The sequence below is a fragment of the Callithrix jacchus genome, chromosome 3, assembly GCF_049354715.1.
Source record: "Callithrix jacchus isolate 240 chromosome 3, calJac240_pri, whole genome shotgun sequence".
In the NCBI taxonomy this organism is placed as follows: Eukaryota; Metazoa; Chordata; class Mammalia; order Primates; family Cebidae; genus Callithrix; species Callithrix jacchus.
The window spans coordinates 7361775-7650132 of NC_133504.1; the positions used below are offsets into that span (position 1 = coordinate 7361775).

Below are 288358 nucleotides of genomic sequence, written 5' to 3' on the forward strand. Positions count from 1 at the left end.
CAAGACACGTAATTCTCAAAACGGTCAAGGGCATCAAAAACAGAGTGTAAGAAATCGTCACAGACCAAGAAGACTGAGGAGGCATGACAGCTGACTGTAACACGGCATCCTGCTCGGCTCCGGGACAACCACCACAGAAAGTGACGGTAGAGACGAACGGAAACTTTGAATACAAGGCGAACTTGACAACAATAATGGAACAACACTGGTTCATTAATTGTGACTAAGGAACTGTATTAACGCGAAGAGTTAATTACAAGGGAAGTTGGATATAGGGCATATGAGAACTCTCTGTACCTTGATAATAATTCTGGAAATCCAAAAATAAAAGATTTATTTTTAAAATGCAATGGAAATGCTTTCCTCTCAAAACCTGCAAAATATGCCAACTGCTGAAGTCTCAAAGCAAGTCTTCCTAACGCACTCGTCCTTCCACCAGCTGGCTAGGGCGAGAGTCAACTGTAAAAGATACATTCTAGTATGCTCACTTGTCTGACTTCTTAGGGGCCATGTGGAGCCCCCAATCCACCTAATGAAGTTCGCTTCAAATCAAGAGACAAGACATGGAAGGGAAAGAAATGTAGAAATGACAATTTCTGTTTCCAAGCTCACTGCTCTATTCCAGAGAATCTTAACACTTTCCTGCACTGAATACTGATCCTTTGACATTCAGCACAGATGTCCTCTCATGAAAAGAGGGGCAAAAGCTGTCTTCTCCAACCCACTTCAGCTTTGTTAGTTACCTGTCTCACTTGTTTTATCAACAGTGACATACAATGTGAAGCTGCACTGTGTCGAATGGACCTTCTGATCACTGAATCACTGAGCTTTTACTAACTTTAAAGGAGGGGTTTGGCCAGGCGCAGTGGCTCACGCCTGTAATCCCAGAACTTTGGTAGGCCAAGGTGGGTGGATCACCTGAGGTCAGGAGTTCGAGAACAGCCTGGCCAACATGGTAAAACTCTGTCTCTACTAAAAATAATTAGCCGGGCGTGGTGGCAGGTGCCTGTAATCCCAGCTACTCCAGGGGCTGAGCCATAAGAAGTGTTGGAACCTGGGAGGCAGAGGTTGCAGTGAGCCAAGATCATGCCACTATACTCTAGCCTGGGTGACAGAGCAAGATCTGTCTCAAAAAAAAAAAAAAAATCAGTGCAATAATCATGTATACCTCATAGTGTGTGGCACAGAAAAAAAAAATGCTCAAGCAAGTTAACTGTTAAAAAAAGGTGTCTTTCAGGGGGAAAAAGCTTTTCCCACTATATGGTATATTGCATAGTAAAGAATGGCAGGCACTGGCTTGAAGCATAGATATAAGAAGGTTACAAAATAATTTCCCAAGGTAAGTTCTTAAAAGGGAGTTACATGGACATAAAAAAATATCCTTTTGCATGATATCTCCTTTTGTTTCATTGCCATTTTTGGACTATAAGAATACAGGCACCTTTGGTCTAATGCAATATGTATCCATCCATCCATCCATCCATCCATCCATCCACCCATCCATTCATAAATCCATCCATCCATCCATTCATAAATCCATCCATTCATCCATCCATTCACAAATCCATCCATCTGTCCATCCATCCATCCATTCATAAATCCATCCATCTGTCCATCCATCCATCCATCCATCCGCCCATCCACACATGCATATCTGCAAGTCACCATTTATTTATCAGGCCTCTGATGACTTAGCTGGTGGCAGATATCTACACAAGTGGTGGAGAACCAAAAGCTCTTAGAGCAAAGGTGAGACTGGAAATGAGATTGAGGGATGACAGTGGTCTGTGGACACAAGGAGGGTAAGACAATATAAATGCGAACTTGAAAATACTAGTAATCAATTGTGGTTGTCAATAACGGAGAGCAAGAGTGAGTTCAAATATTATAGCATAACAACAAACAAACAAAAATCACTGCTATCATGCAAAGTGAGCAGGATTGAAGTAAAATAAACTCAAGGTGATAGAAAATAAAATAATGCATGGAATTTTACAACAAAGGAAGAGAAACAAGGGAAACATGAAGGAAAGTGGCCTGGGAGGAATTTATCTGATGGAATTTGGGGGCTGAAGTCCAGCAGCCTCTTCAGCCTCTCTTGAGCACAGGTGCCTTGGTTTTTCCTGAAATTCCTGTATGGAGCAATGTGCTGTGCATTTACATTAATCACACCTATGATTAGCCATTTGCTTGACAGGAAAGGTCTGGAGCCACCGAGCCTGAAGAACTCCCACAGTAGGGATAATATCTTACAGTTAAATGAATTGTTAAGGTCAGTTGAATAACTTCTTTTCATTACTCAGTGGTTCTCGATTTCATAGCCACTACCAGGGAAGGAGGCAAGTATGGAGTACTCTGCTTGAGTTTTCTCTAAGGAGGGGGAGAAAACCCACCACTCTAAATACTAAAAATAACCTAAACCACACCATTTCCTTTGGAAGGACAACATGTTTATGAACTGTGACCATTCTCTCCAAGGAATCAGAATCCTGCCTTCCCCCTTCTTCCTAAGTCCCCATGTTTCCTCTGTTCACTAGATCATTCTGAAAAGAACACACAATTGCCTTTCCTCGGCCACAGCTGCTTTTGGTCCTAAAGTAAGACTCACAATATACTCCCAGTATTTTTGTTCTCCCTGACTTCACGCCTGAAGAAGGAAATGTCTGTGCGCAGGCAGTTGAGAACACGGAGGAACTTCCAACATGACTTGTTCTTCAAAGTGGTCACCTTAGGGTCTCCAGACACGTATCCAGACACACAGTCACGATTCGCAACAGTCTTTGGAAGTCTGCTTTGGATATTGCTTTTATGAGAAAATCAGGCTCAACGTTACGGCTAAAAATACTATTTCCTAGCTTCATCATGAGTGGGACAGCAAATCCCTTAGGTTTGAAAAGTCCATTCTCTACGGGCAAAGATTTCCCACAGTGAAGAGAATATATGACAGCTCAAGACAAACATGGAGAATTCCGAACTTGTGCAGGTGACTCACTGGAATGTGCGAGCACCCTCCTGGTGTTTCCTGGGGAGAGAATCCCAGCCACCTGGGAACAAAGCTGAGATATGAGTGCTTGTGAAAAGGAAACCCCAGACCTGATCACATCACTTTTTAATTTCATATGGAAAATGTAGCTCTATGCATCTCTAACTCTCACTCTGTTTTAAATTCAGTCACCTAAAAATGTGATTTCCCCCCCCCCAACATTCATGGAAAAAGAATTTTCATCAGAAATTTTCATTTTGTTATTTTAACTTGAAAGCTCTAATAATATTATGTAATAATGATGTTATAAAATTCTATTAATTGAAGAGAGAAATAAATTGACCTCACATAAAACATTTTCTCTCAAGTACCAAAAAAATCCACTTACGACATATAACCAAATGTTATTTAATATCTTAAAAAGTAACACAATCCAAAATGGATATTTCACACAACACTACATAAACAACATGAACACAATATCACCATATGGAGGGACTTTCAAATATAGACTTACAAAAATCCCTGTCCTTTTTTTCTTTTAAGTTATTATACTAAGCATGACAAGTCATCATCATTTACAGTATGGTACACTGACACGATAGAAACCATGTTACAAATGTGCTGTTATAAATCAGTAACATTAGGGAAGACATTTCATGAACTGTAATTATTTCATATGAAATACTATACAATATAAACAGAACATCCATCTTGGATGACCTTTACAGCAACCAGAGACCAAGTAATTTAAAGTTTTTTTTCAGTGCAAACACATTTTATTCAAGGCAGTCTTGGCTGCAAAACTCCTTTCTAACATACAGTAAATCCCACTTGCACTTTCTGAATTCATTTACCCTAATGCAATAGTCACATTCAGCCACTCAGAGAAAGATACCTGCAGAATTATGATTCCTTTAAACGTGACGTTTAAATTTAATTCTCTTCTAGAACATAGTATCTGTGTCAACTGCTCTAAGGACTTTAATTTCTAGCTGTTGATACTTCCATGAAGGTGACCCTAGGGCAGCTCTATTCCTAACCCAGCAAGTGTGCACGATACTGCACAGTGTTCTGCCCTTCCAATGTGGAAACCGTGGCGGTATGTCAGTATCTAGGTGGGAGAATGGAAAGGAGTACGTTGGCAGAAAGGAAGCGGAGGAGCTGCTGCGTGTGTACTGCATGATTAATTCCCCCGAACTGCAGAGGACAGATACTGGAGATCTCAGGTCTCACATTTGGTACCTCTTCTTGGTGGGAGCAAGGGAACCGTTTTACTAAAGTCAGCCTTAGAACAAGGAGGCAGGCAACTGTACATGGACCAACCAAGCTTCTAACCTTACATTTCCAACCTTCCAGAATCATTGCTGCCTGACTTGAAACACCCCATTCCCTCCTTGGCATGGTGTGTGTGTGTGTGTGTGTGTGTGTGCGCGTGAGTGTCTGTTCACATTTGAAGCCAACAATTAACAATTAAAGCCCTATAACTGATCATGTACAATCATAAGAAGCAAGTTTAGTTCCCCCTTGGGTCTGGTAGAATTCTGAATCTTGTGAATCATCAACTGTAAGTCATAGAACAACTGTAAAAACACAGGATTGTGTGTTAGGGGAGCCATCACTGGGGCTACTGCAGCAAAAGATGCAGAGTATTAACTCAACAGGAAGGTGCCAATGTCTGTCTGAAACACACAAGGAAATTTAGTAATGACTGTTTTCATGTACGTAATTTACAAAACGGCTCCTGAATAAAAATCTGTGGGAAACTACTGGATGTATCCTTAATACCGTAAGACCTTCTGGGAGAGGAATGGGGTGATGGCTGATGCTTTTATCTTACTTGGCAAAGCTCAGACGGACAGTAATCTCTTTCCTGCCCACATTTTACTAACCCAAAGGAAAACAACGTTTTCCATGGCTTTTGCATTCGTGTTGCCTGTGTTCTAGCTCCCCCAAGCCCTAAACATGTGCAGAAAAGTCACTCACTACCAGAGGAGCCCTGGATGACATTGACAGTGGGCAGGATGGTCCTGGAGGCGGGGGGGAAAGGAGAGGTCGCTCCTGCTTGGGCCCACCAAGGTTGATAGCACATGGCTAGTTGGTTCTGTGACTGGCCTGTGGTGATGGAGTAGATCCCCGTCAAATATCATCTACCTCCTAATTCAAGAAAATACTTAGAACTGGATCAGCTCCCTCAGAAATCCAGCTCCTCCAAAGTAGGACTCGATATATTGTACTGAATTTCTAGGGTGCTAAGGAGCACTGTGATGAGTACTTGATAACGTTTTTAATTAAAATTTCCGTGTCAGCACCTTCCACTTCCAGGAGCAGTCATGTTCCTGAAAGATGGTGCTTTAGCACGGGAACTATAGAAACCCAATATGAAACTGTAAACAAGCCTGTACGTCCAGATCTGCTCTGACCGCAATGGCATTGGGTGGATCTGTCAATCTCCCGCTTCATCCATCAGTACCAGTAAGGTGTGCTGAGGTGTCAAATTCCAAACACCCCGAATTTTTTTTTTTAATGAAAATGGACAAAAGTGTCAAGTTGTATTTGTTTTCTTTGAGTTTATTAGCACACATCAGAAAAATAGCATTGTATTTAGTGAGTTCTCATGATGGTCTATCAAACAGATAGAAAATAGATCGTCAGTAGCTGCCACTGTGCTTCTGGGTAGTCTTAAGTCACTCCTTTTGTTTGTTCAAGTATGGGTATTACAAAGATGACCTGTCTTGTCAATTGTTTGCAAATCTGAATGCTTTGGAAGCATCTTGAGATCCCAAAGTGAGTCGTGCAAAGTTACTATCGGTTGTCGTTGGTTTTTAAATCAAGCTCCAAATACTGCCCATGGTATAAATGGTGAGACTTTCAAAACACGACCACTATCGTATTGTGAGCAATATGTTTGCAATTTAAGTTAAAAACTTTATTTTCAAGTACACTTGGTGGTGATAAGTGGCTTGTCCTGGGTAGAATTTTGCAAGGCTGCCAACCTAAAAAAGGAACAATGCTTCTGCTTCCACTGAACGGGTTTCTTCTCCCCATGGTGACTGCAATATAATTTAAATTTACATTTTAGAAATGCTGGTTGGGTTATGAAAAAGAGGGACCTGGGAACAGCTGCTGTTCAGATCACTGTTACTCTAGATTAACTCTGAATTGACGCTTTCTGAACTTGACCTCCACAACATCAGAGAAGCAGTACCTTGTTATTTTTATGCAGCTAGTCTCCATTCACCTCTTCTATTTCTCTATTTGATGGCATCCCCACTTTCATATGCTCATTATGGCCCCCTGAGATGTGCAAAATATATATAATGGAATACAAATCATTTAACAGAAGTTGTGGAATTCACAGCACAGCTCTTTTAATTACAGTGGAGTTTGGGCTCCACATGGTAGCATGCGGGTGAAGGCAGAGCCCACAGTGCTTCGAGGTTGGCAGTCCACATTGCTTGTGTGTCTTCTGTTACTGAAAACTGAGACTTCAAACCAGATTTCCAAAGAAGTAAATAGCTCGCTCAATTACGTTCACCCATTGGCTCTTCGCCAGAGAACTTTTAACAGGAATGGGTGGGGGGTGGGGGTGGGCACAAGAATTTTTAAACTTCGGTTCCTTCCTAACAAAATCGAGTGCGCTTTCGTGGGGAAGAGAGGAGAAGACAGGATTACATCTGAAAGCCAAACGATGGCGTAAGAGAAAGCGATGGCGCTGGAGAAGTCACGAGTCCACAGAGGCAGTCACCGACACACACAGAACGCCATGGCCTAATGCTGAAGAGAGTGTTCAACTTTGCTCTTCGGAATGATACACTTTAACACACGGCTGCCATTTCATCAAATTTATGGAGGTAGTTATATGTAAAAATAAAAATTACCATAAAATAATATGTCGTATCATAATAATACATAAGTGTGCAAAATGCCGACAGATGTGTTGACCCTTTCACAGAGTTTCAACCAGATTCAGTTTTGTAAACCTTTCAGTTGCTAAACCCTAAGACGGGACAAGCAGTCGTGTAACACAAAGCTATGATTTCACTGGAGGAAAAGCGTACTGGCAACGCCGGGCGAGGACCCCACCGTCCGGACTGAGAGCCTCACTGGGACCTTGGATGACATGTGTACTGTGACGCCGGCTGCCACTCCTCCCCCATTCAAGAGTCTTGATCAGATTCAGACAAGAATATTTTTATATGCAACGTCTGCTTACATGGTGTCATCTTTAAAGTCCATCATTTCTACACAAATGGCTGCTGGTCTAAGGGAATTTTTAAAAAGTCATGTACCCCATAGCATCAGGCAAACAGTGTACATTTTTATTTGAATGTCTTCTGTAAACCTATATCTTGTGAAATATCAATAAATTCCTATTTTAAAGCTTCTCTTAAAGGTAATGCTTTCCTTTCCTGTTCACACAGCATTCGATTATTTCAATGGCTACTTTCAGAGGATCAACTAGAGGCTGATGGATTGTTTCAATGGTTCTATTACTTATGAACTAAGTAGAAGAAAAATTTGAGAGCGGGGTTTTGGAAAAAATGAATTTAGACAAAAATTGAGTAACCGTATGATATATAACTCTCCAAGGGAACAGACTATGTCGTCTATTAGATACAGATCATTCCTTCTGGACGTAGTTAAGCCGTGAGACAAACAATGGTCAAGGCATGTCTTGGAGGAAATACGGCATGAGACTGAAAGCCAAGAGGCGTAAGCATGTCAACGGTACGGGAGTTTACTACGAAACGTGCTGAAGTTTCACTACGATAAGCACAAGACGGGAATTTATACCAAACTCAGGGAGTCCAGTTTGACCCAATGCAACTTCCAAATAACTGAAAAACTATGAGGGAGTATTTAGAGGTTTCAAGAATGAGTCCAACTGTGTACAGGACTGGATTCTTTAAACAGACTGCTAGTGATTAAACCTAATACAAAAATGATGTGTCTCACAAATCATATGCCAATTACTGAAATTGGAGGTGGAAATATTCTGGATTTGGGGATATATATATATATGTGTGTGTGTGTATGTATTTTATGGTGTACAGCTCCCAACAGCACATGCCACTAAACAAAACAAAACTTTATGTCAGACATTTTCTTGTGTCATATGCAACCTTTTGCAAATAATATTCCATTACTACAGATCTGTCCCGCTGTTCTCAGAAAATAAAACATGGGAACGTTGGAATGTCTCTTTGCTATAAGATCGAATTATTGGCAATCCTTTTGCTGCTGGGTCTTCTTTGTGTGCAACGTGACATCATAAACCAAAGCAAAATGTTAGTGAATCATTTTGAAATAAGTTGGGCTAATTAACTACACATCCACCTAAAATCGCCTCCTGAAATTGGTTACAAAGTATCTGTAAACATTACTCTGGCATAGTTCACGTATGCATAATTGTTTTTCTGATAAATTTTAGGGGAGTACAAATTAGGATTATACCACACTAGCAGAATGAGCACATTCTGTTGTTCATTACATGGGCACATGTAGATTTCTAATCAAAAATTATTTTAAAAGTTTTCTTTATAGATATCTTCCCAGGAATAAAAGGCCTGAAGTTCAACTCTCCCTAAATTTGCTCTTTCCTATAACCACTAAAAATGATCTCCCACAGCCTAATTTAGGCATTCTATTTAAAACTACATAAAATAGATTTCTGTCCTTCCATTAGAAAGAATAACATCCTCAGGCCATACTCTTCATTTGTATCACAAAGAACATTTTCCTTTTAAACAAACTAATTATTGTATCTATTAGAGTAAGATAGGGTCATCCTACGTATCACAAGGAGGAAATTCTCTTCCTTCACTATTTGAGTAATACCTTTTACAAGTCCACACCACCTCTCCCAACACCTAGTGCTGTGCCCCGGCCAGACTGGAAATTCCTTTCCTTTGTCCACTTCAGATTCAAAGGCCTATATTCCTGTTTGTGATCATGGAAGGTTAAAAATCAGACAAGCAACTGTTATACTTGAAAACAAAATCCTGAAAAGAGAGACTCCCAGCGATTTCCATTGCGACCCCTTCTTACACACTTCCATGGGTTCCTGCAAAATAGTGTCACGAAAACTCACAGTGAAAAATGACTGGTGCATAAACAATTCACACACAAAGGGCTGGGGTCCCTTCTAGTCAGTTTGGCATCTATTTCCTCAAGGTGGACCCTTGCATTTGACATTTCACGGTGGCTTAGTTTTTTTTTTTTTTTGGAAGTGTCAAGGATCAGTTCTGCGGCACCATTTAACCACAGACTGGGAGCAACACGCATCTGTGGCATTTTTAAAAATGGAATTGGCAACTGCTTGACATCGAAAATGCATATTACACTTACAGTGTCTAAACTTTCCTATGTGTGCTCAGATACAATTAGTGAAGCAAAAGTATACATATCACCCCTACTGTTATTCAGTTGCTACAGAGCCATACATGTGAAAAGCAATACTCCGAAATAAAGATTTTCTGTTGTTTTTTTCTTTGCCCTAGCCCTACTTAGCAGCACAGTTTAAGTAAACACAAAAACTGTGTGGTTGAGATGCTTGTCTTTCCAAAGATGTAAACATCAGTCCCAGTGTCGTAAACGTTGCTGTATCGAATGAGACAGAAGATCTGAGGCAGAAGGACTATCACACACTAGTAACAGAAGCTTGCAAGCAGTTGGAAGGTTTCTGTAGTTTCTCAGCTTCATTTGTCGGGGGGTCCGTGCTTGCTGGGAAGTTGAAGGCTGGACCAACTCCACCGTGGGCCGGGCTCAAGGCGGGGTTCTGACGACGGTTACTTTCAACAATGCTTGACGTGTTGGAAGCCAGGCTCTCCCGGGTACTAAAAGAGTAAAAAGGGTTTGTTTTGTTTTGTTTGGAACATAAATAATTATAAGTTGAGCCCCAGAGGAAGAGCAAATGATGTCGTTAATGGATTTCCTCTGTCGGTTCATAATGTCATATCAATATACATCTCCACTGATTATTCACATCTGCCTCTCCACCATGGGCTCCAGAAGCTTCCACAGACACGTAATAATCAGCAGCACATTCAGGGAATAAAGGGTTTTTAAACAGCTAAATGCACTTTGAAATGTCTTCTTCTTTTCACACTCAAGGAACAACTTCAAAATTGGAGGTGATAGCTAACTATCACAGTAGTTTTTTAAATGGACACTCAGAATACACCTAAGTCATTATTTCATTTCAGCCTGGAAACTCATTGTCATAACCACTCCAGAATACACTCGGTAATTCTACTCCAATGACTCCTTTTCATTATGGATTAGCAGATTTCAGCTTTGGGGGACTCTGGGCATGCCCCTTTTGGGAGACCCTGAGCATTTGCCGCACAGATAGGAAGAAAATTCATTTTAAATGTTTTATTCCAATGTTTCCAATTTTAACGCCTTAGTTAAAATACATTATATTTTCGATAAAGGACCATAGATTTTCTTCCCCATTCATCTTTTAAGTTTACATTCATTTCTACCCCACTTTGGCAGGACTGTTTTTGTTTCAGGGTTTTTTTTTTGGAGACAAGTTCTTGCTCTGTCCCCCAGGCTGGAGTGCAGTGGTGCAACCTCAGCTCACTGCATCCTCTGCCTCCCGGGCTCAAGCGGTCCTCCTACTCCAGTCTCCCGAGTAGCTGGGATCACAGATGTGTGCCACCACACCCGGCTAATTTTCATGTTTTTAGTAGGGAACGGGTTTTGCCATGTTGCCCAGGCTGGTCTTGAACTCCTGAGTGTAAGCAATCTGCCTGCCATGGTCTCCCAAAATGTTGGGATTATAGGTGAAATATTTTCTTTTTAAAATAATTCTTGTAGGACAGAGGTGATTTAAAAGCTTTATTATTTTGCTTTCTCTTTTCCTTTTTCTAAGTTAGAAACATTTGAATCTATTTCATTGCTTTAAGAGATTTAGACTATGTAAGGTTTCAAATGCATAGAGCAATGGCAGAAATAAGATGACTGGGCCAGACTGAGAAGAACCAAGTAGGTTTCCTGTTGCAGGGCCTACAACATTTCCTGTTGTAGCTGAAATGTATCAGCTACAGAGACTGAGCAAGCCAGAAGCATTCTCAAAACGTCCACTCCATGAGGCAGAGTCAACACTTAGGGAATATTCTCTGAGAGTTGGTCCCCACACCTGACTTAAGCCTGTTTAAAGCCAGTTAACAGGTCAAACTTCTACAGTGGAGATGTCCTCTCCTCTCCTGCATTCCCATCCCAAGCTGATAGCAACTCTGTCTGAATCCTATACTCAGATGGCCCTTTCCATCAGGTTATTTAAGCCTAACTCCTTGTGGCTTTGAGTTCGCTTCTCACCAAGAAGCCAAGGCAGTCTGTCCACTGACAACCAGATAAAAAACCCTGGGACTTTCCTGAATGCAGAGGGTACCTCCAGAAAGGTCACTCATTTACAGAGAGAAGTCAAGTTTTTCATTATGCTTATGGTAAATCTGGGCATTCCCAAAGGACACTCCAAAATGTCATCACTGAAAGGGAAAGTGCTAGACTTACCTACATGACATCTCTCCCAGGAAGATTCACAAGTGGTTTGCCAGAGCTACCACTGAGGCATGGGGCAGGCGGAGGAGGGAGGAGGGGCAGGAACAGTGCAAAAGCCTGAAGATTTCAAGACACATTCCTTCGGTGTCTTTCTTAATCACTCGAGTAACTTTTTAGGTATCTGACTTCCTCAACTCTAAAATACGGAGAGTTATGATGGGATTTACCTACTCATAGGGTGACTGTGAAGAAGAAATAACCATCAAGGAAGAATCTGTTCACTAATAAGGTAGAAACGTGAATTATTTATGTTATACACCTAGCATATAGTGAAATAAACAGTGACTATGGGTTGGCCTCAGAATCCATGTATTACAAATGACATATTTTCTAGGGGAAAATACATTTAAAGTCCAAAGGATTCACTCTTAAACCAGCTTTCAAGGAGGGGACTCAATATCTGTTGAGTGCCTGCTGTATGCCAGGCACTGTAAACACATATGCAACAGATCATCGGGCTGGGGTCTGTCTCTACTGTAAGATGTCTTCACCCACCTCCAGTCACAGCCACCTTCAATCACAGTATTAATCGTGGCAAATATGTACCGTACTCCATCTTCTCCAAAGAGTGTGTTTCATTATTGTTGTGATAATGATTAGTCTGTGACATTCATACTGAGGGCTCCGGATGTGCTGATGAACAAGTTGAAGCAGATGGAATGTTAGCAGTAAAAATAGTCCTCAAATTTAAAAGTTTGTTTTTTGAGACGGAGTTTGCTCTTGTTACCCAGGCTGGAGTGCAATGGCACGATCTCGGCTCACCGCAACGTCCGCCCCCTGGGTTCAGGCAATTCTCCTGCCTCAGCCTCCCGAGTAGCTGGGATTACAGGCGCGTGCCACCATGCCCAGCTAATTTTTTGTATCTTTAGTAGAGACGGGGTTTCACCATGTTGACCAGGATGGTCTCGATCTCTTGACCTCATGATCCATCCGCCTCGGCCTCCCAAAGTGCTGGGATTATAGGCTTAAGCCACCACGCCCGGCCAAAGTTTTTTTTAAAGGGAGCTAATGGAGTGCAACCTTAAAAACAGGATTTCAGGATTTCACAGGCAGGAGATATGAACCAAGGCCCTCTGCTGTTCAACCTTCCGTGCGCAGGTGCTCCCCTGGCCCAGGCGGCTCCGGCACACGTTCACACAATACATTCAACAGACACAGCCCGGCAGCCTTTGGCCTCTGATTTTAATACTGTGTTTATCAACCAGCTTTAGGCCTCACATTTGGAATGGCAGGCTTTTCATGTCAAGACTTCCCATTTCCAGTATTAGATCTCATAGCATAGCTCAAGTTTCTACCCTCTTTCCTTCGAAATACCTTTTTATTCCCAACAAAAGAGACTAAAGAATTTTGGAAACGCGGCTGAACATGACTTCTGAGCCAGCACTGAAACTCTGGAGTGTGGAGAAAATCACCGTTTGGGGTCTTTTTTTTCTTTTTGGTTGGGGCTTAGTGCTCGGTGAATTATTTACTGAAAGATTCTAATAAACGGCTTGCTTAAGATTTTCATGTCAGGGCTCGGCATGGTGGCTCATGCCTATAATCCTAGCACTTTAGGAGGCCGAGGCAGAAAGAGCTACAAGAAACTTTATTTTAATTACCAGGCGTGGCGTCACATGCCTGCAGTCCCAGCTACTCAGAAGGCTGAAGTGGGAACCTGCTTGAGCCCAGGAGTTTCAGGCTACAGTGAGCTACAACCACCACTGCACCCCAGCCTGGGCGACAGAGTAAGACCCTGTCTCTAAAAAAAAAAAAACTAAAGATTTCCACGTCTCACAGCAATGGGTATGAGCACGATAATGCTATTTGGCCAAAATAGTTCTCAGGCTGGAGAGTAAAGTCTCTAGAAGTCAAATACTTACCTCTGCAGAACAGACTCCTGGATCAGCAAGATAACTCAGTGACTTTATTAAGGTGTGTAGAAAATAGTTTGTCACCTCACTTCTAATCGAAGGACGGTAAATACAAAAGGGGTAAAATTAGCAATTGTTCTGTAGATTCTCTAACTGCGTAAAATGTACGGGCAATACATGTTTTCACGTAGAGAAAATGTTACTTGCTATTAGTGGGCAGATGTGTGGCTACTGCGTGAAGCTGTCTCTTTAGAACAACCTTTATCTTCGGACATGACAAAGCAAAGTACACGATGAAACAACTGAAAACCAACTTACTTCGAGAAACAAGCCCAGTCATAAAGTCTATATTCTGCACCCTAATTTCGAGATAGTAAAACATATTCTGTAGAGATACTGGTTCAACCATTTCCTGAATATTTCCGTTTACCTTCAAACAAACAAAAAGCTTTCAATGTTACGTAGTTGAAGGTTTCCCAGTTAGAACCCACTGACCTACTCCCAGTGTCTCCTTAGCAAGTCTCTTTAGTAAGGCAGTTTCCTGTCTGTGGAAGCCCAGGGGCCCAGAGGGAAAGGAGAAAGGTTTAAAACGAGCATGTGAAAGGCAGGTAGGAGGCAGAGGCTACATAATGCGAAACAGCAGGACAGAAAGACACAGCCAAATACCCCACACCTTCCACCAGCGATGGTTCTGAATTTCCACCGCAGATTACAGACCTTCTGTTTTGCTAATCTGGTAACCACTACTAAAAACTCAAGAGGAAAAAAAGAGTAGAATAGGAAAATGAAGAATAAAAGGATAATTAGAATAAATTGGAAAATAAATTAATATCTGATTTGGGATTTAAAAAATTTTTAAGCAAAAATGATTTCTTAGAAAAGCCACTCAGAACACTAGCGGTTTTCAGGCGGAGGCCCAGGGCTCCCTGAGGTCTCATGGGCTCCTCGAGGGATGGGGAGAGGGACTGGGACCCATGGTCTCCACTGTCACCACGACCACCTCTCAGCTCTGGGCAAACATTAGACTTCCACACAGGTGTTAACTTGGAAGAAAGGCTCCATGATCAAAATAATAATATAGCGATAATAATGAACCAGCCCTTTAATAAATCACAAAGGCCTAATATGGGACAGACCAATTAAGGATTCCCAGTTCCAGCTGTGTGATGCTCACTTCCAAAATGATCCAGATATAGTGACATGATCACAACAGAATTATTTTAATTCCTAATAATGAAAATTAATATATGAAATGCATAATCCTATCTGAATATGTGTTAAAATTATAAGTATTGTAAAATCTTGGGAATCAAAGCTGATGAGAAATGTCAATCTCTCAGTAGTATTTCTGCATCTCAGAGTCACCAATCTGGAGTAGAATGTAGAAGGAGAATTAGGCCCCATGTTGCTCTCTGAGGAGAAGAAAGAGTTAAGGAGAAGAGAGGAAGTTGCAGACTCTCCTTTGCCTTCTGAATCCCTGAGCAGCTCCAGAGCTTTGGCCGTGACCTCTGGGCACCACTGACTCTCAACTGTCAACCCTTTGCTGAACTACGAACACCTACTAACAAGAAGGAACTCCAGTTAGACTGCCCAGATGAGTTCCATCGATTCTGCAGGAGGAGAAATCAAAGTCCTGGCACATGCTTTCATCTAACAGAGCGCAGGCTCCTGCCCGGGCTGTGAGGGAAGAAAGATTCCATCTCTCTGCAGTGAAAGGGAGGTGTGTGAGCCAGGGGAGCAGGCTGCACAGAACACTGGGATCCAAATACCAGCTTCTAGATCCACTGGAGAGGTTTTGAGATCTGTTCTTATATTTTCACTAGAGGGACTCCCATCCTAGCAACAATCAATTTCCTTCCAACCCCTGTCTTCCTCCCCACCCCTAGACTATTCTTCCTACTCAAGAAGTTACTACTTTTGAAGGACTTAAAAAACACCCTTCCCTTAGCGTGGTGGCAATACGAACATAGCAGAAAAAATACTGGAAATGTTGGTTTTAGTTAGACCGAACTGATGCAAGTTTGAGGGTAGGAGCCAACCCACCAGTCCAGATTGGTGATCTCTACAGGTGCAGAAACATTTTTTTCAATTCCTGAAAAAGAAGTCAGAGACAGATTGTTAACAATACAACTCATACAACTCTTAATCCTCATCCACAGAACTGAGACTATGAAATCAGAAGCCTGTCAAGTTATGTGCATAAAGCCCCAGGCCCCGATAGGCATATGCGTGTGCCAAGAGACACGTGTCCCTACCGTGGGGAGTTGAATCCGCTGTCCACTGTGATACTGCTGCTGTCCATGCTGTCAAGCCGGGCTGAATGGGTGGCTCTCTGCTTGCTGCTGCTGTCGGTCTCTTTTGGGGCAAGAAGGGTGAGGTTCTTTTCAAATTTCCTCTGCAAATCTCTTTCCTTCTCCCTCTCGAGGAGCCACTGCATGGTGCCCACGTCCTCTCTGTTTTTCTCCTCCTCAGTGTTCTTGTTCGCCCCTTCCTCAGAGTCATCATCATCAGAGACGTTGTAATAGTCAAAAGAGGCTTCCTGGTTCCCTCCTGACTCCTGCTGGCGCTGGGAAGCTGGCATGGCTTGTGCCACCGAGGTCCCCAGGGACGGTTCCAGTTTCTCGCATCGGCCTGGCAGTGTGTCAGCAGGTGTCTTCGGGTGAGATTTGAGGAGGGACAGGCTTGATTTGTGATAGCTGTTTACAGACAAGGTGCTGTGAAGAGGTTTGAACAGTGTGTCTTTGCTAAATATCTCTTTCCTTTTGTCCAAGCTGCTGGGCTCAGCACCATGGTGCTGGACAAGGCGTCCATTGGCGATCCCCTCAGCCGCTCCTCCTGAGGCAGCTGGGCCACCACCCGGCCCTTTGGGTGACTCCTCCTTGTGCCCTACAGGCTCCCTGGAGGAGTGGGGGACCTGCCTATCAGATGGGGAGAGCTTTTTCACCCCTTCTGCCAAAGTCAGAGTGTCATGGTCCTCCTTATTCTTTCCCAGAGGTGATGGTGCCGTGAGCACCGTCTCACTAGAGGTGTTGCACTGGAAATAGTCATCTGTGGAGGTTTTCGTTGGACAAGAGTTGAGTTCGCCATAGGATGGCAAACTCTCGGGTGCTTTGCCTGGCTCCAAAAGGCTACAAGCACTGGATGGTTCCTTGCTGCCACTGACTATTTCTGGAATACACACCTCTTTATAGCTTGTGGATGAAATGTGAGCCCTTTGGTGACCAACAGTCTGTGCAGGCCTTAAAGTACTGTCATCAATGTAGGACTGGCTGGGGGTCTGGTCATCTTGGCTACAGCCTTCAGCAAGGTCTTCAGGCGTCCCTAGAGAAGAAGCACCCAGAGGGCCTTTGGAGTTGTCCATCGATCTGGATCTCTCCTTGGCTTTGTTGGATCTCTCATTCCTGGACCTCCGGTCCTGGGTATGGCTGTGGCTTCGGTGCACTTTTGAGTGGGAGCTTCCCCTAGAAGGTTCAGGAAAAGGCATCTCAGTTCTCCTTTTGGCCAATTCACCAGACACATCCCATTCTGGTGTCATGGGGAAGTGGGACTCGATCACGTTTGTGTTGCTATGCATGATGAAGTTATCTCCTGCTTGCTCCATGATGAAACAGCCCTCCCTGGGCACCCTGGTCAGAGGGTCGCAAAAGTCATACTCTCTTTCACCTGGGATATCCAGATGGGAGCCGTCGGAGGGGTCTCCTTTAGACACTCGCGTCTTGCTGTGAGACCGAGACTTTCCATGGGACTTTCGATGAGTCCTACTCTTTTTACTCCTTCCGCTGTGATGGGCAGAAGACCCGGCTTTACTCCTCTGGGCCTTTTCTTCTTCAAGTTTCTTCATGAGTGCGGTGTGCCGCATGACGTTTTCCACGGTCAGGTCTGGGTTGATGCGCCGAATGATCTCCATTTCTACCTCCCGAGGGATCGTGGCTGGCGTGTCCTCGTCTCGCAGAGGCCACTCTTCAGGAGGAAACTGGGCAGAAAAATTGGCCAGCTGTTTGGTCTTGTCTTTTTTAAAACTTAGCCGGAATAACTTCAGCCCGAATTTTTTTGACTGCTTTTCACTATCTTTAGGTTTTGAGAGAGTTTCTGTCTTGTAGGAAAAATTTACAGTACTTTTGCTCTTTTCAGTGGGTGGCACCTGGCACAGAGAAGGGGGGCAGTAAGGGTCTTTGCAGTCCTTGGCAGGCTTCCTCTGCAGGGTGGACGCATGCATGCTGTGCATGTCTTCTCTGCAGCAGTGGCAAGAGTCGCAGTGGTTTCGGGGCAATGTTCTTTCCCTGACGCAGCCTGAGGCAGAGGGCGTGACGGTTCCAGGCTGCGGAGAGGTGCACTGAGACCGGTCAGGTATCCTCTCGTCCAGATGGTACCATTTACTGTTAGTTCTTATGAGGGACGGAGTTATGAAGTAAGTCTGTGGGGTCACGATAAAGTAGCCGTCCGGAGTTGGGTAGATTTTCCTCTCCCGTACCAGGGTGTTCAGTGTGTGCCGCAGAATTTCTTGGCTTGGGGTGGGAACACCTGAAAAAAGAAATCCACTTGTGAGAATGAAGAGAGAATATGTCAATTCCTGACCTCCAGAAGCCCGTTCATTCTGCCAAGATGCGAAGTCACGTCGCATGGCTAGGAGCACAATTCAGACAAAGGCGTTCATTAAGTTGGGTGCAAATCCTAGTTTGCTTGGTTAAGTCCTAAATTACGACCCACGGAATGAGCAGATATAGAAGCTGGGAAGACAGAGGTGGAAGTAGGTGAAGTCAGATTACTACCGTTGTCATAAAGCCTTTCCCGAGCTAAACAGGAAAGACAGAACATTTTCAAATGAGAGAAAAATGAAAAATGTTTTCCATCATATGATACAAATGTATAGAAAAGGCTTTTTCAATAAAAGCAACTAGGGAAACAGAGTGAAAATATCCGCCTCGATGTTCAAAACCACATCCAAAATATACAGAGGCCACCACAGAAGGGTTACTGTATGTGCTCATTATTACAGATTTTACTTAATAAACTTAATTTTGTAAATTACACAAAAGGACTACGAGACTTGACTACTGTGTAGGATGAACCCTCTAATTCTGGAGGCGCTGCCTTCCATTTTGAAACCAACTAGAGCGTGGGTAACATCCAAGTGACAATGTCCTTTTTGGTGTCAGTCAGCAAGGTGAAGGTGGTTTTTCTAATTTCTGACCAAAGAGCCCTAATAAATGCACAAGTGAAGGCTCTGACTCTATCTCTGTTTGTCAAAAACTCCCATCTTGGCTAGAATAGAAACACCAGATAAAAATGATGAAAGCTTCCTTGTATGAATGATCCTTGTTTTCAAAGGGTTTTTGTGCATGTTTATGCAGAATTAAGAGTACAAATTCTTTTTCTTTTTTCTTTTTGAGACGGAGTTTCGCTCTTGTTACCCAGGCTGGAGTGCAATGGCCTGATCTCGGCTCACCGCAACCTCCGCCTCCTGGGTTCAGGCAATTCTCCTGCCTCAGCCTCCCGAGTAGCTGGGATTACAGGCACACGCAACCATGCCCAGCTAATTTTTTGTATTTTTAGCAGAGACGGTGTTTCACCATGTTGACCAGGAGGGTCTCGATCTGTTGACCTCGTGATCCACCCGCCTTGGCCTCCCAAAGTGCTGGGATTACAGGCGTGAGCCACCACGCCCGGCCAAGAGTACAAATTCTTAAGAGAGTTTGACTTCTCCAGGCTCCAGCCCATTTACTTTATTTCTTGAGTATTCTCCATTTCTCAGTGCCAGGCACATAAAAGATGATCCTATTTATAAGATTGATCTGAATGATACCATTTGGAATTCGCTCAGGGTGAATGATACGAAACTGCTAATATTTAACCATCTGACTCACAGACATGGCAGTTCCGTGCAGTTCAACCTAACACGAATAAGGCAGTGTGGTGTGGAGACTGAAAGGCTGGGGCCAGGCTGCTGGGTTGAAACCCTGCCCTATCACGGTGAGCTGGTGTCACTGGTTGAATCACACACTCCCCACCCCAATTTGCATGTGAAATCCTAACCCCCAGTACCCCTCGTAAATATGACCTTATGTGGAGAAGGGGTCTTTGGAGTGAAATGAGGTCTTGAGGGCGGTCTCTAATCTAATATGACTGACGTCCTTCTAAAACGGGAAATGATGGAGACAGAAAGGCACAGAGGGAAGACAGTGTGAGGAGACACAGAGAAGGCGCCATCGCAAGCCGGGGACAGGGGCCTCACAGCTCTCAGAAGGACAACCAATCCTGCCGACACCTTGATTCTGGACTGCTGGCCTCCAGAACTGCAGGATGCATGTCGGTTGAGCCACCTGCACTTTGTTACAGCCGCCCCCAGCAAACGAAGATAGCTGGCACCACCTGAGGCCGCTGAGCCTCTCTGAGTCTCTGTTTACCATCATCAGAAGGTAGGTAACAACAGTACCTGCAGCCGCAGGGCTGAGGTGAAAGAAGTTTGGTGTGTGGGGAGCAGTGCCTGGCACACAGAAAGTGCTCAATAAATAGTAGCTGGGAGTTAGCCTCCACTTTGGGAAGGGACCCAGAAAACCAGATTGCCTTCAAAGAACAATGTGCCACAACCCAGAACACCTGGTGAGCTGAGATGTTTCAACTGCCCAAGTCCTTCCAAAGTAGGAAATGTATTAGAAATGGCCTACGGCACTTTGGGAGGCCTGAGGAAGGCTGATCTCAATGTCAGGAGTTTGAGACCAGCCTGACCAGCCTGGCCAGCATGGTGAAACCCATCTCTTCTAAAAATACAAAAAATTAGCTGGGCATGGTGGCACGTGACTATAGTTCCAGCTACTCGGGAGGCTGAGGCAGGAGAATCACTTGAACCAGTGAGGTGGAGGTTGCAGTAGTCAAGATCATGCCACAGCACTCCAGCCTGGTGACAGAGTGAGACTCCATGAAAGAAGGAAAGAAAGAAAGAGAGAGAGAGAGAGAAAAAGAAAGGAAGGAAGGGAGGGAGGGCAGGAGGGAAGAAGGAAGAAGGAGCCTGGAATTCTCAAGGGGGAAAAATCCATGAATGTAAGGTAACATACACACTCATCTGCATTACCATTTGCAGAAGGCATCCTTAGTGCTCAAATCAGAAAAGGCAGCATAGTTCATAATGTATTGTTTAATATAATTATTTAATTTTTGAGTCTCATGGTTTCTTTTTAGTCTAATGTTTTACTTCTGGTAAGAGAACATTAGTTTTTATACAAATGATTTTAAGACCAATAATAACAAAATTTCTTTTTGAATTTTATAATACTTTCTGTACAAAATAGAAATGAATTTTTTTTTTTTTTTTTTTTTTTTTGAGACAGGGTCTCACCCTTGCACAGTCTGGCATGCAGTGGCAAGATCTCAGCTCACTGCAGCCTTGACTTCCCCAGGCTCAGGTGATCCTCCCACCTCAGCCTCTCAGGTAGCTGGGACTACAGGCATGCACCACCACGCCTGGATAATTTTTAGATTTTTTTTATAGAGACAGGATTTCTCCATGTTGCCCAGGCTGGTCTCAAACTCTTGGGCTCAAGTGATCTTCCTGTTTCTCCCGACCAAAGTGCCTTCCGTGAATAATTTCAGGGGACACCATTCACATGGAACCCACCTTCTGAAATGAGGACACACCTCTGCACTGCAGTCTCATGAATGATGCCTGCTGTCGTGTGGCACAGCCACCAAGATAGCAAGCCTGTGTTTAAAACCAACCACATCTTAAATGGTAGCATACTTTTAGGCAACAATGTGACAAACCTTTTCAAAGACTCGTAAGGTTCATTTATAAATATTTATGACCAGTTTATCATGGCTCCTGATAAGGGGAAGCCAAAGAATACTTCATGGAAATAGCTATTACTATAAAGCAAAAATTTAATTTTAGTGTAGAATTTGCTAAGTGTAGGCCCTCCAAATGGTGATCTTAGGAAACTCAGAAAGCTATTGACATATAAAATCATGACTACAATGCAATCACCTTTACTTACTTAAAAACAAGTTCTCCAGTGGTTCTCAGATGAAGAATAAAAAGGAAAAAATAGAGAAAAAGTTCTCTATTTCCACAGAGAATTTGTACTTAAATTTTCTTATGTCTTGGGTTTCCAGGTATATCAATCAGATAACGTTTAATTTGATATTGCAAACTAGAAACATTCTTTGCCCCGTCCAATCCATTTTCGATGCTATCTGAGAGTTTTCAGACTTAAGTGAACGTTGCTTATGTTTATGATTATCATTTTATTATTAAGCCCTAGTATATTGACTGATTGATGTCTATGAAATTCAGGGTTCTACCAGAAACCTGCAGGGTTGACCTGAGACAGCGATGGTTGTGAGGGATGTTTAATGTCTGTAAATTCCACTGCTCCCAAATTCAACTCTTGAGGTTCATCATGAATTCAGATTCTGAGGCTTAAGGAACAGAAATAAACTTGACATCCTAACAGGGCTGAACCTGACCTCTTCCACACCTTTACGGTTTTCAAAGCAAAAATAACTATCTAAAAATACTGCATGACAATGTGACCTACGTAGACCAATGTGTTGCCTTTTTTTTTTTTTTTTTTTTTTTCTGACACAACATCTCACTCTGTCATCCAGGCTGGAGTGCAGTGGCACGATCTCAACTCACTGCAACCTCTGCCTCCCAAGTTCAAGCAATTATATCTCAGTCACCCGAGTAGCTGGGATTTCAGGTGCATGCCACCACACCCAGCTAATTTTTGTACTTTTTAGTAGAGATGGGGTTTTGCCATGTAGGCCATGCTGGTCTTGAACTCCTGGCATCAAGTGATCTGCCCACCTCAGTCTCCCAAAGTGCTGAGAATACAGGCGTGAGCCATGGCAATCAGCCCCAACGTATTGCTTTAGTCCTGTAAATATGACAAACTGTCAGAAAAGAGAGCATGTGGACCTGTTCAAAGCACTTTAGGCGGAAACCTTTTATTTATTTATTTATTTTGGGGGGGACAGAGTTTCGCTTGTTACCCAGGCTGGAGTGCAATGGCGTGATCTCGGCTCACCGCAACCTCCGCCTCCTGGGTTCAGGCAATTCTCCTGCCTCAGCCTCCTGGGTAGCTGGGATTACAGGCACGCTCCACCGTGCCCTGCTAATTTTTTGTATTTTTAGTAGAGAAGGGGTTTCACCTTGTTGACCAGGGTGGTGACCATCTTTAGATTATGCTTGTTTGTGAAGAACACTGGCTGAAGAAGAATTCAGTAAGAGCCGACATAAGGAGTGAACGGGAGACATAATACGGTGTGTGGAATATTAACCTTCTCCAGCCATCTCTAAAGTCAAGTTCAACTACACACGTAGCCTAATGGGTCTAGCTCTATGTCCCTGAAGGTCAGCCTTCCTCCCAGAAAGATTCAGTTGCACTAGCTTAACAGGTACCAGACCAATTTAAATCATTATTCAGTCTGGATGGATGGATGTGTAGTTATTTAGAAATATGAGAAGCAAGTATTATTCTTTATAAACCTTTAAAAAATATTCTTGATTGTGTAATGGAAACTGACAGATAAAAGCTGTTGAGTTGGTTTTCAAAAATTCAGCCAACTTTTGAGGTATCAGAAATTTTTATTAGAAGATTTTTCACTAAAAACCTTCTTTAGAATATGGATGCCCAAAACAAGAAAAGCCAAATTCTAGATTATATTGATCTACAAATTAAATAAGAACTCAAATATTTTAATAATAAATAGGCTCAAAAACTTGATTTCTGAATGGTAAGATATAAAATAACTAGCTAGGTGCAGTGGCTCATGCCTGTAATCCCAGCACTTTGGGAGACGGAGGCGGGCAAATCACCTGAGGTCAGGAGTTGGAGACCAGCCTGGCCAACATGGTAAAACCCCGCCTCTACTAAAAATACAAAAATTAGTCAGGCATGGTAGTATGCGCCTGTAATTCCAGCTGCTCAGGAGGCTGAGGCAGGCGAATGATTTGGACCCGGGAGGCAGAGTTTGTAGTGAGTTGAGATTGTGCCACTGTACTCCAGCCTGGGCAACAGAGCAAAAAAAAACCAAAAAAAACAAAAAACAAAACAAAAAAATAACCAAATACTTTTTTCTTACCTTAAATATATATATATAAGATCTTTAAATCCCTTCAGAGTCTTAGAATTGTCATTAAAAATATGATTTAAAGGGTTAGGTTTTCCAAAATATTTTCTTCTGCTGTAGCTTACATGATAGCAAAAGACAGACAGAAACCAAAGGAAGGAAGGAAAGGGAAAGAGAGAGGGAGCTAAGAAGAAAGAAAAGACAGCAGGCAGGAAGGAAACAAACTCATTTTTAATAAAATACCTGTTTAAAATCTGGAGCTATTGCTGATCAGAACTTTAAATAGTTGCCCCCATGCCCTAGCCCAGGGGTCAGCAGACTTTTTCTGCAAAGAACCAGACAGTAACTATTTTAGGCTTTTAGCCATACAATCTCCATCGAGACGACTCAACTCTGCCACTAACACACAAGGAGCCAAAGATCATCCATGAGCAAATGGGCACGGCTGTGTTCCAATAAAACTTTATTTAACAAAAACAGGTGGTGGCCCACACTGGGCCTGCAGGTTAGCAAACTCCTGCGCTAGACTAGGGTTTGTATGGTGTCCTTGCAAACGTCTGAGGCTGACCAACGAGTCATTAGAGTCACACAGAAGAAAAAGCTCCTCAGTCTGTCTGAAAACCAGGGCCTTGGGATTTAACTTTCCTTCCCATAAAAGCTAGCAAAACAGTTATTCTTTTAAGGACAAATGACCTATGGATTACTCCACAAAGTATTCCAACTTAGTGATATTGTTATCAGCTGCTTGGCAGTGAGGCGCATTTTACTATTTTTTTTTTGAGACGGAGTTTCGCTCTTGTTACCCAGGCTGGAGTGCAATGGCGCGATCTCGGCTCACCGCAACCTCCGCCTCCTGGGTTCAGGCAATTCTCCCGCCTCAGCCTCCTGAGTAGCTGGGATTACAGGCACGCGCCACCATGCCCTGCTAATTTTTTGTATTTTTAGTAGAGATGGGGTTTCACCATGTTGACCAGGAGGTTCTCGATCTCTTGACCTCGTGATCCACCCGCCTCGGCCTCCCAAAGTGCTGGGATTACAGGCTTGAGCCACCGTGCCCGGCCCATTTTACTATTATACATTGGCTCTATGTTCTTTCCATTCTTTATTTTATAGCCCCGTAATGGGAGGTATGTAACCAATTTCGGAAAAGCCATGTGATTTCTCATGAAGCTATATAAAAATATAAGAATTTAAAAAGCTCCCCCCAAAAAAACCTCCCTTTAAAAAGCTCATCAAAGGTTGTTTGATGTCAGAAGCGGCTATGCACTCATAGGGCAGAAAGCAGGGCCTTCCTTAAAGACCATCGTGTTTGCCAGCACCATCTGTCCCCCCCCACCCCACTTAGGTGGCTCTCACCTGGGGTTCTGCTTCTCTCACTACTGAAAGAAAAGGGGATTGCCTGGCTCTTAACAAAAAGAGACAGGCAGTCAGATAGTAAAAATAGTCAGAGACAATACAATGCTAGAAAACATAAAATAATTTGTATGTTGCAAAGGCGAGTTCATGTTAGAGATTTTTGAACCATATACATAACACCAAAATATATTAATTAGAATCTTGAAAGAGGAGGAATTATCGCAAGAAGAGGGAGAAAACATTTCTTTGGGGCAAAAGGCAAAGCAGGGAGACCGATATGGTAGACTAGATCTCTACTTAGCTTAATTAGTCCTCTCGATCTCTTCCCATGCGTGGGGTGCACTTCCCCACACCTGATTTTGAGTTTAGCAGGTTTGCTTTGGGCAATGCAATGTTAGTGGCGTGGGCACGACCATAGCTTGAAGAGCCTTTTACGCAGTGGGCTTGTGCTCTGGCGCCTCTGCCATCATGAGCGGAAGCGATCTCCATTCGCCCCCTTTTCTAAATAGTATGGGTTCAGATGGAGCAGAACCACCCTGCTGGGCCCTGCCTGGATCAGCTGACTCCTGGGGAACCCACAGAAGCATGAGTGAAATCAATGTGAAATCAACGTTGGTTGCTGTAGGCCTCTGATGTTCTGTAGTTGTTTGTTACCCGGCATTTTTGTAGCAAAAGCTAACTGATACAATTAACGGCTTCTATTTACTAAAATATCTGGCAAGTTGGATGAAAAAGATATCAAACGTTCCCTTTTAATATAATCTAGGAGCAGGCTGAGTCCACACCAAGCTGGCAAACTGGTAGCCTGATAATGTATTTCACTTGACTTGCATGTTGCTGGCACACACACACACACACACACACACACACACACAATTGCCAATATTTAAGGAAATGTAGCCTGATAATGTATTTCACTTGACTTGCATGTTGCTGACACACACACACACACACACACACACACAATTGCCAATATTTAAGGAAATGTAGCCTGATAATGTATTTCACTTGACTTGCATGTTGCTGACACACACACACACACACACACACACAATTGCCAATATTTAAGGAAATGTAGCCTGATAATGTATTTCACTTGACTTGCATGTTGCTGACACACACACACACACACACACACACACAATTGCCAATATTTAAGGAAATGTAGCCTGATAATGTATTTCACTTGACTTGCATGTTCACACACACACACACACACACACACACACACACAATTGCCAATATTTAAGGAAATGTAGCCTGATAATGTATTTCATTTGACTTGCATGTTGCTGGCACACAAATGTTATAATGTACACACATACACACACACACAAATTGTCAATATTTAAGGAAATGTAGAGATTTCCCATAAAACCAAATTTCCAGATTCTCTTGAAACATGAGATTGACAACTCTGGCAGGACCTCCATTTGGGGGCGGGGCGATAATGACACTGGCTCTCTTGAGAGAGGGTCCTGCCTTCTGCAGCTTGTCACCCTTCCTAACACCTTCCAGCACTGAAAGCGTCAAATGCCACTCACACAACAGCTGGGCTGTTGCCTCCTTTTTATAATATTTAAGAGAAAAGTAAATATTTTATTTTTTAAAATAAAATCTTAACTAATTTTTCAAATACGATTTTCTTGAAACTTGTCCAGCCATGACACACATTGTTTGACACGACCCTTTAAATTGTGCTGTTGAACCCTCACGTTCATGTATTTAAAGATTAGATTGCAAAGACTGATGGGAGTCTTGACCGTTTTTGCCAGATTCTTCATGGATTCTAAATTAATTTCTCCCTCTCAGTGCCAATTTAAAAAGTATGACAGCGGAAGCAGTTATTTTTGATGTCATACAGGAGCCTGAATTTTTAATTACAGAGGTAAGGAAAGTTTCTGGTCAGTTTTGGGGAATAATTTTTTCCTATTATCTTTAAACATGGGAAGAACAGTCCATGCGAGGCCCTAGGGCGACCAGAGCACACTGCCACCTGGAAAGTGCCACGTTCCCGCCTCGTTACCTGGGAAACACGTGGTCAGGTGCTCCATCAGTGCTTCTTGGGTGACAGGTTTCCTTGCCGAGTTCATTGCTGAGATGGCCAAGCAGAGGATTTCCCCGAGTGGAATAAACTGAGACTGACTGATGGGAGACATACTGATTGGTGATACATCACCTGCAGAGAGACAATTTTCAAGTGAGTGGTTATTTATTTAAAAGACCCGGTCATCTGTCAGACACACACCTTCACGTGTCCACACCCCTCCCACCTTCACGCGTCCACCCAGCCCTGCTCTGATGAACACAGTTAGCTCTGAACACAGAAGCTGCTTACCATTTCCACTCAGGTGGAAAGACTTCCATATGCAGTGGAAGCTCCTACTGCCTCAACAAATAAAACTAACATCTGAGATCTCATTGAAACAGTCCTAGAACGGAAAGTCTTGCAACAGGCTTTTATTTGTGATTTGATTAACTTGGAGCTGATTTATTTAATAACCGCCATTCACATCTCGACAAATTGCATTTGTGTAACTTGATTCATTCATTCAAACATGGAACGCCTTTATGCACCTGCTGGGGGGATGGGAGCTGCAGGCAGAGTGAGTGCGCGCCCCTCCCCAGATATCTCTGCCCTCAGTTTCTATTTAAGTGGAGGAGACAGAAAAGTAGATCAAAGTCCCAGTGTTGTGTGGCAGGCACACAAGAGAACAGAACAACACCTGGGAGCTGAGAGAAGAGGAAGGATAACATCACCTGGAGGTGAGGGTGGGACCCGGAAGCAGGAAGTTCCAAGGTTTCACCAAGGAGGTGTAATCTGAACACAGTGCTCAAGAGCAGGTGTGTCCCTGAGGGGCTGAGCCCTATAAACAGACGTTTTCTGGGGAGATAGGTAGGTAGGGACGACCACGAACAGAGTTGGGTGTGCAAGCTCTGCGTTCTACTAGGGATGGTGAGCCATGGAAGGTCAAAGACAGGTGTGAATTTCAGAAAGATGACTGTGGTGGCCATGGGGATGACGGCCTGGGAGGAGCGGGAGAAGGGAGATTACAATTCTCTCCGAGACTGTGGCCTCCTGCATACTAAAAGGGCCAACGGAGGCAGGAGAGGCTGAAGACCCAGCATCACATGGAGACAGACGGTGACTACAAGATGTCGGCCTACAATGCAAATATCCGTCTTCATTTCTCGTCTTGACGCCGCAGTGCAGTGATTCTCAAGTTATGGCGCCAGGATCCCTGGAATATTTCTGGGACGGAGGTGCCCCAGCAGAAGCAGAGGCTGGGAGAGTAGGAAAGTCAGCTCCTGACACCTGAGTGCCACCTGTTTCATACTTGGGGTCCTCCAAGATTTCGCTTGAAAAGATGTCCTACAGAAAGAGGCGGCAAACTGTCACCACAGTAGAACACAGAAGGGCTCACAGAAAGGTCTGTTAGGTTTCGAATCTGATTTCCCAAATGTATTACATAATCTCTCCTTTTTCTGTTTCCGAAGCCTGCTAGCAATAAGCTCCCATGGCTGATGGAAACCGAGACTCTGGCATTAAGCAACATCTCCCCAAGAAGGTGTCGGCTGCTCTGGGGTGGACCAGCCTCCTCACAGCCAGGCACCTAAAGCCGTGCCAGCCACAGTTCCTAGTTTGCAGAGGAGGGCAGAGTCCCTAAGGGAAAAACCTGCTGCTTTGATGGACTAGATGGGAAATGGTTTGGCAGCTGAAATCAGGCAGTGGGGCCTGGGAAGAAGGTCAGCATATGTGGGGATTGTCCAGCAGGTGCCTCCGACAAAGTGGCAGGACTCCAGCACCCAAGGCCCAGGCCTCACCCTGCTTCCCACACCCAGCTCAGTTCAATGCCCCCCTTTCCCTGGACCACATGGCGCTCCACTCAGCACTACTGTGGCTCACTCTCTGCAAGGTGGATATGAGAAGGGTAAGACATTATCCCAGTGGCCAGAGGGAGACAGCAGTACCTACATCCAGAAAAGAAAGAAGAGAAAACTCAGCAGAAGCCAGGAACTGATCTAACTTAGAACACAAATTTCCGGGGCCTGTGGGTCATAGGCATCATAAAGAGATGCCCTTGGAAAAATTCTCATAAAAGCTGTTTGTTTGAGACAGGGTCTGGCTCTATGGCTCAGGCTGGAGGGAAGTGGCACAATCATAGCTCACTGCAACCTTAATTAAACTCAAGAGATCCTCCTGCCTCAGCCTTCCAAGTAGCTAGGACCACAGTCTGGCCACCTCCTAAAGCATTTGGATGACAGGGCACCATGCCCAGCCCAAACCAAGTCTTATTCTAAAACCTAATGTGGGTCGGGCCAGGTGGCTCACATCTGTAATCCCAACACTTCTGGAGGCCAAGGAGGGCAGATTGTTTGAGCCCAGGAGTTTGAGACTAGCCTGGGCAACATGACAAGACACCGTCTCTACAAAAAATACAAAGCTTAGCCGGGCATGGTGGCATGCGCCTGTGGTCCCACATACTTGGGACGCTGATGTGGGAAGATCCCCTGAGCCCGGAAGGTTGAGGCTATAGTGAGCTGAGATTGTGCCACTGCACTTCAGCCTGGGGCAGGAGCCACAGAGCGAGACCCTGACTGTCAATCAGTAAATACATAAGAAACATGTAAATATTGGCTGAGTGCTGGCAGCAGAGGCGAGAGTTGGGAACTCCACCTGCCCGACTCTGCCCTCCTCACAGCAGGCCCTACAGCTCGGCCGTAGATAGTCTGAGACACTGTCCTGTGATTCCTTCTCTCACTCCACCACTGTATAGGACAGGGCCACTGAAGCCAGCTTTCTTACAGAGTTGTAAGGTCAACCATGTGGACCTGAAAGTCACCTGGGATGATTTTAAAAGTCGGATGAAAAGGAAGATGAAATCAGCTGGGAAAGAGGGAGAGGGTCAATGCAGATTCCAGCACCTCTGGGCCTGGATATCACTCGGGAGGTTAATGCAGTCAAACATGTTCCTATTATAACTAAGAGCATCTCCGAAGATGAAAGATACAAATATACTAAATATGATCCCCAAAATGCAGGCCACACTGTTTCTGGGTTTTGTAGAGGTGATAAGAGGAAACTCGATCACCGCTTCGGTTTAGGTCATGCTTGTCCTTGTGGATTGAGGTGAAACCATTTGTTTAGTTTCACTGCCATGTTCTCAGTTAATTTCTTTTCATTCATTGTGGCCGAATCCAAGAGGCAGCATGCTTTAAGTGCCTGAATGGCATTTGCTTTGGAAAAGCTCAGTTTCACCATAATAATGAATATGGGCAATAAGTTTTAACTCACAATGTAGAACAAAATGGAATTTGGATGTTCTAAATATCTCCACCTCTTCTCATTTTTGTATTACACTAAGATAAATGACTTTAAACTCCTTTCCCACCCCCAAGCCCATCAGCAAGCCTGTCTACACCCAAATGCTTCCTGGTTTGTTCCCTCAATTCCACCCCTAGAGCTCTCCTAAACTGCCATCATCTCTCACCTGGTCCATCATAATACCCTGATAATGCTCAGCCTTCCCTCCTGTCTCCGCCACTCCCCTCTCCACAGAGCAGCCAAGGTGCTCTTAGGAAAACAGAAAACACACCACTTCACTGCATAAAATCCTCCAGGGACTGCCTGCTGACCCTGGAAGAAAACCTGAGCTCCGCGGTAGGCCTACAGGAGCCCACGTGGTCTGAGCCTGCCCCCCAACGCTAGGACCAGTCCCTACCTCCATCCTTACTTTCCACTCACAACCTCCTCTGCTCTCTGAGCATGCCAGGCATTTCCTCCACTCAGGGTCTTTGTATGTTTTGTTCCCTTGGCCTGGGATGTTCCTTGGGTCGACCTCATCAGAGAGCCCTCACCTGCCATTCCAACATAGCCAAGTTTACTGTCTTCTCTCCCTGCACTGGCTTTGGTTCGCTGGTTTACTGTCTGTCTCACCCACTCGAAGGTAAGCTCCATGACAGAAGGCAATGTGAAGGCCACATTCCCAGCACCTAGAATGACGCGGTGCTTACCCAACAAATATTTGTAGAATGAATAAATACCGATTTTTAACATCATAATCCAAGGAATTTCTTAATAATCTTAAAGGACTGTAATTTTATTACTATTTTTGCTAAATAATTGCAAACAAACAAAAAGAGACCAAATAAGTTTAGCCATGCAATTTCTAAGACTCCCCCAATCAGCTGCATGAGGTACAGTCCTCCAAACACAGCAGTTACTATTGAAAAATAACTTTATAATACAAATATTATATAGCAATAAAAAATTAATACAAATGAGTACATTTTGTGAAAGAATAATTATATATTAAGTGAAGTTTAGAACATGCATTTAAGATCTGTATTAAAGGAATCACAGGTATCTCTCAACACAACATAAACATTATTCAGGTTTACCATAATCTTCTGTGGACCCTATACAAACCTGCGTAATAAGCCAACTACTCATCGTTAACATATGGTACTAGAAAATTCTTCCGGCTGGGCATGGTGGCTCATGCCTGTAATCCCAGCACTTTGGGAGGCTGAGGCAGGCGGATCACCTGAGGTCGGGAGTTCAAGAGCAGCCTGACCAACATGGAGAAATCCCATCTCTACTAAAAAATGCAAAATTAGCCAGGCGTGGTGGCGCATGCCTGCAATCCCAGCTACTCGAGAGGCTGAGGCAGGCGAATCATTTGAACCTGGGAAGCGGAGGTTGCAGTGAGCCGAGATCATGCCATTGCACTCCAGCCTGGCAACAAGAGTGAAACTTTGTCTCAAAAAAAAAAAAAAGAAAAGAAAATTCTTAGGCCGGGCGCGGTGGCTCAAGCCTGTAATCCCAGCACTTTGGGAGGCCGAGGTGGGTGGATCACGGGGTCAAGAGATCGAGACCATCCTGGTCAAAATGGTGAAACCCCATCACTACTAAAAATACAAAAAATTAGCTGGGCATGGTGGCGTGTGCCTGTAATCCCAGCTACTCAGGAGGCTGAGGCAGGAGAATTGCCTGAACCCAGGAAGCAGAGGTTGCGGTGAGCCGAGATCGCGCCATTGCACTCCAGCCTGGGTAACAAGAGCGAAACTCCATCTCAAAAAAAAAAAAAAAAAAAAGAAAGAAAGATAATTCTTCCAACTACTGGACCACATTTATTTCTTCAAAGAAGAAAAAAGAGAATGTAAGTACTGCTAAAATATTATTGGTCACAATAATCTACATAATCTACAGAGACTACCATATTTTGCATGAAGTATAAATTATAACTTACTTGTCTATAATTTATAGGACGGATGTTTCTATCATCAGAATTAGTTCAGAACACATTCATAACAACAAGTCATCTTTTTTTTTTTTTTTTTTGAGACGGAGTTTCGCTCTTGTTACCCAGGCTGGAGTGCAATGGCGCAATCTCGGCTCACCGCAACCTCCGCCTCCTGGATTCAGGCAATTCTCCTGCCTCAGCTTCCCGAGTAGCTGGGATTACAGGCACGCACCACTGTGCCCAGCTAATTTTTTGTATTTTTAGTAGAGACGGGGTTTCACCATGTTGACCAGGATGGTCCCGATCTGCTGACCTCGTGATCCACCCGCCTCGGCCTCCCAAAGTGCTGGGATTACAGGCTTGAGCCACCGCGCCCGGCCCAACAACAAGTCATCTTAAAGCTCATTGGTACTTTGTCAGCTAACAAATTCTTTCTAAACTGCTATAATTCTACCCTATTGTCCTGAACAAGAGGGAGTAGAGAGGTTTTAGTGGAGCTTTATTTTCTTACAAACATCCGTTTAGGTACAGTCCCCAGAGGACTGTTGTCGGCTAATTCAGATAAAACCAAACTCAGTGCTTGGGACAGAGGAAGCATTCCATAGATTTTTAAGTGAACTTAAAATGTGAAAAGACATGAAAATATTACAACTGTAAGTAAACTTCTGCTTTCAGAGCATTTAACATTTAAAATGCATGAGTGAAAATGTGAACACTGCTTTCCTGTGAGGTCACTGTCAGCTAATTGGCATGAAGAGAGGAGCCAGGTAGATGATGAGGGTGTGGAAGATGGGCCCCTCCAAGAGGGGCAGAACAGCCCAGGCAGCGTCGGGGGCAGCCGGAGCCCAGGGAGCCCCGGGAGCTGAGCCTGGAGAGCTGAGCAGGTCCAGTCTCTCCTGGGGCAGGCTGGTGGTGAGATGCAGAGAACAGAAGGGGCCAGATCCTGGTTGACAAGATTATTCTTGATGCTGATGGGGCACTGCCCATGTTTTCATACAGACAAATCACACGATATGCTTGTGTGAGAAAATCACTCTTGTGCAACTTTGGAGAAAGAACTGGTGACTACTAAAATTGCCCGCACAGCAGACAGCAGGCAGAGGTGGTGCAGACGCCAACCTGCTCTCCTATTGCCTACAGCTAGTCACTCCTACCTTAGGAAATGGCTTTATCAACTGCATCCATTTTCACTATTTAAATCTGTCCATCTATGTTTCCCTTTCACTTCTTGGTCAGTTACTTTAGTTGGCGTTATTTCAAAAAAAAAAAAGCTCTTTTTCACAGAATTCATCCTTTCAAGAAATATCTGACTGCCTATTATATGTCAAATACCTTTAAGCACTCAAGTTCCAAAACTGTTCTTATCTCGGTTCTATTTGTGCAGGAAAAAACAAAACATGACTATAATAAAGCCCTGTCCTTTGTAAATGCCATTTTCACTTTTGCAGTCATTAATTCAGGTTCTCGGAACTCCTCAGCCTGTCCACATGCAGGAGGACAGCACAACTCCAGGGATGTGACTTTCACGACAGCGTACACTCGCTCCTTCCTGGATGATATCCGTAGCTTTCCAAAAGATTCCTACTACAGAAGCCAACAGAAAACGATTTCATTTCATCTTATAGCACCCAACCTCGTACACCTGTGTAAGAAAAGGAAAGCCAGAATTTTCCCAGGCGCACTTCATCACAACACACAGCCTTGAAAGTGCCAGCCTCCATTCTCTATTTTAGCTTTCTTTAAATCATGTTTTTCAACACCAGCATTCCATGTGAATGATGCTGTTTTCCTTTTAAGATACAATGTTTCATTGCAAATGTTAATGTACTCTATTCTCTGGGTTGAACGGTTATCTTTGACATTAATGAAGTTCTTGTACCAAAACAACCCACTCACAAACGCGGTTCTGAAACTGTACTAGTTTATAATTGGGAAATTCCCAATATAAAAAAGCATTCAAGAGATATTTTCATAAGTACCCAGTCTCTTAAAACAAGATACAATTATCCGCTCTGCGCCTGTTTCCTCATCTGTAAAATGAGAGTTTGGATGAAATGATTTCAAAGATTCCTTCAGGCTCCTAAATCCTATGATCCTATATCAATGCAGCAGAATTTTGGCATAAAAGTATCATATAGTATGGGTGTCTAGCTGTATTTCCATCATGCTGAGGAAACTATTTTAACGCTCATCTGATCTGAAAAAGATAGGCTTTAATTTTCAAAGAAATGGCTCCAAATACTGGCTACTAATATTTTTTTCCTTACGACAAAGGCTTCATCATTTTCTCTTTCTAAATTCAAAGTCTTGCTCAGCTTCGTTCCTAGGGACGAATGTGTGCCCCTTTTGCTCTCTGCACTGCCGAAATTAACACTCAAGTTAAAATAAGGGATGCCAATAAAATTACCACAAGGAGTAGATACCGCCACAACTCTATTGCTCTCAACAAACTCTTCAGAGAACAAAAATTACAACAAAATTCCGCTGATTGATTTGCCAAGTTGAGCTTAGGAAAATCACCCACTTTCTGAGGTTACAGTTAAGCGAACAGCTTCTCAGATGCAGAGCCTCAGACAAATCTTGTGTTTTACAATTTAATTCAGTTTATTAACCCCAATTTTATGTATTAATGCTGTTTGGTTCTCTTTTTTTTTGAGACGGAGTCTCGCTCTGTCACCCAGGCTGGAGTGCAATGGCGGATCTTGGCTCACTACAACCTTTGCTTCCTGGGTTCAGCAATTCCCTGCCTCAGCCTGCCGAGTAGGTGGGATACAGGTGACTGCCACCACGCCAGGCTAATTTTTGTATTTTTAGTAGAGATGGGGTTTCAGCATCTTGGCCAGGCTGGTCTTGAACTCCTGACCTCGTGATCTACCCACTTCGGCCTCCCAAAGTCCTGGGGTTACAAGCGTGTGCCACTGCACCTGGCCTGTTTGGTTCTTTTGACAGAAGGTCTACTAAGGTATTTTTTTAAAAACTGCTCTAAAAAAAACCCACATACTTCTTTCCCGTGCACTCTCTTGAAGACCACAACACCCGGACAGCGGGGGGCCAGAGTACACGGCTCCTGTTACCTCACATGCTCCTGCATTTTAAGCAGCTTTCCTTTGAAACCAGACGACTATTCTTGACTTTCAAATGTTTGTATTTGAAATTCAGAAGAAAACTGGCATTGAAAAGTCACTTGTACTAGTTTACTGTAGGTTTGTTTGAAATGCCACTGATTTCAGAAGTTGAAGGCTGAGCCGGATTGCCATAATCAACTGAAGGAAACAGCATAAAAAAGGAATTGTAGCCTATTTAGAGATTTATAACAACTTTTCTAATGCTTTACCCTCAATACCTAATGGGTCCCTTAGGTAAAGCATTAGAAAAGCAGGTCCAATTCCTAACCTATTACTTGAGTAGATTGTTTTAATCAAAAGATAACATAAACAGAAGACACCGGCGAATCATACTGAAATACTGGTGTCCGTTAGCTATCACTTACTAAGAAACTTCTTAGGAGAGTAAACAAGAGTAGCCATGGTGGCTAAGGGCACCAAAAAAAAAAAAAAAAAAAAAAGAAAAGAAAATGCGTTAACATCCCCCACATCACCTGAGCTTTTGTGCCGATCAGTCTGTCTAATGCCACTAGGTGAAGTGACAGATTACTTGGCTCATTGGTCTACAGAAGAAACTCACGATCTTCCCACTCCGCAACCTTTCATTAGTCATATTAGCTATTGCTCTTGCTACTGAGATTTGACTGCAGGTAAAAGGCTGTCACAGAATAGGCAGAGACAGGCAAGGCAGAAAGAGTAGGGCACGAGTTGAGGGGGGCCATCCATGGGCAGGGGTGGGCAAGAGCACCCTGGCCAAGAGCCACCTTCTGTATGGCCACAGGTGATCCCTGACATCTCTGATAGGAGCATCTAACACTTTTGTTGGACCGTTTAGCTATTTGCAATAGATGCGTAGAAGAAAAGGGAGGATGAAAATATGAGCCATGGGACCAATCGGAGGCTTCCGTAATTAAGGCCTTTGCTAAAACTCCCCACTATAAATCATCAACTACTTCCAGGGTGGTATGTGATAGGCATGTAGGATAAAACCTAGCTGGATGCTGTTTACATGGCAGATCCTCAAAGGCCTGTGGAATACAAAGGTCCTACATACACAGACAGGAGGAGGCAAGGCCCTGCTACCTTGTAAGACTTCCAACACCACTTGTTCTCCAGTCCCTCAACCAGAATGAAGTTAAAGCCATTTACCAACAAGGATAAAATCACGGTGAAATTCCAGTCCTAGATGGCAATTAATAGGACCTCCCAGATGTCCGGCAATTCCGTGAACCCGAGCACCTAAGTAAATGGCGTCACCTAGGACAGAATGTAAATTCTCATTTTAAGCCACCCTGTTCTTCTCTTCCGTGTTCATTCTGCAGCAGAACCTGGCCTCACACCAGACACATTAGATGCTCCAATTTCCACCCATGATATTCCCCAACCACAGTTGAATACATCCGTCTAACAACTCCAGGGTCACACACTCGCTTTCCCTCTTTCTACGTTAGAATCAGCAGAGCTTTTTTTCAGCGTCTGTATTCTCTGCTTCATCAGTTTAGGGATTACAACTATAGTGGGGATGATTTCTGTAAAATCCAATTGTAATAGGACAAGAAGGCCTAATTAAATAAACTACAAATATGGACAGGTTGGCAGCTCGCAAATTACAACAAAATTCTACTGATTGACGGCTAGCGGCTCCCCCAAAACCAAACGCCCTCCCACCCCTTCCAACTGCCATAGACCATAGAGGTCATTATGAAAGCACGATGTAAGAATTCAGAGGCAGGAAAGACAGGATGGAGGATCAGACCAGATACGCAGAGAAAAATTCCAACCTGCTGTACAGTTAAGTCATTTCTGCTCTTCAGTTCAGCCCGACAAGGCGATGGTAAAGCCCCGGGCTTTGCAGTGAAAACCTTTCGGTTCACCACCTAGTTCTGCTCCTCATCGGTTGTGTGATTTGGGGCAAATTATTTGATTTTTTGAGTTTCAATTTCTTCTTTTGTAAAGTATGCATAATGACGTTTACCTCATAGACTCACTGAGGGGATTAAATCAGATAATGGATGTTGAGTGCTTACCGTGACCCTGAGACCTAATTCATCTTTAATAAACAGTACTTAGTACTAAAAATATCTTCCCCAAGCCCATCTAGATTTATCTAATTTACCTGTTGACAGTGTTTGAATTTCTACCAATAGAAAATGTGTTTGGTCCTAAAAATAAACCTTTCTAAAAAACTAAAATATCCTTAGGAAGGCTAAGAGTGCTGAGGTCTTTCTTACGCTAGTATAAATTAGTTTAATCGGATTGCTTTAATCAGAGATACAGAATATACAGCATTAGGGACACATCAGCAGGCTGGGAGAGCAAACACGCATTACACTAGGGACTTTGGGGATAGAAAGGCACCAGGAGATGAGAAACAGCATGGACAGAGAACTGCAAAGACATCAAGGGACTTTGACCTACTTCAGAATTCAGGTTGGGCCAATGCTTTACCTAAGGAAGGGAAAGGAAACTTAGCACTTAAATAAGTACTCTTAGTGCTAAAAATCAGTAACACTAGGAGTTAAATAATTTCTGATATGACCTGAATTATTAGTAGCCATTCTGGCTCTCTCTTCTAAGGAAAATGTCCTGCAGGAGTAAAAAAAAGTGACTTTCACATAAACTTCCCGAATTCAGCCTACTCCTTATAACTTAAGGATGGCTTGTCCAGTAAACTCAAGTAAACCATAACCAGTGTCCACATTGAAGGGTCTCATGTGCTCATTTGGCCGAACGGTAACAGTCCTTTACAAGCAGGGTAAGGCAGCTTTCCTGGCTGTGACACTGTCTCAAGGTAAGAACCATCGCAACTTCTAGAGTGGCGAGCATGGCTCCTGAGGTCCATCTTAACCTAAATCTACCCTGTGAAGATTCTTTTTTTTTTTTTTTCAATTTTGAGACAGAGTCTCACTCTGTTGTCTAGGCTGGAGTGCAATGTGAAGATCTCAGCCCACTGCAACCTCCGCCTCCCAGGTTCAAGCAATCCTCCTCTCTCAGCCTCCCGAGTAGCTGTGACTACAGGCACGTGCCACCACACCCAGCTAATTTTTTGTATTTTTAGCAGAGATTGAGTTTCATTGTGTTAGACAAGGTGGTCTCGATCTCCTGACCTTGTGTTCTGTCTGCCTCGGCCTCCCAAAGTGCTGAGATTACAGGTGTGAGCCAACGCGCCTGGCTGAAGATTCTTAAAGCTAATTTTAAGATCATTCTAACTCTCTATGCCAAAAAAAAAAAAATCCTGCTTTTTAAACTACCCCTGTTCCTATTCAACTATTTATCAAAAGGTTTCCATGTTAGGGAACTGCTAGGAGATGTAGATAGCAGAAAAAAGCATTAATCTTGATCCCTGCCTTCAATGAGCTTACAATTTAGGTGGGAATACAAAATATACGTGTGTGAAAATATAAACCATTATGAAATATACACATTGCTGTTCAAAACACCCTTAGAAGAGCTATAGCAGGAAAACACATGAATGACTAGAAAAGGAATTCAATAATGGGAGCTTCAAGGATTTCAAAGTGACCTTCTGTTGGGGTGATAAGGGAGAACTTTCCAGGTGAGAGAGATTTTGAATAGGTCTTTAAGGATGGGTAGAATTGATGGGTGTGAGGACCTATAGAACTGAATTTGCAACATACTATGCTGTGTTTTCTCTGACCAAACATCCTTTAAACCTGACTCAACATCCTCAACTTTGTAAACTGCTATGCAGAAGGAAGAGACGTCTGCCAATGAAGAAAGGAACCATGTTTTCTTTTCTTCCGTGAAAGGGGGAGCTATGGGACGGATGTGACCGCGAAGAGAAAGAAGATGTGCAAGGCGCCTTTAAAAATGTTCTAATGATTCTTACCAGTTACATATGGGATTTCACCTCGGAAATACCTTTAACAGTACTGAACCCATCCATGAGATGAGGCGGTAAAACCACGCTTTCAGATGTGCCAAGCTCCACTTTGGAAATGAAGCATGTAATGTACTTTAGAGGACCAAAATTTACCATTTTGCTGTCATGTTTTGTAAAAAGCTTTTGTGTAAGAAGCCCATGGATGTTGTAAGAAAACAGCTCTGTCATCATCTGAATCCTAACGCAGACTATGATGAAATATGCTTACTTCCTTAGTGGTTCATAACGATCTCAATATGATGTTAGTCTTGGAAACAGTCCCTGGGCACATAAATCAGCCTGTCTTGGATTTTAGTGCATTGCATGTAGGTTAACAGGCCAAACAGTACACAAAATTTCAGGCACTGTGTATTAATTGGTAAGAAAAAAATTCCTCCCTCGGAGTAGCAAGAGAGACAGATAAACAGCTGAAGGAAATCTGGGGTGGTCTAATTATTTCCTACTGGCAAATCCTCCTGCTGTGGACTTCTCAGTCCCCTGAGAGCTCTAGGCTGTCCCGTGCTGGTGAGGTCATGTGTGGTGGGCAGTCCCCAGTGGGAAGACCTGGACTGCCTAAGATTGGGGCCACTGGAGGAGCCCGACGACAAGATCACTCTTCAGAGGACAGTGCACCCTATTCAGAGGTGGTGCTGGCATTTCACCATATTCCTTTGCACACAACAACTCTTGAAATAAAAGCAGGGGAAACCTACCTGACCCTTTCTGGACTGGCTCCATCCCCCAGGTAGCTTTGACGCTAAAGCATGGTGCATGCTAGGGGGTTGCATCCAAGCACAAGAAGGAGCCAGTAACAGAAACGGACGTCCTAGAATCTGGAATAAGAAGAAAGAGTAAACTTTCAAGCCATAGTATCCTCAATGAGCATTTCAGATTGGCTACCGAGGGCCGGTGGAGCACAACAAGAATCTGGTACTTTACCTTTGTAGACCTACTTTTTAAAAATGAGTCTCAGAACTCTCAGCTCTTCTTACAATTCAGGGCTTGAGATACTGGCACAAGTTCAGTTCAAAAGCTGGCAAAAGGCACCTTAAAAAGGCTTTGTGAATGTACTTGGCTGGTAACGTTTTGAGAAGGAAAAGAAAAAAGGAATCCTTTTTACCATTCTTTTATCCTATTTGCATGGAACAGCTGGAATCCTGTTCCTGCCTGTCCCATACATCACAGCCACTTGCTGAGCCAACATCCCACTGCAGTGCCTCGGATTCTGCAGTATCACTCTTCTGCTTGTTCTCTGCAAAGTGAAGTCATAGGGACGGATCAGCCAACCTGACTTCTCACTACCCTGCCCAGAATCCTTTGTGAACTGAAATGAGTCATCGCTCCAAGAAAAGCTACAGCCTCTGTTTGTCTGTGCAGGCTCCTTTGTCTGTGCAGTGCGGAGACGCGAGGTCGGAATGTACCCCAGGCGCGGGGTGGCGAGGGGCACGTTCTCCTCTCCGAGGGCCCCAGGCCCCCTCCCATGCACTAGCACCAACTCATATTTTTAAATCATGAAAACAGTAAAAAGGGCACATACCTCCAGATGCTTGAAGAGAGAACACACACATTGAAATTGATCTGGCGTCACATACTCACCAGTCCGTACTGAGAGACCTGACACATGCTCCTATTTTTTTAAGGCTGGCTTTGCATGGTGACGAAGGACGCATCTCCCCCCTGTGTGTAACAGGCGGTTCCACTGCACGCCGTAGCAAAGTTTAGCTGCAGTGAGCTATTTGTCATAAATTCCAGTTGCCGTGCAAGTCTCTGCAAGCCTGGGGCTCGTCATTCCCGACACGCAGCCGTCAGGCTCGCGGCCCGGGCCGCGGCGGAGCTCGCCCAGCGCCAGCCAGTGCGGCTTCTGCGCCGCGGGGAGGGCGGCGTTGGGAATGAGGTCACTATGTCAGGAACTCGCTCTCGGCGGGAGCCTCTCCTGCGCTTAAGGCGCAACTCCAATCGCACCGAGAAGTAGGATTCACGGGATTTTTTAGCTGGCTGTTTTCTCTGCTTTTCCTTAAAAATGTCTACGGCTAAGATCAGCGAGGTGAACATGAATCACGTATCTGCGTAAAAATGCCCTTTTCATTGCACTGTGGGTGCCACGCTCATTGTAAACCCCAGGCTGAAGCACTCATGCGTACACCTGTGGACATGCATTTACACACACACACACACACCACACACACACACAGGAATTATGCCAGCAGAGAAAACATTTAGTCTTTATTCAAAGTGCAAGAAACAACACGTAAACATCTCAGGAGGAAAACGGGGGCGGGAGTTAAGAGGACAGAATGGAAGGAGTAGCAGCAGCCACATAAAAAACAGAGTAAAATGGAGTCAGAGAGGAAAAGAAAACGAATCCCAGGGCAGTGGCACTAACACTGCCGAACTCTCCCAAACGGAGTAACACCAAAGCAGGCACCCCTCACTGCCTCCACTCAGGATCCAGATTACCGAAAAATCACCCCATTCTCAGAAACTCACAGGGTGGCAGATGGCTGTGCAGCCATTTCTCCCACAGCCTCATGAATCCAGCAGCTCAGCTCCGAGGGGCACAAAATGTGGGGTGCCACCAAAGATGAGAAATGCACTGAAGCTCTTTGTAAGGGCCCCCAAAACTCAGATTTACACGTGGGTCTCCAGGCTAAAATCCTGGAGGCTTCTTATCCTCTCCTGACTACCGGGATCCTTGTCCACCAAAACCTCCTCTCAAGGAGCTCAGGCCCTCTGGCAAAGGCCCCCCCTTCGAGTTGAGTCCAAATTGGCGTCTCTTGTCACCCCTGCACAGTGACACCCACTCTGTCCTCAGGAGACTACAAAATGTATAACCCTTTTCTGCCCCATCACCCATCCAATAGCCGCAAACGCTAACCAGGTCCCCATGTCCCAGATCAGCTCTTCTCTTGTTGCCTAGAGTCTGGGACACAGCAGGTATGCAGACTATATATTCATCTACTGATCCATTGAGATGCTTGCTTTGAATGTTATTAAATAAAACCTCTTCCATGACCTCAACCACCTGATGCTCTGCCCTCCTGGGGTCCCCACTTTGCTCTGGTGTGGTGTATCCATTTCCCTCTGAGGATGTGACATCCTCCCGCTGAGTCCTCCCCATGCCACTAGCTCCTCCCTGTCCTGGACTATTTGTCACCCTGTGACCCCCTTGAGAACGTGTTCCACACCAACTGCTACTGGCGCACTATTCAACAGTCTCATCAATTTCACCTCGTAGGCTCGATCAGAAGCATCCAAGGACCAAACAGGCCCATATATAGATGAAAACATACATGTTTGTATATTAGAAATTATGACTACATTTTTATTTATACATTCTCCTCCCTTTTCTTCAAGTATTTGGGATTTTTTTCTTCCTCCAAATATTTAACCATTCTTTAACCAAATATGGTCTTGATTTTCCCCTCTAGTGCATGAGTTTCTCTCCTCTTTGGTAAGACTTTCACTTCTCATCTATGCCAGAGACTGGGCCTAGGGCCCAGCACCAGGCCTCCAGCCAAAGCCACTCACCCATTCATCAGCACTTTTTTTTTTTTTTTTTGAGACGGAGTTTCGCTCTTGTTACCCAGGCTGGAGTGCAATGGCACGATCTGGGCTCACCGCAACCTCCGCCTCCTGGGTTCAAGCAAGTCTCCTGCCTCAGCCTCCTGAGTAGCTGGGATTACAGGCACGCGCCACCATGCCCAGCTAATTTTTTGTATTTTTATTAGAGATGGGGTTTCACCATGTTGACCAGGATGGTCTCGATCTCTCGACCTCATGATCCCACCCGCCTTGGCCTCCCAAAGTGCTGGGATTATAGGTGTGAGCCACCGCGCCCCGGCCCATTAGCCCTCTTTAAGTGTAGCGTGTTGTCAGTTATAAATCCACCTGAAACTGTGTAACCCAGCCCATTCCTGTCAGGCACGGTCTGATCACTGTCAGGTCAGACCTCAGAAGCATCTGCAGCTTAAGAATGCAAGCATATAACCATATCACAAATGTATTACAAATTAACATCTAAATAGAGCTATCTGTAGCCCCGGCAATGTAAGAGCCTCTGGGAAGCCCTAGGTCATTGCACCACCTCCTGACAGTTAAAGACAAATTTCTTCTGTGTTCTATGAAAGGTTAAATGTGTGGAGAAAGAAAAAAAAAACCCAAATACTTGAAGAAAAGGGATGATAATGTACAAATAAAAATGTAGTCATAATTTTTAATGTCCAAGAATGTATGTTTTCATCTATCTATGGGCCTATGATGTCCGCATTTAGAAACTAATGTAATCCTCGCAAGGACTGTGTAAGTTAAGTACTGGTATGATCCCCACTTAAAGAGGGGAACTGTCTTCCTGAAGCTCATAGCGCTGGTAAACAGCAGAGGCAGGATTTGAACCCAAGGCAGCTGGCTCTCGAATCTGTTCTTTTGGCCACTGAAAGTCAATTTTACCTTTTACACTATTTTTTGTTTGTTTTGAGATGAAGTCTCGCTCTGTCACCCAGGCTGGAGTGCAGTGGCAGGATCTCAGCTCACTGCAACCTCCACCTCCCAGGTTCAAGCAATTCTCCTGCCTCAGCCTCCTGAGTAGCTGGGGAGTACAGGTGCATGCCACCATGCCCAGCTAATTTTTGTGTATTTTTAGTAGAGGCGGGGTTTCACCATGTTGGCCAGGCTGGTCTCAAACTCCTGACCTTGTGATCCCACCGCCTTGATTTTCCAAAGTGTTGGAATTACAGGCGTGAGCCACTGCACCTGGCCACCTTTTACACTTTTACGTATGCTGTTCTAGACTTTCTATATCATCCGAAAAAACCATTGTTGTTGAAAGTCTGTTGCTTCAACAACACATGCTACCTCTTGACTATTAGAATAAAAAAGCCTCTCTAAACAAAAAAAGAGTTTACATTTACCTATATCTCAATTTTTAAATTTAAATTGAAGCAGTCTCCTTACTTAGCACATGGACCAATGAGGTCAAGTTCACAGGTGGGGTCTCTGGGAGAAGTTGCCTCTGCTGGAGGCTGACGACTGCCCGCAGCAGACTTTTATTGAAAATCATGGATTAGAGTATACATGGTCAGGCAAAACCCCTACAAGCTCATGTTGCTGCCCTACTGAGAGCACTATGGGTTTCATGATGGACACCACTGGCCTCCACTGAGAAAGACAAGAAAGGACGCTGATGCTTTAGGTCCTGGTGTCTGATGGTGAGATGAGCTCGGGAATCACACGCAGCTGTCATTAGGAGTCCTCCTCCTTTCCCTGTGCCTCTTTCTCCTTGGAATAACAGCTTCGGTGTTACAGTAAAGATTTCCAAACATCACACAGAGGACTGCAGAGGTGATTTGCTCAGTTGATGAGGTGTGGGCAGAGGCTGTGCTTGGCACTTGCCCGCGTCCTTGGCAGCAGATTAAATAGTAGCGCCACATAGTGACACAGGCAGGATCTTAAGAAACGCTTGATGACTAATGGTCTCGCATCCTCTTAGAGATGCTCCATTTGAAAGAGCAGAGAGCAATAAACACCCTTAAATCAATTAAAAATATGGACCGGGTACCTAACCGCAAAGTCCTGAGGTCAGTTTGGGAATTTAAACATCTTTAAGGTCATGTGCATATGGAGGACATGAACCTCGGTGCACACTCTCACGGACAAATGACATGGTGTCTGCCCTCAAGAAGCGTAAATTGTAATTGATGAGATAAGACACCCACATATAAAAGTGCAAAAATACAAGGCAGTATATTTCAAAGGAGAGGAGCAGGTAACCAGTGTCCAAAAGAATTGGTAGAAAAGAACCAACCAGGGTCGAAACAGTCAGCAATGGCTTCCAGGGAAAGGCAAACTTGTTCTAGAATCTGGAGAGGTGAAAGAAAAGAGAAAGCACAACCTGTTTGTCATAACGTAAGCTCCACAACCAGGGCTGTTTTTTGCATGTTTTATATTTACAGATATATTCCTGAAAGTGCCTAGCCCACGAAAGACCCTAAATACATGCTGAAGGAAGGAGAGGACTGACCTGCAGAGAGGAAGCATGGACCAGCGTGTGGGGGCGTTGATGGGAGGGAGGTGGGGATCATAAGCCAGGCCTGCCTGGGGCTGAGGGTTCATTACTGCAAAGTAGAGGAAGAGGAGGCAAGAAGGGCAGCCCAAGTTCAGATTCAGAACATGGTGTATGGTGGCTTGTGCCTTTAATCCCAGCACTTTGGGAGGCAAGAAGACCACTTGAGGTCAGGAGTTCAAGGCTGCGGTGAGCTCTGATTGCACCACAGCACTTTAGCCTGAAAAAGTAAGCAAGATCCTGTTTCTAAAAATTAATTAATTAAAATAAAAATTAAAGAACAGTCTTTAATGGATAGAAAAATGGCCCATTTTACATTTGTAATGAATTTCACTTGGCATTTGCTATACAGCCCTTAGTAAGTCTCCTCCCAAAGAAGCATGACACTTCTGGTCTCCAAAAACATTTGTAAGTTCATGGCAGCTCCCAGGAGGGAAGGAATGCTGACAATATGGTCAGACGTGGCTTCCCTCAGGGACTCCTTGGCCTCCTATCACAACTCAGAAGTCTGCAGTGTCAAGATTCTCTCCCTTTTCAAGACTGTCCGAACCGGGGAGAAAACAATCCTGGTCTGTGACAAAATACCACTAAACCTACTTTTGAGTCTAAAAACACTGATAAAATATAGCATGTGAGATCCTACCTTGTGGCTGAGGTCAGAGTACCAATGAATGAGTAAGGCTCCTAAACGCATTGTTCAACATGAGCACCTGTGTCATTCAAGGCAAAGAGGGAAAGAAGACCAGGAAACAGTGAAAGATGGTTACTTCTGATATGGGAAAAACGCCATCAAAGAAGCATGGCAGGAACTGAGAAGTGCTTCAGGAAGGAGGAGGCACCGAGGCGGCCCTGCGGGATGGGCACGTAAAGGGGTGGGAAGAGGGAAGGTGAGCGTGGCTTTCCAGGTGGCAAGGCAGTACGAACAGACACGATGTGGTCAGTCTAAGATGTTTTGGAAAATGGCCGTGGGAGATTCAGCACGGCTGGGTTGGAGGGATCCATGAAGGAGATTGGTAGCAATAAGGCCAAAGAGTCAGTCAGGCTGGGGTACGATTTTGAAGAACATGAAATACACAGAGAAGGGCATTAAAGGTTTCTACAGGGGAGCTGTTCCCCATGCTGGGTGTTTCGGTTGTGAGGCAACAGGGTATAGGATGCATCCAGAGAGGAAGAGAATTACTGAGGCAAGGGAAAAAGCCTCGTGTGAAAGAGTGAACGAGACGTAGAGAGTGCTTAGCCAGGAACAGAGAGAAGCAAAGGGCGGTGAGATACCTTTCCTGTTTCACAAAAGTATGATCTGACATTTCCACATGAAATACTGGAATGCTACCAGAAATGCGTTTCTAGGAGCTTCACAATGCACCTAGCACCACCGCTCTGGAATCCGTGCTGCGGCGGTAGCCTGACATTTGGAGGAGTGCCCAGGGTAGAATATTAGCTCAAACTGAGATATAAAGCGGAGAGGAGAAATTCTCTCAACAAAATCCCCCACTCACCAGTAACAGATCAGACTTTCTTAGTTGCATAAAACCAGTAAAAAAGACAAATTAAAAATTACGAAAATATACAATGTTGCCCTTCTCCATTACAATTTTATTATATAGCATTTGGATTTACGAACTATTTATTTCCAACCTACTGGGTTAAAACACACCTGAGTATGCCTCAAACGTTTCTATCTAGCATCTAGGATTTAAACCACAGAGGATAATGATGGAAGCCCACAGAAGCCCACAGTATGCAGAGGAAAAACAATTAGATTCTACTGCGAGGACGCCCTGAAATTCACACACTCTATGCATTCTACTCTGTAATAGAATCCCGATGGTCCTAATAACAAAAGCTCAAAACTTTGTTTACCATGAACAACATTCAATATTCCTTTCCAAAATTTACAAGTAAACTGACCTGTTAGGGAGACCATTCACATTTATCTTGAGGTTGTATAAACCCGCCAGCGTACGGCCCCAATCCCTTGGGATGCACATGCCCCCAATTTGAGAAACAACAACTACATCTAAAAATACACCCTAAATATGGTATTTCCCAATTAGCTTTCAAAACTCTCATCGGTATTTCTGTTGCTTTAGACATACACCGCTATTGAGTCCCAGGGCTCTTTCAGCTGGAATTAGTTATAAGGTCAAAGAGCTGAGAAACTGAGTTACTCTGTCACTGGCTTATTTAATTATAACCAAGTTATCCTCTCTGTAGGTTGCATTCCTTCTCTGCAAGATGGAATCGGGGGGAAAAATATGAAGGTTGCAAAGGCTGCCATATTTTTACAAAGAAGACATAGCAATAGAATCAACCTCTGATCTCAAGGTGCTTCCAATTAACTGAGGAATGAAAAGTAAACACAGATGAAAAGAAGGCATCACAATACTTCTAAAAACAACCATGAATAAGAGGGAAAAAAGTACTCCAAACTAAGTCCAGACGGGGTGTAAAGTAAAGAAATACTGGCCAAGCATTCTCATCACAAAGCTGAACTCGGCATGACCAGGCTGAATTTGTACTTCTCACAGTCCCCATTTGAACCGGCTGGAAGGGGCGAGCCACTCCGGAACACCCAGTCCAGGGAGATCTGCAGGGACCTTCCAAGTGCTGCTTTCCTGACATTCCGCATCCTTGTCTTCTTAGCACATGGATTAGACGAACTCAGGGCAGAAAAAGTTTATACCACAGTGTGGCAGGAAACTTCCTGAGGAACTAATATTTAATTTCATTTACTTTAAATCAACTAAAAATTAGGAACTAACAGTTAGTAATTCCTAATAAAATTTAAAATAATAGTAAAATATTACTTCAAGTGCTCAATACATGTAGCTAGTATTTACGATACTGGACAGCGCAGATACAGAGTATTTTCATCATCTCAGAAACTTATACTGAACAGTACTGATCTGGTTCATCAATAAGCAATCACAAGAACATCACTGATATGGTCGGGATCTGTGTCCCTGCACAAATCTCATGTCAAATTGTAATTACTTCCCAGTGTTGGAGGTGGGGCCTGGTGGGGGTGACTGGATCACAGGGGCAGAGTTCTCATGAATGAGTTAGCACCACCCCCTTGGTGCTGTCCTCATGACAGTGTGTGAGTGAGTTAGCACCACCCCCTTGGTGCTGTCCTCCTAACAGTGTGTGAGTGAGTTAGCACCACCCCCTTGGTGCTGTCCTCATGACTGTGTGAATGAGTTATGATGGGATCCACCTGTTTAACAGTGTGTAGCACCTACTCCACCCAACCTTTTTCTTTCTCCTTCTCTGGACATGCGACATGCTGGCTCCCCATTTACCTTCTGCCATGACTGTAAGTTGTCTGAGGCCTTACCAGAAACAGAGCCTGCCAAGCTTCCTCTACAACATGCAGAGTCATGAGCCAATTAAAACTCTTTCCTTTATAAATTACCCAGTCTCAGGTATTTCTTTATAGCAAAGAGAGAATAGAATAATAAAATCGGGTACCATTCACTTTTGCCAAGAAAACTCATGTTCTTAATTTTTAAAATTAGCATATATAAAATTGAGGCCTCTTTTGATGTACAAATTCTGTCAAATTTTAACACATACGTAGATTTGCCTCCTTGCCATCACTCAGGATAGAATCGGATATAGAATTGCTCCACCATCCCAAAGAACTCCTTCATGTTGTGCCTTACACACTTCTAATCCCTGGAAACCAATTTTTCCTTATCATTTCCTTACCATTTCTAGAATGTCATATAAATGGAATCATATAGCATGTAACCTTTGAGACTGGCTTCTTTCACTAGGTGCAATGTTAAAATTTATCCACGCTGTCGCATGTACTAGGAATGGCATTGCTAGGTCATATGTTAAGGATGTATTTAACTTCATCAGAAACTACTGAAGTAGGATTGCTTTGGCGATCCAGGCTCTTGTTTAGTTCCTGGAGGAATCACATTACATGCCTTCAAATTATACTACAAGGCTATGGTAACCAAAATAGCATGGCACTAGTACGAAAATAGACACATAAATCAATGAAACAGAATGGAGAACCCAGAAATAAAGCCACATACCTACAACTAACTAATTATGGACAAATTAGACAAAAATACACAGTGGGGAAAGGATACCCTATTCAATCAACGGTGCTAAAAAATATTGGAGAGCCATATGTAGAAAAATGGAACTGGACCCCTATCTCTCTCCATATACAAAAATCAAATCAAGATAGATTAAAGATTTAAATATAAGACCTGAAACTATTAAAATTCTAGAAGAAACTCCTGGAAAACCCTCCGGACATTGGTCAAAGCAAAGAATTTATGACTAAGTCCTCAAAAGGAAATGCAACAAAAACAAAAACAGACAAATGGGACTAAACTAAAAAGCGCAGCAAAAGGAATCATCAACAGGGTAGACAGACACCCTACACAATGGGAGAAGATATCTGCAAACTATGCATACAACAGGGCTAACAGCCAGAGTCTACAACAAGAAAGAAACAAGTAACCCCACTAAAAAGTGGACAAAAGACATGAACAGACATTTTTCAAAAAAAAAAAAAAAAAACAGGCAGGAGGCCAACAAACATGAAAAAAACCACTGATCACCAGATGTAAGGATGTGGAGAAAAGGAAACACTTATACACTGTTAGTGGAATGTACATTAGTACAACTTCTATGGAAAACGGTACGGAGATTTCTCGAAGAATTAAACATAGAACCACCTTTGATCCAGCAACCCCACTACTGGGTGTCTGCTAAAAGGAAAAGAAATCATGTTACCAAAGAGACACCTGCACTTCTATGTTTACTGCAGCACTACTCACAAGAGCAAAGATGTGGAATCAACCTAAGTGTTCATTAACAGATAAGTGGACTAAAAATGTGATAGACACACACACACACAGGCGCACACACACAAAATGGAATACTACTCAGCCATAGAAAAGAATTAAATCTTTTGAGCAACATGGATGAAAATGGAGGCCATTATCGTAAGTGAAATTACTTGGAAAGTCAAAAACTGTACAGTTATAAGTGGGAGCTAAACAACAGGTGCTTACGAACATGCAGAGTGGAATAACAGACATGAAAGACTCCGAAAGGTTGCGGGGAGGGGAGTGAGGGCTGAAATACTACCTATTTCTCTGCCTATTGGGTACAGTGTACAGTTTGGGTGATGGTTACACGGAAGGCCCAGACTTCACCATTACATAATATATCCATTTAATACGACTGCGCTTATGTTCCCTAAACCTATAAAAATTAAAATAAATTTTAATAAACTACTGAACTATTTTCCAGGCTGGCTATACAACCTTACATCTAACCCACAATGCCATTCTAAGAGCTTTTTCTGTAAATTTCTTGGGATTTTCTATATGGCTAATCAAGTTGTTTGCAAATAGGCAGTTTTCTTACAACTTGTAAGCCTTTTATTTCTTCTCCTTGCCTTATTCTGATGGACAGAAATTCCAGTATCATGTTAAAAGTGAACATACTTGCCCTGTTTCCAGTCTTGAAGGGTGTTAGGGTTTTCACCATCAAGTATGATGTTTGCTACAGGTTTCTTTTTCTTCAACTTTTATTTTAGATACGGGGGTATGTGTGCAAGTTTGTTACAGGGGTGTATTGCGTGACCCTGTCATCCAGGTAGTGAGTACAGTACCCCATAGATAGTTTTCAATCCATGGCCTCCTCCTTCCCTCCCCGTCCTGTAGTCTGCCGTGTCTATCGTTATCATACCTGTAGATTTTTGTAGATGTTCTTGATCAGGTCAAGGAAGTTGCCTTTTAGTCCTATTTCGATTGTTCAGAGCTTTTATCACGAATGTATGCTGAATTTTGTCAACCGCTTTTTCTGAATCGTTTAATATTATCATGTGACGTTTTCTTCTTTGGTACGTTAATATGGTAGATTACACTGACTGATTTTCTTTTCTTTCTGAGAGAGAGTCTTACTTTGTCACCAGGCTGGAGTACAGTGGCATGATCTTGACTCACTGCAACCTCCACCTCCCCGGTTCATGTGAGTCTCCTGCCTCAGCCTCTTGAGTAGCTGGGATTTCGGGTGCACGCCACCATGCCCAGCTAATTTTTGTATTTTTAGTAGAGACAGTTTCACCATGTTGGCCAGAATGGTCCCAATCTCTTGACCTCATGGTCTGCCATCCTCAGCCTCCCAAAGTGCTGGGATTACAAGGGTGAGCCACTGCACCCAGCCCTACACTGACTGATTCTCAAACGCTGAATCAGCCTAACCTTCCAACACTAACTTCACCGGGTCAGCACTTGTTACTCTTGCTGTATACTGCCTAATCCAATTTACTAATATTTCGTGAAGGATTTTTACGTCTAGGTTCCTAAGAGACACTGGTCTGTAGTTTTCTTTTACTGCACTCTCTTTGTCTGGTTTGGTAATCAGAATAATGCTGGCTTTACAACATGAGTTGGGAAGTGTTGCCTCCTCTTTTATTTTTTGAAAGAGATCTTATAGAATTGGTGTCATTTTTCCATAAATGTTTGGTAGAGAATTCTACCAGTAAAACTATCCAGACATGAAGTTTTTCAGGTTTTGTTTTTTGAGTTTTTGGTAAAGTTTTAATTATAAATTGAATTTATTGAGATACAAAGGGATATTCAAGAAATCTATTTCTTTTGGGGTGAGTTTTGGTAGCTTGTTTCTAGGATTTGGTCTATTTCATCCATATTGTTGAACTTACGTGCACAGAGCTGTTGGTGGTATTTGCTTATTATACGGTTGTGGGGACTATAGTGACATGCACTCTTTTGTGCCTTACTTTGGTAATTTATGTCTTATTTCCTTGTCAGTCTGGCTAGAGGTTTATCAGCTCTTGATATACTTAAAGAACCAGATTTTAATTTCATTGGTTTTTCTCCACTATTGTTGTTTTCAAATTAATTGATATCTACTCTTATCTATATAAAATTTCTTTCTGCTTGCTTTAGACTTGTTTTGCTCTTCTTTTCCTAGTTTATGTGGAAGCCTAGATTGGTCATTGCAGTTCTTTTTTCTTTTCTAATGTGAAGATTTAATCCTCCATATTTCCCTCTAGGCCCTGCTTTAGCCACTTCATATAAATTATGATATATTACATTCTCAATTTTGTTCACTTCAAAATATTTTCTGCTTTCTCTGAGACTTGCCTTTGAGTCACAGATTATTTGGAAGTATGTTGTTTAATTTCCTAGTATTTACAGATTTATCAGTCATCTTTGTTTTGCTGATTTCTAGTTAAATCTCATTATAGTTAGAAAACTAATTTTGATGACTTCAATTATTTGAATAATTTTTAGGTTTGTTTTATGTCTCTGGCTATCACCTATGTTTGTGAATGCTCCCTGAAGATTTTAAAGGAATATATATTCTGCTGTTTGAGGGAAGAACATTTTATAAATGTCAATTAGCAAGTCTGATGGTATTGGTCAATTTTTCCATATCCTTACTGATATGCTGTCTACTTATTCTTGAAATTATTGGGGGAGCTGCACTGAAGCCCCTAACTATAATTGCCCATTTTTTCTTTCCGTTCTATTCTGTTTCATGTACTTTGAAACTTTGTTGTTAAGTACATACACCTTTTTATGCTTGTTATGTCTTCTTGGTGAACTTACCCATTTTTCTTTATACAATGTTCCTCTTTATCCCTGATAATTTTTGTTGCTCTACAGTCTACTATTTCTGACATTAATATGGCCCCTCCAGCTTTCTTATGATTAGTATATCTCTCTTTATTTTTTAATTTTAACACACTAATTTCATTATATTTAAAATGTATTACCTATAGATAGCATAGCCTTTGGTCATTAAAAAAAAATCCATTCTGACAATCTCTGTCATTTAATTTGTATGTTTAGACCATTTACATTTAATGTAATTATCTGTTGGAATTTAAATCTACTCTTTATCATTTATTTTAGGTTTCTTCCCCCATTTTGTTCCTGTTTTTCCTTTCCTACTTTTATTTGAACTATTTGAATATTTTCAGTGCTCTATTTTTATTTGTCTACTGAATTTTTACTATATTCCTTTGTATGGTGTTTTAAGCTGTTGCTCTACACATTTATATATATGTGTGTAAATATATATATACACACATATATATAAATAACTTTTCACAGTCTTCTTAGAATTAATATTTTACTACTTCAAGTAGCAAATTTTACCATCATTTTGGTCCCTTTAACCTCTTCTCTTTATGTTACAATTGTCATATGTGTTACATCTATATACAATGAAACTCTACTAATGCTATAACATTTGCTTTCCATTATTATACATATTTTAAAGAACTTAAGAGAATAATTATATTTACTCAGATATTTACTCCTGTTGCTTTTCTTTTTCTCTTGATGTTTCAAGTTTTCCTCTGGTATGATTTTCTGTCTATCAGCATTTCTTTTAGAGCAAGTCTTCCGGCAGTGAATTATTGCTTTCTTTATTTGAGAATATCATTATTTTACCTTTGTATATAAAGAATGTGTTCCCTGGATATTTTAAAAATAGTATTCCACTTTAGTTTGGCCTTTGTGGTTTCTAACAGAAACTCTCCAGTCATTCTACCTGTTCTATTACGTGTTATGTATCGTTGCTATGTCTAAACATACCAGTTAAATCTGCAGTCATTCTACCTGTTCTATTACGTGTTATGTATCGTTGCTATGTCTAAACATACCAGTTAAATCTGCAGTCATTCAAACTGTTCTATTACGTGTTATGTATCGTTGCTATGTCTAAACATACCAGTTAAATCTGCAGTCATTCTACCTGTTCTATTACGTGTTATGTATCGTTGCTATGTCTAAACATACCAGTTAAATCTTCAGTCATTCTACTTGTTCTATTACGTGTTATGTATCGTTGCTATGTCTAAACATACCAGTTAAATCTGCAGTCATTCTACCTGTTCTATTACGTGTTATGTATCGTTGCTATGTCTAAACATACCAGTTAAATCTTCAGTCATTCTACTTGTTCTATTACGTGTTATGTATCGTTGCTATGTCTAAACATACCAGTTAAATCTGCAGTCATTCTACCTGTTCTATTACGTGTTACGTATCGTTGCTATGTCTAAACATACCAGTTAAATCTGCAGTCATTCTACCTGTTCTATTACGTGTTATGTATTGTTGCTATGTCTAAACATACCAGTTAAATCTGCAGTCATTCAAACTGTTCTATTACGTGTTATGTATCGTTGCTATGTCTAAACATACCAGTTAAATCTGCAGTCATTCTACTTGTTCTATCATATGTTATGCAGCATTTTTCACTATTTCCTTCCATTTTTTTCTCTCTTTAGTTTTTGATAGTTTATGATGTGTCAGGGTATGTATTTCTTTCATTTTAGCCTGTTTCATTTTGTTCAGCTTCTTAAATTCAAAAGCTCATGTCTTTGACCAAATTTAGTTGCCAACTATTATTTCTTCCAATCACACTCTTTTAGGAACTCCGATGACTCCAATGTTGGACCGTTTTGGTATGGCCTCACACATCCCTGAAGCTCTGTTTACTTATTTTTTTTTCAATCTTTTTTTCTCTGTTGTTGAGATTGAATCATTTCTATGGATCTATCTTCAAGTCTACTGTCCTCTCTTTCTATTCACTCTGTTGTTGAACCTACCCATGAATTTTTAATTTTTATTATTATATATTTCAGTTCTAAAATTACCACTTGGTTCTGCATTATATCATCTATTCCCATACTTCTGGGGCCACGATTAGAATAACTGATTTAAATCTTTGATAATTCCAACATCTGTGACACTTCGGTATTTGCAACTGTTAAGTGCTCTTTCACATACAAATGGAGATTATCCTGGTTCTTCATATGCTGGCTAATTTTTAGTAATGTTGATTATTACATTATGAGAATCCAAGACTTTAAATCATATGGACACTGTTGAATTTTTTTTTAAGCACATGATAACATTGGTAAGTTCAGGCTGCAATTCCCAAACCACCCCCTGTCAGCTGAATGTCAGCTCAGTGCAGAAAGCCTCTGCAATGCTATTTGGATCTGTCCTACAAGTGTACCATGCAGCCTGGGACCTGTGTGATCTAGTTCATATATCATCTCTCAAAGCATTTTTGCAATGCTGCTTATAGTCAGATTGAAACATGCACAGTGCCGCAGCAAGTCCAGGAGTTCATACGATATTTTAGGCAACAGCTTTCTTGATCCGCTCTGTGATCTCCCCAGTACCTTCCAGCTCCCTAGGGCCCCTTTGCATGGTCCTTCTGCTGGAACGCTGGGGTTTGGTCGCCTTGCTTAGCCACATACTTCCAGTACAACTGCATTTCAGTGTGGTGTCAAGTGGCAGAAGGACAGAGAGACAAGAAAAGCAATGAGAATTCACCCCATGCTCTTAGGACCACGGTTCCGTTCATCAGCAAGAAGGATATTTCCTTCCCCCACCACACACAGTTCTGGATGTCTGTGCGGTCCTACAGCTACCGTGCAGGACTCACTGTGGGTTGGGAAGGGAGAGAATGAAAACGGTGACTTCTTTCACTTACTCGCAAGTTAGGACTCCCCATTCCTGCTCCTCAGGAAGCAAGCGCTTCCCTTGAAGATCTGACTGTCCACACCCGTGTGGCCTACTGGAGTTTGGGCTACCTCAGAGTCTATGTCCGGTGATACAGTTGGATGGAACTTCAAATTCTGATCTCCTTCCCCTCTGCGCCTGGTGTGCCATGAATTCTCTCCACGGTCTCAGCTACACTTGGTGGGAGAGACAGGGCGGCGTGTGCTTGCTCCCTCTTGCCTGGAAGCAGAATCCACAACTACTTTCTTTTGCTGGAAATAGCACAGTTAATAGGAGAAGCAAACAGGTTTGCTTCGGACTTGGTTTCCTCCTATAAAGACTTACTTTTCTTTTAGGACTGTTGCAGCTGGATTTTTTTTTTTAAGTTTTATTTTCACCTCAAAAAGATACCATTTCCCTTCATCCACTTCCCACATTCCAAACAGCCTTTTCCCATCTCTGTGATACAGTGGATAGATGCGGGTAACTCAAAGTTAGCTTCCTTTTTGTGGTTCTGGCCTCTTTGGCCAACTATTTTCTTTGGAGTTCCTAATGAGAAGCCAGACTGATTGACATGAGTGCCGCTCTCTCTCCCCAAGTCCGCCCTCTGGCCAGAAGTACTAATGAGCTTTGTCATCAGTGTTAGGTGGACCAGGAGACAGGAGGCACCCACAGGACCCACAGACCAGATCATTAGCATCCAATATAATTACTGAGTCCACTGTTTCCCTTTTTGGACCTGTCCTATCCACGTCGCGCACACAATAGTAATGGGAGCTTTCAAAAACCCACCTTAACCATAGCTGAGGACATTACAACAGAGAATATATACAGGAATGGCCTGAGACTTTTCCTGAGTAATGTTCAGTCCTCCTACTTCTCCTTCAAACTGTTGGCATTTGTGGTCCTTAGGGAGTATCCTCAAGTTTGCATACTATATGAACATGACTGGCTTTTATACACAAAAAGTTCCACCCAAAAAACCCTCAAATATTACATCTTGACAGTTACACTCCCACCCATGCATAAATAGCCTGACCCCAAAATGCTGATGGCCTTCCCACTGGGAGATATGACCCAACGGTACTAAAAAGATTCCAGGAAGGCCATGTTCATATCATACATGTGAGCAGGTCTTAGGGCAGTTTACTGATAACAGGACAGCCTGGTGAACAGAAATCTTGAGTATCTGGCATGCTGAATGGGCAAGGTATATTTATAATTCTACTCAATTTAGAGAGTGAAATCTGAAAGTCATATGCAGTACGAGCAGATTTGCTAGACAAGGTTCATGGGTAATGGATAAAATTTCTTACTCAACCCAAATGAGGATTTTAATTCCTGGCTACAGGCAGCGGCACCATGGTGGGGGGCGGGGCAGGCAGGGAGGGTAGAGAAGAAGGTGGCTCAGCCCAAAGTGCGCCAGGGAGATGTCCTCCTGCTGAGAGCGGGAGCCACCCTGACATTTTCCTCCTGTATATGTGGTCGCTGCCCTTCCTCCTGTGTGATTTTCCCGTGACACTTAACAGCACATCTGGGCAAGGGACCAGCTGGGGCCAAGGAATGGGACCCCAGGGGTTCCTCCTCAGTGAGGGACAAACCATGCTTCATCTGCTTGGCACACTGAGACTCCCTGAGGAGCACCCAACCCAACTGAGCAAAGTGTTCACCATGCAGCTTGTGGCTGGGCAATCATTTAGTCTCAACTGTCAGCATGGACACTGTTGATTAAGTTCAGAGAACAAAGGCTACCAGAGATGTCAACGATACCACTTTTGACACCACTGTCTGATTGAAGCCACGACAAATTGTGAAGCGAACAAAAGCTGATTTCTAACTTAACCTTGGGACAGAAAATTCAGCTGAAACTACACACACACACACACACACACACACACACACACACATGCACACACACATACGTACACACACATGCATGCACGCACATGTAGATATAGACTGAGATAGAGAAGCCTAGCAAGACAGTATAAAGTGTTTCCTTGTGCCTGGGCCAAGAGCAATGTGGCACAGTCTCTACTGAGAGGGAAAGTTCACATCTGTGGTCCTAATTCAATAGTTTCCCCAACACAAGATCTGTAAATTTAACATCTAATACCTGCAACCATGGCCGGGTGTGGTGGCTCATGCCTGGAATATCGGCACTTTGGGAGATCAAGGTGGGAAGATCTCGAGTCTAGGAATTCAAGACCAGCCTGGGCAACATAGTGAGATCCCATCTCTACAGAAAACTTCTAAACACTATACAGGTGTGGTGGTGTGTGCATGGAGTCCCAGCTACTCAGGAGGCTGAAGTGGGAGAATGACTTAAGCCCAGGAACTGGAGGTTGCAGTGAGCTGTGACTGCGCCGCTGCACTCCAGCTTGGGTGACATAGTGAGATCCAGTCTCAAAAAATTCCCTGCAACCCCGAAAATGGTAAGTTCAAAGTTAATACATGACGAATAACCATAAATCTAGCGGGATATGGTAGCTCACATCTATAATCTCAGGGCTTTGGGAAGCCGAGGCGGGGGGTGGCTTGAGCCTGGGAGTTTAAGACCAGCTTGGGCAGCAAAGCTGTTGCTGTATTGTTAAAAATAATTTTAAATACAAATCAGGCTAATTTTTAAAAGTAAGTGTTCCAAATATGAAGCTGATAATATAAATTAATTCTACATTTACAAAAGCTATCAATAAAAGTTGTCTAATTATAATGAACTATCAATAAAAGTTGTCTGCTATGATAAGCTTTTTTGTAATAAAAAACCATGGTACATTTCCTTCCTTTTTTTACTTTTATCGCATTTTTGCTGATAAGTCACCACCAGAACAAGTTCTTAATGTCTGCTCATGTAACACATACACTGACGAAGCAGACTACATTCTTAGTGATCTATCCAGATTAGTAGATTTCCTGTTAACTTTCAAAAATCAACATGTCTACCTCATTCATATTTTGTAATAATAAGTCAATTCTCATAGGAACAGCAAAACTGGCCTCTTTAAATTTTCACACCTCATAAAAGCCTTGTTTTAAGGAGAAACAACTGATACAGAAAGACATCGTTCCCAATGTGATACCATATCCTATTACTTTACACTAGAATCGAAAATATTCTTGCCTATACAGTTTAAAGTCATATATACTTTTCAGGCAGTGCCAGGGCAAAAAAGAAAAAGGGAGTCCTATGTACTTAATCATTGTAAGTCTTTAAAATTCCCTTCTGGTGTTATACTATTTACCTTCCATCCTTTCTATCTCTGCTCCCTAACCCCTAACCCCACCCCCACCCCACCCCAACCCACTCTCAGAAAAGAAAAAGCATCCCCTGGCAACAAAGATCCTTTTGATAACTTGGTTTGGTCACAAAGTGGTCCGGAAAAAGGGTTGGTCCTTTCAGCCCTGCGTTTGTAGCAGCGAAAGTGGCAGGATTTCTGTCTCCCAAGCTGTCCTGGGCTGGTCACCTGGGAGCAGGTAGACAACAGCTGGACCAGTACTTTGTAAATTCGGGCAGATTCTGTAGATCTGTGCTTGTGTGGACAATTATTTTACCAGTCCACAATGAAAAGAAGCAAAAATAAGACACCACAGAAAATTTCTCATAAAGATAAATTTACTTGATCAAAAAATTGTCTTTAGTTATGCTCTTCCTCCCGTGTGTGTGTGTGTGTGTGTGTGTGTGTGTGTGTGTAGGTATATGCATATGTGCATGTTAAATGTCTTCTTTTTCACTGAAGTAATGGTGATAAGAGATGACAGATTTTTTTTTAAGTACTTGCTTGCCAGAACTAAAAGCTGGCAACCTTTGGTGATCCACACAAATTTTATTGAAGTGTTCTTTGAATATGAAGTCCAAAAGTGTGAGAACCCTGGGATTAGGTTTTGGACAGGTGGGAGGGGAAAGGGCACAGGTGTTTAGAATCCTAACACACATCCTGGAGCCATCCCCCAACTCCATTTATGATATTCAGAGTTTGGGAAGCAAAGTGTTAGCCACCCTGATATCTTTTTGCTTAATAAAAAGCGTTAACACTTGCGTTTGAAGGCAACTGTTATTTTCTTAGTGTGCACCAATCCCGTGTTCAGCTGGATCCCCTCACTGCTTTTCCTTCAGTTTTGTCTTCCTCATTCTGTCTTGTGCTCTTAAAAAACGGCAGACTTTCATCATTCATTTCCCAAGCTTTGCATTCATAAGCTGTTGTTTGATGTTTCTAAGTTTTAACATTTCATACTTTCGTGGCACTGCATTTTTCATAACCCAAAGCTGATGATCTTTTTAATCCAATACAGGACTAAATCCAATACTTTCCTTCCTACGATCTCCATTTTCATGACATCCTACAATCCAACTATGTCTGATTTCAGGAAACTCAGACGAAACAACTAGAGCAGAGAGCCCTCAACAAGTTTCCTAAGGTAGGTTCATCTCAGGTCGCAAACCTCCGACTGTCACTGTGAGCACTGCCCTTGGGCGGGCACTGCATGCTCCCGCGTCTTCTTACCCTTCCTTAAGACACCAAACACCTTCCCGTTCCTCTTCCTTCCTCGTGCACCGCTCACGTTCTCGATAAGAAACATTGTCACTTTTGTGCACACCTCATCTTCAGCTGCCTTCCTCTCACTTCTAATGTCTCCCCTCCCACCTCCTACTAATAACAACTATACCTCACGGCCGATATGTATGAAGGGCCTTTCTACGTGTCACGTCACTGTGTTCCCCCACAGATACTGTTAGCTCTATTTTATGAACGAAATCCAGGAGAGTTGGGTAACTTGCCCAAGGTCAGAGTTTTAATGACAGATTATATAATAGCTAAGACTTGATCGAGTTCTATCAAGAGAAAGAAAAAACGTTCTATCAAGGAAAAGAAAAAACAAAATTTGACAAAGTAAAGAACATTTTTCTCATTTCTTGTTTCTGTTGCTGTTGTCTTGGTTTTTTTCTGAGATGAAGTCTCTCTCTGTCGCCCAGGCTGGAGTGCAATGGTGCGATCTCGGCTCACAGCAACCTCCACCTCCCAGGTTCAGGCAATTCTCCTGCTTCAGCCTCCCAAGTGGCTGGGATTACAGATTCTTGCCACTATGCCCAGCTAATTTTTGTATTTTCAATAGAGACCAGGTTTCACCATATTGGCCAAGATGGTCTCAATCTCTTGACCTCATGATCTGCCTGCCTTGGCCTCCCAAAGTGCTGGGATTACAGGCATGAAACGCTGCACTCGGCCTCTTCTTTTGAGAGCTCCCCAAAATACTTAAATCACACTTTCCACACACGTCCTAGGTCATCCCTTCTAATTACACCTAATTAAAGAGCTCGTGGGAAAGATGGGTGAAAACTACTTGAAACTGCACGCCTCCAGGGAGACTGTTCAGTGCTTTCTATTTCCCACAGCCATCTGTAGCACCTTGGTCTCAGGAAGGTTACAGTCAATGTGTGACATGGCCCGAGTCACCACCACTGGGAACGGCTCCTGGAGAGGCGCTGCCAGGAGGATGACCGTGATGAGATGGAAATTCCTTCGACTCAAAAGACCTATCCACATGTCCATCAAATGCAGGACTGACTTAGGGCACTGTCGTTCTTTCCAGCTTTGGCTTTGTGGTTCCAAACAGTTGACTTACACATTTCTTTGGGAAACTCACTGTGTGTAAATTATTAAAACCAAATCCAGATTCTAAATTCACATTTAGGGTCTGAGTTTCCTCTTCCTATAACTGTTTCCTCTGCTGGCCTCTAAAAGAGAGCTCTTGAAGGCTCCATCCTCACCCACCTCCTCTCTTCTCCACCTACGTGCCCCACGGGGGCAGGCCACCCACTGCCTCAGGTGTAACCACTCTCAGCCATACAAAGCTGAGGGGGTCAAAACTCCCTCTCTGGTCCCAAAAGCCTCCCTGACTGCCAGAACTACCTCTCTCTCTCTCTCTCTCTCTCTCTCTCTCTCTCTCTCTCTCTCTCTCTCTCTCTCGATATATATCTCCCCCTCCCTCCCCCCTCTCCCCCTTCCCTCTTTCTCTTTCTCCCTCTCTCTCCCCCTCTTTCTCTCTCTCCCTCTCTCTCCCCCCTCTCTCCCTCTCCCACTCTCTCCCTCTCCCGCTCTCTCCCTCTCCCTCCCTCTCTCTCCCTCTCTCTCCTTCGCCTTCTCCCTCTCTCTCCCTCTCCCCCCTCCCTCCCTGCCCCCTTCTCTCTTTACCCATCAGATGATTTCACCTAGATACCCCCGGTGCCTCCAACTCCATGTCCAAAACAGAATGTGTACTCTATCCCATAAATCCTGCCCCCTCCTGCATCTCCTGGTTTGGACTGTGGAACCACCCCTAGGGCAGCCACGTGCATGACACATGCATGTGAGATACCTGTCTTTTCTTCCCTAACCACCCCCTTCCCTTCTAATGGAAACAGTCGACAGAGCCAGTCTCCTCGCCCTCTGGATGTCTCTAAATCCACTCCTTTCCTTCCACTTTGGGTTTTCATCTGCACTCCTGGAAACCCCTCCCCTGGTTCCCTCCATCACCCTAAGTATAACTGCCAGAATGAGCTTCCCCTCTGATGCTCCCCTTGCCCTTCCGGGCTTTTCCAGTGATAAACCCCTAATGATCTCAATATGTCGACATCAAGTGCATCCCTATGATAAAACTAAGGACATTACCTAAATACAGACGGTAAAACTGTCTTGTTGTACCAGAAAGATATTCCTCTAGAATGACTCATCAGAGTTGCAGAACTAATAATTCTCTTATCCCATCAGGAAAGATACCCCATTAAAGTGAACGAAATTTGGTCATTTTAGCAATTAAATGCAAGCAGGAGATAAAGAATACGAACATTTAGTGGGTATCTACTGCATAGCCAGTACCCTGCGTCAGACCCTTCAGACAGGTTCACAACTAATATGACCTGTGATGTGGGTGGAATCCTCATTTAAACAGTTACAACTAATCTGTTCTATGTCTTCCGGCAAGTAAATGGTACCTCTGGGATTCAAATGTGGTTCTGTCTAATGTCCCAAACCTATGCACTTGTCACCATTCCACATGCCCTGTCACCAAGAAAATGCTGGCGCCATGAGTGGCTAAAAGATTCATAAACACGGCATAATTGCTTTGATTTAATTTCAACCACAATATTTCCTTTTTATTCAAGTTTTGGATTTCAAGCCTATAAGATTTTTATGCTGATTGAAAGAGGAAATGGGTAAATATGAGAAGCACTATTCGGTGATAAGAAAATTCAACAGATAACACGTCTAAGATTTCATAAAACCCTTCCATTTCCTGTTTCTGAGGTCAAGGGTAACTATTCATAATGTTTCAACATAAAAACTCACCAATTTGCCAGGCACAGTGGCTTACGTCTGTAATTCCAGCACTCTCAGAGGCCGAGGCGGGCAGATCACCTGAGGTCAGGAGTTCAAGACCAGCCTGGCCAAAATAGTGAAACCCTATCTCTACAAAAATACAAAAAATTAGCTGGGTGTGGTGGCGGGTGCCTGTAATCCCAGCTACTTGGAAGACTTAGGTGGGAGAATCGCTTGAACCTGGGAGGCAGGGGTTTCAGTGAGCCGAGATTGTGCCACTGGACTCCAGCCTGGGCACGACGGAGCAAGATTCTGTCTCAAAAAACAAAACAAAACAAAACAACTCACCAGTCTTTTACAACTAACTGAGATCTATATCAGTACCTACTTTATACTTAGCACTGGTCTGGGTACTATGAGGACAAGACACAGTACAATCTACCTACAAGTAACAAGCTTTCAACTCAAGATAAACAGGTATAGGGAACATCTGCCCTTCCAGCACCGCTGGCATCAGGCACTGAGTACAACCTCCCCATAGACGCAAGTTAAATGACACTAGCTCCGAATAAAAAAGGATTTGACATATCACAACCACACAATGTGTAAAATGCGTCATAGGAGAAGTGATTCTAGGTCACGAAGGTCTGAACATCAGTCTTTCCTCAACATAGCATTTGAATATTAATTAGCACCCCATCGGAAGAACTGTGAAGCAGATAATCTCTCCCGTGTACTTTCCAGTGTCATTAATTCATTTAGGAAACCCTTTCTTCATAAATGAAGCAGATGTACATTTCAGGCTAGTGTCTATTTCGGTCATCAATATTCAGCATTGTAAAGAAAGCTGCTAATGTTTCATCTTTGTCATATTAGAAAAATGGCCGGACGCGGTGGCTCACACCTGTAATCCCAGCACTTTGGGAGGCCAAGGCAGGCAGATCTTTTGAGGTCAGTAGTTTGAAACCAGCCTGACCAACATGGTGAAACCCCGTTTCTACTAAAAATACAAAAATTAGCTGGGTGCGGTGGTGGGCACCAATTATTCCAGCTACTCAGGAGGCTAAGGCGTGAGAATTGCTTGAATCCAGGAGGTGGAGGTTGTAGTGAGCAGAGATCACACCATTGCCCTCCAGCCTGTGTGACTGCGTGAGACTCTATCTCAGAAAAAAACAAAAAAAGAAATAATAAAACATTTTTAAATAGATGAAATCAACATTCAACATGGAGTTTCCTATTGTAATTTGTGTCATTTAGAAGTTATTTTAATGGCACTTTCTTAATGAGTTAAGCACTTTACAAATAAAACTTTTTGATGTCACGATAAAATTTTTAAGAATAGAGACTACATGTTTCTTAGTTGGGAGTAACAAATTCCATCCTCCTCATGTTTCTATGTGACAAAACGACCTGATCGGTAAAGAGCCAGGTCCATCCACTCATCTCCACCTGGGGGACACTGACTTTTGTGACTGGTGAGTGTGGGAGAGGATCAGTGTTAAGAGAGCCAGTCACCAAAAGTAACCCAATGAGAAGATTTTGTCTGATTTTGAAAGCTTAATACTGTTGCCATTTGACCTTCCAGAGACCCTGATCTTATTCTTCTTCTACAGTTTGCCTATCTTCAAAAGAACGTTTGCTTCTGCTACTTAATAACCCCGTTGTAAACATATCGAGCTTGACATTTGTTTGTAAAGAGTGAATTTGTAAAGAAAAGTATTTTTAAATTTCTTGAACCCACCAAATTATCTAAAAGCACATTGCTTTTCTCTAGACTTCCCTAAAGGGTCATATCTTTCCAAACTTACCAATCCCAATTATTTCTAAGCCAAGCCTTTTGCTGAGCTCTAGCTTCACCGGATAATGTTAGTGGTAAAAGAGAAACGCTTCAGTAGTGCATCTGCCATTAATCTCTAAGCATCAGGCTTCACATCTATCACAAGTCATTTATTGTGGAACCTGTCACAGGATATAATGATTCACGCTAGTTTGAACTTGCCATTGCTCCTCTTCAAGGGGGCTTTCAAAATCGTAAAAAGCTCATGAAACAGTAAATTAAACAGGACATCTCTTTACCTTTCAATTCTACTTAATCTTTAACATATTAATTTTGTGTTTGTTAGATGCTGTAAAATGACTTAATAATGAAGATTTTTTTCATATCATAATCTGACCACAGAGACATACTGAATCAGCTAAATACAAAAGATTCGAATTCTGCCACTTAAGAAAAACAATTACTATATAGTTATACAAAATAAAGATGTTTTCCTATGATGATTAATAAATATGATTTCTACATTTTAAAGTAAAGGAATCTAATTCATAGCCTGTAACTCAATGAAGGTAACACATCCTGCTTATAACAACGGAACTGCATTACAGAGGATCCAGTCTTACGCAAACTGAGTCATTAATGAACCTCAAAATTGTTTGAATTAGCAAAGCATGCTTGAGATTTGAAACTACACAATTAATCCATCCCCCAGAGAAAGGAAGGTAGCAGAACAATCAAATGCTTATAGAGAAACAGTGCCGGTCTTATCAACAGGTGGATTTCTCTTCACGGGGTCACTGCACCCTGCTTCGTTTTAGACAAAGGACTCCAGCCCACTTCAAGGGCCTTTCCAACTGTAGTCTCAGCACAAGCTGTCTGGCTTTGGCATTTGTGCCATGAGGTAGAATCAACATCTTGGTAAAAGTCACAACCCAAGATCCTTTTTGTGCTCCAAGTATTTTGAATCAATTATTTAAAAACCTAGATATACTATCACATTTATTTCTCTTTGGTAAAGTCTTTCTCTACAAAGCCGTATAAACAGAAACCATATAGATGAATAAAAATCAGCCAAGAACACTGCCTACGGGGTGCAATGTACACTGTCAGGATGATGGGCACCCCAAAAGCCCGGACGTCACCACTGTGCAGTATAGGCATATAACACAATATGGATTTGGGGTACTGCACTTGAACCTTGAAATCTAAAAAATTAAAAAATGAATATATAAAAGAATAAAGCAAGTGTGATGTGCTGCAAAGCTGGCTACGGACTCTTGTTAGCTGGCCTTGTACTTGGTGAGTGGAGGTAGCTGGGCTGACGATCATCCAGTCTCCCCACATGCCAGTGGCCTGACCTCAAATAAAGCAAGGTGGCTGGCAGAGTCCACCGTTCTATGCAGCAGCAGCAGCAGCGACCACGACTTGTCATTCGAGGTGTTTTTACTCTTCGCTTATACATTTAAAGGCTTATAAATTTTTATGAACTGTTTGCGAGGTAAATACAACGGGGTGGCAGTACGACAGCTCCCCGAGCTCTGTCCAAAAGCTCACTCACATGCTTCCCTTTGGTGACACGATGAACCCGGAGAGCCCAACTCAACTATGGTATGTGTCCCCACTAGCGACACATACTGTGGTTGGAGACACTGCCCTAACCTTTCCAGGGCATTAGGTTACTATTTATGAATGTGATAAAACATTCTCTAACCAACCGACAAAACCCTGGAGAGCATCCAAGGCGCTGTGACACAGAGAACCAGGGGTAGGGCTGGGGAGTGCGGCTCATGTGTCTCTGTCACATCAGCACCTTGATGTATTTGTTTCACAAACCACCATAAGCATTTCCAGATCTTTGCATCTGTAAACACAGCTTCCCTTTACAGCTAAGTTGAAACTGTCAGAGCATTATTCAGCAGATAATTTTGGAGCAGTCCGATATTATGTTCAATTAATGAAAGACTATAATATCAATATTAGGATATAAACTGGCCAATTTCGAGGAATCTAAAAATGAACTAAACCTCCTGACCAAGCAAATCCGACACTCTTCACAACCCCCTCTATGCCCCTTACGACTCATCATAGATAAAAGACTTTAAAAAGTAATCGACGCCAAAATATTCTCTAGAAATGAACAAGTTTGCTTACCCAATGTAAATGCACTTTAATATATCATTTATCCACCAATAGATACTGTCAGTGATGCCAGCAATCAAATGAAATGTTGACTCTGAGCAGAATGACTAATATGGAGGGTTATCTCTTTTTTTAGAATACGCTTGAGATTCTATATGCAGCATACACACGTGTTAAGTTATCTATAACATACACATGCACACATAAAAGACTGAATAAAGGCAGCTGTAAAACTTCCTAACAGGTTACAGTCAGTAATTAACGCAAATCGGAATGAAAACACTCTAGACTGCAGTCTTTTGGAGGAAGGAGCTCATAATCCCCAAAGATTCAGAAGCATTACCTCATTGCAGCCTTGAGACAAGCTGAGCATTCACTCTAGGTCTTACCCAGCATGCACCGGCTCACACAAAGACAACAGAGGCGTGACCAATCACATTGTGGCTAGCAGGCACTGTTTCAAAGCCCTCTCCCCATATTACCCATTGACATGCTTGCTGGCAGCCTGCTGAACTGGTCGTCATGACAACACATCCCAGCAGCTCACCGAGGCTTGTTATATTACTTTTCCTTTTCACCACTCACTTAGCTAATTAAAAATTTAGAACTATGTTTTGCATGTTGGATGCAAACTGAAACAATGCAGGTTCCTTTTTTTCTTTTCTAGCCTCTATTTTTTTTTTCAATGGAGCTTTTAAAAATGCTGGGAAAAGCAAATTGAAGGACACTCCCATGAAGTCCCAATATAACCAATCAACAGAGAGACTGCATGTAGCTCCAGCCAGATGGAATTTGTCGCTGAACCTAATCTGCAGCAAAGCAAAACCAAATCATGAACATCGCTAAAGATGTTCTTCCTGTCCTGAAATCTAGAAGCCAATTCAGCATAGATATTTATGTTGAAATATTCACATTATTCTTGGTCAAAATGTTCTTTCAATATTTTTATTTAAAATGATTCTGATGTAAAGCAGCTCTACCCATAATTCCACAATGCAAGCAGAGTAAATAAATAAAAAAAGCACAGAGAGAAGATCCTGTAAAAAAAAAATGCCAATATAGCAAGTGTTAAGGGAGGTTCCTGGTAAAAAGCATGCCTATGAACCTGACACATGTTTTAGATTTGACCACCGAAATGCACTGCTGCGGGGGAAGGGTAGGAATGGCAGCCTTGCAGTTTAAATGGAAGGAAAATGCCAGCTTTTGTTTACCAAAGCATGAGAAATAAATTAAACCTCTCGAACTGTTTCAAAGTGATGGCTGCCTCATGTATACCACCTTTTGCAAAACCCCTTTCCCCCCTGTTAGACCTTCATATCTCGAGTTGATGCCAAAGGCATTCTTCTAATTCTAAGGTAAAATTCTATCTTCAGATTTCCACGTAACACATTTAACAGAGTAGAAAGAAAATGAAAATTTGAAGCTAAGTTCATTGTAAATAAGCAGAGATAAGAGACATCAAAGTGGCTTAGAAAATCCAAGTGTTACAGCTGAGGCGAGAGGTCCGCACTAATTTCAATGAAATGAGAACACTGAGACATCGAAAACATGCTGAGAGAGGTGGCATGTCTTCTGCCTCCTCCCAGGTTGGTCTCCTAATTTTTTTCAGTCTGAAATAATCCAGGACTGTCTGATTTGTAGCATTTAGTCCTCAAGCACAGTATAAGTGCATCAACAGACAGGCTGGCCTATTCTCTCCAGAACTGCCCACATCCCTGAATTTCCAGGTCTACCATCAATACCACTGAAAAGAAGTCCCACCTACTAAGACAGGAAGAGAAAGTTGAAGGAAATTGCCAGTGAGGGACATGGGAGGAATGCAGGCCTGGGACACTGAGGCAGACACGATGAGCAGAGCTGCTGGGGGTACTAAAGGTAAATACTGTTTACTTCCTCCCTATGTTCTTACCTCAAGTAGCCAACAGAGGGAAGAGCTAGGATGGTGCTGTCAGTTAAACGTGGTAGACTACAAACAGTGCCTCCCAATCCCACCAGAATGACAGTAGGCGGAATAAAGGAGAAGAGAATGAGAGGGAAGATGAAAGCAGATGAAGTCATCAAATAATTTTGGAAGCTGGAAAAGCAGACGGATAAGAGGTAGCTGAATTATGAGAGTGAAGAAAGTATAAATATATATACAAGAGGAAAAGCTAACCACAGATGGGGCTATGGGTACAGTCATTCTAGAACGATTATGTATATATGGTGTGACTGAGAAAATTAATCATGGGGGAAGGAGAGGAAGAGACCAGTGATATCCTTATGAACTCCTGATTTTATATGTGTATTTCTCCCAGCTTTGACCACTGAAAGCTCTGGAAGGAACACACCCCAGAGGTCCCATGGCATTTGCCGTCTTGGGTTCTAAATACCATTCCAGGGTGCCTTAGAGAAATAACTGATCATCACATATAGGTCCGAGGCAGGAAAAACAGGTGAACATGGAACATCATTCAGTGCCAGAAAAGGCTCAAAAGCGGATGAGGACACTGATGAGTCAAAAGACATGGGGACAAGACTGAAAGGATTTCTGTAGGCAAATCAGTAACCAGTCCAGCATAAGACAGCATGCCTGCAAAAGACTATAACCCACTGAATAAAAAGGAATCCATCAGTCCACTAGGACACAAAAACAAACAAAAAATGGTAGAGTGCTCAGAAAAGGACAGTGCTTATTTTCTTTCAACAAATGAACATCAATTCGTAACTTTAGAAGAAACTATCACATTCGAATATCACATTTGTAACCACCATTGCAACAAGTGAGTAAAGCAAGAATCAGCGATGCACGATAGAACCGCAGGCAGAAGGCTGTCGGCAAACAAGCTATTCACGCAGTCTCAAAATATCACCAGATTATCTTTAAATACGAAAAGAAAAAGACAATGGAGAAATCAGGCTGCCCCACCGTAACCAAATGATCAAACTTAGTATCATCAATGACACAAAAAGCCACCATGTGCCTCCCAATGTTATGTACTAAAAAGAATACCACGTAACTTACATATTATTCTTGCCAAAAAAAAAAAAATGCTTAATCTAAATCTAACCATGGAGAAATAATTGGACTTCAAACTGAGAAATATTCTGGAAAACAATCGTCGGCCTGTAATGCTGGAAAAAGTCAGTTTCATAAAATGCAAAAGGAGGCTGGAAAACTGACATTAAAAGAAACTGAAGAAATGCAACTAAATATAACATGTGATCCTTAGAGCTTGTGATCCTTAGAGTTTGGAATTTAAATGTAAGAATTAAAAAAAAAAAACAGTTACAGAGGGCATTATTGGGCCAACAGAAAAAAATCTGAATGTAAACTGTATACTAGAAATAGGATTTATATCAATGATAACTTTCTGACTCCGGTAATTCTAGTGTCATTATGCAAGAGTACATCCTTGCTCTTGAGAAATGTACTTCTGAAACATTTAGAAAATTCAACTCCAAAACATCAGTGCCATGATGCTTGCAATACTCTCAAATGGTACAGAAAATAGATATTAGATAGTTGATAGATAGATAGATAGACAGACAGACAGGAACAGATGACAGATAGATCAATCGATCCAATAAATGTGGCAAAATGTTAACAGTGAGTAAATCCAGGTGAAAAGTAGACTAAGTTACCTTCATGTTCTCTGTAACTTTTGTGTTGCAAGAAATAAATTAAAACCCCATGGGAGAAAAGAAGGCTGCAAAGTATCTAAAATTCAGGTATTGTTAGAGGCAACCTGTAAAACAGGACTGAAAGGAGAACTACTGTTTGCAAAACTCTACAAGGAGCATTTAGACACTCAGCCCTATTCCTTTATCTCATATAGTTACCTCTCATCCTAGGCAGATGACAGTGATTGATTTTATATACTGGAGAGGTTCAACCACAGGTTGTTAACATAGGGACACCAAGCATAGCTGACAGGGGGAAGCAGATACTGAATGAAATGGGGTCATGTGAAAAATCACATAACTTACTCTGCCTCTAGAATGCTGGCACAGTCTGGAGACTAGTAGATTCTTTTAGGGAAACTGGTGCAAGAGAAAAGCCCAATCATTATGCTCTAGAGACCACTCTGCAGGTAGATCCACGGGGGATAAGCCCTTACTCCCAACAGAACTTCCAAACACTTAGTGTCTCTAGAGGTCGAAACAAAGCAAAAACTAGAAAAGAAACTTTAAAGAAGTGGACACATCCCAGTACTTTGGGAGGCCGAGGAGGGTAGATCATGAGGTCAGAAGATTGAGACCATCCTGGCCAACATGGTGAAACCCCCCCATCTCTACTAAAAATACAAAAATTAGCTGGTTGTGGTGGTGGGTGCCTATAGTCCCAGCTACTTGGGAGGCTGAGGCAGGAGAATCACTTGAACCAGGGAGTCGGAGGTTGCAGTGAGCAGAGATTGTGCCACTGCACTCCAGTCTGGCGACAGAGAAAGACTGTCTCAAAAAAAAAAAAAAAAAAAAAAAACAAGTGGACACAGGGCACAGAACAGAACAATCCTCTCCTAAACTGCTAAAATTAATATTCCCAGGAAGCTACTAGAGATGTGGCCCAGGAAATAAGGAAGTAAACCAAGGAACAGGAAGACGTGGACCCCAGAAGGCAGAGGGTCCAGCACAGGAGTGAGGAAAAGGAAACTCCCAGGTAACAGCTGGTACCCAGCCTTCAAAGCTGTCAGTGCAGATCAGAAGAGGGCAGAGTGATCGCAAAGGTAAGTCTCCAGGAACGCAGAGGAATGGGTAGAGTGCCTGAGATACTAAAGTAATTGAAAAAGAAAATGCTGGTGGGAATCTGGCACATCTGATGGAGCACCGGGGGGAAAGTTAAATCCTGTCTTTTAAAATCTATGCAGTTTTTTTTAAAGGCAATCATTAATTGCAGACACAACGAATGGTTGTATAAGGAAAGTAAGTGTATTCAGAGCATAGTACTTGGCCCTTCAAAGGGTAAAAGTTACATAGTCGGCCGGGCGCGGTGGCTCAAGCCTGTAATCCCAGCACTTTGGGAGGCCGAGGCGGGTGGATCACGAGGTCGAGAGATCGAGACCAACCTGGTCAACATGGTGAAACCCCGTCTCTACTAAAATACAAAAAATTAGCTGGGCATGGTGGCGTGTGCCTGTAATCCCAGCTACTCGGGAGGCTGAGGCAGGAGAATTGCCTGAACCCGGGAGGCGGAGGTTGCGGTGAGCCGAGATCGCGCCATTGCACTCCAGCCTGGGTAACAAAAGCGAAACTCCGTCTCAAAAAAAAAAAAAAAAAAAAAAAAAAAAAAAAAAAGTTACATAGTCATCATGATATGAACACTGAGTACTGATTTATCTCTAAGTTCTTGTATAAATTGGGAAAATAAAGGCAGGCGAGGTGAGCACATAAGGAAGCTATATTTCACTGAGCCTACCAGGAAGATGGAAGAAAAAATCAGAGTAATAACCAAGACAAAGCATCACAAGCATATTTAGAAATTCAACACGTGCCAAGGAAACTACTAGAAGAGTCTGAAGAGATTACCTCTGGAAATGAGAATCAAGCATTGGTGGGAGGCCAGGCATGATAGCGCACACCCATAATTCCAGCACTTTGGGAGGCCGAGGCAGGCAGATCACGAGGTCAAGAGATCGAGACCAGCCTGGCCAACATGGTGAAACCCCGCCTCTACTAAAAATACAAAAATTAGCCAGGCACAGTGGCGTGCGCCTGCAATCCCAGCTACTCGGGAGGCTGAGGCAGGAGAATTGCTGGAACCCAGGAGGCGGAGGCTGCAGTGAGCCGAGATCGCCCCACTGCACTCCAGCCTGGCGACAGAGCAAAACTCAATCTCAAAATAAAAATAAAAATAAAACGATTGGTGGGGAAGGGATCAGGCGATTGTTATTTTTCATTACACTAGACAGTAGGGTGTGTGTGTGTTGTGTGTATACATTATTTAACTTCTTAAATTATGTACATAATTGCCTTTGTAAAAGTAAAAATTAATTATAAAAGCAAAACTGATGACTAGCACAGACTTGGGTACGGCAGAAATCGATCGACCCACCAGCGAGACCTTTTGGAGCGCTGCCCACCGTCCCGCACCTGACAAGAAGCGCTCCAAGATGCTGTGGATGTTCTTTTAGCTTCTTTTTCATGTTTTTTTAAAAGAAGCATTAATTATGAAAAATTAGTTTATATCAAGAACTAATAAGAAATTTACCCGAATGACTACGGAAGGGGTGTTGTCAACAGGAAACCACCTTCAGTGGGAATGAGAGGGCGACAATCTTAGCTCTGCAAGAGTCAAGTGAAGTTCACTCACTCACTTAGCAAACATCTATTAAGAACCACTTTCTGACTCCCTCACACACCAGCTATGGGACACTGGGCAAGTTCTGACGCTCTTAGTGTCTATAAAATGGGTGTAAGACTGGGTGTAGTGGCTCACATCTGTAATCCCAGCACTTTGGGAGGCTGAGGCAGCTGGATCACTTGAGGTCAGGAGTTCAAGACCAGCCTGGGCAACATGGTGAAGTCCTGTCTCTACTAAAAACACAAAAAATTAGCTGGGCATGGTGGTGCATGTCTGTAATCCCAGCTTCTCAGGAGGCTGAGGCAGGAGAATCACTTGAACTTGGGAGGCAGAGGTTGCAGTGAGCTGAAATCATGCCCCTGTATTCCATGCTGGATAATGCAGTCAGACTTCGTCTCAAAAATAATAATAATAATCATGTATACCTCATAAACAGTGTGTGACACAGAAAAAATGCTCAAGCAAGTTAACCATTACCCACCTACTGCGAATGGGCCCTGGTCTTGCCACTGGGTACGACAGGAACAAGGGGCGCCCCTGCCTCCAGGACCTCTAGTGGGAGGGGAAAGCGGTGATAGGCAATAACAATGCAAAAACGTAGAGGGGCAACAGGAGGCTGGGCATGGTGGCTCATGCCTGTAATCCCAGTACTTTGGGAGGCCAAGGCGGGTGGATTACAAGGCCAGGAGTTCAAGACCAGCCTGACCAATATGGTGAAACCCCTTGCCTACTAAAAATGCAAAAATAAGCCAGGCATGGTGGCGGACACCTGTAATCCCAGCTCCTCAGCAGGCTGAGGCAGGAGAATCACTTCAACCTGGGAGGCGGAGGTTGCAGTGAGCCGAGATCGTGCCACTGCATTCTAACCTGGTGACAGAGCCAGTCTCCATCTCAAAAAAAAAAAGGGAGGGGGCAACAGGGTGTGGGGCTAGGAGGCATGCTCCCAATACCACCCATACCTCCCCTGTGTGAAAGATATGCATTTCACAAGGCAATTCCATAAAACACTAGTCCCAGAATACATTTCTTTAAAAAAAAAATAAGTTTTGTGGTAAAACCCATCTGGGAAACACCACACTGTATACCTGTGTTAAGGACAGTCCCACTTATGTGAGCATATGGAGGACTCTAAGCAGTCCTACAGTAAAGAAAACGGTGCAACTTTGTTTAATCCAGCATTTCCCAAACTAATGTGACATGCGCCTCTTTTTTTACTCAAGAGGCCAAAGTGTAAGCCGGGCATGGTGGCTCACACCTGTTATCCCAGCACTTTGGGAAGCCGAGGCGGGCAAATCATGAGGTCAAGAGATTGAGACCATCCTGGCCAAAATGGTGAAACCTCGTCTCTACTAAAAATACAAAAATTAGCTGGGTGTTGTAGTGCCCACCTGTAGTCCAAGCTACTTGGAAGGCTGAGGCAGAAGAATGGCTTGAGCCCGGGAGGTGGAGGTTGCAGTGAGCTGAGATCGTGCCACTGCACTCCAGCCTGGGCAACAGAGCAAGGCTCCATCCAAAAAAAAAAGAGGAGGCTCAAGTGTCACAAAATTGGTGCTCCACAATGACATTCTAGGAGCCACTGCCATTGATTTTAAGGCCGTCGAGATGAAGACACTTTTATTCTGTTCTTCCTATTTCATAGCTTTTCAAATTCCTTTTTGATTTACCCCCAATTATTTGGACAGTTTTTAAAGCCTCAAATGTTTACAATGAAAATATTATTTAAAGGGAAACTCCCCTAACTAAACTACTCTTGTGAAAAGGAATCTAATCTATATTGGTAAGATCTGTATATACTTTTGACAATAACCACACAGTTGAGTTCAAATAATTCAGAATGAAGAAAAGGCTTCAGTCATATTTTTAGAACAAAAGCAAAATCAGTGACAGATTCTTTTCTCTTTTTCTTTGGAAGAATACTATATGAATCCTGGATAATTTGTGAAATGAGATGTGCTATGGTTTTGAAAGTACACAGAACAAACCTACCCCATCAAAAAGTAGCATGTGCGTTCTACAGCAGTTTCCGTTTTGAAAGATGCATGAGTGGGATTATTTTACATTCACTTGCTTCTCTTGCCTTTTGAGAAAACTCACAAGTACATTCTTTCCGTGCCAAAGATTTCCGAGAAAGAGAGTCTGGAAGTCCAGTGTTGTTTATCTCACTGCAAAGAAAAATGTGGGAACCTACAAAGGGCTACAGGGAGAGCATCGGAGGGTGAAGAGAGCCGCTCACCCACTTCTGTTTATTTTTATTATTTTTATTTTGTTTGAAACAGAGTCTCACTCTATTGTCCAGGCTGGAGTGCAACCTTCTGCTGCCTGGGTTCAAGCAATTATTCTGCCTCAGCCTCCTGAGTAGCTAGGACTACAGCCGGGCCACTACACCTGGCTAATTTTTTTTTTTTTTTTTAGTAGAGACGGTTTCACCATGTTGCCCAGGCTGGTCTCCAACTCCTGACCTTGTGATCCACCGGCCTCGGCCTCTCAAAGTGCCAAGACTATAGGTGTAAGCCACTGTACCTGGCCACTCACCTACTTTTAGAAAACTAGGTAAGAGACTGTCTTCCCTTTCATTCCAGCACTTTGGGAGGCCGAGGCATGTGGATTACTTGAGGTCAGGAGTTCGAGACCAGCCTGACCAACATGGTGAAACCCCTTCTCTACTAAAAAATATAAAAATAGCTGGGCATGATGACACATGCCTGTAATCACAGCTGCTTGAGAGGCTGAAGCAGGAGAATCACTTGAATCCAGGAGGCAGAGGTTGCAGTGAGCCAAGATTGTGCTACTGCATTCCAGCCTGGGCAACAAGAGTAAAACTCCATCTCAGAGAGAGAAAGAGAGAGAGAGAGAGAGAGAGCGCTGCTGAAGTGCCTCCAGGTGATCATGTCGCTCCTGAGCAAAGCCTCTGCACTACTCTCCTTCTCACAAACTAGGGACTTGGAGACCTGGGTTGTGGGTGCTTTCTGCTCCGACCCCAGTCAACATCCGTAACTGCATCTCTCGGCACTGCTCCCTCCTACCAGTCTACGCTCCCCCAGAACTGTGAGGTCCCGAAATCAGGCTCTCTGCAAGCTGTTCTCTGGCTGCAGCGAGGCTGCTCCTTTCCTTGTCTGGAGTCCCCAGCACACTGTGAGTTCCAAGGGGTCCCCGGCCTCATGCAGTATTCCATGACCAGCCGTCCTGCTCCATGTCCTTCTAGGTCCCTGGTACAGCGGTCTTTGACAAACTCGGCCTGCTCATGCCACTTCCCCCAGGAAGGTCTTCCAGTGGCTTCCTAGAGTACCATCTCTTCTTTCCATCCTGCCTCCTCCAGTCTCCCCAGGAGCTGCAGCCACACGGGCTCCCCACTGCTTTCTGCTGCCCTTGGCCTTCACACTCCCTGCCCAGGAGCATCCTGACCAGGCCGGTGCCCTTTTTCTCAACTCCGAACAGGCTGTTTCATTTCCTTCATGTCTAAGTCTCAGTCTGTCTCTCTTTCTCCCACTAAAAGTAGGTCCATGAAGCCAGAGACCAATTCAACTCAGCTCACTAGCCGATATCCTTGAATAATCCCTCACACCTAGACCACAGCCAGGCACACAATAAGCCTCTGGGAACATGTGCTGGATATATGACTGAAGGAGTGAATGGCCGAAGTGTCTCAATCTACCCAGAGAATTAAAAACTACAGGAGTTTCAGCTTTAGCTGTCCCTTCTCTGAAACAGCAATGTAATTTAATAAGAGTGTAATGTAGTGAGCACATTAATCAAATGCAGTTAGCAAATTAATAAAAATGCTGTACAACGGCGAGAAGAACATGCCTAAAATGAAAACTTTATGACTTTTAATTCACGGTATTAACTGTCAGTAGGAGCCCTCAAACCTCAGGGGGACACTGTGGGAAAAGTGGGGAGAGGCGACATTGAAGAGGAGGGACATAAATGCTGACTGAATGAAGCACCCGCAAGGAAGACACTAAACGGAAAGCATGACTGGGCTGAATGTCTAAATGGGTAACCCCACCAGCCTGAAACAGCCAGCACTCAATAAAAACATGATATGAAGATAGGAAAATGTCTTGCAAGAATCTAATGAGGATTGATATTTAAATGAAGGAAGTACAGCAAATTACAAATCCAAACTGATTTTAAGGGCAGTTTCTTGAAATTAAAGACAAAGAAAAAGAGAACTACCTTTGAGTTTCCGGGTTGAAAGAATTAACACCGGGGTTAATATAAAACGAGCCTGCGTGAGCGTTGAGTTTGTTATTTGGCCCCCGAGTGTTTACGGTTTGGGACCCTTCTGAGGTCTTCGCTCCTACTGGTTTCTTCCTCTTCCCTTAGAGCGTAATCTTGGTCTGACTGGCGGCTGTGAACGCTGCTTTCCCCACGTTATACCAAGAGCTTCGGTTTCTCCAAGAGAAGACTCAAAAACATGATCAAAACTATTCATGCCACTACTGTGTGGACTTCTGCTTAGTGTATATCACTTACTATTTTTCTTCTGATCTATAGGAATTAGAATTCTTGTTTCAGCAATGGACAGATTCGACTCATGAGAAGAAAAGATCTAAGATTTGCTGAGCATCCTCTAAGGACCAGTGACAGTTCTTTACTTGTCCTCTCATTTAATCATAATAGCAAACTGGTAAATCAGGTCTCATTTTTGTGATTTTGCAAATAAGGTGGCTAGGCACGGTGGCTCACACCTGTAACCACGGCACTTTGGGATGCTGAGACGGGTGAATCACCTGAGGTCAGGAGTTTGAGACCAGCCTGACCAACATGCTGAAACCCTGTCTCTGCTAAAAGTACAAAAAGTAGTCGGGTGTGGTGGTGGGTGCCTGTAATCCCCGCTACTCGGGAGGCTGAAGCAGGAGAATCGCTTGAACCCGGGAGGTGGAGGTAGCAGTGAGCCGAGATCATACCACTGCACTCCAGTCTAAACTCCATCTCAAAAAAAAGAAGGCATTAACAAGTTAACAGCTTGTCCAGAGGCTGCATAGTCATTAGAGAAACACCCGCGAGGGCACCTGGATCCCTGCCTGGTGATGATTCCCTAAACGAGGTGTTGGATTGACTAATAGAAATATGGAGCTACACTGAAAAACACTCCACCTGCCAATTTTAAGATGCTATGGATCAGTTTAAGGAAAAATAATAAATAAATGTGCAACCTAAAAACTCTTTCTCTATTGGCTTCTCCTTTTTGAAAGGAAATAAGCCTCCACATACTTGTCAAATATCTCTACTCACTCTTTTTTTCTTTAAGATGGACTTTTGCTCGTCACCAGGCTGGAATGCAATGGCATGATCTCGGCTCACTGAAGCCTCTAAATCCCAGTTTCCAACGATTCTTCTGCCTCAGCCTCCCGAGTAGCTGGGATTACAGACACCCGCCACCGCACCCAGCTAATTTTTTGTATTTTTAGCAGAGACGGGGTTTCGCCATGTTGATCAGGCTGGTCTTGAACTCCTGACCTCAGGTGATCCTCCAACGTCAGCCTCCCAAAGTGCTGTGATTACAGGTGCGAGCCAGCTCGCCCGGCCTCTACCTACTCTTACATGTAAGTGTGCTACCATGGAGCCTTGTCGTAACAATTTAGATAGCACAGAATCATGCAAAACGCCAACTAGTTGTAATAACACACACTAACTGCAGTAATAGGAGTATGTACAAAACTGTCTTGAGACACAGAGGAGGCACCATTCCACTCCGCTTGGGAGAACCTGACAAACACAACAGAGAAGATGACAAGCAAGGAGTGCTCAGGAAGGAGGAAGGAGGGACGTGTTCCAAGCAGAGAAAACAGCCTGTGGAACACGAAACACAGAGCCAGCGTTTACTGAGGACTGAGCGGTAAGGCAACCATTCGTGTATTTCATTCTCCCAATACGCCAATGATGTAGTGCTACCGTTATTTGCTTTTTACAGATAGGGAAACAGAAGCACAAAGAAATTAAATAATATATATGGCCAGCAGAAAAGTGGAGCTCTGTGTAGAACCAAAGAGCCAACACAATAGGGCATATTTCCAGGTGTGTATTGCATGAGAAGCAAAAGACAGCCCCAGCCTACAAACTGGACGGCGAATAAAGCCGAGAATGCCAAGGCCAGGAATTAAGGATTACAGTCAGCCCTCTGCGAGCACGCGACCAACCAACCAGCGATCAAAAATATCCAGAAAAAAACAATCAAAACTAACAATAAAAAAAATGCAAATGTTAAAGACACAATATAACGACTGCTTACGGAGCATTTACACGGATTAGCTATTATAAGCACAGGGAGAGATCATTTAAGGCGCACAGGAGGATGTGCATACGTGGACTGCAAACACAGTCGTCTCTTGCTGTCCCAGGGAGCTGGTTCCAGAACAGCCCCAGGATACCAACATCCACGGATGGTCAGTTCTCTGGTATAAAATGGTGTGTGGTATTTGCAAAGAACTTCCTCGCATCCTGTATATATTTAAATCTCCTTTAGATTACTTACAACACATAATACAATGTAAATACTATGTAAATAGTTGTTACATTATTTAGGGAATAGAGACAAGAAAAAAAGTCTGTGCATGTTCAGCACAAACGCCTTTTTTTCAAACATTTTTGATCCACAGCGGGTTGAGTCCAAGGATGCAGAACCCACAGATATGGAGGACATTTTATTCTGGGGACTTAAGCATCCTTAGATTTTGGTACATGTGGGGTCACAGACCCAACTCCTTCACAGACACAGAGGGATGACTGTATTTATTATTATGTTTTTGTCATATGCTTGGCTCTTGTCACAGACACAACCTCATGTAATCCCCCTGACAACAGACACTATGCAAATGAGGAAACTGAGACTAAGAAAAGGCATATAATTTGCCTGGAATCACACAGCAAATAAATGCTTGAAATCAGGTCAGTCTACCTACAAAGGTCATTATTTTAACCATTATGCTACCGTGCCATTTTATTAAACACTGAGAGGTCATCTGAATTAAAAAGTGTTACCTTGAATTCAGCCAACGTCTTGTATTTATTTGTTTTAGAAGCAGATCTGTTAGACGTAGGAAGCATTACTTCTTTCTTCCCAAAATCATTACCCTGAGTGCCCGCTGACATAGAAAATATTTTAAATTGTTCCATTTTAAAAACCGTAGTCCTACGGGAGCTATGCACTACATTCAAAATGGTTTTATTCAGATTTAGAACATTAAGCATTTCATGACTGAAGTCTTCTAAAGAGCTTAAGAAATACACTTTAGAGGAGGATAAGATGGCTACAGCTCTTCGCAAGGAGCGAGGAAGTGATGTGTCTTAGCAGAACACACTGGAGATGAAAGGACACAGCGACTGAGGGCAAGACAGCATTTCCCAGAGTCTCAGTCAGCCCCTGAATCACGGGGGGCCTTCAGGCTTCTTTAACGGTGTACTCAAGGCTGTGAAACAACTTTGCTGTTCTCATGGCAAATGGATTTCCTCAACCCTTTGCAACAGTCATAATCCCCCAAGAAATGGAACCGGCTTTGTTTTCACAAAACTTTTTCTTTGTCTCTGTAGAACTGCTACGGGTTCCATTTTTCAATGCAGGCCTACAGGCATTCATAGTAACCTGTACCCAGCAAAGCTGTCTTGAGCACAACTAACTTGTGCTTAAAATACAGATGCTACCTAGAAATGATCTATAAAATTGAAAGACAAAATTACTTACTGTTATAAAGCTCACTGAATCATTCTAATCAATAAATAATCACTTTGCTATTGCTCTCTCGAAGAAACAGGTATACTGTCACGACTCTCTCTCTTCCCTGTGATGTTAAAATGAGATTTTTCTTCTGCCTCCTCTGCTTCCTTCTCCCAAATTCTGCAACTGAAATGACCCTATGTTTCCTTTTTGGAGAAATGTTGAAAATACAAAAGAGCTCAGAGATGTGTATAACACACACTTGCCTTGCCACCACATAAAACTGGCAATCGATGACATTTTGTCATAATCTTTTCTACAGAAAAGAATGAAACCTTGAAGGTATGGCGATACCCTCACAGACTCCAGACCCAGAGGCACTCTTCTGAACTGACCATCAATTCTCCCAGTACATTGAAAACACATTTACATATGTAAATAAAATGCACAACGAATATTTGGTATTTTTAGATGCATAAGAAGATATTTAAATAAATGGTATTATATTGTGTATCATTCTGTAAGCTGCGTCTTTTTTGCTGATGTGCCCTATACGTGGTAGACATTGGATACAGTTTGTTGAATGAATAAAAGATAGGCTGATAACCAGGAAGACCCATATTTGCCAAATAAGTACATTCTCCAAACATTCTCTGCTGGTTGTGATATTGAGGTGCTTAAATGCAAATAGAGAATTTATACTTACATGACTTTTTCACCCTTTTATTTTATTTATTTATTTATTTTTGAGATGGAATCTCTGTCACCCAGGCTGGAGTGCAGTGGCACAATCAAAGCTCACTGTAAACTCCACCTTCCGGGTGTAAGCAATTCTCCTGCCTCAGCCTCCCGAGTAGCTGGGATTACAGGCATGTTCCACCATGCTGGGCTAATTTTTGTATTTTTAGTAGAGATGGGGTTTCACCATGTTGGCCAGCTGGTCTCAAACTCCTGATCTCATGATCCACCCACCTTGGCCTCCCAAAATGCTGGGATTACAGGTGTGAACCACCGCACCTGGCTCTCACCCATACATTTTAAATGCATGCTCAGTAAATATCTGATGAGTAATGACAGTGTTTTAATGTAGTATTTGAGTGTATCATGCACTTCAGTTTGGAAGACTCACATATCAGCACCACGCGAACTATTCCAGTTAAGCAGTGGTGCTCAAAAAAGACACATTTCCCAGGACATGGAGGAATAGGGCAGTCCTGGCCTTAATTAAAGCCCAGCATGGCCAAGACACTCGCTTAGCAAAAGGGATGGACGAATAACTAGTATTTTACCCTGATTTATACTGTCAGCTACTCTATGAAGTGTCCCCAACTTCCTAGGAAGCATTAGTTCTCTTCTATCTATATTCTCTCACATTTGTATGTCCGTCTCCTCTACCGAGCCACGGGCTTCTCCAGGGCAGGACTGATGTTGCGACATCTTTGAATCCACAGCACCTGCCACAGTCCTCAGCGGTTGCTACAGCAGAGACTGGTGTCCCCTGGGGAGATTTTTTTTTTTAAATCGTAAAACTCAAGAATGATTCTGGACTTCTATTTCTCCTCGTACGTTTGAAATTCTTGATCACTTTCTCTATATTTTTATTTTTAAAACCGTTTAAAAAGGAAAGTTCCAAATACATTCAAAAGTTAGCAGAACAGTATCCTAAATCCTCCATGTATCTATCACTCAGCTTCAAGAATTAACTCATGTTTGTCTCTCTTTGTGGAAAATGAAACTAGAAATCACAGATGATACATAATAGGTATAATTTATTCTAGAAAAACTATGCAAACTCATAGTCCTTGCCGCTACGTGAAAAAGGTGTTTTCAGTTAAAATAAAATATTTTAGATTTTTAACCAATGATTCCCTGCTTTAGTTAAGTTTATTCATTGGGCAACTAGCTACCAGAAGAGAGTGTTCCTGGATTAGGGTCACTGTCCCATAATATCCTATAGCAAAAATTAATGAGAGTTCAATGACTAAACATATTCAATTATTAAAGATCAGTGTTCTCTTTCAGCCTCAAGTTTCATCTGAATTAATACATCTTTTTACATTTAGAATCTCAAGATTTCTTTTCTATCGCCGTTCTGAAAGCCGACTGCATCGCAGATTCACAGTCTTCTAGAAAGGGTGACACTCACTACTGCCAGAGTTGCTTTCACCCAGCAATTAGATGAACTGATAAGAAACGAATATGTAGCCACGCAAAAACAAAGGCCATTTACTCTGCAAAACAAAAACACATGGCAAGGTAAGACTTCTTATTTTAGGCCCGTAAGAACTGGTTTCAAACCTTCAAAAAACATTATTTTTTAAAACATATGATACAGAAAGTCTTGATAAATATGGCCCATCTCCATTCTCCTGGGAACCTACACTGGCTTTGCAGTTCCTGTCTGCCATTTGTTTTCTCAAATGGAAACAGAACTTCGCCCATATTTTACAAAACAGAGCTCCTCTATCTCTTTCTGGAGTACCTAAAAGGTAGGTTTGCAAATGTAAATTATGCAATATGGAATTACTTTTTTTTTTTTTTAGGAAAAGGAAGAATATAATTAAAGAAGAGCTGGAGGACTAGAGGTTTTTGTATACAGATCATAAAAACGAAGTGGGGATGAACTCCAGAGAATCAGAAGCCTCTTAGCAATCCCTCAGCACCAGACGACACCCAGATCCAGCCACCAGAAGGCTAAATGTTCATCCCAGTTTTTTGCTTTTGTTTTTTACCCTCGGTTTTGTCTTCAAAAACAACACCTAGAAGCATATATATATATGACATATATAATTATATATAACACATATATATGTCATATATATGATATATAATATATAATTATATATAACATATATATGTCATACTATATATATATTATATATAAAACATGTCATATATATCTATGATATATATAAAACATATGTCATCTATGATATATATAAAACATATATGTCATCTATGATATATATAACATATATATCATATAAAATATAACATAGATGACATATATATGTGTTATATCTATTATATATATTATAATTATATATGCTTCTAGGTGTTATTTATATATTATAATAGATATATATGTGTTATATATATTATAATAGATATAACACATAATATATATATGTCATCTATATGACATCTATATGATATATATAATATATATAACACATGTGTTAGATAACTTACAAATATCTGAACTCAAAGGAAATAAGCTGGTTGATCAATCAACAGTAAATTGGATTATACCTTTGTTGAAATGTCTGCTCAGTATCAAAGTTTATTTAACTGTTGGCTGCTGATCTCAGAGCTGTTAACATTAAAATTACATTGATTGAGCCAAAATCAAAGACGACTTTGCTGTTTACACATCAGGCATGAAGGCTAATTACTTACTAATCCTTGAGAGTTTTAAACGTTTCTGAGGTACTAAATATCCCTGAGGACCATCCAGATTTCTTAATGGGTTGAGGACAGACCCCTCAACACATGTGCACTCTAATAGCTGAAGAGGAGTGGTAGCTGGCCAGGCATGATGATATGGTAAATGTCAACAAGAGAATCATTATTATCTGTCGTCCTAGAGAATCTTAGATTCTCTCTAACCATAGTGAACAGTAAAAAATTCACAACCTATTGATTTGTATTTCATCTCTGTGTTTCTTCCAGTGGAGTTTTTTTTTTCTTTTTTTGAGATGGAATTTTGCTCTGTTGCCCGGGCTGGAGTGCAGGGGCTCAATCTCAGCTCCCAGGTTCAAGCCATTCTCCTGCCTCAGCTTCCTGAGGAGCTGGGATTACAGGCACACACCACCATGACTGGCTAATGTTTGTATTTTTAGTAGAGACAGCGTTTCACCAGGTTGGTCAGACTGGTCTCGAACCTCTGACCTCATGATCTGCCCGCTTCAGCTCCGAGAGTGCTGAGATCACAGGTGTGAGCCACAGTGCCCAGTTCAGTGGAGCTTGTTAATGCACAACACATAAATTAATAATATGAACATTAGCTCCATCTACCATTTGCTAATGACCCACTATGTCCCAGACACTGTGTGCTAAGTACTTTAAGCACAGAATGTGGTATCCATGTGGTTTATCACTATACTCCCAGTATACTTATTAGGTATACACCCTTACCCCATGCATGAATATTGGGGTGCCCAGGAAACTTTTTTTTTTTTTGAGACAGAGTCTTGCTCTGTTGCCCAGGTTGGAATTCAGTGGCGCGATCTTGGCTCACTGCAACCTCTGCCTCACGAGTTCAAGTGATTCTCCTGCCTCACTCTCTCAAGCAGCTGAGATTACAGGCACCCATCACTGTGCCCAGCTAATTTTTGTATTTTTCGTGAAGACAGAGTTTCACCATGTTGGCCAGGCTGGTCTCAAACTCCTGACCTCAGGTGATCCGCCCGCCTCGGCCTCCCAAAGTGCTGGGATTATAGGCATGAGCCACCATGCCTGGCCATGAAATATTTTTTTTGAATGAATGAAAGAACGAAGAGTAGGAGAACCAAAAGGATGAGTAAGAATGAATTATTATGAGCAAATACGTATGACTCACAGACTCCGTCAGCACATGGGATCCATAATTCAGTCTATTCACCTTATCACTAACTTATTTGGTTCTTGAAAAGCTTAAGAAGACCTAATGTGTTTTTCCTAACTCATCATCCTTATCTCTGCCCCATGTAAAAGAAGCTAGATCTCAGCTTATTTCATAAAGAGTGGCTGGTTGGCCACACCACAGATCTAAAGTATCATTACAGCAAGCTTTGCCTCTCCGGAATGTTTCATCTTTGTGTCAGCCTGAATGAAAAGTCATTTCTTTGACATGGTATCCATCCACAACTATTTATCAGACAATTACTTTATGCAGAAATTGTAAAATAAAACTTTAAAATAGCAGAATAAAGAGATTGGAAATTCAGAAGAAACAGTAGGTTTAGAAAAAAACTATCATACATAAAATATTTAGTAGGATTAGGACCAGGACGTTTTTAAAGAAAAGGGAAGTCAGGCTTTCAAGTGTTGCTGATTAGGGGTACATTTTGTACAACCAAATTAGAAAATAATACTTGACCTCTCTCACACACCACGTGATCCATCAACTTGGGTTATCTTAGAGTTTTAAATTAGATCGTGCTGTGTTCCCTTGATGACATCTTTGTGAAGTTGGTTTTTTCGTGGTTGCCAAGATAAACAGCAATATTGTGCAAAAATCAGTGCGGAGCAGGCAGAGGGGTGGCTGTGCTCCAGGTAACTCCCAGGCTTGAGACGTTCTGCAGTTTTCAGCATGTACACATACCCCCTGAGTAACCGGACTTATTTAAGAACAAAATAACACATTTTTCATATTGCTACGAAGTTGCTAGGACATAAATAAGTGCTGAGTCGTTTGGGTCTCACTAATAAGTAACCAGAACAAATAGGTGTTTCTTTTGCCCTGGAAGTTCTGTGGAAAAAATTCATGAGGCACGAAAGATACCACAAACCAATGTCAGGGAACCCGGGTGTCTTGATTTCAGAAATGATAAAAATGCTGGCCAGGCGAGGTGGCTCACACCTGTAATCCCAGCACTTTGGGGAGCCAAGGCGGGCGGATCACCTGAGGTGTCAGGAGTTCAAGACCAGCCTGGCTAACATGGCAAAGCCCCATCTCTGCTAAAAATGCAAAACTTAGCGGGGCATCGTGGTGCATGCCTATAATCCCAGCTACTCGGGAGGCAGAGGCAGGAGAATCTCTTGAACCCAGGAGCTGGAGGCTGCAGGAAGCCAAGATTGCGGCATTGCTCTCCAGCCTGGGCAACAGAGCGTGACTCTGTCTCAAAACAAAAATGCTATCTTAAATAAGAAAATACCAAAATTACAATCACTCCTGATGTATCTATTGCACTGGTCAGAATTTTTATTTATTCATTTATTATTTTTTTGAGAGGAGTCTCACTCTGTCGCTAGGTTGGAGTGCAGTGGCACAGTCTCGGCTCGCTGCAACCTCCGCCTCCCAGGTGCAAGCAATTCTCCTGCCTCAGCCTCCTGAGTGGCTGGGATTACAGGCGTGCGCCACCACGCTCAGCTAATTTTTGTATTCTTAGTAGAGACGGAGCTTCACCATGTTGTCCAGGATGGTCTCCATCTCCTGGTCAGTTTTTAGGAACTTGACATCACTTCGCCATTATGTCGTTTTGTAGATGAGGAAACTGAGACGTGTAGAAGCAGCACATCCCAGCTCACAGCCCTGGAAGAACACTAGAGCCTGAAATCAGGCCTGGGACTGTCCAGCCCAAAGGTGTCACTCTTCATTTCACTACAGTCTCTCTCCCTCCAGCCGCCACTACAGCACATTATAAACAACACTCAATACATAGTGATTCTGGAAAAACGAATCGGTTACGACCTGTCGCAGGTGAGTGGCGGCCCCTAAGAGGGAACACGTAAGTCCTAACCCCCAGAAACTGTGACTGTGGCCTTCCTTACGAAAGGGTCTTTGCAGAGGTGATTAAGCTGAGGAGCTCGAGATGAGAAGATCATCCCGGATTACTGGGTGGACCTTAAATCCAATAACAGGTGTTTTCATAGAGACAGAAGAGGGGAGGACGCGCCGAGAAGACCAAAAAGCTTTGTGAAGACACAGGCAGACACTGGAGTGACCCGGCCACAGGCCAAGGAGCATGTGGAGTCACCAGAAGCTGGAAGGGACAGGGAAGGAATCTTTACCTTCATTTCAGCCTTCGAGCTCCAGAACGGTGAGAGAACACACTTCTGTGGCTGCCAGCCGTCCGGCGTGTGCGACTTTGCTATGGCAGCCCTAGGAAATAATACGCCTTCCTTGGTTCCAAGTCACCAGATGATTAAGAGTGTTATAAATCACTTAAACGTCGAAATTGCCTGGTTAGCTACCAATAGCTTTTACAAGTCCAAAATCTGAAAACAGTCTTCAGCTCCGAACGTACCAAGGAGCTGACTCTTCCGATAGATTTTATTACATGGCCTGCATTTTTAAAATCATTCATTTAATAAAATCTTTTTTATTTTACTTTATAAAATTTTTATTTTCATTAGCAGGCCATTAAAAGATGAGCATTCTTAATCTGAGCTGACGAAATGTAGCAACTGATGCTACAAGGGCAAGGCTGGGATAAATTCGAAAATGCGTCTCAAAACAGTCATCCTCGAATTAGGCAGAACGTTGTCTAAGGGGGAGCTTTGAAAATCAAAGTCACACAGAAGCAATGGCACTGAAAGAGTAGACTTTGGGAATAAAAAATATATATAATATACAAATATATAATATATAAAACAATATATATATAATTATATACACATATATTTTGGAGATGGAGTCTCACTCTTGTTGCCCAGGCTGGAGTGCAATGGTACAATACTGGCTCACTGCAACCTCCACTTCCTGGGTTTGAGCGATTCTCCTGGCTCAGCCTCCTGAGTAGCTGGGATTACAGGCGCCTGCCACCACACCCAGCTAATTTTTGTATTTTTAGTAGAGATGGGGTTTCATCACATTGGCCAGACTTGTCTCGAATTCCTAACCACCTTGGCCTCCCAAAGTGCTGGGATTACAGGCATGAACCATCATGCCCGGCCTAAAATAGACGCTTATTATTTAAAAAACTGATGGGAAAAGAAGTTGGAAGAAAAAAAAATCTACTTTTCTTTAAAAAGAACAGAAGAAAAAACAGTGGAGACCCTACCTGTTTCACAGAAACATCTAGAAGGTACCTGCATCTACCAAAAGCTCCTAGATAAAGAAATGTTTCTGAAATATGCTTATAAACCCAGCGGTTTCTTGTTTTAGCAACTTGAGAGGGAGCCATTCTACCAGTGCTTCTCAAACTATCTGTGGCAAAGGATACAGTTGTGAAATGTAACAAAAGTGCATTAGAGAAAAATGAAAAACAGAAAAGCAGCCCAAATTTTTATTACATGCAGATAAAAAACTTCATTTCAATAAACATAATCAGAGCAAATAAAACACAGGAAAACATAAAGACTTGCAAATACTGCACGTTGTTCGCTGAAAGTGTGTTCATAGGTGACTGTTTAGGGAAATACTATTATACTGGTAATTCTTTGTCTTTTTGTAATTGAAACAAAACTTAGGAGAGAAATCGTATTCGTCTTATTAAATGAACAAACTAAGCATATCAATAAATTTGTTTGCGTTTCCGAGAAGGAGTCTTGCTCTGTCACCCAGGCTGGAGTGCAATGATGTGATCTCGGCTCACTGCAACCTCTGCCTCCCAGGTTCAAGAAATTCTCCTGACTCAGCCTCCCGAGTAGCTGGTATTACAGGCGCCTGCCACTACACTCAGCTAAGTTTTGTATTTTTAGTAGAGACGGTGTTTCACCATGTTGGGCAGCCAAGCTGGTCTCGAACTCCTGACCTCGTGATCCGCCTGCTTCGGCTTCCCAAAGTGCCAAGTTGCTGGGATTACAGGCGTGAACCACCACGCCTGACCATCAGTAAAGTTTTTTAATGTGACAAATGAGCTTGCTTCTTGCTTGTTAATTTTCTAACACAAACTCGATGATGGCAACGCCACTCACAGGGAATAATGTGTACCTAAAATGCTTTTACGTTTTGCTTTAGGTATAGTAGAGGAACCCTCTCTCAAAAAGGCATGTTAATAAGAATGGAAGATTTTTAAATAATTTCAGCAAGTTCAGAACTTTTGTTTTGTTTCTTGAGACAGGGTCTCATTCTGTCACCCAGGATGGAGTGCAGTGGCACAATCATATCTCACTGCAGCCTCGACCTTCCAGGCACAAGTGATCCTCTACCTCAGCCTCCCAAGTAGCTGGGACCACATGTACACACCACCACATACGGCTAATTTTCCAAATTTTGTAGAGAAGGGGTTTTGCCATGTTGCCCAGGCTGGTCTTAAACTCCTGGGCTCAAGCCAACCTCCTACCTTGGCCTCCAAAAGTACTGAGATTTACAAGCATGAGCCATGGCTTATAAATAAACCAGCTAGCTCAGGATTTTTTAACTTTTACTAAAAATAAATCCAGAGATACTATATTTTCAAAATTCATCTTTAATCAATTCCAAAACTCTTTTCAGTCAAGTCAGTTAATTGTACATCATCTACTGATGAAATCAATGGTTTCCAAACTTCTGGACCATAGAAGCTAAACTTAAAATGCCACACATTGTGAACAAGGTCCTGAGCGTGACTCTTCTGTAGCTCACACCACACCCCATCTCAATGAGACGAGTCCACCGATCGTGAGCTTAAATAGTGGTGAAGTATCAAACAGCTCTTAGCATTTGGATGCCTACTCTCAATGTTTAAATATATGTTCTTGTGGACTCGTCTGCCGACCCCGCTCTGAGTAGCTCTAAAAAAACGCTGATCTCCCTAAGCAAGTGCCAAGGCCTCATCCAATAAAGAGAGGGTCATACTGCCTCCTGGGCGTCGGAAATTAGGGAAAAAGACACGTCTTCTCTCCATTGGAAATTCTCTCCTTCAGGGTGGATGAAGAATTGTCTACAGTCTTTCAGGAAAGCTGTGTCTAAACAGAAAATTGACGTTAACTAGGAGAATTCTGGATAATAATTTTTTAAACGACAGGTTATCTCAGCTGAAGTATCACGTACATTAAAGAGCCTCAAAGTGTTTTGAATTTTCCTTGCATGTTACCAAGCTCTCTCTTAGGCAGGACGTGACTTACAGGAAAGGAAAGTTACAATAAATGTACCTCACCAAAGGGCGCTGTAACTGTACATCTGAGACATGCACACACTGCCCTGAGTGCATAAAAATATATGCATGTGTGAATTCAAGATCCTGTCATAATTATTTCCCTCCTGACATAGGACACCCATTTCAAAGTTTATCAAAATGAGTAAGATGTTTTTATAATGGAAACTCATAATGTGCAAAAGTATCCACGCCCTGGCCACAAAATTCTATCTCCAAATATTTTAAGAGGTGTTCATTCCTACAAATCCCTTGTTTCGTTAATCGGAATAAAAATAAGGTGACATAGCATTTGCAAGACATAGAACCGGTTACAACAGACAATGCTGCATGAAGTTTTGAAATAAGCCAAACTGTCACTCGTGGTGTACCTCTAAGAATACAGGCAGGCTGGCAATTCTGACTAGTAAACAATTCCACACACTTACACCTCTCCTTGAAATAACCTTCTTTGTGATTAAGTGGATACAAAGAAGTTCTTAGTTCCTTAAAATCTAGGTCTTTCATTTATTCTCTTCAAACAAAGTTCTGCCTACAGAATACTCATGTATAATCACAATTCTGTGCTTTGATCAATTTTCCCTTTTTTTTTTGAGACAGAGTCTCGCTCTGTCGCCAGGTGCCAGGCTGGAGTGTGGTGGCGCGATCTCAGCTCACTGCAACCTCCGCCTCCAAGGTTCAAGCAATTCTCCTGCCTCAGCCTCCCGAGTAGCTGGGACTGCAGGTACGCACCACCATGCCCAGCTAATTTTTGTATTTTTAGTTGAGACGGGGTTTCACCATGTTGTCCAGGATGGTCTCGATCTTTCGGCCACCCAAAGTGCTGGGATTACAGGCGTGAGCCACCGCTCCCGGCCTATTTTCCATTTTCGAGCAACTTTGGTACACAGAAAAAACAGACACTATCAGGCCTTAAAGTAAAAGATACTGTAGTCAATAAACTCATGATCCACTGTGAAAGAAAAGAAAAAGAGAAAATATGTGAAAACCTTGCAGGAGAAATAAAAATTGATATTGATCAATTACAGCCCTACAAACAAAGGAAAACCTGCTGGCCAGTCTCAGTGGCTCCCACCTGTAATCCCAGCATTTTGGGAGGCCGAGGCAGGTGGATCACTTGAGGTTGGGAGTTTGAGACCAGCCTGACCAACCTGGAGAAACCCTGTCTCTACTGAAAATACAAGATTAGCTGGGCAGGCGTAGTGGCACATGCCTGTAATCCCAGTTACTCGGGAGGCACGAAAATGGCTTGAACCCAGGAGGGGGAGGTTGCGGTGAGCTGAGAGCACGCCATTGCACTCCAGCCTGGGCAACAAGAGTGAAACTCCGTCTCAGAAGGGAGGGAGGGCAGGCAGGCCGGCCATGCTGAAGCAATTAGACTGAGGAGAGTCAGGTGGGCTATGCTAGGCTGGCTTCCTCAGCAGAGATGAGAGGGAAGGGTTCACACAGACTGCAGAGAAACTCCAGATGGAAGGAACAGCGTTTGCCAAGGCTTGAAGGAGACTGCAGAAGTACTTACATTTAAATTCTATTAGTAGCTAGTTACACTCAGGAAGTTGGATTAGGGGTGGTGAAGATTTCACATTTAAATTTATTTATATGTGCCTTGTTTGAAGTTCCTACAGGAAAGTATTATTATTTATTTTTTTTTTTTGTAATTTAAAAAAGTAACTCTTTTTCTCCAAGGAATGCTGCAAAGTACAGAATCTAAATCTGAAATGCATAGGGTTCATTCCAACAAAAAAACTCAGGATGCTTCAGGGTATATAACGTACTGTGTGTCGGGTTTTCCACCTTAAAAATTAAGAACAAAACATTTCACTCTGTTATCACTCTTACATCCCCCTCTTGAAGTGCAAATGCCATCACCAGAAATCTCTGTAGAAGAGGGGAGCAGAAGAAACTACTCCTTAGTCCCAGGCACGATGTCAGTTACTTAATGCACAGCCATCCCATTAATTCTCATAGCAACCCTATAAATTAGGAGTAAGTACTTGTTTCTACAGGTGAAGAAAGACTCAGAGTTTAAAGGGATTTTTCCAAGCTCATACGGATATGTGAGGGCTACATTTCACACAGGGCTGGATTCCAAAGTTCAGTTCAGTTTCCCCAAACTACCAAACTACTGGGTCCCTGGCCCTCTGTCCCTTTCACTTCAGTGTCCCTTCAACCCTCTCTGGAATAGGCAGGCAGACTTACTCACCCTTATCATTCTCTAGGGCGTTAGCCCCAAAATGCTGTGTCCCACAATGCTGCGTTCCAGGCCTAAGAGAAAGATAAACCTGAATATGAACTTCCAATCGTGTGGTTTTTTTTTTTTTTCCACCTTCTCCTTTTTCTGGTCAACAGGGTGATACCCACTGGGGAGGTTTTAGGTATGTGTGAGGCAGTTTTGCTTGAGAGGGTGCCTCTGGTATTCAGCAGATGAGGATCCAGGGCTCGCAACGGGGAGCCGCAGGACGTGTGCTCCTGAGCGGGCGTCCCACTGTCCTGCGGGGCTCCATACGGCGGAATATCTGTGTGTCATTATCTGCACTTAGAACTCCATTTTACATAAAAACACCAAACTGTTTCCCCGGCTTTAATAAAAGCTGAGTTTTCCAGGATTACAGCTGGACATGGAACAAACTCAACTTTTTTTTTTTTTGAAATATTGCTGAGTTGATTCTTATTTCAGAAAATTGTGTCGCCAGTGGCAATGGTGAGGACTGTGTCTGAGGCACCCATGCAATCCTGAGGGGTCAGCCTGCTGGTGCAGTCACAGCGATTCCCCTAAGAGCCGAAGCATCTGACAGCTTACTACATTTTCCGGTGAAGACCTATCCAAGCATGTGCGTACAAAAATACACCTCATTTTACTAGAAGTTACATTCTTCTTGTCATTTATTTCACAACTAAGAAGCATATTGATCCTTTGACATTATGTATGTAGATAAATTATATTTCAGGATAAGAAAAGAAGCATTACCGAACTATTTGTTGTTTAAAAAAGAAAAAAAGGAGGCTTGTTGAGACTAACAAGACCAAGAACTGCTACTCTAAATCCAGGAATTGTTGAGTAAAAGACTTTGGATATTTGTTTTCATTAACTGTCACTAATTTCTGTACAACTAGGTAAGTCAGTAAGGGAGACAAGAATAAAAGATAGGCTACACAGAAATTTTAAATAGGCTGGGTGCAGTGGCTCACACCTGTAATCCCAGCACTTTGGGAGGCCGAGGCAGGCGGATCACCTGAGGTTGGGAGTTTGAGACCAGCCTGACCAACATGGAGAAACCCCGTCTCTACTAAAAATACAAAATTAGCCAGGCATGGTGATGCATGTCTGTAATCCCAGTTACTCAGGAGGCTGAGGCAGGAGAATCGCTTGAAGCAGGGAGGTGGAGGTTTCAGTGAGCTGAGATCATACCATTGCATTCCAGCTTGGGCAACAAGAGCAAAACTCCATCTCAAGAAAAAAAAGAAAGAAAAGGAAATAACAATAAAATAAAATTAGGCTATCTAAAATTTCTAAAGGCCTATATATACTTAGATCAAAGTGTTTGAATAATTCTCCATTTCCTGATTTAAGAGAAAGGGGGTGGGCCAGGGCATTCAGGAGATTTTTCAATGAAATATAATATTTGCTTATTTTATTTTACTTTGAGACAGTCTCCCTCTGTTGCCCAGGCAGGAGTGCAGTGGCACAATCTCCACTCACTGCAGCCTCCACCTCCTGGGTTCAGGCAATTCACCTGCCTCAGCCTCCTGAGTAGCTGAGATTACAGGCACCCGCCACCACGCCCAGCTAGTTTTTATATTTTTAGTAGAGATGGTGTTTCATCATGTTGGCCAGGCTGGTCTCAAACTCCTGATCTCAGGTGATCCACCCACCTCAGCCTCCCAAAGTGCTGGGATTACAGGCGTGAGCCACTGCGCCCGGCCAATATTTACATCTTTAAATAGATCAGAATCAGATTTGGATTCTTAATCCTTCCAGCACATCTGAATTCTTAAACACCCCATCTTCTGCTTACTTTCCTATTTTCTTCTCTTTGTCCGTTTTTCCATTATTTATTTTTAATCACGTGGTAGCTATGTCATCTCCCTAACGCATCTTAACTACTTTTGCAGGGAGGCAGGATGAAGCTGGGTATAAATAAATAATAAACAGCAGATACTACAATTCTAACTACCACATCACTGAAGTTGTTAGCGACCCAAGAGGGGCACGATGTACAATGTCTTAATACTTCCAGGTTTTGACTGGGCATGGTGTCTACTAAAAATACAAAAATCAGCCAGGCGTGGTGGCAGGTGTCTACAGTCCCAGCTACTTGGGAGGCTGAGGCTGGAGAAGTCCTTGAACCCAGGAGGAGGAGGCTGCAGTGAGCTGAGATCATGCCATTGCACTCCTGCCTGGGCAACATGAATGAAACTCTGTCTAAAAACAACAACAACAACAACAAGAAACTTCTGGGGTTTTTTTGTCTAGTTTTTTATGCAAATGCTTTAACTTCAGTAAGAATTAGACAGGCTTAAGAAAAGCTATTCCCCATGACGTCTTTGGCTAAATTTGCAGTATTAAGGTAAATCGGGTATACTTAAAATACACTGGGGAAAGGCATGGTATTTGTATCTGTCCGCAAACTCCAATAAATGTTGCACGTGAGCCAGATAATCTGCTTCAGAAATTATCCAGGAGCTTAAGGAGAAATTTTTCTATTGACACACATTAAAAACGTAAACATTGCCTAACACAAACATTAACCAATAAACCATTCAGAAAGCAATGTCATATTTATATATTTTTCATTGCCATTTAGCATATGAATCTGCCTTTCGACAACTCCATATGTATTCTAAGGAAAATGCAAAAAATAGAGGCAAGCTCTGAGGAGTGCGTGCCTTATAAACCCTAGGTATTTTTGAAGTAGTATTCTGCAAGAGGCTATAAATATTGTTCAAATGAGGAACTGTCACATGGGACATTTCTTTCGTTCTAAAGCTGCAGAAACACCCACATCTTCCACAGTTCTGACAGGGAGTTGGGAAACAATGTGGTAGGAAGCCGGGTTCCCCATTTCCTAGCCAAATTTAAGCTGCTTCGACAAGAGCAGCCATGCTACTTTGCACAAGGCTCAAAACAGTAACTAATTATTCAAGACTGACATGAGCCCTTAACTGAATCACAGCAAATCTAGGCGCTCAAGATCTTTACAGGGATTAAAAGCGCTAAGTAACAACACTGGTATGTGCAGGCTGATGTTGAGGTGAACACAGAAGAGCAGAAACACCCAGCAAACATTTCGGCTGTATACTTGCACCAAGACCCCAAACTCAACATACCTACACTGGAACTCACCCAAGTCCCCAGCCCCATACCTGCTCTTCCTCATGCATTTCCATGCAAGCAAATGGCACGTCTCCTTTACTCAGAAACTGGGCATTACCTTGACTCCTCCTCCTTCCTGCTCACTGGCTACACCCTCACAGTCACCGACACCTGTCAGTCAGCCGAGTCTGCAAAGCTCTTCTCGGCTCTGCCCATCGCTCAGCCTCTCCACCATCATCACCGGCTCCAGGTTGGCCCTTCCCAGGCCCGGATCCCTGGAACAGCCCTTCCCTATCTCCACGGCTCCCTTGTTGCCCGCTGCAATCCTTTTCTGCCTTCCACAATGCAAGTGTTTATTATACCGCTCTCTAGATTGAACACTCTCCACAGTTTCTTGCTTATTGCCTCTGAAGAGCGTGCAAATTCCTTACTTCCACGAGTAGGGTAACCATGCGTGCCCATTTGCCTGGGATGCTTGCAGCTTATGCCTGCTCTTCCTGTGCTATCATTAATAGTGCCCTTTTCGCTGGCCCAAGCATTCCAGTTTATAAGGTCACCCAACCTACACGGCACCTCCTGACTCGCCTTACCCTACAGACTCACATCCAGCTTGCACAATACTACCGTGACGGCACAGGGATCTCCTTTCAGTCCCTTTCTTTCACAGTAGCCTGTATCATCTATGCAAACAGGAGACTTGTGTCTTCCACTGTTCCTAGACACCTGGCAAGTAATACATTGCTTGCATATAGACACTAGATATCTCTGAATAAATCAACAGAAGAGAGTACCAGAAATATGGCAGCTCCATCTTTTTTTTTTTTGGCAGGGGAAGGTGGGAGGAAAGAGTCTAGCTCTGTCACCAGGCTGGAGTGCAATGGTTCGATCTCAGCTCACTGCAACCTCCAACCCCAGGTTCAAGCGAATCTCCTGCCTCAGCCACCCAAGTAGCTGGGACTACAGGCGCACGCCAGCAGGCCCAGCTAATTTTTGTATTTTTAGTAGAGACGTGGTTTTGCCATGTTGGCCATGCTGATCTCACACTCCTGACCTCAGGTGAACTGCCTGCCTCGGCCTCCCAAAATGCTGGGATTACAGGCGTGAGCCACCATGCCCAGCCGGCTCCATAATTAATATCTTGCAGTAGATGATCAATGGAGATCTTTTGAGAAATTAAAAAGAAAAATTACTCAACAAGCTAGGATTTGACTTTAATACAATCATCTTATCAAGAACAAACTCTACAGTTTCTAGATGAATATTTTTTAGAATTATTTTGATACTAACAAAGACACTTTCATCGTCCCACAACAGAAATTTCTATTTTAACCAATATGGCTGATGCTCAGCCTCTTTGATTTGAGGGCACCTCTAGAAGCCACATATGACTCTGTGGATATCACGCTAGAAAAAAAGAAAACGTGCAAATGTGCAGATCTAGATCTTTGAACTGATACTGAAGTTATTCAGAAATACTGCCTTACGGCATCCAAAAATCATGACGCCGTCCTCCAAATCAGAGGGAAAGAAATACAGCTTCCTATTATTCTATTCAGCTTTAGAACCAAGTACTGAAGCTTAACAGAATAACTTCTTCTTGAAAACAAAAGCTATGGCCGGAACAGTGGCTCACGCCCGAAATCTCAACACTTTGGGAAGCTGAGGCGGAAGGATGGCTCGAATGTAAGAGCTGGAGGCTAGCCCGGGCAACATAATGAGACTCCGCTTCTAGGAAAAACACAAAAACAGAACAACAACAACAGCAACAAAAAGGCACGATGGCACGCACCTGTAGTCCCAGCTACTTGGGAGGCTGAGGCAGGAGGATCACTTGAGCCCGAGTTTGAGGCTGCGGTGAGTAAAGACTGTGCCACTGCACTCCAGCCTGGGTGACAGAGTAAGACCCCGTCTTTAAAAAAAAAAAAAAGTGATATAGCCAGGATAATTGGTTGTAATATTTTCTAGTTGTACGAAATTATTCACAGAGCCGTGAAAAGAACACCAACCAAATAGGTATTGTACCTCAGAAATACACTGACCTGGGAGTGTGTCAGCGCTGTGGCCCTTCAACACACCATGCTGCTAAACGGTGGGGTTTTTTTTTTTTTGGTTTTACGTGGGAGCGGCAGTGAGGGGTGAGGCTTACGAATCCTCTACAAAAGCTTCCTTGTTCACTTGGTTTTAATGTTTACAAAAGGCTCAGAAGAACCTGGTGTCATCTGTGGGAAGTGACTCAATCACTTTCTCAGTCTCACTTAAGGTACCTGAAATATGCCCAACAGTTGATTGGTTATCGTTATAAATTATGTCTCCGAGCTACACTCAGGTATGGCAAGGACCCAACGTACCACGCTTCACGCCACGTAAACACAAAATGTGTGCTGCTTCTAAACCACCAGACCCAGACCGGTCTTTTCCTTGAATTCCTAACGCATTTATCTAAATCTTTGCAGGTTTATCCAACGGAGGGTAAATATCACCACAAAATCAAAGATGGCATAAAAGATCTGATTTGATGCTAGGTCTGGACTTGCTATTTGGGGTACCGAACTCTCGGTCACATCCTGCACGCTGCAGAAAAGACACCAGTGCTGGGTAACGCAGGGGTCTCAAGACTAAAGCAAATCCCCACGTTCTGATCATGACCGTATCCCATGGAATTTTCACAGTAACTAAAAACTTTAAGTCACTGCCTGATAACCTGTAAAGACTGCGTGCGTAAAGATTAAGACGGCAAGTGAAATATATTCACGTGCGGAATTCTCAGGATGCTTGCGGAAGTTCCTTCTTTGGGGCTTGGGTTACGTCACAGATCTGAACCATCACCAAATTCTGTATTTCCCACTTTATCCAAAGCTTCTTTTCCTTTGAGGAAGAGCCATGACTTTCTGAGACGTCGTCATGTTCTCTGACACCCACCGTCAGCAGTTGCGGTTGGTGGGTGTTCTTTTCAGGACTATTTCCAAAAATAATCCCCTCCTGTCTCAGAACTTTGAGAGCAGGCCCACAGAGCTACACTGGGTTGGCACGAGCGCCAGGCTCGGCTGGCTCCCTGGGTTACTGATTCACATCCAGGTTCACAGGACACGGGATTAAAATTTGTGCCTCAGCAAAATTACCAGTTTGTCCTAGACCTCCATCCTGATCATGTATTAATAACTGAAATCTCTAATAAATCCTTGAACACCAAGGCTCTCCTCTGTTATTCCCTTCACAGAATTCTCCAACTGAAAAGGAAAGTTCTCAAGAATCTTAAAGGGGGCAAGATCCAAGCTTCTGAAGACCCCGAAGTAGCCTTTTGTGTTTGTGTGTTCTTTTGATGTTTCATTTTGTTTTAAACCTGACAGTCAGGCCGGGCGTGGTGGCTCAAGCCTGTAATCCCAGCACTTTGGGAGGCCGAGGCAGGTGGATCACGAGGTCAACAGATCGAGACCATCCTGGTCAACATGGTGACACCCCGTCTCTACTAAAAATACAAAAAAATTAGCTGGGCATGGTGGCGTGTGCCTATAATCCCAGCTACTCAGGAGGCTGAGGCAGGAGAATTGCCTGAACCCAGGAGGCAGAGGTTGCGGTGAGCCAAGATTGTGCCATTGCACTCCAGCCTGGGTAACAAGAGCGAAACTCCATCTCAAAAAAAAACCAAAAATCAAAAAACAAAAACCTAATAGTCTATTATCTTCTGCACAGAAAGGAGCTCACTGGGGCTATAAGCATCTCGTGGACAGCTCTGGGAAGCTACAGAGATGAACAGGAGGGTACCCCAGATACAAAATGCCCCCCATGAGGGCTCCCCATCCCCACCCATGTTTAAGACACAAATGTACTTAAAACAGATGACCAGGGAGGGCGCCGTGGCTCACGCCTGTAATCCCAGCACTTTGGGAGGCCTAGGCGTTCAATGATGTCAAGAGTTTGACACTCGTCTGACCAACATGGTGAAACTCCATCTCTACTAAAGTTACAAAAAAATTAGCCAGGCTTGGTGGCACACGCCTGTAATCCCAGCCACACGGGAGGCTGAGGCAGGAAAATCACTTGAATCCAGGAGGTGGAGGTTGCAGTGAGCCAAGATTGCACCACGGCACTTCAGCTTGGTGACAGAGCAAGACTCCATCTCAAACAAACAAACCAAAAAAAAAAAAAAGAACCAAAAAACAGAAGACCTGAGTTGGGGGTTTAAAAAAAAAAAAAAGCTTCCACAAAGCCAATGAGCAAACAATGCGAAATGGAACCACTGAGGTAATACACCAGGGGTCCTCAGGACCTCTGTCCACCTGGGAAGGATTCTGCAATTGTATCCTCTCTGTTGAGTAGCCTGACCATCATGCTGGTCCTGTCACAGCCTCTTCACGACCATCTGGCCACAGCAAGGAGAGGCGCAGAGGCGGTTTGTTTCCCAACGACTTGGTGGGATGCCTGTGAGCCCTGCCGAAAGGTATGCTCACTTACCTGCAAGTGGAAAAGTGGGTAAGTCTGTTCTCATAGGCAAGTCGAGAGAACAGACTGATAGTGGCTCCTCCCAGATGGACAGCCTTGCGTAAGTCCCAGACAGGGCAAAACAAGGCAATTACCGGAATGTCACACCAGCACTCACACACCCTCCCACCTCCCATCAATAACATCAGTTGACAACCTCCTGACTATTAAGTACTAATTGGTACTTCCAGCTCAGTAACACGTGCACTGAAAAAGTACCACGTCTATCCTGCAAAGCCAATCTATTTTAAACACACTATTTAAAACAGCTCCTATAGGTCAGGGGAGGTTGTAATTACCAGCAGTTAAGTCTTTCCCACCTCAAAAAAAAAAAAGTTCTCAGAAATAAATGACCCCTTTTTAGAGACCCAAAGCTGCTTATTGCTAAACTGACATTATAAGCTTATTAATAACTGTTAACTGTTACTAAGCACAGTGACGTTCAGCTAAAGGTTGCTATCCTCAAGGTTTCACATGTATGAAGGCATTTGATCCTCAAACAATCCCATGAAGCAGGTGCTGCTATTGGCCCATTTGACACATGAGACACAGACACCAGGCATGGGGGCCAGGCTACACAGCTGGTTCTATGCAGAGCCTGTGCCCAAACTCAGCCAGCCTTCTCCCACATCCAGGCCTCCAGCCACTATTTGGCATTGGCTCTGCTTTCAGAAAACCAACTGAAAAGTCCACATGTGTGTAAAGAATCAGGTACCGGCTAGAAAAGCAATCAGAGTCAATGAGGAAAGAATACTCATCACGACGTGTCGTTTTGATCCTCCCGAACGCTGCCATGTTTGCACCGATAGCACTTTTTCCTTTCTGTTAAGAGTAGGTTGATACTTTATGCCCAGTTTCCATCTCCTAACTTTTTACAGCTCTAGTTAAAAACACTATTTGTGGCCGGGTGTGGTGGCTCACACCTGTAATCCCAGCACTTTGGGAGGCCGAGACGGGCAGATCACCTTACGTCAGGAGTTTGAGACCATCCTGGGCAACGTGGCAAAACTCCGTCTCTACTGAAAATATGAAAGTTAGCCAGGCATGGTGGTGCGCGCCTGTGGTCCCAGCAACTTGGGAAGCTGAGTCAGGAGACTCTCTTGAACCTGGGAGGCAGAGGTTTCAGTGATCTGAGATCGCACCACGGCACTCCAGCCTGGGTGACAGAGCAAGATTCTGTCTCAAAAACAAACAAACGACAAAAAACCCCACATTTGCCTTACTGTAATTATACATCGGAGGGTGAAGTACTAAAGGTTCAGCCTAGAAAAGTTACCAGATCCAGATCTGAATCCTCGCTCTGCCGTTAATCAGTAATGTTCAACCACAAATTCCTGATCGGTAAACTGATATAACCACCACCACCTCACAGGATTGGTTGTTGTATTAAATGAAAGAATGTCACTGGCTCCTATTAGGGCCTCAATATGTGGAAAACATTATTATCAGGAATTCTAAAATATTCTTTGGGGAAAACAACATGTTTCTTATTTATTACTTCTTGGATATTTACTTATTTATCATTTTATGTGTTTATCCTGAATGTTTTATATTTTTATTATTTATCTTATTTTCTTAATTTTTAAAATCTGTACTTTCAATTTATCTTGAATATTTTATTTCTTTATCTTGAATATTTAGTTGTGTATTTTTCCTCTTGAATTTTAAAAACACACCTGTTCTCATATAGGTGGTGGAAATACAGATTTCTTTTTTAAAAAGAAAAAGACTCACATGTCATCAAGGGTGCAGAATTACTTGGTTCTCCCATGTAATAAAATTTCTTTTTAATTTGAAATCTACTAGTTTGGAGTTTGGAGATGACGGGATGGGGCCAGGTTGAAGGTTACCTTTCCTTTAGCCAAGAGAAATACTGGCATACATACAATTTCAGGGCACCATATCAATGATTCAAGAAGAAAAAAAAACCTGTTTTCAAATACTAAAAGGGGCAATCTCTTAGTAAAACCATCGATATGCTAATTATAAATAATGTATCCATTCATTAGATAGTAAGACTGAATTCCATTAAACATTTTATAAAATTTAAATCTTTCACTTATTTAGACAGGTCTTCCTCCCAATTATCCCAAATTAGTGCAATTCTAGTCCTAGTTATATGTATTACATTGTCTAGTGGAACATTATATACATAGCAAGTCACATCTGACAAAAGCTTAATTAGGTGATCAATTTTTCTCGACTGGAGCTTAAGAAGAGCACAAGTGTCCTTCAGAAATAATTCCTCATGATAATAGACTCCAGTTGGAATTATTCTTCAGGCAACTTTGAAAGTGAGTTTGGGGCCAGGGAAGGTGGCTTGTACCTGTAATCCCACGGCTTTGGGAGGCCATGGTGGGAGGACTGCTTGAACCCAGGAGTTCAAGACCAGCCTGGGCAACATAATAACTCTATCAAAAAACAAGCGAGTTTGAAATGACAGTTTGTGATCAAGATTCAAATTCTCACCCACTGTACTTCTTTTAATTTGGATTCCCTTTTTGAGTGTTCAGACTACCATTATTAGAGAACTGTTCAGAAGATTAAGGAATATCGTATATCAAACCTTGCTTCCACTAGGAACAAATCCCCAAAGGAGACATCCCATCAGCCCTGCTTCATTCGAAGGTTACAACATAAGGAGAAAAAGAAACTTCAGCTTCCTCATTATTCTAGATCCTTCTACTTGGCACCGTGGTAAACCTAGAAAAATCCACGTCTGGTATTCCCACTTTGGCACTCAGATTATAGAGAACTATGTATAAAAATCACTCCATCACACAAATTAGGACCTCCACAGTCGGCCGAGTGCAGGCTCACGCCTGTAATCCCAGCACTTTGGGAGGCCAAGGTGGGCGGATCACCTGAGGTCAGGAGTTTGAGACCAGTCTGACCAACGTGGAGAAACCCTGTCTCTACTAAAAATACAAAAAATTAGCCAAGGGTGGTGGCGCATGTCTGTAATCCCAGCTATGCAGGAGGCTGAGACAGGAGAATTGCTTGAACCGGGAGGTGGAGGTTGCAGTGAACTAAGATCACACCATTGCACTCCAGCCTGGGCGACAAGAGCAAAACCTCGTCTTAAAACAAAAAGCCAGCACAAATTCACAGTATCCGGCCTCAACAGGCCTCCCTAAGACTCTCTAAGGGAGGTCTACGTGTCTCCCTTCCGATACCAGCACATCTGTCTGGACTGGTATCTTGCCCACGGCCTCCTCCAACTCTTCCATCCAACTTCCTGCTCCAAGGTGGAGCCAGGTACTGCCAGGCACGGAATTCCTCAACATTCTGCCCTGTCACCCTTGCAAGCCTCTCTCTAGCCACTGCCTGCCTATCGGTTTCTTGCTCTAGGCCCTACAATCCATTTTCCACCCTGAGCCAGGGTGATCTCTCTCTCATGCAAATCCCAACATGTCACTCCCCTACTTCAAGTCTGTCTGGGACTCATTAAGCTCAGAATAAAGTGACAGCTCCTCAGCTTGAAACACAAAGTCCTCCCGGGTCCCGGCCTCGCCTCTCTCTTGCCTTGTCTCTCTCATCTGCCGGCCTCTAGAAGGAGGGCGCTGCCTGGGAGACTCCTCCTGTCTCCAGCCTCTCTTGTCGTTCCCTGAGGGGATGCCCGCCTCTCCAAGGGCAGAGATGGGGCTTCTGTGCCCCCTCAGAAGTCCTTTCCCATGTCCTAGTCTCTGTGAGGTCCAGGCCCCCTACTCAGCACCCCCCATGACCCACATCCCACTGTCCCACAGTGGTCTCCTGTATGTCTCCAGCCAACTGTGGGGGGCTTCAAGGCAAGAATGGATCATGACTCTCTAATAAAACAAGCACATGTTTCCAGGCCCTGACACAAACAGGCAATGCTGGTTTGCTGAATGTGTAAGGGAGCAGTGAGGATCTGAAAGAAGGAGCTGAGAGGCTCCCTGTCCTCGACAGGCAATTCCACATCAGGGGCTACCAAACCTAAGTGTACATCAGAATCAACTCAAGAGCTTTTAAGACATAAAGTTCTGGGCCCCATCCCAAGATACAAATACTTGGAGAATGAGGCCAAGATGTGTATCTGCTTAACAAGCTCCCCAGATGATTCTGCAGAAGGAACTGACTCAATGCTGGTCCACAGATGGTTCTAGAAACACAGTCTGCAGAGCGTCCCTACCTCCTGGAGGTACATCTAGAATATGAGCACAGAATCAACTCAATGCTGACCCTGCCGAATGTGGCATGACAACTCCATGTCACACCCCTCAGAGCCCCGGGGTAAGGACTCATCTGACACCTCACTTTCTGCAGCTCACCCCCAGGGATATTCTATGCTCTTCACCACCTTTTAAGCAACTTGGGAAGGACCCACATGGTTATATCCCGCAGCACTACCTCACAGCACACATTGCAAACAAGGACGAAATTTGAAGTATTACAAGTTGACTTTGCCCATATTTAAATATTTCTCTCATTAGGAAAAAAATAAGAAAACAGTATTCAAATAAAAGCACAAGAAACTAGGAGCCCTTTCATCGATCAGCTCTGCCTTTGTCTTCCATGCTGGTTATTAATCAGCTGACAGTGGCCTCCTAAGAAAGACTCCAACTGATCACGTTTCTCTCTGCAGCAGAGAGTACAGAGATCACTCTAGTTCTCTTCTAACTTCTCAGAGAAGACAGATCATCCACGGCATGGAGCTATGAGCACCTATACTTCATAACATACATGACTAAGAACACACGTCCATTAGGATGGCTACTGCCAAAGAAAACACCGGGAAATAACAAGTGTGGGCAGGGAGGTGGAGAAGTTAGAACGCTTGTACATTGTTGGCGGGTATGTAAAATGGTGCAACCACTGTGAAAAATGGTCTGTCGGTTCCTCAAAATAAGTTAAACAGAATTGCCACGTGAGCCAGCAGTGCTACTTCTGGGTATGTACATAGAGGAACTGAAGGCAGGGACTTGCCAGCTGTTTGTACAGCTGTGTGCACAGCAGAATTCTTCACAAGAGCAAACCACTGGGAACTCAAACTTCCGTCAACAGATGAATGAACAAAGGGCACACAGTACACAAGTATAGTGGATACGATTCTGCCTGAACACGGAAGAAGATTCGAACACACTACAACACGGATGAAACTCGATGATATGCTAAGTGAAGTAAACCAATCACAAAAGGCCAGCTGTTGTATGGTTCTACTTATATGAGTAATCAATTTCATAAAATCAATAGAGTCATCCATTTCACAGAGACAAACAGTAGAACGGTGGTTGCATGGGACGGGCGTAGGGAGGACAAGGAGTTAGTATGTCGTAGGTACAGAGTTTCAGTTTTGCAAGATAAAAAGAGTCCCCAGGATGTGCCCTGGTGCTGGCTGCAACACACTGTGAACGTACTGAACACCACTGAACTGTACCCTTAAAAAGTTAAGATGCTCACTTCCGTGTTATGTGCCTTTTTTTACCACAATTTGAAAAAGTAAGTTTTTAAAAATGAATAAGAATGAATGACTAAGAATGACTAAGCATGACTAAGAATGAATCTAAACAGTTAAAATAATATCTGCCCCTGAGGAACAATCTATTCATCTTCTCAAAGCACCAGGGCATAGAAATGTGTGGAAAGTCATCTTGCTCAGAGGAATGCAATTTCCATTCATTTAATGTGCTGTGTGTCGTCAACCCTTTGCTTTGAGGAGGTAGTTCACTAGTCACATCTCTCCCAGAAGATCATCAGAAAGAGGAAGACGATAAGAAGTAGACGTGCAAATAATTAACAAATTCTCATCTTAGGAAACGGAATACAAGAGAATTTGACCTTTTTCATTTTATGAGTTTATCTTTTGGTGTCTTGATTCTAAAGGTAAAAATACTGAGAAACTATAAATCACATCTTTAGTTAAAAGCTGACAACTTGGTGTTATATTTCTGTAGTATAGTATACAGAGAATTTGTCAGCTAGTTAGCTAGCCATGAAACAGGGGAAGTGTTCATAAAAGATATCATTTTTAACTATTATATATTGCTAAAAACAATTTTGTGTTTTTAAAAATACGTACCACATATCATGAAGCTTTGTGACTGCTCTTAAATGCTCTAAAGAGCTGTGGTTTCGTTTGTTTGTATTACTTTAAATCTTATACATTCCAGGGATTATGTAGGTACTAGATTTTGCAAGCCCTCCTACTAGCAGAATTGAATGAAGCTTATGTTTTCATATTACCCACATTGACTGTGTTGCCATGGGTCACTGAACCCATCCTCCTGGACCACCGAAATGCTGGAAGAAACTGTAACAGATGTTCTCAGAGTGATCCTGCAAGGACTCATAAGGACCCTTTTTTCTGTTTTCCTCCAAATTGAAGCTTTTGTAATACACATCTAAGGTACTCTAAACCAGTTCACTGATTCTTATCAAAGATACAGTTGGTTTACCCAATTTTTAACCAACTAAACTTCTTAATCATATTTAACAAAAGTCCTACTTTATTAATTTCTTGATTACCTTGAACTTAATCTTATCTCACACCAAGCCAAGCCACAGAACTTCTTCTTTGCCCCTGTCACTTTAAATTATTGTGCCAGGTACTGTCGAATTGTTCAATCATTTGGATCTTAGCCTACTGCTGTCCTCAGAAGAACGTTCAGTCTAACCACAGATGGAAGAAATTAGACTGTGCTAAACTGAACGCTGCTTCAGCAATTTTTCATAACTAAAAAAGTCAAGAAAAATACAAGAGGAAATGAGCGACCAGAAGAAAATGACTCGCAAATGAATGAAATTGTGTTTATGTTTGAGACTTCTTTTTATTTGAAGTTTCAAATTGTGTCATCAGGTACCTTTGCACTAAATGAGTTAAGACCCAGGAGTTTTTCCATCCCAACTATCTCATCGCCTCCAAGAATCAGGGATGTTCACTGCATGATTGACAGCTCATGATAACACTAGGCCAATGAAGACAACCGAGGAGCTCCCAGCATTACAATGGCATTTGAAACCCGCTGCAAGGTGCTTAAAAGAGGAAGAGGAAGGGCAGCAGGGAAACACTCAGCAAACCCCCCAGCCCACCCCTTGCCAGATTTTAGGAGGCTTTATTGTTCTTTGGGTTAGGAAAGATAATTCTCAGAAGAACCTCCACAGGCTGAGAAGAGATTTTTTTTTTTTTTTTTTTGAGACGGAGTTTCGCTCTTGTTACCCAGGCTGGAGTGCAATGACGCGATCTCGGCTCACCGCAACCTCCGCCTCCTGGGTTCAGGCAATTCTCCTGCCTCAGCCTCCCGAGTAGCTGGGATTACAGGCACGCGCCACCATGCCCAGCTAATTTTTTTGTATTTTTAGTAGAGACGGGGTTTCACCATGTTGACCAGGATGGTCTCGATCTCTTGACCTTGTGATCCACCTGCCTCGGCCTCCCAAAGTGCTGGGATTACAGGCTTGAGCCACCGCGCCCGGCCCGACATTATTTTTAAATAATATACACAAATATTTAGGGTTAGACTTGTTAGAATATGCAAAGAGCCCTAAAAATCTGCCCTCTCTCTCTCAGTACAGCACTGGCTTCTACAGTGGGGTCCACTCGAACCACTGGGGGAATGAAACAATATTGAATACCTTATTTAAAAATAAGAAGGCCAGGCATGGTGGCTCACGCCTGTAATCCCAGCACTTTGGAGGCCAAGGCAGGTAGATCACTTGAGGTCAGGAGTTGAAGACCAGCCTGGCCAACATGGTCAAACCTCATTTGTACTGAAAATACAAAAATTAACCGGGCATGGTGGTGGCAGGCACCTATAAGCCCAGCTACTACTCCGGAGGCTGAGGCAGGAGAATCGCTTCTGCACTCCAGCCTGGGTGACAGAGTGAGACCCTGTCTCAAAATAAAAATAAAAATAAATAAAAATAAGTTACTGTACTAACATTTAACATGATTAAAAGAATACATATAAGTGTGCGTGTGTGTGTGTGTGATCTCAGTTTTCTGATTTTTTTTTCATGTGTGTTGCTAAAATATTAATTGGTGGTACCCTTGCAGGCAGGGTTACTCTGAGGACAAAACAAGGCCACACCGACACAGGCACCAACGTACCGAGCACGTGCTCAGTGAACACTGGTTTCCGCCCGGATGCAGTGGCTCATGTCTGTAATCCCAGCACCCTGGGAGGCCAAGGCAGGAGGACTCCTTGACCCCAGGAGTTTGAAACCAGCCTGGATAACATGGCAAGACCCACTGCCTGGGAGCTTAACAGACACTTCCCAGGACGGCCTGACTCCAGGACTGTGAAGCCATAAACCCCACCTCTGAAAACGGGCCCACACAGCAGTCCCAGCGCAAGCACACTCCACCAAGCTGCCCTAGAGACGAAGCTGAGCACGCGCATGGCTGCACCTCACAATGGAAACCTCCATTTCTGGCCCTTAGGCCAGGATGGTGCACTACTATTTATTATGCCTCTGGCATCCCAAGCAAACATTCTGTGTAACTCTCCATGTGTTTAAATCACCCACATCAAGCAGGGTGTACCATATGGAAAAACAAGCTCTGTATGCTCCAGAAGCTATGCTTTGACTAAAGAAAGCCAAGGCTTGTGGAATCCTAAGTAGAAGAGGCTTTCGAAGTTCAATTAGTTGGGCATACCATAGAGAGCAAGGCACTTAGTACCGTTTCGGTTTTTCTTCAGTTATTTTTCCCTGGATTTGAAGGAAGGGAAAGGATGTGTTGCAAATGAATAAGGAAAATGGAAACTCAGGGGTAGGTGACGCAAAGGTGGACAGCTTTGAGCTCCCAGATCCCGGCTGCTGCAGGTTCACAGGAGGTGCGTGCCGGAGGGAAAACCCGTTCTGCTCCTCCACTCGGGCTGCCGTCTCGGAGCCCCAGGCCTGGCTGCCAAACCCTCTGCTCGTAGCAGCTGAGATATTAACACATGTGCAAAGTGGACCTCCAATTCCAGCACCAACCCCCTTTATTTCCTACGCAACCTGGGTGGCCATGCTGACCTGAGATTCCACTGGGCCCATCGCTACTTTTATAAACTCCCCAAAGGAAGACCATGCACTTGGTTGGCAGGAGAGAGCCTACTTGGCTTTACTTTCAAAATTGGCCTTGAAAGATGGACCCTCCTGTCACAGCGTTCCTCTCTTACGTCGTGTTTCTGCGAGACTCGTTTTGACGGCATACACAAACACATAAACACACAGCTGAACTTGCAGCTCGGAGGAGTTTTCTCTTTTACCTTCACCTGAGAAGTCAACGTAAGTACCTGAGAGTAAGCTGTGTCTGATTACACAGGGCACATTTCCCTGATTTTGAGTAGAGCCAAGTTTTCTCAGAGTTATATTCCCCAGGAACGCTGTCTATACTGACTGCATAGTGATTCTCCACCCTTTTTCCTAAGTTGGAAGTTCAAGGACAAATGAGCCCACTTAGATGAATGAATAATTCCGTGGATTTCCTTAGCAGAGCACATACCAAAGTCAGTAAGAAGTGGAATATTTGATTTCTGATAAATGAGTACCAAATATTAGGCTAAAAATCCCATTTAAAGCTGCTTTTAACGTGATGCGGCACTAGACGAGTTGCCTGCTGGCTCTGTCTGCATCCTCAAGTGAAAAACGCTTGGAAACCAGTCAGTCCTGCAGTTATGTTCCAAAACAAATAATCATATAGTAGCAAAGATGGATTCGGTTTTGACTGGGTGTCAGGCACTGTGCTGATTATTTTGTATGCGTTTGCTCATTTAATCCACGTAACTGTAAATTAGATATTATTTTATGCTCACCTTAAAGATGAGAAAACAGAGGATAGACTGGTAACATCGATTGTGAGAATTTCACAGCCAGCAAGTGGGTGTCAGCAGCTACGTATGAACGTCTGATTTCAAAGCCCTAAGTCACTGCGCTGCCTTACTGCATAAAGGCATTTGATGAATATAAGACAGAGGTTACTATCACAAATAAGGGAAAATCCACTTGACATTAAGGCCACCTTCACTGTTCTGCCCTTTGGGGCTTGTTCACTCTCTGGCTGAAAGGTCTGTTTTTGTTTTTGTTTTTTGAGACGGAGTCTCACTCTGTCACCCAGGCTGGAGTGCAGTGGCACAATCTCGGCTCACTGCAACCTCTGCCACCTGGGTTCAAGCGATTATCCTGCCTCAGCCTCCCGAGTAGCTGGGATTACTGGTGTCTGCCACTGCACCTGGCTAATTTTTGTGGTTTTTAGTAGAGACAGGGTTTGACCATGTTGGGCAGGCTGGTCTTGAACCCCTGACCTCATGACCACCCGCCTCTGCCTCCCAAAGTGCTGGGATTACAGGCGTGAGCCACCAAGCTCAGCCTGAACAGTCTTTTTAAAAGCATGGTTCCAAAGTTATCCACATCTGCCCATTGTCTACATTATAAATAGCCAGTTTGCAAGTGTGGGGAAAATATGTCCAAATAATTCTTTCAGTTATTTGAAAACCAGTGGAAATAAAAACGCAAATGAGTTCACTAGGTTAACAGAATGCCCCATTCTAATCACAAGCTCTAGCATCTACTCTAAATGGAAGTTTTATCTGAGACGTTTGGTGAATTCGGAAGACGAATTGTTTTATAATTGTTTTATAATTTTACCAAAGATCCATGCCGGAATTTTTAAAAATCCTAAGTCTGAAGATCACCAATCTACAACCTGGCGGTTAGCTAAGCTACCCCGGTTTCCTTCAGTTCATCCTCTTGGGCCAGTGTGCGTGTGTCAAGGTGACTGATCCACCACCATGACCCTGGTGGCATCTTCTCATCAACCCCGGGCACTAACCACGCATCCGGTTAGAGAAGAGGCGAAATACAGAGTCCACGGGAGCCACTGGGAATGCCAGCAAGACCATGTGTCCCCGTATCTATGCATTTAAACTGCTGTGTTCCTGCTACACATCTGGCACTCGCTAGACACTGGGGTACAAAGCCAAGTCAGATCCCACCCGTGGCCTGAAAGAGCTTCTAGTCTAGATGGAGGGTCAGACAAGAAAATGACAGATTCGCTGATTATTTCAGAGGCGTGCAAGTGCTGGAGGGCAGAGAAGGAGCAGCTCAGCCGCACTCCGTCAGGTTTCCTTAAGGAACTAAGTTCTAAACACTAGGAGGAAGTAGATAGGAAGTAGAGGAGAAGAGAGCGTTACTGGAAAGGGGAAAACAGAAGGGCTCTGCGAAGGTCCCGAAGGAAGGCCACACGGTTGCAAAGTAAAACTCAACTGTAGCTTATGTGCAAGTCACTCTTTATATCAATACCTTGAAGTGACAACGACTGAGATCCTGTTGTGGTTGTATACATGTGTCTGATGGGAATCTCAGTTTTACACGACAGAAACATGTTGGGTTGGTGCGAGTGTCATTGCCGTTTTGGCAATTATCAGTCACAGGGCAAAAATCAGTCATAGGGATTTCATGCTTCCGTTGCACCAAGCTTGGGTCTACGTGCTTTATGCATACGAATTCACCCAGAGCCCAAGGGTACCATTATTATTCTCATGTTGCAGGTAAGGAAGCCAAGATCCTGAGAAAATGGGGAATATTTCCAAGCTTACCCAGGTAGCGATGGTAACACTGAACTATGAAGCCAAGCCATGAAGTCCGCATCTCTGCTCTAAATCACTATGCTACACAGCCTCTCAGGACAAAGAATAGAGTAGAATACACTGGGTAACTCAAGGATTCCAGGGAGGGCTGGAGACCCAGACTTAAAACTTGCAGCCGGAGCTGCTTCAGTAAGGACACCTCTGCAGCCACCACCAAGCACAAACCTGCAGCTGGCACCACTGGCAAGGCCACATGGGACACCACCTGCCGGATGCCACCACTGGCCTCAGGACACCATCATGCTGCAACACCATGTCTGGGGACTCTGTCTTACAGTCCCTGTCATCTTACCCCTATTAGCACCAGATCAGAAGTTGGGAAGGGAACATGCAATGGGTGAAACCCAGGGCTCCAGCCCCTGCCCTCCATGTAAGGAAGTCCAGGAAAGTAGCTACGTGGTGATTTCAGCATCTACACAGAGAATGCGGGCATTGCCTTCCACCAAGGCTCAGAGGAGGCGGGCTAGGGTCCTGGGACTGCTGGAACGAGCACCACACAGCGGATGGATCAAAGCAACAGAAATGTGTGCTCTCCCAGCTCTGAACACTAGAAGTAGCATCAGTAGGATTGTTTTCTGGGAGAGCCGAGGGTGAAGCCATCCATGGCTCTCTCCCAGCCTCTGGTGGTGGCTGGCAGTCCTGGCCTTCCCTGGTTCGTAGACATATCACTCCCATCTCTGCCTCTCTTGTCACATGGTATTCTCCCCTGTGTCTGTGTCTTTTCTTCTTTTTTTTTTTTTTTTTTGAAATGGAGTCTAGGCTGGGCGCGGTGGCTCACGCCTGTAATCCAAGCACTTTGGAGGCCAAGGTGGGCAGATCACCTGAGGTCAGGAGTTCAAGACCAGCCTGACCAACAGGGTGAAACCCCGTCTTCCAAAAAAATTAATTAATTAAAATTAATTAAAAAAAAAAAAGAAATGGAGTCTCACTCTGTCACGTAGGCTAGAGTGCAGTGTTGCAATCTCAGCTCACTGCAACCTCCACCTCCTGGGTTCAAGCAGTTCTCCTGCCTCAGTGCACACTGCCACACTGAGCTAACTTTTTTCATTTTAGTAGAGATGGGGTTTCACTGTGTTGCCCAGGCTGGTCTTGAACTCCGGAGCTCTGGCAATCCATCCACCTCGGCCTTCCAAAGTGCTGGGATTACAGGCGTGAGCCACCGTGCCTGGCCTCTTTTCTTCTAAGAACACCAGTCATGCGGATCTAGGGCTCAGCCTATTCCAGGACTTGGCAACATCGGAGCTTGGTTACAGCCACTATGACCTGATTTCCAAATAGAGTCATACGCAGATACCGGGGTTAAGACCTGAACGTGTCTTCTGGGCAAAGACATTTGACTCATAACAACAGGGAATGACACAGACATCGAAAAGAGGTTCAGAAACTGGGCAGCCAAAGAGAAAAAAAGAGACAAATACCCCACCCCACGCACCACAATCACTATGGGGGCCCTCATTTCATCTAATAATGAGACAATTTCATAGCAAAAGCTGGAGATGCCGAAAGCAATAAATGGCCTGTTGGGTCTCTTAGGGGAACCAACCAGACAGGAACCTGTATAAGGGTGAGGAGACAGTGTTAATTGCGGACGATGGCTCCTCCCTCCGAAACTATGGCCATCAGAGGGATAAGGCAGGCAGTAGTCCTGCTCCCTCCGCTGCCCACGGGCGTCTGCCAACTCTCTCTCTTTTATCTTCAAAAAGAGAAAACTTGGCCTGGAGGGGCCATCATGGATTAAAGTAGAAAGATAAATGGAGACTTTGACTGTGTGTATGAGTTACCTAAGCCATAATTTTTCAACAGAATAGGTAGATGACAGATGTTTGAAATATACATTATTTACATAGCTGGCCTCGTCTTTGCTCTCTTTTCAGACCTGACTGTAGACACCAAAAGCATATCCCTTCTTTCAACAAGGCAATGGCTTCTGAATAAATGAAACACTCATGAAACAAATCCAGGAGTTAAAGGGCACTTTACTTTCAGGAACAGGGGTGCGGACAATCTCCAAGCAATCCTAACCTCGAGTTTCCAGGATTTAGAAACTCAAGGAGGACTCTGAGTTAATGGAATCCAGTTGAACCTCCTGCGGGAAATAAAAATCAGTCGTCTGCTCCCCTCCAAGAAGGGGAGCACAAAGCACAGAAAGCCGAGCTATTCTCGTGTGCGCAACGAACACTGCTGCACAGACGATCTCCAGCCTACAGCCGTTATCGTTCGCCTGTACGCCCAAAAGCCCTCTGTGCTGGGGACACCAAACCAACAGCCCAAAATGGAACTCATCCTCCGCTCACTCTCTGCAGGTTCCGGGTCATTTACCGCATTCTTCCAACAACAACAAAATCAGATCCACCTTTTGTATTTTTATTTTTATGAGACTGAGTCTCATTCTGTCACCCAGGCTGGAGCGCGGTGGCGTAATCTCTGCTCACTGCGGCCTCAACCTCCCCAGGCTTAGGCGATCCTCCCACTCAGCCTCCCGAGTAGCTGGGACGACAGGCACATGCCATCAAGCGCGGCTTATTTTTGTAACTTTTGTAGAGATGGGGTTTCGCCATGTTCCCCTTTATTTTCTTTCACCTCTTAAATCTGACCACTTACAAAGAACAGCCCATTCCATTGTTCTCCCAGATTCTCCCTTTCCTCTTCATCCCTTTCCACCTCGTCCCATCCCTCCTCCCTTGGCCTACTCAGGATTTTCACTCTATGGCGTGAGTACCACTCAGGTCCATGGGTTCCTTTTGGGCAGTACCTAGTTGAATATTTTTTACTGAAATAATTATTTATTTTAGTAGGGATTTTTAAAAACCATAATGATCATGGGAAACCTATAATTTCACAGCAAATGCAAAATGTTCTCTTTAATTCACTTAAATACAAAAGTATATCAAGTTAAAGAGAAGTATTAAATAGGCGACAGTGCAGGTGGTAGTGGACATAGTTTTTAAATCTCGAGGGTGGTATGCTAGTAACGCCTCGCAGGGCATCGTTAGCACACCACCCTCAAGATTCTGAGGTGGGTCCACGCTATTCTATGGCTGTCGTCTTACTGCTTGATCACCACACCGAGCCCCAAACACCTCCCCGCTGGTCTCCCAGGCTCTAGACGTTCCCAGCAAGCATTTATCCCGCGAGCCACTATCTGACACCTCTTTTAAAAGGCTCCTTTCATCATTTCTCTCCCCAAATCACAAAGCGATTGCCTACACCATAAACTCAGAATCCACCCAGATTTCAAGATCCCACACACTATTTCCAGTTACATCTCAGAGTTACAGGGAGACAAATTTCACACACCCATTTTCATTTCCAGCTTCGTGTCTTGGTTTGTACCGCTTCCTCGACCTTCCCCAAATCCTTCTCCTTTTCCATCTCTTCAAATCTACCCACTTAACAAGCCCCAAGTAAGTCCTCCCTCCAGCCCGACTTTGCTAAGCAACATGGTTTTTTTCTCTGAACTCCAGTTCCATCGCAGCAACCCACATCAACCACGCCCACTTGACTCCTGATTGTATCATGAATTTAGTACTTTCTAATCATCCGCTCAGAGCTTGCTGGTCCTGTGTAGCAATTACAATGGGAGAGCCTTAAAAAGTCGCATCTTAGGATACATACTTGTAAAATTCTGCAGTTACAAAAAGGTGACTCACCTTAGGCCTTCAAGACTTCATTCAACTTTCTAAGAAGTCAAGGTTTAGTCACTCATCCCATACACATTCACTGTGTGCCTGATCCATGCCAAGCTCTGTGGTTGCTGGCAAAACAGAGACGTGAATAAGGCAGCTACCATCAGTGAGGAGACGCACACGGGTAAACTTGTGCGGCACAACGTGACCGCGTTGCTGTAACACAGGTACAAATCAAACGTCCTGGGAGTCACTCACTCTAGAAAGGACCTGAGACACCATGCAAGAGAAGGGGGCATAGGAGCTGCTTCTGGATGGCTAAAGAGGATTCTATCAGACCTGTAAGGCTGGAGAACGCATTCTGGGCAAAGTCACATAAACTACAACAGGTACACGAGGCAACAGGCCCTGCCGCAGGTAAAGAGCTCCCAGACCCCAGAGCACCAGGTGAGGGGAGCAGGGGAGAAAGAGAAGAAGAGGTAGAAAAAGCCAGGGAGGTCACACTGTGATGCGTCTTGCTCTGTGGTTTCATCCATAGGCCTGAGAAACACTGGGAAGGGAAGCAACATGACTGATTTTGCTTTAAGAGAGATTTTAAAATAACAAAACCAAAACGAAACCATAAAAGCCCTCTGGGGACATACGGAGGAGGGATGGAACTGGAAGAGAGGTCTGTCTGGGATATGCTGTAACAGAACAGAAGAGCTCAGCAACAGAAATGAAGTGGAAGAGACAGGTTTGAAAAATATTTAAGTGAGAGGCACAAATAGAATTTTCTGACTGGTTGCACACGCTGATGATAAAGACAACTGGCCTTTTCCTACCTCAGGAGGGGTTTACTCCCTACTTAAAAAATTCCCCATGTCCTTTCTTCCTTGTATGACTTCAGCTACGGTCAGTTTGGAGTGGACTATCTACACTCTCACAAACTAGAGGAACCTCTGCTTCAGACCTTATGGATTAGGCAGCACACACTTGCTAGGAGTGATTTACAAAAGCATGTCCTAAATTCAAAAGTTAGCACGTTACCCACTGGCAGGGGTCCAAGCAGATTTTGCTTTTAGTTACAACCTGTACTGGGCATAGGCAATCCTGTACCAAAGAATATACCATTGTCTGAATCGTCCTAAGCCTCTGGGGGTCAGCTATTTCAGGCCAGAATTGCTCTGGAGGTGCAGAAGTGCTGAGGTTTTTATACGATTCACTCATATTCCTTTTTTTTCCCCCAAACAAAAACATTGGAAAGAATGTAAAAAATACTGAAATACCAAGAGAGGTGACCTTTTGTAAGCCGGCTCATGTTCTCCAGGGAAATAAAGAATAAAGTCATTCACCACCAAGTGTAATATTCCTCACTTCCACTTGCCTGATGAAAGGAGTCAACGTAGGTAGTTTCGAATTAAAACACAGTTGGAGTGGCTGGGCTGAAAAGGGACCTCTGCAAAGCAGGAAAGGGATGTGACAGGATGCTGTTTCTTAAAACTTGCATATGATTATAACTTGCCAGGTCTTAATTTCTTTCCCCCCCTCCATTACTCTGGTCATCAGGGCGAGTCCTAAAATGCATACATTTCACGTAACATTTCAGGATGATAGGAAATAGGATTGTATTGTAAAATGAGCACTATTCCCACATGCGGGAGGCACCTGACTCCAGAAGACAGAAGAGGGCAGAGCTTTTGTCCTAACATATGTGTAAGCGCTCAGAAGTCTTGTGCTTGCTGATTACAGAGCGACTATGGAGCCCAGTTCTGTAACGGCAGCATGGAAGTGGGGAACTCATTACAGACGGAGGGAGGTCACATCACTCGCCAGGGACCCAGCTGGTTCGTGGCAGGCCCAGATGAGAACCTCCAGTGTCCATCCTCCACTCCCAGAAAACCCTCATGTCTCTTAAAATAACAGAACGTGAGGAACTGGAACACACAGTCAAACGTGCCCCAGAATTGGCTTCTATACAATGAAAACGAATGAACTAATCGAGGTGACGTGCTGGCTATGCTTCCCCAGCAGAAAAAGCTGCTTTCAATTTTCTTGCAATGTCAGTACAGGGTTTTTGTTTCATCTTTCTTTTCAACGCCTTTAAAACCATAGTATTAAAAACGCAGGCTTTACTCCTCAAAGACGTTATGAAAATGACAAGTATGAAACCCAAACGGGCCAGGACTTTGCCTCCTCACTCATAAACAAACGTTCCGTAGACGATGTATAGTGAAAAAATTACTTTCTGTACTTGATCGACAAGAATGTCCCAAAACTCTGGTGGCATTATATATGGAATATAAAGAGGCACCCGGCCCCAGGGCTGGGAGACAGCAGAGTCAAGAAAATTAAAAGTCAACAGCATCATTTGTGTGAATAGATCACAGTTCGCATAATTCGAACAGAGAAAGTCCTATCAACAAAAGGTTTGGGGCCTTGAAAATCATTTCACAGAGACAAATGAGCATGTTTTCATATATAAAGTACTAAGCGTTCCTTATACAGATTTAATCCTTTGTCTCTAGTTCATTAATGTCATAACTTCTAGTTTTAGAAAATGCACAAGAATCACCCCACATCCATTTAGTCCAATCCTTTTTCTTCTTAAGATGATGCCATGTACTTTTTATTATTCATCTTGATTTGAACAAAAGGTGAGATCTTCCCCTTTCTGCCCAGAAACCACCATTGGGAAATTAATATTCAAAATGAACAATGAACTCACCTCATGGCCTGTGAACTTGCCGGTTGCTAGGAAGCTCATGAATTCTTAGCATTTCTATAGATTTGGTAGCATGAGTTGGGAGCTTACACAGTCATAGAAGGCATAGTCTTCAAGACTTAAAGTTTCCGAATTCTTTAAGTGTCCTTCCCAAGACCTCACTTGTTTATAGGCGCCCGCTCTAACCTCTTGAGCTTAAGTGTAGTTTATCCTGAAGGTACAGGAAAGGCCAAGGCTAAATGTCAGGCCTATTACTATAAATCACATTTCACACTGGCAATTACTTATTAGCGGAGAAAAGACTTTGAAATGGTGCTGTCTCATTAGAAAGCTATTACAGAAGTCTGCAATTCTGCTTGAAGCACCTACTGTGTGATAGGGGATGCTAGATCAAAAGGTAAATGATTAACACTTATTTCTTGAAATTCCCAAGGCTCTCTCATGTCCTAAAGTTTAAAACTAGGTGATTGCTGCCTATAATTTTCAGGAATATTTGTTGGAGGAGGGGGTGTAAAGACAGTCTCTTAACTGAAGTTATTTTAAGTCATTTAGTACATGTCTGAAAGGCTTATCTTGTCCTTTGAACCCAAGTAATTTGCCCACAACAAAAACGCTTTTTATTAAAGATCAAGTATGAGAAAACCAGTAGTAATTAAACCAAATGGCTGGAAAAACAGAAAGAAGAAATAGGAAAGGCCTCATGTGTTTCTAAGTGGTTTCAATTTCTACTCTATTTTATGTGACAAAGGCTCTGTATCCAGAGTCACTAACTTGGTAAAAGTGGATTTCCTTTACATATCCGTTTTAAAAGGATGAGAACATCTCACAAATCATTTCCAAGTGTTTTGATATACCATCTATTTCTATCAATACTCATATGTTGAAAGGAGCCATATTTGTAAAGGATATAGATGAAGATCCACATCCTTCCCGATCCAATGCCCAAAAAAGTTCCACCTGAGAAAGACTCCACCTATTCTCCCAATGTTCACTGTAGGTGTTTGTCGTCATGTTTACTATTTCCTTCCACAGCAGCGACACCTGCTTCTTATTCCATGTATCAGCTAACACTGAAAATCAAGAATAAATGATAAGCCTCCCTCCCTGAGCAAAAACCATGTTACATCCGGCCCTGTAACCCCATGAGAACCCAGCAAGCCACTTTGCTCTTTGGGGGCACTCCATAAAATGCTGAATGAATGACAGCACTTTTCTTCCATCTTTTGGTCTTCAGGTTTACTCGGCAGCACCCTAACACTGAATCTGAACAGAAAACCGCCAACCTGAAACAGGTTATCCTCCATTATCACCATAGGACCATGTTACCATTGGCAGCTCAAGAAATGAAATAATGGAATCAGATACAATTAAGAGCTTCTTCCTCAAGCCCTCAAAAATGCCTTGCAGTACCTGCAACAGCAGACAAGTTCTTTTGCAAAGAATGAAAATTTGATAATGAGGTAATGCCAAGATAGATTTAAAAAAAAAAAAAAAACTACCTCCCCGGAAATGAGCCTGAAATTATGAAACAGAGAGTCTCGCAGGTTTGTTGAAGAAATGATGGCCACCAGCCCCAGTATGGCTTCACCCTGGGTATCAGGACTGGTTCCTTAGGAGGTGTGAGAAAGGGGAAGTGTGAAGTGTGGAATGAAGACATTCAAACCCTGAGCACATGAAACCCAGGATTACCTGACATGGTTTATGCACGTATGTGTTTTGAGGTTAGGTTTGGATTTAGCTGTGCTTCAAAATGTACCACCGCCAGTCTGAGGAATACAGCAACCACAGCAGTGGATTAAATGACTGAAGCATCAACTGTAGCTGTCAGTTCCTTTACAAATTTGCTTTTCATGAAAGGGAAAATCAAGGGAGTCTTATTGCCAAAATAGTACAACAGCCTTGCGTCGCCTGATTTTGCAATTAAAAAGATGCTTCTTTTACTTAGGCTTTATGTTCATGGAAATGTGGTCACAAGGCATTTTTGAAGCATGAGACGCTGACCCCGGTGAAAAAGGCCTTGCTGTTTGAGGAGAAAGATAGTAAAGCTAGACACTAAGTACCAACCACAAGCTTAAAGCGATCTTCCCAGTTAAGACAGCAGAGCTCAGGGTGATTTGCTACAGCATGTGGCTTAAAATAAAACCTCGGTTCTTCCATTACAGTGTGCTCAGAAGAAAATCAAATTTTTTCTCTGAATGAAAACTAAAGAAAACCCGATGCCCTACACATCATTACATACAAGTAGTTAAGAAGTAAGGGGAAGGCAACGGAAGGTTTCCAGGCTTTTCCTCTTTCAGCATTTCCCTCAAGAATTTCATCCCTGGGTTCCCAAATCAAACCAAAGCCACCCCGTTGAATTTCCAAAAAAAGAACTGGCTCCTTCAGGAAGGCTTTTCACGGCACTGCATTTTAAGCGGAAATCTGTTTTCCAGCCTCCCCTTCCCATTTACCATTTTGTTTGTCCTTCCCGTCTGACATGCGAACACATGATTCAGCCTCCATTCTTCCCATGCAGCCGAATTCAAAGCAACATATGCTAAATCCACACAGAATCATGTGAGCATTACCCCCACAGAACGCCTTCCGCGAGCTCCAACCCCTTCTCTGCGTACAAATCAGAGGAGCCTGCGATGTCTGCAGGGCTCTCCCGACTCAGCCCATCCAGAACCGCGCACGGAACCTGTCCCTTTTGGAGAGCAGGGGGCTGCTGGAAATACCCACTCAGATAACCAGCCACAATGCAGAAGCCCGCAAGCCTGGCACCGCAGGCAGCCCTGGGCGCGGGATCCTCCACAAAGCCCAAGGAGGCTGCAGCGCCAGGGCTCCCAGTCATTTATCTCCCTGCAGCCAACACGCCCGGCTCGTCCCCGCTCCCTCGTTTTACCTAACTAATAGCTCTCCAACCCCATATTGAGAGGGCCTGCTGTGGATCTTGCGGAGGTACAAAATGGTGGATGGGAGCTAATTTTTTCCTGCTTTCCCCGTAACTTATCGCATCCATCACTGCCCGACCTCTCTTCCAAGCACCTGGGCCGCTGCGTACCGAGCCCGCCCCGCGGCCCCGGCCCGGGGGCAGAAACGCGGTCACCAACCAACCTGATGTCATGTAGCCCCGCGAAGCCTGGGGCGCGAAGGCCGCGGGGAAGCGCTTGTGCAGGCGGTAGTCCTTCTCGCTGCGGGACCTCATGCGGTCCGAGGCCCGGTCCGAGAAATCCGAGCTAGGCCAGGCTCGCCGCAAGGTTGTGCTCCGGGTCTTCTTCATGGTGGGGAGGGCGACCTGCCGCCCCGATCTTCGGGGCCTCAGCGCCGGGGCGCAGCGCGCTCCTTCATCAGTCTACTGCGGGCACGACCCGGGCGGACTCTGCGCACATTTTCCCAGCCCCTCGTCGTCGGCGTCTACACCGCCAGCGGCGGGTCCGGCCCTCCCCACGCCCCCCCACACCCCCACGGCGAAGGCTCCGATTTTACACACGTCCCACAATGCATTACACTTCATTTGCAATCCGCCCGGCTTATAGCTTCCAGATTCCTGGGGGGAAAGGCACGTTAGGAGGCTCCCCGGCCGGGAGGAGGCGGGGAGGGGGCGGGCGGGGTGGGGGCGCCGAGACTGGCAGCGTGAAGGCAATGGGAGCGCAGACAATGGCCCGATTCAGCGCAGGAGTGCTTAGCCAACTGGGAGCCACGGCACAAAAGACCCAAACAAATGAGGCAGCCGAGGCCTCCGGGGCTGACCCCGGACCGGGCGTGCGGGAGGCCGGAGGCGCGGGCGGCTCAGCGCGCGGCGTGGGGATGACAGTGTCCGAGTCGTGTCCCCGCGGGCCTACCGGCCGCGCGGCCCGCAGTCCCCGGCGCTGGCTGGCTCTGCCTCCCCCGCAGCCCCCGGGAGGCAGTCTTCATCACACAGGCTCGAGCGGGGGGCGCGTGTGCACCGGCTCCGTGCAGGCTCTGCAGACAGCAGCTGCGGCGGATGGGCTCCTGCGGAATCCAGGAAGAGCCCGCGCCGTCCCCGCGACTGCAGCGCCTCGTCAATCTTCCTCCTGCCGAGGCTCCGGGCGCTGTGCGTGCGCGCGGGTGGGTGGCTGGGTGGGTGCGCCGACACGCATGTGCCCCCTACACAAGCGTGCTCCTACTTACTGGCCGAGGCGGCGACGGAGCCATGGCTGCCAAGGATGCCGAGCCTGCGATCGACCCCCGCGCGGTGGCTGCGCGGCTCGGGCGCGAGCCCGCGGAACGGCTATTGAAGGGCAGGAAGCAGGACAGCCGCCCAGTCTCATGCTAATCACCAGGCTGCCTTAAGTTAGAGCGCGGTTCCCGTCAGGCTTCTCATTTTCATGTAAAGCACCCGGCGGCGGCGCAGGGACCTTGGCTGCTGCCCCAGCCTGGAGCCGGCGCTTGGATATTTACATATTTTTAGGATGGTCCCTCCTCCTCGCAGAGAGACGACGAGCCAGCCTTCGTGGGAACGGGGAGATCTGCGGTGCCCAGCCAGGCCCACCTGCGCCAAGCCCAAAGGAAGCTAGAGCCAGAGGGAGGGGGCGCCAGGGCGAGCTCCCGCGCAAACGCCAACGCCGGGGCGCCGGGTCCACGCAGCCTGAAAGACGCAATGCAAGTGGCCTGCAGCTCTTCTCTCTCCCTCTGGAGCCCGGGTGTAAGTCACCGCCAGCCGGCTACACTGCATTCAGGTCCACAGCCCTTTACACGGCACGGCTCCGCACAGCTGTTTCTGGTCCAACCACCAATCGCTAAAGGACAACAATGCGCGCGGCGCGCGAGCGGAGGAGGGGCCAATGCGCCGCACAGGCCCGGGCGCTGGGCCCGGGACGCGGGCCGGGGCCCCGGAGGTTACGCCGAGTTAAAGGCGCCCAGCCACGTTGCTGCTAACCCCGAACACGCTCTGCCACTGCCGTTCATTCAAAAACGGTTATCTCCCCGATTTGGATTTCCAAAAATGCTTTGGTACAGTAAATAGCGACGAAAATAAGTCTGATTTCCTTCTTCAGCACTGCATTTTATTTGACGTTTGTGCAATTTTTCATCTGACAATGCAACGTTCAAAATCATATTTATACTGTTGTTTCATATTCACAGGTGCCTAGATGCAGAGGCAGGGCTATTAAATCTTACTGGGATATGTTTTTAACAGGCTGATATCGCAAAAACAAGCCAGTGGGTTCTCACTGGTTAGGATTCAGGAAGTTCTAACACAATCTGGTGCTGTTCCACGGCTTGAATTTTTTGAGGGTGGTAGCAGGGATCTTGGAGAAACCGGCAGAGCAGGATGGCGTTAAGTCACAGGCTTTATAAAATCTGGAATGAGAGCTTTCTTCATTCAGATCTCAAGGCCACCCTCTATAACTTGGGGCTACTGTACTACCTCCTGAGATACCCAGAGTAAATAAATAATCACTAAGTAGGCTGTGGAATTTATGTTTACATGATCACAGTGTATTACTGTCAACCGATTCATTAATGTTCTGCGGCTGTTTTCATTAGGGAAGGGTAGTCCCCCAAAAGGCACATTTAGGTCAATGTCTTCTTTCCTGCAAGAGAACTGCTAAGAACAGAAGGAGTCCAGCTTTAGAAGTTACAGAAAGCTACCTGTATAAAGCAGGTATCCCCACTTCCCAGGCCACATCCCCCACACATATTTATGGACCCCATGGACCCCATGGCCTGTTCGGAACCAGGCAGCAGAGCAGGAGGTGGGCAGTGAAGCTTCATCTGTATTTACAGCTGCTCCCATTGCTTGCTGGCATTACTGCCTGAGCTCAGCCTCCAGCCAGATTAGTGGCCACGTTAGATTCTCATAGCAGCGCGGTCCCTGCTGTGAACCACACTTGGAGGGATCTAGGTCATCCCTCATGAGCTCCTGATGAGAATCTAATGCCTGATGATCTGCACTGTCTCCCATCACCCCCATATGGGACCGTCTAGTTGCAGGAAAACAAGCTCAGGGCTCCCACCGATTCTTTTTTTTTTTTTTTTTTTTTTTTTTTTTGAGACAGAGTTTCGCTCTTGTTACCCAGGCTGGAGTGCAATGGCGCGATCTTGACTTACCGCAACCTCCGCCTCCTGGGTTCAGGCAATTCTCCTGCCTCAGCCTCCCGAGTATCTGGGATTACAGGCGTGTGCCACCATGCCCAGCTAATTTTTTATATTTTGAGTAGAGACGGGGTTTCACCATGTTGACCAGGATGGTCTTGATCTCTTGACATCGTGATCCACCCGCCTCAGCCTCCCAAAGTGCTGGGATTACAGGCTTGAGCCACCGCGCCCGGCCCACTCCCACCGATTCTACATAATGGTGAGTTGTATAATTACTGCATTATATATTACAATGTAATAATAAAAGAAAGAAAGTGCACAGTAAATAGAATGCACTTGAATCATCCCGAAACCATCTGCCCTCCAACCCTACCCCCACCCAAGTCTAAGGAACAACTATCTTCCACGAAACCCGTCCCCAGTGTGGAAAAGCTTGGGGACCGCTGGTGTAAAGGACCACAGAGGTAACAACGAATTGTATTAATGAATGTAGGAGAAGTGACATTTAGATATCTCAATTCAACAATTACTCAGTACTTCCCGAGAGCCAAAAGTGGTTATATGAATGATTATAATGACTTAGGCTAATGGTGACTGCTCTGGCGACTGTGACAGCCATTCATTCTGCAAACAGTGACTGGGATATGCGAGCCCTGGGATGGGTGCTGAGCAGACAGAGCACCACACATGACCCCATGCAGCAAACAATCTCGCAGGGAAGAGAAACAGTAGGCAAATACATGCAGAAGTTGTACTAAGTTCTATGAAGAACAATAATCTCTCTAAGAAATGACAGTTGAGCTGAGACCTGCGGCATGAGGAGCCACCCAAGCAAAGAGTGGAGGAGACGGTGTTTCAGAAAAGGGGAGCAGTCCACGCAAAGGCCCTGGGGTAGAAGGAATCGACTTCTGCTGGAAGAAGTGGGGAAAAAGGCCACTGTGGCTGACACTGGAGCACAAGAGAGGTTTGTGATGAGGTCACAGAAGGAGTGCAGAGCCAGACCATGCTGGGACTTGCAGGCCATGGTAGACGTTTTCTATTCGATTCCAAGCACAGTGTGAACTGCTGAAGGGCTTGGATCAAAGCAGCAATGGTATTTTAGAATCCCTATACAGAAGAGGGGATCTGTTTGAAGGGAGAGGCTGGCTAAGAATTTTCTGGAAGTAAGTTTGAATCACACTTGGCTAAACTGAGAAAATAGTAATTGTTCTTATGAAAAAAGGGAGGCGAGTTGATGGACATCTGAGGAGAAGAGCTACAGCTCCACTCAGCCGCCTCTAAATGCAGACCTTGCAGGAGGGCGACATGAGCCGGTGTTCATGGCCAACTAGCCTGATGTGGAAGAATCAGGTGGTGCCTAGGCTGAGTTAGCTGTATCAGATCACACAGCAAAGTAGGTATGGGTGTGAAGTAATCTAGCCATTCAAACTGGGACAATGCTCAACAGTGCCATGAAGGGAAGGGTTAAATCTAGCAAACAGTGTATTGTGAAACCAATCAGAAGAGCATGGAGTTCCCCGTTATTATAGCCACTGTTAATATCACGCTCAGTCTGTCCATCTGCGTCATAGGAAGAGTCACTCTGGTCATATACAACCCCCTGTCCCTGGGCCCAGCTTCAGATCTCTAAACCTACCTCACACGATCATGTGTCTCGGGCATGAGTTGTCCATCGAGCAAGCTCAGCTTTGTAACCTAGTATTCAATATTAGAAAAGTTGGAATTAAATAAACGACGAAGCAAATCCATTTTATATCATTAGTATTCCTTGATCGGGCTTTTAAAATGTGTATATTTGGTATTTTCATAGCAGACACGTTAGAGACACTAATTAGACAGATATGTTTCTGACTCTAATTCAAATGTAAAATTGATTTTAGACTTGTAATCTTAAATTGAAAGGTGTAAAAATTTTGACTTGAAATTCTCTTCATTTAAAACTGTATTAGCTTTGCTACAGTTGAATGAATTTAGAGTTACAAGCATGTAAACTCCATGAGGGTAAGGGACATCTTCTGTCTTATTCATTGTTGCCCTTTGCTCTGTTTTGTTCAGAGATACGTCCCCAGTGGCTAGCAATGGTTGGCAGATATTTGGTGACTACTGAAGGCCCAATGGAGTGCTGGGGAAAATCTGGGTTGAAGCCTTCCTAGTCAGGTATATTAACTACTTTTTAAAAATCAAGTGTGACAAGTATATGACATCAAAGACACAAGCCACAAAAGAAAAAAACAGAAAACACTGACTTACTGAAATGTTTAAGATGTGTGCCTCAAAAGACACCGTTGACAGAGAAAGACAACCCATGGAATGGGAGAAAATATTTACAAATCATGTCTCTGATAAGGGATTGATATCCAGAATACATAGAGAACTCCTAAATCTCAACAACAAGAAAAACAAACAAACAACTAGATTCAAAAATGGACAAATGACTTGAACAGAGAGTTCTGCTCTCTGGATATGGAAGAACATATCCAAATGGCCGAGAAGCGCGTGAAAAGATGCTCAGCATAGGAACCATTAGAGAAACGCCAATCAAAACTACAATGAGATACCAACTTACACCCATTAGGATGGCTACTATCAGAAAACGAAAACAAAACAACAAATGTTGGCAATTACGCAGAGAAACTGGAACCCTTGCGTACTGTGGAAACAGTCTGGCAATTCCTCAAAAACTTAAATCTAGAATTCCCATATGATCCAGCAACTCTACTTCTAACGATATCTGATCGAGGTGAAAGCAGGGACTCGAAGAGATATTTGGACCACCTCCATGTTCACAGCAACATTATTTGCAATAGTTAAAACATGAGCACGACCAAGTACCCATCGAGAGATGAATGGAGAGGCAAAATGCAATATATACATATAATGGAATCTATTCAGCCTTCTAAAGAAACCAGGCACAGGAGCTCATGCCTATAATCCCAGCTCTTTGGGAGGCTGAGGCGGGCGGATCACCTGAGGTCGGGAGTTCAAGACCAATCTGACCAACATGAAGAAACCCTGTCTCTACTAAAAATCCAAAAATTAGCTGGGTGTGGTGGCACATGCCTGTAATCCCAGCTACTCCGGAGGCTGAGGCAGGAGAATCGCTTGAACCCAGGAGTAGGAGGAAGGGATAAACTTTGGGAACAGAATGCTAAGTGAAAGAAGTCAGTCACACAAAGAAAAATTCTGTATAATTCTACTTATATAAAGTACCTAGAATAGTCAAAATCATAATAACAGAAATAAAAATGGTGATTGCCAGGGGCTGGAGGAAAAGTGAAAAGAAGAGTTACTGTTTACTGGTAGAAAGTTTCCATTTTACAAAAGCAAAAGAATTATGGAGATAGATAGTGCTAATGGATGCATGATGTTATGTATGTATTTAACTTAACTGAACTATACACTTAAAAATGGTTATGATGGCAAATTTTATGTTACATGTATTTTGCCTCAATAAAAAATAGTAACAAATTTTAAAAATTAAATAGACCAAATTTATAGATTCAATTTAAATGTTTAAGGGAATGTATTTAAAGGCCTTTCTCAGTAGGACTCATTGTTAAGTAAAGGGGATTTAGTCTTCCATTTGAGTTGATCAAATGTTTTTCAAAGGCCTCAAGAGGTATGGTTTTTATTTTTTTACTTAAAAATACAAAATTTACATATAGAATAAATTGAATCTAAAACCTCAAGGAAATTTTGATTTTTCAATTTGCAACTCTAGTAAAGGAAAACTTGAAGTTTGAATTTTTGAACTTGTATCTCTAGTATGCGGAACATTAATTAAAGACCTAAACATCTGAACACAATCTTTCCCGTGGGTTGGAATCAACTTCTTTCAAACTCCTGTTAATGTTGTTATTCTGACCTCCTCCCATGGATCACAAATGTTCTTAACAGTACCTAGAATGGTGAATCCTTTCCAGAAAATTTCCAATTTTGGAATCGTGATCTATGGTAGCTACAGCCTTATGAAACATATTTCTTAAATAATAAGACTTGAAAGTAAAAATTACTCCTTAATCCATGGGCTACTGCAAAGTGAATGTTGTATCAGGCATAAAAACAGCATTAATTTCCCTGTAAATCTCCATCAGAGCTCTTTTTGACCACTGTCACTGAAGTATATTGTCAATAAGCAGTAATACTTCGAAAGAAATCTTTTTTTCTGAGCAGTAGGTCTCAACAGTAGGCTTAAAATATTTAGTAAAACATGTTGTAGCCAGATGTGATGACATCCAGGGTTTGTTGTTCCATTTATAGAGCATAAGCAGAGTAGATTCAGCATGATTCTTAAGGGTCCTAAGTGTTCTGGTATAGTAACTGAGCATCAGCTTCAACTTAAAGTTACCAGCTGCATTAGCCTAGTAAGAGAGTTAGCCTGTCCTTTGACGATTGCATCACTGAAGGCAGAGACTGACATCTTCTCTCTACCTATGAAAGTCCTAGATGGCATCTATTTCCAGAATAAGACTGTTCTGTCTACATTGAAAATCCATTGTTTAGTATAGTCACCTTCATCAATGATCTGAGCTAGATCTTCTAGATAACTTCCTGCAGCTTCTCCATCAGCACTCCTGCTTCACCTTGTGCTTATATGTTAGAGAGACAGCTCCTTTTCTTAAACCTCATGAACCAACCTCTGCTAGCTTCAGACTTTTCTTTTGCAGCTTCCTCATTTCTCTCTGCCTTCATAGAATTGAAGCTAGTTAGGGCCTTGATCTGGATTAGGCTGTGGCTCAAGGGAAGGTTGCAGCTGGCTTGATCTTCTGTTCAGACCGCTCAATCTTTCTCCATAACAGCGATAAGTCTGTTTTGCTTTCTTATCACTCGTGTGTTCACTGGATTAGCACTTCTAATTTCCTTCAAGAACTTTTCGTGGCATTCATAACTTGGCTGACTTTGGCACAAGAGACCTAGCTTTTGGTCTGTCTCAGCTTTGGACATGCCTTCCTCACAAAGCCTAATCATGTCTAGCTTTTGATTTAAAGTAAGAGACATGCAACACTTCCTTTCCTTCAACATGTAGAGGCCATTACAGGGTTATGAACTGACCTAGTTCCAATATTGTTGTGTCTCAGGAGATAGGGGGGCCAGAGCAGAGGGAGAGGGACAGGAGAAGGGCCAGTCATTGGAACAGTCAGATCACACACAACACTTATGGCTCAAGTTTGCCATCTTATATGGGCACACTTTGTGGAGCCCCAAAACAATTAGAATAAGCATCAAAGGTCAATGATTACAGATGACCATAACACACGTAACAAAAATGAACAAGTTTGAACTATTGAGAGAATTACCACAATGTGACACAGAGATGTAATGGGAACACACACTGTTGGAAAAATGGTGCCAGTAGCCTCACTCACCACAGTTTGTCGCCACAAAACTTCAATTTGTAAAAAATACACTATCTGTGAAGTGGAATAAAGCAAAGAGCAATGAAACAAGGCATGCCCATAAACACACTTTTCTTACTAATGTAGCTAACAGACTCGCCACTGCCAAATCCACTCAGGACGTTGGTCCTTACTTGGTCTCCTGCTTGCTACTGTTGCCTGCTTTCTCCCCTTTAAACTCTTTCCTACCTGTTATTTTCATTGCCACTTTCTGCAGGCGCTCCTCCTTATCCATGGCACCTCTGCCCACTCAGTACTTGGTGTTCTCTGGATTCCACCCAATCACCTTTCTTGGCATTCAGAATTTCATCAGCTGAGTTCCTTCCACAACATCCACTGCTTTATTTTAGTTCTTGCAATGATTTCCAAATACCTCTCACCAACCCAGTTCTGTCCTCTGGAGCTCCAAATCCTTACTTCCTACTGTCAACTGAATATCTTCTGAATGCTCTACCGACAACCAAACTCAAGCTGCTCATTACACAAAATGTATCATCTTTACGCCCACTCTCCCAACCTCTGGGGTCTTAGCATACATTTCCAGTCATGGCAAATGGGAGTCCCACTATCTAGTAACCCAGGGCAAGAACCTGGGCGTGATTCTCAACCACTCCTCTCACTGCTGTGCCCCCGTTCAGCCCACACACACCACTACACACAGTCCACTGCCATATTGTGTTTCTACGGCCTTTCTATCTCCTGAAGGCCCGAGTCAAGGCACTGGGGAAGGAGAGGGAGGGCAGGAACAGAAAAATCAGTGTCACCTGTCAAAGATACAGAAAATGTGACATTAAACAATCCAATGAAATCAGACCATGCTACAAATTTAAATATTAAATATTACAATAAGATATATGGCAAAATATGCATCATCATATCCCTAATATATTTGTTAAAATGCTTACTTCAGAATAAGCTTTTCAATGAACAAATGGAATGTGACGACAGCAATTTGTTTCAATATTAAATAGTTTAAGGCAAAACTCAGACTGCATAATAATATGATTTATATGTTTCGCTTTTTATGTTGACTTGCCTGGTGAAGCCCCAATGTCAACGCAGCTGGAGATCATAGAAAATATTTAATCATCTTTCCTGATAAGGCTGGACACTGGCAATGAGCCCGCTGACTTCTGTTCAATAAATCATGGCACCTGAAACGAACCTCAGGCTCTGTTTTCATCCCGCATCTGTGGTGTATCTAGTAATACCTGCTGCCATCTTCTTTGGGAAAACATCTGTGACGCTCTCTGGTCAAGCTTTCAAGCCTCTCCTCAAAATGGCTAAAATATTTTCAGCAAAATCAGCAGAGTTCAGAATAAAGTTGCTCATTTAACTAAAGGAAACTAGCTGACCATGGCCTCCGTGTCCAGCTCCACAGGGCAGCTTTGCAGTCCGCTTTTGAAAGCCATCTCATACTGAAACACTGTCTTTGCAAATTAGCATGTGCAGCAGCTACATGTGCGCATCTAAAGAACCTAAGGTTATACCCATAAGACTTGAAGTGAGCAAAGCTAGCACCAAAATACGATGGGCTACAGAGCAGCCAGAAGCACCCAGGCATGCTCTCACGGGGAAGAGGCTTCCTCTAGAAAGACCTAATGTGTCTCTGAAACCCAAACAGACAAAGAGCTTCCTCACATGAAAACCGAGAAGCTTTGGAATGAAACAATAGTTGATTTGAGTCACCAAACCTCTATAGGTTGAGGAAAAAGAGTAGGAATTTAGTTGCCTGACTGACATGACTGACAATGTTAACAGTTCATGAAGTGAGTCTTATTTTATTTTATTTGACACAGAGTTTGGCTCTTGTTGCCCAGGCTGGAGTGCAATAGCGCAATCTCAGCTCACTGCAACCTCCACCTCCCGGGTTCAAGGGATTCTCCTGCCTCAGCCTCCTGAGTAGCTGGGATTACAGGCATGTGCCACCATACCTGGATAATTTTGTATTTTTAGTAGAGAAGGGGTTTCTCCATGTTGGTCAGGCTGGTCTCGAACCGCTGACCTCAAGTGATCTGCTCACCTTGGCCTCCCAAAGTGCTGGGATTATAGGCGTGAGCCACCACGCCCAGTGAAGTGAGTCTTTAGATTTTCCCCGTGCATCTCAGGCTTGCCCCAGGGAAACCACAGTGGGTAACATTTGGTTCCACTGCCAAGCTGCAATAGGCAGAGCAAGTCCTCTACTGAACTGCCCGACTCACCACAACGTCTTTGTGAACTTCTTCATGCAGCTCATATTTGACTTAACCCCCAAATCACAATATTAGTGGGTTCCTCAGATTACAGTGACTAGTACTGACATCCCTGTATTCAAAAAAGGTCAGCAAAAGTATAACTCTGGACTCTTTTTTTTTTTTGAGACGGAGTTTCGCTCTTGTTACCCAGGCTGGAGTGCAATGGCACAATCTCGGCTCACCGCAACCTCTGCCTCCTGGGTTCAGGCAATTCTCCTGCCTCAGCCTCCTGAGTAGGTGGGATTACAGGCACGCGCCACCATGCCCAGCTAATTTTTTGTATTTTTAGTAGAGACGGGGTTTCACCATGTTGACCAGGATGGTCTCGATCTCTTGACCTCGTGATCCACCCGCCTCGGCCTCCCAAAGTGCTGGGATTACAGGATTGAGCCACCACGCCCGGCCCAACTCTGGACTTTTATAAAGTAAAATGCATACCTGCTCTTTCCATCGAACACCTCCGTAAAGTGTTTTGTCACAGATAATCAGTGGATTGTTTTGTGAAGTAGAAAAACTCTCCGAGATTACTCCCCAACTTGTCACAAAATCATATAGATCAGATGGGCTGTAAATCACTTAATGAATGCATGTAGACTGCAGTAGGAAGAAATATACTAAATGGAAAAGATGGGGTTGGGTGATGGCTCATGCCTATAATCCCAGCATTTTGGGAGGACAAGATGGGAGGATCGCTTGCCCACGAGCTTGAGAACAGCCTGGGCAACATAACAAGATTCCGCCTCTACAAAAAATAAAAAAAAAATTAGTCAGGTAGGGTGGGGTGCACCTGTAGTCTCAGCTACTTGGGACGCTGCGGCAGGAGACCTGCTTGAGCCTGGGAGATGGAGGCTGCAGTGAGCCATGACTACACTACTATGCTCTAATCTGGGCCACAGAGTGAGACTTTGTTTCTATAAAAAGAAAAAGGCTACACAAAGCCACACAGAATGGCTTGCACCTGATGACACTCCCACACATTTTTCTGTAACTCACTGCACCAGACACATTCACCCAGCACTGGTCCTGCTATCGGTTTTTCAGACTTCATTTATTTTATTTTATTTTATTTTTTGAGATGGAGTTTCGCTCTTGTTCCCCAGGCTGGAGTGCAATGGCGTGATCTCGGCTCACCGCAACCTCCGCCTCCTGGGTTCAGGCAATTCTCATGCCTCAGCCTCCTGAGTAGCTGGGATTATGGGCACACGCCACCGTGCCCAGCTAATTTTTTGTATTTTTAGTAGAGACGGGGTTTCACCATGTTGACCAGGATGGTCTCAATCTCTTGATCTCGTGATCCACCTGCCTCGGCCTCCCAAAGTGCTGGGATTACAAGCGTGAGCCACCGCACCCGGCCCAAGACTTCATTTCTTTTGCACTTCCTACCTAAAAGATCACTATAAATACCCAAGTTCTCGCATTTTCTCCTGCTGCCCCAGTGAATCATCAAGGGCCCTTGTTGCCATGCGCACCACACACCAATGTGTGCCCATTCCTCAGCAAGCTCATTTCTAATTACAGGCCTTGCTTGGGAGCTGCCCTGTTGCTGGAAGCTGGCTAGTGCCCCCTTGGTCTCCTGGAAACTCTCATGTACCCTGCTTGCAGGATTCAAACCAAGGTCAGTTCTCTGAAAGACTTTCCATCTTCTCCTTGTCTTTGCCCTTGAATATCCCTGCAGATTTGGTGCCCTTTCTATTACCATGCTGACCTCATTGTGTTAATAATACAGCAGGCACTGTGGCCTACGCCTGTAATCCCAGCACTTAGGGAGGCCAAGGCGGTGGATCGCCTGAGGTAGGAGAATTGCTCGAAGCCAGGAGGTGGAGGTTACAGCAAGCTGAGATTGCGCCACTGTACTCCAGCCTGGGCAGCAAGAATGAGACTCCATCTCGAAATAATAATAATCAAATAATAATAATACAGCATAATGCCCTACAAAAATGTCTGCCTGTTTCCCCAGCTGTGTGTGAAGAGCATTGGCTGCCTGGTTCATCTAACAGATGTTCATTGAGCACTTGCTATGTGCTAATAATGGTTCTAGGTACTGGGATCCAAAAATTCCAAAATAAAACAATAAAATAGCAACAAAACAAAATCTTCCATCACTAAGGAATTTGCCTCCTAAATGGCAGGAGACAACCATGAACACATAAATTCGTAAATCGTGTAGAATGTAAAATAGGGATGAACGGAAGAAAATAATGCAGGAGAGGAAGACATTTGCAATGGAAAACAGGGTGGCCAGGGACGGCTTCACTTTATAACCATTTTATGCCCAGCGCCTTTCAAAAAATAGGCCCTCGATAAAGTGTGCCACGATGTGCTCATTTTTTGAGGTGGAGTTTCACTCATGCTGCCCAGGCTGGAGTGCTGTGGTGTGAGGTGAGCACACCTCAAGCCATTCTCCTGCCTCAGCCTCCCAAGTACCTGGGATTACAGGCATGTGCCACCACGCCCGGCTAATTTTGTATTTTCAGTAGAGATGGGATTTCTCCATGTTGGCCAGGCTGGTCTTGAACTCTGACCTCAGGTGATCTGCCCTCCTTAGCCTCCCAAAGTGCAGGGATTCCAGGTGTGAGCGACCTGCCCGGCCCGCATTCCAGTCCACGACTGTGCTCTTCTGTCTCACTGCATTGCCTCCGTGATGCCTGCTGTGAGCAGTCACTGGATTTAGTGTTTTCTTCTTAGTCGTTGTTTGTGTCAACATAAATCTTTGTGTTGCTAGAATATCTCCCAAGTTTTTAGGATGTCTTATTAAAAAGTTTTTATGAACATACGTGCACACAAGATAGAGTACAAACGTATTCAGATACTCAAATGACTTCCCCGCAGCCCACTCAGACCAATGGCACAAGAGACTGAGAGAGTTAAATCCACACACCTCCTTCACACTAATCAATCTTGAAAGTTTTCTTTTCTCAATTCTATTTGCAGGTCACCACAGAGCTGCTTCCCAAGCCAGTGAAAAGCCATACCATGACACAGATGGAGTTTAAAGGATGGATTCTTATTCCAACATGTGGCTTCCTGTAATTTAAGGGAACGTTGTACAGGAGCAATTAAAATCATAAATCAAAAAAGGGAGCAAAGCTCAAATAGCTTCCTGCTTTATCAAATTTCAATAATTGTAAAAAAAAAAAGGCCCCACATGTTTAAATCCTGGACTCCATTAAGAATAACTTCTGTCACTCCAGCAAATCACAGGACTTACATATGATATCATTTAATAACTACTAATAGCATTTCTGATGCTAATATGGAATAGAAATACAGAGATGCTATTATTTAATAATTTCTGCTAAGTTCATTTGAAAGATTTCTTTAAATTTTGTTTCAATATTTAGCAGTTAAGTAACTAGGCTTATGGGTAATAATCTTAAATCTTTGTATTATTTTGTATATAATATTTTAAAGACGCTGTTTTGGGCAAGGTTAGCTATAATCTAACAGTACTCCACGGTAGCTCCCATTAGTTATCATTCATAGGATGATGGCTTTTCGTTTATTTTTATTTTTTATTTTTTAGAGACAGGGTCTCACTCTGTTGCCCACGCTGCAGTGTAGTGGCCTGATCACGGCTCACTGCAGCATTGACCTCTGGGCTCAAGCGATCCTCCTGCCTCAGCCTCCTGAGTAGCTGGGAATACAGGTGCACGCCCTAGGCCTGGCTAATTTTTATATTTTTAGTAGAGATGGGGTTTCACCATGGTAACCAGGCTGGTCTCAAACTCCTGGGCTCAAGGGATTCCCCTGACTCAGTCTTCCAAAACCAACTGGGATGGTTTTTAAAATACGAAGGGTGCTGCGAAGTACACTAGAACCAAATGCTTAGACCAGTCCCCTCCTGGGCAAACAGGGACATAGGGGCACTCTACTTTTAGGAAGAGGAGGCTAGTTTTTTGTTTAAAGCTTCAGTTTTGCTTTATAAGAGGAACAAATAAATCTAAGTGGGGAAACAAGAAAAATCAGGTGCAGGATCAGATACTTTTAGTGTGAACTACTAATGTCCTCAGATGTCTCCACCTGCTCTTCTCTCACTCCTGACTGGAAGGGTAAAGACTCAGGATCTGCTGCCAATGTTTCCAGGAACAAAAGCAGGAAGTCCAGCATCACCTGCGTTACCCAGACTTCTCCTCTCACAGGGAATGAGGAAGGACAGCTCTGAAGAGACTGCGGGCTTCGTCCAGTCCACCAAGCTAAGATACCAGCAGCCAAGGGAAGGGACGAGGGCCAGCACTTCCTGAGGAACACACTTCAGAACACAGATGAGACTGTTAGGTCGGCTAACAGTACACACCAGTCCCAGCCTACTGCGGGGTTCCCACACGATCACTTCTGTACTGCCGGGGAAACTGTCCCTTACCTGTAGCTGTGGTGTCTCAGTAGAAAGGAGGGAAAAATACCCCAGAAATGGGATAAGGCCTGACCAGAATTCGAAGCCGTGAGAAAGAGCCAGAAGGCAATATACACTGAACCCAGGGTTTAGCCTTTTATCCCTCACCCCTCTTCCACCCTTTCCTCCCAAGTCCCCAAAGTCCACTGTGTCATTCTTATGCCTTTGCATCCTCGTAGCTTAGCTCCCACTCAGGACAGAGAACATAACGACATTTGGTTTTCCATTCCTGAGTTACTTCACTTAGAATAACAGTCTCTAGTCTCGTCCAGGTTGCTGCGAATGCCATTACTTCATTCCTCCTTATGTCTGAGTAGTATTCCATCATACACATGTATATATCACAGTTTCTTTATCCACTTGTTGATTGATGGGCATTTGGGCTGGTTCCATATTTTTGCAATTGCAAACTGTGAGTACACAGACCAGTTCTGACAGGTGGTTAACCCTAGACAGCTCAAAGAGTTGTGCTGTTGGATTATTATTTTTTTACAGAGTATTTTTTTTTCAGAGACAGGGTTTTGCTCTGTTGCCCAGGGTGGAGTGCAGTGGTGGGCTCATGGCTCATCACAGCCTTGACTACCTGGGCTCAAGCAATCCTCCCACCTCAGCCTCCCAAGTAGCTGGGACTACAGGTGTGCACCACCATGCCCAGCCAATTGTTTGCATTATTTCTGTAGAGATGGGGTCTCCCTATGTTACTCAGGCTGATCTCAAACTCCTGGCCTTAAGCGATGCTTCCACCTTCACCGCCCAAAATGCTGGGATTACTGGCATGAGCCACTGCAACCGGCCTTATTGAATAACTTAAGCTCTCTCTTTCTCTCTGATTCCATCTCTGCCTCTCTTCACACTCTTTCAATGATTCCCCTTCCAAGCATTCTTAACTTTTATAAAATTGAAAAGGAATCACTATCTCCACCATTCTCCCAAACCGTACAAAAACCTTAGGCCGGTTCCACTCTGAGCACAGACACTGGCTCACGGGTTAGAAGTGTTCAGTGTTTTACTCCCTCCCTTCTGCCCTCCTTCCATCAGCCCTCCCTCCCTTCTTTCCTCCCTCCCTCCCTCTCTTCCCTATCCCTCTTTCTTCTGCTGCTGTTTTGAATAGTGGAACCTTGCTGAGTTTCCCAGTTTACCGGTTTCCTTGTCCAGGACAAGCTGGCCAGTTCCCCCAGGTCTGAGCTGCCAGCTCAGCGGTACCAGAAGGTGGATGGAGCTAGATGTGTAGTTTATTACACCGAAGAGCTAAGAAATACTACGTAATATTTCACCTAGAATTTTTTTTTCAAATCTAGAAGCTTCTCAGGATGTCCAGTCTGCCATATTGCAGGAAATAGGAGCAAGCAGCTCGCTTTTGCTTTTATGGTCTCTTAACGGCAGGGATGCCTTAACAATCCATCGTGAAATCTCTTTTCATCCAAGAATCAAAAACAGCGAGTATTCCCACCAAGAGAACAGAGGTTCCCAGCCATCCCTGAATCTCCTCTCTCTCTCCATATAGATCTATATGGAAAGGGGATGGGCGTAGAGAGAGCGGAGGTGGCCCGGAGTGCCTGGCCTCAGACTCAGGCCTGAGGTGCCCCAGGAAACCCATTCACGTCCCTGGCCAGAGGGTTGGGCCCTCTGACTCTAAGTCGCTGCGGGAGAAGGCAAGGCCCCCCTCATGGAGGCTCAGGTCCATCAGACTTTGCTAACTTCAAGCTTTTGTTTTGACTGCCTGTTTGTTGAAGGTGACTGTACAGGTTTCCAAGGGCTGCTGTAACAAAGCACCAGGCTGGGTGGCTCACACAGCAGAAACGGTCTCACGGTTCCCGAGCCCAGAAGGCTGTGATCAAGGTGAACCGCGCCGCTGCCTCGCCGGGGGTGTGGGAAGAGCCCGCCCGTGCCCTGCCCCGGCCTCCGGGGCACGCTGGTGACCTCTGGCCCTCCTTGCTTCCTGCATGACTGCCCCTGTCGGTGCATTCTCCCTGTGTGCCTGTGTCCCAGTTTCCCCTTTTCATAAGGACACCGGTCATGTTGGATGACAGCCCGCCCTACTCCAGTACGAACTGGTCTCAACTAATTACATGGCCTACTACCCTATGTCCAAGTAAGGTCATATTTGGAGCTACTGGTGGTTAGGACTTCAGCATATGAATCTGTGAGGGGTGCAGTTCAACCCCGATCGGCGTTGTTGAGGACAAACCTTTAACTCCCTCCGACTCATAAATCAAAGCTGAATTCATTAAGAAAAAAAAAATAAACCAAGCAAAAGAGGGCCCAATAATGCATCGAGAACATCTTTGGCAGTTCATCAAAGCACAACTTCCCTTTCGGGTAACTCCGTGTTTCTCTGACGGGAAGAAGCCAACTTGCCTTCTGTGCTCCGGAGAAAGGCAGCGTTTGCCCCCTTCCCCAGCACAGAGCCAAATCAGCCCAAGGAACAAGCGGTAAGTCAGCACAATCGCGGGTCTGAGCACCGTCCAAAAGAATGAAGTGGGGGAAAGGGGTGAGGAAAAGTCAGTTGCACCTGAGATGTTTCATGCTCATTAACAGGAGCAAGAGTCTGTCTCATTCCAGTGCAGACTGTGCCAACCTCTGGCTTCTGCTTTGCCAAGTCCCAAGGCCCAGAAAGAAACAGCAAGTCAGAATAAAAAGTAACCGCGGGACTGGCAAGGAGCAGGCAAGAGAATTAACCCAGGTCCCAATTAGGTGGTGCTGCCTTAGCACCGGCCTCACGTGCAAAGGCCTCCGCCTCCAGCTCCTTCGAGATCAGGAGGAAACAGGACATGGGCTCATGGAACCTGGGATCCAGGTGGCATGCCAGAGAGGCACAGGGTACAGAATGCAGAGGCCGCCGGCCTAGGTAAAATGCACTGGCCACTGACTAGCTGCGTAATCATCCCTGGGCCTCAATTTCCCAGGCTATAAAATGGGGAAAATAACAGAATCCTCAAGGCTGCTGTGAGGCTCGAATAAGTGAATCCGTGTGAACTGCTTAGAACAATGCCTGGTAGAGAGCAAGCACTGTAATGTCAGCTACTATTAGTAATGCTTAGGGGAGGGTCCAAGGGGTTCTTCCTTGGCACTCTGAACCTTCATCCTTTGAAACATGAAGTTGTCTCAGGGGAATGAAAGACAATTGAAGGTCTCCAGTGCTGTATTTTTCTCCTGGTAGGGTAGAAAGATACACATGGGCCTAAGATGTTTGGCTACCATTCTATAGTATTAAACCGAGCATCGTGGCCAGGCGCAGTGGCTCACATCTGTAATCTCAAGACTTTGGGAGGCCGAGGTAGGAGGACCACTGGAGGCTAGAAGCTTGAGACCAACCTAGGCAATAAAGTCGATGCTCTGTCTTTACTGAGAAAACAAAAGCAAATTAGCTGGGCATGGTGGTGTGCACACATAGTCCCAGCTACTCAGGAGGCTGAAGCGGGAGGATGGCTTGAGCCAGGAGTTCCAGGCTGCAGTGAGGCATAATTCCACACTGCATTCCCACCAGGGCAACAGAGCAAGACCCTCTCTCAAAATAAAATAAAATAAGAAAATGTTTAACAGCATTGGCCTCAGAGCAGGGAGGTAAGCCTGGATCTAGCACTTACTGGGTGCATTACCTCGAGTGAAGTCCGAAATCTCTGCTAAGGCTTTATTCACTCCAAGGCAAAATGGGAAAAATAGCTCTGTCCTAATATTGTGTGACGAGTCAGTAAGAGCGTGCATGCAGGGTGCTCAGCAGGGTGTCTGCTAATGAGTGTAAGCGTCCATCTTTAGTAGGAGTATGTCTGATCCTAATGGGGAAAGGCCTCCAGTAGCTCACACAGTGCGTTTCAGACTAGGGGGAATAAAGACTTTCTAAGGAAACATTACCCCATCTCTCCAAATACTATAATCTCTCCAAATCCTGAATCACTACGTTTATGCATAAACTGATGTTGTCTCTGATACAAACGGTTCTCCTCTTAGCTATGAAGTCCCAGTGTAGGGAAGAAGTACATAATTTTTTTTTTTTGAGAGAGAGTCTCACTCTGTTGCCCAGGCTGGAGTGCAATGGCACAATCTTGGCTCACTGCAACCTCCACCTCCAGGTTCAAGAGATTCTCCTGCCTCCCAAGTAGCTAGGACTACAGGCATGCGCCACCAAGCTCAGCTAATTTTTTTTTTTTTTTTTTTTTTTTGCATTTTTAGGAGAGACGGGGTTTCACCATTTTGGTCAGGCTGGTTTCTAACTCCTGACCTCAGATAATCCTCCCGCTTCAGCCTCCTAAAGTGCTGGGATAAGAGGCATGAGCCACCATGGCCAGCTAGAAGAACATAACTTCATGCTACAGTAGCACTGAGTTGATCCACCATGACAAAGGACCTCAACATGGATAGAAACATGGCCTTTAAGAATCTGGCATTGGCCGGGTGTGGTGGCCTGTAATCCCAGCACTTTGGGAGGCCAAGACGGGCGGATCGCCTGATGTTGGAAGTTCAAGACCAGCATGACCAAAATGGAGAAACCCCATCTCTACTAAAAATATAAAATTAGCCAGATGTGGTGGGCCATGCTTGTAATCCCAGCTACTCAGGAGGCTGAGGCAGGAGAATCACTGGAATCCAGGAAGCAGAGGTTGCAGTGATCCAAGATTGCACCATTGCACTCCAGCCTGGGCAACAAGAGCAAAACTCTGCCTCAAAAAAAATAAAGAATCTAGCATTATCCTTTGCATGTAGAAGGTACTGAACGCACATCTGTGGAAGGGAGGGGGAAAGATGGTGGAGACAGTGATCTTTAGGGACTGCTTGCTCTATGTTCAACTAATGAGTCATCCGTGTTTGAGGGATCTGTGGGGATCGCTCCCGTGTGAGGCCCCTAGGAAATGGGCCTCGCCATAAGGTGAGCTTGAGCCCGGATACAGATCCCTGGTTGGGGGAGTCGAGCTGAGGGAAAGCAGGAACCGAGAGAGGGACTATGCTATTCAAAATAATTAACAGACATTACTTTATGGATATGAGGACTTGGGAGGTATTGTGTCCACTTTCAGCTCCTTATGGTTTATTGCCTGATTGTGTTCATTTTGGACCCTTGTTACCTTCATTGTAAAATATTACCTTAAGTATTTACACTTGGTAACTTACTTACCGTAACTTACTGGGTGTAACTGTAACTTACTTACCGTAACTTACTGGGCGTAACTGACTTACTGGGCTTAACTTACGGGGTGTAAGTTAGTGGGCATAACTTGCTTACTGTAACTTAAGTATGCTGATCTGGCGTAAACAACATTAACTTCAGAAGAGTATATAATGGAACATATTGCAAAAATAAAATTGCTGCATGGGCATAGCGCATGTGGCCCTCCAGACCTCGCTCTTTTTCTTTCTCCTTTTTTTCCGGCGCGCGCTCTCTTCCAGGTTTGGGACTCTCTCGCTGGACAAGATTCCCGGGCTCGCATTCAGTTCACAACACGTGTTTGGGGAAAGGCTGATCAAAAAGAAAAGTGGAATTGCAGAGAAACACGCTCAGAAGAAGAAGCCTTGGTCTTTCCGATGCATCTCACCCCACCACTACTTGCCTAACTGCAGTCTGGTTGCCTTTCATTCCGCGCCTGTGCAGTGCTGGAACAGAGTGCCAAGAGCTGCAGACGCGTGGTTATTGCTCTAACGGTAGCCTCTTTCCCCTTTCTCTTGTGTCCCCAAGTGTCCTCAACGAACTCACAGACATGCAGGCAGAATTTCTTCTCAGTCTGTACTACTGAAAAATTCAGGTCGTCCCCTGCTTAGAAGCATCTGATTGTCAAAGCATCTCTTAGGCACAAGACCCGTCTCCAAGGACACCCTTCCTTATCCCCAACCTTTCTGTCATGAACTGTAGTGACCCTGATCTTGCATCTGCCTACAGCATCCAACAACCATCTGAACCTTCACCCTCCGGAGGACCCTTTTTAGAGCCCTCGTGTCCACCCTGTCATTTGGGCCTCCATCTCTGCAGACTCATGGGCTGGGACCAGGAAAGGGTTCCTGCCTCGGCCAGCAGTTTCAGATAACAGGGCAGTGAGATGCATGTTGACGTTGGAACTCTTAAAGTATTTTTCCATGCAAACATTGCTCTAAAGGGGACTAAGGTCCTCCACTGGTTTTGGGCATTTGGCTATTGGTCAGTTATTATCAATGAACTTTAAAAAACAAACAAACAAAAAGCCTGGGTGTGGTGGCTCATGCCTGTAATCCCAGCACTTTAGGACACTGAGGCCGGCAGATTACCTGAGGTCAGGAGTTAGAGACCAGCCTGGCCAACATGGTGAAACCCCGTCTCTACTAAAATAATTTAAAAATAAAAAAAGTAGCCGGGTGTGGTGGCACGCACCTGTAGTCCCAGCTACCTGGTAGGCTGAGGCAGGAGAATCGCTTGAACCTGGGAGGCAGAGGTTGCAGTGAGCCGAGATCACGCCACGGCACTCCAGTCTAGGCAACAACAGAGTGAGACTCTGTCTCAGTAAGTAAATTAATTAAATTAAAAAGAAAAAACATTTTAAAAGAGGAGGTCTTACAAAGCCCATAGTCAGAGCATTAAACACCAATGTATTTAAGGAGCAGGACCTTGGATGAATGGACTATCAGAGGAGGGAGATAAAGAAATTCTACTCATCCATCGGCTAGACGTCCACATTGCTGAGCTTCCAGAAGCTGAGGCGTTTCTCTCACTTCCTTAGCACCACTAACAAAACAAACACAAGGCAGCCAGGACCCCGCACAGCTTCCACAGGTGGAGGGTCCTCATCTGTCTCGCTGCGCAGAACCAGAATCACTATCACTCAAACATGGCAAGGAGGCCGCAGGCAGAAGGCCGTGACCACACAACACAGGCCTTTGGACATCGGAGTGTTTCCCAAGTCACAGAAGAGCTGTTCCCATCTCAGACTCATCAGCGACACGTCCTCTGCCTCTCTGTTGCTCTCTCTCTATTTTTTCTGAAAACACTTGTCTTTCTTGGACCAGCCAAAGCCAATGGCAGAGAGAAACGGTAAAACAAGTACACGCCAACTACACACACTGTGAAAGGTGAAGGAAAAGGAGTTTCTCCAAATTCCGAAAGGCGGGTGGGGGGTAGCGGGCGACTTAAGCCAGTCACGAGGTACGTCTGCGGCCCAGTGAGGACATGGGTTTTTACTATGCCCTGGAAGTCAGTCTGACCTAGAGAGAGCAAGCCTTAAACTAGTTTCAGCCTCATGCGCCTCTGCGCTGCTAGGATTGGGACGCATGGCGCCGAGGCCGCGACACCCAAGCACACAGCTGTACGGGGCTGCTTTGTTTTCTTCTATTCTCCCGGCCGGCTCATTCACCAGGGTTTACTTTCCTGACTGCTGCTCTCAGGAGAATCCTGCTTCTGGATTCTCACTCCCAGGACCCCACTCTCCCTCACGTTTCTCTAAGGCAGTCACTGTTTGTGGTTTCAGCCAGCTTGACAAACTTGTAGCTTTCTCATCACAACGGACAAGTGACGTGGACATTTCTGTTTTGTACCCTATAATCTACAACACAAAATGTTGTGCCAACCTAAGCGTATGAACGGGATGGGAGAGTCATTGGAAACTTGCCCGTGGCTTCCATCAGTAAAGAAATGTAGGAGAAGCTGAAGAAATGAGAAACACCCTCATAAAAGGCTCCTACGAAAGGATCAACCACCTCCCCTAAAATGCTTTGCTGGAACAGACTTTGTAGTGAATAGGACATGTATCTAACCATAAAACATTTTTTCTTCTTCTTCTTTTTTTTTTTTTGAGATGGAGTTTCGCTCATGTCACCCAGGCTGGAGTGCAATGGCGTGATCTCGGCTCACCGCAACCTCCACCTCCTGGGTTCAGGCAATTCTCCTGCCTCAGCCTCCTGAGTAGCTTGGATTACAGGCACGAGCCACCATGCCCAGCTCATTTTTTGTATTTTTAGTAGAGTCGGGGTTTCACCATGTTGACCAGGATGGTCTCGATCTCTTGACCTCGTGATCCACCCGCCTCGGCCTCCCAAAGTGCTGGGATTACAGGCGTGAGCCACCGTGCCTGGCCCTTTTCTTCTTTTTAAAATAGAGACAAGCTCTCACCATGTTGCCCAGGCTAGTCACCAACTCCCAAGCTCAAGCGATCCACCTGCCTCAGCTTCCCAAAACAATAAAATATTTTTGATCTCATGCTACTGGACTCTAGGAGCTCAAAGTATTCACATTTGCACACACACACACACAATCAGAGACAACCAGCAAAGATGACCCAGGCTTTCTCCTTTTCTGTGGTGACAAGTTTCTTTAATATACTGATACTCGAATGACTTAAAGGGATATGAAAAGAACAGCTGCAGTACCTTGGAAAAGCATCATATTAAAATTAACTAGTTTGGGGCTGGGCACAGTGGCTCATGCCTGTAATCCCAGAACTTTGGGAGGCCGAGGTGGGCTGATCACCTGAGGTCAGAAGTTCAAGACCAGCCTGGCCAACATGGTGAAACCACATCTTTACTAAAAATACAAAAAATTAGCCGGGTGTGGTGGCGGGCGCCTGTAATTCCCAGCTATGCATGAGGCTGTGACAGGGAGAATCGCTTGAACACAGAGATGGAGGTTGCAGTGAGATGAGATCGTACACACTCCAGCCCGGGGGACAGAGTGAGACTCAATCTCACAAAAAAATAAAATAAAATTGACTAGTTTTGGTGGGAAAGATAATTAAAACACTCCAAAACTAAGCTACTATCTGGTAAATTCCTCATTAATTGTGAAGTCATGTCACGTTTCATCAGTGATATTGAAGGATGCCATCACAGCACCTCCCTTATTCCCTTCACCTAAAACACCCACCATTCTTAACAGTTTGTTTCCCCTTAGAAAGAGAAAACATATTTGAAAATTAAATGACTATATAATATTTATAACAAGTCAAACAGAACAACTATGGGATATTTAATAACATTATGGAATTACTGCTAATTTGCCTATGTTAGCAATAATAATGTGGTTATTTTTCAAGGGTCTTTATCTTTTAGAGATGAATGCTGAAATATTTATGGATGAATCAATATGATGTCTAGGTTTGCTTCAAAATAATTGGGGGGAGGAGGGAGCAGATAGGGATATAAATGAAACGTAATGACCCACAAGTTGAAAATTGCTGAAGTCCGATATTGGGTTTGTTTTTCTATTCTCCTACTTTTGTGTATTTTAGAAATTGTACATGATAAAAAGAAAAAAAAAACAAGTTATATAAAATGGTCTAAATTTTAAATCTCCAACAATAACTTTATCATTTCTTGGCAATTTTTCCACCGAGTCTGGACAGAGGTAAAGAATATCACTAAATCCTCTTCAGAAGGAGCCTACCAAAAACACTGGGGCAAGAGGTAGGAAACTGCTCTTCTCGCCCTAGCTTTGCCACTGCCTAGCTTTGTGACCTTAAGCCTGTCTCTTAAACTCTGTGGGCTTCATTGCTTCATTTATATAAAACCAGTACATTGGACCAGAAGCATTCTAAGGTCTCTTCCAGCTAGAAGATTCAGTGAAATATGAGGCCCACTTAAAAGGAAGCAGCAGAAGAGCGACCCGGGCAGAGTAAATCCTAACAGCTGCTACAACTCTACAGTGCATTTGGTCAACTACAGAAACCAATCGTTCAACCTAAATGTTGGAGAAAGATATTTATCTGACATTGACCAAAAGCGTGGCTTTGTTCCACTTTATGCAGCCCAAGGCTTACTCAAAACTGGGATACAATGAAGTGAGAGAAGTCAATTGAATTCGGTTTCACTGAACTCTCGTAATATCCCCGATTAACCGACCCACCGGGAAAGGAGAACAAGTTTTATGTCTGGGAAGTGCCCTGTTTTCTCTTTTATAATTGCTTTAAAAAGTGGGAACCTAGCACTTAGGAACCCATAAAGATCAATGTGTTCTCGGAGTAAAGAGCCAATCAACAGAAAATTCCACCTAGAGAAAAACAGGGAAGGGTCTAACTGGGATGAAGGAAATGGCATTTTATCTCAGGGATTCAGTTTCCCAAATTCCTGGGAGTCCTTGTAAAAAAGAGAACAGGCTGGAATCTGTTTTCGGACAAACTTTTTCACTGCAATCTTCCAGAACAGTGATCTGGGTATCAGTGTACAGTAGACTGAAGTCATAGTATCTGACTTACTCATACTCCTCACACAGCTCTGTGGGCCACAGTGCATATTTCAGAGTCCTGCCTTGGCTGGGGTCCTCATTACATGTAATTAATTCAGTTCTAGGTCAGCTCAAGTTCAAACCAGTCGAAATAAGTTACTTTTAAAGTTGTTGGTTCAAATTAAGTTTCACTTCTAGACTGGAGAATGCCCAAGATCTCTCAATCTATAATAATTCTGTTCACTATCTGTCAGCTTTCAGAAGATACGCAGATGACACTCTCATGCCACAACAGACAGTTAAATCAGATGAAAAATCTCTATGTTGTTACGAAATCGGCTTGAGTGAGGCTAGGATGAGACTCACATAATTCAACACAGAAAAAGTCCTCTTTCTGTGCCTTTCTGCCCAGACATCAGCTTACACAGAGATTTCAATATTTTTACCAGGTTTTTCTATGCCCCTTGGGTAATAATTCATGCTGAATTCCAGTTTTCAGAAGAAATTCCAATTCGTTCTTTCACAACTATATAAAAAGCTTAAAGTGTGAGGCAGTGGTATCCTTTCAGTTCACTGGCCAAGCCTTTTCTTGCTCTCCACTACTGGGCCTCAGCTCTTGATGGTGAGGCTGTATCTCCTTCCTGGACAGTCTCTGAGCTTGTGGGTAACTTCAGCAGCCCTTGGGGAACTCAGAAAAGGGAATTTACTTTAGTCTCACTGAAGGCAGAAAGGCTCTTAAAGAGACCTGCACCACCCAACATAGCTCTGTGGATTCTATTTAGAGAATGTTTTCACGCTCCTTTCCACAGCCAATGAGACAGACGCTAACAGCTGTGCAGAATGGTCTAAATTTCACCTCTCCAGCAATCATGTGCATTTCTTGAACACATTTCCTCTTTAGGGTCTGTAGACAGGTGAAAAAAAAATTCTAGTCAGAAATTAGTTATGAAACCGGCAAAATTATTACCCCACAATGTTCTTTATCTGTCCCAGGTAAAATGCTGAAATTTCACCTTGGTTGTTCAAATTTTCAAATGAGAAGAAAAGAGCCAACAGAGATATTGTCAAGTCCGTCTGCTGTCTCTTTCACAGACTGTTCTGGCTCCATCCTTTTTTCTTCATCTCTCATTTTTTGTTGGTGGTGGTTTTGTTTGTTTGTTTTTTGTGTTGTTGTTGTTTCTTTTTAGATGGAATCTTGCAGGCCGGGCGCGGTGGCTCACGCCTGTAATCCCAGCACTTTGGGAGGCCGAGGCGGGTGGATCACGAGGTCAAGAGATTGAGACCATCCTGGTCAACGTGGTGAAACCCCGTCTCTACTCAAAATACAAAAAATTAGCTGGGCATGGTGGCATGTGCCTGTAATCCCAGCTACTCAGGAGGCTGAGTCAGGAGAATTGCCTGAACCCAGGAGGCAGAGGTTGCGGTGAGCCGAGATCGCACCATTGCACTCCAGCCTGGGTAACAACAGCAAAACTCCGTCTCAAAAAGAAAAAAAGATGGAATCTTGCTCTGTTGCCAGGCTAAAGCGCAGTGATATGATCTTGGCTCACTGCAACCTCCGCCTCCCAGGTTCAAGCAATTTCCCTTCCTCAACCTCCCAAGTAGCTGGGATTACAGGCGCAAGCCACCACGCCCACCTAATTTTTTGTATTTTAGTAGAGACGGGGTTTCACCATGTTTGCCAGGATGGTCTTGATCTCCTGACCTCGTGATCCACCTGCCTCGGCCTCCCAAAGGTCTGGGATTACAGGCATGAGCCACCACGCCCGGCCTCAGCTCTCATTTTATCAGACAGAGGCCCCAAGTTAATTCTAACCTAAACATTTTACTGCCATCTTTCCTTCTAGTCTCCAAACACACGTTTTCTGGACATAGTGAATGTAGATGACAAAATTATCTTTGTCTCTGATCTGGCTGCCACATTCTCTTCTTAAAATTCTAACACTATCTCTCAAGCAATCGCTCCGCAAAATTAGCACCATGTTTCCTCCTCCACAACAGGACTTTTAGCCTGTTTGATCAGGTGGTTAACTGTTGATTGGTTTATGCCTGTATACTTTAGAACCAAATTGTCTGATAACTGAAAAAAGAAGACTTTTAAATCCATCTGCTCCTGTACTCACAGTATATGGATAAAGAAACTCATCAGGGCATGGTGGCTCATGCTTGTAATCCCAGCACTTTGGGAGGCCAAGGTGGGCGGATCACCTGAGGTCAGGAGTTCAAAACCAGCCTGGTGAAACCCTGTCTCTACAGAAAAAAATACAAAAATTAGCTGGGCATGGTGGTGCATGCCTGTAGTCCCAGCTACTTGGGAAGCTGAGGCAGGAGAATTGCTTGAATCCAGGAGGCAGAGGTTGCGGTAAGCCAAGATTGCACAGCTGCTCTCTAGCCTGAGCAACAGAGCGAGACTCCGTCACTAAAAAAAAATTTTTTTAATTAAAAAACAAAAAAACAGAAAGTTAAGGAAACTGAGGCGCCAAATTCCTTTCCTAAGGCTGTAGCTAGTTAGCAGCACAAAATAAACTAGGCTCTAGGTGTCTGGCTTCTGATTCCCACGCAGTGCTTTTGTACCATGTCACACTATCATGTGCCACTAGCCAACCCCCCAATTCTTCTCAAGTACACCTCATCCCTCCTCCCCATGTTTAGCATCCTGCTCCCATACCCCCAAGCCTCGTCTAAACCTGGCCATAGACCTAACAGGTTCCCACTAACCCTTCCCTCAACTCATCGGCAGCAAATCAACTATGCCACTTGAGCCCCCTAAAGCTGGGCTCCAGATTTCTCAAAGAAATTAATAGATGGGGTTGTCCGTGGAGAAATGGTGAAAGGTGCCACACCAAAGCAGGGCAACTGACATCACCAGTGACAGAGGAGATCACGAAGATGCTGCTCACTTAACTCACGGCTACACTGCCTGCCTGATGTTAGGGACCATGGGAAAGGAGAGTCGCTCACTGCATACCACTGCCCAGCCGCCTTCTGAACTCATGCAATGCACAAGCACCGGAGAAACTATTCACTGGAGTTCTGTGGTTTCCTCCAGAGTGATGCCAGCATGAAGCCACTGTGTGCCTCTGGGGAGTTTCTGCTCCGTGAGGACACTGCACAAATACTTCTGTGCTTGATGTACAGGCTGAAAGCAGAAAGGGGTACAAGGGGTGTGTGTAGGGCCCATGGAGGTGAAGAAGAATGAGATGGAGAGACAGAGGGTGGCAGTGGGGGCCGGGAGAGGCCTTGGCAGAGCCTGGCCTGAGCCTGCTGGGGGTTCCTACAGGTAATTTTCACCAACTCCTTCACCCCACACACACGTCTACTCTTCAAACACTAAAATAATAACAAACACAGATAATCTGGGAGAGATTTGTGGCTCCTGATCCTTTACAGAAACAGGCTGTGGGCATGTGAAACTGTCTGGAAGTGCCAAGTCCTTTTGTTACTGCAGCTATTCTGTTTTTAATAACAGACACCATTATGCAGATTTCAACATAGTTTAGAACTAAAAAAAACAATCTAACCTTGAGGAAAGAACAATTCTAGAGTGCAGAACTTTCACCTAGATCTTTGGGGAAAAGAAAAACAAAACAGAAAAACTCCCCCCTTCTGGGCCATCCTTTGTGCTCCTAATCTCAATACAAAGGTTAGGATGAAAAGCATTGGCATTAAAATAGCCTGCAGTTTCTGCTTTGAAGTCTAACGATGACAAGAGCTAAAATCTTTGGCAACTTTTGAGAAGGGAAGAGTCCTTCACAATCCTGTGAAATGTTAAATACCATATTGAAGAGGTTATTACACACAAAAAATTTTCATTAAAGGTGCACAATGAACAGGTTTTTTAAATTCACACTCATTTGGTTTTCTTACAACACCAACGTTGCATGTATGTTCCCAATTTGCTATTGTCTGTAATTCTAATTCCAAATCAAAATCAGGACCCAACCTGCTAGATTAAACCCAGAAAACAACTGTTAAAACAGAATAATTGGTTCTTATGAAGTGACAAATAGTTCTGATTTTGTAGCTGCTCTCACTTTTCCATGGCCAAAACCACCAACGAAAGCCTAAGGAACAGCTGTTTCAAAAAAACAACCAAGAAACGTAACATAACAAATAAACTTGGAGCAGCATTATAAGGCCTGCATTTTCGTTTTGCTTATTCCTGGAAATTATACAAATGGCACCTTGATCAGGCAGGTTCACTGAATCTAAAAACGTCTCCAGCAGGGGCAGGCCATGTGGTGTTCATAAACGACGCTTTCCTCTCTAGCAGCAAGCAGCCTTGGATGGTCCCTCAAGCTTTCTGCAACTCAGTTTCTGTGTCTAAAAACTTCAAGCGATAATTCTTACCTCATGATACTGTTGTCAGGGCTTAATAAGATATATTATGTGAAACTGTGGCATGAGCCAGGCGCAGTGGCTCACACCTGTAATCCCAGCACTTTGGGAGGCCGAGGCGGGTGGATCACAAGGTGAAGAGATCGAGACCATCCTGGTCAACATGGTGAAACCCCGTCTCTACTGAAAATACAAAAAATTAGCTGGGCGTGGTGGTGCGTGCCTGTAATCCCAGCTACTCGGGAGGCTGAGGCAGGAGAATTGCCTGAACCCAGGAGGCGGAGGTTGCGGTGAGCCGAGATCGTGTCATTGTACTCCAGCCTGGGTAACAAGAGCGAAACTCCGTCTCAAAAAAAAATAAAAAAAACAAACTTCAAGCAATAATTCTTACCTCACGATACTGTTGTCAGGGCTTAATAAGATAAATTATGTGAAACTGTGGCATGAGCCGGGCGCAGTGGCTCACACCTGTAATCCCAGCACTTTGAGAGGCCAGGCAGGCGAATTACATGGGGTCAGGAGTTCGAAACCAGCTTAGCCAACATGGTAAGCCCCTCATCTCTACTAAAAGTACAAAAAAAAAGAAATTAGCCAGATGTGGTGGTGGGCACTTGTAGTCCCCGTTATGTAAGAGGCGGAGGCACAAGAATCACTTGAGCTCAGGAGGCGGAGGTTGCAATGAGCCGAGATCACACCACTATACTCTAGCCTGGGAGAGAGAGCGAGACTCCATCTCAAAAGCAACAGCAGCAGCAGTGAAGTATGGCATGAAGTAGGTGCTTACAATTCTCAATAAAGTTAATAACCCTTTATCCTCAACCAGAAACTCGAAGCTCCCATGCCTCCCACTCCGCCCTGCCAAGCATGCCCACAGAGCATGCAGAATGACACTGCAGCAAAGTCACAGTGTGACTTCTCTTCTCCCTTCGGCAAAAGCAATCTTCATATATTCTGACCCATCGATTTTTTTGGTCAATACAGGAACCTGAAAAGCGGATACATGCTAACATACATTTCAGCAGAATCTGTCTGGAAATTCTGGGATCTGGTTAAAACGCGGATCCCGTAGGTCTGGGTGGGGACCTGAGTCTTCATTTCTCTTGAGCTTAAAGGAGATGCTGGAGTGCTGGTCCCCAGACCACACGCTTTGAGGAGCAGGACTTTAGTTCAGGCAAGAATCAAAGACTCACAGAACTTTGAGCTAAAAGAGATTGTTTTTATACCAAAGATGGAAAACTCATCAAATTCTGCCCACGTGTAATTTTTAAGTTTTGGTCCTCATGGTGTTTTTCGAAATTGGGTAAGTTTTACAGATTTATAGCATCAAAAAAAAAAACGAAAAACACGGCATTGTAGTATGGGCCTTTTTTCCTGAAGCCGAGTGGTGGCCCTACAGGGCCCAAAACCAGGACTCAACTTGCTGGAGAAAACCCAGAAAACAACTGTTAAAACGGAGCCACACATTCTCCAAGACCCTCCCCCACACAAAGACTGACTGGCCCGGCCACGTTCAGAGATGCAGGAACTGCTGTAAACAGTTCTAAGTCTAGAAATAGCTTCTCAGTCCGCACCGCAGCGGAGCTCACAGGGCTTCGTGCATGTTTCAAGGAACATCAGAACAGAATCCCCGTTTGGCCCACTTCACTGGCTTCCATGACCTTCCTGGCAACCCCACTCACTCTGCAGACAAGAAGGTGGGAGGGACAGCAGTGAACGACTTGGCACAGGCCACGGGGCTGGGGAGCAGAGAGGCCGGGAGGTGCCGGGTCCCCGGTGGAACAATGAGAACTGCTGACAGCTCAGCAGGCACCCCGAGGGGCTGCCTCCGCACAGGTGGGGCCTCAGCACCTTTCAGACCACTGGCACTGGCAACCCGTCCTCGCCAAGACTAACTACTTTCACCTTTAAAAACTTCCTCTCTGGGGCAGCTCCGCGCCTGGTTATGAATACCACAAACAAGGAATACCAAAAAGCCAACCCGTCACTCACTTACTGTTCAGAGCCAACCCGGGGGTTGTGCCAAAGCTGGCATCTTCCTCGAAGGAATTGAGCCCAGGCCTCCCGAGCCTGCTGCGTGCTCTCTGGAAGGCCACCATGCACAGCCTTCACAGTCCGGGAGGCTTCCAGGAGCCTAGGACCTGGCCAAGTTGGGGGTAATGCATCGGACCGTCTGGGAGTCACCCCTTGAAGTCCAAATGATAGACAACGGTCTCTCAAAGAACTGTGCGTGCCAGAGACAGGGTACAGGTATCGGCAAGACGCAGCGCGTGGGTCATCAAGAGATCTGCACCTCTTGGAGAACTCACGGGGTTCAAGGTGAACATAGGCAAAATGCTCCTGGAAAATTTCTAGCTGACGTGGGGCCTCTGGTCAACAGTATCTGAAGGATTCTTGTGGCCAGGTACAGGGGCTCACATCTATAATCCCAGGGCTTCGGGAGGCTGAGGTGGGAGGATCACTCCTCCCTGGACCTGAGCAACATGGCAAGACTCCATCTTTACAAATAAACTTTTAAAACATTAGCCCAGCATGGTGGCATGGAACTGTGGTCACAGCTCTTCGGGAAGCTGAGACGGGAGGATCGCCTGAGCCTGGGAGGTCAAGGCTGCACTGAGCCCCCATCATGCCACTTTACTCCAGCCTGTCTCCAATAATAATAAAAATAGCAGTAATAGTGCTCATGTGAGACTAAAACAAGCAGAACTCACCCTCAAGACACGGGTCTCAAGTGCTCGCTCCTCTTCATCCTTCTCTGACAAAAAACAAGCTGACACTAAATTTTCACAAAGGGCTTGGCAAACCGGACCCCAGCTACCGCAGCAGGAAAGGGGAAGGCTGCAAAGCCCACTCCACCGGGCCTCGGGCTCTCACACAGCGAGGGGGGGCTCCAGGAAGCACAGTCCCAGACTATCACAGGCTCTTCCCTAAAATGGGAGGCTTTGCTGGGGTAAAGAAAAAGCCACTGGCCTCTGGGGAAGTGCTATCAATAAAGAGCAGAAAACAAAACCATGGACTGGCGCAGTGGCTCATACCTGTAATCCCAGCACTCTGGGAGGCTGAGGCAGGCAGATCACCTGAGGTCAGGAGTTCAAGACCAGCTTGACCAACATAGAGAAACACTGTCTCTACTAAAATAATGATAATAATACAAAATTAGCCAGATGTAGTGGCACGTGCCTGTAATCCCAGCTACTGGGGAGGCTGAGGCAGGAGAATCACTTGAACCCAGGAGGCAGAGGCTGTGGTGAGCTGAGATCATGCCATTGCACTCCCACCTGGGTAACAAGAGCAAAACTCTGTCTCAGGAAAAAGAGAGAAAGAGAGAATGTGGGGGGGAAGGAGAGGGGGAGAGAAGGAGAGGGGGGGAAGTAGAGAGGGGGAGAAGCGGGGAGGGGGAGAGAGGAAGAGGGAAGACGGGGAGGGGGGAGAGGGGGACGGAGGAAGGAAGGCAGGTAAAACCACAACTGCCTCCTCCCCCTGCCCCATCTTCTAAAACCCCAGCCACCACCTAAGACTAAAGCCTTGAGGAAGCGGAGGTAAGAGAAAGAAGGACCGTGCTAATTATTAAGAGAATAAAGACGAGAGGAGAAGTCAGGGCTCAGTTTCTGCACAGTCCCCCTCACTCCGTAAGAATATGGGCTTTGCCCGTGACTACTTGAGACAAATGTTGGCCAGGGAAAGAAGCAGCCAAGGGCCACCGAGTCTGCAGACAATGGAGGGACAGGAGCTCTCAAGATGTATGTGACTCCATTCTTGAGAAATCGCAGAAACCACATGCAAATTTAATTCATACTGTAAAACTGTAGCAGTCTTGCTCTGTCACTCAGCTGGAGTGCAGTGGCGCGATCTCGGCTCACTGCAACCTCTGCCACTGGGTTCAAGCAATTCCCCTACCTCAGCCTCCTGAGTAGCTGGGACTACAGGCATGCGCCACCACGCCGGGCTAATTTTTTGTATTTTTAGTAGAGTTTGCCAAGATGGTCTCCATCTCCTGACCTCGTGATCGGCCCATCTCGGCCTCCCAAAGTGCTGCGATTACAGGTGTGAGCCACTGCGCCCGATCATAAGTCATACACACACACACACACACACACACACACACACACACACATAGTCTCTGCATACCTAAGTGCCCTGTTCTATAGATCAAGAACAAAAATGCTGTTAGAAAGAGTTTTGTATAACTGCTTAGAATAAGTCCATTTTAAAATATACCGCAAAGGTAAAAACTCATTAATAATCAGTCCTCCAGAAACTCTGAGCTTTCCAGGAGTCAAGCAAAGATTGCAGCTGCTTAAAGAGAGCTCTGTAACCCTAAGGACTATCCTCCTTCTCTATGAGACAGAAAATACAAAGAGACTTTCTTATTCAGTTACGACCACAGTGAAGCTGGGGTTGGAGAAAATAATAAACCCCCGGCACAACTGAAGAAAAATAACTTGCAAAAGGGTCACTTTTACCAAGGGACGAAGACTTTCTCCCAGTGTCGCTGATAAGAAACTATCCCAAAGGGGGCTGCAGCTCCAAAAGTGGGTTGGACACATCTGACATTTTTTTCCTCCAAGTCTCTGCAATCTGTTTCTTGCCATCTGCTAGGATATTGGTACAGCCACATCTGAGTCAGAATGCCCACCTCGTAGCAAGACAGAATGATTGTCTGCCCGCCGCTTACTTCCGGGAGCCACAGCCAGACTGTCTCAGATATCCAGCGCACGAGGGGGAAGGATGGGCTCTCATGGGAAAGAAGGCACCAACCCGGACCTCAGCTGAGCGGACAGCAGGTCCGGAGGAAGCTCATCCACGCTCTCAGTTGGAGAAGGTGTCGTTTCAGACTCTTGACAGGGCAGTGGAGTTACAATCCTGGGGAAATAGCACCATTCCCACTGCAGGCAGTCCGGGAAGCTTGGTGTTTGCACAACTACAGCCCTGCCTTACTGTGAGCTTCCCCGGGCGATTTTCAGGAGAAGCACGTGCATAATGGTGATGAACTAAGTATATGCCTAAGTAGCTTTCTTCCAAAGAACTCAAAGCATGTTCAGGTGCATTGTCTTACTTCCTGCTTTCAGCACACCCAAGAGACGTAAGAGGAGGCATGACCATCCCCCAAGACGCAGCGTTCCAGGAGCATGCTGCCTGTGTCGCCAGCACAGTTGCTGCTTAGTGGCTGTCAAGGCAGGCTTCAACCCCTCCTGGAAGCCTAGAATCTAACACCCAAAGAAATCAACCAATCCTCCCAATTTTTTTTTTTTTTTTTTTGAGACGGAGTTTCGTTCTTGTTGCCCAGACTGGAGTGCAATGGCGTAATCTTGGCTCACTGCAACCTCCGCCTCCCGGATTCAAGTGATTCTCCTGCCTCAGCCTCCTGAGTAGCTGGTATTACAGGCATGCACCACCACGCCTGGCTAATTATATATTTTTAGTAGAGATGGGGTTTCTCCATGTTGGTCAGGCTTGTCTCGAACTCCCAACCTCAGGTGATCCGCCCGCCTAGTCTTCCCAAAGTGCTGGGATTACAGGCGTGAACCACCGTACCCAGCTTTTATATGTGCCCAACACAAAAATGCTTATAGACCAAGCTGAACATGTCAACAGGACATAAGATGCAGGAAAATGACTTAGACTCTCTTTATTTTAAAAATAAAGAGCTAGCTTCCTAAAAGTAAGTCACACTTTAAAAATCTGAGAAGTAACATTCACAGCTTATAGACAAGTTTCAGGACGTGACTTTCTGAGATGTTCTGCCTTATCATTGATCCCGTGGCCTTCACGGTTTTACAAACTTTCACTGAAAAGCAAACAGCAGAACCACAAAGATGACAGACTAATCTCATAGAGCAGATCTGAATTCCAAAGTGTCAGATACATCGACAGTGTAGGGTAAGAAAACAGAGGATTAAAAAAAAATAATAAGCAGATGGCCAATGAGTTAGGAGGACCAGGGCCATCAATTTATGTGGGCTTATCTTGTTTATTTACTCAGCTATTGGCACAAAGCAATATGCTTACCCTAGCAACAGCTATGTCATATGCTTCTGAGCTTGCCAGATACCCAGCTTCTAATTTTAAAAACCACCACTTCGCAATCTGCAAGAGGCCCCTTTTATGATCAATGTTAAATACGCTATTTCAAGTCTCTGACACATAGCCTTGATACTTTTCCCTTATATTTACATTTTAAACACACTTGTGATTTCTTAAAAATACACAGAAAGTTTGTACATATTCTGGAGTCTGGCTATAATTCTTTTAGTATCTATGCAGCAATGTAACCCTAAACTGAAGGTGTTTCAAATAAGGCAGTCATCTTGGACAAAGTCCAATGGGTTCCACTTGGCTGGGCACAGCAGCTCACGCCTTTAATCCCAGCACTCTGGGTGGCCGAGGCAAGAGGACCACCTAAGGTCAGGAGTTCAAGACCAGCCTGGCCAACATAGTGAAACCTCGTTTCTGCGAAAAGTATAAAAATTAGCCGGGGCCGGGCTCGGTGGCTCAAGCCTGTAATCCCAGCACTCTGGGAGGCCGAGGCGGGTGGATCACGAGGTCAAGAGATCGAGACCATCCTGGTCAACATGGTGAAACCCGTCTCTACTAAAAACACAAAAAATTAGCTGGGCATGGTGACACGTGCCTGTAATCCCAGCTACTCGGGAGGCTGAGGAAGGAGAATTGCTTGAACCCAGGAGGCGGAGGTTGCAGTGAGCCGAGATCGCGCCATTACACTCCAGCCTGGGTAACAAGAGCGAAACTCCCCCTCAAAAAAAAAATTAGCCGGGCATGGTGGTGGCACCTGTAATCAGGAGAATTGCTGGAACCAGGGAGTCAGAGGTTGCAGTGAGCCAAGATTTTGCCACTGCACTCCAGCCTGGGCGACAGAATGAGACTCTGTCTCAAAAAAAAAAAAAAAAAAAGAAATGGTTCCACTTGATGCCATTACTGTGTCTTGGTACAACGTATAGTTTATCCAGATGATAGAGGTTTTTTTTATTCTTGTAACACTTCATAGTAAGTTATTACATTAAAATGTGAGGCACAAATTTTGGATAATAAGATCCACTATCTTTCTATTACAAACCCATACTTCTGTAGTGAATTATAGCCACATTTTTTTTTTGTATTGAATGTTTCATAAGAAGAGCTCACGGTCTGTCAGAGAAATTTTCCAAACGATCACTTATTACATAAGGAATTCATTTTTTTCCCCTTAAAAAGAACTGGGCCTGAGGTGGTAGTTACAAGGCAGAATAATCACAAGCAGATGTAAAAATACTTACACAAAGTAAAAAAATAATAATAAAATAAACTTCATATGTTTTGCTCCTTTAAAAAAATGTCAGATACGGTGAGCAGTAGGTTGGCTGCTGATTGTCATTAATTGCCATTATTATGTGCTGCTGAGGGCTCCTAATGGCCCTATTTCTCTGAGCAATGGTTTTATATTATTTTTCTGGCACAAAAGCCTGTGCACAAATACCAGAATGTTCTCATACCAAAACCAAAGTGACTAGGAGATTAAAAGCAATTAGTGTGATTTCATCGCTGGCATTAGTACTGAAAGCAGGTCAGGATACCCACTTTCCAAGGTTCAAAAACTTTTTCAAGTTTAGCAAGATTTGAAAACAGAGCAGAAAACACCTAGTAAAGGCACTAAAGGAAGGAAGACATGGCTTCTGAAGGGTGGCCAAGGAGAGGACACAGAATTCTTATTCCCTGAAAAGAGTCCACAGTAATCAGGGAAAGACAGTTGACAAGGCTTAGGCATACTGGGAGAAGCAGATCTCAATGCAAGGTATAAAGACTCTGCTCTCTGCAAGGATGCCATCTCCCTGTTAGATCCAGCCAGGAATGGCACCCACCCACCAGAATAATACTCACTGCAGTCTCGTGTTAATTAAAGCACATAAGGCAATCTAAGAATAAAAAGTTCATAAATAATTTTAGGCAACCATCCAGCAAGCTACATATAACAGTGCCTTCATGATTTCTAGGTTTCAGGATAGAATCATCTTAGATTTCAAGCAAGAACATTTTTACATTCAGTAGACTCTATGAATGTGGGTTTGTTAATCTGAGAAAAAAGGAATCCTCTTAGAAAGTCCATGTTTATATATTTAAGAACATAGTTCTATCAGCAAAGGGGTTCTTATACAGCATTTCCACATTCAATACTGTAATTACTGAAATTCTTCTCCCCCATCAAAGCAATAGCTGAAATTCATAACTATGACTTCAAAAGACCATATAAAGACAAAAGTGCTCTGAAAATCATCCGAAGTCCATGTTTTAAATGTGAAGATTTTTATTACTAAGTATATCATACTCTCATTCTTATAATAAATATTTTTATAAATTTTAAGTGAAAGAACACACCGGTGCCCTTTGACTTACATTTTATAAACCACCATCATTTGTAGAATGCATTGCCCCAATAAACAATAGTATAAAGGGTAATTCATGTTGTAGTTCAGAGTACAGAAAAAACAAAACAACATAATCTCTACTGTAGGTGAAATGACTAAAAGTGCAAGACTCTGAATATACTCCTGGTAGTTAAAATAGCTAGAAACCATCGTCATGTGGACTGTATTTGATGGCCTAGAAAGAAATGGTTTTAGAGTTGAACAATGCTTTTCATTATGACAAGTAGTCATTTACTCACAAATGATCTCTTAGAACACAAACACTTTACACAAGACACATTCACATGTCATGTTAAAAGTGTCACGTAATTTCCCAAAGCCATTTTAATCATACTATGGCTCTGGTATTTTAGTACCAGTAGAGTATATAACAGCATTACAGTTTGGAGATACTAGTATGAGAATATCACAGCTGCATATGGAATAAAATGGACTTGATTGCATCATAAGTACCAATATGTATTCACTATACTACTTACAAGGATTTTTTTTTTCCCATGGAAGTATGATTCTGAGACATCTCAAATCAATCGGGCCATAAACAAATTTTGGGAATGATACCTGGCCTGCATTACGGACTGCTTGTGAATCAGAAGCCCATTCCTTAGTCCCGCCCATTCCTTAGTCCCACCCATTCCCTAGTCCCGCCCATTCCTTAGTCCCACCCATTCCATAGTCCCGCCCATTCCTTAATCCCACCCATTCCTTAATCCCAACCCATCCTTTAGTCCCGCCCATTCCTTAGTCCCGCCCATTCCTTAGTCCCACCCATTCCCTAGTCCCGCCCATTCCTTAGTCCCACCCATTCCTTAATCCCAACCCCATCCTTTAGTCCCGCCCATTCCTTAGTCCCACCCATTCCTTAATCCCAACCCCATCCTTTAGTCCTGCCCATTCCTTAGTCCCGCCCATTCCTTAATCCAACCCATTCCTTAGTTCTGCTGTAATAAAGCCCAAAATAAAGCCCAAAAAAGAAGCAAGGAAAAGCAAAGCATCTCTGGCAAAGATTCCACTGATAACTGACAAGGATGGTTTTTAAATAGCTTATCAATGTTTCCAAGTTTATAGAAACTTCCACAGAATGGTCTCATAAGTAGTTTCAGTCACTGTTTCTACTTAAACAGATATAATCTCACAAAAGTAATTCAAGTCCAACTTTTGTCTAAATAATCACAAAATTTGGAATTAGTGAAGCCAAAATTAATAAAGGTGAATTCTGAGATGACAAGCTCATAGTGTGGTAAATTACTATTTAAGTATTCTGAGAGCCGGACCTAATTTCACCTTTACTGATTTAATCTAAGGAATGAAAACATTTTCCATTTTCAAAGCTGTGTAATCATGTCTTATACAAATATATTAATACAAATCACCTCAGATAATAAAAATACAACTTAGCAAGTTGAAAAGGTGATACATTATAGCTTTCGTGAGATTCCCATACTTATAGTAAAAAGAGAGCTTTAAAAAAGCTGCTCCTACCCATCAGTTGACATGCACCGCTGATACAAGCATGGATTCAGAACAGCTCTCAGTGACAGTCAGCGTCTAGCCCCAGGGAACAACTCTGACGGCTTCATTAAGTGGTGGTTTGTATTTTCTTTATTGTCCATTTTCTTTCATTTTGGCGGAAAACCGTTATAACCGTACCACAGCTTTCTTCCGTGTGTCTTGGTTACTAAAAGCTGTCCAGCTCATACCAGACTGGGAAGTTTTAATTTCACTATCCAGAACCTTCGTGCAGCAAATAAATATACAATCCGTGTTTATTTGGTTATTTAAAGTTTCAGAAAATCATCTGAATCTCCCAGAGCTTCATTCTCGGGTCTTACCGTGAGGAGTAATATCAAAGTCGAAAGGATCTGGGGAAATCTTCAAAACACCAAATAAACCAGAAAGATCAAGGATATACTCACCATATTGTATTAAACACATATTTTCATGGAAAAGAAAAGGGGGGAGGGACTTACTCTTTTTCTTTTTTAATAAAAGAGCTTACTCTTAACAAAAGGGTTTACGTTTAATAAACTAGAAAATTCAGTTCAGCCAGACATCTTCCTTGCACGCATCTGGGGTTTGCTACGCGCAGCTACATACAGCTTGCTACTTTCCACAAAGTCTTGAATTCGAGTAAGAGACGAGCTTTGCTGCACTCAGGAGGAAAACTGAGCATCTGAGTTTTTCCAGCCTGCAGAATTGTGGTGCTGCTGCCTTATGCCTCCTCCAGTTTAATTAGCTGTTCCTGGTTTCCCCAGACTTTTCAAGTCCTCCTGAGAAACTTTCACTAAAGTTGGGACATTTGTCTTTGAGGTAGGTTCTGCCACCTCACCAACATGCCCAGATGACCTGAGGAAGATCCAGGTGACCTCCATTATCCAACTCATACAGAGAAACATTCTTTTTCCTTTTTTAAAGAAACAGCCTCCATCTTTTGCCCAGGCTGGAGTGTAGTGGCACAATCATAGCTCACTATAGCCTCAAATTCCTGAGCTCAAGCGATTCTCCCGCCCTGGCCTCCCACAGTACTGGGATTACAGGTGTAAGCCACAGTCTCCGTCCTAGAAACGATGTAAAGAAATGATTGGCCAGGAGAAGTGGCTCATGCCTGTAATCCCAGCACTTTGGGAGGCCGAGGTAGGTGGATTGCCTGAGCTCAGGAGTTCAAGATCAGCCTGGGCAACACGGTGAAATTCCATCTCTACTAAAATACGAAAAATTAGCTGGGCGTGACAGCATGCACCTGTAGTCCCAGCTGCTCAGGAGGCTGAGGCAGGAGAATTGTTTGAACCTGGGAGGCGGAGGTTGTAGTGAGCCGAGATCGCACCACTATACTCCAGCCTGGGTAATACAGCGAGACTCCATCTCAAAAAAAAAAAAATGGTCATGGCTATCTGGGATTCTGGCCTTTCCTCTAAAAATGTCACTAAACAGAATTAGCAAAAGAGTTTCAATGATTCATTGAGCTGTCATCTAAATGTTTTCCTAACATTTCACCTCAGATGCCACAGAGCAGCTTCAGTCATGGCTTTAGAAAGGCTTTCAGGACAATTACAGACTCGCTGAACAAGTGGCCAAACCCCAGATCCAGAACACACTCGAATATCTGAAAGGCACAGGTTGACACATGTTCATTTGCTTCTTTATCATGCAGATTTCACACTACAGGACTAAAAAGCAGGGGGGAAATTCTGCAGGTCCCCAGCAATCAGTTCTTCCTTCTGCAGCCCCTGCGCCACTCACCTGTCCATTCACCTTTCGAGTGCTCTATTCTAGCTCTTGGCACTCGTGGTGAATTGCATCCCTGTCTGTTTCCCCCTTGGGGCTGTGAGATACCTTTCAGGAGATGCCTCTCACCTTTGTGTCTCCTGAGCCCAGCACAGAGCCTGGACCAGCAAGATTAATACCAATAGCCTGAAAGTGATTGCACACGCCAAGAACTAGCTATCTGGAAGAAGAGCTAGGAAGGGAAACATACCCCAGATAATTAAAGGATACAGCTTCTCAGGATGACAAAGGATGGATAACGTCAGGTCTCTGGTCCCATGTCCCATGTAAAGCAAGAATCACAGTGGGGTGGGCCATTGCTCCAAGTGACTGTGACATTTTAATATGCTTTAAATGATGACGTGATCAAGAAAAAATGAAACATAGCATTCGCTGAAAGCTCATCTGGCAACGCTCTCTCGGTAACCCTGTCCAGGAAGCATATCTGCTACGTCCTGATCTTGGTCTTTCTCCCTGGGCTCTTGGCTTAAGAAGTGCTAGCCTCTTCACCCTCTCTTCCATGTCATAGTTCTAAAATTTCTATTTATGCTTTGGTCAACCAGTCTCAGTAAGTTTCAAATCCATCAGGATTTTTGTAAAATTTCCTAAAGGGATAGCGTCAGATGGAAATTAAGAGAAAAAATGATTTTCGAAACACTGGGTGTGCATACACAGGTAATACAGAGGGTGGCCATGCTCCCACCTGGATCCACTCTAAAATCTGGAAAGCTTCTTAGACACAGCTCTAGCTGAAACACGGTGATGGAAAGATTGGACCCACATCCTTCCACAGGTAAATAGTGCCCACTCATGGGGGGAAAAAAGAAGTATAAACAAAAGATAACCTTTTTCTAATTTGTCACAGTGTATCAAATGTGAGGATAAATTGCTCTGACTCCTGTTTATGTTACTTTACAAAATACGATACCTTGTTCTTCGTTTGTTTGCTTGTTTTGAGACAGGGTCTCCTTTTGTCACCCAGGCTGGAGTGCGGTGACACAATCACCACTCACTGTGGCCTCCAACTCCTGAGCTCAAGTGATCCTCCCGACTTAGCCTCCCAAAGTGCTGGGACTATACACATGAGCCACTGCACCTGGCCCATTGTTTATTTCTTATATTTTAGAACTATATTCCCCATTCTACCTCTTGCATGACCTAATGTTTTATAGTCTCTAAAGTGCTTGAGTCTATGAAATTAGCAATGGAAAAAAACGTTAATTTATAACCCAATTGGCAGTTCAAATATACTAGTTATAAGAAAACAAACTTCAGCCAAGCACGACGACTCACGCCTGGAATCCCAGCGCTTTGGGAGGCCAAGGCGAGAGGATCACTCGAGCTCAGGAGTTGGAGACCAGCCTGGGCAACTTGGTGAAACCCCATCACCACTAAAAACACAAAAAAATTAGCCAGGCATGGTGGTGTGCACCTGTAGTCCCAGCTACCACAGGCGGGAGGCTGATGTGGGAGGATCGCTTGAGCATGGGAGGCAGAGGTTGCAGTGAGCTGAGATGGCACACCATTGTACTCCAGCCTGGGTGACAGAGACCCTGAAAAAAGAGAATAGGAGAGGGGAGAGGAGGGGAGGGAGGGGAGGGGAGGGAAGGGGACAGAGGAGAGGGAAGGGGAGGGGAGGGGAGGGGACGGGAGGACAGGGAAAGGGTGGGGAGTGGAGGGGAGGAGAGAGTAGAGGGAATGGAGGAGAGGGGAGGGGAAGAGAGGGGAGGGGAAAGGAGGGGAGGGGAGGGGAGGGGAGGGGAGGGGAGGGAAAACAAACTCCAAATCTTTCTGTAAGACAACTAAAAGGCCCAGGTGATTCAACGTTTCACACATGCCTAATATTTACTCTATTCCAAGACTTTTAAAAGAATGTTAGCAAAAAGTAGAACAATAAAAAGGTGCAAAATACCATACAAGGAAACATGCCTTTTTCCGAGAAAATGTTGTTTTAGCTGCTCATATCCTTCTTGCACAGTAGCAGGCTTCAATCAACAGTGAGACACCAAAAAGAAATCTGACAGATCAAATTTAGATTTAGAGTGGGAATAACAGTCTGACTTAGACGTCAAAGGTCCTCTAACACTGCCTGGCGGCACAGCGGTCGCTGGCTAAGCCTGAGGGACCGTCAAGGCACTGGGCTTGAACCGGATTCACCAGCAAAAGTAAGAATCGAAGAAAACACAAACTCCTTTAACCTTTCTTCCTTCTAGGGAGGATCCTGCTTGTGCTAACAGGAAATGGTGACAAAATTCCAAACGGTAGTAATTTATATTCTGGAAAAAAACATAATGACAATGGCATGCCAGATGCAAGCCAGAAAAAAATCACAAGATAAGTCAGGCTGAATCTTCTCTGAGGTCACATTCTTTGGGAGACCCTCTGCCCCGCTCTCCTTAGCTGTACACCTTCCAGCAAGTGCCAGGAAGTCCGATCACCCCAAAAGGAACTAGCCCTAATCTGCCCCTCTCCACAAAGCACCCCAATCATTTCTCTGCATTGTTTTGTGTGATGGGTTTGTGGAACTTCTAAAGTTGAGATGATTTCACACGCGAGGAACAGACACAGAACACTGTAACTGGTGCCAGGCCACGCAGCTCATCTGAGTAAAAGGTAAAACTGAAACTCAGCCGGGTGCGGTGGCTCAAGCCTGTGATCGCAGCACTTTGGGAAGCTGAGGCAGGTGGATTTCGAGGACAGGAGTTTGAGGCCAACCTGCCCAACACAGTGAAACCCCGTCTCTACTAAAAATACAAAAAATAAGCCAGGCGTGGTGGCCCGTGCCTGTAAACCCAGCTACTCGGGAGGCTGAGGCAGGAGAATCGCTTGAACCCAGGAGGTGGAGGTTGCAGTGAGCCGAGATCGCACCATTGCACTCCAGCCTGGGCAATAGGGTGAGACTCCATCTCAAAAAAAAAAAAAAAGAAAAGAAAACTGAAACTCACTTCTTTCGACTTTCTAGTCTCTCCATTTACACTACCGCCTCCTAAAAATCAAGTCTGCTTTGCAACTTTTAGTGTCATTTGTATTTTCCATAGTAATTTCTAGAAAGGAAAGGGACAAACAGAAGGAAATTTCAATTCCTATCTGGAACATTAAAGCATAGCTTTTGCTTTCTTTTGGAGAAAATAAATGGCACTAGCAACATCTTTCTACACTGCAGCAAATATAAAAATTATGTGAGGAAAGGAATCCCAAACGAGTGTTTTATGCATAGATTACAGACCCAGGCAGCCTCGGTTCAAATCTCAGAGGTACCATTTTCTTCTTCTCGTTTTTTGAGACGGAGTCTCACTCCGTTGCCCAGGCTGGAGTGCAATGGCGCAATCTCAGCTCACTGCAACCTCCACCTCCCAGGTTCAAATGATTCTCCTGCCTCAGCCTTCAGAGTAGCTGGGATTACAGGCACCTACCTTCATGCCCAGCTAATTTTCATAGAGATGCAATTTCACCATGTTGGCCAGGCTGCTCTTGAACTCCTGACCTCAGGTGATCCACCTGCCTCGGCCTCCCAAGGTGCTGGGATTACAGGCATGAGCCACCGTGCCTGGCCTCAGAGGTTCCACTTCTATGACTAGTACCTTTCTCTACCTCAGTTTCCTGATCTATACTGTGGTGACAATATTAACAGGACCAACTCCAGTGGATTACCTGGAGAATTACATGAGTTTTTCTTGGGAAGCCAAGGCAGGCGGATCACTTGAGGTCAGGAGTTCGAAACCAGAATGGCCAATGTGGTGAATCCCCATCTCTACTAAAAATAACAAAAATTATCCAGGCATGGTGGCATGCACCTGTAATCCCAGCTACTCGCAGAAGAATCACTTGAACCCAGGAGGCGGAGGCTGCAGTGAGCCAAGATCACACCACTGCACTCCAGCCTGGGTGACAGAAGAGGACTCTAACTCAAAAAAAAAAAATTATGTCTGGCATATAGAACAATTCCTGGAACATAGTAAGTGCTACAAAGCTGTTAACTGTTCTCATCACGTAGGGAGGTGGTATATGCACTAAATGAAGAAACTATGTAAGGAAGACCCAATAATTTTTATGGAAGAAAAACAAAAGTCTAGGAGTTCCCAAAACACAAATTGTTGAAGTTTTAGAAACACTCACAAGAGGCTTTGAAACTTTAAGCTACAGAACAATTAAAGGAAAAGCAATGACATTCAATAATGCAAACACATCACTGCTGGGTCTGGCACTTGCAAAGTAATTCTGATCTAATTAGGAGAATATCGTATATCCCAGCACCCTTCCCCTCCGTCATCGTCTTCTTCATAAATCAGGCAAAATGCCTGATTAAAACAGATGGCTCTGAAATCAGATGCCCTGCAGCTCTGAAGGCTGAAGGACCCTACCCGGAACACCAGGGGAAACAGGATCTTAAGAATGCCAGAACAGGCTCTCCACGGAGAACATTCTTTCCTCAATCTTTATAATCTGATATCTCCAGGCTGCCAGGGAGAGAACCTGGAGAGAAAGACCGCTAGGAAAATCAGCAATCAGGTTTTTAGGCAAAAAAAGAACAGGCTTGGGGTGGGCTGATCTACTTGAAATAAGCTGAGCACTGGATATAAGAGAAGGGGGAGAGGGGTGGCCCCTTGAAGGTGGATAGCAAGAGCTTAAGGTAGGTATATTATTCCTTCACCGCAAAGAATTAAAATTAACTTTGAAAACAATTGTTCGTCAGCATGTGCATCTTTCTCTCCCTCACCTGTGCTGTGGGTTTTCTCTACTCCTCATATCCAAGTCTACTGGAAATAACCAAAATCATTAGACCCATGACAATTTCAGTGGAACCCTCATTTTACTCACCTGTGTCAATGTCCTCTTCCATTTTCCCTAAAGCAAAATCCTGTGTGTGTGTGTGTGTGTGTGTGTGTGTGTGTGTGTGTGTGTGTGTGTGACAGATTTTTGCTTTTGTAGCCCAGGTTGGAGTGCAGTGGCTTGATCTTGGCTCACCACAACCTCCACCTCCCAGGTTCAAGCGATTCTCCTGCCTCAGCCTCCAGAGTAGCTGGCTGGACTACACGCATAATCCACCACGCCTGGCTAATTTTTTTGTATTTTTAGTAGAGATGGGCTTTCTCCATGTTAGTCAGTCTGGTCTCGAACTGCCGACCTCAGGTGATCCGCCCGCCTCAGCCTCCCAAAGTGCTGGGATTACAGGCGTGAGCCACGCGCCCGGCAACATAATCTATACCACATCACTCATCAGTGATAGAAGCTTAGACTTTGTTTTCATGGCCTCACAATGCCTAAGTGGTGAAAAAGAAAAAAGCCTTCCACAGAATGACTCCCAAATCCAGTTCTATCTTTGTCTCCGCAAGGCTTCTCCAGGCAGCCTCCACACCAGGGTTTTCTTGCCTTCTAACCTTCATTCAGACATTTCGTTCCTCTGCTTGCAGCCTCCATCACCTCCTCTCCTCCATCCAAACTCCTAATTCTGTCTTATTCTTTTAGCCTAAATCACTCTCTCCTCCTCAGTGAATATTTTTCTTTACTTCCTATAAATTCTTGGTATCTACCGTCCTGCAGACCCACCTGAAATTAGCCATTCTCAATCCTGTATTCCTATAAGGCTTCTGGATACTACTAATATGGTCTTTTATTAAACTGTATTATAACACTTATCTCCCCAAACAGACCGTAAGCTCATTTAGGGAAAATACGGGCTTTTCATTCACAGATGCTGACACCCTCTACGCGCTTCATATGTTTGTGGCAATTTCTACAGTAACTGTTCACTCCTTTTCTATAGTCCTTGCCTAACTCATGAACCAAAAAAACGAGTAAAACAACCATCCCACCCATTCCAGTCACTTTAAACCCTACTATCTAAGGAGAGAATAACAATCAGATTTCCAAACAAAATATAAACTATTTTTTTCATTCGATGGAGTTTCTACTGTGTACAAAGCTGAACAAGGGATGAAACGCACACGCACACCAATGCACATACTGGGGTGAGCCTCAAGTAGCAGAGACAACACGAGTGTGATAAATCATAGAGCAGCAAGTGTCCACGATACAGACGGGGTGGGGCGGCGATAACAGCTCTAAGGTTCTGTGTGGACTGTGATGGCCAGGAAGGGCTTCTCAGGGGAACTGGGATTTGGAGAAGCACCATCTTTCATACCAGTGCAGAAGAGAAAAAAGCATTTTAGATTTGCCAGGTTAGAAAGAGGAGAGAAAGAGAGTATCATGAGAAGAGACTTAGAAGTAAAGAAATTCGGGCCGGGCGCGGTGGCTCAAGCCTGTAATCCCAGCACTTTGGGAGGCCATGGCGGGTGGATCACGAAGTCAAGAGAACGAGACCGTCCTGGTCAACATGGTGAAACCCCGTCTCTACTAAAAATACAAAAAATTAGCTGGGCGTGGTGGCACGTGCCTGTAATCCCAGCTACTCAGGAGGCTGAGGCAGGAGAATTGCCTGAACCCAGGAGGCGGAGGTTGCGGTGAGCTGAGATCGCGCCATTGCACCCCAGCCTGGGTAACAAGAGCGAAACTCCGTCTCAAAAAAAAAAAAAAATTCGAAGTGTTTTTGGGAAAATTATAAAACAATTAGTTTTGCTAAGATGGATAATTTAAGTGGTAATGGGACACAATGCTAGAGGCGTGGTTAAGGAAAATCCAGGCTGAGAGGTTTGGGTTTGGTCCTACTTCAGGGTCAGTCCTACTTGGATTTAGATTGTTAGGATCGAAATCCTAAAAAATAAGGATATATATTTATATAAAAAGTCCATTTGCCCAGGTGGAGCGGCTCACGTCTGTAATCTCAGCACTTTGGGAGGCAGAGGCCCATGGATCTCTTGAGGTTGGCAGTCTAAGGTCAGCCTGGCCAACCCCACTCTACTAAAAATACAAAAATTAGCCAGGCGTGGTGGTGGGCACCTGTAATCCCAGCTATTCAGGAGGCTGAGGCAGAAGCATCACTTGAACTTGGGAGGTGGAGGTTGCAGTGAGCCAAAATTGCACCACTGCACCCCAACCTGGGCAACGCAGTGAGACCCCATCTCAAAAATAAATACATACATACATACATACATACACACACACACACACATACACACACACACATACACACATGCACGCATACATACACACACATATATACACACATACACACATACATACATACACACATACATATATACACACAGACATACATACACACATACGCACACATACACACATGCATGCATACATACACACACATATATACACACATACACATGCACACACATACATACATACACATACATACATATATACACACACATGCACACATACACATACATACACACATACATACATACGCACACATGCACACATACATGCATACATGCATACACACACAGACACACACAGACACATGCATACATACATACACAGTCCATTTATAGATCACTTTAATCATCTGTATGTGTTTTCATGCAGATTACTCTTCTTTTAATTTTTTTAATCCAAAGTAGGATTTGCAGAATAACATTCCCACACATTGCTATGAAAGGGTTGAGGTAGGCACTCAGGAGTTAGATAAGTCTGGAAAATAATAACCGTTTCATCCCCTTCTGGAGAAGAGCAATGCACATTAGGATATTAAAGGCACTGGGAAGTCCTGCAGTAAACAGCCCAGTTTACCTCCTTATTTCCTCATATTTCAACACTTTCTGTTTTGAGAACCTAGTTTGAGAAATGCAGAACTCTAGGCAATACAGAATAAGACTATTTAAAAAAATAGCATTCCCATATTTTAAAATGTGGACCACAGCATTAAAATGAAGAAGGTAACACAGATGGAGCTGGAGCTAAGAAATGAAGAGACAGGAAGGCGCTAAGAGGTGTGGACATTCTGTTTCAGGTTAAAGTCAACCAGACACTCTTCCATAAACCGCCAGAGCTCAGTGGTTCTGTGAACACCTATCAGAAACATTTCCTGCAAGTTCAGATACGATTGTGTGAATCTCTAGGTAAGAGCAAAAAAAAAAAGAATTAAAATAAGAATAATCTGTATGAAAACAGCTACAGATAATCACAAGCAATTGATAAATGGACTCTTTTCTATGAAAATATGTATCTTTGCAGATAATAATCCAAAATCAAAGCCATGTGTGGTTTAGAACATTTATCTTTTAAACCAGGTAAGACTGGTTCCTGCTTTGAGATCCTAGAATCCTGAAGAACAAGCCAGTCATCACACAAAACTAATGGAAACGCTGTGAGTTCAAAGGGCAAAGTAATTAACATTAGTGTACAAAACAGCAGTGGATTTATGATTTTCAACACTTCGAATCTCCATTCATCCAGAGTCTTCATTCTACGCATATGGAAGCGCTTTACAAATGTTGTTTCTAATCCTTTCACACAGAGAGGACTTTCGGGCTCAGAAAATCCTTGAACTCTTTCAGGAGCCCGCTTAGTAAACACTCTACAGCAGCTCTCTCAGCTGGCGTTTTCCAAATGGCACCTGCAGAACTTGCCTTCCTTGAGATGCCAATGGACATGGCAGGCAAAAGAGCTTCCATGGGCTGGCACGGGCGGTAAGGTTCACAGGTTTCCCTGCGGCAGAGCTTTTCAGAGCCTTCTCAGCGTTCCACACTGGGACTCTCCGGGGCTGGGGAGGCACTGTGCTCCGTGTCCACCTCACTCACCCGGGACCCCTTCTTTCACGAGTCCTGTATGCCACCGATGTTCTCGGAGGAACTTGTGGCAGACACAAGGCTACCTGCCGCATGCAGAAGCTGGCTTGTTTCTTAGGTTGGAAGACCCTGAGCTATGACCACATGAGCAACCCAAACACCCCCAGTGAGACCGGCGGGCTCCTTGCTGTGGTGAAAAGAATTCTGCAACAAGCCTCAGGCCTTCCCAGTGATGGTCACCTCCCCTCTAACCGGAAATAACCACGCCTTTCTTGTAGGTTTCACGGGGTGGTAGTGAGGATCCAGGAGGCCCCGTGTTTACAAGGAAAACACACTGTCCAGGTCCTACATCCCTGCCTCTCCTGAGTTTCCCTGGTTTTTCTCAGGACACTAATTACCGTTGATCTTAAAACCCAATTTGCCCCCAAAGCTTGTATCAGGCCCTCGGGGTGTAAATCCTGCACACTCACTCATGGCTTCCTCTTGCCACTCAAATGTGTCCCCAGCCCCTCCTGTTCAGGGACCTCCCACTGCCCCCTCCCATAAGCAGCTCCTTCCTGGATCTTCCCAATGTCACCTCTTCGGAAGGGCCTTCCCTGGCCACCGTTGCGGAGGCACCTCTGACAGCTGCTCTCCGGCCCATTCGGGCGTTTTGTTTGCCTCATAACACTTAACATTGGCTGGGTGCTATAGCTCACGCCTGTAATCCCAGAACTTTGGGAGGCTGAGGAGGGCGGATCACGAGATCAGGACTTCAAGACCAACCTGGCCAACATGGTGAAACCCTGCGTCTACTTAAAATACAAAAATTAGCCAGGCATGGTGGCATGCGCCTGTAATCCCAGCGACTTGGGAGGCTGAAGCAGGAGAATCACTTGAACCTGGGAGGTGGAGGTTGCGGTGAGCTGAGATTGCACCCCTGCACATTAGCCTGGATGACAGTGAGACTCCGACTCAAAAACAAACACTTAACATTAACTGAAATCACCTCATTCTCCTATGTTTTGTTGTCTGGCTCCTGCCTCTGAAACGTAAGCTCCCTGGGGACAAGAGCACTGCGGGTTAGTGCCTGGGATCTAGGAAACGCTCACGAAGTATCTGTGGAGTGTTAGAAGTTTAGGAAAATGGCTAAATTTGGTAAGAAGGGAAGGGGAAGTCGTGTGGACGGGGAGGGATGAGGCTCCCGTGATCCTGTAACATTTTAGTTTTTACCTGCATGGTGGCTACATGGGGCTTTGCAGTTTGCAATCACCCACTGAGCTGTAAATTAATATTTGGGCTCTTCCAAGTCCTAATTTAAACTAAAATAGTTGTTGGTACATTCGTGTTTAGATAACCGTAAATATAGGAGAATGGTCATCGCTACTATTTTTGAGGACCCATAATGAGCCCTAACTGTGCGAGGCACTTCACAGACGTTGTCACATTGCATGCTCCCAACAGTCCTACCAGCAGTCACCGCAACCCACTTTACAGAGGAAGAAGCTGTGACACGCAGGGACCGGGTCACTCGCTCACGATCACACAGCTAAGATGCACAGCTGGGATCCCAAGCCAGCGTGTTCTAACTCCAAAATGCTCATGCTGTTCTAACCCCTGCCTGAAGCCACTTCCCACGTCTGAACTGGAGGTGCCGTTATCCCTCCCGTAGCCGCTATCACAGGCTAAGAGAGGCTGAACCTCCACGGCTCTGCCTCCTCTCGGGTACCTATGAACACCACAGTGGAACAAACTTCACCAACAGATGGCAGCAAACACACCAGCAATGCTTAAACAAAGACAGGGCCAGAAAGAGCCCCATTTGCCCCACTGCAGCAGAGTGAGGACCCCCTAAGGTAATGAGACAGTCCACTCCTACCGGGGGGTTTCGTAGAACCTCAGTGGTGGGGGCAGCGCCTTCTGAGATCTAGGGCGTCCCGTCTGCTCCTGCATTTGCAATCTGACCAGGTTCTGGCGTTTTTCTCCCTGTGATTTTGAACTTCTTTGGAAGCACTTTTAGGAGAGATCTGGAGAGAGAAGTACTGGGGAGAAAAGGCGCTCTGATCATTTCTTTCCCAGACAACCACTCGTGTGCTTGGTTCAGTGTGCCGCAACAGCAACTGAAAAGGATCTGTTTCTCCAAATAAAGGGTCACCTTGGAGCGATTAGCATGGCTGCCAAAGCATAATCCCTTTGCAAACAAGTAATGGTGGCACTGACAGGTCTCTACAGGAAGATGTTTGGCAGGCGCGAGTACTGTGGAAAGGCTCTGTCCTCCACCTTCGGAAACTCGGATGGAAACGGAATCGTTTGCTTTTCCTTCCCTGTGTCTGAGAGATCCCCCCAGTGTCTGTGGGGTTTTCCATAAAGGTGTCAGGCTCTATCCGAAATCTGATGGCAGCCACACGTTATCAAATAAATAAAAAGAACACCCTTTTGTCTCACCGTTGAAGTTTCCTTAAGTTACTCTGAAGAGCGTCTCCCTCTGTCACGTTTCCTGTTTCTTGCATAATGAGATACTTTCTAATTAGCATATCACAAATAGTCCTGATTTTCTTTGCAAGTCCTGATACATTTTTAAATGTTTGTTTTAAAGCGCATAGGGATTTTTCACACTCTATAAAAGAGGTAGGGGAATTCAAGCAATGCATCAACTCAATTTTCCAATTTCTTCTTTTCTTTTTCTTCTCTCTCTCTCTCTTTTTTTTTTTTTTTTTTTAAGCCAGCTGGCAGCATGGAATAGCAGGAGGGTCACAGCACTGAAAGCCAGAAGTCCTGGATTTGGGTTTGGGCTGGGCCACTAATTAGCTATGTCATTTTAGGCAAACTGCTTCACCTTTGAGGGCCTCTGTTTTCTTTTCTGTATAATGACGATGCTGGACCCAGGGAGAAGTCCCTCGCAGTTTAAAGCACTAGGCTCTATTCGTGACGCTTCCTTGTCCCTTTTCAAAACCCGAACAAGTTATTTTCTTTGATTTCAAAATTCCCAGTGAACTACATCCTAAATAGGCAGACACTGGTTTAAAAAAAAAAAAAAGAATGTGATTTTAAAGGGACGCAGATATTTAATTGCAGAATTATAAATTATCTTTAAACAGCAAAGAGGCTTTTTGACTATATTGTTTAATATATTGACAGACACATCCACATGCACACTTTCTAATCTGCCTTTAGATCAGTGAATAAAACTGACACGAACTAATCCTAATATAAAGAATATTTTGCTCACGCCTGTAATCCCAGCACTTTGGGAGACCGAGGCAGGTGGATCACCTGAGGTCAGGAGTTTGAGACCATCCTGGCCCACGTGGAGAAATCCTGTCTCCACTAAAAATACAAAAATTAGGCGGGTGTGGTGGCGAGTGCCTATAATCCCAGCTACTATGGAGGCTGAGGCAGGAGAATTACTTGAACCCAGGAGGTGTAGGTTGCAGTGAGCCAAGATTATGCCACTGCACTCCAGCCTGGGTGACAGAGCAAGACTCCATCTCAAAAAAAAAAAAAAAAAAAAATTGTGACAAGGAAAATAAAGACCTAGCTATCAAAAGTCTTTCTAGTCTTTTGTATAGCAGGAAAAAAACATCCATTCAATCCAGTAAGATCATTTGGATCAGCCCAGTGACATGTGGGTTTCAGGATCTGCCTTGTAATATCAAACTCACAAAAATACAGAAATTTATCTTGGTTTCAATGACGACTTCCCTGTATTCAAGGGGCATGCTGGCCTTCTGTGCCTGACCATTTAATCTGTCTCATCAAAACTGTCTGGTGGCAGGTGGAGAAGGCTCTGTAAGCCCCTTCATCCTCTGGCCCCGCCACCTCTGTCATGCCAAGACACACCAACACCCACCATCTGGCCCCTGCCCTTCCTGGCTGCTCACCACCCCCAGGCCCCCTGCCACTCCTGAAATGCCTGCTCTCATCCTCTTGGATCACTGCCAGCTGAGCTCCGTGGGTGCCCGTCACAGGGCGACCAGCTCCAATGTCACCCGGATGGACACCCTGTCTTGTTCCCCAGTGCCGCGATCTTGACCTGTTGCATTTGTCTGTGTACATGACTGCCTCTGCCCTACTGCAGTAGGAGCAGGAGTTCAGAGGCACGTTGGTCACCTCTGTAGCTGCCAGGACCTGGCAGCTCGTGACACCCTACAACACTGGGGAAAGGGAGAGAGAGAATGGGCCGCCGCAGCAGCACGGTGATGAGCAAGGCACTGTGGGGTGCCAGGAACTGTCTCTCTTAATCCCAGGGTGTAACCCAGGACAGCCATCAAGCCGTGGTCCCAATAATAGATCTTACTTAGAAAGAGAAGGAATCCTGAAGACGGAGAAAGGCACAAAACCATTCGGATATAAGCGGAATGCGGGCGGGGTGGCAGAGCACAAAAGCCTGTGCTTTTCAGCAGAAGAGCGGCAAGAACAACCACGTGTGAGGATGACGTAGGGGGGTGTGTACAACACAATGAAATGACACACACGGCAAACTGCTTCCAATTACTACACAGCCATGAAAGAAATGATTACGTTTCTGCATTCGGAAGAGCAATCACAGACGCTAAGTGCAGAGAAACTGACTACAAAACAATATAGACAACATGGTCATGCTTTGTAAGGTATTTTCCACTTTTGTACAGGGGAGGATATTCAGATAGGTGGAAAAGTCTTGAGGGATAACGATCAAAGCATCTATATGGGGACATGATCTGAATGACAAAATGTGTGGTTTTCTTCTCCCTCCCTTCCTTCCTTCTTTCTATTTTTTTTGTATTTCCTAATTATTTTCCACCATGAACACGAACCACTTGGGTAATTTTTTTAAATCTCTGAGGAAGTAAATAGCCCATCTATAAATATTAAACAGTGCGGGAATGGGGCCAGAGGCTCATGACCAGTCCTGCGGGATGATCACAGACAGGGGCAATGGGAATGGAAGGTCGGAGGCAGAGCCGAGCGTGAGGACAGTGGAAGAGCTGCCGGGCAGGTGGGTGCCTGAGTGGGGATCTGCAGGGAAACTAGAGCTCTGGTAGGACCCCAGGCTTGCAGCCTGCATAACGGGGGAGATGCAGGTCAAAGTGTCAGGAACAGACAGCACGCTGGGAGTGAGCTTGGAAGAACAGACTGTGGGTTTCCCTTGGAAGAACAGACATGCTTCATCAGAAGTGTGGACAGGTCATCCAGGAGGCTGAGGGGCAAGGGAGAGCTTCGGGATGGGCATTGAGGTCAGGCATGGCGCCCCTCCGAGGGTCCCTAGGGGAGTCTGCACTTCCCCAGCAGCATCCTTCCAGCTGTGCTGGGGGCGCCTATTTACTGCCTCCCTTCCTCAATGTGGACTCCAGGAGGCAGGGACCCAGTTATTGAATGCATCCTTCACTCCAGTGCCTGGATCAGTTCCTGGGGCATAGATGGCACTCAAGAAATGTTTGAGAATGAATGACTGACTCCTGTAGGGGGACAAGAGCGGATGAGTTATCATTACCCCAAGAGAGAACGGGGATGGGCAGGGCTGAACTCTGGGGATGCTCGCAGAGGCATGGGAGGGCGCTGTGCCACCAACAGCATCACTGCCACAAGGACAGGGCGGCTTTCCGGAAACCAAGGAAGCGGGGCTGCCAAGCAGACAAGGACACCAGCAGCACTGGGGCCGGGCTGAGGAGAAGGAGACATGGCTGGGGAATGTCCCTCCGTTCCACAGCTGCCTGGGATTCAGGAGGTGGGAAGGATCCCAGAGGTAAGGGGTCAGAAGAAAAAAGGAATGAAAGCAGAACGTGTTTAAAGTTATGCTGACAGGGTAAAGTAAGTAGACTAAGAAGTGGAATCGGGCAGAACTTCAAATTCAGAGAGGACCTTCACACGTCAGTATGCGGGAGGCAGGGAAGCCAGGCAGCCGCAGCACTGGCTTGCATGGGATGAGCAGTCCTGTGGGATGACAGTCCTGTGGGATAACCATCCTGTGGGATGACAGTCCTGTGGGATAACCAGTCCTGTGGGATAACCATCCTGTGAGATAACCATCCTGTGAGATAACCATCCTGTGGGATGACAGTCCTGTGGGATAACCAGTCCTGTGGGATAACCATCCTGTGGGATGACAGTCCTGTGGGATAACCAGTCCTGTGGGATAACCATCCTGTGGGATGACAGTCCTGTGGGATAACCAGTCCTGTGGGATAACCATCCTGTGGGATGACAGTCCTGTGGGATAACCAGTCCTGTGGGATAACCATCCTGTGAGATAACCATCCTGTGAGATAACCATCCTGTGAGATAACCATCCTGTGGGATGACAGTCCTGTGGGATAACCAGTCCTGTGGGATAACCATCCTGTGGGATGACAGTCCTGTGGGATAACCAGTCCTGTGGGATAACCATCCTGTGGGATGACAGTCCTGTGGGATAACCAGTCCTGTGGGATAAACATCCTGTGAGATAACCATCCTGTGAGATAACCATCCTGTGAGATAACCATCCTGTGAGATAACCATCCTGTGGGATAACCATCCTGTGGGATAACCAGTCCTGTGGGATAACCAGTCCTGTGAGATAACCAGTCCTGTGAGATAACCATCCTGTGGGATAACCATCCTGTGGGATAACCATCCTGTGGGATAACCATCCTGTGGGATGAGCAGTCCTGTGGGATGACAGTCCTGTGGGATAACCATCCTGTGGGATGAGCAGTCCTGTGGGATGACAGTCCTGTGGGATGACAGTCCTGTGGGATAACCGTCCTGTGGGATAACCATCCTGTGGGATGACAGTCCTTTGGGATAACCAGTCCTGTGGGATAACCATCCTGTGGGATGACAGTCCTGTGGGATAACCAGTCCTGTGGGATAACCATCCTGTGAGATAACCATCCTGTGGGATAACCATCCTGTGGGATAACCATCCTGTGAGATAACCATCCTGTGGGATAACCATCTTGTGGGATAACCAGCCCTGCAGGGTAACCAGTCCTGTGGGACAACCAGTCCTGTGGGATAACCAGTCCTGTGGGATGAGCAGTCCTGTGGGATAACCATCCTGTGGGATAACCGTCCTGTGGGATAACCAGCCCTGCAGGGTAACCAGTCCTATGGGACAACCAGTCCTACCAGGCAGAAGGATCACCCTAGAGAAGGAGAAGGCTGGTTTGATCTTCCTGTCCTGCAAACCCCTGGGGCCCTCCCAGCCTCCACCACACAATCTAGTTGATTATCCACTCATCTCCCTCCCTGCTGCTTCACACATCCTCTCGCCTCAGTCAGGTGCCACAGACCAAATCTCCAGGACTTTGCAGAGTAAATTCTCAGAAAAACTTGGTAGCTGACTGTTTTGATCCAATAGGGTAAGTGTCAAAAAAATCATAATAATAAAGCTACACACAGTAATACATATGCGCTAACTATTAAACAGACACTACTGAAAAAAGACTTTTTAAAGTAGCACGTTAACATCTCCCTTCCCTTCTTCCCTAAGAACAAAACGCCCCATTACTCTTGGGCAAGGGAGCTATCTTCCCCGGGCTGGAGGCAGCTAACTGCAAAGCGATATTCATGCGGACCACCCTCCCATTGGCTGCGAGTCAGCCAGGGCACGTGGCTAAGAGTTGGGACGGCTTTTAGACAAGGCTTTGGAGGCAGATCCCTGAGTTCCTTTCAGTCTGGGTGGAGACTAATGAGCAAAGGTAGAAATAGAATTAATTCCCACACCTGTTCAATACCAGGTTAGCAAGTAAGTTGAATTGCGCACATTACTTTAAGTGTTCATTGTGAAAACTTCTCATCCAAGGGTTCACTTTGCAATTTCATTATGCATACTTGTGTCTCGTCTCCCGAAGGGTGCTCTTCGGTTAGTGCAGCCCACGCCGTTTCTTTAATTAATGGTGCAGATCCTTTTCGTTTGTAGGCTTGTCTTGAGGGAGTCATGTAGGCATGGCCTTTCTGGACAGTCGGGTCCTATTTGATAAATTATTGCTTCAAAACACTAAATGGACGCCAGTGTCCTAGAAACCTGTCCCCAGGCTGTTCAGACCCCAGGGTGCGCACTTAGGATGTTTCTGAGAGGTCCATCCCGGCAGCAAGATGCTACCAAAACCCGTCAGGGAGCCCCGGCCGGGAATGAGACCTAGGCTGGAAGCAAACTCAGAGACCGGCCATGGCAGCTGCCAGCTTCAGCAAAGCTTGCCCTGCTCCTGACCCAAACCAGAGCAGCTGAGGCCAGAGCATTCTCCGAATGTGTCCTATCAAAGTAGCATCACGCAGCAGCTAAAATGCCAAATGTCACTTTACAAAGGAGCCAGGATGGAAGTGAAGGGCCTGCATTTGCCCCACATTTGCACGCATCCAGACCAACCATCCTCCACACGCCATTCCAACCGTATCTTCCGCTGCGAAAACCTTCTTGCTTGCTCTCGTGTATTTTTGCAACAGAAGAAATAAAAGTGCTAAGTACAGCACTTCCTTTTCCTAAGCCTTAAGACGCTTACATGTACACTTTCAAAGTATACTATAAACATATTTATAATAAACTTCACGAAAGATTTTCCCACAGACGTTATTTTCAAAACATATGCTAAATATACGACCATTCATTTTCCTTCAATAATGAGCCTGGATTTCCAAGCTACCCTTGTCATAAGTTACACTTTCCAGGAAGGAGAAGTGAACATGTGGAAATGATAAGAACATTTCTGGGACACTGGGGTCCAGTTGGTGTTTGGAAGCAAAAATTTATCAAATAGCACCCGAGTGTCCAGAAAGGCCCACAGCCCCTTGCACACATGCCTACGTGACTCCCTCAAGACAAGCCTACAAACGAAAAGAATCTGCACCACTAATTAAAGAAACGGCGTGGGCGGCACTAACCGAAGAGCACCCTTCAGGAGAAGAGACGTAAATACGCAGAATGAATTGCAAAGTGAACACTTGGATGAGAAGTTTAGTTTTCCGAATGAAACACTTAAAATAACGTGTGTGATTCAACTTACTTGCTAACCTGGTATTCGACAGGTGTGGGAATTAATTCTGTTATTTCCACCTTCCCTCATTTTAATTTGGCCAAACAACCTGTGTTAGATCATTCTGCGACTCTCAGGTTACCAGAGAAAAATACTGGGGTGAAGAGGTTCTTGCTTAAACAGTAAGATGTCGGGGCTTGCAGAGAATGCACAGATCCATCCATGGAACATGTCACCTTCAGGAGACTAGGTGTCAAAGAGCTAAGATTTTAGTGTTGCCAAGCTAGCCGAGAATTGACAAATGTGACACTAAACTCACAAGCATGATTAAAAAACACTCCCTGTTATGAGCAACCTTCCACGTGTGTTGGTTAGAAGAGCGGTAAGTGACAACTGGGCGACTTCTCCAAGCTGTCATTGTCATTTTTAAGTTGAAATGACTGCAGTAAGTGACAACTGGGCGACTTCTCCAAGCTGTCTTTGTCATTTTTAAGTTGAAATGACTCCATTACATTTTGTTTTCAGTGCTCTGTATCAAAATCATTTATGAGAAAGTTTCTATTTCTCAATGAGATGTCATATCATTTACCTAAAAGTCCCATTTATATAGGATGTAACTATTTTTATGTAAACATTTTAGATAAATGGGTCCCTGTTATTCACTACTTGTTATTTTAAAACACTTTTACTTTTTATAAAAAATAATAAACTTACCATCCCCTCTGCCCGCTGCCATGAATCTAGTTTTTCAAGGGCTAGAGTTTATGAGTTCAGGCCTAATATCGCTGAACAAATACAAGCCTGATTAAAACACACAGACCACATGAAGACATATGATCTGAAACTTCCATGATTAATCTCTAGTCTCTATCGGTGAGTCTCAACTGTAGGGAATCTAACCATTGTCCCAAGTTATAATGTCAAATACACAGTGGGCAAAAATTCTACTGATATTTAATGCAGGTTCATCAGAAAGTACCTTCTCAAGAATAATAGAAGAGTCCAAGCTAAGTGATCTACGGCAGTGACGAACCAGTTCATGATTCAAGACACTTACGCGTGTTTCATGATGACCTTTCCACAAGTTTCAGGAAAGAACACAAAACACATCGTATAAGAACGATCTGCAATCAGAGCGTAATTTACAGATAATTCCACATTGACAGAGAAGTCATGGAGGTATGAAGGCCTGCTATAGCAAAGGTTTGAAACAATGGGATACCCCACGTGAGACATGCAAGTAACCCCTCAAACAAATCTGACGTTTCAGATTATGGACAAGTTCTAACATGGCCAGAACAGAATCGTCAGGTTTTATGAGGTACTGTATTTAAAAATTCAGACCAATTTCCGAGTTCCCTCCATTGGACAGCACACCCCAGAGTTCACTATACTTACACTCCAGTCTGGGTCCCGGGTTTCTGGTTTTTTGCAAGAGGTCTGTAAAATGTACAGATGGTAATAATCTGTGGCTTACTTCAAATCCTGACGACTGCTGCTTTTATTCTCTCGATTTCCTATGGTGCCAAAGACGCCATTCTCGTCCGGAGTTACCGCATGTTGAGTGAAACTGCTGTCAACATTTTATTACATTCACTATTTCCAGTTTCCTGATAGCGAGCTCAAACGTTAAAGATCGCTGTACTCTGTATATTTTTCAATCCTCTTTTTTTTCTTTTTCCCTCCAAGGAAAGGTATGGGATCTCCTTAAGCAGCCCAGAGGTTTAAAGTTGTATATTTCCAGAATGCATTTAAAGAAATCCTAATGCAATTCATTTCTACTTCGGACACTTCTTCCCTTCCCTGGCTGCTCCGGCAGTGTTAATTTTCCCACGCTCTTCTGCTGCTGAACGACTTGTCTGGGCAGGTAAGATAACACTTGGGCAGGAGATTAAAAACCCACACTGAAGTCATTAAGACTGACAGGGCTGGGCCCCGAACCCACTCATCAGCACAGTCCCCGAACACTGTCACCTGACTTGAAAAGCAACCGGAAAAGCCTCGCGATGAAGACAATCTCCTTTTGGCATTTCCAGGACCTTAAGCCACCTGGATTTTATGGAAGAGAACAGTCCTTCAACTTAGATGCCGGAACAAGGAGGAAATGCCTTACTCTGATTTCGCTTCACCGTGAATTATGAGATCTGGAAACCACAGCTGAGGTCTAGAGCTGGGGTGACCAAACTCCCACTCTGCCCAGGACAGTTCCCGTGCGCGACTGTTTCTAACACTGCCTTTCACTCTCCAGAGTGTCCCGGACTCATTGGTAAATGACTTGCTCACCTTGTCTGGAGCTTCGACCTCAGTGCTGGGAAGTTCTTTACATTTGCCACGTATGTTTGAAACGACAGTTGGCATCCACGCCCTAAAATCGCAGGTTTGCATAACAACTTGACCGTTTTGACCATCAGGAACTTACAGCTTTCTACTCTCTGTTACGCACCTGACACCAACTTCCAAAACCACTCATTTTAGTACATAGGTTTTAATTAATTTCCTCTTCCTTATTATCATAAATCTTATAGGCACCACCTCTAAATACAGAAAAAAAGAATCTTTCAGGGCTGAAGGAAATGCTGCTTCCAAATGCAGGGCGTGGTCAGACTGTTCAAGCTAGAATAACCTTGATGTGGGTATGATGAGGCGGCGGCATCCTTTCTCTCATTTGCCACATGATGGAAGAATGGAGGAGAAGGTGGCAGCACGTTTTTCCTTTGACTTTTTAGTTTGATTGGTTGGTTTTGAGATGAAGTCTCACTCTGTCACCCAGTCTGGAGTGCCATGGTGCAAGCTCGGCTCACTGCAGCCTCCACCTCCTAGATTCAAGGGATTCACCTGCCTCAGCCTCCCGAGTACCTGGGATTACAGGCATGCACCACCACACCCAGATAATTTTTGTATTTTTAGTAGAGACAGAGTTTCGACAGGTTGGCCAGGCTGGTCTTGAACTCCTGACCTCAAGTGATCCACCTGCCTTGGCCTCCCAAACTGCTGGGATTACAGGTGTGAGCCACCACACCCAGCCCTTTTGACTTTTTTGAAAAAGAAATCTCCTAAGTAATTGTTACTTCTGAGATTATATAAGTGAAAGTCATAAAGAATAATAAGCATAAATCCTTGTCTAAAGGATGGAAAAGATGAGACTCTCGAAAAAACTGGTTTTTTCTCCTTGAAGAATCTAAAACATTTTTTGGCATAAGAAAAGGCCAAAATGCCAGGCACAGTGGCTCACGCCTATAATCCCAGCACTTTGGGAAGCCAAGGCAGGCGGATCACCGGAGACCAGCCTGGCCAATATGGTGAACCCCATCTCTACTAAAATATAAAAAATTATTCAGACGTGGTGGCAGGCACCTGTAGTCCCAGCTACTCAGGAGGCTGAGGCAGGAGAATCGCTTCAGCCTGGGAAGCGGAGGTTGCAGTGAGCCAAGATCACACCACTGTACTCCAGCCTGGGCAACAAGAGCAAAACCCAAGAAGGAAGGAAGGAAGGAGGGAGGGAGGGAGGGAGGGAGGGAGGAAAGGAAGGAGGGAGGGAGGGAGGAAAGGAAGGAAAGAAGGCACATATGCAGAAACGATGAGCTGAACTTCTAACGCCGTCTCCCTGTACAACGTCACTCCATCCTGATCCTGACATAGATGACCCCGGTCCTTCTATCTGGCTGTAGAGATCGTGGTAGAGACCTCCCACGTCCCAATCTCATATAATCAATTACATCTCTGCCTAGATCCCCTATGTACTCACAGGCTCAGACCCAAGGCATTTTAGCATCAAAAGTTATTACTATTTCTATATTCTGTATTTTAGATAAAGCCAGCCAGCTAGGCCCCACCTCCAACATTGCCTTCTTTCCAAAGCCTGTAATGCTACCTCCAAAATAGTTCTTGTATATATCTCCTCTGAAGCTACATCCTTTCTTCTCCCACCCCAACAGGAAACCCCTGATCCATGCGTAGTAGGTTGAGGCTAATTTCCAGTCCTCAGGATCGAGCCCATCCTGAGGCAGGAAGCCTTTGACCTTGGCCTGCCCCACTCTGGGGTCTTGCACCAAGTGGCACTGGCTGCTGGCTCCACCCTAAAGTCTCAATTCTGGTCAAAGAGCTCCTAATTCCCTAATTCCAGCCTGCCTCCAACCATAAGCAACAGGGTTTCACCTCTTAAGCCTTGTTCCCAAGCTCCGATTTTGGTAACTGCCCAGGAAATCTGGCTCCTCCTGGGCCTGGGACTCTCGCCAATTTCCCAGCTGGGCCATAAACTGTCCTTCTTCCATCTCTAGTTCGATGCTTAGAATCCACTAGCCCCTGCAAGACTGCTTTCATGCCCAGAGTTAACTAGTCATCCAAGAGCCTGGAGACTGCCACAGCTGCCAGCTCTAAATGTTACCTAAACTCCCTCGAGGCAGGAGCCAGAAACCAGGCACTCAACAGAATTCTGTTCACTCCACCTGGACCCCGACATGGACTTCGGCTCCCGTTCCAGCATCCGACACAGTACAGGCTTTAGCTTACTTTGGATTGGAGGTGACACTTCCCGTTTTAACCTTATTATGTGACTGTACATTTTGTATTTCTGATCTTCACTTCTAACCCCTCACTTCTCCAATAAAGACGACAGCTTGCTCCACTTTTGACATGGTTAGGACAGAGCAGACACCCGCCACCCTTCCAAGCAGCCACCTCACACCCTCATCAGCCATCCCTCTTAGCTTATATCTTAGCCATTGTCCACGGCCTACCTAATAGTTACTCTTTCTTCCTGGCTTACAGAGCTCTGCTCCTTTAATCTCATGGAGGCCCTTCCCCAGCCCTGACAGAAGAATCAAAAACTTGTCATGGCAATCTCTTCTTTTGGCCAGTGATGGATATGAGTGAGCGTGTGACCTGTTTATGGCTGATGAAATATAAGAAGTCTTCTGACAGGGGCTTTTTGTTCCAACGTTTTAAAAAGTTGCCAAGAAAAGACTTTCCTGTATTATGTGCCTTGAACGCAGAGGTGCTATCTGGAGTTACTACAGCCATCTCGAGATCAGGAGGCAACCACTGAGAATATGGAAGCCGATATTCTAATGACAGTAAAGAGAACAATCAATAGGACCCGAGGCCTTGACAGCATCGTTAGGCCACTACTCTGGGTCTTACCTGTTCATCCCCAGGTTTCCTATGATGTGAGTCTAATAAATTCCTATTTGTGTGGGCCAGGATGAATCAATTTTCTGTTACAGGCAACCGCACACTGTCCCCTGATAGAACAGATACCTGGACTGCGTAACTTTCTAGGAAGACTATGTTATGTTTTGGTGCCTGAAGCTGGGTCAGTCGATATCCCTCCATTACTGCTCCTTCCTTCTCCTTCAAGCTCTCTCTTCTCCAATTCACTTTACACCAAAGATAATAAGGTAGCATTTTGTACTGAGCTCACACACATATTTTCTTTTATATACACAGTATTTTTAAGGCACATGTGCACAGAGTGACATCAGCAAAAACCGGGGAGTAGGGAATTCCAAGGGCCTGCTCCTCCACAGAAACAGCTAATAAATGAAACAAAGACTGTCAAAATCAAGTTTATCTGAACTCTGGAACTGGTCAAAGGTTTACAGCGGCCAGATGAACACATAAGAAAAAAGGCAGCTACATTTCAGTAGGGGAGTTTATGGCATTTTAACCTACCCGGCCCCATGCTCCTCCTATCCAGCTCAATTGTGATCTTGAAGACAGCAACCCACTCTCTTGGTGATGACTGCTAGTGCTGGAAAGAAAGCAGACCTTGCTTTCAAATAATTGTGTTTCTCTTAACCTGTCTGCCTCCATGAAGGAAAGTTCTGAATTATTTTGCTAATTCATAACTTTCCCTGGATGGTAAGGTAACTACCCAAGAAACATTTGTCATTCATTAAAAACACGTGAATGCGTTGCTGACACCTGGGGCAAAGAAATATAAATTGGGGCAAACGACAGATAGCAAAAAAAAAAAAACTAAAAGGAAAGGTTGGGAACTTGCATATTTTTCCAAATAAGGACTTTGAAAAGTTCCCATGTATTCCTGGGATTCTAGAAGCCCATACACCTGCTAAAGGCAGGGCACATGCTCAGAATAGACCTGTGATGACCCTAAGCTCTCACAGCTTCCTGACTTTCAGGCTCTGCCCAAGCAGGAAGTGAAGGCTAAGGCAGAGTTGGAAATTGTACGGCTGAATGTTGAAGGCATAATCTAATACAAACAGAACACCGGCTCTCTGATTTCCTTTTTCTTTTTTTGTTCCAGATGTTTAAGGGAAATCTTTGTCAAATCACTAAGCTAACCAAACATACGCTTCCGTGGACACACATGACAAAGAAGACAGAACTTACAAAATTAGTTTCTAAAAGTCACTAAACAAAGAAACAGCAACTACAAGAAGCAGGTGCAACCCTGAGAATCAGGGAGAATCCGACTCCCCAAGTTGTCACATTACAATATTCAAAGCCTAGTTTAAAAAAAAAACTTACAAGGCATACAAGAAAGTACGACCCGTACACAGAAAAAAATAAAAAAAGAAATGAACAGAAACTGTCTCTGAGGAAGTTACTGAACTTACTAGGCAAAGATTTTACATTTACTATTTTAAATATGTTGAAATACTTTGGGGAAAAAAATACAAGCATCTAAGGAAATCATGAGAATGATGTCTCACAAAATACAGACTATCAATAAACAGGTAGAAATTATAAAAATAAACCATAAAAAAATTCTGGAGTTAGGCCAGGCACGGTGGCTCACACCTGTAATCCCAGCACTTTGGGAAGCTGAGGTGGGCGGATCATGAGGCCAAGAGATTGAGACCATCCTGGCCAATGTAATGAAACCCATCTTTACTAAAAATACAAAAAGTAGCTGGGCGTGGTGGCATAACACCTGTAATCTCAGCTACTTGGGAGGCTGAGGCAGCAGAATTGCTTGAACCAGGGAGTTGGAGGTTGCAGTGAGCTGAGATTGTGCCACTGCACTGCAGCCTGGGTGACAGAGTAAGACTCTGTCTCAAAAAAAAACAAAAACAAAAACAGAAACAAAACTGGAGTTGGAAAGTACAATAACTGAATTTTGGTGTTCAATAGCAGATTTGAAGAGACAGAGGAAAAAACCAGCAAACTTGAAGATAGGTCAATTGAGATTACCCAATCTGAAGAATGAAAATTTAAAAACGAAGAAAAATGAACAAAACCAGACCAGTGGGACACCATCAAGCACACCAGTGTGTCCATAAGGAAGTTCCACATAGACAGGAGAGAGAAAAAGGGGCAGAAAGAATATCTGAAACAATAATGGCCAAACATGAATTTACACATTCAACAAACTCAACAAACTCCAAGCATGATAAATTCACACAAATCCACAACAAGATACATTGTTATAATGTAACTGTCAAAATACAAAAAGAGAATTCTGGAAGCAGCAAGATAAAATAGCCTTGTTACAAGGTATACACAGTAAAATTAACAGCAAATTTCTCATCAGGAACCAGGGAGGCAAGAAGGCAACAGGATAGCATGCAACTCACTGAAAGAAACTAACTGTCAAATAAGAATTCTATACTCAGCAAACTCCTTCAAAAGCAAAGAAGAAATTAAGGCCTTCCAAAATAAACAAAAACTCAGGAGGGTTTGTCACTAGTAGACCTGCCCTGCAAAAGATCCTTCAGGTTGAAATGAATGAATACTAGGCAATAATTGAATATGCATGAAGAAATAAAGAAAACTGTTAAGGGCAACTAGGTAAGTAAATATAAAAGGCAGTGTTAAAGTATATTTGACTATTAACTTCTTTTTTCTATAAGATTTGAAAGATAACCAGATAATAGTTATAAACCCATGTCAACGGGCACACATTGTATAAAGACGTAATTCTAGCAGTAAAGCACATATGCAGAGGAGAACAGTAATCTGTAGCCGAGTGAGAGACTGCATTCCCAGATCACCCAGTGGTGATGGTCCCCTGGAGAGAACTTCTCTTTCTGCGGCATCCTCTCTGCATCACTTCTCTAGTATCTTCTTGGCCCTTACAGGTACGTGAGTTTGCAACTCCCTTGTTCAAAACTGCTGCCAGATCAACACACTTCCACTTAGAGAGCTTGGCCGGGCACGGTGGCTCAAGCCTGTAATCCCAGCACTTTGGGAGGCCAAGGCGGGTGGATCACGAGGTCAAGAGATGGAGACCATCCTGGTCAACATGGTGAAACCCCATCTCTACTAAAAATACAAAAATTAGCTGGGCATGGTGGCGCGTGCCTGTAATCCCAGCTACTCGGGAGGCTGAGGCAGGAGAATTGCTTGAACCCAGGCGGCAGAGGCTGCGGTGAGCTGAGATCGCACCACTGCACTCCAGCTCGGGTAACAAGAGTGAAACTCCGTCTCAAAAAAAAAAAAAAAAAGGAAACCTTAAATGGCTCTCCACTTCCTAGCAAAAAAATTCAAGCTTTATGGCCCTACATCAAAGACCTGGAAGATGTGTTTCTTTCCCATCTTTTTGCCTCACCTCTAATAATTCCATATGGTATATTCTATCTTCAAGATAAACTGAACCACTGACCATTCCTATTTCCATTCTTCCCATGCCATATCCTACCTGGCTTAAGCTTTTCTGAAGCTTTTCCAGCTCTGGATGGAATAATCTTCCCCTGCCCTGGAAGTGCACAGTCCATCCATCCCTATGCCTAGTCCTTAGTCCCTTTATCCATCCCTACCCAGAAGCCATCTCTCCCTCTTCTGGGCTCCTGTATCCCTTTCGCTAAACTTCTGTGATTGTACGTATTACTGTCTATTTTGTATTTACCTCTGGTGGACATTTCTTATCTCTCTTTTTTAAGCTATTATAGAGCCATCTCTATGGTTTGGAAAGGTTGCCTGATTGGGGATGTAAGGGACTGTGCTACAGGCAGCCTTGGGCAGACTATTACGTTTTCTGTGTTTCAGTTTCATCATGAATAAAATGGAACTAACATCTGCTTCATGAGATTGTTAGGAGAACCTAATGATGTTATTTGTGATTTGGAAAGCACTGTGCACATGAGAAATAACATTTTAACCTTGGGGTCAGAGTCCAAGTTTTAGCCAACTTTGTATGTCTAACAAGACACTCAAGACACAGTAGGTGGTGTGCTCCATATATTTTTGTAAAATGAATGAACATGCTAACTCCTTGGTGAGATGAAGCCGAATCATTTAAAACAATCTACAGGCATTTTCATTAATAATCTTAGAGTCCTATCTACAATTTCTCCCAGAGGTAAATAAAAAAAGAACTTTTTAAAAATTGCAATTAAATGACTCACCTTGAGTTTTTTTTTTGAGACGGAGTTTTGCTCTTGTTACCCAGGCTGGAGTGCAATGGCGCAATCTCGGCTCACCGCAACCTCCACCTCCTGGGTTCAGGCAATTCTCCTGCCTCAGCCTCCCAAGTAGCTGGGATTACCGGCACGTGCCACCATGCCCAGCTAATTTTTTTGTATCTTTAGTAGAGACGAGGTTTCACCATTTTGACCAGGATGGTCTCGATCTCATGACCTCGTGATCCACCCGCCTCAGCCTCCCAAAGTGCTGGGATTACAGGCTTGAGCCACCGTGCCCGGCCCACTTTGAGTTTTAACACAATCAATGGTTTATTTTGCTAGTAACGTGACTTTCTGGATATCCTTGAGGTAAACAATCTCTGAACTCAGGGCTATCTTTTCACAACCAAATGGACAAAAGTAAGAGAAAAAGAGGTAACTGCATTTAGTAAAGCAAAATGATCTCCTGTTTTTATTTTCGAAATATTGTTAATATAAAAGGATTGTGTAAGTGAGCAAAACTGATAATTTTATAGTAAAATAAATCCGTGTTCACCATAGTTTCACTCAGCTGCAAATGTCAGGCAACCTACAGAGAGAAATTGGTTCTCAGGTTTGTTTTTCTAGGAAATCAACTGCTACCTTCCGAAGACATTTCTCAGAACCAACACACTCAGCTGGACCATGGGAACTCCCGAAGACAGTGGAAAGACCCGGAGGAAAAGCACGACTGCCATCCTTGTCACACTTGCGATGGGGTGTCCCTTTTTCAGATTTATATTCCAGAATAGTAACAAATACCAACTCGCCAAATTGAATCGCGATTTTATTTTTTATCACACAATAATTAGATGGCTTTTAGATTAGAAACTGAGATTGGGCAGAAGAGCACTGGGCACAGACGCAATGAAAGAAGTTAACATAAAAAAGAAGTAAATTCAATTTCTTCTCAGAGTTTTACACCTACGCTCCATAAAATACAACTTAGGTATTTAAAAAGTAAGGAAAAGCAAAAGTCCAGAACTGTGAGTCAACTATAATTACAATTATTACAAGCCACACTGACAGATGAAGAAAAGAATATGGATTATGAAATTAAAAATGTTTCTCATCCTTCTGAAATTTTCTTTCATATTACTACCTTTATAATAACTAAAACTCAAAAAAGGGAAACCTAGAGTATTGTTTTGACTAAAATCAGAAAGAAATCAAAGCAATATTTGTGAAAATCATATGCCATTCAAATGTTGGCACGTACAGAGCTTTACTGGAACGCAGTCACGCTCATGCAATTTCCATAATGTCACTGCTGCTTTCATGCCACAGCAGCAGAGCCGAGTAGTGGTGACAGAGACCATATGGCCACAGAGCTGAAAGTATGCACTATCTAACCCTCCGTGGAAAAAGTTTGCCAACTCCTGATCTAAAGTTCAGTGCCCGTGAAGGTGCACAATGTTTCTGTCCACATACGTGGCTGAACAAGTCTAAAAAGTCAGTGGAAATACATAGTACATAAGTACAAAGACGATTTCATCTTCTGTTTCGGTGTTTTCACACTGAGTTCTGAGGAGTCCTCCACGTTAGGTGACGTCCCTTTGCGAGCTATGTGGCTGAGGTTCTGAGATTCTTATCCCTCCCCCCAAAAAGATTATTCTGCTTTTATCCTTATAGATTGGGATACCAAGTGCAATTTTATTTGAAAAACATTTTTATTTCAAAAAAAAGTTTAGAACTCACTGTGACCTATTTTATCTATGAGAGGTGACTGCAGTGTCAAGCAAGTTTCAAAGGCCATTTATGAAAAGGAACCATTATGAACCTAAAGCCCCAGAAAACTGGACTGAAAACCAATCAGACGTATTTGCTGAGCACTGTGTCGTGAAATGAAATATAGGCAGCCAACGTGGTATAAGAGGACATGGGTTTTCTCACAGAGCACTTTCCTCCACCACAGCTTAACCCCATGTACAGCCCTGCTGTATGCTGTATTAAATAGATAAAATTACAGAGCCATCTGATTCGCATTCCTGTATTACCGCCACACACCCATTTTCCTGGTGGCAGCGAAATCAGAAACTAAAGAAACTACAAACAGGGTGGCAGAGTAACTATAATTTATTTTTATAACTAACGAGTCATTAACAGGTCCTTGAAGAGGTAATTAAAGGGAAATGGATAGGAGCTGACTGTGAGGCTTGAAATTTTCATGTTTGCTTTTTTAGTAAAGCAATAATCTTCTATACTCCATTCAAAGCATCTGAAAAATTAGTTTAGCCACGTCATATGGAACTAGTCAACTGATACAGGCCGGGTTCCATCTAAAAAAGCAGCTCCAAGGCATTCCTACAAAGACTGCGTTTTGCTGAATGCCTGCAACAGCCGGTAACAAAACCGGCCTCGTCAACACTCAAATCAGGAAAGGTGGTAAGAACTACTAGGGAAATGGGGAATTACCTGTGTGTTATATTTTAATGAATATATGTTGTAATGAGCATGAAGGGATCAAGCGGCTTCATTATCCATCTAACTTTGCTTGCAGGGATTATATGAGGAAATTCATTCCTTAAGCCACACACTGGAAAGACACAGCCCTTGCTGAAAGTAATGCCAGTATTCATACTTCCACAGTCAAGATTTCTTTTCCACATAAATGACTCTTTGAAATTGTATGACTCTGTGGGAAAATTAAATTCCCAGCATAAGTATTAACCCTACCCACTATGTTCCAGTATCTTGATTGTGCAAAGCCAACTTAGTATTTGTTTTCAGATTGTTCACCCAATAAGAAATTCCTGAAACAAGAGTTGCTCTGTATAATCACCTGGTATATATTTTGAAATGCCTTAATTCGTTGTGCATTTTTTCTGTCTCTATTTTCTCAACTTCTTCCCTATTCTAAAAAGTTGTCCTAAATGTTCAAAAAAAGTGAGCCAGGCAACTTACAAATGAACCTCGTTTTAAAATAAGAAGCAGGCTGGGGCCGGGCGCGATGGCTCACGCCTGTCATCCCAGCACTTTGGGAGGTCGAGGCAGGTGGATCATGAGGTCAAGAGAGCGAGACCATCCTGGTCAATATTGTGAAACCCTGTCTCTACTAAAAATACAAAAAATTAGCTGGGCATGGTGGCGCGTGCCTGTAATCCCAGCTACTCGGGAGGCTGAGACAGAAGAATTGCCTGAACCCAGGAGGCGGAGGTTGCGATAAGCCGAGATCGCGCCATTGCACTCCAGCCTGGGTAACAAGCATGAAACTCTGTCTCAAAAAAAAAGAAGCAGGCTGGGCACAAGAGATGGAGGAAGAAATTGCATGCTACAAAGAGTTCTGATTATTTCATAACACTATGATGGGCCAGGGCCAGGCACAGTGGCCCAAGCCTGTAGTCCCAGCTCTTTGGGAAGCCGAGGAGGGAAGATCTTTGGAGCCAGGAGTTCGAGACCAGCCTGGATAATACTGCAAGATCCTATCTCTATTTAAAAAAATAAATAAATAAATAAAAATAACAATTAGCCTGGCATGGTGGCACACACCAGTAGTACTAGCTAATCGGGAAGCTACAGCTGCAGTAAGCTATGATCAGAACTCGCACTCAAGCCTGAGCAACACAGCTAGAACCTGTCTCTAAAAAATAAATAGGCTGGGCGCGGTGGCTCAGGCCAGGTGCTGTGGCTCATGCCTATAATCCCAGCACTTTGGGAGGCTGAGGCGGGTGGATCACCTGAGGTTGGGAATTTGAGACCAACCTGACCAACATGAAGAAACTCCATCTCTACTAAAAATACAAAATTAGTCAGGCATGGTGGCGCGTGCCTGTAATCCCAGCTACTCGGGAGGCTGAGGCAGGAGAATTGCTTGAACCCAGGAGGTGGAGGCTGCAATGAGTTCAGATCATACCACTGCACTTCAGCCTGGGCAACAAGAATGAAACTCCATCTTAAAAAAAATAAAATAAATAAATAAATAGGTACTATGATAAAAACAGCCAGAGTGGTGGCTAATGCCCATAATCCCAGCACTTTGGGGGCTGAGATGGAAGGATCACTTGAGCCCAGGAATTTGAGACCAGCCTGGGCCACATGGTGAAACCCCATCTCTATGAAAAATACAAAAATTAGATGGGCGTGGTGGTGCACACCTGTAATCCCAGCTGCTCAGGAAGCTGAGGTGGGAGGATTGCGTGAGCTCAGGAGGCGGAGTTTGCAGTGAGCTGAGATGGCGCCACAGAACTCCAGCCTTGGAAATAGAGGGAGGCCCTGTCTCAGGAAAAAAATTAAAAAATACAATAACTGAAAAGAAACACTCTCCCCCAGATCCACAGTGTGCCGTGTCTCTAAGAATACACTAACCACATCACTAAACATTTTTTGTGGTCAGATAAACAGATTAAGACATCTCAAGGCACTGAAAAGGGGCCCTGGCAAGTCTGAAACATGCGTATTGGCTAAGCTGCATAGCATGAGAATTTCCATCAAAACTGTTACTTGCATTATAATCAACTTAAAAGCATTTCTCAGAGGGCAACTAGAAAGCATGGCCATTTTATGCAGTCAAAATACAGCAAATAACCACTGCCACACACACTCATCCCACACACACACAAGCACAAATGTACAGAAAACCCCTCTGGTTGCCGTTAAGTGTGGCAGGAAGGTGTCATCAGTTTATCTGCAGTGATGAGGCGGCTGGGTCACACGGCTTCTGCTGTTCTTCCCTTGCTCGCCCCCTGGTGGCCAAGCACCTAAAGCAGCGGGCAGAAATAACCAAGAGCATTCCTCCCTCAGAGAACGGGAATGACTGCAAAAGTACATAGACAACGACATTTGAAACAGAACACAGAATTGTGCAAATGGGTTAAGAATCATTGTTTCACATAATCCATCCATTCTCCAAAATTCAGCCTTTCAGTCACATTGTCTATTTGTAACTATAAGGTATTGGAATTTCTAATCTAAATACGAAACACTTGATTCCAAAAGTTAAATTGTCAATTTCGTTTTTACAACAAAGCAGAGAAAAACTACATGCTTACTTTTTTGGCAACCCTTTTTCCCCTAGTTCTTGCCCCTACAACCAACACACACACACACACACACACACACACACACACACAAGGCATGAAAAAGAAAGAAATCCTGACACACTGAGTCTTCACAGACCACAGGCTGTTGTGTTACTTGAAGGAAACATTTTACAAAAGGAAAAACAAACCCTTAAAGCATTGGCCAAAACTAGCTACAGAACTCAGTGTCAACAAAATTTGGAAACCCGAAAGTCTATCATTTCATAGTTCATGTTTAAAAGTCCCACTGATTCTTAACTCATGTAATCTTCATAACGCTGGGTGCCACATCACCATATGTAACTTACCAGACCAAAACAACTCACATATATTTCAAATCACTTCCATTACTAATTAATAGAAAGTATCAGGATGCCCGAAAAAGAACATGAATCGCAACGTCAAGAGGACGCAGCTCACGTCTGGCCGCATTCACTCACTCCGTTACCCTGCAGTGTAGACCTGCGCAGAGTCACAGTAACTTTCTCAGCTGCAAATTAGGGACGTGCATGGAGACATCTCCTTGGGTTTCTTGTGGGGCTAATGTTGGCTGTTCTAAAAGGAACAGCGGATGAGCCACAACTTTCATTTCCCTTGTTCATAGTGCCCTCCAGTGGTTCAGAGTAAAAATCAACTTCTGTTGTGCGCCTGTGTGTTTTAATTCTTGCCTGTACGTAGGAGAGTGTTAAAGTCAGTGGTACCTGAACTCTGGATCAGTGTGATGGCTAATTTTATGTGCCAACTTGGCTCGGTCACGGTACCCTGTCTCTACTAAAACTATAGAATTTAATTACATTTACTGGATCTTGTGACAACACCTTCTCACATTCTTTTTACCTGCTTTGGTGAAACTCTGGTATGCTTGGAATGAAAAAAAAAAAAAAACTCCTGTAGAAATATAAATTACATTAATTTTTCTAATTCTAGTAGAGACAGGGTTTCACCACGTTGGCGACGATGGTCTCGATCTCCTGACCTCGTGATCCACCTGCCTTGGCCTCCCAAAGTGCTGGGATTACAGGTGTGAGCCACTGCGCCCGCCCTCCAGTGTTCTTTCTATTACAATAATTTGCCTCATGGTAAGAGGAAGAAATTGAGAACAGATGGACATTAATATAATTAAAACCTATTACTGGACATTAATTAATTTAAATCTATTGGTTGCTGGGCGCTATGCTGAATAATTAATTAATTTAAATCTGTTGGTTGCTAGGCACTATGCTGAAGTTTTAGGACATTATTATCGTCTGCCTATTCTCAGATTAAAGATCAAAAAAACACAGGTAACTTGCCTGAGGGTCACGTAATGGTTAAAAAGAGCAGCTGGAATTCAATCTCTGCTGAGCTCTGCTTCGAGACACTGGGTTCCCTCTCCATGACACGGCACGGCATCAAACTCTAACGATCATCTGCTCTGTGAGCCTTCCCATCCACCCCAGCCCCAGGACTGAAGATTCTTGGCTCATCCATGGATTCCCCAGAGCACCTGGCCCACATCTCACTGCCTCGGTAATCCCGGATCATAAAGATTACCTGTCTCTTCTACCATAAACTTGAAGCTTCTTGAGGTAGGACTCTCAGTCCCTAGCACGGTGGCTGACACAGGGGAACTGCTAAATATTGTTTGTCGAATGAATAAATCAATGAATGAATGTGTCACACTGAAATTCAAGAGACTTTGTGTTCTCTTTGCCTAATATGAAGATCACTGTAAAACCAAAAGAACACGGAATAGGCAGGACCTTCATGACTATTCTGAGCGACAACTGGGGAATATAAGGCATTTACGGCCACCGGCCTTCCTTCCCTTACATAAATGCACAGAACCTGGTGTTCCACGCCACTGACTCACACAGCCAAGAAGGCAGCCTGGGAGCCATTCCAACTCCGCCCCTCTCCCGCCTCCGCACCGCCTCCTGCTTGTGCAGACTGTAGGAAGCGTGTCAACTTCTCACACCAAACACTGCCAGGTTGCCAGCAGATCCAGGCTGCTCTGGCCGGGGAAAATAAGCCACAAACAAGGTAGTCACAGTATGACCAACTGCTTAACCGGCTGCATGGTGCAGAACTTCAGAGACCAGAATGGTCCGTGTGAAGCACAGGGAATGTTCAGAAACCCATTAACTCAAAACACATTCACTACTACAGTATTTTGGGACCGTGCCAGGCTGTGACAGGGAAACAAAAGGAAGACCAGTGAATGCTTTACTGCTGATAGAATGCTCCTCTCCTGGGAAGCAAGTAACACTGCTATAGCCATTCTACAGATGGAGAAGCTGAGGCTTGAAGAGATCCAGTGGCTTGCCAGAAGAGGCTGGTTCTAAGGGGGAGAAATGCACTCATGCCTGGATCTTGTGACAGCACCTTCTCACATTCTTTTTACCTGCTTCGGTGAAACTCTGGTATGCTTGGAATGAAAAAAAACTGCTGGAGAAGTATAAAAGCCTATACCATTTTCATCAGCCCTGATACCACCCTGCAGGTGCTATTTCTCTGTTGCAACCACCCGAAACAATTTCTTCTGCCATAAAGTTGTTTGTATTTGGATTTCTTCAGAATCTTTCCTCTCTAACCTGAAGGTCTTTAAGGATGGGGTATAGAGAAGAGATTAAGGAACATTTGATCTCTTACGTGGGAAAACATCCAGGCTGTGAGCTTAGCTGGGGAAAACAACTTTTAAAGAGTAATTCAAAACACCCACCAGTTTCATCTTTACCAAGCAGAGTTACACATTCTTTGATGATGTTAGACCTGAGCATTCTGCTAAGTAACCATGAAGGGAATCCTGACAGGTCACGTTATAATCGTGGGGCAGGCTGCAAAGCACAAAAGCTCCCACAAAATCAGGAAGAGTCTAGACTTGACTTCTTGCAAGCGGTTATTAGGTAATAAAAAAAAGAACTGCCACTGAATTCAGAAAGATGATTAAGAACTACGTGCATCAGGCCAGGTGCGGTGGCTCACGCCTGTAATCCCAGCTTTGGGAGGCCAAGGCGGGTGGATCACCTGAGGTTGGGAGTTTGAGACCAGCCTGACCAACACAGCAATATCCCATCTCTACTAAAAATACAAAGTTAGCTGTGTGGTGGAGCATGCCTGTAATCTTAACTACTCAGGAGGCTGAGGCAGGAGAATTGCTTGAACCTGGGAAGCAGAGGTTGCGGTGAGCCGAAATCGTGCCATTGCACTCCAGCCTGGGCAAGAAGAGAGGGAGGGAGGGAGGGAGGGAGGGAGGGAGGGAGGGAGGGAGGGAGGGAAGGAAGGAAGGAAGGAAGGAAGGAAGGAAGGAAGGAAGGAAGGAAGGAAGGAGGGAGGGAAGGAGGGAAGGAGGGAAGGAGGGAAGGAGGGAAGGAAGGAAGGAGAAAAGGAGGGAAGGAGGGAGGAAGAGAGGGAGAGAGGAAGGAACAGGACTAAGGGCTTCAATGTTCAAACTTACGGAACCATGTCTATTTCGCAGGGGAAATTACAGGTAGACCATCGCCATGGATAATCCATGTTAGGTAACAAATTAGCAAAATATTCTTAATAGCTGACTAATATTTCTATCGGACATTGAAAAACATCAGCATGTTGTAACAGAAGGTTTTGATGAAACTTGTAGTGTTTGCTCTGCAGAGGTGACGTTAAAAGGAGACATCATTGTTCCTTAAATATATGTGAAGGGATTGTGTATCAAGTTTACCTCATCTTCATTTTAACTGAGCAAAGAGTCAGAGGAAAAGCCTAACCACAGTAAGAGTAAGAGCCAGTTATAGGCCGGGCACAGTGGTTCATGCCTGCAATCCCAGCAGTTTGGGAGGCTGAGGCAGCTGGATCACAAAGTCAAGAGTTTGAGACCAGTCTGGCCAACATGGTGAAACCCTGTCTCTACTAAAAATACAAAAATTAGCCGGGTATGGTGGTGGGCGCCTGTAATCCCAGCTACTTGGGAGGCTGAGGCAGGAGAATTGTTTGAACTCGGGAGGCAGAGGTTGCAGTGAGCCAAAATGGTGCCACTGCACTCCGGCCCGGGAGACAGAGCAAGACTCCATCTCAAGAACAAAAACAAAAAGAGCCAGTTATAGGCTACTAAGGGGCTGCAGAACCTAGCTTTCTGGAGTTTTTTAAAAACTTGGATGAAGTATTATATTCCTTAAATAATTTCAAGTCTTCTCTAACAGTGATGAGCATACGACTAGGTGCCAAAATTGTGGGCAGTAAACTTTAGCTCCCTGGTAGGGTATGGTGGCTCACGCCTGTAATCCCACCACTATGGGAGGCCAAGGCAGGTGGATCACCTGAGGTCAGGAGTTCAAGACCAGCCTGGCCAACATGGTGAAACCCTGTCTCTACAGAAAATACAAAAATTAGCTGGCCATGGTGGCAGACGCCTATAACCCCAGCTACTCAGGAGGCTGAGGCAGGAGAATCACTTGAACCCGGGAGGCAGAGGTTGCAGTGAGTCGAGATTGCACCATTTCACTCCAGCCTGGGTGAAAAAAGTAAAATTCTGTCTCAAAAAAAAAAAAAGAAGAAAAAGAAATGAATAAACTCCAGAATTCACCAGAGGAAGTTTCAGGAAGGAGTCAAGGAGGGGGCTAAAGCTTGGAGACTGGAAAAATTGGGGCAGAGCTGTCCCAGGTTACAGAAGAGGAAGCGTAAAGTCTCAGAAATGAGACCAGGGTGTGTTTAGAGCCAGACAGACAGAAATGAACTCAGAGCAGCTTAACAAAGCTTATTTATCTATGTATTTACTTTCAGCTTTTTCTGTCTATATCCATGGGGTACAGGTGCAGTTTTGCTACCTGATCTACTGCATCGTGGTGAAGTCAGGCCCTCAGTGCATCCATCACTGACAAAATTTATTTTTAAGAATTATACGCACAGGATTTTCTATAAACTAGAAGTTTATCATTTACTGCACCACAAAATTTCAATACCTAATAAATATTTCTAGACCAGCCTTTTCCCCATTATTTAAGTCTGGTGTTCACCAAAAAAAAAAAAAAAAAAAAGTACAGAGTTGCAAAGTTTCCACGCGGGTTTTCTAACATTCGTGAACCAACAATCGTTTGCTTTCCGGGACTGTCTAACCACCTGTTTCCTGACTGGAGGTGCATAACGAAAGGTTCCAAGTTCAAGGCAGAATTAGGGGCAGAAATGAGGAGAGGCAAAAGAGCCAAGCGTCTTTCCTGCCACAGTTTCCCTTACACGTGTGCAATTTGTGTGGGTGTGTTTTGTACAGGACAACCTTTTTAACCTACTGTATCCTGCCTTTCAAATCGTCTTCTCTCCTGTAGATCTCTAGCAATAAACAACTCTCACTGAAACCTGCTCCTCCCACCATTTCCCCTCACCCCTCCATGCCCACCGGGAAGGAGAGGAGCCCACACCCTCAACCCAGCTTCTCGGCCCTGGAGTTCAGCCCCATGCAGTGCTCGGCCATTCCCACCGAGGCCTAACCCAGAATCCCAGGATTCCCCTACAGCCAGCCTAGGAGGAACCTAAACACCAAAGGGTATAACTTTGAAACCTGAAAACTATTCAATTATAAACAGCTAGCCAAAAAAGAAAAAAAATTCTAAAAATGCAGACTTGCCTGCTATAACCGCCTCTGAAAACATTTTGCACAGCATTCTTACCCAGCCATCCCCTACGGATGTGGATCAGGTGACGCTGAAACCCACACAAATGTCCCGTTCTTGGAGGAGGACCCTTAATTGCCGCTTTTCAGCTGACAGTGAAGTTCATGACTTATTTCTTTTCAATGAGCGATTGGTCTATGCTGAAAGGTATGTTTTCCAGCCCAGCTAATTTCAACCGACAGATACACCCTATATCACTCTCAAACATACCCTCAGCTAACCCTCACACAAGGAGGCCACGCCAGACCAGTCCTGTGCACATCAAAAGGGCAGGGTCAAAGGTAAAGCCAGCCTGGGGTGGTGGCCAAGGTCAAAGGATTAGAACCCTTACGACCAGCTCTCCCAGCCTCAGCACAGAGGCCTTCACTGGACACCCTCCTTCATCCCACAGACGGGCACAGCTGGAGCTGCATTTTTTCACCCTACAGAATTCAGAAAAACAAGATAACACCCACAGTGGCAATCTCTCAGGCCACCTAGAATGTAATTCAGCCAACTGAGAGTTTAAAAAAACTACGTGCTTGCATTTGGCCAATGAGGGGGAATTCTTTTCATTATAGTTAGAACAGTACGTTACTTTTGGCCCAATTTTCTACTGTGTGCAAGGAAAGCAGGTTAGCAGAAAAGCAAATAAGAATGCACCAGGTGACCCCAGACACCTTGTTAGGGACGGAAGTGCCCAGACACTGGAAACAGCCCTGCCTCCCTGAGGCACTGCGCTCAGAGCCATGTAAAAATCCACTGACAGCCCAGAAACAGTTGCGGTCAGCATAACTTCAGCAACGATGCAGCAAAGACCTACAGGATTCACCAATTCTACCCCATCACTTCCACCCGAAGGAAGAGGAAGCAGGCCCAATGATGCCCATCTTCAGCATTACATGAGGGGATGTGTCTGAAACACCCGGCACGAGTAGCAGATGCTAAGTGAGTGTTCGCTTTCCTTCGTGTCTCTTTGGGAGGATAAGTTCCTTGGCCAGGAGAGGAGGATTACTCCGTTTCATTTACAACACAAAACAGAAGATCTGATTATAAAGTTCATTACAATCGGGATCAGTTAGGTGAGTTTGGTTGCAAGTAACAGAAACTCCAAGTGAAGTTGGCTTAAAATGACAGGGACGTATTGGCTCCTCTACCTGTGAACTGAGGCGGGGCTGGAATTGAAGGCCTTGGCCCACGGCTAAAACACTGTGACCCGGGGCTGATAAAACGCGGGACCCAGGGCTCATAAAACACGGGACCCAGGGCTGATAAAACAATGTGACCCAGGGCTGATTTCCATAAGAAATTTAAAGTGTCTCGTGTTACCTATACTGGTGACTTTGTTTAATACAAAGACGTGTGGCCAAATGCAAAGAGAACGAGGAGCGGTAGGTAATCCTGCATACAGAAGTTTCTAGTTAAGTACAACAGCAGCAGAGGCGCGGGAGGGGGGAAAGGCCTGCAAGTGTGATAAAGACGTAAAATGACAATGGACTAAAAGTTTCAACAAAAAGGGAAAGAAAATGACTTTTTCCACGTTCTCTCCTTTCCTCTCTGCTGCTGCCGCAACTCACAATCCCATCAGTCTTAAAGAATGTCGAATACAGAGATTCATGTTTTAAATTTTTCAAAAATCAGAATGCGTATGCTTCAAAACGTCGTACATTCACTAAATGCCTCACAAAGCATCTTGCAGTTTCATGATTGAGTTTCAAAAATAACTTATGACCATTAAAAATAATTCAGATATAAGTCAAATATAATTTCTCTCATCAAAGTAAAAGATGGTAGATTTTTAAAAACAGAAGACCCCTTTCTTTGGATAGGAAAAGAGCGAAACTGTATTTCTAAATTCTCTTGTTTCTTAATGCTAATTGGCAAAATATCTGCGGGGAAAATTACTCAACTTTATAAATGCTGCCATAAAACAGATGAAATCAGCAAATCGCTAACCTCCTGGTTGGCAGCAAAGCCCAGATGAAATCAGCAAATCGCTAACCTCCTGGTTGGCAGCAAAGCCCAAGTGCCTTCTGCCTTCTGCCTTCTGCCTGTTAGAACTGAAATCTCCCTGACGAGTCACATGCGTCTGCAACAGCGGGTCTGGCACCGTGGTAGATTTTGTACAACACACCCATGACTCACCGTCTACAGTTTTAAAGTGTGATCTTGGTTAAATACAGAAAAAGAAACTCCATCAGCCTCGAGGTAAATCACAATATTCTACGTTGAATTTGGCCGGGTCCCCCAAACAAAGTGATCAATAATTTCAAAACAAACAGAAATACTTCACAGAAGTTCATGTTTCCCATTCTCTGAAAGCCTGCTCATTTGTCAAGACATTCTCAGTACCAAGAGCCAGCCTGAATAATAAAAGCAGGTACCTAAAAACTCAACCTGTCGCCGCTGAGATTATGCCCTGAACGCATGGATTCACCCCGCCGTATTCATTCACTTTACCCAAACGCACTGTCATCATTCAGTACACCTCCCCGAGTTTCTGCCCATTTTTTTTAAAAAAAGCAGGGGAAAGCCAACATAACAACTTGTAAGAAAAATCAAGTTGGAAGGGTAGAGATGAAGAATGAAATGCAGGAAATTGACATGTTGGACTGGATATGATTGAAGAATCTAAACGCATCCATCTCGAGCCACACCCATCCTCTTGTCCCGGGGCTATTTCTTCCTCCCCTCTTCCCTAGCCCTGTCAAGACTCTACCCTGTGTCACTCACCCAAACTTATGACTTCAGACACAAAATGCTCCAACAGCCTCTGCCAGTTTCTGAGTCTACCCCATCATCACAGCCAGCTGGCAGCACCTTAGAAGTCTCTTTCACCAGCCTCAAACTATGCCTTGCAAAATGTGGGCACAATAAACATTTGCTGAATAAAGTGTGACACGTACACAGTATTTCCAGGCACTTTGCTTTAAAAATCATTCTCGAAAACAGGCTGTCATTTGTTGGGATGCTGACTTGAACAAATGAACCGTGAAAAAATGTTTATGCAAACATCAGAGAAATGTAAACACAAACAGGATAGCTGATATTAAGGAATTACCAATAAAATATTTTTAAGTCTGATAATGGCATTGAGGTTATATTGGGGGAATAAAGGCTTGCTTTCTTTCTTTCCTTCTTTTTTTGAGACAGGATTTCATTCCGTCACCCAGGCTGGAGTACAGCGGTGTGCATAGCTCACCGTAGCTTTGGGTTCAAGGAATCCTCCTGCCTCAGCCTCCTGAGCAGCTGGGACTACAGACACGTGACACCACTCCTGGCCCAGCTTTTTGAAATGTATTTACAAAATATGTACAAGTTCATTGTAAATACAATTGCTGATGTGTTGTATTTACAATGGTATGATGTCTGAGATTTATTTCAAAATAACGCAAAGTGACGATGGAGGTGGCGGTAGCAATGAAACAAGATGGACCAATTGTTGATTAGCATTTAAGCTGAGTAAAGAGGAGCTCATGCCCTCCATTCATTTTTTTTTTTTTTTAGAGACAGGGTCTCATTCTGTCATCCAGCCTTGAGTGCAGTGGTGTGATCCTGGCTCACGGCAGCTTCAAACTCCTGGGTTCAAGCAATCCTCACGCTTCAACCTCCCTAGTAGATGGAACTACAGGTGCATGTCACTGCACATGACAAATGTTCTCATTTTTTTGTAGACTGGGGTCTTGCTATGTTGCCCAGGCTAGCCTTGAACTTTTGGCCTCAAGTGATGCTCCCTCCTTGGCCTCCCAAAGTGCTGAGATTCCAGGTGTGAACCACCGCACCCAGGCTATTCCATTTCTATAAATGACAGACATTTTCCATAACAAGAAAATATGGGGTGTTTGTTTGTTTGTTTCAGTGCTATGAGAATACAGTGGTTGCAGCCAGACTGTCTGAGTTCCAATACTGACTGTACTACATAGCAGCTAGGTGACCTTGGGCACCTCACTTCACCACTCTGCGCCTCAGTTTCCTCTACCTCAAAGCTCTGCTGAGAAGATTAAATAAGTCACGTTACAGGTAATACCTGGCATATCGTCAACGCTTATCATTTGCTGTCACTGTCTTACCATTACCACTACCACCATCACCACCTCTTGCATTCTGATCACCTGTTGAGCAGCAAGCTCAATGCTGCCATCAGAGAGGAACATGAAACACAGCCTTTCTCTTTTGAGGGTCGTTGGGTCCAGCTGGGGATTCCAGATGCAGGGAAAAGAAAGAGAAACAGCATTTTTCCAAACACATTCTACGTACTGAGCGCTGTGTATTCTCATACTTCAGCCTCCCCAAACGCTGTGGGACAGATTCACAGTAGGGAAAACAGGAGTTGAGGGTGATGAGGTGGACACAGTGCCAGCCGGCAGCTGTCCCAGGGCTGTCTGATGCCAAGCCCTTGCTCTTTCCACAAGTTAACAGCTCATCTTTGAACGGAGGGAAGTGGTGTGGAGAATACAAGCCATGAACATGGAAAGCAGAGAGCTTACCACTTTCTCAGCAGGGAGGCCAGAGCGGCAGGTTTCACAGGGAAGATGAACTGGGCCTTGAAGGCCAGTGATGGGGACAGGGAGTCTCTGGAGCCAGAGGCTGCAGCCAGGGTACGCCCTGAGACAGATGAGCAGCCATTCTCATAGGAACAGGTTTGCTGATGGGGATGGTGAGGGGCAAGGCTGGGAGAAGCCATGGAGGGGTCAGGACAACCAGTGGCAGTGAGAACAGAAAGAAGCGCCCAAACAGAAAGGCAAAGAAGACCAAAACCAGATGGAACCTGGCAGCCGAGTCCGTGTCCTCAAACGTGGTCCTCAAAGCAACTGCACTGGAGCACGTGGCGAGCAAAATGAAAATGCAGGCTCCCGGCCCCGCTCCTCATCTGCTGAACCGGAGTCCCTGGGAGTGGGGCCCAGGAGTCTGTGTTTTAATCTGCTCCCCAGGTGAGTCTGCTGTGCACTGAAAACTGAGAACTTCTAGATTAGGCAAACAGGAAAGAGCAGAAGAGGTCACAGATTACCCAAAGGTTTCGGCGACAGGGAATGATGTCAATTTTCAGTCCACAGTCAACAATCCTACCATTTGCCAAACTGACTGCCAACTTGTTCCCAGACTAAACTTTCCCAAACACCGCTTTTATCACACCCCACCTGTGCTCGGGAGCCCAGAGCAGCTTTCCACTGCTCGAAGTATTAAATCTGAACCCCTCCCCGCCAAAGTGCAGCCCCAAAGGCCTTCGAACTGCTGACCCTGCCTCCTGCTCTGCTAGGTATAGGTTGCCCCCACCTCGTCAAGCTATCGTCAGAAAATAACAATGTAAGCCTGCACTTAGGGCTTCACAGAGAGTCCTGAGACACAGGACAGGCAGGGAAGGGTTGCGTGCTGCGCCCTTGCTGGCAGGGCAGGCACGGACACACTCACACCTACTGCACTCAGGCCTGGGGGAAGCCTCTCTCCACCCTCTGATGGTGGCCTGCTACCTGGTGCAAGCCTGTTTTGCTGGTCCAGGGATGTGGGAGATGGCACGAGCTGACCGCTGCCATCCCCACCACCCGTTTCACACAGGGTATGAACATGGCCCAGCCGTGTGAAGGCTGACCGCCCCCCTGCTGACCCTCCTCCCAACCTACTGCTTGGGAGGCCTCAACAGCTGTGTCTCCCTCCTAAGAACGCCTCCTTCCTTCCACACCCACAGCCTCTCCTCCTCCTTATGCATAATCAGCTCAAGATCCTCAAGCAAAATCAGCTGGAAAAATGTCCCAGTGACATCAGACTATCCACCATGACCTCCTGACACCATGGGGTGACCCTGGACACTCAGTCCTATCTGTGTCTTTTTTTTTTTTTTTTATTGAGACACAGTCTCGCTCTGTCGCCAGGCTGGCTTACAGTGGCGTGATCTCGGCTCACTGCAACCTCCGCCTCCCAGGTTCAGGAGATTCTCCTGCCTCAGCCTCGCGAGTAGCTCTGGGACTACAGACATGTGCCGCCCCACCCAGCTAATTTTTGTATTTTTAGTAGAGATGGGACTTCATCATGTTGGCCAGGATGGTCTCAATCTCTTCACCTCATGATCTGCCCGCCTCACTTCCCAAAGTGCTGGGATTATAGGTGTGAGCCACCACGCCCAGCCCTATCTCTGCCTCTTTTCAACAAGTGTCTTTTTTTTTTTTTTTTTTTTTTTTTGAGACGGAGTTTCGCTCTGTTACCCAGGCTGGAGTGCAATGGCGCGATCTCGGCTCACCGCAACCTCCGCCTCAGGCAGTTCTCCTGCCTCAGCCTCCTGAGTAGCTGGGATTACAGGCACGCGCCACCATGCCCAGCTAATTTTTGTATTTTTAGTAGAGATGGGGTTTCACCATGTTGACCAGGATGGTCTCGATATCTTGACCTTGTGATCCACCCGCTTCGGCCTCCCAAAGTGCCGGGATTACAGGCTTGAGCCACCGTGCCCAGCCCAACAAGTGTCTTTGATGTGCAGCCTTCTTGGTCCTTAAGAGCCAGGGATTATCCACCATGTTCCTCCTCAATCCCCAAGGCCAAGATTGTGTGAGGAGACAGGGGACGTGGGGACATTCCAATTGTGCAGGCCAAGAAAAGAACCCCGTTGTGATCGCACACTCAGCAGTCCAAGGCAAGGCCACGATCGAGCTCTATCGGTCCACTCCCTTCACGAGTTCACAGCGCTTGCCTGGCAGCCCACATCTGGGCACTTAACTACCCACCACCGTCTGCTGCCCTGTGTGTCTGGGGAAACCCTGAGTCCTAAGGAGCTGGAACTAAAGGCATGATGTCCTCTGCCTCTCCCATGGCGCCCAGTATTGGTGCGTCACGTAATACCTACTCAATAAATGCTCTGTTGGTTAAGATTCTGTTATTTTCAAAAAATGCACATTTTATTCTGTGCTTCCCTCTAAAGCTTATCCCATGTCACATAAATATCAATTCTGTTTACCAGTTTACGGCGAATTAAGAAACTATTCTACGATCCCACAATAATATCTTTGTGGTTGTTTAAGAAGCTTTCAGAGTTCATCCAGACAGATGGCCGTTCCATTTCCCTCTCTCCAGCATGCCTTTTCAAATCAAATGTAACTGAAATTTACCTAAGGCAATTACCCAAGGCCAATGGCTTAGGAAAATAAAATAGGCTTAAATGAAAACAGAATGTAGGTGAGCAATAATTTATAATAAAATATGGGGAATATTAGAAGGTAGTAAGAATATTTTATTAGCTTTATGACCCAGAAAAAAAACTTTTGCTATGAGGGTATCCCTGCTTAAATGATCCTATTCTGGCCAGTATGAATTTATTATCACATTGTTTTAATCCCAAGATTATTTTAAAGTAGGTGACAGTTTATGAGATGAAGCTCAGAAAACCGTTTTATACATAAAACTGCTGAATTGTTCTAACATCTGATGCCTTCACAAGTTTGCAATAACACTGCAAAATGGATGTCATAAAAACCACTTCTCACAGCAAGCTCAGGAGCCAGTTTTACAGGATACATGGCTACACATCTCTGCATATCTGGGAGAAGGATCCAGACCCGAAGCTGCATTGGAAGGACGAGATTGCCTTTTCGTTACAGTTTCTAATGTATGCTGTGCATTACGCTTTACAATAGCTGAATGTGCCAAAGAGCAAAGTCCCTGCCCTAGAGGATTTACAGTCTAGAGGCACAGACGTTAAGAGCCAAGGAAAACCCCAGGAAAGTTACGAAAGTCTGTGGAATTGAAAGGCCTGCTCATCAGGTAGGTTTTCAAACCTGCTGCAGCCCCCGCCAGATGGGCTGGGGAGCATGAAAGCTCTTTAGCCACTGCTCTCTCTCTGGTCCAGAGCTATGAGGACAGGCTTTGCTGTACCTTCTTGTGGGCCAGACATCTGGTGACTCACCAGAGCCACTACGATCAGGGAGGAAAAGGCAGAGAGCAAAACTCCACATTCCCTCACCTTTCAGGTCTATGAGCCTACTGGGAAGGAAAGAAGCCTTTTATTGTACAATACGGTTTGCCTTTCAATAATCTACTTCTGGACAGCCAGCCATTGCCTCCAGATGATAGTTTTTTGTTTTGTTGTTTTGTGTTTTGTTTGTTTGTTTGTTTGAGACGAAGTCTTGCTCTGTTGCCAGGCTGGAGTGCAGTGGCGCGATCTTGGCTCACTGCAACCTCCACCTCCCAGGTTGAGGTGACTTTCATGCCTCAGCCTCCCAAGTAGCTGGAATTACAGGTGCACCTCACCATGCCCAGCTAATTTTTGTAGACAGGGGGTTTTCACCATGTTGGTCAGGCTGGTCTCAATCTCCTGACCTTGTGATCCACCTGCCTCGGCCTCCCAAAGGGCTGGGATTACAGACGTGAGCCACCGCGCCCGGCCCAGATGATAGTTTTAAAAACAAAGAGAACCATCACTAGATCATTGTGGTTACATTTATATTGAAAGAAGAACACAGACCATACAAGCTTTGAAGAGGAGGTGCAGGGCAGGAGGTGCAGGGCAGGAGGTGCAGGGCCGATGGGTCCGACACAGAAAGGCTGGGAGAACCATAAACAGGCTCAGCCGCGGAAACAGGCAGAGCCGGGCAGAGCTGGGCTGAGGTCTCAGCACTGCACAGCTGGGCCTCCAGCAAGATACTGAACCTCTCTGAATTCCAGCCTCTTAGAAAATAGAGATAAGAGCCTCACTATGAAGATTAAATAAAATCATGTATATTACAGGGGTCCCCAATCCCCACACAGACCAGTACTGTGGCCTGTCATATTATTTCATTATATATTACAATGTAATAATAATAGAAATAAAGTGCACGATAAATGTAACGTGCTTGAACCATCCCCAAACCATCCCCCACCCCAGTCCATGGAAAAACCATCTTCCACAAAACCAGTCTCTGGTGCCAAAACGGTTAGAAACCATGATATACACAAATGGGTTACTTCTCCATCTAAGCTACAGCGGGTGTTTCGTGAGCAGCGGCTCTTTCAAATCTCCCTCTTCGGCACCGAAGGGATCTGCCCTCTCTGGAGGGCACAGGAATCCCTTCAAGGCTTGTGGCTTATGGGGTTTGATGCTTCCCAGCACGTGGGAGGCAGGGACACCAATAATCCAGAAGCTGAAAGGCTGATTAGGACAGGAAGTGTGCACAGCACCCTGCCTAGGAGGGCAAATCCCAGGGACCTGGGTTCCCCGCCAGCCTGGCTGCAAGACCCCACACAAACCCTATCACTTTTCCACACACCAGCGTCCAGTTCAGAAGGGCAGGCTGGGGGTCACAGACTTCTAAAGTCCCATCCATTTCTATGAGATCCTAAGCTCCAACTCTGTGACTAGAACCCCACCCTACTGACTCACAGACCTGAGCATGGGTCAGAATGCAGCCCAGCAGGAAAAGGGACAGGGACGGGCGCTCTACCGTGATGCCCAGGGGGAGGCTGCCCGGGCAGCAGGGACCCACCCCTCCCCTCTAGGCAGGGCCCAAACGGGAGGCAGTGGAGCCTGACAGTGGGGACGGCACCCTGTGGTTCCGGAAGAGGATGTACTGCCACCCCTCACCTTCCCAGCCTACCTGCCTGCCAGCCTCCGGAAGAGGCCCCAGGCCCAGCCCCAGTGACATCAGAGCAAAGAACACAGAAAGGTGGGAGCTGTGAGCTACGACCTTCACAGCAAGAGGTGGGGTCACCTGCATTCTCTGAAGGATCATGGGTGAAAATATCCAGCGGGTAAAAGAACGGCATTAGGATTTTCAGAGCAGCTAACGGTTGCTGTGCTCCGGCATGAATGATACCAGTGTAATGCTTTCGTTTGTTCTTGGTAAAAGAGCTTCTACCTGCTAGCACAGGCTTCCACCTATTAAGACAGAGAGGAAAATAAAGCCATTATCTGCATTCCGTGAAGCACCACATGGTTACACACGGGCCTCCAGCCAAGGGAGGGTTCTCACCAAGCCTCTGTGTACAATTCAAGAGCAGAATAAATTCGATACGCTACACTGGATTAGCATCAGAATAGGAGGGCCGGGAAGTCAACAGAACCGTGAACAGAAAAATCTCCTTTTTCTTTTTTGCTTGTGAGACAGGGTCTCACTCTGTTGCCCAGGGCTGGAGTGCAGTGGCACAATCACAGCTCACTGTGACCTTGACCTCCCAGACTCAAGCAACCCTCCCACCTCAGCCTCCTGAGTAGCTGGGAGTACAAGTGTGCACCACCACACCAGGCTAATTTTTGTATTTTTGTAGAGATGGGGTCTCACTAAGTTGTGTTTGAACACCTGAGCTCAAGCGATCCTTCCACCTCAGCCTTTCAAAGTGCTGGGACTACAGGCGTGAGACACCGCGCCCAGCCAAAGAAACTCCTTAGCTTCATTTTTTTTTTTAATCTCCTGGTTTCAGAGTTACCTTGAACGTCTCAAAAACCACAACAGGGATCAGCCAGATTTGACTGCACAGATCGCTTCTGTTATTCAGTCTGCTTACTTTGAAACCAAGAATGACAATTTCAGTCCTTTGCAAGAGACACATAGCCTACTAATTCTAATAACCATATACTATTATGTCTAAATAAGCAGACAGACCAAAAGAAAGAATCCTGCTTCATTTACTCAAAACTCAAAGCTTTAAAATGATAAGTAATAAATTGATACATTTGTGGTTTTAATCTCATTGAAACCTCCAATAGGAGAGTCACTGGTCAGAGACCCCACAGCTTTTAAAGAATAGAGCAGGGATGAGAGCCCACATTCATATCTAGAGCTCCTGGCAGGGCACCCAGGTTTACCACCTGACAATGACATCGATGAGAGAAGTGGCAATAGGAGAGGGAAGGGACATGGAGTAACCCACCTCCTCACAAGATAAGACCCTAATAACAAGGGCAAGATGTGAAACTCAGAGACACACATGCACGAACAGGCTGTCAGCCTCATGGACACAGAACACCATTTGGTAATGAAATAAAAATAGTCTAGCTGGGCTCACACCCATAATCCCAGCACTTTGGGAGGACAAGGCGGGTGGATCACTTGAGGCCAGGAGTTTGAGGCTAGCCTGGCCAACATAGTGAAACCTCATCTCTTAAAAAAAAAAAGGCAGACTTTTAAAAATTATTTTAATTGTACGACTAGAGCATACCTCAAAAAGAGAATAATAGAAAAACTGTGACCTAATATTCGTTGGGATTTGGTTTAACTCTGATTACTTACGACATAATGCACATTCTCTAAGCACTCCAAATCTCAACTGTACTCTAAAACTATTTTCCAGAACATGTGCTTACCCTATTTAAGAGTGTAACCTTGCCACCTTCTTCTCCAAAGGCAAGGGCAGTTTGCATGGAAAAAGAGCATGGCCCTAGAGCCAGCAAAGCAAAAGGGGAAAGAACCTTATACTCCCACTTGAGATAGAGTGTGGCAATGCCAATCAAGCCTTTCTAACCTGCGCTTCCTTTAGAGGAACATAAAATATCTCCACAGGGCACCGTGGCTCACACCTGTAATCCCAGCACTTTGGGAGGCCCAGGCGAGCTGATTACAAGGCCGGGAGACGGAGACCATCTTGGCTAACACAGTAAAACCCCATTTCTATTAAAAATACAAAAAAAAACTTAGGTGTGGTGGCACATGCCTGTAGTCCCAGCTACCCAGGAGGCTGAGGCAGGAGAATCACTTGAACCTGGGAGGCAGAGGTTGCAGTGAGCTGAGATCGTGCCACTACAGTGCAGCCTGGGCAACAGAGTGAGATTCCATCTCAAAAAAAAAAAAAAAATACACACACACACACACACACACATCACACCCTCCTTTCATTTTACAATTAAGTACAATTAAGCACATCAATGAAAAATATCAAAGCAATGATATTTTAAAAGAAAAACATGTCACCTTGAAACACACATATTTTTCTTTTCATGTATTTTTTTAATGCTGAGGATGCTTGCTCACCAACAGTACAGTGACAGTGACTTCATACCCATGTGTTCTGCTGCATCCCCAGTGCAGCAGATGCCTGCAAGTGAAAGAAAGAAGACAAATACCTGAGGATGCATGTTTGCTTGTTTCAATGGAAATAAGATAACCGCAGTGGTCTGTAAAGTGTACCGGACCCCTGAATCAAATTATTCTTCCCAGACCTTCCTTGGAGTTCTCTTTTCAATAACGTCACTGAGAAAAGGTCTCTCCTCACAAGTCACAAATGCAAATCTCTACTCAAATCAAGAGCAGGTGACCTGAATTCACACAGACAAACTGGATGAGACGTAACTTCTTAAAAATCACTTTCAAGAAGTCTTGAGAGTGTCATCAAATTGGTGGTTATAATTTTTTTTAAAAACTGTTTTATAATGTAGGAACTATGTTTGTTTTTAATCCCTTGAAATTTCCATTTCTGTGTATTTGGAGTTTCCAATTTTTCTACCAAATATGCAATGCTCCACTGAGGGTTTTCTTAAGTACAAGCAATTTGATTTTTTTCTCTGGAGTTTCAAAAAATAGGGCTACTATGTCTTTCAGCTCCTCATCTGGCAATCATGCTTCCCTCTGATCGCCCATCAAAGGACGGACCCCGCACCCAGCATTCAAAGGGTTACAACGCAAGGCACGCCGCCGGGTGGGTAGCACACTCTTTTGGACACAGGAACCATCTTGTTAGTAAGGACTGAGGTTTTCTCCCAGATGACTAAGCAGTTTTGGAAGTCATTTTTAATTAATGACACAGATAAGCAGCCCCCAAAATAGTTGGAGGGTTCTTTTCCTCTTGGATTCAGTTCATTAGCTTCCAAGAATGGTGACACCATTTCCAGGCCCCGTCCTCACAGAAAACAGTAGTGTTTTTCCATCTGTCCTGACTTCAGGTGTATGCTACACTCACCAGGAGTTGAACACAAATGCAATTATCAGAGCTACCAGCAAAAACGACCATGTGATGTGAGGCAATACTAGAAATTCAGTAGCTTCAACTAAGTCATCAGTTCAGCCAGCTCAGCCCTCGTCTGTGGAGTCTGACAAAGGCATCGTCCGGAATTTCCTCCCCGTTTCCTCTCCAGAGAAGTTTTGGCAGACATAAAAAAATACTAATTTTCGTGAGACTGTTTTTGATGAGGACTTTAAAAAAATCTTTTCAAGTTAAGAAGTTAATATAAAATGTAAACGACTTTTGTGGATTTTGATAATGTGTTCCAGTTCCGTTCCATGTCATTTGTGGAAGATAAGTGATGTTTCCAAAATAAATAAATACACTTCATCACTTAAATTTTAGATTCAGGGAATGCATGTGCAGATTTGTCACACAGATATAACGTGTCAGCTGAAGTTTGAGCTTCCAATGAACCCACGACACAAACAGTGAACACAGTACTCAATGGGTAGTTTCTCCACCCTTCCCCCTCCTCCTTCCTCATTTTAGGGTATCCAGTGTCTCCTTTTCCCATTTTTATGTGCATGTGTACCCACCGTTTTGCTCCCGCTTATAAGTGAGAACATGCGGTTTTGACTTTCTGTTTCTGCATTAATTACTCAGGATAATGGCCTCCAGCTGCATCCAAGTTGCCGCAAAGGACGGATTTCATTCCTGTTTATGGCTGCATAGTATTCCATGGTGTATGTGAACATTTTCTTCATCTAACCCGACGCTGATGGGAGCTTGTGTTGATTCCATGACTTTGCTACTGACATCACCATTTTTTAAACAAGACTTTTATGACGAAGGCTAACTGATACCACTGCTCAGCTTTTAAAAATATATCCAATATTCCTCTTACTCTTCACAATATACACACATGTCCACATGAACCACTCATAAAAGCACTGGTTATTCCCTACGAATCAATTTGGTTTTCTTCCAAACTGACCTAGGAATTCTGAAATTTGGCCAGGACTGCAAGGCGAAGAAGGTGTTAGTGTTGGACGTTGGAGGCTAACCACGTTTGCAAGATTTTTTATCATTTCATGTCAATACTATCAATCATATAAAAATAAGTTGTTGATTTTTAAAAAATACACATACAACTTGTCTTAATTTTGACGTCTTCCTCTGACTTCCTGAAAATAGACACTTTTCAACATTATTTATCTCTTATCTAAGGAATGGCATTGTTGCCCATGCAGTGTGTGAGAGATCTCATTAAAAAGATCCTATGTTCACCTCCCACGCTGAGGACCACGAGGTTGAACATGAACCATAAAGTCCACTACGTCCTGTAATTAATATCTCACTTCACACTTTTTCTTCTCAACTATGAGCAAAAGGACTTCATTCCTTTTCCTTCACAACAAAAATGTTCTGCAATTGTAGTTTCCTCTCTTGCTTTTCAAGGAACTAAACAGCCCAATCTCTCTGGCTTTTTGTAATTGTCTAATTTATTTTATTTTATTTTTAAATTGAGATATAATTAATATAGCATTTATTAAAAATCTATAGTTCAAGTCTTACTTTCTAAAGCAATGTTGTAACTCAAATAAATTTAATACATGCTATTGGCCAGGCACGGTGGCTCAACCTGTAATCCCAGCACTTTGGGAGGCTGAGGCAGGTGAATCACCTGAGGTCGGGAGTTCGAGACCAACCTGACCAACATGGAGAAACCCGGTCTCTACTAAAAATACAAATTAGCTGGGTGTGGTGGCACATGCCTGTAATCCCAGCTATTTGGGAGGTTGATCAGGAGAGTCGCTTGAACCTGGGAGGCAGAGATTGCAGTGAGCCAAGATCGTGCCATTGCACTCCAGCCTGGGCAACAAGAATGAAAGTCCGTCTCAAAAAAAAAAATGCTATCAAGTATAATCATCATTAGACTGATACATTTTATAGTATTTTGCTAAGATTAAGCCTCCTTTCATGCCAATTCCACTTTCCCCATTTATGCACCTTCACAATGGGTTTTTCAAGCAACAACACAGGCTAAGTACGGTGGCCACACCTATAATCCCAGCACACTGCGAGGCCGGTGGAAGGATCACTTGAACGTGAGACCAGCCTGGGCAACACAGCAAGACTCCTTCTCAAAATTAAAAAAAAAAAAAAAATTAGCCGGGCATGGTGGTAGACACCTACAGTCCCAGCCACTCGGGAGGCTGAGGCCAGCGGGTCACTGAGCCAGGCGGCTGCAGTGAGCTACGATCACACCACTGCATGCCAGCCTGGCCAACCGAGACCTTGCCTTGAAAAAAAAAAACATAAAATATGCCCCCCAAAAAAGGATTCTAAATAAAATCTTTTATTTAATTTTCTCTTTACTAACTCTTTATACTCAAAGTAACACCATCTCTCACTAAAGAAAATCTGAAAAAAAAGACTAAAATAACTCCCAGTCCTCTAACCCAAATCCGAGAACTGCTGATATTCGGACTATTCATAGTGGATGTGTGTCAGGCGGGCCCAGGCACGGATTTGTTTGCTCACTCATTTATCTATTTAGAGTTCTCAGATCATTCTGAAGCACAGAAAAATTTACAAATCACCAATTTCAAGAGCAGACTTTGGACCCCGCAGGCAGACCTGGTCCCGATGCGGTCCCATCACTTAACATGGCTGAGCCAACAAGATGACACAACCTAAGCTCCTTGTCTTTCTCCACAGAATGAACAAACCAAGAGCCATTTGTAAAAATTAAGTGAGGAAATTACCTGGCAAAGTCTCGAAAACTCAATATACAGTCATTATTGTTATTCTTTCTCATTTTTCTCTCTGCATCTGGCTTAGGATTTTGTCCTGCTTTGTATTGCCGTGAAATATTAAATATGTTTCTAAGTGACATTATGTATCATAAGCAGTTTTCTATGTTGCTTTATAACCTTCGTATTTTTAATGGCTATATAGTATTCCATCCAATACAAAGAACCATAATTTACCTAATAGTTTCCACACGTGGCATTTATGTTATATGCAATTTTTCTTTCTTAAAAGTTGTGTAATGGGCTGGGCATGGTGGCTCATGCCTATGATCCCAGCACTATGGGAGGCAGAAGAGGGCAGATCACGAAGAGGTCAGGAGATGGAGACCAAACTGGCCAACAAGGTGAAACCCCATCTCTGCTAAAAATGCAAAAATTACGGTGGCTCACGCCTGAAATCCCAGCACTTTGGGAGGCCGAGGCGGGTGGATCACGACGTCAAGAGATCTAGATCATCCTGGTCAACATGGTGAAACTCCGTCTCTACTAAAAATACAAAAAATTAGCTGGGCATGGTGGCGCGTGCCTGTAATCCCAGCTACTCGGGAGGCTGGGGCAGGAGAATTGCCTGAACCCAGGAGGCGGAGGTTGCGGTGAGCCGAGATCGCGCCATTGCACTGCAGCCTGGGTAACAAGAGCAAAACTCCGTCTCAAAAAAAAAAAAAATTAGCTGTGCATGGTGGTGTGTGTCTGTAATCCAGTTACTCAGGAGGCTGAGGCAGGAGAATCACTTGAAACAGGGAGTTGGAGGTGTGGTGAGCCAAGATCATGCCACTGCACTCCAGCCTGGCGACAGAGGAAGGCCAGGCCTCTGTCTCAAAAAAAAAAACTGTGTAATGAATAGTTTCCTACATAGAGTGCTCTACAAAAATATAAGATGCACTAATTCTATTTCTAGGACTATCTCTAAGATAATATTACAAATATTCAAAAACTTTGGAATATTATCTTAGAGGTAGTCCTAGAAATAGAATTGCTACCTCAAACTATTATGAACATTTAGATGGCTTTCTCATACAAACTACCAAGACACTTTCCAAAAACAGTTCTTCTCAGTTGATAATATGATTGGCAGCACATTAAGGTATCAGATTTATTTTACCCTTTCTAGTACTGAGCGTTTTACCCCCAGTGTTAAAATGATAGTTTACTAATTACTACCAGCAGTCACTTAGCATTAACTCTACCTGTGAGGATATTTATGCAATACTTATAATGCACATTACATAGAAAACTGAGCTAGAAAATATAACTGAAGTTTATAGTCTCCACCCTCAAAAGAATTACAATCTAATGGGAAAAACATATTCAAAGTGACCTGCTAACATGAGCAGGTAGAACACACAGGCATCCCTCGGCACACAGAGGCTCAGATACCAAGAACATGAAAATCCACAGACACTCAAGTCCCTGACATAAGATGGCAGAGTATTTGCAGATAACCTACTCACATCCTTCCATGTTTTTAAGTCACCTCTAGCTTACTCATAATACCTAAAGCAATGGAAATAGTTGTTACACTGAATTGGCTTTTTTTTTTTTTTTGAGACGGTGTCTTGCTCTATCACTGCCCTGGAGTGCTCAGCTCGCTGCAACCTCCACCTCCCTGGTTCAAGCAATTCTCTTGCCTCAGCCTCCCTAGTAGCTAAGATTACAGGCGCCCACCACCATGCCTGGCTAAATTTTGTAATTTTAGTAGAGACGGCGTTTCGCCATGTTGGCCAGGCTGGTCTCAAACTCCTGACCTCAGATAATCTGCCTCAACCTCCCAAAGTGCTGGGATTACAGGCATGAGCCACCATGTCCTGCCTGTATTGGCTCTTTATTCGTATTTTTTTTTTCTGAATATTTTCCATCTGCCAGTGGCTGAATCTGTGGGTTCAAGAGCTGACTGTAAATGCGAATTTTTTTAAAACAATTGATCATATAAATGGTAATCATTTTCAACTTTTATGACTTGAGAAGGCAATGTATTCAATATATTAACTGAAATGCTTGGACAATCTTTTTGGTATGAGGACAAAGTCAGCACAATGACCTACATACTTGGAAAATTAAATATGGTAGCAATGTTACAAAGGGCCACATTCATTCTAGAGTTCAGAACTTTTGAGTACACGGGGTCAGGGCTTAGAGAAAATCACTCACATTCTCTCTACACAACTGCACACACTCTAAATCCTTTCTTGAAAGTAAAAGCACTTTTTGAATAGATCATACTCTTGATCCTTAGACTGGCCAGTACAGATTTCTATTCTGAGAAGTCAGTCTTACAAATAGTCATAGAAATGACGTGAACTCACCAATTCATGTTGAACTGCTCTTTAGAAACAACTGTAATGCATGCTCTATCAGCATGGAACTGATCTTCTACTAATCAACTTTCAGAAATTTTAATGGGCAAAGAAAAAAAATCATTAAAAAATTTAATACTGATTTTAGCACTTTTTTAAACAAATCTAAAATCCTTTAAATAGCATAGGCATTTTTAAAGGTATCATGCACAATGGGACTTTATCAATTAATCATCAGTTTGAGTACATTTAAAGTCAATTGAAGGTTATAGTTTATTCAAATTAAATGCAAATTTGCTGGCTAAATATGACTTCACATTTTCACTGCAAATATAGCTACAAACTGCTGAACCTTAAGAAAGTCACAGGCAGTCGGGCTAAGAAAATCACAGATAGTTGGGCATGGTGGCTCACAGCTGTAATCCCAACGAGATGCTTTGTGGAGGCCAAGGCAAAAGGATTGCTGGAGCTCAGGAGTTTGAGACCTTCCTGGGCAACATAGTGAGACCCACCTCTACAAAAATAAAAATAAATTATTCGGGTGTGGTGTCATGCACCTGTAGTTCCAACTACTCAGGAGGCTGAGGTGGGAGGATCACTTAAGCCCAGAAGGCAGAGGTTGCAGTGAGCCATGATCATACCCCTGCACCCCAGCCTGGGGGACAGAGTGAGACCCTGTCTAAAAAAAAAAAAAAAAAAAAAAAAATCCAGGCTTTCTCACTATTGGTCATTTTATAAGAAATGAGCTCGCACTTGAGAATAAAAGAAACTGATACTATTGGAAGAAAACAAATTTTGGAGCTTTCTGAGCCTTATCTCTTCCATAGTGTCAAAGAAATATTAAAGTATACATTGTTGAAAGAGAGGAGAAAATTCTGAAAATTCAGAATTAAACCTTTTCACAGGAAACATTTTCTAATTACTCGTATATCGCCGAATTAACACCATCCAATCTCCACGTGACTCTGTCTTCATGGACTTCTTCAAACTAAAGATTTGCGGCTACAAGCAGCTTCTAGTCTCCTTCCTGCTTTTATTTACTTTTTGATTTGGCATAAGCAGTTTCAAACATAAATAATCTCTTTCACAGGAAGGAGATGGATGATTTAAAGCAGGAGAAGAGTGTGACAAGAACAAGAGTGTGACTGTCACCCAGGCTGGAGTGCAGCGGCCAATCTCGGCTCACCACAAACTCCGCCTCCCAGGTTCAAGCAATGTTCCTGCCTCAGCCTCCTGAGTAGCTGGCATGTGCCATCATGCCTAGCTAATTCCTGTATTTTTAGTGGAGACGGGCTTTCGCCACGTTGGCCCGGTTAGTCTTGAACTCCTGACCTCAAGTGATCCTCCCACCTCAGCCTCCCAAAGTGTTGGGATTACAGGCGTGAGCCATCGCGCCCGGCCCACATTAATTTTTTTAACGTGGAAAAATTCAAGACAAATAATTATTTCACATCTAAGATTCTGAGTATAATCTTTACACAGGAAATAAAAATACTGAACTAGGAAAAGCATATCTTTAAAGTAGATTAAACTACTGTTCATCATCTGCTTCCTCACTGAATCTAAAAACACCAATACCACGTCATTCTCCATCTCCAAAGAAGAAAAGTACAACACCGTGAAAAACAACATGGGCTGAAGTTTCCTTCTAGCACCATATCCCGTTTTGTCATTAACCGATTTTCTCAATGCCCATTCCACTGCCCCTTTTTTTTTTTGAAAATGAAGTATTTCTAGCTGGTTGCCAAATTGTTCTTATCATTAATTACCTTCTAAGGTTCCCGTGTTCTCATTCCTTTGAATGTCCACCTGGCCCTGGCACTTTGCAGCTCTAGATCTACTCAAATGTTCATGCCCCGCTCTACAGGTGTTCTACGCAGCACTGCATGTCTGGCTTAAAATACAGAGGCCAGAGTATTATCTTTAGAATGTGCTCAATCTACTTGGGGAGATATACTTGTGCGTCTTGGTCAAGGCTCATAAATCGTGTATCTACTGGTGAACAGAGCCAAACTTCGTCCAGCAGAAATGACATGCAGTTTTAAAATGGTTACAGCTCAGACTCTGGAGCCAGACTGCTGGGCTGAAATCCGAGGTCCCTTGTACATGCAAGGCTACTCCTTGAGCCTCAGTCTCCTCTTCTATAAAGTGGAATATCAGTACTACCTCTGTAAGTATTACATGAGACAATGCAAATAAAGTGCTCAGAGCAATCCCTGATCCACAGTAAACACTAACAGGAGTTCATTCTTTTTCCCCTTCTCCTCACTCCTTCCCTCCCAACTCTGAAGTAGAGTTAGCAAACATCTAATCTAGCTTCTCCAACCCGTGACGCGAGTGCATGTGGCCCAGGACAGCTTTGAACACGGCCCGACACAAACACGTCAATTCTATTAAAACGCCATGGGATTTTTTTGCAATTTTCTTTTAGCTCATCAGCTATTGTTAGTGTTAGCATATTTTATGTGTAGCCCAAGACGATTCTTCTTCCTGTGTGGCCCAGCGAAGCCAAAAGATTGGACACCCCTGATCTACCAGAATGAAGTTGTGTATAGCATAAACACTGTGTTCTAGAATGTTCCTTTTTCAACATAGGAGGAAATGCTAAAGATACAGGTGAAAATGAGACAAAGATGCTAGAGTAGGCATCACCATCTGGGAGCAGACAGTGTCTGAAGTACTGCTTCTGCTTTTCTACATTACTTCACAGTCTGCTAACGATTAAAGACTTTCCGTGGACAAACTTTTTGTTAACAAATGAATAACCAGGCTCTGATGAAAGGGAAGTAATCAACCCGGACAAATTATGCTGGTCACAAAGTCCCCAAACGAAAAAAGGATGCTTCCCGTCTCTGTGGTTCTGTATTAACTCCAAAGTCAGCAGGTCTTCCAAGACTTTCCCAGCCTGTCACGACCAACCCAGGACAAAGGGGACCTGACGGGCCAGGAGCACCCGGAGCCCAGAGGTACCCCCGGAGGGAGTTAGGCCAGGGTCTGAATGAATGGTAGCGCTGTAACAAGATCACAGGGGAGACCGATGAGATCGAGAACTGGATTTCTTTCCAGAAGCCGCGGAATTCACTGAGCGGCAGCCTCCTTTCACTTCCTCAGGAATCCAGGAGCATCTGGTTTATTGACCAGAGATCAGAGATGTAAAAAAAAAAAAAAAAAAAAAATGCAGAAAGCCAAGGTGATTCGTCCAGACTGGATAGCTCTTTCCACCCAGTGGGTGTAATGTGGGGTCCATCTGCTACAGGAACCCGTGCTGATCCCTTAGTCCTCCTCTTGGCCTGGGCAAAACTGGCTGGAAGAGCTCAGCCCGCCCCACAGGCCTGTTGGGTAGACGAATCCACAAACAAGTCAGCCTGATTCCCAGCAAGACCCTTCCACTGCAGCCTCACAGGCACCAGGCAGCTGCTTCCCTCACACCTCCTCTTCTTCTGTCTTCCCCTTGCCAGTTTTCAGCTCTCCGTCAGGGATCTGGGCTGCACCCCATGCTCTCATCTCCCGCTCACAGCTTCAAGAGCACCTTGGGCCCTCCCCTGCCAACAACAGCTCCCCCAGCTCAGCCTCTCCCAGCTCCATCCGCCCACCAGGGCCATGAAACAAGTATGCAGGATTAAGAAGCTGAGCTGGAAGGGTGGGGGCATGGGATTGTGAAGCACAAATGCTCCCTAGAGAAGGTGTCACCCAAAGCCAAATGACAAAGAGGGAAGGAGATGAGACACAGTGGCCACAGAGGCTGCAAACCCCAGCGGCTCGGAGCAGGCTCGCTGGCAGCTTAGGCTGACAGATGCCTTCCAAGGAATGCAGGACCGTCCCAAGACTGGAAAGCACCCCAAAGGGGTAACACCAGAAGGCCTGGGGACTTCTGTACATAATAAAATGTTGTTTTGGAAATCAGATCCACCGGGGTGCCCCCTCTAAATATGGAGAAGTTCTCCTCCCGTTTTCAGCATGAAAGTATCAGAAAGCATCTGGGACACCCGAAGGCCACCTCCAGGCATGGGGGCTTCAAGCTGTGGGGCAGTGGGGGCAGTGTGTGGTGGGGAGTCTGGAATCTCTGAAGACAACTTTCCTTAAAAGGACACGTGTTGGGCCCTACCATCCTGAACAGGAACATATAAACGTTTTTTTCCCTCAAAATTTGGATAGCGGGGGACTTTATTTAGAAGCAGAAAACTGGGCACAGTGGCTCACACCTGTAACCCCAGCACTTTGGGAGGCCGAGGCGGATGGATCACCTGAGGTCAGGAGTTCGAGACCAGCCTGGCCAACATGGTGAAACCCCATCTCTACTAAAAATACAAAACAGAGGAACTTTCCAGAACGCTCGGTGAGAGGCGGAGGAGCGGTAGCTGCCCGAGCTGCGCACAGCTCCGCACAGCTCTGCGCTCCTTCCCGCTCCCTCACACACCGACCTCAGTCCGCTCACCGTAGAAGATGGTGAAAGAAACCACTTACTACGATGTTTTGGGAGTCAAACCCAATGCTACTCAGGAAGAATTGAAAAAGGCTTATAGGAAACTGGCCTTGAAGTACCATCCTGATAAGAATCCAAATGAAGGAGAGAAGTTTAAACAGATATCTCAAGCTTACGAAGTTCTCTCTGATGCAAAGAAAAGGGAATTATATGACAAAGGAGGAGAACAGGCAATTAAAGAGGGTGGAGCAGGTGGCGGTTTTGGCTCTCCCATGGACATCTTTGGTATGTTTTTTGGAGGAGGAGGAAGGATGCAGAGAGAAAGGAGAGGTAAAAATGTTGTACAGCAGCTCTCAGTAACCCTAGAAGACTTATATAATGGTGCAACAAGAAAACTGGCTTTGCAAAAGAATGTGATTTGTGACAAATGCGAAGGTAGAGGAGGTAAGAAAGGAGAGTAGAGTGCTGTCCCAATTGCCGAGGTACTGGAATGCAAATAAGAATTCATCTGATAGGACCTGGAATGGTTCAGCAAATTCAGTCTGTGTGCATGGAGTGCCAGGGCCATGGGGAGCGGATCAGTCCTACAGATAGATGTAAAAGCTGCAATGGAAGGAAGATAGTTCGAGAGAAGAAGATTCTAGAAGTTCATATTGACAAAGGCATGAAAGATGGCCAGAAGATAACATTCCATGGTGAAGGAGACCAAGAACCAGGACTGGAGCCAGGAGATATAATCATTGTGTTAGATCAGAAGGACCAGGCTGTTTTTACTCAATGAGGAGAAGACCTTTTCAAGTGTATGGACATACAGCTGGTTGAAGCACCGTGTGGCTTCCAAAAGCCGATATCTACTCTTGACAACCGAACCATAGTCATCACCTCTCATCAGGTCAGATTGTCAAGCATGGAGATATCAAGTGTGTACTAAATGAAGGCATGCCAGTTTATCGTAGACCATATGAAAAGGGTCACCTAATCATTGAATTTAAGGTAAACTTCCCTGAGAATGGCTTTCTCTCTCCTGATAAACTGTCTTTGCTGGAAAAACTCCTACCGGAGAGGAAGGAAGTGGAAGAGACTGATGAGATGGATCAAGTAGAACTGGTGGACTTTGATCCAAATCAGGAAAGACAGCGCCATTGCAATGGAGAAGCATATGAGGATGATCACCCCAGAGGTGGCGTTCAGTGTCAGACCTCTTAATGGGCCAGTGAATAACTCACTGCTGGCATTTTATGTGCAGTAGTGAATGAGTAAGGACTGTAATCATAATGTGCTCACTACTTGCTCTTGTTTTTGTTTTAATAAACTAGAGTAGTGTTTTTAAAAGTTAAATGAAGAATAAAGGCAACTATAAAAGCTCTGACTGCCCTGTATGTATGATGACTTCAGTGTGCAAAATGAAGTTTAATACCTGTAAAAACTACTTTACAAAGAAGTTCCCCTAGCATTGCTAGGCCAAACCTTGTAATTGACTTCAGCTATGTATGTGGACAAGCTTAGACTGAAATGCTAGGTATATGTATTGGCTTCAGTGTATGACCCTTCATTGTTAAGCTCTGAAAGTAAAACTGTATTTAACTGGCAATAAGAAAATTGTAGAGAAGTGTTGGTCTGTATAGTTCTTGTATTAAGTGGGAATCATTGTAATGCCTCTGCATTTATTCTATTGCCTCAACTGTTACTTGAAGATGGCATAATATATAATTTATCCTGTGGTATCAGTGATAAAATGATACCTTTCTGTAGGAGGGGTTTATCATAATATGCTGCTTCTTGAAGGCTTGCACTTCCAAAATTGTTCCTTCTGCTGTGCCATTCATATATATATATATATATCCATATATATCTTGACCAGTCCTGGTTATTTGCTCCCCTCCTTGTCTGTGGACCATGATAAGCCTGAGTAGTGACTTCAGAGCTGGGTAACGTAGAAATTAAAGTGAAGAGACCTTTACATGGAGAAGTAATTTGCATGCGTAATATAAGAAGGTAGGTGTTCTTTAGGTATGTTACAGGATTACTTTAAACCATTTGACTTATGCTCCAAAGTAACTAATGTTGGTAGTATAGCAAATTATGAATAGCTTTAATTGTATGTTTAAAAGTCTCATATGTTCACATGCTTAAATCTGGGTATCAGAATTTAAGCAATTCTTGAAATGTATTGTTTGCTTAATATACTAATTACAAAGCAAAAAAAAAAAAATACAAAACATTAGCCAGGCAATGTGGCACACGTCTGTGGTCCCAGCTACTGGGGAAGCTGAGGCAGGAGGATCGCTGGAACTCAGGAGGCAGAAGTTGCAGTGAGCCAAGATTGAGGCATTGCACTCCAGCCTGGGTGACAGAGCAAGACTCCATCTCAAAAAAAAAAAAAAAAAAAGTAGAAAGGCAGAGGTGTTATCAAAACCTTTTGCTGCAATGGTTTGAAAGGAAAAATAGTCCAAATCCTGGAAGGAAAATGGGGGCTGGAGGGAAAAGGAAGGCACCCTACACAGCACTGGAGGAAGCAGGCCAAGACAGAAGAAAATGCTGTCGCATGCAGAGCTCCCAGGAAGCATCGCCAAAGAGGGCCACTGCTCTGGAAGCCAGCCTTCCAGCCAGCACTGCCACAGTATACTGGGGTTCACAGTGAAGACTGAGGCTGCAGCAACTCAGGCAGCAGGAAGATGGAATGCCCCAGACTGGATTCCACCCCTGAAGACACTAGGGAGCCTTCGGTGAGCTCCAGGGACTCCTGTATTCACAAGAAAGGTTATTTTGGACTCGATATGCATCCCCAGCTTCCATGCCAGAGAGCTAGACCAAGGAACATCACGTGTGCCCCAGATGTTACTGGGGAGTGGTGAGGTGACATCCTGCTTACAGAGACAAGTCATTTTACATGGACAGATGGGCCCTCACTTTAGAACATTATATTATAGGGCCTTCACAATAAATTGAGAAAATGGAGGCATCGGATCGTGTTTATTTTCATCTTCAGAGTGAAATCCAGAGCACAGAGGTATGCTTCCACAGCATTAATGTCATAAGAACACCTTCAGACCTAGATCTGCTCAGAGTGGGGTCTCTCACCATCCCATGGACGTTCTCAACTTATCCTTTTCTTCAACACCCCAAAGACTCAGATGAATCATTTTTACCTCCTTGTCAAAGTCATTGATCCATTTATCAAATTCTCAGAGATACACCACCAGCTCTGGCCCTGGGCAGCGTCCAGCTTGACTGGACTGCCTCAAGAGAGACTGATACCAAGCTATCAAGAGATGTTGAAGCCAGCTCCTCCCACGCCAGTGTGATTTTTATTTTTATTTATGTATTGACATAGGGCCTCACTCTGTCACCCAGGCTACAGTGCAGTGGCACAATCTTGGTTCACTGTAGCTTCGATCTCCTAGGCTCAAACGATCCTCCCTTCTCAGCCTCTTAAGTAGCTGGGACCACAGGCACACAGCACCATGCTCAGCTAATTTTTAAAAATATTTTTTGGTAGAGATGGGATCTTACTATTTTGCCCCAGGCTGGTCCAGAACTCCTAGGCTGTAGTGATCTCCCAACTTAGGCCTCCCAAAGAGCTGGGATTGTAGCCACCATGCTTGACCTAGTGTGACTCAAATGGCTTAAAATCTCTTGACATAACATTTTCCTAAAAATCTAGGTCCAGATATTATTGTAGTATACTATATATTTAAAAATCAGATCCAAAGCCTGTACCTTGGCAATACATCTATTTATTCCTCATTCAGATAAACTATACACTATATCATTAGGTTCCTCCAAATTAAGAAATCTTGGAAATTATGTCATGTCTACAGCTATGCAAGAAGGGTTTAAAACTTATTTCACAAATATCTAAACTAAAGAGAAGGATACAAATACAGTCTCCAAACTTCAAATAACTAATGGTAAAGCCTACCTCGTACACTGAAAATTATATTTTTAAGGTGACCAAATCATCAGTGTGTGTGATATTTTAGGCAGACTGAAGAAATATAAAACTATTTGCAGCAAATATTTTGTATATAACAAACTCTCCCAGGTTTTTACCCCAAAATATGTGACTGATTTCAGGAACAGAAAGCACCTAAGGACTTTGAACCCATCACAAGACACAGACGCCCTTTCAGTTTAATGAGCCCTTTTAAAATCACTTGAGAATAACCGGCAAATTTATCTCTTGATGCAATTTATTTTCCAAATTCAGAGTAAACCCAAAAGGAAACACATGTGCTTAAGATCATAATTAATCTATAAGCAGTAAAATTTACAAATCTGTGCAAAGCCCGATGTATCACAGCAAGAGCTGGAATCTCACAAGTTCATTCTAAACGCTTTATTACGATGAAACTGACATGCCTTACATGCCTTTGCTGGAAATATCTCTGAGCCACAGTGAGGTCATTCAGAGAAACGGTTTTTTATAACTATCCAGAACTCACTAAAGCTTTAAATGCATCATTGTTCACTGTTTAGACGTAATCCTGTGATTTTAATACGAGAGGGAAGCTTCTTTAGGAGAGAGGCCTGCTTCTTAAACTTCTCTGAATTTTCGGCAGACCCCAATCCAGTACACATTTAGGAAGATGCCTTCTCTCTGAAGAACACCATTCCACGTGGCCCCACAGGACCTGGCCTGGGCCTGCCTCTGACCTCAGCTAGTCACGCCTTCTTCTCCTTTCCTGACGAGACAAGCCCAGCCGCACGGGCCACCCTTTCTGTTTGTCTAACACAGCAGGCTGATCTCCACCTGTTTCCCTTTCATCGCTGGTTGGCGGATATCTGCCTCATTGGTCAAGTGTCATCCCAAATGAGGTACTGTCCGGTAGTCGTCCAAAACACTGCTTCTAACATCCCAGTGCCTGGGTCTAGATCCTGGCCTATCACTTACTAACGAGGCATCTCTGGAGAACATTTATCTTTCTGTTCCATAAGGTCCTTATTTGTATATGGATGAAATAATGATACCTAAATAGTATAGATGTCTTAAAGATTAGATTAGATCATAAAATAAAGCATTAGAACATAGCTGATGATCAATAAATGTAAATGTTAGCTATTCTGTCATTTCTCCCAGCACTCTCGATTCTATCAATTGCTTCATTCTTACAGCACTTAAAACTACTTGAGCTGAGCACGGTGGCTCACACCTGCAATCCCAGCACTTTGGGAAGCTCAGGCAGATGGATCAGCTGTGGTCGGGAGCTCAAGACCAGCCTGATCAACGTGGAGAAACCCCACTCTACTAAAAATACAAAATTAGCCAGGCATGGTGGTGCATGCCTGGGCAACAAGAGCAAAACTCTTTTTTTTTTTTGAGACAGAGCCTCACTGTTGCCCAGGCTGGAGTGCAGCCAGTGTGATCTTGACTCACTGCAACCTCTGCCTCCTGGATTCAAGCAATTCTCCTGCCTCAGCCTCCCAAGAAGCTGGAATTACAGGCACCTGCCACCATGCTTGGATAATTTTTTTGTTTTTGAGATGAAGTTTCGCTCTTGTTACCCAGGCTGGAGTGCAATGGTGCGATCTCGGCTCACTGCAACCTCCGCCTCCTGGGTTCAGGCAATTCTCCTGACTCAGCCTCCTGAGTAGCTGGGTTTACAGGCACACGCCACCATGCCCAGCTAATTTTTTGTATTTTTAGTATAGACGGGGTTTCACCATGTTGACCAGGATGGTCTCGATCTCTTGACCTCGTGATCCACCTGCCTCGGCCTCCCAAAGTGCTGGGATTATAGGCGTGAGCCACTGCACCAGGACTATTTCTTTAATTTTTCAAATGTCTATTATATCACTAGAATGGAACCTCCAGAAAGTACAGGGACTATATATAACTTGTTCTACACTTCAGTGGCTAGAATACATCCCAGGAAATGGTGGATGCTTCAGTCACTGAATGAATCACTCGCTTCACACAATTTAAAAGGCTTTAAAACAATTGTTAAGCAATTCAAGCTATTCACCCAGGAGTATTATTCAATTGTAAGCTGACTTAAGTAAGTTGTTGAACTATAACTTCTTTTGAGTATAGCAATGTCTGTGGAGTATACATTTTTTTAAAATAATTCTAGGTCGGGCTTGGGTGCTAACATTTGTAATCTCAGCACTTTAGGAGGCTGAGATGGGAGGATTGCTTGAGGCAGAACCAGTTCAAACCAGTTATTTGGTTTGAAGCTGTGTCTTCACCCAAATCTCATGTTGTAGTTCCCATAATTCCCACATGTAGGGGAGGGGCCCCATGGGAGATGACTGAATTATGGGGATGGATCTTTCCCGTGCTGTTCTCATGATAGTGAATCAGTCTCACAAGGTCTGATGGCTTTAAGGAAGAGAGTTTCCCTGCACAAGCTCTCTCTTTGTCTGCTGCCATCCATGTAAGATGTGACTTGCTCTTCCTTGCCTTCCGCCATGATTGTGAGGCTTCCCCAGCCACGTGGAACTGTGAGTTCTCCATTATTTCCTTTGTAAATTGCCCAGTCTCAAGTATGTCTTTATCAGCACTGGGAAAATGGACTAATACAACCAGACTTGGCAACATAGGGAGACCCTGTCTCTATAAAAAAAAAAAGAAAGTTAAAAATTAGCCAGGCACAGTGGTGTGTGCCTGTTGTCTCAGCTACAAAGGAGGCTGAGGCAGGAGGACTGCTTGAGGCCAGGAGTTGGAGGCTGCAGTGAGCCATGATGGTACCACTGCACTCCATCCTGGGCAACAGAACAATTCCTTGTCTTAAAAAAAAAAAAAAAAAAGTTAATTTTAGTGAAATGTGGCACATATACACCATGGAATATTATGCAGCAATCAGAAATGATGAGTTCATGTCATTTGTAGGGACATGGATGAATCTGGAGAACATCATTCTTAGCAAACTGACACAAGAACAGAAAATGAAATACCGTATATTCTCACTCATAGGCGGGTGATGAAAAATGAGAACACATGGACACAGAGAGGGGAGTACTAAACACTGGGGTCTATTGGGGGGAAAAGGGGAGGGCCAGTGGGAGGGGGAGGTGGGGAGGGATAGCCTGGGGAGAAACGCCAAATGTGGGTGAAGGGGTGAAAGCAAACAGAACACACTGCCATGTGTGTACCTATGCAACTGTATTGCATGCTCTGCACATGTACCCCAAAACCTAAAATGCAATAAAAAAATAAGAAAAAAAAAAAAAAGAAAAAATCTGTCTTAAAATTCTACTATTTGGAGAAACCACTTTAAGAAAGCAACTCTTTTTGAGAAAACCAATAAAATTTTGGGAAAGAATCTTGATGGCCATGTGTTCTAAATAATTATATCATGCAAAATACAAGTTCTGATGTAAAGTCTAAAAAAGCATATTTGGTCTGAACTATTTAAACATGAGGAGCACATGAGAAAGTTTGGGGACAGAGATGTACCCATGCTCCCTGAGATCTGGAGGGGGAGCACCCAGACCCACAAAGGCTCAGGGTTTGTGGCTGAGGCTAGAGGCTCTTCAGTCAACCAGACTAATGGTGTCTTTCTTCAGGTAGGAACCATGGCCTATGCAAGTGTACCGAAGGAGAGCAAACACTCTAAAGAAGCCCTTGGCATTTCTCCCTGTTTCAATAGGCTTAGCTTGTGCTCCTATTTCTAATCTCCCAGTCCCACCCTTCACCTCACTGGCATAGAATTCTCAGTGTAACACAGATCAAATCATATCACTCCCGCCCCTGCTGAGAAGCCCCCAGTGGCTTCCAGATCTTCACATCTGGCCCTCTCCCACCTTTCCATTGTCTTATCACCCCAGCCAGTTTGCAAACATCAAGAACTCTCCAACCCCAGGCCTTCACTCACACTCCAGTCCCCAGTCCCCTCCTTCCCAGGCAGGGTAAGTTCTCCTGCTCTGCAGGAACTCCCGCCCCACCCCCACCTCCATCTGCAGGAGGTCAAGTTCAAGCCTCATACCTGGGAAACCTCCCCTACCAGGTCACAGGACAGAAGTAACTGCTTCTCCTTCACTCAAAACAGAAAGTCCTCAAAGCATTTAGCACACTCAGTTTCTTAGGTCGGAATACCCCAAAAGATGGCGTGCCCCATCAGCCTTCCGATTTCCAGGAGTGGCACAGAGGCTGTCACTAGAAAGTACTCGGTAAACACGTATGGGCTTTAACTTACTGTGATTGACTCAAAATAGACAGCACAGCTTTGAAACATGACCAGCATCCTGTACACCCCTTGAAGGGTTCTGAGAATCAAACCCTTTTTTCTATATGTCCAAGGTAGATTATTTCTAAGAATGGACTTGCCTATTCTAATAGGTTATTTCTACGTAGTGGATTGGAAGATGCCAAGTCAAAACCACTCTTCCCTTGAGTGGCTTAATATTCTGCTTCTTGCTGAATCCAGTAGTCCTCTCCTTGTGGTCCAACCCTCACCTGAAGTTTTACAGTTGGTTAGAACTACATACTTTTGAAATCACAGGCACCAAAATGCTTATGATTTCAACACAGATGTTTCAAGTTACAGAATAAAGTATTAACTCCTGGCAAGGCCTGCTATGAATGTGTAGGTTTGCCTCAACTGCACCGCAGCACAGCCAGAGAAAAGCACCTGGGCTCACCTGTCTGTCCTCGCCTGCGAGCCTCTCCGCTCTGCGTTGTGTGAGATCCTGCACCCAGGCAAACCCAAGTCCAGAGACAGGGCAGAACATTCCTCCCCTTCCTTCACTGGCAAGATATGATGGGTCAATTTTACTACCACTCTCTATGGGGGGATCTAAGAGATCGTCTGAAAAACAACTGTTATAAATAACCCTAATTCTCCACAAGCTTGATACAATTTGAACATGCACTTGGCTACCAGATGTTTCAGAAGACTACTGGTAAACGATGAGCTTAACTCAGGTTCGACAAGTGAGAATGTAATGCACCTCCTGTAAAGCTCATCTACTCTCTGGCTCTGTGGTCCTTTCATACCCATGAAATAACGAGCTAAACTCCCAAAACAACGTTAAAAGCATTTGACAATAGATGTAGTACAAATAGGGGTCAATAGAAAGGGATGGTGCGAGAAATGTATGACTAACAATAAAGTATCAAAGATAGCACTTGCTTTCTGGTTTTACACGAATAGTAGATAGATTCCAGGCTATCCCTGTGATAACATCACTCTTTTCAGAGCAGAGTTTCAGCCAGGATCCCCCGCAGCACCCGCTCCCCACCCCGCAGCATTTGAACTTGTCATCACGTGTATTGTGACTCAGAATAAAAGGTTATGAGCCAATCCTCATCGGCTTCCAGACTGGAATTTCAAAGCCCAATAAAAGATCTGGCAACAAAAAAATAAGGAAGCATGCAGCAGACACTGAGAATTTTGATAGTAGATAAAAATCTCTCCAACAATTCAGGATTTTATCATCATTACTGAAGCAAAATTAAAATTCCAGTGGAGATTTTAACCCTCCCCCCACTCCCCCCTGACCAAGGCAGTTCAAAAGAAAGTTGCCACTTGGATCCCAGCAGGTATCACCCCTGCTCTTTTATCTGACGCTTGGGCTGTGAGAGGGAGCCCCCTGCTTCCTCTGAGGGTGCAGAGGTAACAGGAGGCTCTCAGAACTGCAGAGGCTGGCAGGCCCCGTCAGCTGCCAGCCAGTCAGCAGAGACAGCTCAGGACACCTACCCAAGCCAGGGCAGACCAATTAGAGCAATTTAGAACATTTAAAAATTGCCAAAATATTTCTCTTTGGTTAATAAAACAGATCACCAATTCCTATGAACTTATAATTCTGCTGAAATGAAAAAAAAAATACATGATCATACTGAAATATTTACAAATGAAATTAGGTTGATAGAATGTCTGGGGTTTCAAAATAGTACTGGTGGGGTAGACGGAGGTAAAGATAAAATCGGATCGGCCATGCCATTGATACTTTTTGGAGCAGGATGTAAGTACATGGTGTGGGGTTCAATATAATATTTTTGAGTTATACTACTTTTGCATATATTTGAAATTTTGCAAAATAAAACATTAAAAATTGTGAAATCGAATTTCAAAGAAACGTATTAAAAGCCTATAGAGCCATCTATATATAGAGTGTATACAAATGACCACACAGAGTCTTACGTCCTAACGTGTCACAGTCCTACACTACAAAAGCAAGTCAAGGCTCAGAGGCGTTCATCTTGGCTCTTTACGGAGGCCGCTTCATTTCGGGGACTGAGGTTTTTGATTAAGGCACCTTTTGAAATTCGGCGCAGGTTACAAAACGCACAAGATGCAAGCTTTCCTAGGTTTTTGTCGACTCAAGTCAAAGGAAGCTTTGTAGAGATCTCTTCTATGCCAAAACAGACAAAACACAACAAAATAAAAATGCTATAAATTTGTCACACGCATAGATGGTGTCACACATAGATGGTGTCGGCAAGTAACAGCTAATCCCTCCGAGGGAGGCGGCATAGCAACGGTGGGTAACGAAAAAGGCGCCTTTACAGTTTTTTAGCGTTTGAACTTTTGACCTCCCAAAATGTCAAGAAAGAATTCCTAAACCGCGGAACTAGAAAGAATGCTTTCTTCCTTGAAATTGTTTCCCAAAGCCTTACTATTTACCATGTACGCTTTTAGCCACCGGGCCCAAAGTGCAAAACTCAAAAGTGTATTCTAAAGGCGGTGCAAACTGGATTGGGGGGAATGTTAAGTAGCGAATAAAACCCAGCAAGTCAAAGCAGCACTGGAAGCGCGGGGCGACCTTCACCCTCGGGCCACTCCGCCCCTCTTCCCGTTCTGCTCTCTTTTGTGGAGGATTAGATATTTCGACTCCTGCCTCTTTGTGTCCCTTCCTTCAAACACACAAAACGACTGGAGAGACAGGCTGCAGGTGAGACATTCAAGACGAAATCTGCACCCTTGTGAGTTCAGAAGTGGGTGCGCGCAACCCTCAGCCCCCACCCGAGCCTCCCGGGACGTCCCCCGCGGCCACCCGCCAGGGAAAGGCGTCCCGGGCGCACCTGAGCCGCCGCTGCGGCAGGGAGCCCCACGCGCCCGGAGCCCCGGAGTCCTCCCCGCACACCTCCGCCCGCCCGCGCACTGCAGCCGCGAGGCAGAGCCGGGAGGGGGACACTCACGCACCCCAAGCGCCGCGCCCGCCGAGCCGCCCGCGGTGCCCACCTGGCCTGCCCCAGGCACCGCCCGCCGCTGGGGGAGGCTCCCGCGGACAGATGGGGGCGGTGCGCGGGGAATGGGACGGCTCCCTCCTTTCGGTGCCAGGAAGTTCCCCAATCCCACGCTCGAAGAGGGCCGCCGGCTCCTCCCCCGGTCGGGGCGCGGGCACCCAGGGGAGCCTCCAAGGTGCCCACGGCGGACTGGAGCAGGGCGGGGCTCCCGGGGCTGCAGGGTACGGATACGGCCACCCGGCGGGAAGCGGCGGGAAGGGACGGGACGGGACGGGACAGGACAAGCGCGTGGCGGCCGCACTCACCCAGGCAGCGGATGTGGAAGCCCGAGGGCGGCCGCAGGGCCCGGCGGGTCCAGCCCTCGCGCAGCGCCTCCAGATGCTCCTCCTTGCCCTGGATCAGCAGGACCTGCTCGTCGATCCAGCCCAGGAAGAAGGTCTCGGCCACCGCGGCCGTGACCTTCTTGTTCCAGAAGTGCTGCATGTTCTCGGCTTTGAAGTCGGCGAAGATCTCGTAGCCGATGTGGTGCCTGGCGAGCTGGCGGGGCTGGGCAGGGGGCGCGGACCGGGCTGCCCCGGGCCTTTCCCCCGCCGGCCCCTCGGCCGGGCCCAGGACGATGGCCAGGGAGTGAGGCGCGATCTGCAGAAACTTCTCCATCTTCCCGGGCATCTGCCGCGCAGACCTGGCTCACCGCGGCCACCTCCCGCCACTCCGGGGAACAGCCGCCGGGACGTGGCTGCACGACCAACGGGGAGCGCGACCGTCCCCCAGGGCAGGGCTGGCCTCGCCTCCCGCGCGCCCGCGGTCCTGCCTCCCCGGCGCCCGGCGCAGTCCCGGTTCGCAGCCGGCAGGTCGCCGTTGGGAAGGCACGGTGTGCGGGGCCCGCTCCGGCCCGGCCCGAGCTCTGGCGCGCGTTACCTGCAGCTCCGGGCCACCCTCCGGGCAGCGCTCATTTTCCAGCGATGGCACCCTCGCCTCCCCAGGCGCCCAGCGCCCCGCAGGGGCGGAGACGCGGGAGGAAGCGGCGAGGGGGTGGGCAGTGCGGCCCGAGGAGTCCGGAGGAGTCCGCTGAGGGAGGTGGTCGGGGAGCTCGGGTGGCCGAGGGGTGAGTGTTTGGGTGTTGGGCCCCGAGGGAGACCCGAAGGCGGGGGGGAGGGGAGACGCGACTGCGACACTTGGAAGGCACCGATTCCGGAGAGGCGAGTGTCGCTCCTCCCCACGCTCCACCCTGCCCCCACCTCCCACCTCCCGCTGGAACAAGTGGATTCGCTGACTGGTTAATGAATGTACCCTTGGAAGTGGCTTTTTAAAAAACTTAGTCAACCACGAAAAATTGTCATCAGTCCCTCCTCCCAAACTCTCGTGGAATTGTACTTTCTTGTCTCCAGCATATACTTTCGTCTACCCTAGAGAAAACCCAATCAACCATTCCTAGTGTTCTCTATATAACCCTGGGTTTATGAAGAGGTTACAGAAATTGACCAGGAAAGGTAACCATGATGCTTTTGAGAAAATTCCTTACGTTTGTTTCTATGCAAAACTCTGTTTTACTTATTTTTTAATCAAGAGAGACTAGAGGTCATATATGAAACGAGATGATTGTCATGAGAAGCACGGAGGGGTTATGCTACCTACACCTACCCAGAGTGGTAAGTAAATTTCAGTGTTGGAACAGGTATTCAAACACAGGTATCTGGGCCCTATTCCCAGAGCTTCTGATTCAGTAGGTCTAGGTGAACCAGGTTTTTAAAATTTCTAACACATTCCCAGATGCTGCCGCTGCCGCTGCTGGTTTGGTTCCACACGGTGAAAAGCACGGAATGTCCAGCCTAATTTTGGGAAATGGAAATCATAACTGCTTTCTGCTGGCATCCTATAATGTTATCATGAAAAAATCACTAAAGCTGGGTCTAAAGACTGAGGTGGGTTTTGTTGTTGTTTATTTGTTTTTTTGAGACTAAATCTCACTGTCGCCCAGGCTGGAGAGTACAGGCAATCTCTGCTCACTGCAACTCCGCCTCCTGGGTTCAAGTGATTCTCCTGCCTCTCAGTCTGCCGGGTAGCTGGGATTACAGGTGAGCACCACCACACCTGGCTAATTTTTGTATTTTTAGTAGAGACTGGGTTTCGCCATGTTGTCCATCCAGGCTGGTCTCGAACTCCTGACCTCAGGTGATCCACCTGCCTCTGCCGCCCAAAGTGCTGGGATTACAGGTGTGAGCCGCCGTGCCTAGCCAAGACCTGAGTTTTAGTCCTACTAGAGGATGCCCTTGAACAGGGCACAGAAACTCAGTTTCTCCATCTGCAAAATGGGAGTTGTTAAGTCCTTCTCAGTCCCTGTCACTGAACTGGTGAAGGAACCAAGCAAATAAACAGATAGGAAATCATCTCAGATTATAAAGTTTTCCGTCAGCATGAGGGTGTTACCACTTATGACAGACACCAGGTGCTGCTCTTCAGACCTCAGAAAGCCAAGAGCTGCGTTTAGCATAGGAAGGCTGCTGGAGCAGGACCCCCTGACCTCAGAGTTTCCCAGGCACCCACAGTGTGGGGAGACCTGTTATTTTCTTGCCTGGCTTTTGGTGCTCTCACACTAAGAAGCCTCAATTTGGCCCCATTGAAATGCCACATTCCTCAACCTCCTTGCTTAGTGTCTGGGCCTCAGGAAGAAAGGAAGTGATGGTGGATAGAAAAATGGAAGAAGGGACGATTTTACACTTGTGACTTTTTTTAGTTTGTATTTATCTCTTTAATTTTTTGTTTTATTTTGACATAACTTCAGACAGACAAAAGTGCAAGAATTGCACAAAGAATATCCACATGTCTGCATGTTGGGTTCCTTAATTGTTAATATTTTACGCTGTCTCTACACATGCACAAATTCTTTTTCTAAATGATGTAACGATCTCCCTACTATAAATTATTTTACGCTTTTAATTGTAACAAATATCTTTTGAGAGGTATTGTGAGATAATGTAAATCCCATCCTCTTACTTCTCAGTGATTGCTCGTTACAGTGGTCTCTGGTTGTTTGTCTTGTTAGTATAATAGTTGCTAAATTCTACTATTCCAATTTTGTCACGCCTTCTACATTTTTAAGTTGCCATTCTACTGTTAAAATGAGCTTTCCTTGATTATTTTTAACAGTGTGGGCTGTGCCTTCTTGCTCTATTTAATAGGTTATAATTCTTAACTATCATCATTATTTCGATGTTCATATTACTCCAAATTTGGCCAGTGGGAGCCTCTAAAAGCTCTTGTGTCCTTTTGAATTGATCCCTTCATTCTCTGAGCACTTCCTTACTTTCTGGCACATCAAGATGTTCCAGGATCATTTTGCCCCACCCCTACAATCAGCCATTTTCCAAGGAGCTCTGGTTCGTTTTAGTGAATGGTATTTAGAAACCAGCCTGTAGGCACTAGGTGTGCTCATTGCTACTGAGCTGACATCGGGCTTTGATTAGTCCATCTATTCATGAGCAGCATCCACCAGATATTGTACTTCTTCTCTTTACAATATGTCTTCAGTCATCTGTTTCATAAATATGAGGCAGTGTTAATTAGTACAAATATGTTGGCTGCAGGGTGGGACAATGTATGTTCAGTCTACTTATCAGATAGATGGAAGACCTCAGGCAAGTGACCTGTTTAACCCTCTGATTTCTCATTTCTAAAATGGACAGTTGTCATGAGAAACAAGACTTCATGTGTAAAGTGCCCAGTACCTAATAGGCACTCAAAAAAACACTCATTTCTTCCCTTTATACTCATTCACGCAAAGACGTATATCTTTTTCCTTAGTGTAGCTCTTCCCACAACCTCCAGATTTCTGCTTCTCTCAGAGCCCAGAATACAACTGCATTGCAATGTTCAGGCGTTTCCCTCCACAGAATAAAAGAAATGCTGCTCCGATCAGAGGTGGGGATTTTGCTGCTTCTACTGCAGGCTCTTTCCCATCTTGCTTTTTAAAAAAGCATATAATCACAAAAATGGCCTGTAACACCACCACTCTGGGAGGCTGAAGCAAGAGAATCACTTGAGCCTAGGAATTCAAGATCAGCCTGGACAACATAGTGAGACCCTGAGTCATAAAATTTGTTTAAAAGAGTAGCCAGGTGTGGTGGCATATGCCTGTGATCCCAGCTACTTAGGAGGCTGAGATGGAATGATTGCTTGAGCCCAGGAGCTTGAGGCTGCAGTGAGCTGTGATTGGTGACACTGCACTCCATTCTGGGTGACAGAGCAACACACTGTCTCAAAAAAAGAACTGAATTAACCTTAAAGCTCATCTTAGCAAACTATCTTTTTGGTGCCTGAATACCTTCCAGAAGTCTTCTAAATGACCACTGTTTATACAAGACTATCTCCTGATCAGGCCCTTTCCCAAACACGTGTGCTTCCAAATTAATGTGCTAGCCCAGAAACCACGCTGCAGCAGCTGCATTTAGGGTCTCCTGCTCTGCCTCTCTTTGCCCTGTTCCCTGCTCATGAAGACCCTCCAAGCCTCCTTATCATCCATAGGGCCAGAACAATCTTCCAGTCTTTCCCAAACCACGGCGCTTCCAGGTGCCAAGGCAAAGCATGCTCTGTGATGTGGGCCTTCTCCCAACTCAGGATACTCTCAGTCACTTGACCCTAAGGTAACTCTGTCTATGCCTGAAAAATCACCAAAAATAGCTCCTTCATTTTCCATCAACATCTCCTGAGCAAAAACATACAAAATAATGCAAGAACATGCAGCCATCTGAAATAGTTATCCAACTTTTTCCCTAGGAAGTTAAATGCAAAACTCGTTCATATAGACAACCTTTCGACATTCTCAGCAAGACGCGTTTCCCTCTTGAGCCTCATCACAAACATCTGCTGTCCCATCAGCTCTGCTTTCTATTTGCATAACTAAATGGCCTATTTTATTTTCTCAGAACAAAGAGTATTTTCTAGAATACTCAAAGGAACAGTGTTTTCAAATAGCTACTTCTTGAAATATTGCTCATACATTTGAAAAAAAAAAAATAGGTTTTCCATCTTCCACAACAGCTACCTAGGCTCAACAGCCTTGGAGCCAAGTTTTAGTCAAAAATTAGACTCAAACGTTCCCTCTCCCATCCCTGAATCTGCAAAAAAGAAAGTATCTTTCTCCAAACACATGGCTTAGGAGCTCAGCCCCAAGATGTCTGGACAAGTCCTACCTGCATACTCTTTCCACATCTGGATCCAGAGGTCTTTGTCTTCCTTAGGCGACAATTCCTCCAAGTAATATAATAGAGTAAAATTTACTTCAGCATCCAGGGCATGGAAAGGTCTTTAATTCTTACAATAGCCCTCTAAGGTAGATATTATACCATCACTATCATTTCGTGGTTGAGGAAACCAAGACACAAAGAATGTATGAAATTTGTCTAGGATTCCCCAGCAATGAAATGACTACTTTAGAGTTAGAATCTAAACCCAAGCAGTTTATTCCAAAGCTCAAGCTCCCTCTTGTCCCTTCTGTTCCTCTTACCTAACCAACCATGTAGGTAGAACATCCCATTAAGGTCCTCCAAGTGCCTCTTGCATAAATGATTCTTGACACTTGTACTAGACATCTACTGCAGCACAACAAATTATCCCAAAACTTAGCAGCTTCAAACAATAAACATCTGTAATCTCACCGTTTCGGCAGGTCAGTAATCCAGGCACAATCCCACTGAGTGCCCGAATGGTTTGAATCTGTATCTCCACCCAAATCTCATGTTCAACTGTATTCCCCAGTGTTGGAGGTGGGGCCAGGAGGAGGTGATTGGATCATGGGGGTGGATCCTTCATGAATGGTTTAACAGCATCCTTTTGGCACTGTTCTTGTGAGTGAGTTCTCACAGCATCTGGTTGTTTAAAGGTGTGTAGCCCTTCCCCCAACTCTTTCTTGGTCCTGCTCTTGCCATGTAAGATACCTGCTCCAGCTTTTGCTTCCTGCCATAATTGTAAGTTCCCTGAGGCCTCCTATGAAGCTGATGCCACCACGATCCTGTAAAACCTGCAGAACCATGAGCCAATTAAACCTCTTTTTATAAACCGCCCAGTCTAGGCCAGGCGCGGTGGCTCACACCTGTAATCCCAGCACTTTGGGAGGCTGAGGTGGGTGGATCATGAGGTCAGAAGTACAATGCCAGCTTGGCCAATATGGTAAAACCCCATCTCTACTGAAAACACAACAACAACAACAACAAAAATTAGCCAGGCATGGTGGCACATGCCTGTAATCCCAGCTACCTGGGAGGCTGAAGCGGGGAATTGCTTGAACCCAGGCAGTGGAAGTTGCAGTGAGCTGAGATCATGCCACTGCTCTCCAATTCAGCCTGGACAACAGAGCAAGACTTCATCTCAAAAAAAAAAAAAAAAAATTAGCTGGGCACAGTGGCAGGTGCCTGTAATCCCAGCTACTTGGGAGGCTAAGGCAGGAGAATCACTTGAACCCGGGGGTTGGAGGTTGCAGTAAGCTGAGAATGCGCAATTGTACTACGGCCTGAGCAACAAGAGCAAAACTCCGGTGGCGCACGCCTGTAATCCCAGCACTTTGGGAGGCCGAGGCAGGTGGATCACGAGGTCAAGAGATCGAGACCATCCTGGTCAACATGGTGAAACCCCATCTCTACTAAAAATACAAAAAATTAGCGGGGTGTGGTGGCGCGTGCCTGTAATCCCAGCTACTCCGGAGGCGGAGGCAGGAGAATTGCCTGAACCCGGGAGGAGGAGGTTGCGGTGAGCCGAGATGGCGCCATTGCACTCCAGCCTGGGTAACAAGAGCGAAACTCCGTCTCAAAAAAATAAATAAATAAATTGATTAATTAATTTAGAAACACCCAGTCTCAGATATTTCTTTTTAACAGTGTAAGAACCAACTAATACAGTGCTCAAGGCATCTCAGGAAGCTGCAGTCAAGCTGGGGATGCCATCTCATCTGACGGTTCAACTGAGTGTGAAGCCATTTCCAAGCTCACTCACATGACTATTGGCAGAGGTCAGTTTCTTGAAGGTTGCTGGACTGAGCGCTTTATTCTCACTTCTTGGAAGCCCACTGTTTCCCTTGCAACTTGAACTCTCCACAGGGTAGCTCACAACGTGCCAGATGGCTTCCCTCAGATCACCCAAAACACAAATAACATCCCATCACCTCTGCTGCATTCTGTTTCCTAGAAGTGAGTCACTAAAGCCAAGCTAACAAAGGGAGGGGTTTATACAAATGTATGAATTCCAAGACATAGAGATCATTAGCACTCATCTTCGAAGCTGCCAGGCGCAACATTTATAATGAATCATGAAAACCTTTCCTTATGAAGACAATTACAATAAAGTGGCAAAAAGAGCAACTTCTGATAGAAATGATCTCCCTCACGTAGAGATAGCAAGCTCTTGACATACACAGTCAGAAAAACTATTGATCTTCTCAATAGGAGGGGCTATCTTAGAGGATGTACCATCTGAATTCAATGGAAGGAAGGTAAGAAGAGAAGACTGGTTCTCACGGCTGGCACCATCTGCATTACTATCATCTCCTTAGCATCATCACTGCCAACTGATGACTCGTTACATACTGAGCAGTGTGCTAAGAACTTTTCACGTGTGGTCATAGTATTGTATGTTTTCTTCAGAAGACAGACATAATGGCAATAATACTTTTGAGATAAGTTACCCGGTGAATTTTCATTTTCAGTAATTCTCAATTCTCAGTTGCCTCACAGTACCTTCCACTCATGGACTCGATTGTTTTCTCCATGTCAGTTCACCAAAATGTGCTTCTGATTATAGCTTCCTTTTCTTCCTCAGCCTCTCCCTCTCTTTCCCCTTCCTGCCCCACTTCCACCATCCCCAGTCTCTCCTCTCTTGGTCCCTATCTCTAGCTGCTGCAGTAACCAGGAGCTAGGACACAGATTCCTTCAAATGCTGTTACAAACACAAGGTAAAACCCAGTCATGGAAACATAATGGGTTTAGGGGGAGCAATCACCAGGTAAAGGAATGACCCTGACTACAATCATAGCATGTCAAACGGGTGAAAGGACAGACAGAAACAGGGAGGATCTACCTTAGGTAGGATGTTGAGGGAAGGCCTCACAGAAAAGGTGGGGAGGTCTCCAGCCCAAAGGATAACAAGTAGCCCAACTTGCTGAGACTACAGCAGTCACACTGTTGATGTTCCGGGAATACTGCCCCTTCCTGGTATGTATGTATACTTATTTATATATGTGTATACTTATTCATATTCATATATATATACACATATTCATATTCGTATATATGGATACACATATATAGCCTCATTCTTAGAAAATTCGTAAGAAGGAACAATTATTACGCTGATTTTCCAAGGAGAAACTGAGGTTCTCAGATGTTAAGTGATTTGCCCAAGTTCGCACAATTAATAAAGCCAAGATTTAAACTAGATCTATGAATTCAGACCCATGCTTCATCACTGTCCACTGCAGCTTCCACAGGAATTAAGAACCTCCATGATAACCAGTGTTACTTTAGGCCCAGGAAAGCATGCACCAATTTATTTGAAAACATTCAGGAAAAAACATGAAAAACTGCTTGAATATCTAATCATATAAGAAATCCTCAAAGCCATCTCAAGCTCTCTGGGGAAAAGCTTTGCCTCGGTTTTCTCAATCATGAAGTTCAAGATGAGTGGGATTTGGGACAGTATGAAAGAGCATGGTGAATGAAATTCTTTGTCAGCCCTTCTCCCCACTGCCTGCCATTCTTGCTGGGGAAAGAGGGCTTTGCTACACTTGCTCCTGGCCAAGCTTATCAACTGCTGATTGTCCACCGTGCAATAACAGAAGCCCAGACAATCATCCCTTCGGGAGGTGCATGCCTGCCTAAGTGCCTTCAGTTTGGAATTTGTGTTTGTGGCAGCTACTGTTTTCTGCAGATGACTGCCACAATACCTCCCCTGCATATGCATTTCTATGATATGACCTTGCCACACTTCCATCAAGAGGTAGAATCCATCTCTTCACTCCCTTGACTCTGGGCAGGCACTGTGATTACTTTGACCAACAGAATAGAACTGAAGGGATACTGCACGAGTTCTGGCCGTAGACCTAAGGTGTCACAGTTCCCAATCCTGCCTCATGGAAGCGAGCCATCATGAAACAAGTGCAACTATTCTGGGATCATCATATTGTGAGAAGCTCAAGCTAGCCACATGGAGAGGGTGAGCAGACAGAGTACCACTGGCCAATCCCCAGCTGTTCTTGCCATCCCAACCCAGGAACCAGACACATGAGTGAAGGAGACATTCCAGCTCCAGCAGACACCAAGTATGGAAGAGCTGAGGCCCCAGACTGATGGCCCCAATTGAGCTGTCCCAGACATCTCTGGCCATTCAAGCCATCCCAGCTGAAACTTCCAACTTTGGGTAGCAAAGCTGAGCCACCCCACTTTGTCCTGCCTGAGTTCCTGATCCACAGAATTATGAGCATAGTAAAATGGTGGCCATTTTACATCACCACGTTTTGGGGTGATTGATTACACAGAAATAGATAATGGTGATACCATTGTTCTTATAACATATGCATGCTACATGTGGAACTAGAATTTATAAGAATCCAGGCAGGAAATATTATTTTAATGACATGCTGATTATGTATCTATGGAGAGTCAGCTTTTATAAAGAAGAAAGAATATCCTTCTATATTATTTTGATAGCACGGTATTGGAGATGGATGACCTTCTCTGCCATGTCACAATGCAGCATGAAAGCCCTCGTCAGAAGCCAGGCTATGCCCTTGGACTTCCCAGACTGCCGACCCATGAGCTAAATAAACCTCTCCTCTTTATAAATGACTCAGTCTCAGGTATTCTGGTAGACTCATAAGTAAGTAATTCCACGCACCAATTGAGTATGTGTCAGAAACAACCGCATCTGCACAAAAAACCCTTACTGTTGTCACGTACAGTGGCACATGCCTGTAATCCCAGCTACTCAGGAGGCTAAGGTAGGATAATTGCTTGAGCCCAGGAGTTCAAATCCAGCCTGAGCAACATAGCAAGACCTCCATCTATTAAAAAAAAAAAAAAAGAGATAAAATTAAAAAAATTAAAATCTGGCTCATCCCTGTAATCCCAGCATGTTGGAAAGCCAAGGTGGGAGGGTCAGCTGGGCCCAGGAGTTTGAGATCAACCTGGACAATGTGATGAGACCCTGTTTCTACATTAAAAAAGAAAAAATGAGTCAGGCATGGTGGCACACACCTGTAGTCCCAGCTACAGAAGGTTGAGGCAGGATCACTTGAGCTTGAGAGATTGAGGCTGCAGTGAGCTATGATCATGCCACTGCACTTCAGCCGGGTGACAGGGTGAGACCCCATCTCAAAAAAATAAAAATAAAAACCGTACTGCAGTAGGAAGCCAGGATTTCCACAGAACTTCTATAACCATGGGGGTGACCATTTATTCTAATTATAAGATTTCTAAAAGATTCTTTCAATAATAACCCAACCTTAATTGTGTCCTAACACTTATACAGTATTAGTGATTTTTTTTCATGCTTATAACTATATGTTTACCTACACGCAGGAATCCATCAATTGTTGAACCTTCAATTATGTGTCTGCTACTGCTTATCCCAGATAAATAATACAAATAGCTAGCATTGCTACGGTGCTTCCTGTGTGCCATGCAACATGCTAAGCACTTCATGTATATTCACTTATTTCATGTACACAGCAGCCCTGTGGGATAGACACTCTTGTTATCCTAATTTTACAGATGAGAAGCCGATTCACAGAGAATTAAGCAACATGTGGAGGATCATCACTGTGAAATCATTGCTGTGGTTTGGATGAGTTGTTTGTCCCCACCAAAACCCATGTTGAAATTTGATCCCCACTGTGGTGGAGATTGGGAGGTGGAGCCCAGTGGGAGGTGTTTGGGTCCTGGGGACAGATTTCTCATGAATGGCTTGGTTTTATTCCCATAGTAGGGAGTGAATTCTTTCTCCGGTAAGACAGAATTAGTTCTCCCAGGAGTGAATTCGTTCCCATGAGAGCAGTTATTATAGAGTGAGATTCTTTCTCCTATTGGGTCTTCCCACGTATCTGCTTCCCCTGTGACCTTCTCTACCATGTCACGATGCAGCGTGAAAGCCCTCACTGGAAACCAGGCTACACCCTTGGACTTCCCAGCCTGCAGAACCATGAGCTACATAAACCTCTTCTCTTTATAGATGACTCAGTCTCAAGCATTCTGTTATAGCAACACTAAACGGACTAAGACAGTCACCAAGCCGTGATTCAGGCAGCCTGCTTTCAGACTTTGTGTTCTTAACAGCTACACTGTGAGACCCCTTGCACTGGTTTTTAAAGAGTTCGTGATGGTCTAATCAGTTACTTTGAGGATGTTGTCCTTCTCTTGTGGTTGAGAATTCATATGATATTGAAAACACTACCAAGGTATATCCCACATGTCACTTCTTCCCACAACCTAACAAAGACACCTTAGTGAGGATTCTAGACTGATCTATCCTACGGGGAAGACTTTCTGACTGCCTGAGCCACCTTCTCAAAGTGGCTTGAAATGCTACTAGAAGTTTCTCTATCTAGACTGATTCCTCACTAAATTTTCCCAAAAGAATTCATCTTTTCTGGTAGGAAGTTTAATAGTGCCACTGTTGTGAAAGCTCATGTGTTCCAACATTTAAGTGCAGGTGGGTGTGAGATGCTTCTGAATAACGCCTCTGTTGACATTCCCCGAGCCGTGACCCCTCTCTACACATACAGCACTGACCCTGGCACTCCAACTACAATGGCAGAAGCTCATCCCACTTCAAACCCAAATTTCAAAGAGCAGTGTGCAAAGTATATATTTCTTTGTCTTCAGTTTTTATTCGTGGTTTATTTAGGTTCAATTCCTGTACCTGTGCACAGCAGCAATTAAGAATAGAAGCCAGCTGGGCGCGGTGGCTCAAGCCTGTAATCCCAGCACTTTGGGAGGCCGAGGCAGGTCGATCACAAGGTCAAGAGATCGAGACCATCCTGGTCAACATGGTGAAACCCCGTCTCTACTAAAGATACAAAAATTAACTGGGCATGGTGGCGCATGCCTGTAATCCCAGCTACTCGGGAGGCTGAGGAAGGAGAATTGCCTGAACCCAGGAGGCAGAGGTTGCGGTGAGCCAAGATCGCGCCATTGCACTCCAGCCTGGGTAACAAGAGCGAAACTCCGTCTCAAAAAAAAAAAAAAAGAATAGAAGCCAATCTAGCATTATACTTTTCCCCACTAAAATATTTGACTCCTTTCCTGCTTGTTATTGTAAACCCAACCCAAATCTCATGCTAACTTCATTTCAGTTTGAACAAAAATTCCACCGGCCAAACCAAATCATTGAAATGTTGACAGTACTGGATATCCAATATCCAATATTGAATATTGGGTAGCGGGCATGTCTCCCACTCTAACTCTGAGTGATGGAAGTTGCTAAATCTTGCTCCCATTCATCAAGAATCATGTGTAAGATAACTCTTGTATTCTAGGCAGTGAGCTGACTGCTGGCCAAAGAGAAATAGCTTTAACCCTTTAAACTATAAGAGGGGCTTATAGTTTGTAAAAAGAAACAGACAAGTCATCCCCCCAAAATGAAGTTATACTGATTGAGGGAATGGCAGAAACAGGTACATGCTGCAGAGGAACAGAGAGGGGCATAAATGGAAGGAGTGGCTCATTATAAATGCGAAGTGGGAACAAGAGAAGACTGCTTCCGGTGGGTGATGTTGGGCTAGCACCTAGAGATGAGTACCTGTGGAACGGTACTGATGCATTACATGAAGCTCTTCCCAATCGAAGGGTCCTGATCCGCTGCCAAGTCTCTATCCCTGGGAAGTATGTCATAAGAAAATGCTTACTAACACTACAGAGTCTGTTTGGAATGGATTCCTTTTTATTTGTTTTAAAGTTAGAGTAGGTAACTCCAATAATAATTTTGCTCCCATCCCTTTGCATATTGCTGGCTTTATTAAGTAAGAAAAGAAGTGGGGGGCTTGCAACTACCCTGCCAGGATTTGTGTATTTCACTGTACTCTCACGGGCCTGTGTCCTTCACATAAGGACATCCTCCATGAGGACTGTGGTGGGAAAAAAACGACATGACAAATTGCTGCTGTCATACATACTATACTGCTGTTGTTTCCGTATTTAGATGGACATAGATGTTCCTTCTTGCTACTTCATGTGAAATAGCAATAGCTGATATTAATAACAAAGGTACATGGTAAAGTAAACATAACTTTTAGGCATGTTTGTCTCCTCGCTGGAAGAGCAGCGGTTCATTATCTGTTGATTTTTTAAATGTAATTGCCAAGTTCTACTCTTGATTCTCTTTCCCCCAAAAAAGGAAGTGAATGCTTAGTGTCTGAGGTCTCCAGCAGTGGAAATTATAACCTGCCAGGAACCCACCATCTTGCCCGAAATACATATTCTCAAGTGAACAGGCCCTCCCTCCTCTGAGATCACTGCAGATGGCAGATTTCCAAAAGGAAAAGAAAAAAAAAAGACCAGCTAAAAATAGGCAGTTTTAGGAAAATGCCATGGCTGATCAGATAACTGCCGCCTGAAACATGCAGATATCAAAACATGTAAAAAGGCAGAAACACAGCCACTCATCAAAGAAAGAATAATGACTTAATGACTTAATACGTGTTCTAGTTTTGGTTTTTGTTTTTAGTTCGGTTCAGTTTGGTTTGAGATGGAGTCTCCCTCTGCTGCCCGAGCTCGAGCGCAGTGGCACTACCTAGTTATTAAAAAATAGAACTTCAGCCGGGCGCAGTGGCTGATGCCTGTAATCCCAGCACTTTGGGAGGCCGAGGCAGGCAGATTGTGAGGTCAGGTGATCGAGACCATCCTAGCTAACATGGTGAAACCCCGTCTCTACTAAAAGTACAAAAATTACCTGGGCATGGTGGTGCACATTTGTAGTCCAAGCGACCTGGGAGGCTGAGGCAGGAGAATCGCTTGAACCTGGGAGGTAGAGGTTGCAGTGAGCCGAGATCATGCCACTGCACTCCAGCCTGGGCAACAGAGGGGGACTCTGTCTCAAAAAAAAAGTAGAACTACAAAATCATCTATACTGGGCATTCAGTGATAGATTCTTATGATATTTTAATGCTTAATGATTTTAGATCTGACTGACCACAGTTTTGAAAAACATGTGTAATTGATTTTTCCAGATGATCCAAGATAAAGTCATTGGACATTTATTTAGAAGACTAGACATAGACTTCTAGACATTTGTCCTGTGTATTCCAGATGGAAAAATACAGATGACTACTTTTTCAAATATATTTGAAGTGTTTTATTTATAATTTTTCACATTTTTTATATTATTAATGGATACTGTCTTGTTCGCTGAGAAGAGCAAAATGCGTGGCACGTCAGTGACTTATCTGCCATCTGTAACAGTTACTGCAAATCTTGGTGTCTGCTCAGCTCATCACTTTTTTTTTTTGAGACGGAGTCTTGCTCTGTCACCCAGGCTGAGTGCAGTGGCACACTCTCGGTTCACTACAATCTCCGCCTCCCGGGTTCAAGTGATTCTCCTGCCTCAGGCTCCCAGGTAGCTGGCATTACAGGCACACCCCCTCACACTCAGCTAATTTTTATATTTTTAGTAGAGATGGGGTTTCACCATGTTGGTCGGGCTGGTCCCAAACTCCTGACCTCATGTGATCTGCCCTCCTCGGCCTCCCAAAGTGCTGGGATTACAGGTGTGAGCCAGTGCACCTGGCCTCACCACTTTTAATTTATCCTATTTATCCTGTTTAAATATTTTGAAAGGTAAAGACATAATTTAAAAAGTAATTGGATAAGCACTGTGAGTCTAAAACTGTATTTCACATCAGAATAAAATATATACAAAAGCAGCATGTTTTAACAGGAAACAGTTATCAAGAAAAATTGGAAATGGAAGGCGTTTAGGCCTTTCATTTCTGGCAATAAAGCACACTAGATAGTCTAAAAATTTCTCATTACACCCACCTAAAAGTGGTATGTGTCAGAAATAACACGTCTAGCACTCACTGGCCTTATGCTTCTAGGTAGGGCATATGATTCTTATGTAAGACCAATTATTCTTCCAGGAACAACTAGAAAAACTACATTAAACATACATATTATCTGCTTACAGACATGATATAGTTTCTAAAGCAACAAGGGAAAATGGTAATAAAATTTCAGAGAGAAGAGCCATGAAGAGAAGAGTCCAACGTTCTGCAGCCACTTTTCTCAAAGGAAATTGATGAACCCTAAGTATGAGCAAGAGGCTAAATGCCCAGGCTTTGCCTGAGTAGAGTGCTGCTTCTGGTGGGCAGAGGAACCAGCAGACTTCATGGAAGTTTTCTGCAGCTGGAGCGACACAATGGAAGGGCCTCAAACATGAACTGTTTTCTCTTCAAGGCAGCTGGAAAGGATGCGGAAATAAACAGCTCAGCTGAAAACTAGAGCAAAGCTTTTGGCAGCCTTAATGATAAGACAAAGGTTAGATTAGAGTTCATGCCCTGCCAGGGACAGGAACCCCAGTGGACACGTCAGGTCCTCAGTGGAAAGCCCTAGAGCACATTAGTGTAAGAAGAGAGGTGAACCAAAGAGAGCTGTGCCAAAGCTACAACCCAGAGTAGTGTCTGCTCAGTCTCTTACTGAGCAAAAGCAAAACTCAGGATCCCCGACTAACTGCTCAGCAAGGGGAAGGGGGAAGTTTCCCCGGAGGAAAGCAGCATCAACTGGGCCTCTCCAATATTTTATGGACAATGTCCAGATTTCAGTTAAAAATTACAAGGCCTGCCAGGGAAAAGGATTACATGGAGTCTGTTGAGTCCTGGAGGGAATGAAATACATACCAGAAGCAGACTCATAGCAGAGAAGAGCTCTAAAGTAACAAACATATGTTCAAGAAAAACAGAGGAAAACAACAGAGGTTATTACCAAAGAATCTAAACCTGAAGAAGGAAATTAAATGAAACTGTAAAATGAAAAGGACAATCTCTGAAATTAGGGCTCAACAGGTGGGTTCAAGACAAGACAGTCCACAGTGAAAGAAAGGACTGGTGAACTGACAAACAGGTCAGGAGGAAGTATTCAGATTTTAAAGCACAAAGGGAAAAAATAGCACCGATACCTGTGGTATATACTGGAACTGTGTAACGCTTAATGATTGTTAAAGCTCTTTGAGAATGGGGGGGAATAAATATTTGAAGAGAGAACCAAAAAGAATTTTCCAAAACTGATATGTAACACTATCTCACAGATATAAGAAGCTCTGCACAGGCCGGGTGCGGTGGCTCATGCCTGTAATCCCAGCACTGTGGGAGGCCGAGGCGGGTGGATCACGAGGTCAAGAGATCGAGACCATCCTGGTCAACATGGTGAAACCCCATCTCTACTAAAAATACAAAAAATTAGCTGGGCATGGTGGCGCGTGCCTGTAATCCCAGCTACTCAGGAGGCTAAGGCGGGAGAATTGCCTGAACCCAGGAGGCGGAGGTTGTGGTGAGCCGAGATCGCGCCATTGCACTCCAGCCTGGGTAACAAGAGCGAAACTCTGTCTCAAAAAAAAAAAAGCTCTGCACAAAGAAAACCACACATACACACATCAGGATAAGGCTCTTGAAAACCAAAAATGAAAAGAAAATCCTGAAAGTAGTCGGGTGGGCATAGAGCACGGGGGAAACGTTACCTTCAAAGGCATAACAATAAGACGTTTTGTTGACATTTTAGTAGAAATGATGGAGCTAGAAGACACTTGAATATCTTTATAAAAGCCAGCACTCTACAGCTAGTGACAATGGTCTAAAATGAAGGTGAACTGAAACTGTTTTCAGAAGATCTGCATCACAGCACTCATTTAATGACTCCAGCTCCAGTGAGGTTAGCTGAAGAATGGCCCTCCACCGAGCCCACACCCTAATCGCTGGAACCTGTGAATACCTTCTATTACATGGGAAAAGGGAACTTTTTTTTTTTTTGAGGAGTCTTGCTCTGTTGCCCAGGCTGGAATGCAGTGGCATGATCTTGGCTCACTGCAACCTCCACCTCCTGTGTTCAAGTGATTCTCTTGCCTCAGCCTCCCAAGTAGCTAAGATTACGGGCACACACCACCACATCCACTTAATTTTTGTACTTTAGTAGAGATGAGGTTTCACCATATTGGCGAGACTGGTCTCGAACTCCTGATCTCAAGTGATCCACCTGCCTGGGCCTCCCATAGAGCTCGGATTACAGGCATGAGCCAGCCAAAAAGGGGACTTTGAAGATGTAATTAATGTTACTAATCAACTGACCTTAAAATAGGGAGATTATCCTAAATTATGTGGATGGAATCAATATAATCACATGAGCCTTCAGCAGAGTCTTCTTCTAGCTGAAGGCAGAAGGGAGATGTGGCAGGAGGGGAATCTGGACAGATTTCAAGGGTGACAAGGATCTAATGTATTACTGCTGACTCCAAGACATAAAAGCCCATCTGCAAGAACCAGAAGGAGGCCTCTAATAGCAGCATAAGGATAGTCCCAGCTGGCAGGTATTTAAAGAATGAAACCATCATCCTCTGACTGAGGGCTGGGGTGCCGCACGTGCACAGGAGGCTCTTAACACAATGAGACAGAGCTGGGAGGCGGAAGAGAAGGAGAAAGGTCCAGGCGGGCTGGGAGCATGCGGCCGCCTCTGAATATTCTAAGACAGAACTCCAAGGAATCAAGCAATTCTAAATTGGAATCTGCATTGACAGGGGATCATAACAGTGTATTTGTTAAAATAAAAGGATAGACCACAGGGATGAAGACAGTGTGGTACCAGACACATAGAGCAATGAGTACAATAAAAGTTACAAGCCCAGAAACAGGTGCGTACACTTAGGGTCAACTGGTTGGCAATGAAGGTGCTACCAAAATGCAGTGAGAAAGAAGGTATTTTCAACAAGTAGTGTGGGGAAAACTGAACGTTCACAAGCAAAAACACCTCACACCACACACAGAAGTCAACTCAAAATTTATCACAGACCTAAATGTGAGAGCTAAAACTAAAACTCTTAGAAGAAATAGGAGTAAATCTTCATGATCCTGGGTCAGGCAACGCTTTCTTAGATCTAATACCAGAAACACGTGCAGCAAGAGAAAAATGACAGCTTTGACTTAATCCAAGTTAAAAGCTTTCGTATGTCAAAAGACACCATCAAGAACGTAAAAATAAACTCAAATATTGGGAGAAGATATTTGCAAATCATGTATGTGATACCAAGCTTGTATCCGGAATATATAAAGACCTCTTAAAACTCAATGGTTAAAAGATAAGTAGCTCATCTACGGCAGGGCATGGTGGCTCACGCCTGTAATCCCAGCAATTTGGGAGGCCAAGGCAGACAGATCGCTTGAGCTCAGGAGTTCAATACCAGCCTGGGCAACATTCTGAAACCTCCGTCTCTACTAAAAATAGGAAAACTAGCCAGTCGTGGTGGTGTGCACTTGTAGTCCCAGCTACTCGGGAAGCTGAGGCACAAGAATCTCTTGAACCTGTGAGGCAGAGGTGGCAGCGAGCCAAGATCATGCCACTGCACTCAGCCTGGGTGACAGAATGAGACTTCCTCTGATAAAATAAGTAGCTCAATGAAAAGTCGGCATAAGCCAAAACAGACATTTCACTGAAGAGGACAGACACCAAACAAGCACATGAAAAGAAGTTCAGCATCACAGCCATCAAGGAAACGCAAATTAAAAATCACAATAAGCTTTCATATCATGATATTATCTGTGCAAATGACTGTAATAAACACAGTGGCAGCATCAAACGCTGGCAAGGGTGCAGAGAAATAGTTCCCTCGTACATTGCTGGGGAAATTTAAAATGGTAGGGCTACTCTAAGAAAGTTTGACAATGTCTTATGAAAGTAAACATGCAATGACTCTATGAACAGTTGCACTCTTGGGCATTTATCTCAGAGAAATAAAAACTCTGTTTGCACAAAAACCTGCATAAGACTGTTCGTAGAAGCTTCATTCTCAATTGTCAAAACCTGGAAACAGTTCAGATATCCTTCCCACTCAGATCCCCTTCAGCGGGTGGATGGTTAAACCATAGACCATTCTACCATGAAATACTTGGCAATAAAAAGATATGGAGTATTGATACATGAACATCTTGGATGAATCTCCAAGAAATTATGTTAACAGGAAAAAAAAGCCAATTTCAGATTACATACTCTATTATTCCATTTATATGACATTCTTGAAATGACAAAATTATAGAAATGGAAAGCAGACTTGTGGTTGCCAGAGGTTGGGAACCATGGAGTGGGAGGAGGTGGAATGGAATGGAGCCAGGTGGGGAATGTAGATGGTGTGGTTATAACAGTTAATAGGAGGGACCCTTGTGGAGACGAACATGTTCTGAATCTTGTGGTAACAGATACACAAACCTGTATCAGTGATAAAAACAAAAAGGAATAGAACTCGGTCGGGCACGGTAGCTCGCCCCTGTAATCCAGCACTTTGGGAGGCCGACGTGGGCAGACCACCTGAGGTCAGGAGTTCGAGACCAGCCTGGCCAACCATGGCCAACATGGTGAAACCCCATCTCTACTAAAAATACAAAAATTAGCCAGGCCGGTGGCATCTCTACTTGGAAGGCTGAGGCAGGAGAATCACTTGAACCCAAGAGGCGGAGGTTACATTGAGCCGAGATCATGCCACTGCACTCTAGTCTGGGTGACAGAGGGAGACTCCGTCTCAAGAAAAAAAAATGCACAGAACTAAGTAGACATGTTGCACACACACACCCAAAATTGTACAAATAAATCAGGAGAAACAAGAGTAAGCCTGGGAGATTGATTCATTGTTAGTATCTTGGCTATATGATAAAAACGTCATCATTGGAAGAAATTGGGCAAGGGATCTCTCTGAATTATTTCTTACACCTGCATGGATTTACAATTATCTTTAATAAATTAAAAATAAAATTTTTAATTTAACAAAATGCAAAAGATTTAAATAAACATTCTCCCCAAGATACACTCACGGTCAAAAGCACATGAAAAGACGCTGCACATCATCTGTCATTACAGAAATGCACACTGACAAAATCACAATGAGATGCCAGTTTTTACCTGGCAGAATAGTTATAATTTTTTTAAAAGGCAAGCAATAGTAAGTGTTGGCAAAGATGTGGAGAAGTTGAAACCTTCCACATCGTTTGTGGAAATGGAGAACGGTACAGCCACGGTGGAACACAGCTTAGTAGTTTCATATGTGATCCAGCAATCCCACTTCTGTTAATAGCTAGCTACCCAAGAGAAACAAAATGAAATAGAAACATATGTTCATGCAAAGACTTCTAAACAGTTTGGCCGGGTGTGGTTGCTCACTCCTGTAATCCCAGCACTTTGGGAGGCTGAGGCAGGTGGATCACCCAAGGTTAGAAAATTGAGACCAGCCTGGGCAACATGGTGAAACCCTGTCTCTACTAAAAAATATTAAAAATTAGCGAGGTGAAGTGGCGCATGCCTGTAATCCCATCTACTTGGGAAGCTGAGGCAGGAGAATTGTTTGAACCCAGGAGGCAGAGGTCACAGTGAGCCGAGATTACGCCACTGCACTCTAGTTTGAGAGACAGAATGAGACTTCATTTCAAAGAAAGAGAAAAACAAGCTGTATTCACATTAGCCAAAAAGTGGCAACAATCTACATGTCCATGAACTGATAAATGGAAAACAAAATGTTTATGCATATAATGGAGTACTATTTGACAATAAAGAAGAATGAAGCACTAAACACACTAAAAAGTGGAAGAGCCTGAGGCTCAGTGAAGCGAGCCAGACACATGTGACCACATAGTTTATAATCCCATTTATATGAAATGTACAGAAAAGGCAGATTTGTAGAAACAGAGAACAGATTCGTGGTTGCCTAGAGCTGGGCATAAAACCTGGGAATGACTGCGAATGAGCAAGAAGTTTCTTTGTAGGGTCATGGAAATGTTCGGAAATCAGATCGTGGTAATAACCGCACAACTCTGTAAATACACTAACATTCTTTGAGTTGTATACTTGAAAGAGATGTATGTTATGCTATGCAGACTATATCTCAATAAAACTGATAAAAATAAAAACGAAGCAAAATTAAGATAAAGTCTGTTTGCAGAACATATTGTAATAGTTGATTGGTTTGCATTCAGACAGTTGAGTATCTGGACATGTGGCATGTAGGTCTCTGTTTGTGCTGGGGACAGCCTGTCTGCCATTGTCACTAACAGGACCACAGAGAGAGAACTGAGGAACTAATCCCTGAGAATGGGTTGACGGGCTTGAGGGCCACACCAAGCAGAGCGGGGAAAACACACAGAAGTTCAGAAAAGTTCTAATTATCTTGCTGTAGGTTGTAGTGTTTTACTACTGCAAGATGCTTAGGATTGTCTTTTATTCAAATCTGCTAACCAGCTGGAAGTATAGACTCTAGGCCAGGTGTGGTGGCTCACGCCTGTAATTCTAACACTTAGGGAGGCCGAGGTGGGTGGATCACCTGAGGTCAGGAGTTCGAGACCAGCCTGGACAACATGGTGAAACTCCGTCTCTACTAAAAATACAAAAATTAGCTGGGTGTGGTGGTGGACACCTGTAATCCCAGCTACTCAGGAGGCTGAGGCAAGAGAATGGCTTGAACCGGGAAGGCAGAGGTTGCAGTGAGTGGAGATTGCATTATCATCACACTCCAGCCTGAGTGACAGAGCAAGACTCGGTCACTAAAAAAAAAAAAAAAAGTATAGACTCTAAGCTGAGAACATATGGCAATTAATTGACTTCCACATTGCTCCAATGGCTTTCTTGAATCCTCTCCTAAGCCCAGTGCTGTGATTTTAACATGCTCCCTCCAAAATTCAGGTGTTGAAACTCGATGGCCAACGTGACGATATTAAGAGGTGGGGTCTTTAAGAGGTTATTTAAGAAGTAAATTACCCAGTTTGTGGTATTTTGTTGCAGCAGCACTAAACAAAGGTTTCCAGGCTTCCACTTACCTTTTCAGTGATGAGGCAGACAACAGGGGCGCTGTAGCCACAGCTGGCATTGATGCTTTCTCTTAGAGTTGAATTTCGGTGTCGGTCGCTGCTCTCCTCCCAACTCCTAGAGCTCAGCCATGGCGTTGTATGGTCCATTTTATAAATCATTGACCTTTTCACGTCTTTCCTAATCAATTCCATGGGTAAGACTAAAAAACAATATATTGAAAGTAAAACCAAAGTTAGTTGCAATTTTGATATAATTCAGCATCTTATGGCCAAAAACTTGGGAACACAAGCAATGGTATACAGTTTTCTAATATCTGTACCAACACTACAAGATGATACAAGTTGGGGAAGGGATTACAGCTAAACAAAAGCCATTTTGTGTTTCTGAATATGATCGGACCAGCCCAAGCGTTGTATCCCCAGGAAGGAAATGTTTTGTAATGCCTTAATGAAGAGGTAAGCGCTCCTTCATGAGTCTCTGCCTGGTGGCCCAAGGATCTGAGGATTACCACCTGGATTTGATGAGTCAGACTCTAAATATTGCAAGGTTCCCGCCGGCCATGTCTGTGGTTCAGATCTCCCCTTTTGTGGCACCCTGGCTAGAGACTCAAACAATTTGGGAAGCTCAGATCCCAGGCTCAGATCTCCTCTGCCAGTCCTTTTCTTTTCTTTTTTTTTTTTTTTTTGAGTCAGAATCTCACTCTGTCGCCCAGGCTGGAGGGCAGTGGTACGATCTCAGCTCACTGCAACCTCTATCTCCCGAATTCAAGCGAGTCTCCTGCCTCAGCCTCCTAAGTGGCTGCAATTACAGGCAGGTGCCACCATGCCCGGCTAATTTTTGTGTTTTTTAGTAGAGATGGGGTTTCACTATATTGGTCAGGCTGGTCTCGAACTCCTGACCTCTGGTGGTCCACCCGCCTTGGCTTCCCAAAGTGCTGGAATTATAGGCATGAGCCTCCACACCCGACCTGCCAGTCCTTTTCTTTAGGGGATCATCCTATGCACCGGAGGCTGCCATTGCCCAAAAAAGAAAGAGAAATCTGCCTGGATTTTCTTTAGTTTCCTCCAGATCCCTTCTCCCCCCCATTTCTCTCCTGCTGTCCATCAGGAGGCAGGCTGCCAGGGGATGCACCAACAGGCTCTCTTACCCTCTGACTTCCAGCCGGACCTAGCTGACGGGAGAAATTGGCAGAAGCTGGGAGGCCGGGAGGAGAGGAAATGGGGTACTTTTCCTCACTCTTCCTAGGCAGACCTCAGGGTGGGCAGTAGCGCGGTTCCTCTCCCCAGGGCTGGGCTGCTCTCCAGGAACCTCTTCTATACTGGTTGGTCTTGCCGGGTTGGTAGCCACTCTTCCCATGCTCCTTCAGGTCGAGGAGAGGGTAAGGAGTTGCAGCTGCGGCCTCCCAAGGCGCTTCACTGCCCCTTGTTAGTTTCTCTTAGTCCTGCCCCTCCTTTGTAAATAGTCCCCTCATGAAACCTGCTTCCATCACCCCTTTTGTGAGTGCCTTCTGTTTCCTGACAAGCTCCAAGCAGTTATCAGGAGCAACCATCGGTGAGAAACTGGGAAGCACAGGAAAAGGATTTAACATTTCACTTCATTTTATTTTATCCTGCTCTCAATTTTTTTTAATATTTAAAAATGAGCAAGCGTTACTTTGGTGATGAAACACACACTCAAATGTACATACACACTCAAAAAACAAGCAAAACTAATCTAAAAATAAATATTACACCTAATGGAATGCAGTAGGATATGTACCTATTTCTTTCACTATGAGGACTTTAGACAAAGATAGACTAACTGTATTCTACATGATAAAGATTTCACTGTAAGAGTATGTGCTTGTGTCATATTGAGAAAAACCTTCTCTTAAGTCTCTAAAAATGAAATTCATCACCAATATGAACTCAGGAACAAAAAGAAAATTTTAAAGTAGAAATTAAAAAAAAGATTTAAGATTGCATTAAAATGATATAATATTAGGCTGGGCACGGTGGCTCATGCCTGTAATCCCAGCACTTTGGGAGGTCGAGGCAGACAGATCACTTGAGGCCAGGAGTTTGAGACCAGCCTGGCCAACAGGGTGAACCTTCATCTCTACTAAAAATACAAAAAATAGCCAGGTGTGGCGGCACATGCCTGTGATCCCAGCTACTCAGAAGGCTGAGTGAGGAGAATCGCTTCAACCAAGGAGGTGGAGGCTGCAGTGAGGCAAGATCGCGCCACTTCACTCCAGCCTGGGTGACAAAGCGAGACTCCATCTCAAAAAAAAAAGGATAAAAAGATAACACACTGTAAGACCGTGATAATCCCAGCACTTTGGGAGGCCCACGTGGGCAGATCATTTGAGGTCAGGAGTTTGAGACAAGCTTGGCCAACATGGTGAAACCCCATCTCTACTAAAAATATAAAAATTAGCTGGATGCGGTGGTGGGCACCTGTAATTGCGGTTACTTGGGAGGCTGAAGCAGGAGAATCACTTAAACCCAGGAGACTGAGGCTGCAGTGTGCCAAGATCGCACCACTGCACTCCAGCCTGGACAACAGAATGAGATTTCATCTCAAAAAAAAAAAAATCTATCTATCTATCTATCTATCTATCTATCTATCTATCTATCTATAATTATAATAATCTAAAAAGATTATTTCAAAAATGCATTTGTTAGGGATTTAGTGACATATCAGCATTTAGATGCAGCTAGATGAGATAGTGTCCCCTAAACCGTGTCTGTTTAAAACACATGCTTATTTTGAAAGCAATAGCAACATTTTCCTAATGTTCTTTCTCATACACAATTTTAAAACATTTATTTATGACTAAATATAAAATTAGATCTGTGACTTTACATAGCTAAGCATTTTTAAAATAAGCCTTAGTAATGCATATTTACAATTGAAAAAACTTGACTTAATATATGAGAGTATTATCAAATACTGATTCTCTAACAAAAAATTAGAAACAACCTAAATGAGCATTTGTAGTCAAATGGCCAAATAAATATACTTCCACCATGTAATGCTATGGAGCAGTTACAAGGAAGAACTAGACCTGTGTGTAGAACAGTGAATAGATCTCAATACACATGTTGAATGAAAACAGCAAATTCCATGATCGCATAATGTGCCTTTGTGAAAAACAAAATCCACAAACAATAAGTTCTTTTTGTTTCTTAAGAAACATGATACAGTATTCGTATGAGCCAGGCACTCTCTTGGCACTTGACAGATGTTAACTCATAATCTTCAGAGCGGCCTTGCCGTGGAGTCTGTAACGTTGTAGATTTCCTTGAGATGCGGAAACTGAGGCTCAACAAGGGAAAGTTACTTGCCCACGGCCACCGAGCTCGTAGAAGGAGGCACCTGAATCCAAACCAAGGTGTGCAGACTCCATCGTCCGTGCTCCTGACTGCTGCCTCTCATGATGCTGGGAAAGATGGATGCCGGCTGCAAGATTTAGGAAATGCCTGAGCAAAATGCTGCCGGAGTTAGCCACGTAAGTGACTTACAGCATCTACTCATAAGCCATTCGTCATTCTCTTCCCTTCCCCAGTCCAGATCTTCTGGGGGTAAATAGTGAATGTCTTCTTCCTTTTGAAAAGAGCAGTGGGACAGTTGGCCAACTCTTATATCCTGGAAGAAATAATGTCATCTATTGTAGATTTCCATTCATATGGTGAGTAACTAAGGGGCTCTGCTGCCCTCATGACCTCATGACCTCCCCAAAGCTCCCCCTCCCAATATTATTGGAGGACCCAGACTTTTTTTCTCTTACTCGTACTGTCCTGAAAAGAACACTGAATGTGGAGTCAGAAAAGCTAAGTCTGGGTCCTGGCTCTAGCACTTACAAGCTGGTGGGAAGAGTCAGCAGAGTCAGGGATAAAGACGTCTGGCTGGGTACATCTTCCCCACACTTCAGTAGAGAAGAGGATGATATGCTCCTTCATCCATCACAGGAGCCTTGTTATTGCTGTTGTTTGTTCAATTTAAATAGGAGTCTTCCACTATCCCTCACCAAACGAATGTTTAATGAGTGTCCAGCTAGGTTGGCAAAAAGAATTTACAGTATAGATGGGAGAGATGCACCCTATGCACCTGAAATAAAAGCCAAAATTTAAAATAAGGATATGGTCTGAATCGTGTGGTAGAGGGTATTGTTACTTTGCGGTTTTTTGTTTGTTGGTTTTGTTTTGTTTTTGAGATAGAGTCTCACTCTGTCACCAGGCTGGAGTGCAGTGGCACAATCTCAGCTCACTGCAGCCTCAATCTCCTGGCCTAACTGATCTTCCCACCTCAGCCTCCCAAGTAGCTGGGACTACAGGGGTCCACCACCACCCTTGGCTAATTTTCATTTTTTATTTTTTAAGATGGAGTTTCACTCTTGTCGACCAGGCTGGAGTGCAATGACGTGATCTTGGCTCACTGTAACCTCCGTCTCCTGGCTTCAAGTGATTCTCCCGCCTTAGCTTTCCCAAGTAGCTGGGATTACAGGCATGCTCCACCATGCCAGGCTAATTTGTTTTATATTTTTAGTAGAAATGGCGTTTCTCCATGTTAATCAGGCTGGTCTCGAACTCCTAACTTCAGGTTATCCACCCACCTCAGCCTCCCAAAGTACTGGGATTAAAGGTGTAAGCTACCACGCCTGGACAATTTTTTAATTTTTTTTTGTAGAGACAGTGTCTCACCATGCTGCCCAGGCTGGTTTCAAACCTCTGGGCTTGAGTGATCCTCCTGTCTTAGCCTCCCAAAGTGCTGGAATTACAGGTGTGAGCCACTGCACCCAGCCCAGTATCATTAAAATTTCAAAACAAAAGAACAGCGAGGACTAAAGTAGCCAGAGAAAGAAACAGTTGCTGGGTGCTGTGGTCTGAATGTTTGTATTCCCCCAGAATTCACATGTTGAAATCCTAGCTTCCAGTGCAATCCTATTTGGAGGTGGGGCTTTGGGAGCTGATTAGATCATGAAGGCAGAACCTCTTATAAACAGGATTCGTGACCTCATAAAAGAGACTCTAGGGAAACCCCTCACTCCTTCCACCACGTGAGGACACCAGGAGAAGGCTTTCTGGACTATGAACCAGGACGAGGGGCCTCACCAGATACTGAATCTGCCAGCCCCTTGCCCTTGGACGTGCCAGCCTCCAGAACTGTGAGAAGGAAATATCTGTTGCTCTGTCTGGGATTCTGTTGTAGCAGCCTGAACAAACAAAAGACATTGGCTCCTGAGGGATATGGACAGCAGTATGGAAATGGCAAGGTATTTTGCAAGAAGGAAAAATACAGGAAGTAGTAACACAATTTGCAGCTGGGTTGATGAGGAGATGAGCTCATGGTATTAGAGCTCAATCTCCCTGCATGGCATCTCTATGACCTGCACAATCACCTACCCACACACGCACCTGGCAAGGTAGAGGCCTTAGCTGATGTGTTCCAAATGTGACTCAAGCCCAGGAATGACATTGGTGCTATACTAAGGCAGAAGGTCTTGGAAGCCAGGTAGAGGAATTTGGACCTGATTCTTGAGCAAGTGGATAAATAAATGCATTGACTGGGGACAGATGAGGTTCTATGACTACAAAATGGTCTTTAGGGGTGACTCCCAGACAGACCAGGGACAGGAGAGTGTCAGGCACGTGTCATTATAAAAGGAACTGGCTCTGAAGAGACCTCCTATGGATTATATACAAGGAAAGGTGCAATAAATCCACCCTCAACCATGGCCACAATAGCCAACACAAGAACTGCTGTACACGTTTACTGAGAAATCCGCAAGCCCGTATTTCTCCTACCGGAATGGGCAGAAACAAATTGCTGTCCATGTTCGGAGAACTACTGAAATGTTCATCTAATAGGGAGCTTCCCTTGGAGGGAAGAAATGATTATTTAAAGCATATAAATCTTCGTGTGTTATAGAAATACTCTACCTTTTCTGATCGTTTTGGTGCTGAGACTGTTGACCTCAATATAGTTGTACACCAGTTCACCTGCCTTTACTGAGATCATCATAATAATATCCTTATATAGAACTTCAATCAACTTAATGTTTTCTGACCTTGCCATCTAATTTATTTATTTATTTTTTAGAGACAGGGTCTGGCTCTGTTGCCCAGGCTGGAGTGCTTTCTTGTGATCACCGCTCACTGAAGACTCAGACTCCTGGGCTCAAGTGATCCTCCCACTCAGTCTCCTGAGTCCCTGGGGTTACAGGTGTGAGCCACCATGCCCACACTACAATTTTTGTATCATTTACAATACAGAGAAAATGTTTCCCCTAGAAACCGCTTTTCATAACATTTCCCAATCAACACATTCACAAAACCACCATTAGCTCCTGTGACTGAGTCTAAGATGGACCGGATTCCTATGACTCGGGAACCAGGTGGCACCTTCACCTCTCCTGATGGAGGAAGCTCTCTCAGCATCTCTTTCCCCCACGAGGTTGAACATGAAGCCTGTGAGAGCTCCTTCTCATTACGTTCATGTTGTGCAGGCACCTTCCTAAAACAAGGCACCTTATCAGTCAACGACCTCAGTGCAGGTTCATCACACCGCAGTTTTGCACTGCGCTCCCTCAAAGCCCACAACTTGAGAGAACACGTGGTAGAGGCTGGTTTACCCTGAGGCAGAACAAGCTCACCTGCCCAAGGATTTCAAAGACATAAAATTGCTTAACTGTTGTTTTTGCTTTGTCTAACTAACGATTCATGCTTTAATCAGAAGCACTGGAGTAAACCCACTTTGAGGTCAGGTTTCAGCTAAAAGCTTCACTTGAAATCACTGTAAGTTTGGACCTACTTAATGGGACTCGAACGCCCATTTATGAAATCAATTTAATTCTGAGGACGTTAGGCTCCTGCCCTGTGCTTGGTTGGAGGGCAGTCTGGGCTCCTCTCCGAGGACCCGATGACCTTGAACCGACTTGTTCCTTCCTTCTGAGTCCCCAGCTGGCAGCAACTCTTTGCACGAGTTCCTTCATTTCGTTAGTATTTTCCTACCTTCTCAATTTCCTTTTTTTAAGTTTGCTTTCTGGTTTCAGTCTTTCCTCAGCAAAAATACTTTCTTCCCCACATTCATGAGAAAGTTTTAAGTGTGAATCCAAAGTTAGGCCCCAAAAAGGCACGAATTGATCAAACCTAACATCAGAAATATCGGCCAAGTTGTCCTGAATCAAGACGGCTCTTCACATACCGCAGTCACAGTAACATCACACACGCACGTGCGCGCACACCCCTGTTCACAAACACTAGTGTGCAACACACTTAATGCAGAGCAGATTCAGTCCTCATCATAGGAGCGCACGGTCTAGTTAGAGGAGCAAAAATAAAATGCTCTACACATTTGTAGCAGGACTGCATCTCAAGTATGCATTTTTCTTGCACGCTGGGATGTGTACAAAATACAGCTTTGTTTTTCTTTAACTCAATTGTTTTATCTGCCAATCCACCATTACACCATCACCATTACATCAGAGGGATAGAAATGACATCTCGTTCTGCCCCCCTTTTTTTTCGGAGATGGAGTTTCGTTCTTATCCCCCAACCTGGAGGGCAATGCCGCAGTCTTGGCTCACTGCAACCTCTGCCTCCTGTGTCCAAGCGATTCTTTTGCCTCAGCCTCTCAAGTAGCTGAGATTACAGGTGCATACCACCATGCCCAGCTAATTTTGTATTTTTGGTAGAGACAGGGTCTCACCATATTGGTCAGGCTGGTCTCAAACTCCTGACTTCAGATGATCCGCCAGCCTCAGCCTCCCAAAGTGCTGGGATTACAGGTGTGAGCCACCATGCCTGGTCATTCTGCCCTTTGTCCCACATTGCACCTAGGTTTTGGGTAGGGTAGAGGGGCCATGCCAAGGGATCCTGAAGTGAAGGAGGGTCCAGCAGGCTATCACTGTCACCTCCCCACACAGACATCAGCTTAGACACGTGTTTCCCTGCCAGGCCCTTGGTCTCTGGTCTACACAGGTCATCAGAGAGACAGTTTCCCTTTCAAACCACTGGAGGCTCTTCTCCTACGACTCGTGGGACCCTTGTGGGCACACAGGAATTATCCTGCTGTTTCAATGGCATGCTGAGGTGCAGGAAACTCTCTGTTACTAAGACCCAACTGACAGCCATTTCTTCTTGGGGATCTGGTGATTCCCCTGGGAGCACGACTCCTCCCCACCCTCTGACACACAGACTTGGCTCTGGGCTTGCTGTTGCCCCAAACCCTGACCAGAGAAGCAGACCAAGGCTCTCCTTTCTGAAACCTACCAACCTCAATGCTCTCCATGCTTCCTGTCATCTTTATTCTACTCCCTTTAAGGATAAACTTGATTTCGTACTTTTTAAAAAGAGCAGAAGTAGAAGAGCATCACATTGCAATGCTATTTCCATTCCAGTGAGACATTTAACAGAGAAATACAATTGCTGTATGTGTAAACTATCTGGAGTACTTTTATAGTACTCTGGAAATCAATTCTTTACAACTACTTAAACTTTAAAAATATTGGGAGTATCAACTTAATTATCTGCAAGAAGCTAAACCATTTTCCAAAATATTTTTAAAGGTTATTTGACCAAAAAGTGTGAAGATCAGCTACTCTAGAAACCGAAAGAAATGGTTAATCATGAGAGGAACTTAGGGAAGACTTGCATATGAGACGGCTCTTGAAAACGGAGTCAGACACTGCAGGCTAGACATGACTGGGAAGGGAGGTCAAGAGAGGTGACCTTCAGAGTCTCAGAGGAGTGAAAAGACTGGTGCATTTTGGAATCTCTGCGTAGCTAATGTCACTGCCGTGTGGATGGTATGCACATGGGCGGGTTTTGCCACACTGATGAGCCTGGACTTGTTCCTTGGGCAAAAGGGAGAAATGACTATATCTTATCAAGATGGGTAACCCTGAGCGGACACTGAGAGGACACTGGTTAACACTTCTAGAAACTTCTAGAAATGCAAACCTCTTCCTTTAGATACTGGGAGAGCCCTGCCCAGGTTACGCACGGAGCCCTCACTGATTGGCTGGCCCTGCCCAGCGTGCAGCCACGCCATCCACATCCATCTCTTGTCCCTGCTGTCATCCTCCACCTGCTCTTCACACCCTGCTCCCTACACACAGAGCGCAACCAACTTTTTAGGAAAAAAAAAAAATCCATATTCTCTGTCCCCAGGACGGGATCATTCCTTCTGCAAAGATGCCCTCAGGGTGCCTTCCAACCTGCTTAAGCCTCTGTCTCAGCTGCACTGAAGTCTGTTTCCTCTCCTTCTCAACACTTCCAAAGTAGCTCACTTACCTCTCGAAATAAGACAAAAGCCAAAACAATTAAAATTAAATCAGACCCCGCTATGTTTTATTCCACATATATTTAAACCTTAACTACATCAAGTTAAAGTTCAAATCCTTATAGTTCAGTTTCTGGTTTCCGGTCGTTCGCTTTTTTTTGAGATGGGGTCTCACTCTGTTGCCCAGGCTGAAGTGAAGTGGCATGATCTAAGCTCACTGCAACCTCTGTCTCCCAGATTCAAGCAATCCTCTTGCCTCAGCTTCCCAAGTAGCTGGGATTACAGGCATGCACCACCACACCAGGCTAATTTTTGCATTTCTAGTAGAGACAGGGTTTTACCATGTTGGTCAGCCTGGTCTCAAACTATTGGTCTCAAGAGATCCACCCACCTCAACCTCACAAAGTGCTGGGATTACAGTTGTGAGCCTCCCCGCCCAGCCTGGTCATTCATTTAACAAATATTTTTGATTGCATGTTTACTAGTGGCAGGCATCAAGCTTCACACTGAGGAAAAAAGGGCTGTTGAGACTCAATTTCAGTCATTGAGAGATTCATGGTTCAGTGAGGGAAACCAGCAAAGAAACAGGGAATGACAACTAGAGTGACAAGTGCAGCCACAGCAGTGGGCACCGGGGGTGCTGCAGGGGCTGAGGCTGCTGCCCCGACAGGTTGAAAAGAGGGGAAGAAGAGTATTCCAGAAAGAGGAAACGGCAGTGCAGAGGCCTGGAGCAGGGGGAGGCCGCTGGGACACAGGTGGGCGCAGGTCGGTTTCCCCAGCCTGGCTGGGAGAGAACGGGGGCTGTGGGCTGCTGAGAGCCTGGCTTCAGTGGTTTCCCCGAGAAGTACTAAGCTCCTCCTTATATACAGAGAGCCCCAGATTCACCTTCCCAGCTTTTCCTGCTCCAAAATCAAAAGAAACTTGGAGTTCAGCGTGAGAAGACTCTGCCTTCAGGTCATGCCACCTGTGCCGTCGTCCCTCCTTTCCTTCCATCTTCCCTTTCCCCTCGACACTCAGTGCAATGACAATGAAAATAACACGCATTATGTGAAAGCAGCTCAAACACTCCAAAGTGTGATAGAGTCGTCCAGTGTGAGCCAGCATAAGGAATAAGATATCAGGTATAGAGGAAAGTGTGGGGTCTCTGTGACCCCAGAAATTTTTGGTCTGGTCCCTTTCCCTGGCTTGTGACATGAAGCAAATTCCAAACCTCCCTGGAGTCCTGTTGAGCACTGACTATCCTTTATTGAAATGCTGGTCCTCAACCAAACACACACACACACACACACACACACACACACACACACCCCTATAGACAGATCACATACACCTAGGGAAATGTTTTCACTTTTTGAATGTAAGTGGTAGGTATCTCGGTGATCAATAAATTCTACTTTGTGTGAGTGTTTGGAAAGTTTTATAATAAAAAATTAGAAAACAGGATTCCCTCCACTCCATCCAGTCTTTGATCTGTGATCTGGAACGTTCCCTCCATGCAGGGCACCCTTTTGGGTCCTGCACGGTTTCATGCCACCTCTTCCTCCAGTAGCGAATCTTCTCAACCATGGAGAGCTAGGCTGGGTGCTGTGGCTCATGCCTGTAATCCCAGAACTTTGGGAGGCCAACGGATCATGAGGTCAGAAGATTGAGACCATCCTGGCTAACACAGTGAAGCCCTGTCTCAACTAAAAATACAAAAAATTAGCCTGGTGTGGTGGCACGCACCTGTAGTCCCAGCTATGCGGGAGGCTGAGGCAGGAGAATCGCTTGAACCCAGGAGGTGGAGGTTGCAGTGAGCCAAGATCACACCACTGCATTCCAGCCTGGGTGACAGAGCGAGACTCTGTCTCAAAAAAAAAAAAAGAAAGAAAGAAAGAAAAAGAAAAAGTGGAGAGCTGCCCATTACAGCACCTCCTTAGCTTAGGGGAATTTTATGCCTCTCACCTTTCTAAAAAATCATTCGCATTTTATCTCCCATGTGACATAAAGGTTTTCTGCCCTCTTAAGTGGACTTCAAGATGAGCAAATGAGAGAGACATGGAAGGGCTGGGGCGCTGTCTGCCCAGAGCCTCCGTAAGCAGATCACAGAGGCTGTGTCTGCTCTGTCTACACCCATGTTTGGACAGCATGGTCTCCCTCTCTAAGCCACATGTCTTGAATGGGCTCTGCTTTCAATCGGGTGCTGTTCTGAGTCGCGTGGCCTCTCCAGGCCAGACTGCTCCTCGGTGAAATGAGGCCTCTGTACCAGCTGGTTATTGGGCCCGCTCTCCCCAGCCACTTACTTAAGTATGTGGATTCCCGGGACCCACCTCCTGGTGCATGTGGTCAAGAACGTGAGAACCTCTGGCCTGGGTGACCTCCAGAACTCCCTCGAGCTGTGACACACCACAAATCTGTGACAAAACAGTGTGGCCTGTGTTGTCAAAACAGAGTGCCTCTCTCATGCCTTCTCTCTCCTGACCCACTCACGCTCCCTCCACCCAAGGCCCCCATTTATGGCCTGGCTGGGATCCTGTCCCCACCCAGGGACAAGCTCTCCATGACACTGCTGACCTGACACGGGAGCCTGAAGCCGATCAAGAGAGTTCAGAAAGAAGGGGAGTCAAGGCTGACACTCCAAAATCCAGAAGGATTTTCTTGGTCCTCCTTTAAAATAAAACAAAATTGCCATGTATCAAGAAAAATAAATCAATGTCAACAAAACCAAATGTCTAAGCTCTTTGTCACTGCATTAAAACACACTTTCTAAGACCAACTACCTGAACTCTGCTTTAAGATATATTTCCTGTTGTTTAGAACACTCTTTTTTTAAACGTGTTTTTGGATAAAAAGCTTTGTAACAGCATATTTGTCTAAAAATATAAATACTTTCCTTTAGGAAGTCCGCTCCCTTCCCCTCACATATTTGAGGAAACACTGCAGATCTAACTGTAATCATGCTGGAAAAAAAAAAAAAAAAAAAAAAGGAAACTCAACCACAAAACTAACCCTTTCCAAAGTTTCCACAGGAGCGAATAAACGGCTAACACCAAGACGATGCGCGGCGGGAGGGGGCCTCGTTCTCCCCAGTGTCATGCACTACCTTCCGTTTTCTGCCAGTTGGGGAATGTTAAATAAATCGACACGCAAATTAACAAAGGGCCCTTTCATTCTCGGAGCATACAAAAACGCAGGATTAACCCTGAAGTTGGAGTCCCGTCTACCTTCCATCGGCTGAATGGGCTACAGGAATTCACTTAATAGGCCTTTGGAATGATCCTTTGTGGCAAACCCGACCGTGACCGCCACCGGGCCAGCTTCAGCGGGACCCCTCCATCCTCCTGACTGCCCCCGTGCCCCAGCTTGTCTGAGCCACGTGATGATCCGAGGTCAGTCCAGAGATGAGTCCTGGAGGGAGTGCCGACCGCTTTCCCTTTTCTCCTGCACATTTCAAAGAACGGCAAAGCACTTTAGAACGCGATTTCTTTCAGACTTAATGCTGCTTAAACCACACGTACACATGCTTCGCCGTGATTGTTCAAGCCCTTAAGTCAACACAACGAGAATTTACAAGCCGCTGGCTGGATGCACAACACTATTAACAGCTAAAGTGAACTCACACACACAATGTTCATATTGCCTATCAAAGACTTTTATATCCAATTAGGTAAGTATTACACAACGGAAGGACAAGATACACGAACGCAGTAAACCGATAACATCTGCAACAGCACCGGGAAGTATCCCGTTTGGGTTGAGTGTTTCGGGAAGGCTATTGCTGAATGAACAAAACAGAGTAGCAGTTAGTATACCTTGGACTTTGATTGCAAACTGCTTGTCCAGAGCTTGGCTCCAGCGCTTATGAGCTATGGAAAGGAACTAGGCCAAAATACTTAATTGATTTTGGCCTTCGTTTTCTCATCTGCCCAATGGGGATAATACACATTCCTATCTTAGAAGGTTGTTATAAGAAATACACATACACGGCCAGGTGCAGTGGCTCATGCTTGTAATGCCAGCACTTTGGGAGGCTGAGGTGGGTGGATCACCTGAGATCGGGAGTTTGAGACCAGCCTGATCAACATGGAGAAACCTCGTCTACTAAAAATACAAAATTAGCTGGACACGGTGGCTCATGCCAGTAGTCCCAGCTACTTGGGAGGCTAAGGCAAGAGAATGGCTTGAACCCAGGAGGTGGAGGTTGCGATGAGCTGAGATCGTGCCATTGCACTCCAGCCTGGGCAACAGGAGCAAAACTCCACCTCAAAAAATAAAAAAAGGAAAAGAAAGAAATAAAAGAAAAAGAGATACACACACACACATATTCATTCACTTATTCATAGTCCCTTTCCTCACTAGAATATAAACCCCATGACACTAGGAAACACTGATTGCTGCCTTGGTCAACTTAACCAAGCTGGAGCTGCATTTCCAGCATTCTCTTTCCTGCACGTGGCTGGGTTAGGGCTGACCACAAGAGAATTTTGTCCAGTATTTGGGAGACAAAAGCAATGACTCTGCCGTATTTTTTTTCTTGAGATGGAGTTTTGCACTTGTTGCCCAGGCTGGAGTGCAATGGTGCAATCTCGACTCACTGCAACCTCCACCTCCCTGGTTCAAGCAATTCTCCTGCCTCACTCTCTTGAGTAGTTGGGATTACAGGTGCCTGCCAAAACGCTTGACTAATTTTTTGTATCTTTAGTAGAGACGAGGTTTCCCCATGTTGGTCAGGCTGGTCTCGAACTCCTGACCTCATGATCTGCCCGCCCTAGCCTCCCAAAGTGCTGGGTTTACAGGTGTGAGCCACTGTGCCCGATCAACTCTGCCATATTTTTACGCTCTGAAGGTCCGGGCAGTGTGGGAGCTGCCACATACATTGTCACTGATATACAAGCACATCCTGTCCCATGGCCACCAGCCAGGCTCCTGCTTCTCCAGTTCCCACCAGAACATCCCTGCAACTCCTCTGAGTCCCAGGCCAGGTGTGTGTGCAGCTCCTCAATGAAGGCCCCGCAGCTCCTACAGGTCAGTGTCACCATGTTGGAGCCAGTGAGGCAGACACAGGTTCCACTTTGTTCTTGTGGGTCCCAGTTATTCCTGTGGCTTCCAGTGTGTTCTAGTGGGTCACAGTCTGTCCTTGCTAATGCCATTTCACACCTGGCTTTTCTTCCCTGAGTGGGTAACCTACAAAGAATTCATCACCAGACGAAGAGGCGATATCCTTGCACAGACTCCTCCAGCAACTCCCACAATTGTGTAATATCTAATCCCCAAAATAAATCCATTATTCTGTACCACTTCTAGTGATTCAGCATCTCTGGCTGAACCCTGCCTTATATGGAAATCCGTGCCAGAAATCATTTCAGAGGATGTGCTCTTGGAACCAGTTCAAGGCTATCTGAAATTGGTCCTCTGATCTGATTAGATTTTAAAGTATTAGTGACCCTGTTTCCATTGGTAAAGAGTAACGGTCATGCATAAAAAGGAATGGCAAAGTTATTTCAATTATTACCTGTAGATACTTGTCATCAAGTGTCTTTGGAAAGCAAGGCTTCAGGTTGGGCGTGCTGGCTCATGCCTGTAATCCCAGCACTTTGGGGAGCCCAAGGCAGTTGGATCATCTGAGGTCAGGAGTTCAAGACCAGCCTGGCCAACATGGTGAAACCCTATCTTTACAAAAATACAAAAATTAGCTGGGCACGGTGGTGGGTGCCTGTAGTCCCAGCTACTCTGGAGGCTGAAGCAGGAGAATCACTTGAACCCGGAGGCAGAGTTTACAGTGAGCCGAAATCATGCCATTTCCCTCCATCCTGGATGACAGAGAGACTCCATCTCAAAAAAAAAAAAAAAGAAAGGAAATTTCAGGATGACTATGTAGCTCTTACCATAGAACACTCTATCACTTTATACATGATGGGATTGCTTGCTTGTTTTGAAGCATTCTGCAGTACTTGGAGACAGAAAATGATGAGCTTAGGACTTTAAATTCCCAACTCAAGGTCTGGCTAAAGGACCAGAAATCTATGACTGCCTTCCCCTCACCAAAAAAAAAAAAAAAAGACATTTTTTTCTTATAGCTGTAGAGTCAAGATTTCTGAAAATCAAACCCAAAGTCCAATTCAATTGAATTTAACTTTACAGGATGTCCTTTGCTAAAGTTAAGGCAATGATTGGAAAGGAAAGGGACTCTAAAATTTGGGAAGGTGCCGCAGGGGGCCTTGAGTCCCCAGATCTGCCAAGTCTTCCTTGCTGGTAGAAGCAGCCCTTTCTAGCCTGGCGAAGGAGATTATTGTCCTCACGGCTGAAGGTCCTGTAATAGTCTATTTCGAAGTGGTTGCCTTACAAAGGACTTGTGACACTCCTTAGGAGGAGCAGTGGGTCGGGGTCTGCCCCACGCCCACCTGTTTCTCATTGATTCTAGAACAGACTCACATCGCAGCAGTCCCCAACAGGTACAAAACATAGACCATAAGATTAGAATACACCAGTTTACATCAACAGAAACCAGAAGGACACGTGTGGGAATCCAGTAAGGATGCTGGATCAGAATGGAAGGAATACAGTGTTGGACTGACTCAATGGTTTAATATGAATATATAATAAGGCATAATGTAAAATTGAAACCGATTCTTGATTCAGTTCGTTAGCTCAAGCGGCTGGGAGTGGCGCTAATATTTTTCTCACTTGATTGACTGAAACTGGACTCAAGGGGCTACACTAAAACTTTAAAGAAATAGCAAAGAGAATACTTCAGGTACAGAATAAACATCAGAGGGGGAAAGGTAATACTTTTTTTTTTTTTTTGAGACGGAGTTTCGCTCTTGTTACCCAGGCTGGAGTGCAATGTTGTGATCTCGGCTCACCGCAATCTCCGCCTCCTGGGTTCAGGCAATTCTCCTGCCTCAGCCTCCCGAGTAGCTGGGACTACAGGCACGTGCCACCACGCCCAGCTAATTTTTTGTATTTTTAGTAGAGACGGGGTTTCACCATGTTGACCAGGATGGTCTCGATCTCTTGACCTCGTGATCCACCCGCCTCGTCCTCCCAAAGTGCTGGGATTACAGGCGTGAGCCACCGCACCGGGCCCCGTAATACTTCTTTTAAACAAGTTTGGGTATAAGAATGAATGAAAATGAATTGGTTATTTTCTTGCCCACATGCAAGAGATTTAGCCCTAGTGAAGTTAATCTCATTTTTGACAGTAATGCCACGTAGCTCATGGATCCAACATCACGGATCATTTTTTCCCAGCCTTGTGCATCATTTTCAAATATTCTTACCTACCGAAGCCTGTGAAATGTGGTTAATTTGAACGAGAGATTCTAATGAAATCATTCAGCCACACAAGCACAGGAACCTCTTTCTTTTCCAGGTCTCTCTCCTTTGGAACCGGTCCCTTGAGTTGAGTCCAATAAGCACATCATCTTCCCCAGCTCTAAAGGCTGGCTCCAGTTCTGAGACCTTTCAGACCTCCATGTTGTGATTTCTTAGCTTAGTGTGCCAGGGAAGTTTGAACCTCTTCATTTGCGCTGTCGCTTTAATTAACGTGACTGGGGCCAGAATCCAGTAGACCACATTAGTCAACACTGGCCAAGGAGGAAGCCGGAGGTGCACGATCTCAGCTCTCAGGGCTATGCATTCTTCCTGCTCGTGTCCCAGAAACACTTCAGTCCTCGAGAGTTTCTGCAGAAAAAGGCCCTCAGGAATCCAGGAACCAGCATTAGCTGCAGCGATGTTTTTTAGCAGATTTTTGTCCGCAGATACTGCTCAGCCTCTTATATTCTACTTCTTAATTTTTACAAATTATAAACTCTTTGTTTATTCATATTTTATTTTTTTGAGACAGGGTCTCACTCTGTCACCCAGGCTGGAGTGCAGTAGTGCAGTCACAGCTCACTGCAGCCTCCAGTTCCTGGGCTCAAGCAATTCTCTAGCTTCAGCCTTCTGAGTAGATGCGACTATAGGTGTGTGGCACACGGCTAGTTTTTTTTTGTTTTGTTTTTGTTTTTTTTTTTTTCTTATTTTTGGACCCAGGCTGGTCTCGAACTCCTGGCTTCAAACGATCAGTCTTCCAAAGTGCTGGGATTATGGCTGTGAGCCTGGTCTGGCCAAATTTCTTTTTTTTTGCAACTATTTTTTGTATGAAGATTTTGGCCCTTAGTATTTGAGGCTGGAAAGGGCAAGGGGGAAGGAAGGAGGGGAAGAAGTTGGTGAATAGATACAGAATTACTGCTAGATAGAAGAAATGAGTTCTGAGGTTTTACAGCACTGTAGGATAAATACGGTTAACTATCATTATCATTCGTTGTCTCTCTCAAAAAGCTACAAGAGAGGATTTTGAATATTCACAACACAGAGAAACGATCATTGTTTGAGGCATCAGATATTCAAATTAGCCTGATGTGATCATTATACACTGTACACGTGTAACGAAATATCGCTCTACATCCTGTGAGTATGTACAATTAGCACGTGTCAACTAAAAACAAAAGAAAACAGCATGTTAGGCCTTAAAAGGAAATTTGTAAAAGGAGAACAATTATGCCACATCCTCTTAGCACTAAAATCTCAATGTGTCACCTACATGAATGAATTTTTACAACTCTAGATGTAAGTAGAAAGAAGAAAGTATCGTGAAAATCCTTGCCAAACGCTGCCATTCCTTATGCTCCATGTAAGTTCTGAAATTACTCAAGGGAGGCATTTGGTCTCTTTTTCTGAACCTACATAATACTTACTGATTTAAGTTAATTTAAATTTCTTTTAATCTATAATGTTTATTTTAATTCATTATCACACCAATATCATAGTGAGAGAGTTGGGCTATCAGAGTGTATGAAAGTTAATTCCATACCCATTATATACTTAAAATAGTTTATCAGAGGCCAGGCACAGTGGCTCACGCCTGTAATCGCAGCACTTTGGGAGGCCAAGGTGGCGGGATCACAAGGTCAGGAGATTGAGACCATCCTGGCTAACACGGTGAAACTCCGTCTCTACTAAAAATACAAAAACTTAGCCGGGTGTGGTGGCACATGCCTGTATTCCCAGCTACTCGTGAGGCTGACGCAGGAAAATAGCTTGAACCAGGGAGGTGGAGGTTGCAGTGAGCTGGATTGCGCCATTGCACTCTAGCCTGGCAACAGAGTGGGAATCCATCTCAGAAAAAATATTTAATAAGAAATCTAAGGCTTGGTTAAATGTTGCAGCACATAAGCCCACACATTCTAATTCCAACTGATCAAATTATTAAATTCAGAGCAATACATTGTAGTTTTATGTTTTTCAATTTATAAAATAAGAAAAATAATATTGACCTCTTACCCCTGGACTAAAAGTGTGAACAGAGTTTTACAGGCACAACCTGATAGTTAATTGCTTAATAATTCTGCACTGATTGATGCCACTGTAGCAATTTTATGCTGGTTTTTCCAGTAGCAAAGCAGAGGTGTGGTTGTTCTGTTAAAATGACTGATGCAAGTTCCAACTTTAAACAACTCTGCTTATCAGTATTTGCAAACTGAAACGTCCCCTTAAAACCAATGCAAACATCCAGGGGAGGATTTTATATATGTATAAAACCTTTACTTGAAGAGATTTTCATTTTCTCCCCTAAAGTGTAACAACAGTAAATCCCATTGTTTGGCAATCACTTTATACTAATTTCTCATACACTCAAGCCAAAAAGAGCCTTGCTCTGTCGCCAGGAGCAGTGGCGCGATCTCGGCTGACTGCAACCTCCACCTCCTGGGTTCAAGCAATTCTCTCGCCTCAGCCTCCCGAGTAGCTGGGACTACAAGCGTGCGCCACCACACCCAGCTAATTTTTGTATTTTAGTAGAGTCGGGGTTTCACCATGTTGGCCAGGATGGTCTCAATCTCTTGACCTCATGATCTACCCACCTCGGCCTCCCAAAGTGCTGGGATTACAGGTGTGAGCCACCGCGCCTGGCTAAGCTTAAAATTTTTTAAAGCTCTACACTCTTGAACTTCCCCCATAAAGTTTCTGATTTAATGGCAAGTTTTATAAGCTGTAAAGATTAGGAAGATCTTATACAGTATCCAGTCCTTCTCTCTTCTCAACTTTTTCTATGGTTTTTGAATTTTACTCTTCCTGTAGATGCTTTCTGAGACATTTAGAGGCATGAATAGAGTTGCCAAATACAACACCAGATGTCCAGTTAAATTTAAATTGCTTTTGAATTTCAGATAAACAATGAAAATATTTTTAGTATAAATATATCTCAACTATTGCTTGGGATATACTTATACTAAATTTCTTTTCATGGTTTAGCTTTTAATAAAATTCAAATTTAACTGAATATCCTGTGTTTTATAAAACAGCTTTAAGACACTCATGAATTATAAAATTCCACCACACTTAGTGTGCAGTTCGGTAGGGTTTAGTATTTTCCCTGACTTGCATGACCATTACCAGAGTCTAATTTTTTTTGAGACAGAGTTTCACTCTGGTCACCCAGGCTGGAGTATAGTGGCAGTGATCCTGGCTCACTGCAACCTCCACCTTCTGGGTTCAAGCGATTCTCCTGCCTCAGACTCCCAAGTAGCTGGGATTACATGCACCCGCCACCACACCTGGCTAATTTTTGTATTTTTAGTAGAGGTGGAGTTTCACCATGTGGGCCAGGCTGGTCTTGAACTCCTGACCTTAGGTGATCAGCCCTCCTCAGCCTCCCAAAGTGCTGGGATTACAGGTGTGAGCCACCACACCTGGCCTATGCTGCATTTTTATTTGCGAAGTCTGGCACCCCTAATCACAGACATCTAGAACAGAACGCTTTTGCCTATGAGAAGGCCAAGGACTGAACGTTACCACCAGTCTCAGAGCCAAACAGCCCCAGAGCTGCTTCCAACTCTCTTACCTCTCAGAGTTTCTCATTCTGGCTTTGGAGACCTGGGCTCAAGGAAAGCCCCAAGAACACAGGATTGGGGCGGTTAGTGAAGTCGCTGGGAGGCCGAGGGAAAGGATGGAGACAGGCGGGCGCCCCGATTTAGGACCCGAAGCAGCCTCAAACAGCGGTCCACCTTCTGTACCTCCCTAGGGTTTTTGGGGTGGCTTCTGCCCTTCTCTTTAGATCTCCCTTGATGTCAGCTGTGGCCAGATTTTCCCTCCATGGAATGTTAGGGAGGAAGGATAAGTAACACGATGGGGAATTCCTCACCATCTGGGCTTGATTTCGCATCTGCTGCCATTGCTCTTTCCCTGTGCTGTCCCCAGCCTTCCCCACGCCCAGCCCAGACTCCCCACAGATGTCAGCGACCCTCAGGGATGTGGCCCTGAAGATCCAGGGTCCCGCCTTTGATCCCGATAGCGCCTCCTGCTCATGGCCTTGGGAAGGCAGTCCACGCACAAGCAAGCACAGCTGTCACCTCGCCAAGATGTTCCTTTTAGGTCAAGGAGGAGGAGAAAGGTTTAAAACCTCAGCAAACAGATCACCCAAATGATGCCTTTCCTTGTTGTTGTTTTCTTTTCTTTGTGTGACTTGACTTTTCGCCTTCCTCAGTATTAGAGACGTTTACTGTGTTCGCCTGGGCAGAAGTTACGTGGCTTTGCTCCTGAGAAGGAAAGCGAGAGGCAAGTTTCCTGGCAGGATTTGAGTGGTAAAGCCAGCATCCCCTCTGCCTGGTGCCACAGGACCCTCGGTGCGGGCTGGGCGGAATTCAGGACACTGCCCCACACCCCCCACTTGTAAAATATGTATTTCAAATTCCATGTCACTTTCCGTTTAAGCCTTCTGCAAAGCCACAGCCAGCAGCCCCAGCTCCCCGAGAGCCTCTTTCTAACGTATCTGTCTGCAACAGAGAAAGTAACCTGCTCTCACCCCAAACTACATGCTCAGCTGGCGGAGTGCATTTTATCAAAATTAAAAGGAAGAAAAAGAAACCACTAACTATCATTCTTCATAAACTCCTTTTTCTTTTCTGTTTTCCTTTTCAAGACGGAGTCTTGTTCTGTCACCCAGGCTGGAGTGCAGGGGCGGGATCTGAGGCCAGCTTTCATGCAATGCTTTTTGAATGCATTTCAGGGGAGCCCGGGCTTGGCTAACTTGTTCCCAGACTTCAGTTTATTTGTCTGTTTGCTTATTTAAGGGAGGGTCTCACTCTGTCATCCAGGCTGGAAGTTCACTGGTGCGATCTTGGCTCACTGCAGTCTTTGCCTCCCAGGTTCAAGTCATTCTCATGCCTCAGCCTCCCGAGTAGCTTGGACTCCAGGTGCCTGCCACCACACCCGGCTAATTTTTTCATAGAGACGGGGTTTCACCATGTTAGCCAGGCTGGTCTCGAACTCCTAGCCTCAAACAATCCCCCCCAACCACCGCCCCCCGTCTCAGCCTCCCAAAGTGCTGGGATTATAGGCCCAAGGCACTGCACTCAGCTCCAAACTAGTTTCTTAAGATGTTGTATTTTTAGTGCCCAACCCACTTCAAAGTCCAAATATTTGTGGTTCCCAGGGAGCAGGCTGTCATGCGTTGTGGCTTGGCCACCCAGAGGCCACATTCTCACCTGTCAGCACTCTAGAAGTAAGTGAAAGACTGAGGAGTCGGATCTACAGTGGCTGAGTTTGGGCTAAAGGACGTGTAGTTTCTTTTGTGCTGTGAAGACCAGCAAGCCATGCTACGCATCTGACCCCACGGGGCCACGGAAGCCTCGAGCTTCTGCAGAGCGGGGATTCCGTCCACCATCATCTCTCCCCAGCCACGAGACTCCTCCCACAGCTTACTCCTCAGAGTCCTGCCTAGTGAAGCGAAGGAAACGCTAGCATTTCACAAATTAGAGCTCCTCACGTTCACCAATTAGCAACCACAAAACATACTGGGACTACATGTTTACTGTATGGGTAAAAACAAAAAACCCAAAAACGTAAAAGTGAGAAATGCATAAAAAACAAGACACAAAGACGCCGAATGATCTAGATTTACTTTCTATCCATGGGCCTGTATGTAAAGAAATATATGTGTATTTCTTTGCATACATTTAGTGGCTCACACCTGTAATCCCAGCATTTTGGGAGGCCAAGGTTGGGGCATTACCTGAGGTCAGGAGTTCAAGACCAGCCTGGCCAACATGGTGAAACTGTCTCTACTAAAAGTACGACAATTAGCCAGGCATGGTGGCGCACACCTGTAATCCCAGCACTTTGAGAGGCTGAGGCAGGCAGATCACCTGAGGTTGGGAGTTGGAGACCAGCCTGACCAACATGAAGAAACCCCATCTATACTAAAAATACAAAATTAGCCGGGTGTGGTGGCACATGCCTGTAATCCCAGCTACTCAAGGGGCTAAGGCAGGAGAATCACTTGTACCTGGGAGGCAGAGGTTGCAGTGAGCCAAGATTGCGCCATTGCACTCCAGCCTGGGTGACAGAGTGAGACTCTGTCTCAAAAAAAAAAAAAAAGTGTATATATGTATCTCGGTAATTTCCAAACATATCATAATGAACCCCTAAGTAGCTATCTCAGTAATTCCTGAACATATTTCCCTCAAAAGTCCACTTATAAGGCACAAATTACAGTTATTTTACCAATCTACTCATCAATCGTCGTATACTGCACATGCGGACAGTGCGTAAGGCACTGTGAAACTAGGACCTGAATTAAAATTACCGAATGCATTTCTTGCAAGTTCCTGTAATTCTAAACTATCTCAAAATAAAAATTTTAATTAAGGCCAGTGCAGTGGCTCATGCCTGTAAGTCCCAGCACTTTTGGAGGCCAAGGTGGGCGGATCACTTGAGTCCAGGACTTCAAGACAAGCCTGGGAAACATGGCAAAACCTCACCTCTACAAAAGCTACAAAAATTAGCTGAGCGTGGTGCTGTGAGCCTGTAGTCCCAGCTATTCAGGAGGCTGAGGCCAAGGGATGGCTTGAGCCCAGGAGGTGGAGGCCGCAGTAAGCTGTGATTGGACCACTTCGCTTCAGCCCTTCACTCAGTAACACGGCATGACTCTGTCTCAAAAAAAAAAAAAAAACTCTTTTTAATTAGAAAATACTGAATTCCAAGATCTTAAAGAAACCCATAGCCTCATAACCAGTAACTCTCATAGGAAAAAGTTCTGAGGAAGATAATGGCTCACTAATCCCTCCTGTTTGCTAGAATGTTCTAACTTGGGCCCAGCTCATTGAACCAAAGAGATAAGATCCTCTCAGCTGTGTATCATTTACTGGACAGATCTTATGAAGGGGATCTTTAAATGGAGTGACTGTGGGGACCCCCCCAAAGCACCTCTGTTCAATGTTACACGTACACTGCGTCATGTGCTGCGTGACAGGCTATGTTCTGAGAACTGTGTCACTGGGCAATATCGCTGTTGTATGAACGTCATAGCGTGCGCTTACACAGCTTGATGGTACAGCTACTACGCTCCTGGGCTATACGGTGGAGCCTATTGCTCCTAGGCTGCAAATCTGCACCGCACATGACTGTTCTGAATACGGAAGGCAATTGTAACACAATGGTAAGTATCTGTGTGTCTAAACCTAGAAAAGCCACGGTAAAAATACACTATTATAATCTCAAGGGACCATCACTGTATATGCAGTATGTCATTAACCAAAATATCATTAGGTGGTGCATGACTGTACATATGCATGTTTGCACGCATATATACACGTATATGCCCACACCAACACCGACATGTGTACACACAGATCCCTTCTGCTTTTTACCAACGTTCACTCCTGTAATTTATCTGTAGAGCTCTTCCACCTTGAAAATCCCAGGAGGGGCCAGGCGTGGTGGCTCATGCCTGTTATCTCAGCATTTTGGGAGGCCAAGATGGGCAGATCACCTGAGGTTAGGAGTTCGAGAGCAGCCTGGCCAAAATATTAAAATCAGCCAGGCCTGGTGGCATGTGCCTATAATCCCAGCTCTTGGGAGGCTGAGGCAGGAGAATCACTTGAACCCAGGAGGCAAAGATTGCAGTGAGCCGAGATGGCACCACGGCACTCCAGCCTAGGTGACAGAGCAAGACTCTGTCTCAAAAAAAAAGTGTCTGTTCATATCCTTCACCCACTTTTGAATGGTTTTTTTTTTTCTTGTAAATCTGTTTTAGTTCTTTGTAGATTCTGGATATTGCCCTTTGTCACATGGGTAGATTGTAAAAATTTTTCCCCATTCTGTTGGTTGCCAGTTCAATCTAAAGATTGTTTCTTTTGCTGTGCAAAAGCTCTGGAGTTTAATTAGGTCCCATTGTCTATTTTGGCTTTTGTTGCCAATGCTTTTGGTGTTTTGGTCATGAAGTCCTTGCCTATGCCTATGTCCTGGATGGTTTTGCCTAGGTTTTCTTCTAGGGTTTTTATGGTGTTAGGAAAACATATATGAGGCCAACAAACATATGAAAAAATGCTCATCGTCACTGGTCATTAGAGAAATGCAAATCAAAACCACATTGAGATACCACCTCATGTCAGTTAGAATGGCATCATTAAAAAATCTGGAGAGAACAGATGCTGGAGAGGATGTGGAGAAACAGGAACACTTTTACACTGCTGGTGGGAGTGTAAATTAGGTCAACCATTGTGGAAGACAGTGTGGCAATTCCTCAAGAACCTAGAAACAGAAATGCCATTTGACCCAGCAATCCCATTACTGGGTATATATCCAAAGGATTAGAAATTGTTCTATTATAAAGACACATGCACATGTATGTTCATAGTGGCACTGTTTACAATAGCAAAGACCTGGAACCAACCCAAATGCCCATCGATGATAGACTGGACAAGGAAAATGTGGCACATATACACCATGGAATACTACGCAACCATAAAAAATGATGAGTTTGTGTCCTTTGTAGGGACATGGATGAATCTGGAAACCATCATTCTCAGCAAACTGACACAAGAACAGAAAACCAAACACTGCATGTTCTCATTCATAGGCGGGTGTTGAACGATGAGAACACGCAGACACAGGGAGGGGAGCATCACACCCTGGGGTCTGTTGGGGGGAAATCGGGGAGGGACAGCGGGTAGCAGAGGGTTGGGGAGGGATAACTTGGGGAGAAATGCCAGATATAGGTGACGAAGGGATGGAGGCAGCAAACCACATTGCCATGTATGTACCTATGCAACAATCCTGCATGATCTGCACATGTACCCCAGAAGCTAAAGTACAATAAATAAAGAAAGAAAGAAAAAGAAAATACCAGGAGGTTGTGTTGTGCTAGTCGGCGTCCCGCTCCGCCCTGAGGAAACGGAAGGCAGGACAGGGCAGATCCTTTAGAAACCGGGCATTTTGGATCCACCCTGCCAGAGGGAGCAAGCTGCAGTAGGGGTGGGCAGAAAAGGGTGGTCCTCCAGGGGGAGGAGTCAGGTGGGAGCTGCGAAGGCAGCAAAGTCGAGCTCGGCCATGACTACTGTTTCCCCGGAGCACCGCTGGGACCTGCACGACCGGATTCAATGGCAAAGTTCTAAAACTATGCTCAGCAAAAACAGTCCACTGACCCTCCTCTTAGAAGAAATGATTGCAGGCCACAAGGAGGTTAGTATTTTAGCCTTCATTTTAATGCTTAGAGGAGTCTGCCTTTACATAGTTGATTCTCCTGTTTGAGTGTTGAACTTTCAAATTCCTCTTTGTTGAATCCTGATGGAAAAGGGGTCAGAGATGAATGAAGTAGGAATCCGAGGCTCAGTCTTAGAAGAACTGTGCATCCCATGATCACTTGCTCTTCTGCACGTTATCAGACTAGGTAAAGGGAGTAATGCTACACCCATCTACAGTTCAACTCTATAGCAAATGACTATGTGGGAATCAGGAAAGCAGAAAAGGGGCCTCATGATGGGGCAGAATTCAGAGGTATTAGAAAAACAGCGCCTGAGTTAGAGAGAGGGACAGACGGACAGACAGACGGACAGAGCTGCAGCATCGTGCAGCCATTCCAGTTAACTTGCAAAGCAGACACTCTCCATTTTATAGAGTATATTGGAGGGAGGCAAGGTCTTCTAAAGAGATTAATTAACAAAGCTTGTGTTTTTCAGGACTGTGCTTTGAACAAGTGCATGGAGCTGTGATTAGTGAGAATAACCTCAAAGGAACAGGAAGGACTCAACACAGAAAACAACAGCCAGTGGCAGGCAGACCATCGAGACCTGGGCTGTGCCCTGAGCTGCAACACTGAAATGCAATCAGCTGATCCGTTACTACAAGGAATACGAAATGTCCCTGTCTAAATGAGCTATAACACTGTCTCGTTGAGTTCAGGCTTTCTCAGCAAATTCCAAATTGGTAAACCTTTAGAGTTCTGGCTTATTTCTGTGTGTGCTACATGCAACCTTTGCATAAAATATAATTTACTCCATTCAAGAGAAAAGCCACGTGGTCTATGAGAAAGACAAAACCTAAATTCTACAGTTGTAGCAAACACAGAGTTCTGGTTCCTAACTCACAGAAATTTAGAAATGAGAGAGAAGCTCTACACTAACCCAAATGCCCACAGCAGCAAGACAGGACAAATTATAGCCATAAATGTGTAGAAACATTTCTTTTTAAAGTTTCCTTTCTTGTTAAAGAGTAAGTGTACTAATAACTTTGTCAAGCCCTATCCTATGTAGCTGTTAGACATACACATGCTTACAGGCACGTGGTACATTCTATGTTCTTGTACTTTAAGCAAGATATCTGTGCTGGATGTGCTCATAGGCATGTCTCAGCTCTCCACTGCTTTTACGTGTTTAGAATAAAGTTTTAAGTTGCTGGCCAATCGGGTTTTAGTTTAGATTGTGAAGTCTGGCTCCAGCCAATGGAGATCAGACGCAGCAGTGAGAACAACCCCAAATGCATAAGGGCTAAATTTCCGTGCATTCCCTTTGTTCTTTGTACTCTCGTGGCACGATGGCTACTGAGGGTGCCCTTCCTGCGGTCCAGGAAGTAAAAATTGCGTTGCTGAAAGATCGTTTGTCTCAGTGCTCATTTTTCTTTGAAGCACTGAGCACCTATTATTTCCAACAAATGGAAACAAACAAAAAGAAAACTGTACTGTGCCAACACAAGAACCAGAGAGCGTGGGCACTTAAAACCTTGTCACAGACCTCTGTGACAGATGGCTGATGGCCTAGGTCTACAAAGGAAGTGCAACTGGAATTGATATCTTTGATTTTTAAAAATTGAAAAGTGAGCAAAGAAATTTGGGAATATTTTTGGCCAAACGGTCAAAGAAAAATAATTTGTGCCTTCTAGAAAAATGGCTATCCAGAGCAAGTTGTCAAGGAATGTGGATAATTGAGATGTGTCCTGGGCTGAAGGCTGTCCCCACCCACCAAATTCATGTCCACCTGGAGCCGGTAAATATGACCTTATTTGGAAATACGGTCACTGCAGATGTATTCCAATTATGATGAAGTCATACCGGATGAGAGTGGGTCCTAGTGTAACGACTGATGTCCCTATAGGGAGAGGGAAATCTGGAAACAGACACATAGAGGGAAGACAGCTGAGATTGTAGTCAGGCTGCCAAAAACCAAGGAACATCAAGAATGGCCAGCAACTATCAGCAGCTAGGAAGAGGCCGGGAAGGATTGCCCACGAGAACCTTCAGAGAGAGCTTAACCTGTGGACACCTTGACTTCCGACTTCTGGCTGCCAGAACTGTAAGAGAATAAATGTATGTGTTGAAAGTCACCCAGCTTGTGGTACTTAGTTTTGGCATCTCCTAGGAGACTGAGACAACAAGTTGCTATTCTGCCTCATTCATTAAATTAATTCTGACAATCGCTTTTGAAAAAAGTCCATTTTGGCCAGGCACAGTGGCTCACGCCTGTAATGCCAGCACTTTGGGAGGCCGAGGCGGGAGGATCACGAGGTCAGGAGATTAAGACCATCCTGGCAAACACCGTGAAACCCCATCTCTACTAAAAATCAAAAAATTAGCCAGGCGTTATGGCATGAACCTGTGATCCCAGCTACTCAGGAGGCCTCAGCAGGAGAATCTCTTGAACCCAGAAGATAGAGGTTGCAGTGAACTGAGATTATGCCACTGCACTCCAGCCTGGCAACAGAGGGACACTCCGTCTCCAAAAAGAAAAGAAACAAAGTAGATTTTGTTTGTTGAGTGGTTAACATTCCACGCACTTTTCATGGGTCCCTTAACCCAATCCTTACAATAACCCTCTGAGCTGCATATTACTACTATCAGGTGAGAACATTTTCATCTATTTTTGAAACTCTGTTGTTATAGATGAGAACACAAGGCAGGAGGAAATTGAGGAACTTGCTCAAGTTCGCTCAGCTAGTGCGTTTTGGAAAAAGAAACGGACTCAGGCAGGCTGACTGCAGATCACGCTCCACTGCTCATGTGACACACTTTGCAACCAAGGTCCTCTAGATTTGTTGTTTTCAAAGAGCAAATGATCCAGATAATTCCCTTAGCATCCTTGTGGATAATTCAGGTCAAAGGTTAGCACAACAATATATAGTGGATTCTATGGCTCATTGGTGATTCTTTGCCACTGTCTTCTATTCTAGCAATATGGTGACTGTCATTCATTCCCTGACCATGCCAGGCCCTCTCATCCACTGGTGCCTTTAAAATAGTTATGCCTAGTTCCTGGAAATTGCTTCTTATCTTTCAAGTCACAGCTCACATACAATGGTATGGTTAAAGGCATATGCATCTAAAAACAGAGCTTCAAATACATAAAGCAAAAGCCAACAGAACTTAAAGGAAATGTGAGCAAATCCACAATTATGGCTGGAGATGTCAATATGCCTCTCTTAGTGACAACCGGCAGACAGAAAATCAGCACGGATTTAGAAGACCTGAACACTACCATCAACCCACCGGATCTGGTTGACATTTATCAACATTCCACCCAACAACAAAATACACATTCTTGTCAACTGCATAGGAAATATTTACCAAGGTAGACTAGCTTCTGAGTCATCAAACAAACGTTTGCAATTTTAAAGAATTTGTGTGTTGATTGTATAGATCAAAGGGAATAAAGAAAAATAAGAAAAAATAAAATAAAAGAATTTGTGGGCCGGGCGCGGTGGCTCACACCTATAATCCCAGCACTTTGGGAGGCCAAGGCAGGCGGATCACGAGGTCAAGAGATCGAGACCATCCTGGCCATGGTGAAACCCCATCTCTACTAAAAATACAAAAATTAGCCAGGCGTGGTGGCACGCACCTATGGTCCCAGCTACTCAGGAGGCTGAGGCGGAAGAATCACTTGAACCCAGGCGGAGGTTGCAGTGAGCCAAGATTGCGCCATTGCGCTCCAGCCTGGTGACAGAGTAAGACTCTGTCTCAAAAAAAAAAAAAGAATTTGTTGTTGGGTGCAGTGGCTTACACCTGTAATCTTAGTGCTTTGGGAGGTCAATGTGAGAGGATCACTTGAGTCCAGGGGTTCAAGATTAACCTAGGCAACAAAGTGAGACCTCATCTCCCTAACATTTTAAATAATTAGTTGGGAGTGGTGGTGTGTGTGCAGTGCCAGCTACTTAGGAGGCTGAGGTGGGAAGATTGCTTGAGCCCATGAGTTTGAGATTACAGTGAGCGATGATCACACCACTGCATTCCAGCCTGGGTGACAGAGTGAGACTCTGTCTCTAAAAAACTAAGTAAATATAAATAATTGAAAGAAAATTAGGGCTGGACACAATGGCTCATGCCTATAATCACAGCACTTTGGGAGGCTGAGGTGGGTGAATCACCTGAAGTCAGAAGTTCGAGACCAGCTTGACCAACATGATGAAACCCTGTCTCTACTAAAAAATACAAAAATGAACAAGCATGGTGGGGGAGTGCCTGTAATCCTCCCAGCTACTTGGGAGGCTGAGGCAGGATAATCGTTTGAACCTGGGAGGCAGAGGTTGCAGTGAGCTGAGATGGTACCACTGTGCTCCAGCCTGGGCAACAGAGCAAGACTCCATCTCTAAATAAATAAATAAAGATAAAAGCATTGAAGTCATACAAAATATGTTCTTGGACCACAATGGAATTAAACTCGAAATCAATAACAGAAAAATACCAGGAAAATCCTCAGACTGTTGGAAATAAAATAATTCACTTAATCCATAAAATATCCGTGTGAGGTGAATACTATTGTTACCCTTGTGTTAGAGATGAGAAAGTGAGGCAGAGAGAAACTGAGGAACTTGCCCAGGTTCACTCAGCTCATGAGAGCTGGAGTCAGAAATCGGACCCAGGCAGGCTGGCTGCCGATCACACTCTGCTGTGCCTCTCACTCATCTTGGAGCCGAATTTATCCACACCAGTGCTTCCACAGATCAAATGATCCAGATAATTCACTTGGCTTCATTCGGGATAATTCAGGACACTTTTACTAGTTATACAATTCCAGGTTGACAGATCTTCCTTCCCCCATAAGCACTTTAAAGATGGTTTGCCATTGTCTTCTGCCTTGGTTATTCTCCTATAAGCAATGTGTCTTTTTTCTGTGGCTGCTTTATGTCTGGTTTTAGCAGTTTGCCAATGAGTTGCCTAATGGTAATTTTATTTTTTTTCTTTTTTGAGCTGGAGTCTCACTCTGTAACCCAGGCTGGAGTGCAGTGTCGTGATCTCGGCTCACTGCAACCTCTGCCTCCTGGGTCCCAGTTCAAGCAATTCTCCTGCCTCAGCCTCCTGAGTAGCTGGGATTACAGGCACGAGCCACCATGCCCAGATAATTTTCATATTTTTTAGTAGAGACAGGGTTTCACCATCACCATGTTGGCCAGTCTGGTCTTGAACTCCTGACCTCATGATCCACCCACCTAGGCCTTCCAAAGTGCTGGGATTCGTGTCAGATATTGTCCCACAATTATTGAGGCTCTGTTCATTTAAAAATATATATTTTTACTCTATCTGCTTTACCTTGAATGATTTTTCATCTGTCTTCAATTCATTCATGCTTTCTCCTGCAGTTAAGCCTATATAATTCTTTAAATCATTTCAGACATGTATTATTCCATTCTAAAATATCCATTTGGTTCTTTCTAAAAATCTCTTGGCAGCCATTAGAGTATAACTTCTACAAGGGGAGGGCATTTCATCCATTTCATTCATTGCATTATCCCTGTTCCCCAGAACTGGCATAGCGTCTGTTCATGGATGAACACGTGACTCCATCTCCCAGGCTGTGACTGATGGGAAAGGAGCACGTGGATGTAGTAATGATTAGGGAACAAATGAGAGCAGCCCAGCTCCTTTTCTGTTCACTTCAATGCCTGATGATCTCAAAGTCCACCAATCCTTCTCCTGAAAATCTGTATTTTAGATGATGCTGATTGCTTTAGCTCGGGTTCCAAAGAAGCAGGTCTTGAGAACCCCAACGCCAAGATTCAAGTGAAAGTTAGATTAGATTATTTCGGAAAGGATCCCAGAAAATACCTATAGGTAAGCTGGGAACTGAGACAGGGTAAGGAGGGCAGCTGATATAGGATGTATTATCAAAAGTGTCATTAAATGGCCAGCTGGAGCCTAATCCCAGTGGAGGATTCTGAGATTCAGTGCAGGGTTTTCCCTCACAAGAGGCAAGGGAGCTGCGGCTTTTACACGGCATTCCCATCAGTCTTTGGTTGAGGGATGCTGGGTTTGGGGTGGGAGAGTTAGTTCTCCCCTCCCCAGTGCTTTTGAAACCAACCCAGTAGTCCCATGTATAGTTTTTAAGATAAACATAGAAACTGACCCTTCTTGTCTTAAAGCTTGAAACTTACATTTGTCTTCTCTGAGTTCCTTCCTCAGGAAATGACCTTCAGGCTTCTCAAAAAAAAAAGTATCAAAGAACTGAAACTCACCAGATACCCACATCCAGACAATGAGATGCCAGGCTGCTCACTCCTCATGATCCAGGATGGCTTCCTTGCCCCTCCCCGGTTCCTGTTTTCCCACACATCGCTACATTCCTTCCCTGCTATCTAAACCTCTAATTTTAGTCAATTACAATCCATCAGGGAGATGATCTGAGACTGGGCTCCCATCTCCTCGGCTGTAGCGCCCAATTCATGCTTTTTTCTTTAGCAATACTGTTGTGTCAGTGATTGGCTTTCTGTGTGGCAAGCAGCAGGACCTAGACTGAGCCCCACAGTGTTTCTGTAACACTTTTAGTCTGCATGTTTGCATTGCTGGAGAGAGTAGGAGCCAGAGAATGACCTCAGGCAGTCAGAAGTCTTGCCAAGTGCACTGCTGTGGTAAGGCGTGAGTTGATATGGGCAGGGCATTTTCATCAGGTGCTACACTCATTCGCCCTGAGAACAAGTATCCAGTAAGACAAATACAAATACCCACATAAATATGAGCCTAGAATAGTAGCTAAATCACAGATTTGGGAGTCAACTCAACTTTGGTCCGTTACGGTATCTTCTAGCAACTGGCCTCGTGACCCTAACAAAATTACTTAACTTCTCTGAGCTTTCGTTTCCTCACTTAGAAAAAGGTGTAATGGACCGGGTACGGTGGCTCACGCCTGTAATCCCAGCACTTTGAGATGCCGAGGTGGTGGATCACAAGGTCAGGAGTTCAAGATCAGACTGGCCAACATGGTGAAATGCTGTCTCCACTAAAAACTACAAAAATTAACTGGGCACGGTGGCTTGTGCCAGTAATCCCAGCTACTTGAGAGGCTGAGGCAGGAGAATTGCTTCAACTGGGACCTGGGAGGCGGAGGTTGCAGTGA

At 44.4% G+C, this 288358-nt stretch overlaps 1 protein-coding gene, 1 long non-coding RNA gene and 1 pseudogene across 10 annotated transcripts; 2 read left to right on the forward strand and 1 right to left on the reverse strand.

Annotated features, from left to right (window-relative positions):
- Positions 1-3375: 3375 nt before the first annotated feature.
- Positions 3376-122987, reverse strand: STOX2 (storkhead box 2). Of its 8 annotated transcripts, XM_078366184.1 has the most exons (6): positions 40659-40927; positions 39776-40314; positions 26855-27007; positions 15660-17925; positions 15448-15496; positions 3376-9822 (listed from the first exon to the last, which is right to left on the reverse strand). In XM_078366184.1, exons 2-5 carry the CDS (start codon positions 39798-39800, stop codon positions 15490-15492), a joined length of 2451 nt encoding a protein of 816 aa, XP_078222310.1. In that variant the 5' UTR covers positions 39801-40314; positions 40659-40927; the 3' UTR covers positions 3376-9822; positions 15448-15489. The 8 variants fall into 8 exon arrangements, with proteins under 8 accessions (XP_078222310.1, XP_078222309.1, XP_078222311.1 ...); XM_078366183.1 differs by lacking the exons at positions 39776-40314; positions 40659-40927 and adding an exon at positions 121330-122987; XM_078366185.1 differs by lacking the exon at positions 39776-40314.
- Positions 100101-114672, forward strand: LOC144581701 (uncharacterized). The gene is made up of 2 exons (XR_013532785.1): positions 100101-100271; positions 113778-114672. It is a non-coding gene; the product is annotated as an uncharacterized LOC144581701 (long non-coding RNA).
- Positions 122988-222214: 99227 nt separating the features above from the next.
- LOC100388647 (dnaJ homolog subfamily A member 1 pseudogene) lies at positions 222215-224542 on the forward strand (annotated as a pseudogene). The gene has a single exon (XR_008479953.2). The product of XR_008479953.2 is annotated as a dnaJ homolog subfamily A member 1 pseudogene (transcript).
- Positions 224543-288358: the final 63816 nt, after the last annotated feature.

Coding starts and splice junctions, on each gene's coding strand:
- STOX2 (XM_002745183.7), bottom strand. CDS start 121,495: ATGAAGAAGACCCGGAGCACAACCTTGCGGCGAGCCTGGCCTAGCTCG. Junction 27,008..121,329: donor GCGGGGCTACATGACATCAG/GTTGGTTGGTGA, acceptor GTCTCTCTGCAG/GTGATGTATCACCAATCAGT. Junction 9,823..15,659: donor AGCGGATTCAACTCCCCACG/GTAGGGACACGT, acceptor TTACTCTTTTAG/TACCCGGGAGAGCCTGGCTT.